This window comes from Solea solea, chromosome 3 (genome assembly GCF_958295425.1).
Source record: "Solea solea chromosome 3, fSolSol10.1, whole genome shotgun sequence".
NCBI classification, from domain to species: domain Eukaryota; kingdom Metazoa; phylum Chordata; class Actinopteri; order Pleuronectiformes; family Soleidae; genus Solea; species Solea solea.
In genome coordinates this window covers 8,699,134-8,939,274 of record NC_081136.1, presented here as the reverse complement: position 1 = coordinate 8,939,274, position 240,141 = coordinate 8,699,134, and the positions used below count along the sequence as shown (strand labels likewise).

At 41.2% G+C, this 240,141-nt stretch overlaps 16 protein-coding genes, 1 non-coding gene and 1 pseudogene across 32 annotated transcripts; 13 read left to right on the top strand and 5 right to left on the bottom strand.

The window, feature by feature from the left end:
• Window positions 1–1,367: 1,367 nt before the first annotated feature.
• On the bottom strand, window positions 1,368–4,187 carry rbm4.3 (RNA binding motif protein 4.3). Of its 2 annotated transcripts, none has more exons than XM_058625947.1 (4): window positions 3,976–4,187; window positions 3,029–3,446; window positions 2,314–2,941; window positions 1,368–1,932 (listed from the first exon to the last, which is right to left on the bottom strand). In XM_058625947.1, exons 2-3 carry the CDS (start codon window positions 3,435–3,437, stop codon window positions 2,319–2,321), a joined length of 1,032 nt encoding a protein of 343 aa, XP_058481930.1. In that variant the 5' UTR covers window positions 3,438–3,446; window positions 3,976–4,187; the 3' UTR covers window positions 1,368–1,932; window positions 2,314–2,318. The 2 variants fall into 2 exon arrangements, with proteins under 2 accessions (XP_058481930.1, XP_058481929.1); XM_058625946.1 differs by having other exon boundaries at window positions 2,298–2,941; window positions 3,976–4,182.
• A 525-nt stretch (window positions 4,188–4,712) lies between these two features.
• tifa (TRAF interacting protein with forkhead associated domain) lies at window positions 4,713–6,221 on the top strand. Its single transcript, XM_058625497.1, has 2 exons — window positions 4,713–5,006; window positions 5,123–6,221. Exon 2 carries the CDS (start codon window positions 5,162–5,164, stop codon window positions 5,738–5,740), a length of 579 nt encoding a protein of 192 aa, XP_058481480.1. The 5' UTR covers window positions 4,713–5,006; window positions 5,123–5,161; the 3' UTR covers window positions 5,741–6,221.
• Window positions 6,222–7,758: 1,537 nt separating this feature from the next.
• LOC131457101 (RNA-binding protein 4B-like) lies at window positions 7,759–12,069 on the bottom strand. Of its 3 annotated transcripts, XR_009239981.1 has the most exons (6): window positions 11,920–12,069; window positions 11,040–11,477; window positions 10,327–10,953; window positions 8,668–8,741; window positions 8,203–8,287; window positions 7,759–8,118 (listed from the first exon to the last, which is right to left on the bottom strand). XR_009239981.1 is itself a non-coding variant. In XM_058625912.1 (4 exons), exons 2-3 carry the CDS (start codon window positions 11,446–11,448, stop codon window positions 10,349–10,351), a joined length of 1,014 nt encoding a protein of 337 aa, XP_058481895.1. In that variant the 5' UTR covers window positions 11,449–11,477; window positions 11,920–12,069; the 3' UTR covers window positions 9,366–10,031; window positions 10,327–10,348. The 3 variants fall into 3 exon arrangements, 1 of the variants encoding a protein (XP_058481895.1); XR_009239980.1 differs by having other exon boundaries at window positions 8,203–8,741; XM_058625912.1 differs by lacking the exons at window positions 7,759–8,118; window positions 8,203–8,287; window positions 8,668–8,741 and adding an exon at window positions 9,366–10,031.
• A 2,264-nt stretch (window positions 12,070–14,333) lies between these two features.
• fxr2 (FMR1 autosomal homolog 2) lies at window positions 14,334–28,872 on the bottom strand. 5 transcript variants are annotated; one of them, XM_058624761.1, is made up of 18 exons: window positions 28,137–28,872; window positions 25,509–25,561; window positions 24,600–24,693; window positions 23,526–23,597; window positions 23,391–23,435; window positions 21,982–22,130; window positions 21,671–21,764; window positions 20,505–20,621; window positions 20,241–20,411; window positions 20,062–20,140; window positions 19,780–19,937; window positions 19,258–19,344; window positions 17,975–18,194; window positions 17,665–17,841; window positions 16,947–17,141; window positions 16,560–16,667; window positions 16,261–16,349; window positions 14,334–16,163 (listed from the first exon to the last, which is right to left on the bottom strand). In XM_058624761.1, the coding sequence occupies exons 1-18, from the start codon at window positions 28,185–28,187 to the stop codon at window positions 16,053–16,055; spliced, it is 2,070 nt and encodes a 689-aa protein (XP_058480744.1). In that variant the 5' UTR covers window positions 28,188–28,872; the 3' UTR covers window positions 14,334–16,052. The 5 variants fall into 5 exon arrangements, with proteins under 5 accessions (XP_058480744.1, XP_058480747.1, XP_058480745.1 ...); XM_058624764.1 differs by having other exon boundaries at window positions 19,828–19,937; XM_058624762.1 differs by having other exon boundaries at window positions 23,391–23,432.
• Window positions 28,873–30,301: 1,429 nt separating this feature from the next.
• haus4 (HAUS augmin-like complex, subunit 4) lies at window positions 30,302–35,480 on the top strand. The gene is made up of 9 exons (XM_058625279.1): window positions 30,302–30,496; window positions 30,689–30,828; window positions 32,002–32,133; window positions 32,730–32,870; window positions 32,975–33,071; window positions 33,180–33,325; window positions 33,519–33,649; window positions 34,160–34,228; window positions 34,376–35,480. The coding sequence occupies exons 1-9, from the start codon at window positions 30,430–30,432 to the stop codon at window positions 34,560–34,562; spliced, it is 1,110 nt and encodes a 369-aa protein (XP_058481262.1). The 5' UTR covers window positions 30,302–30,429; the 3' UTR covers window positions 34,563–35,480.
• A 1,106-nt stretch (window positions 35,481–36,586) lies between these two features.
• On the top strand, window positions 36,587–90,921 carry dock11 (dedicator of cytokinesis 11). 3 transcript variants are annotated; one of them, XM_058624750.1, is made up of 55 exons: window positions 36,587–36,948; window positions 44,239–44,355; window positions 45,357–45,446; window positions 46,545–46,627; window positions 47,602–47,668; window positions 49,799–49,894; window positions 50,349–50,483; window positions 51,370–51,553; window positions 52,572–52,651; window positions 54,179–54,262; window positions 54,521–54,661; window positions 55,943–56,233; window positions 59,192–59,314; window positions 59,400–59,482; window positions 60,055–60,177; window positions 60,342–60,418; window positions 61,345–61,529; window positions 61,618–61,683; window positions 63,773–63,865; window positions 64,857–64,980; window positions 65,112–65,224; window positions 65,393–65,476; window positions 65,614–65,703; window positions 66,324–66,445; window positions 66,541–66,610; window positions 67,182–67,307; window positions 67,634–67,705; window positions 67,993–68,139; window positions 68,432–68,515; window positions 68,892–69,003; window positions 69,401–69,439; window positions 70,254–70,435; window positions 71,233–71,346; window positions 71,628–71,703; window positions 72,534–72,622; window positions 73,481–73,601; window positions 73,849–73,915; window positions 74,242–74,289; window positions 74,618–74,763; window positions 75,363–75,478; window positions 75,779–75,916; window positions 76,818–77,000; window positions 77,445–77,558; window positions 78,062–78,277; window positions 79,508–79,565; window positions 80,596–80,702; window positions 81,212–81,334; window positions 82,065–82,178; window positions 82,935–83,081; window positions 83,831–84,041; window positions 84,954–85,144; window positions 85,923–86,023; window positions 86,112–86,250; window positions 88,270–88,286; window positions 89,611–89,698. In XM_058624750.1, exons 1-54 carry the CDS (start codon window positions 36,844–36,846, stop codon window positions 88,273–88,275), a joined length of 6,213 nt encoding a protein of 2,070 aa, XP_058480733.1. In that variant the 5' UTR covers window positions 36,587–36,843; the 3' UTR covers window positions 88,276–88,286; window positions 89,611–89,698. The 3 variants fall into 3 exon arrangements, with proteins under 3 accessions (XP_058480733.1, XP_058480731.1, XP_058480732.1); XM_058624748.1 differs by lacking the exon at window positions 88,270–88,286 and having other exon boundaries at window positions 36,588–36,948; window positions 89,611–90,921; XM_058624749.1 differs by lacking the exons at window positions 69,401–69,439; window positions 88,270–88,286 and having other exon boundaries at window positions 36,588–36,948; window positions 89,611–90,921.
• Window positions 90,922–94,209: 3,288 nt separating this feature from the next.
• LOC131457218 (uncharacterized) lies at window positions 94,210–101,979 on the top strand. Of its 3 annotated transcripts, none has more exons than XM_058626116.1 (11): window positions 94,210–94,316; window positions 94,400–94,515; window positions 95,613–95,764; window positions 96,749–96,917; window positions 97,023–97,122; window positions 97,678–97,841; window positions 97,928–98,061; window positions 98,838–98,970; window positions 99,256–99,355; window positions 100,265–100,346; window positions 100,452–101,979. In XM_058626116.1, the coding sequence occupies exons 2-11, from the start codon at window positions 94,458–94,460 to the stop codon at window positions 100,548–100,550; spliced, it is 1,191 nt and encodes a 396-aa protein (XP_058482099.1). In that variant the 5' UTR covers window positions 94,210–94,316; window positions 94,400–94,457; the 3' UTR covers window positions 100,551–101,979. The 3 variants fall into 3 exon arrangements, with proteins under 3 accessions (XP_058482099.1, XP_058482101.1, XP_058482100.1); XM_058626117.1 differs by having other exon boundaries at window positions 94,239–94,316; window positions 94,403–94,515; XM_058626118.1 differs by lacking the exons at window positions 99,256–99,355; window positions 100,452–101,979 and having other exon boundaries at window positions 94,231–94,515.
• Window positions 101,980–102,475: 496 nt separating this feature from the next.
• il13ra1 (interleukin 13 receptor, alpha 1) lies at window positions 102,476–110,992 on the top strand. The gene is made up of 10 exons (XM_058626208.1): window positions 102,476–102,810; window positions 103,889–104,022; window positions 105,393–105,516; window positions 105,641–105,740; window positions 106,726–106,904; window positions 107,136–107,266; window positions 107,702–107,846; window positions 107,958–108,054; window positions 108,137–108,212; window positions 108,863–110,992. Exons 1-10 carry the CDS (start codon window positions 102,741–102,743, stop codon window positions 108,950–108,952), a joined length of 1,146 nt encoding a protein of 381 aa, XP_058482191.1. The 5' UTR covers window positions 102,476–102,740; the 3' UTR covers window positions 108,953–110,992.
• Window positions 110,993–111,662: 670 nt separating this feature from the next.
• Window positions 111,663–111,736, top strand: trnar-ucu (transfer RNA arginine (anticodon UCU)). The gene has a single exon. It is a non-coding gene; the product is annotated as a tRNA-Arg (tRNA).
• A 3,452-nt stretch (window positions 111,737–115,188) lies between these two features.
• On the top strand, window positions 115,189–145,914 carry kirrel1a (kirre like nephrin family adhesion molecule 1a). 2 transcript variants are annotated; one of them, XM_058623804.1, is made up of 15 exons: window positions 115,189–115,487; window positions 129,971–130,120; window positions 134,766–134,915; window positions 135,037–135,194; window positions 135,282–135,432; window positions 135,837–135,942; window positions 136,132–136,280; window positions 136,575–136,702; window positions 137,418–137,544; window positions 137,732–137,832; window positions 139,629–139,845; window positions 140,734–140,841; window positions 141,339–141,466; window positions 141,737–141,850; window positions 144,524–145,914. In XM_058623804.1, the coding sequence occupies exons 1-15, from the start codon at window positions 115,442–115,444 to the stop codon at window positions 145,196–145,198; spliced, it is 2,508 nt and encodes an 835-aa protein (XP_058479787.1). In that variant the 5' UTR covers window positions 115,189–115,441; the 3' UTR covers window positions 145,199–145,914. The 2 variants fall into 2 exon arrangements, with proteins under 2 accessions (XP_058479787.1, XP_058479788.1); XM_058623805.1 differs by having other exon boundaries at window positions 115,190–115,487; window positions 141,773–141,850.
• Window positions 145,915–147,689: 1,775 nt separating this feature from the next.
• ndufs2 (NADH:ubiquinone oxidoreductase core subunit S2) lies at window positions 147,690–155,786 on the top strand. The gene is made up of 14 exons (XM_058623802.1): window positions 147,690–147,844; window positions 148,750–148,853; window positions 149,160–149,350; window positions 149,749–149,869; window positions 150,091–150,203; window positions 151,023–151,097; window positions 151,310–151,387; window positions 152,024–152,109; window positions 152,232–152,351; window positions 153,512–153,641; window positions 153,961–154,056; window positions 154,970–155,053; window positions 155,449–155,506; window positions 155,595–155,786. Exons 1-14 carry the CDS (start codon window positions 147,738–147,740, stop codon window positions 155,630–155,632), a joined length of 1,401 nt encoding a protein of 466 aa, XP_058479785.1. The 5' UTR covers window positions 147,690–147,737; the 3' UTR covers window positions 155,633–155,786.
• A 130-nt stretch (window positions 155,787–155,916) lies between these two features.
• Window positions 155,917–160,392, top strand: fcer1g (Fc epsilon receptor IgFc epsilon receptor Ig). The gene is made up of 5 exons (XM_058623803.1): window positions 155,917–156,222; window positions 158,127–158,218; window positions 158,860–158,892; window positions 159,291–159,314; window positions 159,424–160,392. The coding sequence occupies exons 1-5, from the start codon at window positions 156,153–156,155 to the stop codon at window positions 159,475–159,477; spliced, it is 273 nt and encodes a 90-aa protein (XP_058479786.1). The 5' UTR covers window positions 155,917–156,152; the 3' UTR covers window positions 159,478–160,392.
• A 1,023-nt stretch (window positions 160,393–161,415) lies between these two features.
• On the top strand, window positions 161,416–175,861 carry nectin4a (nectin cell adhesion molecule 4a). Its single transcript, XM_058624073.1, has 11 exons — window positions 161,416–161,786; window positions 167,184–167,378; window positions 167,581–167,748; window positions 168,263–168,541; window positions 169,287–169,404; window positions 172,154–172,308; window positions 172,406–172,562; window positions 173,014–173,089; window positions 173,395–173,457; window positions 174,364–174,555; window positions 174,685–175,861. Exons 1-11 carry the CDS (start codon window positions 161,732–161,734, stop codon window positions 175,075–175,077), a joined length of 1,851 nt encoding a protein of 616 aa, XP_058480056.1. The 5' UTR covers window positions 161,416–161,731; the 3' UTR covers window positions 175,078–175,861.
• A 2,444-nt stretch (window positions 175,862–178,305) lies between these two features.
• On the top strand, window positions 178,306–183,895 carry otub1b (OTU deubiquitinase, ubiquitin aldehyde binding 1b). The gene is made up of 7 exons (XM_058624074.1): window positions 178,306–178,457; window positions 180,565–180,626; window positions 181,545–181,643; window positions 181,791–181,909; window positions 182,668–182,752; window positions 182,986–183,180; window positions 183,325–183,895. The coding sequence occupies exons 1-7, from the start codon at window positions 178,373–178,375 to the stop codon at window positions 183,520–183,522; spliced, it is 843 nt and encodes a 280-aa protein (XP_058480057.1). The 5' UTR covers window positions 178,306–178,372; the 3' UTR covers window positions 183,523–183,895.
• Window positions 183,896–184,031: 136 nt separating this feature from the next.
• cskmt (citrate synthase lysine methyltransferase) lies at window positions 184,032–186,224 on the top strand. The gene is made up of 2 exons (XM_058624075.1): window positions 184,032–184,617; window positions 185,454–186,224. Exons 1-2 carry the CDS (start codon window positions 184,530–184,532, stop codon window positions 186,128–186,130), a joined length of 765 nt encoding a protein of 254 aa, XP_058480058.1. The 5' UTR covers window positions 184,032–184,529; the 3' UTR covers window positions 186,131–186,224.
• A 1,243-nt stretch (window positions 186,225–187,467) lies between these two features.
• On the bottom strand, window positions 187,468–192,602 carry LOC131455929 (uncharacterized; annotated as a pseudogene).
• Window positions 192,603–193,860: 1,258 nt separating this feature from the next.
• Window positions 193,861–201,788, bottom strand: alpk1 (alpha-kinase 1). Of its 3 annotated transcripts, none has more exons than XM_058624412.1 (15): window positions 201,698–201,788; window positions 201,013–201,080; window positions 200,256–200,495; window positions 199,752–199,906; window positions 199,463–199,661; window positions 198,698–198,757; window positions 198,516–198,602; window positions 198,351–198,427; window positions 198,139–198,234; window positions 197,957–198,064; window positions 196,043–197,819; window positions 195,720–195,867; window positions 195,473–195,635; window positions 194,752–194,938; window positions 193,861–194,648 (listed from the first exon to the last, which is right to left on the bottom strand). In XM_058624412.1, the coding sequence occupies exons 3-15, from the start codon at window positions 200,377–200,379 to the stop codon at window positions 194,446–194,448; spliced, it is 3,384 nt and encodes a 1,127-aa protein (XP_058480395.1). In that variant the 5' UTR covers window positions 200,380–200,495; window positions 201,013–201,080; window positions 201,698–201,788; the 3' UTR covers window positions 193,861–194,445. The 3 variants fall into 3 exon arrangements, with proteins under 3 accessions (XP_058480395.1, XP_058480394.1, XP_058480396.1); XM_058624411.1 differs by having other exon boundaries at window positions 200,256–200,492; XM_058624413.1 differs by lacking the exons at window positions 201,013–201,080; window positions 201,698–201,788 and adding an exon at window positions 200,673–200,718.
• A 234-nt stretch (window positions 201,789–202,022) lies between these two features.
• LOC131456253 (RAS guanyl-releasing protein 2-like) lies at window positions 202,023–235,837 on the top strand. 2 transcript variants are annotated; one of them, XM_058624415.1, is made up of 17 exons: window positions 202,023–202,198; window positions 214,141–214,266; window positions 214,376–214,478; window positions 214,736–214,792; window positions 215,018–215,149; window positions 215,684–215,834; window positions 217,532–217,705; window positions 220,482–220,598; window positions 220,954–221,235; window positions 223,796–223,870; window positions 224,698–224,817; window positions 225,098–225,213; window positions 225,306–225,447; window positions 229,141–229,177; window positions 231,807–231,965; window positions 233,144–233,206; window positions 234,244–235,837. In XM_058624415.1, the coding sequence occupies exons 2-16, from the start codon at window positions 214,197–214,199 to the stop codon at window positions 233,200–233,202; spliced, it is 1,794 nt and encodes a 597-aa protein (XP_058480398.1). In that variant the 5' UTR covers window positions 202,023–202,198; window positions 214,141–214,196; the 3' UTR covers window positions 233,203–233,206; window positions 234,244–235,837. The 2 variants fall into 2 exon arrangements, with proteins under 2 accessions (XP_058480398.1, XP_058480397.1); XM_058624414.1 differs by having other exon boundaries at window positions 224,695–224,817.
• The last annotated feature ends 4,304 nt before the right edge of the window (window positions 235,838–240,141 follow it).

Here is a 240,141-nt window from a genome sequence, read left to right as displayed (position 1 = left end):
TATTTTAAGGTGAAAATTATGATCTAAGATGGATCAAAGCTCTATAAAAAATTGCATACATTTCCATCTAGAACATTAAACACAATTATCTGTTTTGGTGTTGTGGTTTATCAGTAAATAATCCTAATGGATGGATGGAAGGACAGAGACAGATCGATCACTTATTGCAACATGTTTCACCGTGTTCTCCTTCTATGCACCAAGGACATGGAATGAGCATCAAAATGTAATTTCACTACATGCGCTGCCTTCTTTGAACACATTCAAAAGGCAACAGATATTCTGCTGCAGTTGAATTCTTCAGTTGACACTTAACTTGAAATGGCACTATATTGCACATATGCATCAGAGAGACCATGTTATTGTTTTAAATATTTTATTCAGTTCAGAAATCGAAATGGCAATACAAACCATCAACTTCTCGGCTCCATGAAGTCTGTTAATGTCGTTTAAATATGGTTGCTTCAATGTGTGGTTGTTTTTTTTTTTTCAAGGGTTCAATTAATCTGTTCTGATCTTTTCCATTCAGTCAGTTTCTCATCTGTTGTCCTGGATGACCAAACAAAAACCTAGCCTTGCTAAAAGGTACACCTTCAGTGTGAAATATTTAGAGCCAACTTCGGTCTTCAAATTTAGTTTGGGGGCATTCCATATAAAAATCAGCCGACTGTGACCAACCTGACCCCTTGGAAAAATGTCATTCCATCACAGTATTAATAACACACAGCAAGATGGAATTTTCTTTCCTGCCCCCATAACACAAAAGAACTGAATCTAGAGGGAGATAGGGATTTTTCATGGAATTTCCAAGCAAACAGTTGTAATAAAAAAAAAACCCCAACAGATTCAGAGCTGAATGGATTCTTACTAAAACAAGGAATGAGTGTGGGGGGGAAAAAGCACTTAACACTGCCACTGTTGCACTTCTCTGAAGTGCAGATGTAGAAATAGTTACCTTTAAAACAGCAGAATATAAACATGTTTTCCAAGTATTCCTAAAAACCCTGGACTTACCTGACTCTGCAGGACTCCAGCAGACCCCCCAGATTCAAGGTGAACTAAGGCTGTTGTACTCCAATTAACCCTTATGCACCTAATGGTGGCAAGATGCAGTTTTGGGCACGGAGGAGGGACATGGTGAAAGGTGAACTCTGATGAAAGATATGAGGTGTAGAATTCCCAGAAGAGCAGACATTTCTTCAATTGTCGTAACGATTTTGACAAATTTCTTGTACGATTTTCAACATAAAGGAACGGACGATCACTACAATTAATATTGTATTTGACAGATGATCGCTGAGCTTTTGAATAAACTCAAGATTTACATGGAGATATTTTAGCGCAGAGCATGATTTTGAGCTGTGGACTTTCTGGACAAGTACGTTTTATTTTGGAAAAAGGTCGACAATGGACAGCAACATGTAAACGTCTTTTGGTAACTGCATTAGAAACGTTGAATGGGTCAAACCTACATTTTAGTAATACGTTTCACAGAACGCCATATCGAGTTTTGGTTTTTGATGGTAATGCTTGAGACGATGGAACAAACGTGCAGACTAGATTTAATATCATAAATGATTTAGTTGCGTCTACAGTCACAAGTATCGCCAAGAGACGGTTCAGCTTCTACATTACAAGCCACATCAGAACACTGATTATTCAAACGTGAAAATTACAATAAAAAAACACGCCTAACTCAGACGTCAAGCATTAGAAATACTACATCACAATGACAAACTAAAACAACCAGGAGTAAAAAAATCCGAATGAAAAAGTCCCAAATTAATTAAAAGAAAACAGACGAGGACGTCGCCAATTTGGTTCCTCCTCTGAGCATCTCAGGGGAACGTTACGCGCTCAGCCGCAGACAGGAAGTGGATAGCGTCACGTGCATCAGGAGGCAGCGAGCGGCGACGCAGTTGGACGACGATCCTGGAAAAAGAGCACATGACACAAATGAACTGCGGCTGATGTTGTAAAATTGTTTCATCGTGATAACCTACATGTCGAGTTCTATGTCTCGAGACTCGCTCTTCAGTCACACTGACCACAGACTGGACAGTCTGCTTTCGTCTGATTTTGCCACACATTTAGTTGTATTAACTGAAATCCAAAGTTAGTGCACAGGTGTGCTTTAACAACGATTTTGCAACTTTGTACGCTTTGATTTTTCAAACCCTTTTCCCCACAAGATCTGGAGCGTGCGGGACAGATCAACAGCTGCACCTTCTTTAACAGTGACAAAGGGCAATTTCATAATATAAATAGACACCAATCTACCTCAGTCCTATTCTCACCTTCACATGGACGGACCTTGCTTAATAAGCGTAGCGTGCAGGCGGTGGCGGGGGCAGCCGCTCTGCATAGGGGTCCCTGGCACGTGGAACTCCGTATGCCGGGCCCCGGGAAACGGGAGATAGCCGGGAACGCTCATAGGAATAGCCATTACTGGGAGGGGGCATTGGCGCGTTAGGCGGCCTCCTGAGGGGGCTGCGATCTCGAGCGTAGTACGAGGATGGAGGAGGTGGAGGGGGGCGACGTTCATACGGATCAAGCGACGGGGTCATAAGACGGTCTCGAACGACGGCTGACGGGGGAGGGGGAGGAGGAGGCGGGCCACCACATTGATCCTCATAGGAGGCCATACCATACGGACGGGTTCTGTACTTCTCATAGTAATCTACCACACCGTATCGGTCCCTCTCACCCTCATAAGGACGGTCGGGATAAACAGCTCGCCTAGGGGGAGGGGGTGGCAGGGGAGGGGCTGGGTAACCTGGGGGAATATGGCCAAGGCGGCCTCGCATGTAGCCAGGTGGGGGAGGCTCGTGCCCCTCTTCTGGATAGTGTGGGGGCCAATAGTCTGGCGGAGGAGGGGGGTAGTCATCCCTTTCGTCATGTCTGGGGCGGCTCTTGGAAATCTGGACATGGATGCGTTTATCTACAATCAAAGATTAGAGAAAATAATGATCAGGTTTGACATAAGCAAATCTATTTCGAGTAGATTTGCAGGACACAATTTTCTTACCTTTAAATTCAGTGTTATCCAGTCCCTTGATGGCATCCATGGCCTCATCGGAGTTGGACATATGTACAAAAGCAAAATTCTTGACAATAGCACACTCTGTGACAGTACCATACTCTTCAAAGAGAGCACGGAGCTCTTCGTCAGATCCCTTCTCAACGTTTGCCACGTGCAGTTTGACGGGGCCCTGGTTCTTCCCATGGCTGGCCTCTACGTTGATTGGTGTCCCATGAAGCTTGTAAAGGTGCAGACTTCTGATGGCTTTGGTGGCCGCCTTGCGGTCATCCATGTGAATAAAGGCGTAGTTCTTGATGATGGCACATTCTGTCACTGTCCCATACTGAGTGAAGAGTGCCTTGATTTCTTCCTGGTCTGCTTCTCGGGGCAGATTCCCCACAAATATTTTTACCATTGTATAATCCTCTGTAAAAAAAATCAAATTTTTAAATTAGATGTGTATGAATAGAAATGAAATCAATTGTAAAACACCTATGTATGAAGGGTTAAACTATGAATGTACAGTGCAACATTATGATAAACAGTGTTTAATAGCTCTTGTTTTATGGTCACAGCGGGAAATTCTCTATGGTCCACCGCAAAATGGCTGACGACAGTTTCGCTAAAGCAGCAAGCCGACAGTTGTCTGCAAGATTTACGAAACATTCTTTGAAATTAAAACAATTTTAGGCCAATCTGTTGCTGTTCACGCGCCTCGGTGCTTAAAACAAAGTCTGAACGCACCTCCCGATGTGCGTTTTGCAATTTAGCTTGTGCTCACTGTTAACTACGGTTAACTTGCTAATCAAGCCTCTCTGTTATACAAAGCACCTCTTTGCAAGAATAGGTAGGCCAAAGGGCGAATACTCAAAGTCTCGATAAACATGTACGGTATTTTAAAAACCGCTTTTGATTGTAAACATCGACATTGTGGTGTGTAAATGTTACCTTACCGATAGGAAGCCACAACAAAGAATTGAATCCCTTTGCCGGAGATTTACCCACTTCCGCTTGGTTTCTTTCTTCTTTTTTTTCACTTCCTCTTCGACTTCGACTGCTCTTCCCGAGTTACAACACAACCACAGCGACCCCAAGTGGACTCAGTAATCATTACTATGGACAACGGCAGCGTTGAAAAAACTCCTACGTTTAAACTTTAGGTTGTCCAAGTTTGATAAATAATTGTAAAAGACTCAACCCTATTTGTTTACTATTTTTTCAATATTATGAGAGGGTCTAAATAACAAAGATTGTTTGATGTCCTCAATGATCTCACTAACTCGAATAATAACGAATGACCCCGACGCCTCGTGATTCACATTTGTCGGGTTAATAAAATGTTTATGAGTTAAACTTCTACTATATGCTCCCGCAGTGGTTGTAAACGCCGCAGTGACCATAAAAAGAGAACATCAAGTGGCGAATCTGCCGTGCTGTTTCACGTTGCATCACTCGGGAAATTCCGGAAATGCGCGGTGTCGTTTACGTGTTCACGTAAAAATCGTATGTTTAAAAACTGCAATCCACAGTCAAAAATAGCAAAATAGATAAATTGAAACAAAAGGAAGCAGTGGCTCCAGTAACGTTTATCTTATTAATAACCACAAACACAGTGTTGTGTCCAATGTTGTTGCCAACTATGGGGAAAAAGGCTGGGTCTTAAACATGATTTTATTATTTAACTAATACTAAAACAAACATAATATTTCTAAAGTGATGTAAAAGAGAGCCCGAACTGAGCAAAAGGGACATTTGTGAGTTTTCCTCAATTCACGACTATGTGACCTCATCCGAGACTTTTTAACAATTCGCACTTGAACGCAGCATTCTTGGTCTTGTGAGAGGGGAAGTGTTCTTGTTTTCATTCCAAGCTGCAACAACTTCATTTGTCTGTGAGAGTTTGGGAAAACTGCATGTGACGCTGGGGACGAAGTGAAAGCATCTATCTGGATCTTCAAAAAATAAGCCCATCATCAACATACAGGTAAGGGACAATATATTATATACTTTAAAATGTTTGTTTAATTTTGTGTGACTGTAAATGCTCCCTTTTGCTGCATTTCTAATGTATGGGTGGTTTTCTGTCCTTTCCATGACCAGTCACTCATTCACTGATCTTACAAGGAGCTGTTTTCCACAATGAGCGTGTCCCAGACAATGGAGACCGAGGAGGATCTCCTGACTTGTCTCCAAATCAAGCTTTACCACCCTCAGCAGAGTTGCAGGGGCATTTATGGGGCTCTGCCTCTCGGGAAGAGGAAAACACACACAGCAGATGACCCCCTCAGGCTGGGCCGAGATGCCCAGGCCTGCACCTACACCCTGGCTGACCCTCGAGTGTCCCGCAAACAACTGGCCCTCTACGCCTTCCACACACCACACAGCCCGAACATGATGTTCACCATCCAGAACCTGAGCCAGAAGGGAAAGCTGTCAGTTAACAGCTCAGCTCTGGGCTTCCTGGAGAGGATGGATCTCCCTAATAAGGCCCTGATCCGGTTTGGAGAGTATGAAATTCTGATCATCCATGAGTCTGGTGAGGCCAAGGCAAGCTTTGAGGTGGAGTTTGAGGTGTTGGCAGTGCCCCCGTCCAGGGAGACGTGCATGTGTGTTCCCAGTATGACACCAGTCATGGACACAGGCTCATGTGTCATGAATGGTTTTCAGTCTGATTTCCCAGCACTGGGCCCTCTGGAGACTGATGAGACTCTTTCATAATGAACCTTTGCCACTTTCCCTTTCGCAGGTTTTGACTTGTTTTTCCTTTCTTTTTCACTTGCAGTGGAAAAAAATACATTACATTACATTATAAAACATGCATGCTAAGAAAAAAGATTCCCTATTTTTAATGTGAAATCAAAGTGTTATTTTGCAACTCTTATTTATTACTCCATATGTTAACGAGCTGTAATTTTTCTATCATGTATTTTATTTTTTATAGTGCAAATGCAAAGGCTTGAAGGCGCTTTCAACTTGAGCATATTAAAAGTGTTTGTTGGTAAACATGCTTGTGTGAATGTGGTTTGACATTTCAAGGAAACTCACGGTCACTAGACTAGACACTGATTATAAAACAGTGGTAGAAGCTGGTTATTCCAGAATTGCATCGCAATATGTACAGTATGCAAGTCTTATTTCACTTGGAGCAAGTGAAACACCAGTACAAACATTTAAAAACACTCAGTTATCAATAGATTATACACCAATAATCCACAACCTAAACATCTGCAACATGCTTTTTCACTTAAATTAAGCATTTGTACAAGCAGTGATTCAAAAGATTTTGTTCAGAAAATTGCCTTGTATAGAAGAAAAAGTATTGATAGTACAAGTAGAATTTAATTTGAATACTTCACATAACCTGATTTCCCAGTGTCTTTGTGGTTAATCACAATAGCATGTATCAGGAATTGAGAGAACAGCAGGGATAACATTTCACAATGATAGAAGTCGGCCCGACCAAACAACTCCGGTCAACACAGTATTGAGCCTTTAACCGCCCACCATTTCTTGGAAAGACCGAGGGAGTGTCAGTGTCATCTTTGTTAAGCAATGATCACTTTACATCTACCATGAATATAACTTTATAGGACTGAAGTCTAAGCCAAAGGTAAAAGAGTTTAAGCAATTAAAGGCCAAACAATATTACCAATATATCGTGTAGGAAAAACATGGAACAAACAAGATATGCTGGGCAGAGACAGCAGTAAATAAAACAGTACAAAATTTAACAAACAAACAAATAAAAAAGAGTCACTATGAAGATAAGAAAGAAAAACATTTAACAAGAATGCACTGGTTTCAGTTTTGATTTAAGGTTTAGTTTGGGTTTATGTCTTCAGATACTGTATATAGCTTTTAGTACACAGCAGTTGCTGTTTTTTTTTTTATGTATAATAAAAAATAATGACCATTACAAAAATGATCCCTATCACATATATATATTTTCCTCCTGTGGGAGTCTCCACACCCAGTATGTTGACATCATGGAGTCAATATAACCTGCATTATCCTCCCTTGTCAGTGTCAGTAGACCATAAACCTGCATCAGGTCACATAAAAATAGTGTTTCTAGAATAACTTAGTTATTCTGCCAAAAACAAAATGAATTTGGGCATATTGGTGTATATGGTATTATATTTATAATGAGCCATCTAAATTTCAACACCAACAGCCATGTTGATCTTCAAACCTTTCTACAGAAACGACCATTTCATTGATCAGGAGAAAAATCTATCAGGTGCTAATATTTCAAAAGGACTTATTTAGTTCTGACAGATTAACAGATTTCTTCAGTAATTACATGACCCTTCATGACACCTGTTGTGCATGAAGTAAATCCAGCTTCATTTTTTGTTTTTTTGCAGTATTGATAACTATGGTAGCTTGTGGTAGGTGCACCGATCACACCTTCTGCCAAGGAGTGTTGATTTGTTATCTTATGTTGCATTCACTGATCTACAGTTAAAAAAGTTTGTCATTGGGAGTCGATGAATGTTGTCTATAAACAGAAGCTTTCAAAAACAGAAAGGGTTTCTTGCGAAATGTTAATAGTAAGCAAGCGGAACTGACTGAAAGTTTTTTTTTGCAGTTGAGTTGAGCAAAAGCTCCGTACCCTTTCCTTGGTCTCTTGTTGTACAACAAAGTAGCAGCAGATTCAAAACATTTGCAGTAAAATGTAGAAATTAAGTCAAAAGACTTCCCTTATCTTTCAAACTCAACAGGACACAAAGAAATGTTCTATAAAGTATAATTTATTAGGTTTTTTCCTTGCAATTGCCTTTAGACAATGGTGTTTTAAAAGACAACATTATAGGCCTTCTGAAGCCTTATGGTGACACTACAGTTTTCGCCTACGCGGTTTCATCCGTGTCAAAGGCGAAAAGGCCAGTGGACACCAAATGCAGCAGACGAATCCAGCTTGCTCCCCCCACCCCCCACAGTCTCTTTGAGTTGGAGATGTTTGAGAGAAGTTCATTAGAATCACTCCAAGTGATGGAGGACCGAGTCCGGCAACATTATTCTTGGTTCATCAGCTGAATGGCACCGAGACACAGCCACGTTACACCAGGCCTGAACCAGATCAGTTCCAGTTCCTGTAAAAAAAACAAGGCATGCTTCAGTCAAGGTTCATAAGACACACCAGCCTCTTTAGATAATGAACAGGTACCATTTCTCACCTTTTAGTACAGATCCACGTGATCTTGTCTGATGCTCAAAACATCCTGTGGAATCACTTGAACACCCATTATTCTCCACTTAAGCCTGGGAATAAAGTCACACGGTCAGTGACTCAACTCATCAAGGTTTAAAAAAAAAAAAAAAAAAAAAAAAAAAAAAGGTTTCATCATGTATGCATCACCTACCTCTGTGTCATGACTACATTCATTTACTACTAAATTAAGCAACTAAATCATCCAATTCTCTGAAACTGCACCTTATTAAAAAGATTTGCTTCAACAAACTAAAAAAAAAAAAGAAAAAGACACTAATAAAGTTTTTTGTTACAGTACAGTAGCAAAAGGCTTTACTTTTTTTTTTTTTTTTTTAAATGAACATCTTCTAGGTTATAGTGCTGACATTGAGTGTGAGAAACTGCATGTATTCAGTGAAATGGACATAACTGATAATATGACAATATCTACCTGTTCTCCAGGACACTGGACATCTTCCATGGATGACTTACCATGAGCTGGTACCTCCAGCACACTCTAAAAAACTACAAAGAGCACAGACACTAAGAATACCAAGACTGTATGCAAGTTGTGGTACATAATAAACACAAGTTAGAATTAAGTCAAGAGAAATGGAAAGTGTGACCAATGTGTAGTGTAAACAAACAAAACAATTAATACATGACAGGGCCAGCGCAAATGATTATTCTGCTTCTACCCGTCTTATAGTTTAATATTTTAACTCCTCATAGTGCGTCAGGGACAACAGAGCAGCCGATGGACGCACTTTAACAACGTCAGGACAGCACAGGAAACGAGGGTTGATGTGGACAAGTCAGAGCTGTGAACTTTGCACTGATAATGACTGCAAAATTAATCCTCAGTTGCTCGTTTGCGCAGGTGAACATGCGGAGACACAAGATTTTAGTGGAATGCAAGTCAGCTGTTGCTTTACAAAGAAAAAACATAATTTTCATAATTAACAATAGAGCTACGCAACGTTTAAGCTGATCACTGAAGTGTGGAGAATGCAACCTAGCTTGTTAAGAGTCAAAGCGCCTCGATATTACCGTATTCATCTGGTCTGGTGAACCAGTCAGTTAGCCGTCAAGTGATTAGGCTAAAAAGGTCTCGCTGGGATGGAATAACTCGACAGTTAAAACGTCATATTTGTTTTCAATCGTTTATTAAAAACCCTTCAAATGAAAAGCAAGTTGTGAAGTAAATAAAATCATACATGAAGTTACTAAAGAAACTATTTTCGCAAGAAAAAAAGTATAAAAAGAAAACCACACTGACACTTGATTTGTCATGCTAACATGTGTCGCAAATTTTAGATTATACAGCCTGTCACACCAAGAATTATATTGAAGCACTTCTACTCAATTATTCTTTACTGATTTTGATGACCATTTAGGGATTAACTACCAAGTTTGAACACACTTATCTTCCCTCGTTAAAGAATGACGTCAGTTTCTCAGTGGGCTAATTCTTTTATGAAAAACTGAAAGGTAGACGGTGCACTTTGTGCAGTACTGCGTCTCACAGGGGAAGAAGACTAAGCACCTAAGCCAGCATCCTATTCTATTCTGAAAAAACATCGTTATGGATTTTAACAGTGAAACAAGCAAAGGAAAAGGAAAAAAAAGCATTAACAAATCAGAAGAATACGTGAACTGTAGCCATGGAAGCGTATGTTTTAAATACGGGGGTTGTCCGCAATACGGTATCTTCCAGTAAGTCTCAGGAGAACGCAACGCAATCCGCCATAGACGAGGGGGATGTATAGCGCCACGTGCATCAGCAGACGACGACGATCTTGTCATATTCTAAACCTGAAAAGAGAGCACACACCACATGTCAAGGAGCGCTTTTTCCTCAGGGATCGCGCAAGATTGATTTTTGAAGCTAAAGCAGCAATATTTTAGGATTCTATCAGCAAAGTTTGGATTGTTTGGTCGTTTACTCTTCTATAGGCTTAAATTCATCTCCATAACTTAAGAGTTCTGGCTGATGGATTCTTCGTCAACTAACGTATTTGGCTCATTCATTTACACACAGTTTAACTAAATTTTCAAGCATGTCAAATAAGTAATTGATGAAGTCATTACACCTTCTCTCTGGTCTCACCTTGTATCACACTCCTGGGTGCCTAATAGTCAGCATAGCGAGGAGGTGGTGGGGGCGGCGGGGGTGGCACCCTTTCTGCATAGGAGTCCCTGGGACGGGGAGCTCCATACATTGGCGTTCTGGACATTGGAGACAGACGGGAACGCTCATAGAACCCGTTACCAGCGGATGGAGCAGGTGGTGGGTGTCGTCTGATTGGGCTCCGGTCTCTGGCCATGTAGGCAGGAGGCGCATGTGCATGTGCATGCGCAATTGGACGCCGCTCGTATGGGTCAAGAGACCCCATTCCGAGACGTTCTCTAACCAGTGCCGATGGAGGAGGCGGAGGAGGGGGGATGGCACGCCTGTCATCATAAGGACGGGCCCTGTATTTCTCATAGTAATCAACCACCCCATAGCCATCCCGCTCACCATAGCCATGATCAGGATATGCTGAGCGTCTCGGAGGTGGGGGCGGCGGAGGTGGAGGAGGGTAGGGAGACATGCGGCCTCTGTAGGGAGGCTCTGGTCCCATCCCTGGGAAGCGAGGGGGATAATAGCCCCCTCTGCCTGGTGGAGGTGGATAGGGCTCCATGTCAGGAACCCCTCTAGGTTTGCTTTTAGATATTTGAACATGTATGCGCTTTCCTGGGGGACAGAAAAACATTGTACCTCAAATCTAAGACAAATAAATACGAGCCTAAGGAAACAGCAGAATTAAAATTGTAACATACCTTTAAACTCAGTGTCATCTAGGCCTTTTATGGCATCCATGGCCTCATCATAGCTTCCCATGTGGACAAAGGCAAAGTCTTTTACAATGGAGCACTCCGTGACGATGCCATACTCTTCAAAGAGTGCACGGAGCTCTTCCTCAGATCCCTTTTCTACGTTAGCAATGTGGAGCTTCACTGGGACTTGATTCTTCCCTCTGCTGAGCTCCACATTGATGGGTCTGCCGTGACACTTATAAAGATGGAGCTCCCGGATGGCTTTGGTGGCAGCCTTCCGGTCCTCCATATGGACAAACGCATAGTTTTTGTATTTGGCGCATTCCGTCACTGTGCCGTACTTAGCGAATAGAGTCTCAAGCTCGTCCTTCTCAGCGTCCTGAGACAGGTTTCCTATGAAGATCTTCACCATGGTTGCACCAGCTTCGCTCTCTGAAGAAACTAAAAAAGACACGCCGCGTTAATAAAGGCCACCATGCAGTAACTGAGTATCCACTGAGAGCAGATGCTTCTCGGATAACGTCACTTACAGGAAATAGAGAGCTACTGGCGACACACGGCCGCCACGGAACAACGGGAATCACATGTGCCATCAAACACCATCGTTTCATTTGTTGCAACACAATTTATTAAGTCAATTTCAATGGGAAATGTTTCCACGTTTGTATTTCCTGCCCGCGACGCTGCTAGCCGGGCTCAGTTGAATGGTATCCATTAGCAAGCTAAAGTTAGCCATCAGCCATTTTGTTAGCTGTGAACGAACTCAATGAAATTAACGTCAGTCACTCAGACTAAACGACTGTTTCGACTAAATTTGAAGACGTGTAAAACTACATTACCGATCAAGAGTGGCGGAAGCGGCAATAAATCCAAAAATACTAACCTCTTGTGGACGACGCGCAACCACACGAAACCCCAAGCCGATACTCCAAGATGACGAACAGGAAATGCCGGCTTAAGGATGCGAGTAAAGACGAGAATCTGATTGGCCAACGAACACGTCCCTCAAAAATACGGACTATGATTGGGGGAAGTAAGGAGACCCGCCTTTCGTTCGTCTTTTTTAAAATAAACCTGAAATCAAATTGTTTGTTTTTGACATTTGATTGCTTCCCTTTAAAAGTTGTTTTGCATTATTTGGACTTTGAACTGCCTTTCACTGTTCAAAGGCAATACTCGGACGAATTAAACGAACTTTAAAACAAACTATGCATCATACAGATTAAAAAAAAGAAACTCATGAGTGCAAGGAGCCCACATGTATGATTTGTGAAGTTTTATAATATATGTAAATATTTTCCTGAGGAGTTCATGTCTCTCAATCGCTTTCAGGTACTCTTCAATAGGGCATGATGTTGATTTTGTTAATTACATTCTAGATAAGAGGAAAATAAAGCAAGCTTTAAGTGCTTGGTTGCTGCAAAAGGAAAATAACAATGTTTCCTGTTGAATTACAGGCTTTGTGTTCACTATATTCAGATTATGACTGTCAGATGTTAAATGTATTTGATACCAATTTTAGCACCTTTCTGGCAGCTTGACAAAATAAAGTCCAATATTCACGCATCTAATTCTCCATGTCGATATACACATTTGAGCTCAAAACAAGCTGCTCTTGCATTAATACCTTTTTCAGGTTGGAGCCTAAGAGGAAGGATAAAATGAGACTAATTTCACGGTTTGCTGTCCGGGGAGGAATTAACTTGACCTTTGATATTTGCTCCTTGTGATAAAAGACAAAGCTGTTTTAAACCTCTGCAGTAGGACTCCATGTGATGAATACCTCAATGACGACCTGAATAATGTTTTTCAACTTGTCTCCGGAATATGGCTGTGGCACTACATTTCCAGCAGAGGGAGACACAGGCTCATCTTTCAGAGCTCCCCTTCAGCTTTTCAACAGAAAGCAAAACAGTATCATGTTTTGTTGGAATTAACCTATGACCTCGCCATTTCAATAATCAATATTAAAGAGAATCACCTGTGGCACTGAATGCAGCACTGGCATTGAGTGGATGGCCATCTTATTGCTTTTTAACTGGACTCTGCAGCTTTCCTACTTAATTCGTTGCAAAACGGTCACATAATGAAAGTAATAATCCGTTTTTATCCTCGTCTGTTGATCAAGAGTTAACAGATGTTTAATTGTTTATTAAATGAACCCATTGTGGAGTCCAACCCTTAAGGAAACCTAAAAAAAAGTTTAATTCCAACAAATCACAGACAAAGGCAATGTGGATGAAGCCAAAAAGCTGGACTACACATACTACTTAAAATAGTTTAGACTAATTCATCACTGGTGATCGTCCAACATCATTTGTTATACCGCAGTTTGCTGCAGTCTATTATTAGTATTATTAGTGGCTGCTGTGTTAAGAGCAACATACATGTAAAAAAAAAAAGAAAAGAAAAAAAAGAAACCCTTTTGAAAAAGTTGTATACCAAACAATGAAAAGTCCTTTATTGCCATCAGAACATGAGTGAGAAAACCAGAGACAAATTCTGACAGTGAGGAGTCGACTGTACAACCAGCATCCACAGACGCACACTCACAACACTCACTCCCGCACGCACACACACACACACACACACACACACACACACACACAGAGAGCAGCCTTCAAACAGGACGTGAGGGATACAGATACATAAGGGAATACAGTACTCACACAATGAGGTATAAAGGTAAAACACAAACATACCAGTAGGGCCTCGTCCTCCACACACACACACACACATGCAAGTGAACCAAGGTACAAATACTCAAGTGCTCGTTCATTCTCTAAAAACACAACATACAGGTGAGCAGAAATGTGTAACAGCAGCATCTGTGTCATCCTTCGTCAAACCACACATCCCATTCATCTGTCTCTCAAAACCTTTGGTCATGTGGACGCTTGCGTGTCATGCACAATGTTGCCCTTTTTAAATGTAATACTTCATGGAGATTCAGTAACTCGTGAGCAAAGAAACGGGTCCCTGACCCATGTGTCAACAGATAGAAACTGGGATGTTTTGGGCAGATGAGTGGGGGGGTGGGGGAAATGATTTTTTTAAAATGTCTTTAACGTCGTCTCTTCAGGGTAGAGTTTCTGCTTAAGTTGGACATTCAATGTGTACATTAGCAGCAATTCTAATAAATGAAACAATGGCTTTGTAAGTCAGATTAATAACACCCTTTCCTCATGCACAGGACAGGCACCACCTATTACTCGTTTACTAAATGCCATGCAAGTTAGAAAAATAGACTGCAAACTCACAAGACAGAGAAATCAAAGTTCATCTCCAGAGAACAAGTTGATTTCACTTCAATTTTTTATTTCATATTTTTCTAAGATGTGGAAATAGCAACAAAAAAAACTTGAGAGGGGTAACCAAGACAACAGTAACAACATGAGCAGAGAGCCACTGAGTTTCCAGTCCCTCTCTTACTCCATTTGCCAACCCAAACTGCCAGGTACAAAACAGACACCTCACTTGTTTTAACATTTCCTTTTTTCCCCTCCTCTACATTGTGTCACGTGGGCGACCACTTGAGCTCACACGCACCTGGTGTGCATGCCTCGTGTGTGTGTGTGTGTGTATGTACCTGTAAATGTGGGCCTGTGTGTCATGTAGCTCTCATTGTCATTTGAAGCTTTCTCCATCGCACAGTCCGTAGTCTCCAGGCCCCCGCCCCCCTCCCCCAGATTACCTACACTCTCTCCCAGAAAGGTGGTCGCCCTTGTGTGCATCCGAAGCTGTGCGCTGCGGTGGTTTTTCAAGACACTCGTGTGGCTGGAAGCTAGCACCGCCGCCCCCTCTAACACAGACAAAGAGGCACGGTATAGTTCTCTTTAAGTGTAAATCATTTTTTTTGTCTTTTTTTTTTTTTAAGGCTGCCGTCCGTCTGGTTTCAGCCTGTCCTGTTTTACTGGGCTGTTACGGGAACCACCCTGGACCCTCTTAAGACCCAAAACAGGCGAGAGGAGGAAGTGAAGCATCACCTGACGCTCTCTCTCAGGCCTGCTGATAATTAGACACGCCTCACTATGCGAACTGTCCAGTTTGTTACCTCGCCCCCTCCAGTTTAGGTTTGTGGTTGCCAAATCTCTCCTCTGCACACGGAAACTCACACAAATGCACGTACATACACGCACCCACTGACCCCAACGCTGTCCATTCTACTCGGAATGAGGACGAGCGCCTTGAATTTCATGTTTGGCACCAGACTTCTTTTTCCTCACGTTGGCCAGCCACTCCCTCACCCTCTTTTGTTTTTAAACTTGTTTCCTCCCTCACAGGTTTGTTTTCTCCTTGGAAACAAAAAAAGAAAACCTTTTTTTTTTCTTCCACTTGGGAAACAAACAAAAAAAAACTTAATGAAAAAATTCTAGCTTTTTTTTTTTTTTTTTTTAATTCTTTGTTGTTTTCTTTCAAATTCAAGGCACAATGTCTATCAATATTCCAATCCGTCTCCACCTGTGAGGTTCAGTGCGCGAACAAATTGGACTGTCTGCTCGTACGCCACTCCCTACAGCCTGCATCTCTCCTGTCTGAACTTTAACACTGTTAAGAGACTCGTCTGTTTTGGTTGAGAGAGCGACTGCTAAGTCCAAACCAGTGATAAACAATGAACAAAATTAACATAACAAAACAAAAACAAAAAAAGGACACAAACAAAGATAACCGTTCCAAAAAAAAAAAAGTCTCGTCCTGTTTCGTGTGTTTCAGTATTTTTAAAAATCAAGTCATATCCACCAGCTCTTTTTTGGCAAGCTAGTTTTTTTTGTTTTTTGTTTTTTAAATAAGCACTACGTACTGATAGATAGGATAGCATACACCGTTAACGCGTGTTTTTAAGTAGATGCGTTTGTCGTTTTTTTGTACTTTTTCACTCTCATAGTATGAATTCATGTATTTTGTCAGGTATTTTTCACTCATCTGTTTAAAGGTTTAAGTTAATGCAAGCAGGGACAAAGTTTGCCATGGAGTCTTGCTGTAGACTTGGGTTCGTCCGGGCGCAGGGTCACGTCTTTACGAGACCCCGTTGACCAAGGTCAGAGTCTCACTGGCCGAGGTCACGCCATTGCTGGGGGAACGCTTGGAGGGTGTTCGCTCATCCTTCTTGGCGCTGGTCCCATTCTCCTGTGAACACATGAGGGAAAAAAAAAATAATCAAATCATTTATATCAATACTGTAAAACTATGGCTGAGTTTTACCTCTGTATGTTTCTGTCTGTACCTTAGGTTCAGGGACAGCGTGGTTTTCCTTCTGGGGCAAATTCTGTCTGCTCTGGGACTCGGCACGAGATATGTAGTCAGCGACCGTTACTGGAAACATAGACATCTGTTAGCTAGAATGACTGCTGAGGGATCATTATACATATACTGTAGGTTTAGATTCAAAATGTCCTGCACCAGTGGAGTGAGTCGACATCACCAGGCTCAATTTAAATTGGAGCAATCAGAATTTATATTGATAAAGAATATATTGTTCAATGTGAAGCGGGAAATGTACACAAACAAAATCCATTGACTCACCACTATCTGTAGGCTGTCTGTCACGGCTGGCTGAGCCTCCCTCTGGGCGATTGCCGCGGTTGCGGCGGCGGCGGCTTCGGTTGCGACGCTGAGGCCTCGCCTCATCATCTAAAAGCCAAATGAGAAAGTAAGGGTTACTTCGATAAGTTACTGTGTTTACTATAAAACTGATTTAATAAAATCGATACCGACAAACTTGGTATCAATGACCAGATATCAATATAATACGAGATGTAAAAGTCATTAATCAATACCTAGCCCTTTTTTGTCAAGAGATGGCAGAGTATGATCTTAAAAAGGTCAGAGTGAAACTGGATGTTGTGGTTTCTGTATTATGCTCTGTAACCATTTTACCACAGAGATGAGAGAAAACACTGAAGCTCTCACCCAGTCCGTTCTCACTTGGGCCGGCCTGGCTGTCTGACTCTCCAGCAGCGTCCATTACACTGGGTTCCTGGTCGTTGCGGCGACGGCGGGAGCGCCTGCGGCGGTCCCCTCCCATGCCTTCATTGAGATCTCCTTCGGCAAGCTCTCCCTCACCCTCCAGCAGGGAGTATGGGTTACTGTCTGGGTCCCTCAGCACTGAAAATCCCACAAGAGAAACACATTCATATGTATAGACTTTTAACACACACAATACTGAAATAATAAATTATATCAAAAAGCTCACTCTACAGTTGAATGTAAGACAATTTTACAGTATGGCTGGCTTTAAGCTTGCCATTTTTTTGTCTTGGTTTACAGATCTTCATTTTTTTTACAAGCCTTAAGTGCATATTCTTTCCATCTGAGCCTCAGATCACCCGTCAGACTGAACAGGAAGACAAAGCAGCGCCGTAACTCATACCATGTGATAACGTGCTCTCCTTAAAGTTCTGAATAGTCAATGTTTTATTAAAATAATTAAATACTTAAGTTTGAACCTCAGTTATTACAACCAGCTTGGGCCACAGTATTGTCAAAATGACTCTTTTATTATAGGATTAGGTAGATTAAATGACAGTGCTGCTGCACTTGGACAAAACTGCCTGAGAAGGTGAAATTTTGACAAACAAAACTGGACCAATGATCGGTGATGAAAGTCAGTACTTTGGGCTGTTGATACCTGAGCTGATGGAGTTGGAAGGCTTGGACGCTGGCCCTCCGCGGCCACGTCCGGAATTGGAGCCTCTGCCTCGGCCGCCCCGTCGGGAGCCTCTCTCATCTCCGCCTATGCCACGGGGCCTCTGGTCTCGCTCGATATCCTCCGACTCAGAGGCATTAGACAGTTCAGAGTTTGTGCCTGGATCAAGCATAAGCCCAGAAAAAGGGAATTACACAACAGAAACACAGAAAAGAACAGAAAAACAACAAAGGGACAACCTTCTTTATTTTAAAGCAATCAGAGTAATGTGTCAGCTCCACTTCAATCTCACCATATCCAGAGTACTGGCTGTTGGAAGCCCTGCGTCCTCTGCCACGGCCCCCATAGGTACGAGAGGCGTGGAGTGAGTTGCTGCTCTCATCTGTCAAGTAGCCCTTCTCCCGTTCACCACCTGGGCCCCCGGTCCGATTGGGAGCAGCGCGGTACCCCACCCCGATCTGACGGAGCTGCTCATCAATCTGGAGGCGTTCCAGACGCAGCTGCTCCACTTCCTATACGGAATAAATACAATTCATAGCCCGTTCCTCTAAACACGGATGACTGACATATTTCATACTCCGTTCCTGCAGCCTGTCCTACACTTTAAAGACACAACAAACTGCCATTAAAGCAAAATTATGTAACTTCAGCTGGATATGCTGCTGCTGCTGCTGCTGCTGCTACACACCATGAAGAAAGCAGATGTTTGATAACTTATCCATCTTTTTTAACCGATTTCAGTTTAGCATAAGTCATGCTATACCACTAGGGGGCAGTCCTCCAACCAACTGTGGCTCTCAAAAAAGACTTTTCTGACAGAACATACACTTTGCAACAACTTCCATCAACAATAGCATTTCAAACTAATTAAATGTCTTAATTCTCAGTAGAGCAATATCGTGTTGCTGGGGATCCTCTGAACTTCCACAGCACCAATTCTAACCATGCTAACCACAGCCAGGATGAAGTTTAAGTAATCAATTAATAATGTTTTATTTATTTTTTTAAGCCACATGAGCCACTGTATGGATGAGGCGTTTATTTCTAATGGCAACAGTGCACTGACAGCAGTTTTTATGCCATTTTAAAGGTCTCACTTCACCGTGTGACAGCTGCCTCCACCAACGACAGCTGAACCTCAGGGGAGGTGTGAAGGAAGTGAGGCAGGGCTGTGGTTATTTTAGGACGCTCAGGGTCCAAATAGCTGGTAATCTAAACTCCAGTGTACCCCTCACCCCACCTCAGAGAGAGGGGATAATTATAAAAGCACATGAGGTAAGGACAAAATGAGGCGCTCTCAGCAGCTCATGTGGTTCAGGACAGGGGGGGAGACAGGTGAGCAGTCCGACATGTCTTGCACATGCACCCTTACTTCTCAACATCACCTTGTACCTATCATGTACGTGTCACACTCTTAAGAAACAGGATTCCCCTAAAAACCTCAAAGTTATTCGCAGCAGAAATATCTACGGGTACAAAAATAGCTGCACTATCAAGAGGACAGAAATGCTGTCAACATGCAGAGTAACAGCAACTTAAGGAAAGGCAGATGCTGCCATCTACTGGTGAACTTACCTGGAGGTAAGAAACGTGGTATTCCAACAGAGCCTGAGCGTTGCTGATGTTCTCTTTGGTTCCCACAAACACAAATGGAACCATGCCCTGATAAAAACACAAAGAGGGGGAGGCATGAGGAGTTGAGTGTTGTGTTTGGGAAACAGATGATGACTTTAAATGCTACTTTCCATTGCTTGGGCAATGTCACCAACATCATACATTGAGGACATTTCTAAATGGTGAATTGCAAACCTCTGAATTGTGGAACAATTAATACACTTACAAAAAAAATAAAGCACACTCAACAGAAATGCACAACTAAGTGCCCACACACGCCCAACATAACTGACATATGCTGTGTAGTGGGCTGCACGTCAAAATCAATGAAAACATATGAAAGAAGAGAAAAAGCAGCAGCATGGGAAAAGTGTCAAAGCAGACAGCACATGGGTCTACATCCTGCTGCATTTAAGTTAGATTTTTTGGAGAGGGGAACTGGGGAAGTGGGGGCACTGGGAGACCAGCCGAGCGGTCCATTACCTCTTTGCTGTTGGCAGTGTCGTCCCTGCCAGCCCCCTGCCTGCCTACCTCCTCCCGGGGAAGCTTTTTGTCGTTGTCTCCTTCAATTCTGACACGGACCACGCCTGACTTGTCCACGATCTCCTGGATGACTTTGCCGCTCTTGCCGATGACTTTGCCTGTGGGGGGAAGAGATGAGGGATGTCTCAACGACATCATAACACAATGGTACTACATACGTGGATGAAACGTGATGTCACCTACAAAATGAGCTCCCTCAGGAAGGTTACATTGCTCACTCACCTACAAGGTTCCTGGGTACCTGAAAGTAGTCTTCTCTGAACTCAAGATACTCTCGAGCCTGTTTCACAGCCTCTGGGGTCTGAAGCACAACACAAACATTCAAACACATTACACTTGAGTATTTATTTTCTATACATTTAGACAAAAGGGGGCATATCCAGACTCATAAAGCGGTTTACCTCTCCATAGATTCTGAACGTACAGCTTTCCTCCTCTAGTTCGATAGCTGTGACACCGTGCACCTTTCTTGCCTGCTGGATGTTGGCACCGTGAGAACCAATAGCGAGACCCATCAAGTCCTCCCTGACCTTTACCTCCTCCTGGTATGCCGATGCTAACTGCTTACTTGTCTGGCCGTGGAAAACACAAACTTGCCATGAGTGCAATTGTATAATAAATGAGAAATTATTGCTTGTGCATTTGCATCAAGAGAGTACATTTACCTCCAGATGTTTGGTGGCTTCTTCATTGCGGGACATGAGCATGAGTTTGGTACGGATGCTGCGAAAATGCATGTCGCTCAGAAGACTTGCACGCTTGACTGTGGTTTCGTTTGTAGACTGCAAGTTAAACAAAAAAAAGGAAATTTAGTTGGTATTTATGCTTAAAGTGAGAGTTCAGTTATAGCAGACCATGATTTTGGTTATAACAGACACAAAAGCATATGTACCTGCTTTAAAGATAAAAGAACAGATTACAAAAAATATTCCCTTCCATGGCTGCTATGGCAACCGGCGTCCAAGACAAAAACATACTATCATAATCGGAATACTGACATTGCTTTGTTGACAAGAGGCAGGAATTGGAACACTGAGCACAATATCAGAAACATCTGTACACCTTTTATTCATGCAGATTAGCCCATCATGTAGCAGCAATGCAAAACATTAACATAAAATCTGATGAATTTGCAGTATGATTGCTGGTGTGGGGCTGGTTTGAGGGAAGTGATCTACAGGGATTTTAAAATTACAGTTTTTACTCCAGTTGGTGTGAAAACAGGAAGAATTCCAGAGAGCACAAAACAAAAATTTTGAATTATTTTGTTTTCATGATCCAAGGTTTAAAGATCTTCAGTCATGTCAACATGGAGGAAAGTCTCAAAAATGTTTTCAATCTGTGTCACAAAGAACTGAGGCCGTTTTAAGGGTGAAGGTACCTTTATGGTATGATTTAGAATAAAGTACACAGATTTCCTCATCTGTGTTTATTAGCGCTGCAGCTAACGATTATTTTCAAAATTGATTAATCCTTCGGTCCATAAAATATCAGAAAACCTTAAAAAATGTTAATCGTGTGCGTCACACCTGGAAATGATGATGTTCTCAAATGTCTTGTTTTGTCCACAAACCAAAATGATTAAATTTGAATGATTTCTTTGTTATCCAGAGCGAAGAAAATACTCACATTTAAGAAGCTTAAACAATCGGAAATCTTGTTTTTAATCATGAAAAAAGCTTAGAACCTATTAATTGATTATCAAAATAGTTCTCAATTAATTTAGTAATTGATTAATAATCGATTGTTTCAGCTCTAGTGTTTATCAAATAAGGCCTTTACGTTGTTCACGAGGTGAGACTGAGCTCAAGTGTGTATTTATGGTACTCACCAGCACAATAAGTTCGTGTGTTTGGGCACTGAAGAAGATGCAGTTGGCTCCGATAGCTTTCCTGAAGTCTTTGTGAATGTTGTCATTTGCACAGCTGTTGATAAGAAAACAGTCCACAGGAGGGTCAGCTTTGTTATTCATTTGGCAGCAGTGAGCCATTACAACAGAGGCATCATGTAATACCAGAATTAAACTGTAAAATCCTCCATTCATACAATAAAATCGTCACAATTTAAAATGTCTATACGTAGTTTTATATTTATATAATAAACAGTTTGCAGCATGTTATACTACAACTTAAAGACACTCACATGTCTCTCAGGTCTTCTGGGACAGGGATGGGGACTTTGTGAAAGGAGTTCCGAGATGAAGGGCTGTTGGGGTTGACGGGCCTGATGCGCTCCGATGTGACAATCTCATTGTATGTGGCGTCGCATGCTGCATATTCAATCACGTAGAACTGAAAACGGCCCAAAAGATGTAGTTTTTCAATAAAACCAGCAGAAATATCACACGCAAGGCAGTTTGACGACTCACATATCCAGCATCACCAGGCCAATACAGTGCAAAACTACTCAATACAATCCATTAAAATATTAGGAATGAGCCGTCACACTAAAAATGAATTTGTGTCATCTTTTAAGGTAATGGAAAAACTACTAAACCTAATATCAAAATGCATTAACTCTCAAGCTTTATCCATTCACCTAAATTATGTAATTTTTTTTTGTTTCAGACTAAATGTAAGATGACAGATACAAAGACAAAACAAAGCATAGACCAAGAGCAAGGGGGGAGGCAGTGAGATGAACACTGCACACTCCATGCTCAAAGGACGGTATTAAAGCCATCAGTCATTGTTGGACATTCCTGCAGGCTCTTATCAGACTGCCCCAAATAACAGCACTACATGAGCAGCAACTCCCATGGCTCAGTAGCACCGCAAAGCTGTCCTTTACACATCCTACTGACCCACTATTCAACCTGCAGCTTGTGCCCCCTTACCCCTTCAACCAACACAGCCCCCGGTGATGGTTCTGATTTGATTCAAATTATGAACCTTCTACAGACTGATTTGTCAATTTCCCTGGCTCTTGAAAAGCCAAGATCAATTTTGATGTTGGACACAAGCTCTAAATCTAGTCCCAAATTAAACTGTTTTGCTGAAAGAGTGGTGTGATTATCAGATTTTTTTTTTAATCCACTCAAATTATCAGTGCTTCAGGAATCCCTTCTGACGTGTCACTTTGAAGGTGGATTAATATTAATATTAATATATATATGTGTAATATAATATATATATTAAGACACTATGTCAGATCATATATGGACAAGCTGAGACTTTGGGCGCATTACCCAGTAGTATCAATTCACTTCACTTCAATGACAGATTATTAAATACTGAGACATTGAGAATGCTAGCCGATATCTTCTCAATAATATAAATATGTTTCAACCAAATAGCACAAACAGATTTAAGCCCCATGCACTAGAATTCAGGAACTAACACACCACAGCATCCAGGGCCTGTGAAGATTAGGCAAATTAGACACAATTAAAAAAAAAAAAAAAAAAAAACACACACACACACTATTGTCTAAAATATATGTAAACAAGACAACAAAACAGCATCATGTTGTTCATCGTAAATCTCTGCTGTGGCACTGTGGTGTTTAAATTCATGGAGACATGCAGGTGTGGAAGCAGGATTTCTTATCACCATTGCTGCTCCATTTGCTGTTTTTTTGTCCTGGTCATTCTTCTGCTTTAGTACATATCAACAAAGAAACAATGTGTAAATAAAGTTTCTGGTGTTTTCAATCTTTGACACACAGCATTTCTGGGAATTACTTACCTCCCCCTTCATCATTCTGACTCGTGCCAGCCACCAGCCACATGGCTCCTGTTCATTTGCCCGGGAGTAAACCTGCAAGGAATCACACGGTAAATGATACCCTAATCACAACGGTTACAACTCATTAATGCCACTTTTAACTGTCTGAAACAATGAGCAGTGGACATGGCCTTACCTATCCAGAAAATATTTCAAACCATGAAATGCCATGAGATGAATGTGTAGTGATTACAAGACCAGACAGAATACATAATGTACAACATTCAACCACGAAAACAAAGTTTTCCCGTTCAGCAATGGATGTAAATCACAACAATTTGACATATATAATAACATGCTTTACCATTTTTTCAGGTCTTTTTGTAAAACATTAATTTGGAAATTAATGGATAACAATTAAAAATATTGTTTTGTAAAAGAGCTTCTGCACCCTGGTGTATTAACCATTATAGAAACATAAAAAAAATGATTTCACTAATTACCAATGCTGTTAATTTAGGGAAGTTGTGGCTTTGAATGGTGGTCTAGTAAATTTGTTAAGCACTGTATGTAAGGTAAACAACATGAGACTTGAGTGTGAAGCCTTCAATTACATTATTTCAGTCAGATTATAGGGCTGCAACAATCAACGGATTATGAGTAACCAACTAATATGACATGTTTTTTTAATGAAATGAAATTCTGTAATTTTAGCTTCATAAACGCAAACATTCTCTGAATTTTATCTTTCACACCTGACAATGACATTTCAAATCTAGAACATGTTTATTATACGATCCTCCTCCAATTAGTTGCCCAAAAAACAATGAAATGCATAGCAAAGTATTAAAAAAAATAAAAATAAAAACAAGTCTCAAACCATGTGCCACAAGCTTTTTTACACTAGGAAAAATACAAAACAATGCATTAATGTGGATAAGTGTAACTTGTATGTTTTTAATAATTCAGATACAACGTGGACATTCTGGAAACGACAAGCAAAAATCTATTTGATAAAAAGACACCATGGCCTTCAGACATGAAGTTAATGAGAAGTCAGGTGTGTGGGCTGAGTCACAAAGTGGCACGACTCACCTCCACCTCCTCTCCTTCCCCAATTTCCTTGAGGTAGTCAGCTGGAGGAGGCAACCGCACGTCACTGAAGGGCAACTGTCTCTCTGGCTGCCAGCTACAGCGAGAAGGAATTGGGAAAACAGAAACATTTGTGAGCTTATCAACAACCAAATGTTTCAAACATTGGATTTAGTAAAGGTTCAAGGAGTCTTTGTCTCTCATGAAACACTGGGACTACAATGGCACGTCTGAGTGACCATGTTCAGTATATGATGTCCTTTCACATTAACAAAGAACTTGAAAGCAGCCCACAGAGCAATACAGTTCATCAAATTACTTTCAAAAAGGCCACACTTGATTTATATACAACTCCAAATAATTAAATTTAGATTTAAAAATAATTTTAATTTAACAGCCTTATTACTGGCATTATAGGGTGAAAGGGTGGGAGTTCATGTACTATCTTATACAACTGGTTTCTCCAAGACTACCATGTGCTAAGGGAAAGTAAATGGAGACGGAGGGGGGATGAAACGATACCGAAAATGACACAGGCCACTACTGTGCCACTCCTCCTACCCCGCATACCTTGGTTCACTATTTTTAGGGGCATCCTAATCTACACTCTGCCAAGTAGATAAAGAGAGACGAGGGGGACCAGTGGCAGGGTTGGAGTATAGAAAGCATGCTATCAGGTTGGTCGGGGCAAGAGGGGTCAGGGCAGGAAGTAAAAAAACTGTGAGAGACATGTATGGACAGCTGCGTGCCAAGCACAGGTGCTGAAGGGGACGACTGAATGCCTGGGTGACAAACCGGCCTGGAGGAGTCGTCGTTACTATCAATTACCCCATTTCAAGCCTCATTTCCCCCATGTAGAAACCATCATAAAAGCAGACATACGGGAGATGTTAACAGAGAGAGCAAACTTACTTATTTTCAAATACAATTGTGAGCGAGTCTTCGTGGACATCTTTGATGTAACCCTAAAAGAGAAGCAGAGAGAAAGAACTATTACCACGAAAGTACAAGACAGACAGATAAAAAAGAACCGTGAGGGGTGGTGGCACTGTAAGGGTTTGATATGGCATGTAAACAACAGACAGCCGGTGTGTAAGCTGCTCTCGATCAACACCGACTGTCGCTGAGCGGGAAAAAAAAGAGCATCCAGAGCTTTTTGGAAGCCAAGACGTCACGTCACTGACACTATTCTCTGGCTGTGACTTGTGACTGGTAAATTGAAGTAAGACTGACTCCTCCTGACAGCACAGGCAGCCTGTGAATCACATGCGCACTCACATACAGATTCAAACACAACCTATTTCATACACAAACAGAATTAAAGAGCATGAGCTTCAGTTTGTAAGCACATCAGATAATACATGTTCATGTGAGCACATGTATGGCATATGTGAGCACTCACTGGGACTAGCTTATATGGACAGACTGCATTATGTCCAGAGACAACTCTTGCGAAAGGGCTCCCTGAAATGTGTTACATGTCCATCAAGACCATCAACAAATCCGTCACAGCACGTCATAAACTTTGACCCCCCCCCCTTGCTCAGCAATGACGGTAGGAAGGTGGTGGGTGTGGCATGTCTCCCTCTGTGTGACACTACTATATATGGGACAGAGTGGTCTGCAGATATCTTCAATCACAATCGTGCTTGGGGGTGTAGAGCAGGGGTGTGGGTTCACCTGCTGGGAAGGTGCCGTCTCTACACTGAAAAAGCTGGCAATGGTTTTAACATGGATCAAAACAAACCGAGGTTGTTATACCCTGGCTGTGATTATCAATCACAGTTGCTTTCTCATGCTCTGCCATCTCCATGAACGGTTGCCTCTGCTGCTGCCCACACTGCCCTGCATCCCAAATGGCACTAGACATGGCTTACTTCTAGCCAAGAAACAAGCAATGTCAATAAGGCTCATTGGGTGACAGCTGCATGTGCATGTCATGTCACATTTAGCACTGTTTCTACCAAGTAGGATCAGGTCAAAGGGCAGGAAAGCCCTCTTTGTAGGATGTGGAAAAGTGGGGGCAGAGAGCGGTCACTGGCATCACCAGAATGACGTAGCTTCATCCTCAAGCCAGCGCTTACATGCAGGCCCATGTGATGACCAAAAGGAACAAAATTACCTTCACATTCCAAAAAACTGCCTAAATTAAAAAGTTGCATCTCTTACACACTTAACTCACCAGTGTTCCAGTCTACAAATCCAACTGGACAAATTTAACTTTTCATTTTCACGCCCTTACTCTTTTATTAGTTTTCAGACCATTAAAACAAGACAAAGTGCCACTTTATGGACAGGTGCTGTGGAATTTTCATAGGTTCATAAATGATAATAGATATTTGTGATTCATAGATAAAGAAAAAGAATGACTATAACACCAAGAGGAATGAGATGCTTGAAAGATGATAACCCATTTTATCATGTGTGTTATTCACAACAGAAAAGGGGTCAGTAACACTTCCTCTGACATCTCTCACCAAGGACAACAAATGTACTGGAATATGAAATTTAGAATGTCATTAACACAGTTGGGCGTCCATTTCATCCACAGAACAAGAGCTGTGAGATAATGGATGCAACAGACAAGAGTGGAAACAGCTCATTCATGCCAGAGCAGGGCTGTCACCCTGTAAAACAGGACGACAGGTGAAGCAGCATGAGGAGGGTAAATATAGGCTCGTCCCTAAAACACCATGTGGTCAACGGACCAGCTGAACACCCTGAGACAGAAAAGAGAAGAGGAGCACAGTGGAGAAAACAATGTGGATAAATGAGAACAGGAGATGGTACACCAACCACAAATCTGTACAGGATTGACAAGGGCCATTTGCAGATCCTCAGTTGTAATGGTGTTATATCAAGCTGGGGACCAAATTTCAGGAAATTTGGTATAAATCCAGAACTATTGCACTATTTACCAAGACCAAACTCGGTGGGGTTTAGCATTGGATTAAATCAAGCTGCAACAACAAACATTTCACTATGTCATGTATCTGTGTCTGTTTATGAGTATTGTTTCTTCTGAAAATGGTAGAGAATAGAAACAGAAACTGACAGTCTTCCTTATCACCGCGTGAATCATGTGTTGTGAAGCTAGGACGTGGGCTGGGCTACAAAAACAAACATTAAATGTGTGAGGTTTGATGTAGCATCTCATAACACAACTGTCTGATTAGCTGCTCGCGTCTATTTTAAATGTTTACATCACACATATGAATACAATACATTTAGTTGTAAGTCATTTAAAAAGTATGACATTTTTCCACAGCTCTCGTCTGTAAAGACCATATATAAAGGCCATAATTGGTGATGACAAGTGTACTTAGCTTAACTGTTAGCCAGAGCTAGCTTCCCACCCCACAATGGCCAACCCCAGGAGGACGCAAAACTATCCCCATTTGTCAGGACTGGACCTAAGCTAACATTAGCCAAGCAGAGGATAGCTAGTGCCGCGCTCAGAAGAACAAACCCACTCATATTTTCCTTGAAACAAAACTTTTAACTGCGACAGCAAAAGAACTGCGACTGCTACCAGGTTACCTTGTAGAAGGCCCCGTTAGAGCCGCGAACTTCAACGGCCAGTCCGTCCATACTTGTCGGTAGATCCCCCCGGCTGAGCTTGTCTGAAGCCGCCACGACTCCTTGCGAGTCCGGTAACGTTACCACCCCCAGCTTCGCCGGCCCGTCGCCGCTCTCCGGCCGCTTGTGGATTTCCAGTGTTTCGGGTGGAGGGAGAGGGACAGAGGTGAAGGGGTTGGGGAGATGGATATGATGGTGTCAACAGTAATGCAACGCAGACGCTCTCTCCAGTAGCGGCGGTAGCAGCCAGTCACTCGTTAAAGGAAAAAAAAAAAACTCCGTTGTCTGTTCTTGTCTGAATGTGAGATGTGATGCTCTCACCGCCACGAGCTGTGGTCAAGTCTCGACGTGCGAGAGGACTAGAGGGGAGCTAATGATGCTACGGCAGGAGGATGCTAGCTGATGGGTAATTAGCTGGGAGGCTAGCTATCAACACCTTGATCCCGTCAGTTTTTAGGGATGTTAGCTGAATAGCATTTGATAGCCTGGCTGCGTTTGATGGCTTATCAGTGGCGCAGTCGTCGCGTTGAGTAATTTCACAATTCCAAGTCGTCACCGGGGGTTGTTTCACTTCAGTCTGCGGTGCAAGGTACAGCGGTGTTTCTTTCTCCAAAAAACGCGTTTACGATGCACTACCGCCCGGCGACTCCGTACTCCAACTACCCGTCCCCTCCAACACACGCCGATTGAGTGAATCAGAGAGGGACTGAATGACCTCGAACACCCCACCCCTCACCAGCTAGGACCCGCCTACTAGGAAAAGCTAGACCTTTGATTGGTCAATCAACTCGACAATCACCTGTACCTTCCGTTGACGGGTTTATCAAATAAGGGCTGGTCCACACTCATGGCCAATGGATTGCAGAGGGCTGCATCCAAACACAGTCGATTGGTTTTATGCCATGTCACTTATAATGTTACTTAAATTGACTGGCTCTCTCCTAATTTTGCCCACTCATTGATGAATGAGCACCACCAGCCATTGTGTAAACAGCACCATACTATAGATTTTGCGTAAAAGTTATATCACGTGCTAAAAACACAGAGATTCAAACTGGAAAGTTACAAAATAAATTACAAAATATATAAATATAGAATAAGTCCACAAAACGATGCTGTCTTTTTGCGCCTGAATGTAGCAGAATAATAAGTTAAACAAATGTGAAGACAAAGCAGGGCAAGAGTATGGTTACAAAACTCTAGGAATGCTGCACCAAGAAGACCAGATATGGGTAACAGATATGACTCTTGCAGGGAAACAGCTGTGAGGAGCCCACATGAGACCCAGAGGTCATGGTGGAGAAGCATTCAGTACAGGAATACTAACAGCTGTGGAACCCCAAATTCAGAGTGGAGAGAAGGTTTTGGGACTAACACAGGCCTTCACAGATCAATGTTATTAACCAATTTGTAAAATTATGAATCACAGAAATGTCAGACTGAAAATGATGTCATTAACACAACATAATGATATCACATACATTAGTGATGCTCCTGCATACTCCTTACAATTGTGAGTAGTGGAGCATTTATGGGCACATACATGAAACGCTCTGTGTGAATAGAGAATCCCTGTAGTTCTGTCAGATCTATATTGTGCCCAGCACTCAATTATATCTTGCATACTTCATTTCCTTTATATTTCCTTTATTAATGTATGTGGTGTTACTACAACCTATACTCTTATCAATCTCTTATATTCAGTCAACCATGATACACCTTGAAATAATTTTATTCTATCTGAACTATTCTTTGTGTCTACTTGTAGTGTTTTTTAAGTGTTATATATTACAATAAAAATAGTATATCATTTAACATGAGTCTTTTTTGATTCATAAATGTATTTAATACTGTCATTAGAATGTTATTACTACTACTACTATTACAGCTTTGAAACATGCCTAAACTACGTAAAATGTATCACCAGCAATCCAAATAAAATTCACTTTGTTCTTAAAATGTAATTGTTTTGTATAATTTTATTTCAAATAATGTATTATCTGCAGAGTGTATTTATTTTGTATTCCCTTTTTCTCTGCGCGGCCCCGCGGGAGTCAGGCAGCTGTTGCTGGTCGGCAAAACATTACCGTTGCACACCCTGATGATCACGTGGTCAAGCGAGCAAGCCAATCAGGACACTCCTTGCCGACGCGCGCAACTCCAACCAGGAAAGAAACATTTTATTTTTCTTTCGTCGTCTTCAGGATTACAAAAACAGATTTCTTGTTTATATAAGAACATAAATCAGTTGAAAATGTCCGCCGGACCCGACCCTATTTATATGACATCTCTTGGGAATGGCGACAGTTTGCACCAACAAGGTAAAGCACCATTTTTTGACTTGTTTACTGCTGCTAAGACTGCTACGTTGTAAAAAAAAAAAAAAGACTTATGGTGCTTTAAAGCTAATTATCCTATAACGAAGAGAAGTTAATAGATGACAGATTAACATTTTGCTTCCACATTGATTATTCTGCAGTTGTGCTCACTGTATTTGCTTTCTTGTCACCCAGTTCTTGCCTCCTTTCCTTTGAGTGACATGACCGAAGAAGATCTGATCAGGAACCCACAGTTGTGTAAACTACTTGCCACTTTGGCCCAACATGTGGACCAGACTGGACTTACTGTGTCACTGAAATCAGAGCTGGACAAGGTATCGGCGGCACTGTGTCCACACTGGGACAAAACTTTCAGCTCAATTCTCAGCTGATGTATTTCAAACGTAACAGTAGTGTGTGTCACTTTTAAATATAAACAAATGTCTCTTACATTCACACTTCACCTCCACAAGCAGTGTTTGGATCTATCATGTCACCCGGTGGCAAAGTGATTTGCTTTATGTCAAGGCAGACAGAACATTGCACTACTAAACTGAGAAGGCTGCAAAAAAAAGTTTGGAGTGTGACTGAAAAGTAGCGCCCATTAATAGTTTCAGACATTAATTTTACTATTCATAAAACCAGTTTCTTTGGATAAATGCGACTTGTCCTAACCCGCCCCTCCACTTCAGCTGTATACGCTCCCTCAGTCAGGTCTGAAAGTAATTCTTGACAGAACCATACAAATAATGTTACATGGTTTGAATAATAACATCAACAACAACACTGCACTTAGGTGCACTGCAGCTTTAAGTTAGAGCAAACAACCTTTTGCTTCTTCCTAAAATTTATGAGAAAAGATTCTTAATAACACAGTTAGTAGTTTATGACTTACTGCCCACTACTGGAAACCATTTAGAACTACAGTCACATAAACATAAACCCTCCTTGGCATTTAGAGGCCTGAGTTTGTTGCACTAACAGTTGATTTTCTCTTGCCAAAACAGCCAGACTCCTCAACAGCTTCTTTCCCCAAGCCATCAGGCTGCTGAAATTATCAGTGCCTCCCACCCCAATCTCCACACACCCATACACTCTCATCAAACTCACATCCTGAGCAATACGCCTTACACAGTCGCACTCACTTTTTTTGTGCAATATTATCATTCTCCTGCAATGTATCATTTGACTCGAATCAATAGTGAAGTAACATTTTTCTGATTCTATCCAATTTACACTGTGCTATGCTCCTATATGTAAATACTTTTAGTTATATTTCTATGACCTATTTTATTTATTTTATATTTTTATATCTTATTGTCCTCTTTTTTATATATATATATATATATATATATATATATATATATATATATGTATATGTGATGTGTGTGTATATGTATATTGCACTTTTCTGGAGCCACTGAAACAGAATGTCATTCTGTTGTACACTCTGTCGTGAACAATGCTGAATGACAATAAAGTTTGGACTAAGTCTATGTCTCTTCCAGGCTGAGCAGAAGCTGCAGACCCAGAGGCGTCATTGGCTGCACTCTGAGAGCCTCTACAGAGGGCTGCAGGAGATGATCCAGGACTGCTGTGTCAGGAAGCACCATACCACTGTACCTCCTGACCAGACAATGGTGTATTTCCTAAACTTACTGGCACATTATAAAAATATAGTGATTTAACATTTTTTATTATTTTTTTGGTTATTCATTTGTCATCACCTCCATATCACAGCTAAATTCCTTTTGACTTAAATACCCAGAAATCTACTGTACTTTACAGCACTGTGGTATTTCATAGGATGTAGGGCTGCAATATATCAAAAGCGTATTGCATTGTGATATCAACATGCACAGGATTCATATCTCCCAAGATATATACATATTGCAAAGACTGCTTGACCTGCAATAAATGTATATTTTTCCTTGTGCTAGTTTGTTTGGCAAAACGCACCATAGAGGTAGATTTGGTTTTTTAATTTTCTCCCTATATGATAGCCCAACACTATGGGCTATCACTCCTCATACTGAGCAGAAAATTAGAAGACAATTTGTTACACAATTGCAACACGTGTTGAATTTAAATGACCAGGTTTGCATTCATTGAAACTGCTTTTGTTTAGAGTAGCAGAAGGTGGTTAAGGGGGGCACTATGATGTTTTATTACAACAAACAAACATGTAACATAAACACATGTAATAGGTAATTTGCTTTGCTTTTTCTGTGTGGAGTTCTGTGAAACAGTGGACAAGTGTCTGCTGGTGGCTCAGTGTGTCAGAATGCTGGATCCCAGTAGCTCTACCAACCAGGACCAGCCCTCCGTTCTGGGCCTGAACCCACAACAGGTGCTGGAGCTCATGCCATCAGAGAAGGTAAGTCATAAACTTACAGCACAGCCATTAAGTATTTGTTCAGTTTTTATTCCATTTTGGCTGAGTGTGTTTCCCTGAGCCCATTCTATATTTATGTTTTCCAGACAGTACAAAGAATGAAACAGAGTTTACCCAGAGAGCTGGAGAAACATCTCAAGAAAAAGTGCCTGAACCTTCTCTCTTACTATCAACCTGAATGGGGTACAGTAACTCCACATTTACTGGCAAACTTAGTTTTAGAATCTTTATGTCGGATGACATCTTTGCATGGACATCTCACTCAGGGTGTTGCTTTGTTATCTCTTCTAGAGAATGAGAGTGAGGGTCTGAAGAACAGCAAGTTGTCACATCTCTCCGTCCTGCTGGACAAGGAGAAGAAACGGGCAGAGAGTCTGAAGGAGACCTGCAGGGAAAACACAGTACTCCTGCAGAGACAGACTCAACTCTACCTCTCTGTAAATGATTTATTTATGATAAGGAATATAACCTAAATGTGTCTGTGTGTTTTAATTGATTAGAATTCTGTTGTTTTTGCATCATTTGAAAACAAATACTAGGAATTCAGACAAAAGTAGTACATCATTTTTATGTGGGTATGCAAAGTATCAAAACAATATTCCATATTCTGCTCTTTCTTTCCCTGACCAGGAGCTGATTAAGTGTGTTCAGCTCCTTCAGTCTCTCATCCTGGACCACAGACTGAAGACCCAGACCGATCTGGATGGGAAGAAGTTGGAATACTTTGAAGGCAAATGTGAACTAGTCTTACAGAAGATAAAGTAAGGAGATTTCACTGCCGTTTATTATAATGAATACACTTCACAATGTAGACATTTTATTTGTGCACATCAAAACTATACTATACCACATTAATGTACACATTTCTTTCATATTCTGACATGCAAAACTCAGGAATGTGTGTTATTTATGGGCTGAAATGTCACTGTTTAAGGATCTTAAGAAAAATGCCTTTGGATTATTGTAATTTAAGTGTATATTCTTCAATTATTCTGCATTTAAGCCATTATATTTTTACTCAGTTGTTCAGTGATGTGATTAATCACAAATGTTGAAGTCTGCTACATACTGTGACCATCAGTCATCATTTTCTTTTCATGTGTCTTTTTAACGCTAATATCACATAGCATGATGGCATACAAGCCCAAAACATAGCAACATTATTACAATGAAAAATAACACTAACCGCAGTCATTACCTCACGTGAAAAGAGAAAAGATGGCGATATAAACCAAATGTCCATTTAAATTTGTTTTTCTTTCCTTTTCAAGGGCTGAAATGGTCGAAATCCAGTTGGACACGTACACTGCAGATGCAATATCTGCTCATAGAAAGATACGGTGAGGCAATTTGTGTCTGTCGATATCATTTTCTTCTGTGCTCTGTCATGTTTTTACATTCTGCTGGAGCTTTCTGAAGGGCAACTAATGTTAACAAACTAATCTCAGCAATTTTTTGTGTTAATCGAATGTTGTTCTCAATTCCAGAGGAAAGCTGGAGTCAGAGCTGAAGGCGTGTCAGGTGGAGAAGCAGTCTGTGGAGTTAAAACTGGCCTCCTTTGAGATCTTGGGCAAAGACTTTGAGGCTCTGGCTCAGGAGTACTGCAAATTACGACAGGAGATTGAGATGAAAAACTGGGCTGTGCAGGAGTTCATGCAATACAGTAATAAGTGAATTTCATATGTGATTATGGGACGCCACCCACCCCCTGTATTGCAGTGTGTCAGAGCTCATGACACAGAGTCTACAGACTGCTGGTTGACAGAATCTGCTCTTAACTCAACTATTTAAACTGCTTCAGTAATATGTTTTCTTAAGAAAAGACAAGCCTCATTTCATTATAATAGTATTGTTATTTTTGTGTGTATTCTCCCAAACATAGAAATATAATGCAGGGTTCCCACGGGTCCTCGAAACTTGTGAATTTGAAAGATTTTGAAAATTGTCATAAATAGACATGGGTCATTGAAAGTGCTTGAATTTTGTGCAAGAAAGAAGTTCAGTTGATATTTAGACTAGGCCCACATAGAATATACGCTGATGTGAGATTCTGCACAGAACAATGACGAGTAACGTTAAGCAAGAGGGAGCAAATTACGTGATGCCTGGGAAATGCAAATTCCAAGATCTCTGGCTCACCGAAGAAAATTACAAAGACTGGCTTGCCCAGGATCCGTGCTGCAAATCAATAAAAGTGGACACATGGACGAAGCAGTTCTTACAAGCCCTCCCATCTTGAGCTGTGTAAGCACATTTGGTCCTTGAATTTAAGAGAATTGGTCCTGTAAAGTGCTTGAATTTGATGTCAACCAAGGTGTGGGAACCCTTATAACACTCACAATGACCTATTACATGGTAAATTTTATCAGCTTATAGTTGGAATAGAATTCATGCATACAACTCTGCAGACAACCTTCACTGCCTTTAAAGCAGCATTTAATCAACCTTTGCTGTAAAGGTTACAGCCATAGATGTAGTGCACTAACTTTAAATAACCTAGATATTCCACATCAAACCTTTTATATGGGCACTGACTTTTTAAAGTAATGTCACATCATGGGGACCCTTTTTACAATAAAATCATGTCACAAGTACTGCCATTTCTGTATCACTTAATATTTAAATGGACAACAGAACCATTTCCGAAAGATAAATGTTTTGTAAATAAAACTCTATTTTATGCATGTGTTATTTCACAATTCTTAAGTAAAAGGTTGGTTAGTCCCCACACAGTTTCTGGGAATGACTGGTCCACATGATATGCAACACATGTCACGCCATTATTAGCAATGTTATGAAAATATGAAATACAATTGTCACCAATCTTCACATTAAACTAACATTACGAACCTCTTTTCTGCTCAGAAAACAATAGCGTGTGTCTGCAATTTTTAATCTCTACCACAAGAGGGCAGCATACTTTCATTTCTGACTGACATCTGCATACGTCAAGTCACAATCCTATCCTTAAATAACAGTTGCCCTCTTACATGGGTCACCATTAACATTTACTTGGAAAATAAATCGTAAATGATCACTTTACATGAAATGAAGACGAAATGCAATTTCACTTGTGCCGTTTAATAAATACAAGGAGAGTCCTGTATCATCCAAACTGCTGATTTTCTCTTTAATTGTGAATAAAGCAGTTTCACCCTAAGGTGGTTCTTCACAAACAAGTTTATTAGTAGTTAATGAATGTAGTATTTAGCTGCTAAACGGTAATAAAGTATGTCATATAGCGATGTTATTCAGAAATAAGGCCAATTGCTTATATTTTTGTTCAATGTAAAGCATATTGCACTTTTTTCTGTGATAAAAAAAAAGAAGTGCTTGAAAAGACTGTTACATATTCAAATGCATACAAGAAATGTGTGTATAGTTTAATTATTTGGTGTATGAAATGGGGGAAACGTGCAGATTCAAGATTCTGTACAGAAACGTTTAGAAAACAACCCTTAACAAAGTGCTCAAGGGAGCATAAAAGAAAAGCTTTGAGAAGATACGAAAAAAAGGTGTTAAAAGTCCGATTTGTAACATTTTCTATGAATTTTGACTTAAAAATATGTTTTTAAAAATAGTTGGAAAATATTCACATGGCCCTCATCCCCTTCCGTAGATAGCAATGCATTTCTTCCATAAACGATCTTTGATATTTCCGCTGCAGTGATGAGAAACGGAAGTAGATCGGACTGAGACATTTCGCTCTATAGCAAGTTCCTTTCGTCGTCATCAGCAGCAGCATCAGCAGCAGCATCATCACCATCATCACAACATCAGCTCCGCCCCGCCTCGCGACATGAATCCACCTCTGGCTGCTGCTGCTGCTCCTCCCTCCCGCCCCGCATCTGGCTGACTGTCACAGCAGCGCTGCCGCCGCTTGGTCCGGTGCTGCGGCGCGCTCGTTCTCTCGCCGGTACTCTCACGGAGCGGACGCTGAGCGGAGGGACCCACCATGTCGGAGGTGCGGAAATTCACAAAGAGGCTGAGCAAACCCGGGACAGCCGCGGAGGTCCGGCAGAGCGTGTCAGAGGCTGTGAGAAGCACCGTGGACCTGGTGGTACGTTATAACCGCCGTCTGTCTGTTTGTGTCTGTCTTTCTGTCTGTGTTAGCATACCATGACAATGTTAGCTTGCTAACTCCACTCACATCTTATTCGTATTTCGGGGATGAGGACACGCGTGTCCCCAAGAGCTGGACAATTAAATATTTTCATATCGCGAAATCGATATTTTTTTAAATCACAAAAGGCTAAAATTCATTCCAAAGTGTGGCTTGAATTAACACATTTTCTGTATCACTGCAATGTCTAAAGTAAGGTCTTACAATTGTATGACTTGTCTTAAATTTAGCACAGTTATAGCTTTAGTGATGGTTGATCTATTGTGACCTGTGCCATTTAAAAAAAAAAGTAATTAATTCTCATTGAAGTTCTTGACCTTGCATTAGAATTGACTTTTTATTACATGGTGTAAACGGAAGCTTAGCATTAAGAAAAATTACAATTAGACATTTTTCTCATTATCTTCTCATGCATTCTTTCACATTAACCGATACACTCCTTTTTTACGCCTCAGTTTCCATCCACTGTTTGTCCCACCACACTCTTTCTTTAAACACAATCCTCCATGCTGTGTCACTGCTGTCATGGCCGTGAATTTACCTCTCATGTGCTGTCTTGGTTTTCCAAATGAGCAGTGTTAGGACATGGTGTGTATGTGTGGGACATTGTCCACATGGTTGTTCTGTGTTGTGTGGCTCCTTTTGTGTGCAGCCTGCTGCCTGGCTGGAGGATGAGGAGGACTGTGCCAGTTAGACAGCTGCAGCATGGCTTCCCCCTTCTCCTCGCCTTGGAGCAGTGGTGGCCACATTGTGCAGAAAAAAGGAGCACCACAATCTCCATAAGTGATGTGTTTTGCTATTGGCGTGTGTGCAAATCAGTAAATATGTTTTCATTGTTTGGATTCCCTTCATCTTCAGGAATGACTACCAGTGCTGGTGTCTGATTGCGGTTTTGTAGTAATGAGAAGGGATTAGACACAGTGGATTCTGGATTGAGATAAATAGCATGTAGGATTCTGCTGATGCAGCACTTGAGTGTGTATGTGAAATAATTTCCACTAAGTCAGAGGCGTGTGCAATTTTTGTGCATTGAAAAAGGATGTAGTGATATGGCCAAAAAAGTAATCACAATAAACACTTTCAAATCAGCCGATATTTTGTCAGATTATTAAAGACATATTTTTTTGTAGAACTTCTTATGGACAGAAAACATCAAAAACAGAAATATTTCACACATGACAGTAACACATTACACACACACTTATAATCTTTGTTATTTTTTCCTATTTAAGAAAGCTTTATCATGATATATTGTTTTTAACAAGGCTGAATTTTTTTTGGACATTATTGCGATATTGTTTTAAGTTAAGCTACAGTTCAGTTCAGTGGTAACACATGAGATACCGTCAAAAGAATGCAAGGAGGATGTTCACTATTTACTTGTGGCAGAACAATCTGAGAAAAGTAGAAGAATTCAATTGTAGCCTTTGCAATTTGCCAGTTGCATTGTTTCAAATTGCAATTTTGAATTATTGCCCAGCCCTTCTTGAAACTTACTGTGATGCTGCTAATATCTTGTTTTCAAGATGGTTTAACTGAAACCAGCTGATGACTCTCAAACACACTCTCACTGTGTGACAATGACAAACTGCAGGTTTGACCCAAAAAAAACACAAGAGTCACTCATGTGTGTCTGTTTAAAGAGTGCGGCTGGATGTGTTTGTGTAAGAGATAAACTACTGTCCCCTTGGGATTGTGCTGCAGTCTTATGATGATCATCTACAGGGGTGTGACACTTAAGAGTTTTCCCAGCATTAATAATCTTGTGATGAGGTTCTGATTTCTACCACAGAAGTGCGTGTGTGCGTGTGTTTAGTCCTGTGTGTTCATGTTGTGTGTGTGTGATTCAGTGTAGCAGGTTTTGGCAGCAGAGTAAATGGTTGGCTTGGTAACTGAGAACAAATGCTGTTTTGTGGAGAGTGCATGGCCCGCGCTCCTCTCACATGGGGATTCCCTCAGGCGTTCTGTGACCGTACTTCCCCTGTGTCTTCCTGATCGCCATAAAGTTGACACGTCTGAATCGCTTTATCCGTGCTCTTTGTAGATTTCTCAGATAACAAACATGTATTTAACATGTTTACAAGAAAAATTTTACATATGACATGGAACAAGAGAAGTATGTACGAAGTACCAGCTGTAGGTTAATTTGTGTTATCTTGTGTCATGGGAATTTCCATCAGCTGATATGTAAGAGACTTTATTTACAGCAAGATTCAAATAACCTGACCTAACATGTAAATGGCGTCCTCACATTACCTTACCTGAATTAAGTCATACTCAAAACAAATAGATTAAGGGTAGAATTCTGATTATATTCACATTATGACGACAAATGTGTGTCGTAATCAAATCGTAACTTCCTGAATATGAATATGTGAATATGATGTAGGCATGACTATTCATTGGACTCTAACATGCAAACAGGAACATGAATGGATTATTTCATAGCTATAGGCACTAATATCCAGTCCAGGATTGTGAGGACAAAGGGTGGGATACATGGCTGTTTACAGTGGAGGTGGGGTGTTGAAACGATTCCCAGCTCTGTCTGTGGAATGTGATCAGAAAGATGGAATAACAAGTAAAACTGCAGTTAGAAGGTTTGGAGAAAGAGCAGCGTGAGCCTCCTGTTGGCTCTGGTGTAAGATGGAGGTTAATAACTGGAAGCCTGGCGAAACACTCACTAAAGGTTGGGTATCACCTCACGACCTCTTCCTCAGGCCAAGGCTACATCCATTTGAAAGGAACGCATTAAAGGCCAGTGTGTAACACTAAGTTGTATACGTGTATCATTACTTTAAAATGAAAATCATTGGGTAATTATTTTATAGGCTTAAAATAAGCCTTTTATATGGCACTGTGTGCTTTACAGAGGCCGTCATCTTGCACTGCCATGTGTCTACAGCAGCCCAAAGTGACAAATTAGTCAGAATCTGTGTTTAGTGTTGAAAGGAGAGGGTTATTATATAAACAAAGAATAACAATTTATTTTCTGGTATACAAAGGCCACCATACTTCTCTGATACGTCTCGTATTCTTGTAGACTATTTAAAATATGTGGAACCGTGTCCGTGTGCACGTGATGGTCTTCTCCAAGCTTGAAATTCTTATACTGAAAAAGTCCATCTCTGTGTCAGTGATTAATGATCCATTTGTATATAAAAATGTTTGTGCACTCATGGGAGAGCTCACATAGCCCTTATCTCGTGGAGTACTGTTTATGGATGACTTGTTACATGTTAGTTACTTATTCTGAGCTCAAACTCTTGTCTTGTCAGGACACAATTAAAACCAACATAGTTAAAAACATTAAGAATAGATTATGAGTCTGTCACGCTACAATCCTGATTCTACTAAGATTTTGTTTTGCAACCCCTTATAATCTGATGGCCAGCAACAGCAGACACACACAGTAAAGAGGAAAAAGTTTAAGGCATGTATTATGAGCAGAATCTACAGTCAATGTGGAGATCATTAGACCTTGCGCAGACTTGTAGAGCTGCATATTTATATATTTGATTATATTTCAGGAACCGTTAAAGGGAGACAGATCAACTCGACACTAACCACGAGCAGGGGTAAAAATGTGGCGCAACACTGAAGCTTAAAAGGCTTTTTCACAGCGCTTGAACATTTGGAATTATCGTCAGACGCAGATGTAGCTAATTAGGTGCTGCACTGTATTGCAGTCACTGGTGGAGGAGAGCTGTCGTTAACATCATTAGTTCCACCTGTGCTCCCCCCCCCCACACACACCTCAAGTAAAAATACAGTATGTGTCGTAAATAAGACTTTTGGGAACAGAATCGCTCTGATGCCAGTAAAACTATTAAGTTTCGGGTTAGCGAGAAATTCTTGAAAGAAAAGAAACACTTGTCGGGCAAATGGGTAAGCTGAATATCGTAAAGTGAGGACAATGTCAGTAACTTAAAAGTAACTGTGTTTCAACTTTGTTCTTGATAGGTCTTATAATTTGTTTCCTCTGTGTGGTTTTATCACCAATTATTGGAACAAACTAGACGTGTAGCAGTGTACGTAACCACTGCTATGAGATCACACTAGTATGCAGTTCATAGAAATGTGTTACACTGAGTCTAGTTCTTTCTTCCTGCTTCAACATGAAGTCCAGTGAAATAATTGATCTATTATATCATGTTTTGAGAATAGATTTGTGGGTTGGTTGGGTAGAGGGGCAGAATGATGGTGCAGTGGTTTTCACTGGTGCCTCACAGTGAGGAGGTTCTCTTTCTTTGGGTTCCTCAGCTTCTTCCCCCAGTCTCCAGTCTAGCCTCATGCAACCCTTACAGAGGAACACTTTTGCATTAGAATATCTAAAAAACAACAAGACTAATATTATATGTTTTTATTGAGACGTGTACTTACATGAGTCAAAATGTTTCCAACACTCTTTAAATCCATACAAATCTGCAACAAAATGTATTTTCTCAACATCGTCAAACTATGTTACTGTTTTGTTTGAAAGACCTATCACCAGAAATTACATACTGTACATTTCAAGAAGAAAAGGTATGGATTGGATGGATGAATGGATGAATACCTAAAAATAATCCAAAGATTTTATCATAAAAATGTTTTGGATCATGGAAAAAAAACAACTTTGATATCGTATTTAAATATAAATGTAAATATGTACACATCCTTGATGTAAAATAAAGTTAATTCAGCAAGAAATCCAGTTCATTTAATACACTTTAATTTATATTTTTGGCCAGAAAGAAATATATGTAAATGTGTGGCTGAACACATACACACAGACTGAAGCACTTACCCTAAGGTCAGCTGTGGGACATTTGCCTCATACTGTATGTGACTTACATGCCAGTTTGTGTGTTCATGATGTGTGTGCACTCATCTGTTGTGTGCAAGTGTAAACAGTGCAAGCCAACATGATAAAATCCATCTGGTCCTATTGGAGACTTGAGCGCTTTACAAGTGCCGAACTGTAATGGGACACAGACATCTGGAAATGTACCTTCACTGGCATCATCATCATCATCTTCATCATAGCCCCCTGAAGGCTATGATGTGTGTGTGTGTTTGTGTGTGTGTGTGTTCCTTGGCCAGGTTCATAGCTAAGAGGAGAACGTGCGAGGCGCAATGGCAGATTGTGACACAAAAAGATGGTTTAGTGCCCTGATTGCGTGCATCATACAGTTACACCCATGTGTTAGGTCATGTCCTCTCGTGTTTTAGCATCTTTTTCTCTAGGTTTCTCAATCATTGAAATTGTGGCCTCACAGCTGCCTCTTTGTAATTCTTCAACTAGTTTCCTCTGTGAAAGTAGAACTTTCTCTCATCACTTTAACAAGCTTTTCTCGTTCTCTCTGTTTCTCTCTCTCTCTCTCTCTCTCTGTAATATGATCAGTGTGGTCGTCGAGCTACCATGTGCTGCTGAGCGGTTGCCTCTGACATGTAAAGCTGCGGTTCACTTTGTTGCACATGACAGGAAGCAGAGCCGCTGCCTAGGGTGCAGCAACAGCAGGAGCAGCACAGCAATGAGTAATGCTTTCAGCAGACACAGAGGAGTTGTGTCTTTCTGCTGGGTGTCTAATAAATAGTGATTCTGTATCTGAAAAACTAAATCACAGAGCATTTTAGGAACACACATAAGGAGTATTATTAGAGCATTGGTGGTTTCATGGGGTTTCAAGTCAGGGTCTGGTGGAAAAACTTAAGAGAACATTTTGTGGAACTGGCTCATTTCAAATTCCTGGTTAGGAAAAAGGGGGAAGGGGAAACTTTCTTCCACTTACTGTCTTGTGCACAAACACAAGAATATTCAAGAATGATATTTACCCCCCTCCCCCGAAAATTATCATGTGCAGCCAAGTTCCAGGGGAGATGGTCCCAATGTTTACCAACATATCCCCATCTCTAGTTTAAGAGATGAGTATGAAAAGGAGGCAAAAGAAGAGTTGTCTGTCTCGAGTTAAAGAGAAGAAAGCCCAATAAAAGACAGCTTGTGAAACTTTTTTGTATTAATTGAATTATTTTATTGTTCGTGTAAACACCATTACAGTCACATTAGCTACATGGAAAAGATGGGAAACATCAATACAGACCAATTTTAGTTTTATTCTTCCCTTCCCCCATGGTCTCACTTCCCCGTCACTCCATTCAATCCCACACATGACGAGTCAAAAAGACCAACCGCACAAACATGTGGAAAGGAAAAAAAAGAAGGACAGGAAAAGAAGAAAAGAGTAACATGTACAAAAAGAAAAATGAAATCAAATGATTAGATAAACAACCCAGATCAATCACAATAGTGATAGTTTTGAAGGTTGTAATTTGGAAGGTCGCTCTATAACAAATGGTTAAAAAAAACAGCAGCCAGCCTAGTACTTAACTTTATTACTGGCCTTTTTAACCACTTCAACAGGAAAACACAGCTCTGTGTCTCAGCTGCTCCACACTTTGATGGAAATTTGATGAATAGAAGCACAAGGTAGAAAAACCACTCTCTCATATTTTCCCAGCTGCAGGCACAGTTATGGTTTTTGAGCATTTTCTTCACTGAGCTTGCTCACTAAAGCAGCTCTCTGGCTTCCCTGCATGTATTACTGTATGTACCTTCAGACTCAGTGGCAGTGGCTCTATAATGTGGCACAGATATATGGTCTGATTTCTTCCGACTAAGTCCAAACGGCTTGGTGTTTCTCAGCCAGCTCTTATTGGCTAAGCCTTTCACCACCGTTGTCTCCGCTTAGCCCAAGCTTAAAGTGGCACGTCCGCTGAAATTAATTCAGAATCTTTCCAAGTGGTTCAGCTTTGTATGTGACGTCTGATCACGTGACCTAGTTGCGGATGTGCTATGTGTTAGCTGTTTTGAGACTAAACCACTTCTTTATGAAACTCAAAACAGGAAGTCATGATATTTAGGCAACACTTGTATCTGTTGTTTCATGATTTCATAAGCTTCTGTAAAGACACGGATTGCCATTTTGTCCGACCTTATTCGCCCTGTCTGTATTTGCATTTTCGTATTTGTTTATTCCTCCTCCCACTCCCACTTCTCTGAGCAACTGTTTCCTGCACCATGACAGCCTTCTGAACTTTGTGGTCAACTCTGATCTCATGTGGCTGGGGGATGAGCCCTTGTTAACAGCTTCCAAAAAGCAAGTGCATGTGAATCATCCCTCCCTCAGCCACAGTGAAGAAACATTTTGATTATTCATTTGTATTCTGCCTTTCTTGTCCTCTCAGGAGCAGCCAAAGATTATCGAGCCACTGGATTATGAAGCTGTGGTTTTCCAGAGAAAGGCCCAGATCCACAGTGACCCCCACAGAGACCTACTGCTCTGCCCTGTGGACGATGTCTCGGTGAGCCCCCCTCCCATCCTTTCACCACTGTCCTCTGGGACTGGCTTTAACCCAGGCTGTGTCCACCGTTACCATGAAGTCATAAACTGTGCAGTGAACAGAACTGCCTTTAGAAAGCTGTTCAGATTGCATGAAATATTTTTTGTTTTGTTTGTTTGTTTTTGTTTTGCATTTTTGTTTATACTTTATTTGTACTTTTAAATAATATACATGTAATTTTCTACAGAATGGAGACTAGGGTGTCAGAAAACTTTGCATCATGGCGTGATTCTTGATTCTTTGAAGCACTGTGTCAGTATTTCAGAAATATTCTTCACAGTGGTTTTGTCTTGAATTTAAGCCTCCGACCTCTAGTTGGCAGTAGGCTTTCAGCCATTTAACTCTCTCCTCCTTGCACTCCTCTTATTAGACAAATATAAAAAAAATGAAATGGTAATATTTCACCTTTATATAGTACAATATATCGCATCCTCACCCCTGTGTGGGGATATTTATCAAATCACAGACACCTGTGGTGCGATCTCCACATAAAAACAGCCACATACAGTAAGCACTCTTCCTGTAAACCCGTTTAAACTACAAAGAGTTGTAAAGATCATTTTGTAAAGAAAGGTTTCCCGTCATTAATCACTGTCTAGCCATAACACACACACAGTTATTTACGGCTCCACAGAGCTTGAGCAGTCAAACGCAATCCAACCAGGTGCCGCTGTTCTTTATGTATTAGTGCTGTCTCACACACACACACACACACACACACACACACACACACACACACATGGTTTTTATTTAGTAACACGTTTCACGCCACATCTATTTATCTGTTCATATCACGTGCCTTCTGTTTTCTCCCAGGCTCTCTATCGGCCTCCGTCACTCACTTTCTCTCAGCCTGTTGTTTTTGGATTCCTGCTCTGCCAGCATTTAAGAACGGTCACTGCAACACTTTAAGTATATATGTCTCTTTCTGTGTGTGTGTGTTTGTGTATGTGTGCATGTAGGAGTCACAGCTGTCCAGGCAGAGGAGGACTGTTGTTCCCTCTGTACCCCAGAATGCTGAGCGGGAGGCCAGGAGTCTATTTGCAAAAGAGGTATTTGAATGCAGCCACCCCAATTTTTGACCCATTCAGACCTGGTATTAATGTCCACCCTCAGTTATCCAATTGCACAAGGACATGTGATTGTTCACACCTGGTATTAAATTGCTCCCTGAAGGAATCTACCATGAGCACATAAGATTGAATTTGGTGTCCTCACCTTTCATGAGGACACCATGTTGGTAAGGAGAAAATTATGTTTTTAATAAGTCTAACTGTACAGATGTGTCTGCTGATAGTGTGTTTTTGTGTGTGTGGGTGAGTGCATGAGTGGCAAAGAGAGAGAGAAAAAAAAAGAGATAAGGGGAACTCAAGTGACTCAAACCACATTCAGAGGTGGTTTGATTCACTTGAGCTTTCAGCATTCAGACCTGTATTTAGCACTTTCTGCCCATGGTCAGATCATTTAGGACGAATGTTAATACTAAAACTAAGCTAATATATTAATAGTTGATGTTACAATCTGCTCAATAAAAAAACAGACATTAATTGTGATGAGTAAAACTCAAAATTAAACAAACATACTGTAAACGATGATGACTTCAGAACAGTCCTCATTGCCTTCATATTATGTTAAACAGTCACATGAGGCTCATAAAGAAACACAAACAACACAGGAGAGTGTTAACCACACGCCATACTCGTGATATACTGTATGAGCAATGAAAAACAGACTCCCGTGGTATAATGTGAATGCACTGCTGCTCTGCCACACTATATCTGTGTTCCTCTGCCAACGCTCATGACAATAATACAGCATAGTAACAACTGTCTTAGGAATTGTTCAAACAAGCTCTGGCTTATTCAGCATCAGCTCAACAAAGATGCATTCATTTGGCCATAATTGAGAATTTCTGCTTTCAGTTTCACACCAAATACAGTAATATGCACAATGCAAACCAGCTTGAGCATTAATGATTAGGAGTCACGGCATGGGTAAAGACTTCTGTGCTTTATGAGTTATTAAATTAAAGATATCGTGGAACCAAGCAGTGTTGTCCTCACAGCTGGAGCAGAGAAGTGTGTGCACAACGGCATGTTATCCTTGAGTGTGTGTACTAATCCAGCTCTGTGTGTTGACCTGTTTGGCAGTGCATCAAGATGTACAACACCGACTGGCATGTAATCAACTACAAATACGAGGCTTACTCTGGTGATTTCCGCATGTTGCCAAGGTAAGACGGATGCAGATGGATTTAGAAATGCAGTTTGGATATATGGGAAATGTAGAGGTTAGGGCTCAGAGTTCCCAATCATTTAATATGTAACATGTACAAGAGCTTTAATGCTTGATGACATCATGCAACATGTCAGTCACTTTTGTGCTGCATACCCATGCAGCTCTGATGCTTCAGCAGAAAAGAAGACAATGCTGCGCTCGCACTGAAGTGACTGCACAGAGGTCAGCATGTTTGTCCTCCACAGCACAACAGGTGCAGCTGTTTGGATGCTGATAAGTCTTCTTAAGGAAATTATTTTTTTTATCACTGCAGCCTGCATTTTTACCAAGAATTGCAGAGAAGAAGACATGCTGTATTTGGAATGACATTCTCCAAATACCTTTGGAGTTTCACAGGAGAAAAAATATTGCAGTGACAGACATGGTAGATTTGAAGACATAATATTAACATTTCTGCATTAAAACATCGAAAAACGATAAGATTAATATGTTTTGAGTAGTGTCGTTACATTATTACTCCAATGTTTCCAACACTAAAACCTAGAAAATCCATAGAAAGATTTATTTCCATTGAAGGTACAAGACTGTTTCATTCATTTTGGTCAGCTTTTAATGACAACAAGGAATGGAAACAAGAAATAGAAACATTAGAGTGCTTTTATTTTGAAATGGGTACAGGGCATGTTGTGTTTGTGACACACTGATGAGCTGTTCAGCAGAGCAGAGATTCATCAGCTGTAGTGAGGTGAATCATACTGAACTGATTGTTGTAACTGTTGTAAGCAATTCTGGAAAAAAAACGCTGTGAGGATCATTCTTTTATGTCCCTGATGCCATCAAACTAATACTGCAACTTAGCAACTAATTTGTCACATGCTTGATCAAATTACTAGAACTAACACTGAAAGTCCAGTCAGGAGGGTGATTTATTGAATGACGACCCCCTTTCTCATCGCTTTTTTTTCACAGCAAAGGCCTGAAGACAGACAAGCTGCCAACTCACGTGTTTGAGATCGATGAAGACGCCAAAGATGAGGTGAGTGTCGTTAGACCACGGACATTGATCACTGCAGGAAGGATTTGTGGGGAATGGTTCTTCACTGACTGACCAGTAGCGCTACAGTCAAGACCTCACCAACCAAGAATCAAGCCCAATACACCATAAATCAATTTAAAAACCTTTTGGTCCCTTAGATCAGAATAAGCATCAGCCCAGAAAATTAAATGGTAGGCTGGCTCTATTTCACATGTCACAAGCTGATAGCAGGCAACTAAACAACCTTATAGTACTTACGTTATGCATTTGGTTGCATTTGAATATAGACGTTTTCTGTCCTCAGTGACAAGCCAGAAAATAAAATGTGTTCATGTGCTCTGTCACATGACTCTAACCTTTCCTTAATACCAGCTCAGCAATAAACTATGACACTTATAGAGTCTGAGGTTATGACGTAAGCCATCGTCTATGTCATCAGCTGAGATGCAAGTTAGCAACGTCATTAACACTCACCAGTGGTGAACAGCAGAGGAAGATGAATCGAGGTTTGTCAGTAGTAGCGTGTGTCGAGAAAAATCTAAATCAAATAGTCGGCATATGTCACATACCCACATTTTATCCCACATACTCATCATTCCGTGTTGCGTTTTCATCAGGTAGTGAGTCGACAGCACACAAAATGGTCATTGTAAATTCTTGATTCTGTGAGAAGATTTTCACAAACTATCCTCAGTCATAAGACCATGATAACGGCCGTCTTTGAACCTCTCTGACCTGGTTAATCTTTGTGAATCATGGAGATGAGACTTAGATTAGGCTCTTTCTCTGTACCCGAGTGCCTGTAAGATATATAGACACAGAGAGCAGGCATGCTCGCTCTGGGCATGCACTGAGCTGGTAACTGCACTGGGAAAATCACAGTGACTTATGGTGTGTTTGTCCGGCAGCATGACCCTAGCTTTCTCTGAGTGCAGCAGGACTGTGAAACCAGAAGCCCTAAATGTCCTATAAATAGCTCTCATCGATCTTCCTCCCCATGCACTCTGGCCGGACATGGATAAACTTAGACAGAGAAAGGGTTTAATTGAAGGAAAATAAATGCTTCACTGCAGGATGTGCAGGGCAGGGAGATACAGTTACTTCTCTAAGCGGCCCCTGCTGTTCTGTGTGACATATGCGGTCTAGTTTCACACGTTGAAATGACAGGACACTGTCTTCCTGTAAGATGTTTCCTTTTTCTGTGCTCCTACTCCTGTCTGTCCCCTCAACAGCCTGTAACAATAAATCAATTACAACACTGTCACAGACATTATGCGTTCGTTGACAACAGACATACTCAATGAGTTAGGGTGTGCGCGAGGTGCGTTTGCACAGTGGCTGTCCTTTGATTGAAAGACAGACTTGAGTAAAACACAGGAGGAGAACCAAATAGATTACAAGATAGAGCAAGACAGAAGGAGGGAGGGAGGGAGGCGTGACACGCCAAGGACAAAATGCCAGTTCAGTGGGATGAGGTTGATTGTGCTGTGTTTATGTGCGCATGTCAACTAGCCTGTGCCTTTTTCTACCTCTGTTTTGTATTTATTTTCATTACATTATTTGCTCTTGCATGCTCTGCAGTGACATTGTCTCTTTAGTTTATCTTTGACTTTTATTGATATTGGCATTTGGTGTTTTATATTTTGTGGCTTTGCCTTTGTCTTTCTCTTATTTCTCTTGCTTAGTATTCTGGTTTTTGCTTTATTTGTAAACTTGTGTTTTTGAAGATAACTTATAAATAAAATTATGTTTTGAAGGGGAGCCAGTGCCATATATATATCTTGAAGCAGCAGGTCCATGGTTTGACTCTCAGCTGGTTGAATATTTAGTCCATTTACCCTACACAGAGTTCAGCATGTGTCCCCTTCATGTCTCCTTCGCTCCACTGATGTTATCTCTAAGTCAAAAATGCCCAAAATATGCCAACGAAACTAGGTCAATGATATACTACCACTGTGTTCCATAAAATGTCTTGAAATCAGATACCTTTTAATAATATAAATATTGTGAATCCAAGAGCATTAATCATTTAACGCTGTATACTGTCTATGAGTAGAGTTAGGCTTGTGATGTTAAATGTATAAAGCATTTACCTGTATTGATTCTGTTGTATTTGTTTGCGTCTGTCAGGACACAGCATCGCTGTGCTCCCAGAGGGGAGGCATCATGAAGCAGGGCTGGCTACAGAAAGCCAACATCAACAGCAGTCTGTCTGTCTCGATGAGGGTGAGTCACCGCCAGACCTCCTGATCTGTCATTCACACAACATTATGGCAGCAAATGAAGCAACAGAACAGAACAGCACAGCAACAGCAGCATGTAGACGTCACAGCAGACCTTTGTGTGTTCACAACTGCATTTACATCTGTAAAACATATTAATACACTGCTTTTGTCAACGTTTTGTAATGTAAAATGATCCGTGATTGTAGTGCAAGCAGTGTTAAACAAAAATGTTTAATAGTGCAGTGTGATGGAATTTAAAAATCAGTGCTTTGTTTACCCAGAAAGTGAGAAAAAATGCATCAACAATGTCCTGGTGCCTGGTGACAAAATTACTCGACTAAACTGAATTGAGCAACCCAACTAAATAGGGCCGAAACTAGCATCAGCATCAGGAATGTACATTTCTCTGTTAATGACTTACTACAAGCTGTTAAGACATCTGTCTGACTTTGCAGGTGTTCAAAAGGAGGTACTTCTACTTGTCCCAGCTGCCTGACGGCTCCTACATCCTCAACTCCTACAAGGATGAGAAGAACTGTAAGGATACCAAAGGCTCCATCTACCTGGACTCGTGCATAGATGTCGTTCAGGTATGCAGGGGTATAAAAGATGAAGCAAACATCATGTATACTCACAACCTATTTGTGTAACTAAAACCCTAGACCACTTTTTGAAGGTGAAAATCAGTGTATTTGGGTAATACTTTTAGTACTTTAATATTTGATAATCCAGGTGCAAATCTTCACAGTTTAGTGTAAAGTGTTGAAATTCTATATGTTGTGATAAAAATTGGCACATCTTCTGCCTTTCTGGTCAAACACCATTCACCAAACACCAGTGCATTCAAATTTAGTCCACTCGTGCTTCACTGATGCGAGGCTTGTTGTCCTAGACTCCTCTCTGTTTTATGAAAGCCTAAAGCTGAAATAGTAAAGCCCTGGGTCAGAACAGCGGGTTATTTACCCTTCAAGCCCCCCCCACACACACACACACTCTCTGGGGGCTTTTTTTGTTGCAATTGAAGATAATTACTACATTCCACTGACATGGACACAAAAGTCTAGTCCTTACAGATATTGAAGAATAGTGGCTGCTGGCTAATAGTGCAGACTCCTACTTTATTCAGGCCTGCAGTGACTGACAAGCCTGCCAGGAAGCTCTCAGTTTGATGAACACCCTCAGGAGATGACTGGGCAGAGGAAGGGTACTCATTCTGCCTAATGGGTTTAATACGAAAGCTTGTGTTTGACTTTGCTTCATATTTCATTTTCTTTTTTTTATGGTTTATTTAAGAAATTAGTTCAGAATGGGACATTTTGTTACAGAAGTAAAATGTTTTTCTCTACATGCATTATCTAATTTTGTTTACATCAAATTCTAAATGTCTTGTTGCTCTCTGCTGATTACCAGAAAAAATGGATTACATTTTATCCGTTGTTGGCTCTTGAAGTGAACTAAAATGATTTCCTTCTTCAGAGCCCAAAGATGCGCCGTAATGGCTTTGAGCTGAAGATGCAAGACCGCTACAGCCACTTCTTGGCTGCAGACAGTGAAGCAGAGATGGAAGAATGGGTGGTGACGCTGAAACAGGCTCTGCAGAGCAGCACCGAGGCCGGCCAAGACAGGAGGAACGGCACTGAGTCACTGGAGTGTGTCTTGGGTTAGTTACAGTACCTACATCTGAATTCTACAGTTGTGTGGAAAAAAAACAACATATCCACATCCTCTCTCAGTCAGCCCATTATTGAAAGTTATTGAACATTTTCTATATGGTCAGTTAGCTATGATGATAGTAATAATATGTCTGAGCATAACCTCTGAGCCTCTTTTAATGGTATAGCGGTTTACAGTAATCCCTGTCTTAGCAGTGGATGGAGTCCAAAGCTCTGTTCTGGAGTCTGGGCCCCATGCTAATAGCTTCCATATTACAATGATACACAGGCAATAAATAGAGTTTAACACTCCACACTATGCATTAACATAACAGTAACACAGTAGTTGCTGTCAGAAGTAGAGTAGAAGTGAAATGTGTTCACATAAACTGTAAATCATTCAAAAATATGTTTTCACTATGCAGTTAGAAGTGCAAGAATCCGAAGATGATTTGTTTAATTTGCTCTTTAGTTTCAATTCTTACCCAGAGTGTGTTTCTTCAGTGAGAAGTTTATGTAAACTGTGGACTTTTGTTGCCTGTTCTGAGCTGTGGAAGAGTTCCAGCCGTTCTGTGCAGTTTGTTGCCAGCATCCTTGGAGCATCTTTTTTTTTTCTTGGAGCAACTACTGTAATAATACGCTCTCTGTAGAAAATTCCACTGAAACCCGATAGATTTAGTTTGCTCACAAATCTAAAAAGATGCTGATGAGACTCTGGGAGACTATCCAGAAAGTTAGAGGTGCAGTTGGAGTTCACTCAGTCCATTATGATTTCCACAGCCTGTCAGCAGAATGGTTAATGGCCTCTTCTTAATTTGGCCAAGAGACTAAAAGATACCAGCTTGGGTACAGCAGGAACCATAGAATTTATCAGGGAACCATTTGTTCAGTGCTACTGCGAATCATGGCCCGATTCATTTGATATCCCAATATAGTGCAAACAGCAGTAGTGCTATTTGTTGCTAGACTGTCTCTCCGTTCATTCTTCATTCGTATGCATGTGATCGCTGTCCTGTCCCTGTCCAGATGATGACACGACCAGTCAAGGGAAAGGCGAGAGCCTGCTGGAGAGTCTGGGCAGGAGCCTACATCCTGAACTCATGAAGGTATAAAGGATTGGGGGGGGGGGTGGGAGGTTAATATGTTGGGAATGCTCTGTTAGCATTTCCTAACTATTGTTGTCCTCTTTTCTTTTTTTGTGTTATTATAACAGCATGACTGTATAGAATGGTTGTAGTCTACTTACCTACATTCTTTTAAATGGGAACAGAATTTACAAAATTGACATCATTTTCTAGAAAGAAGACCTGAAACTAGCAATTGGGGTTATTAATTCCTCTAGAAAATGTTTATTGACCTTGTAAATCAAGTAAGAAGTACACTAAGTTTCCCATAGACCTCCATTCAATAGGAGTTCTTATTGCATCAGTGGAGTCACCGCCTGGTGGCTAACTGCTACTTCCCTCCCACTTCCTGGGCTTCACTTTTCAAACTGTGAGACTACATCTATTTTTATACACAGTCTGTGGTTACTACCTCTTACATTTTTCAGCTGATTTGAAAAATTCATACATCAAATAGTTTGGCTTGTTTATTCATTCACACTCACCACCAGCATTACTAAAATACACGACTGTTATCGTGTTTTTTCAAATACGATAAAAATAACACAACAGGCAAACAACCATTCAGTGTTAGAATGGGTGGAGGGTGCAGTATGGTGCTTTTCTAGTCTTTCCCACGTTTTGTTTTCTTTCTTTTAAACTTTCTTTCAAAATGATTTATTCTCAGTGTATATATTTTGTAACTCTAGCCGTCAGCATTCAAGTACTTTTTGTGTGTCTATTGCCTCACAACCAGTACAAATGGCTGTAACAGTAACTCTAAGTGTGTATAATAATATAATATTATGTACAATTGTCTTGATAAAGGAAGAGCAAGTCTTTTGTTGATCTCAGTGTCTGTTGAAGCCTGAGAACAGCGCCGTGCTCTCCACAGAGACTGTGCTGCTTTAATACGTCTATAAACCCAGAGCTACACGCAGACAACAAAGCCCTCTGTGCCTCGTGCTGCTGTTTTCCCTCTGTTTGCTCTGGGCCACTCCAGCACAGCTTTTCCCGCCCCATGCATAAGATCAGTCAGGTTTAGCTGCAGGCTGGACACAGTGAAAGCAAAAAAAAAGGGGAGAGGAGAAGTGGGGAAGGTGATGCAGTAGGGCTTGTATCGTGACCCGAGGGCTTGATTTGTTGATCCCCATTAGATGCCTTTCTTCCTCCCTTTGTCTGGGTCTGTAGGTTTGTCTGTTTATCTTTCAGTATTTTCACCTGAATTGATGTCTGTGTTGGTTTATTTGTGGAGAAAACTCTTTTTTGATCCGGGTATCCAACTATCAAACATCCTCTGTATCCCTGTAATGTGCAATTTTTATTTCATAAAATTGGTATTGAAAAATGTATCATCCAGGAATCAATACTGAAGTCCAGATATCAACATTGATACCACATTGAAAATGTCCAATCAATACCCAGCCCTAAACATTTGTGACTAATGAAAGAAAATGATTAATGACTAAAATGACGTACATTTTATTGACATAATTACATCTTATTTCTCATGCGTTCTTGTGTCTGTAGTACGCCAGGGAAACTGACCAGCTCAACAAGCTCAACAGGAATGAAGTCAGACAAAAGCTTTTCTCTCTGGATCCTGAGACACAGGTATAGAAGACGCCTCTTGAAACACATGAATGTCCTATGATTTATTTATTTCAGTATTGATTCAAACTGTTTGATCTCTCCACCCTTTTCCTCCATTTATGTTGTCTCCTCCCCCCCTTAACTCCTTCCTCTTTCTACTTGTCCGCACTCTCTCCTCTGGGTCAACCTTCTTTTTCTCGTTTCTTGTTGTTGTTTTACCCTCCTGCCTTCATGGCTTGCTTTGTTCCTCTCCTCCTTCCTCTCCCGTCTCATATCCAGAGGCTGGACTTCTCAGGCATCGAGCCCGATGTGAAGCCATTCGAGGAGCGCTTTGGCCGACGTATCATGGTCAGCTGCCACGACTTGACCTTCAGTCTGCAGGGCTGCGTTAGTGAGAAGGGAGACAGCGTTCTCACCAATGTATGTCATTACCTTACCTTCATGTCACACTTTCATTTTATATCCTGCTTTTACTCTATAACTCTTAATAATTTCTATGTTTTTATTAGGACAGGATCGTGATATCGTGATATAACTTTATTCAATGTTAATGTTTTGCTCTAAAGTGTAAAATATTTTTACTTTTTAAAACATTTTTGGTCGTTTACTGTCCGTGAACATGCTAAAACCATGTTTATGGACAGCTTGATATTTTAAATTTTCACTCACAGACCAGAATCAGTCTTTAATCATTTGAAATGTATCATGATCATTATTGATACTGACTTACTTTAAATGTTTTATCATAACAATCAGGCCACCTGTCGATCTGTTCAGGCCTATTTATAATAAACCGAGCCCTAAAAGCTTTGCCCTACAATAGGTGACCATATCACTTTCTCGTCATCTCTGTGATTAAAAACACTTCTCCTCCCTAACTGATTTTGTTTAAGTGCACTTCAACAAACTGAGCCAAAACACAAAGTTTTCCTTTACACACCAATGATCCTCCACTTTCCTCACTCTCTATTGTCCCAGTTATAATTCTGTACTTTCATAATTCATGCTTGCTACTCTGCAAGAGCAATAAGTAATCTGAACAAAATATGAAATTAAAGCTCTGTATGTTTGTCAAAGCATCTCAATTAGTTTATCATTATATGAGTTGTAAGTTAAGGTTTTATACAAATGATGTCTGATGAATGCAAAAAATCTTTTATGTGCCGTTAAGAGCATGTGCACGCTTTGTCTTTGTCAGAGTGGATGCCTGTAGTAGTCATAAAACCCTCTTCTGGTTACTGCTGCATTAGAGGGGTTGTAGGAAGATAAAAGTGACTCATATTTGTGGTTTGGATAGAGCACACTGCCTCTCGGTCTTTCCCTCCACTTCTTGCTTCCCTCTTTTCTTCCACAGTATCAGACAGGTTTACTGTTTACTGGACGACTAGAGGCTTGTCCATCATGCAGGAATCATTCATCCTGGCATTCAGAGATGTGTGGGCTCTGTTACAGCAGGGCCAACACATGTTGCCAAACTATCAATCAACTATCGGAACTAAGGGAGTGTCTGTGTGTATACAACAGCAGTGCTGTGCTGATAATATTGCTTGACAGAGCCTGTTTTCAGATGAAGGTTGCACTATAGATTTAACTAAATCTTTCTCAATACTTCATGTGATGAGCAAGTAAGCTTGGGGTCATCCAGCGTTCTTCTAGAGTTGTGTTACAGACCTCTAACAACATCTCTCTGCTGAACCCCAGGTGGAACCGTTCTTCATCAGCTTGGCTCTCTTCGATGTCTCAAAGAGCTGTAAGATCTCGGCTGACTTCCACGTTGACCTGAACCCGCCCTGTGTCAGGGAGATGCTGACCGACACCTCGGGCCAGCTGTCTCCTTCCTCAGACTCAGATGGTGGAGGAGGAGGAGGAGGAGGAGGAGTCAGTGAAGGAGGAGCGGGAGGAGAACTAATGGTGAATGGAGACTCTGGAAAAGGCAACGGTCTCCCTGTTTTTCAGAGAGTGTCAGAGGCTCTGCTGCGCTTCCCCACACAGGTAGAAACTTGATTGTCTGATTGAGGAAATGATTTAATTTGAGTCACTCCGCTGTTCAGGACTGGGTGTGAAATCTGAATCACTGTTTGAACAGATCAAGGTGTGTGAAAATCACATTTGGAAATCAGTAATAGAGTGAGTTTAGTGATTCTGCTGATAGAAATGTCCAAGACAAGCCTCACTGCAATGATGGTTTTCGAACAATGTCTGAGAGCTATGCTTTGCTGTTTTTCTTGAGATTGATTTATGTGGTGTCATAACATCCAATCACAAACAAAAGCCACATGGACTCTGCTGCTGTAGCTGGCTTATTAGACAGAGATCTGGCAGCTCTCTCATCCTGTTGGGTTAGAGGATTTTTGCTGATTCGTATCTTTTGAAAGCAGCCTTATGCTCCAGTGTTTATGACAGTTGGACCACATGAAAACGCAAGCTAAATGAGCAATAGTCCAGCCTGATTTTTGCTTTTTGTTTTTTGTTTATTTCTGCAGAGGATGTTATGTTTTTACCCATGTCTGATAGTTTCTTTGTTCATTTATATGCTTGTTGAAAGGTGGAGTATGTGACGAAGCCATTACTTTGATGCAAATCAAGTAAAAGGGGCAGTCAATGATTATATTTTTAATCATTTTGTGGAGTTTAATGAGTTTGAGTGGTCAGTTTCTCAAGAAAAATGGCTTTAAAACCATGAATTAGTTGTAACTTGTAAATATACTTTATCAAACATTAAAAAATACACCAGATATCATCGATAATGAAAGGCAACCACTGTATTTTAACACAGACCAAGTAAATGCGTGAACACAAATACAAATGTATGTAGCTTATACAGCACGTTTGTTTTACACCCTCCACCTTCATCAGCTTGAAATTTGAAATTTCTCCTGACTTGCTTGGCTCAGTGAGGTGAGTCTGTAACACTGCTCTCACTGCAGCTGGCCTGGGTGGGACAGGGTTTAAGTGAGCACTTGCTGGATTCCCTGCTCCCCTCTCACACATCAGAGGACTCTGGATGACACAGTGATGACCTAGTGATGGAGCTCTTTACTCAGAGAACATGATAATAGTTTTCACGTGATTGTACTTTTTCCAGATGGCGAGGCTGTCTCCAGACAAAACTTGGCCCACGTCCAGCCTTTAATTTTTTTTTATTTTTTAAAGACAATCCACATGAGAGAACTAAGTTTAGCTCATTCAGCTGGCATTTGCAAGTGATTTCAGACCTCTGTGGTTTTCCAGTTTTCTTATGTGAGTTCAAGGCTTGGTGATGTATAGCTTCATGTCTGGTCACCTCTTTTCCCTGCACTTTAGGTTGAGTTTATTTCAGGAAGAATAAGACCATGTGTGAGCTTTAAGTGCAGCTCAGGCCTTGTGGAAACTCCTGTGGGTTCTGTAAAGTGAGCCCCACGCAAACAGTGTCCCTCACCTCCGGCTGCTGGACCTGTTAATACAGGTGTTAGTTTAACAGATGGAAACTCGGGCTAAACAATTGATCATCAGTTTGAAACAGCAAGGCATCAGTGAAATGGTTATTTTTTGATTGTTTGCCGTTAAATGCCCATTTTAAAAAGCAATACATACTTTGGAACATAGTAATTAATATTTTGGTGGTATCTTGTGTGCTAATGCTCAATGCCGTTTCAAATCTGTAACAGTAAATGTTGAAGTTAAATCACAAGTCAAATTGCAATGGCAATACAATCGCAATAGGGTTCAGCCCTATTGGAAAGCGATAAAACGTAGAAGGTGAGGGAATGAGTTGTGGTAAGTCAGTCTCAGCAGAAGCAGTATTTGTAGTTGAGAATCCAGTGAGAGGTCTGTTATATAGGGGCAGTTTAAAGGCTTTAGATAACGTCCATATGTCTAATCTCAATTGACTTAATGTCATGCAGTGCTGGCCCACATCTTTGAAAGTTTCTCACCAGCAGAACACACACATTATGCACACAAACACATGCATACAAACATAGCAGGTTCTACCTCTGTGATTAGTGGCCTGGTATAGCTCAGCTGACCACAGTTTAATTTAGGTACCCTGCTGGGTGTGGTCCAAGGACGGGCCTCCACTTGTTATATATCTCTCCACTACATCACCAGCTCTCTGGAGGCCAAAGCCTCTGCACCAGTCCATTACATAACTTGCAAATCTAATACATTCATACATCTACAACTCCTGCCAGTCAGCTTATCTGGTTATGTAAAACGATTGATTGAAGAAGACGTTTTCTGCTAAGTATGGAAAATGTATGGTGATGTCTTGTTTCAACAAACCACGATGTCAGTGATTGGAGTCAGATGCAGTCCCGTGTGGTTTGTATTTAACTGATTAAAACTTGTGGAGATCAGTGAATGAGGGCGGATAGAGTGTGTGTCTGTGTGACTGTCTGGCACCATTATAGCCCCCTCTTAGATGTGTATCATTAATGTGCTGTTTGCTATGTCTGCATCTATTTTGATTTAAAGCTGCATTAGCCTCTGAGAAGTGCTACAACTCACTCAGTAGTGCCACTCAGCTGAATTTTTTTATGGTTTCCTTTATGGAAATGACTTCCTGTTACTTCTGTGTATATTTTTTATTTCCCTCTTGTGTTTTTATTTGAGTTTTAATATCGGCTACATTGCCTTGTCTGTATGTACTTTCTGTCTGTTTGTATGAAATGACACCACAGTTTAAAGACAACTTCATCTCATCAGACCAGAAATAGACATGAGCCTCATGCGGTTTTCCTGTATCGGTTTAGCTAACAGCAGCCACTTCCCCTGCACTTACCTTGTACAGAAGTTTGAGTTGAACCGTTCGAGTACCAATCAGTTTTGATGAGTGGTTTCTTTTCATGTATGCCCTATATTTTCTGTGGGAAGATGCAAATGAAATCATAATCACAGATTTTTTCAAATCTGTATCATCGCAATCCTACTCTAATCAGCCTCCTCTCCATGTGCCCCTCTGTCTTCCAGGGAATATTTTCAGTAACCAACCCTCATGCAGACATCTTCCTGGTGGCCCGCGTGGAGAAGGTGTTACAGAACGGCATCACCCACTGCGCCGAGCCGTACATTAAGACATCAGACGTCAACAAGGTCTACTGCCTTTGCTTTTTACCTCAAGCGCGAGTCGAAATCAGCAGTGAGCTTCATATTGGTTAAACATTTCTGTTCTCCGCAGACTGCTCAGAAGGTGCTCAAAGCTGCCAAGCAGACTTGCCAGCGCTTGGGCCAGTACAGAATGCCATTTGCCTGGGCTGCCAAGTAAGACGGGGATAAACATTATCCAGTATTTAATCTGTTTGGATTCATCTTTGGAATGGCTACATTTATTATTGTCAGCATAAATTGATATTATTGAACTGCAGTGTTGACCTGGTCAGATCAACATTTCAGTCAGTTAACAAAAGCACTGATGCAGTAAATTCATATAATATGTAACATTTCTACATTACAACAAAACATAAAATGTTCTTTTTCAATATCTAAAAGAAAATGAGACTTATGTTGTATATGTTGTTGAGCAGTGCTCATGGGCTGTTTTGCCATTTACTGCAAAACGTGACTGAGAAAGGAACTACTTAGCAATACTTGTGTTAGCCAGTGTGCTGTTTTGTGTTTATTGTGTTTATTTGTCATTATTTAATCACAACTACTCATTACCATTTGCTGCAGTTTCTGCTGCTAAAACTTTCCATGAAATTCAAACGCAAAGAGGAAACAAATAAGCCACTTCCCGACCGCATTTGATATAAAGCCTTAATCTCTGATTGAAAATGTGAAGAGTGTGTAACTTGCATGATGTAGCCATTAAAGCCAGGTGTGTGTGTTTCCAGGCAGGTGTTCAAAGATGCTCAGGGCAGCCTGGACATGGATGGGAAGTTTTCTCCACTCTACCGCCAAGACAGCAGCAAAATATCCACAGATGACATCATCAAGCTGCTGGCTGACATCAGGAAGTGAGTCATCACCTCTCTCCTACTATTTCAGCCATTACATTGTAACTGGATGTGCATTTTTATGCCCTTTCAAAGTTTATATGTTTACTCACTGTACAACTTTGGTGCAATATTTGGACGTTGTATCGTCTTCTTATGTTGATTCTCTTTTTTTAACTCTAAAGACCAGAGAAGAGCAAACTTCAGACAATCCCCGGACAGCTGAATGTCACCATTGAATGTGTTCCGCCTGACATCTCAAGTATGTTGTCACACTCCCCTTATCCTAACATTTGTCTCTCAATCTGTAACAGAGGGTACACTTAGAGGTAATGTCCCTGCCTTTAAAACACACCAACCACTGCACAATGTAAATAAAGCAACTGTCATGTATTAGGGAAGACTCAATACCACTTGTTTGTGTCCGATACTGATATCACAGTCTTGAATTTCTACTGATACCGATACCATGCTGATAATCTTTTACCTTTTTTTAAACATCTTAGCTGTTAATATGCAGCTCCCAGGCTCATCCTTGTCACAGAAGTATGTAGCCTGAGTTAATGAAGCATTTGCACTTCACATTCAGGGTTTACAGATCCCTATAATGTTTCCAAACTCTTCACTAATATACAGTATAATAAATGATTAATGATTGCAGCAAACACTTCTACACATTCATTACACACATTCATTGTAATATAAAGTATTGTCTTATAAATACTCTGCCTTAATAGCTAAAATAATATGCTTGAGCTTCTTCATCACTAAGGTGACGGACAAACAATACTAATAAGTGCCAATGACCAACCCTGTGGTTTGGTCATTGGTTTCTCATGAAACAGTAACTGAAACTCTTTTGTCTTTTGGGTCACAACAGCAAAGGGTATAAACAGGAAGGAAAGGGGGAAGCTTTTTTCTTGTGTTTTTGCTTTTATGTTTGATCGAAACAGACACAATCAACAGTCAGGCTATATGTGCCCGAACTACTTGGCTTCAGAGTTGCCATTTTGTGGTATTATGTTTGAAGATTGATTGATGATTCCAGTGTCGTCAATATCAATATGTGTGGTCACTTTTGTTATGCTCAGGAGTAATGACTCTAAACTGGCTCCTTGGAGAGGTAAAAGAAACAGGAAGTCATCAACAGACATTTGGTTCCCTAACTTATGCACTCTCTCCCCCCAGATACAGTCACTTCCTCCTACATTCCTGTCAAACCTTTTGAGGAAGGCTGTGAGCGAGTGTCAGTGGAGGTGGAAGAGTTCCTCCCTGAGGAGGCCAAGTACAACTACCCCTTCACCACCTACAAGAACCAGCTCTACATCTATCCCCTACAGCTCAAATACGACAACCAGAAGACCTTCACCAAGGTGTGTGACTCCTAATGAAGCTGGAGAGAAGATGTGGTTACTGCCCAGTTGTTTGCAGTGACTAACCGATGTTTTTCCTCGACAACAGGCCAGAAACATCGCCGTCTGCATCCAGTTCAAAGATTCAGATGAAGAAGGTGCAGTACCTTTAAAGGTGAGTTGTACAAACTGTACATTGTAGCGTGTAGGCTACTGTGTGATAGTGATGCACAGATTTTAACTTGGGGAATGAATGTGTTCATCGGTCAGTTGCTTGAAGGTATGTGTCATTTTTAAATGAGTCTCGATCAGCTAATCACTATGAAGTGAATTATTTTAAAATAATCAATTTAAAGGAACTCAAGAGTATGAATGGTTGAGGTAATGAAACAGTCATTCACTATATTCTCAGCAGGTTTGTAGGAGCCTGGTGTGAATCACCCATAGATAGGAAAATAAGTCTTAAACATGATGAGCTGTGCTTTTTATTGCGTTTCACAAATTGGCAGTCAGAGTAAAGCTGTGGGGCCAGAAAAGGAGAAAGGAAAAGCACAGAGAAGCTGGTTATTATAGCTGGCAGGAGAAGATAATGAATGGTCACTCTTTTTTTCTCTCTTCTCTTCCTCTCAGTTTCTCTCTGGCCGCACACTTCAAATATTTGTGGGTGGAAACATTCATTTATTCAAGTACGACGGATTGTTTTTCTTCTCACTTTTTCAGGGAAGAGTGAGGAAAAGAGATATTCTTACACTTCAGCCCCACAAAACATTTGCACTTGACACTCAGGATTGAGACAGTCCAGACAGACAGATCAGCATTCAGTCATGTGTATCATTACACACTCATACATACGTGCATGCACAGGCTTCCATAGGTACTTCCATAGACCTACCTATGGAAGTAGGTCTCTACCATTGATTCAAGTACAGAGAGGCAAAAAATAATAGTTTTCCACAACAGTTAGCAGCAGGAACCATCAGCTCACCTATGAGCAGATGTAATCACAGTTAGCGGAAGCTCCAGGAGATTCTGGGTTTCACATAAGACACAGATCTGACTGAGAGGAAATTCTTTTAAGTCTTTGGGGAGCAGCGACAAGAAAGTTGAAGAAAATAGGATTGTTCCAAGGATTGTAAGTTGAAAAAAAAATTGCTGAGCTGTCAAACCTGCACTCATGAACTCAGGTTTGATTTATTCAAAGATGGGTTTACCTGTAATTGTACTTGAAGTGGTGACGAGCTCTACCAGTGCAACCAGTAGAAATGGTTTTTAGTCCTGTGTGGCGTAGTACATGTATGAACAGGACAGTTTTGACCGATAAGATTCCAGACATCTCGTCCTGTGTTACACTTTAGCCCTCATCCTGCTTCATGTAATCAAGACTCCCATCAGCCCTCCATTCACAGCTTCTCTGTTGTGTTGGTACCTTGATGTCTGTAGTCACAAATCGTTGCTGAAATCTTCGCACAGGCTTCCTTTCCCATATGAGATGAGAGTTTGAACCCTGTCCCCTCTCAGAGCCTCTTGCGTTCACCAGGTTCCTCCTGCAGAGGCTCCAGCTGTTTTTCTGATCCTGGCTCCTATCAGTCTCAATTTTAATCACTTGGCTCCAGAACTCTGTCCTTCCTCTGGCCAGCACTGCTCATTATTGTTCATTAGAGGCGACTGCATTGGTAGCATCCTAATCATCCTAATTGTTTTCGTTCCCCCATTGTTTCTAGAAATATCATGTGCTTGACTTTGTTTTTTATCGGCTTATTTCTTTCCCACAGAGGCTCCTCTTGCAGTGACACCAAACACATTGGCTGTGCAATGTTTTAGGATACATTCATAATTGATCCCACGTTTGTAACCACTAATGTCTTTCGTTGCCATGTGGAAAGAAAGGCTCATTATTTATGTCACCACATGTGGAATTAAAGTTCTGTAATTGTTGTGTTTGTTGATTTTCTGTCATCAACATCCAGTGCTGAACAACAGTTGTGGGTTAAATATCCATATCTTTTTTCTTTCTTTTTTCTTACACTGAAGCCCTTCTTGTCTAGACACATACCATGTTTGTGATCATTTCTGGTTCCACTCTCTTGTTTGTAGTTTTGTTTAAACTGTTGTTGCTTCAAAGGTGCATGTGATGAAGGCCTCAATCACTCGCCATAACATGCCACATTTTTTCTCCAAATATTATCAGTGACCACAGATTGCTGAGCACTTACTCACTGCTGTGCCCTAACATCAAAAATGAATGAATGAATGTTTGCTTTCAGTGCATCTATGGCAAACCGGTGGATTCGCTCTCCACAAGCAGCACCTATGCAGCGGTCCTGCACCACAATCAGAGCCCGGAGTTCTACGATGAGGTGAGAGGACCTGTGCGCGATCTCGACCTCATTTATATTCACTAGTATGAAAGTATAATCTCCAGTTTTGCAGGCATGTGGCTTATTCCATGTGTTCAATAAAAGCTGTAGTTACAGTGTTCATCTGGTTTTTGAGAATGATGAGTAGTACATCTGCAAAAACAGTAACTTCTGACTGCTCTTTTTTCTCAAAACACTCTTAAACCGTAAACCTTTGCACAGTGTGTTCAATGCTCAAATTCCTCACTGCAATAATCCCATAAAACTGTCTCGGGGTTGAGCTGGGATCTCACACTTGACTGGTCAAGCAGTCGCCCTCACACACACACACAGCAAAACAGGAGCAACTAAAAATGGGGGTTATGGCCATGATAGTGTTAAAGTTGGAACAGAGTTGGGTCCATATGGTCCTGATGTCAAACAGATTAGGATTTCTAGAGTCCCCACATAGACCCACATGTGGGCTTGTACGCAGTGGGATGTTCACTGGGACTTACTGTATTTCCACATGCTTCAGCTTCCAGTCACATAAGGAGAATGACTGCAAATGCAGTTTTTGTTGTTGTTGTCAAATGTCTTTGAGTGCAATATTTTATTGTGTAATATTGTGTAATATTTGCATTCTGAGATGTATCTCTTTAATTGATAATGGACAGAGAAGAATAACATTTTTACTTAACAACAACCAAGTGACACATATCCTATTAGTCATTCATGGCATTCTCACAAAACTCTCTGCATGATTAAGCTGTATTCGTGGAGAATGAACTAAGCTGCTTCTCCAGAGTATGTGTCATTTTCTGTGAGGAAATCTGTGAGCCAAATAACAGGGGAATATATTTCTTTGAAATGTCTGCCCCCTTGTGGACGCACTTCTAATATACACACTGTTTATGAGAATTTTGTATATAAAGGTAGTTTGTTATTGGTATTTGTTACTGCATTTGTATAAGGAATAACACGGTGGTAATATAATGACGTCTGTGTGCAGGTAAAGATCGAACTGCCAGTTCATGTGCATGAGAAGCACCACATCCTCTTCACCTTTTACCACATCAGCTGTGAGTCCAGCAGCAAGGCCAGCAGCAAGAAGAGGGAGGGAGTGGAGTCACTGGGTAAAATTGTTGGTTTCTTGTGTCCTACCGTATTTACCAATGTGTAAATATGAATGTAGATTTCTTAAATAAAAACAAATGTCTGGGATATCACGGTCAAGCTTATCAGAAGTCATCTTTTTTTTCCCCAGTGGGTTATTCCTGGATGTCTTTACTAAAAGACAGGAGAATGCAGTCACTGGAACTTCAGCTCTCCGTAGCTGCCACTCTGCCCGCTGGATACCTGTGCCAGGATACACGGAAGGTAGAACCATGGCTTCTCACACTAAAACCCAAGCACTACGTTTTTAATGCCAAAGGAAATTAATGCAGCACACATGAAAGACACTAAAGATATGTCAGGATAACAGTGTTCCTGGTCATTTCACTGAAACGAGTACTTCAGCATGTCCTCCTCTTCCTTCCTGAACAGTCCCAACCGGATATCAAATGGGTGGAAAATGCCAAGACGCTGTTCAAAGTGAGGACCCATGTAGCGTCAACAATATATGCTCAGGTACATTTTTGATTCTCCTTATGTTCCTCACCCTCTCACGCACATGTTAAGAGTGCACAAAGGCAGCTCATTGAGATGCAGTGTGTCTCTTTGTGTTTGTGTCTATATGATATTGATTTTGATAAATTCATCCACAGGACCTGCATCTACAAAATTTCTTCCAGCACTGCCAGCTGATGAGGACAACATCGGAGGGCAACCCAGCTGAACTTATCAAATACCTGAAGGTGAGATGATGAGAGGCAGTGCACAGGGAATAATTTAAGATGCCTTTTCAGATATTCATCATTAACAGTCAGGCACAGGCTCATTGACAGCAGCTCCAGTGCCATAGTTGTGATTTTGCTCAGTCATAAGTTTAGCTTATTCATTTACTGGCTGACATCACATGCTGTGTGACCCACTTTAGCTCTCAAGAAGATGCATTTTGATCGTTTGATTTTCATAGCATTGGACTAAATATGCACCTCAGGCAAAGGTCTTGTTTTATCCAGGCAGCCATCTTGTACCACAATGTTTCTACAACAGCCAGAATGTACATTTTACATTTTACATTTTGAAGCAGAAGCTTACTATGCAAAAAAAATATATATTTTTTTGCTATGAGGAGGCCACCGAAGTTCCTTAAAGAGCTTGGGAAAGGGAGGGGTGAGCGGATGTCACTCATTCTTACACACTTGATGTTTAAATCAAAGTAAAACGTGCAGTATACATGGATTAAATCATAAATCCTGCTAGTAACGTTTTCCTGAGGAGCCTAAACGAACAGAAAATTATCAAATAATCCTAAATAGATCCCCATTGTTCTGCCAGACTCATCTTTTTTCCCCCTTCCTCGATCCCTCAGTGCCTACATGCCATGGAGACCCATGTCATCATCAACTTCCTTCCAACGGTGCTGATGCAGCTGTTTGAGGTGCTCACAGCCGCCAGTAAAGAAGCCCATGAAATTGCTGTCAACTCGCTGCGGTCAGTTGTTTTCTCCCATAAAATATGGTTTGACTTTCTCTTTACTATGTATCGGAATGCTCACATTGGATCATTTCTCTGCTCAATGCTTTCAGTGTGATTATACACATAGTTTCCAGATGTCACGAGGAAGGACTGGAACACTACTTGCGCTCTTTTGTCAAGGTAACCTACTGGTAACAACACTGGGGGGGGTTTGAATAATCCAAGTATTCTATCTAGATTTCAGATTTATTTGTTTGCCATTTATGGTATAAAGTCAGAAATACCTCCAAATGCCCTTTTCAGGTGCTTTGTTGTCGTGATTGTCAGCTCAAAAGGAAATGATTGTTTGTGTCCTCCATTGCCACCACAAAACAACGTTACATCACTATTGTCTTTTTCGATAAGCCAAATGGCAAGGATGCAGGGCAAGCTGCACTCATAGTGCCCTCTGCTGGACAACTTGGTAAATGCTTCAAACTGAGATCTGTTTTGAAGTCCAACAGTTGAGTTTGAATTTTCACCTACATCTGCACATAAGACTTGCATTAATGTATGCACCAAGTTAGAGAGATCCAAATTGAAATGATATAGAATTGGAAATCAAACTGAATTCAGGAAATCGGCAGCGATAACCAGCCCTGTGAAACACATGCTGTATCCTGATCTTGGATTTGATATATAGGGATTTTTTTTAAACTCTTTAAAATGTATTGTTTTTGTATGAAACTGTTTCTTTTTCTTCTGTCCTCAGTATGTGTTTGTGACCAACAACTCTCCGTCAGGAAACTCGCCGACCACTCATGAGCTGCTCGCCACCTCAGTCACAGCCATCCTCAAGCACACAGCTGATTTCAACACCAGCAATAAACTGCTCAAGGTGTGGATCTGCATGAGTTTCCTTGTAGTACCAACACTGAACAGCAGAGAGAACACTTGACCATGGCTCCTCATGTCAAAACACAAAGTGACTAAACAGAAGTTTCCTCCTTGTCTGTTGTGACGCGCTCTTGACAGGATCTCACATGTCGTTGCATGTACTGATATTTTATCTTTAAATGTGTAGTGATCTGTCTGAAATATCTCAGTGAGTCACATTTCTGTTGGCTGTAGATTCTTTTGATTGGTCTTTTTTTTCAGCTTTCTGTTTATTCACCAATGCCCCATATACATCTAACTGCAGTTCTCTTTTATCCCTTTCTCCAGTACTCGTGGTTCTTTTTTGAAACCATGGCCAAATCCGTAGCCCAGTACCTGCAAGAGGGCAACCGCATGAAGGTTGGCATTCAGTGGTTTCTTGTTCTTTCAAACTATTAACAGCGATTGTCACAAGTCCAGACGTGGCATGACCTTCATACCATGTGTGTCAAGTTCAAACTCACACTCAAAGAAAGCACTTGTCGGTGAATCATGTTTCACATTGTTGTCCCGTTGTTTTACCTGGGTCTACTTGTAAGTTCTGATCTTCTGAGATCTGTTTTCAATGCATCCAACCGCCAGTTTCAGTTTTTTGTGCTTTTATTTTATGAAGATTGACGACATTACATATTTGTCCACCACTTTAGATGCCACGTGCCCAGCGCTTCCCTGACAGTTTTCACCAGGCGCTCCAGTCCCTGGTGTTGTCAGTCATGCCTCACATCACCATCCGCTTCATGGAAATCCCAGAAGAAGCTCGCTGCATTAACCTAAGCCTGGCCACTTTGATCAAGGTCAGAAAGACTTCAAAACAAATCTCACCAATACAGAGTCTTAACTATCAAAGATCATTTATCCTTATGACGTATGTATCATTTTGAGCTCCCTATACATGTCTCTTCTCTATACAGGATGTCAAGTGTCATGTAAAAGGATCTAAATTCATCACTAATTGCATGCATTTTACAATTTATTTTGATTATTATATAAAACAGTATGACGTCATTTACAAATGAAATCCACGTCAGTATTTTTTTAAACCCTAACCCATAAAATGGTCTCTTCCCTTTTCTTCTCGTCTCACAGAGATGCCTGACCTTCATGAACAGGGGCTTCGCATTTGGCCTTGTCAACCACTATATGTGTCATTTCAGTCTCAAAGATCCTAAGGTACACAGTGTCCTAACTCAGTGACCCTCACTAAAAACGTGCTCATAGAGGGACTTGTTATGTGTAAATGTTAGGAAACTGATGGAAATTATGAGGTACTTTGTTTTGCCTTCTGCGCTGTAAAAATACTACATTACTTGTTATTACCTGGAATGCAAAGTTGTTTGATGTGGTCTTGGCGTAAAAGCACGTACAGTTCCTCTTATGTTATCTGTATCTGCTGCTCATTTGACTAACAAATTAGCCAACACAGACTCCTGGTCTCTGTCTGATGAGATCTTTCAACGGTGCTCGGGAGTGTATTAATAACTGCATTTTTGCCTGAAGCTTAGTTATCTGATATTTCATTTACATGCTTTTTATATATTTGCTTCAGGTGCTGTCTGAAATGAAATTTGACTTCATTATGACTGTGTGCAACCACGAACACTTCATCCCTCTGAACCTGCCTATGGCCTTTGGGCGCACCAAGCTGCAGAGGGTACAAGGTGAGCATCGGACACCATGTTCTGTGCATCCGCTAAATGGATTACACTTCCTGTCACATACATAACCACTGACGAGCCCGCCCCTCACCTCACACGGCTCCCAAACCCCTCACTGACCTTGTCCTGACCTGCATCCACCACACTGATTCCCGTCTGTTCCCCTGCCTAAATGTGGATGCCAAGTGGCAAAAACACGCTAATGTGACACCACTCTGATTTACACCTGCTTATCAAGTTTATCCAACAAAACATTAATTTTTTTACACAAGAACCAAGTGTATCGTGAACATTTGTGCTTTTGTGTAAATGCTGCATGTGTTTTACAGTTTCACCCCCACTGTCTTTATGTTTTACACCCCTCCCTCTCTGTTTTTTTGTGTGTTTTGCTTGTGGTCAGATTTTATTCCGTATGCGACGGAGCTTTTTGGCCCTGTAGGTAGGTGATGCTCACCGCACCATACCATTGCCACCACGTCTGCTGCCTTGTGCAAACCTCCCTTGACCGCACTTGACTGGTCCTTGTTCTGACCTGCACTAACTCACCATTCTGTCAGCCATCTTTTCTCATAAGACAGCCATTCGCTGAGGAGGGAATGGATGTCTTCAGTGCAATGCTAGATTCTGGGCTAATGGCTTAATGTGCCTGCCAGGGCCTGTGTTTTAGACGGGAGGAGATTGGCTGTTGCGGGAGCAAACTCTTGTCATGCTTGACTGACGTTGTATACTTTATTCCTTCAGGAAGCTACATGTGCCTCTCCCATTGCTTACTTTTTTTTCTCTTCTCTCTGTGAAGATTGAATCAGAAGGATGCATTGTTGTTCTGGTTGAAACAGCTTCTCATTTCCGGCATCCTCTTGAATTACTGCTCCTTTCTTATTTTCTGATACAAATGTAAAATTTCCACATTACTTTACACATCTCCTCCTGCAGGCAATGTGTAATTTCTGTCTTTTTTCTGTGGTGTTGCAATAGTATCTGAATGTGTAATGTGGGTTTGTTAGTATTCTGTTGCATTTTGACTTTGCAGTGTTGAATTCTGAAAGACTGAATTCTATCATAGTTGCTACTAATGCTATTAAGACCTAGGCCCACTAATTGTGCCTTATTTTTCAATTTCTGTGGAGGAAGAAGGTACATTTGGATTTGGAACTGCATGCACATTTCATTTTCTATCAAGATAATAGATTTAAGCACAAGAAAATATGTGTAATGGCATCATTACTGACTCTTCCTGTTTGGCACAACCACAGAGCAGAGTCTGGAGTTCAGCCTGACAGAGGAATACTGCCGCAACCACTTCCTGGTGGGTCTGCTGCTGAGAGAAGTGGCGGAGGCCTTGCAACAAGGGCCTGAGGTCAGACAGCTGGCTGTGAGCGTCCTCAAGAACCTGCTCATTAAACACGCCATGGATGACCGCTACACAATTTTCAAGGTGAGGAAGGGTGGAAGCTCATGATGGGACTAAGAATAGCCAAACAAGGACAATGGAGAATGTCAAATGGAATGGAAATTCATAATTTTTCTCACCTACTATAACTTTTACCGTGTCTACAAAGAGGTTTAAGACACTTCTATCTGTCTACCATTAAAAACAAATTAAAAAAATTAAACCTCGAAATGTATTTCTCACAATAATAGCAGATGCAGGAATCTCCTGTACCCTGTACTCAAGCAGCAGAATGAAAACACCTACTATTAGTTGACAATAATAGTCGGCGACGAAAAAAGGAGGGCAAACACAGATGAAAAAAATGTTGTCTGCTTGATTTTAATTTTTTTAATGTTTTCTATAATTTATTTTTTATTGATTTCGTTTTTATTTCCAATGTAATTCCTTGCCTCTGTAAAGCACTATGAATTGCCTTGTGTAAGAATGGCGCTATACAAATATAAACTTGCCTTGCCTTGCCTTTACCCCCCTGAACACTATTTGAATCTGAATGTCACTATTTGCATGGAAAAGGGCAGTGTTTGATGTGATAAATTTGACTGAGATACATATGCCGAGCTGTGGTTTAACGGTGTGTTCGTTGCTTAGCACAATATCATTATCTGTTATGCAAAAAGTGAGTGTTTACAGCAGCCAAGGATGGATGTGTCATGTTTGTATTCAGTAGTTATAGCAGCTGGAGCCTTGTCCCTTATCAGAATTCAGTTATGAGTCTCACAGTTTTATCAGTGCATTATTGAGCGTACAAGGTAATCTTGTTATATTTAATGTTTTTTTAGAACCAACAGGCCCGCATCTGTTTGCTCTACCTGCCACTTTTTGAGCTGCTCTACCAGAACCTGAAGCAGCTGTCTGCACAGCCACACACCTCCAGCCCTGGCCTTGGCCTCAACGTGAGTCCCCGTTTATAACCCTGATTTGCCACAATGTGGCTTCACTGTGCTCCTTTATTACCGTATGAGGCAACATTGGTATATAGAGACGACCAAATGTCAGAGGTTATGGGCAGAATGATAACATCAACAACAAGAAAATGGCCAAAGGTTCACATGGCAGGCGGACCGAATGAATTTTAGGAAGTACTGTTTACAAAACTGTCACTTACAGTAATTATTGTTATGTAACAATGTATATCGTGACATCAACAGAGTCTTTCCTTGTGTTTTTTGGGCAGGGCTCCAGAGATGACCTGATTTCAACGGGGTCCACTGACAGCAGGAGAGTCAGCGCTGCGATTGAGAGAGACCACGGTTAGTTGAGATGTGCAGATCCTGCACAGTTACTGCATCATCCAGTGTGAGAGGCCCCTCGCGTCAGACATGTGTGACAAACATGTGCATGACTCATCATTTCTTTCTATGGCTGGATCACTTTGGCTGTCTTTCGTTTTCTTTTCACATGGGATGACAAAACAATGCAAGTAACAAGGAAGTGATAGGGCAGTGCTGAAAAACAAACTTTTTTACCAATGCCAAGGAGGCAGTGTACACTGCTAGCTGTCAGCAGAATGACACAAAAAAAGTTTTTTTTGAAATGTGGAGGTTGGGTGGTGTATGGGCCACCAAAAAAAACATTTAGGTTTTTAGATAATTGCTATAATTTAGCCAATTAAATCAATTTTAAGGCTATAAGTAAATGCCAATATTTATAAATAGATACAATTTCCACTGGAATGTAGTGTTAGTAGAGGTTTGTGCTCTCTGATGACTCTCATTTTCACTCACAGCTGCATTCATGTCTGTACTAGGTTGTCATCAGAAAGAAATATTATTAGACTGTGACCATTGAGTGAATCCGTTCAGGCAAAGATCTCAAATATTCAGGCCTTTTTTTTAGTTATGTCATCTTTTGTCCATTGTGCACAAGGGACAGAAATGAATGAATTTGTATCGATACACAAATGTTCCACAATGCAACAATGCAAAACTATTTTCCACAGTAGCTTCTGCACATGGGTGCTCTGCTCTGTGTGTAAGTATTTCATCTTAAAATGGTTTCAGTCGGTGGCAGTTTGATTGTAACTGATGGATTTATGTTGGTTTATGTTGTACAGTTTATTTACGTGTTGTTCTGATGCCAGGATTGGCAGCTCTGAATGGCCATGTTGTGAGGAGAGAGGACTCCAGGGCATCGCTGCTCATGGACCCAGGCACACCTGACAGCATTGAGGTAAGAACATGTCATACCCGCTGATCCACTGTTAAACACATACCCAGCTAACAGCCTAAAATGCAGTAGTTGTTTTGCTGTAGTCAAGATTGAATGGGATCTGTGTTGTTCTTTAAACAATATGTTGGAAGCCAAGCAGATACATACGGACACTGTTTCAGTCTGAAGTAGGGCTGCATCGATTAAGCGAATCATTGAATGGTTTAAGAAACACTGATTTTTTTTTTGACATTTGTTGGACCAAATAATGAATCGTTTAAGTGAGGAAATAATCAAAAGCCATTGTATCTTTTCTCAAATAACAAATACTCACAGTGCTACAGTGTGTCCTCGGTGTGAAGTGCCTTTTCTCTGATTATTAGCCCAGCACATCAAAGCCTTCAGTATTCTTGCTGTGTCATTGTAGCACACAAGTTGAACTTTCACTCTGTCAACAAATAACGTCCTTTGTTAGTTATTTAATGTTAGTAATTTCTGAGAAACTTAGCTTAATGTTTTTTTACATGTCATTGTGGACACAGGCCTGTTTTTTTAATTCCTTTTGGTCTGGTTCCTGGACTGAGTGAGTGTTCATTCTCTGCCTGGTCTCACACCCAGATGTTAAATATGCAAACCAAACTGAACACCTCCTTATGTAATCCATGACACATTATTTTTATTAACGTGTACATTTTAGATGAGGCTTTTCCCTTCAATTGGTTCTAAATAACCAGAATATCCTATTGTCTAATAAATTACTTTATAGGGATATCTATCTAGGTACAAATTCATTCTCAGATTGAGATCAATGTAACTGCTGTAGCACCATCTTTTGTTAAGGTTTTGTAATTAATGTGTTTGTGTTGAATTGTGTTCTAGCTGCAGAGACGTTGCTCCACCATGAGCAGCAGCCCCATGCCTCCCAGTGGCAGACTGGGACAGTATGAGATCAAAGGCCTTCTGCTCTCTTTCCTCCACATCGTGAAGACCTTGTCAGAAGGTCAGTGGTGATGTATGACCACTCCTCACAGTCATCATTAACCATAAACAGGATATGAGGCTATAAAAATACTCTCTGTTGTTTTGGGGAACATGCCAGTCTACTGCAAGAACAATGAGTTCTAGGAGTTTTATTTAGCTCAATGACTCCACTTTGATCAACCAAAACAAAATTGACTCAACTTGAATAACTGTCAGTGGAAAAACAATTTGTATTCAAGGGTTTGTTTTTCTTGTTTTGTCCACAGACACTCTCATGGCCTACTGGAACAAAGTCAGCCCTCCAGAGATAATGAACTTCCTCAGTTTGCTTGAGTGAGTAGTGGGTCATAGCAGCTACTATTCCTATTGTGGTACAGCGAGACGACACTCAGTAACCGGTACTGTACGATGTAAAACATTTTGAGCCATCTGAAAATGGGCTCTGCCAAGCAAATCTATCAGACCTGACAGGAGCACAGGTCTGGGTTGGTTAAAAGAGGTGTCTTTGTGTGTCAGCAGATAGTATTCATCAGACACAGCAGTTACTGCAACTATAATTAAGACACTCATTAACTGAAATAAATATAAAAAATATATATATCAAAGCACACTTTCCCTCTTCCAGCTAATATTTTGTATTATTTTAACCCTTCTTGCAGAATCTGTCTGGCTCAGTTTCGTTACATTGGCAAGAGGAGCATCAGCAGGTGAGGATAAAAGCAACAACAGCACGTCCATGTCACCTGTCACACCTGTCTTTTTTTGTGTAAACTTGTTTTCCCAGTCAAATTTAGTTCAGATCAAAAGAAGCATGATAATGAAGTTGTCTTCATAAAAACTGCGAGTTTAATCATTACGTCACCCATTATTTGGCATTCATGTCTCAGTCTATGTATTCTTTGTTAATAATTAATATAATAGGTAATATATCTGCAGATGAAATGGGGCCTCATTTCCTTTCTGTAGCTTTCTCTCTCTACCCCTCTAACAAATAAATGCACTCTGTTTCTGTACATGGATGTATTATTCATACAGGAGTCAGGAGATTTGTGTGCCAAAGCTGTTCTCCTCAGACAGAAAGTCTCAGACGATGCCGGCCATGCGCTGTAATCGATCCAGTCTCATGCAGACAAAGATTCACCAGTTCAGCACCATGGAAGCCTCCCTCACCCTCAACATAGGTAACCACAAACCAGGTCTTGCTTAACACGTGAAAACAACGAAAACAATTCTCAAGCATTCGTTTTCCATAATGGTCCAACTGCATAGCATTTACCAGGAAGTGTTATCCAGGAAATGATCAAGGAGTTACTGGAATGTTGCACAATAAATTGTATTTATTTTAATTTATATGGTTTCTATGTACATATTTAGTCAATGTTCACTTGAAATTGTTAGTTTTATGGAAAGGCTAAATGGAAAATATGGTAGAAAACACATGTTAGAACATAGTAGAATACTGTGTTTGATGTAATAGATGTCTGTTAAGGCCATGTCAGTGCAACAGCCCTAAAAATCCACAATGTAACTTGATGCACTTAGCAGCATACAGTATTGTCCACACAGGTGTGCATTACATACAGGTTTTATTTTCTTTGGGCGAGAAACCACTTTGCAACCGTACTGTAAATGCAAATATGAGGCTGTGTCAGGCCAAGTAAACATAGCACAGGAAAATACTGTGTATCTTGACTGCCATCTTAATCTCTGTGTTTTTACTTTGGGCTTAAAGCTGTGACATTAAATATTAAAATGTCTCTTTTGCTTGTGTGCATCATAGGTTCGGGGCCATCAGAAGCAGAAATCCACCAACAGGCTCTGCTGGAGGGCAACATCTCCACTGAGGTCTGCCTGAGTGTGCTGGATGTCCTGTCATTCTTTACTCAGTGCTTTAAGGTCAGCACACACACACACTCACACCACACACACGTGCACAGTACTCCGATACTAAGCGATTTTAAACATTTGTGCCAGAATATATATTCATTTCATAAGGATGTAATTATGTGAGTAATCCACATGCAAATGATGCTACAAAGTGGTAGCTATTAAGCTGACTTGCACAACACTACATCAGACAACTTAAAAATTGCGTAGATGTACTTTGTGATGCTCTAATTTTGGTTAAAGTCACAAATTTTGACAAATATAAGCATATGCACTGTACTAAACTTCCAAAATGTGTGTTTGTGTCAGACCCAGCTGCTGGAAAGCGACGGTCACAACCCGCTGATGAAGAAAGTGTTTGATGTTTACCTGACATTCCTCAAAGTTGGCCAATCAGAAGCCGCTCTCAGACACGTGTTTGCTGCTCTCAGGGCTTTCATTAACAAGGTGTGTTGTTTATCAAACCCAGCTGTCATTTACTGTTCATCATATGCAAAGCACTCGTCATTCTTACTCCAGAGAACGAACAGAGTCATAGGGTCACATGTGTTTATGTTGATTTACCATGTGAAAGGGAAACATTGGGGAATATTATGCCGAGAAAAACACAGGACTTGTAAGGGCTTTTGCCCTTCAAAATGATTGTAGAGAAAAACTGAAGCATCAAAGTAGTTGTTTGTTTACTGTGTTTGTTGGCATTACTGCTGTCTGTTCTCATTGCTACGTCACTCAGTCTGTATTTTTAGATTTTTCTAGTAATGCATATGACGAAAGTAAATACAAGTTACAACAAGACTGGATCTCAGAGTAGTCAACACATTCTTTCTACTTGATGGGACCATTCACATCCTTGAACTGTCATTTGACTGCTCTCCTCTGCCCTTCCTTATGCTGTTCTGGCATGTTCTCTTCTGGCAGTAAGTGACACGGTTGTTGTGCAACAATCCTGTTTTGTGAGTTACTGGACAGGTTATAAAAAATGAGGAAGACATGTCACCACGTTGAACAATAAAAGTTTTTATATTGTCAACAAATAGATAATCTCTGTCAAAAGACAAAAACAACAAAGGTTTGATTCAACTGACAGCTAAATGTAGTAAAATTGTAGGTCCCTGAGATCTTTAACCTTGATAGGGAAATGCTAAGTTTAAAGATCATGATTATCAAATTGAAAGTGCAGCTGACAAAGACAAAGTGAGGACAGTGGGAAATGTGACATTTGTCTTTTTTTAGTGACATTGGCTCACTGCCATTTTCCCCACTGTCTTCCCAGCATAATTAACAGTAAATTCTAATCCTGTCCCTGCCAGGAATCTTCCTTTAACACACTAACACATTGTCCCGTCAGTTCCCGTCAGTGCTGTTTAAGGGCCGCGTGACACTGTGTGAGGCCCTGTGCTGCGAGGTGTTGAAGTGCTGCGTCTCCAAGTTGGCGTCTCTGAGAGCTGAAGCATCTGCACTGCTCTACCTGCTGATGAGAAACAACTATGAGTACACAAAGAGGAAGACCTTCCTGCGCACACACCTGCAGGTAAAGTGCCTCCAGTTGTAGATGTCAAAGAAACAAAGCAATACATGCACGTGTAGTAACTCTATGTCAACATTCAGGTCATCGATCATAGTCACTGTCTCTTTTACCTGATGTTCGCCTTAGATTTTCCCTCTTTTCTGCACAAACACACTTCCGTGCACTTGAGTTGCTCTCACAGCAGAGGTGAAGAATGTGAAGAGGCAGTTTGAACCGTATAAACACAGACTGCCCGCTGAGTTACTGAGTTTCCAGCTGCTCTGCTCACACAGTTACAGAAAGCTGTCCAGGTTTCCATTAAACATCGTTGGAATTATTTCAATACATGTTCTGTTTAATTTGTTTTTCTTTGTCCTTCCCGTTTCTCCCCTTTCTCTTTTATTTTCCTTCTTTCCCTCCACCCCTCACCCCCTTCTATCTTCCCTTTGTTCATTGTTTTCCCTCCAGATCATCATTGCCGTGAGCCAGCTGATCTCAGACGTGGCACTGACTGGCAGTTCCCGCTTTCAGGAGTCTCTTTCCATCATCAACAACTTTGCAAATAGTGACAAAGCCATGAAGGTAAAGTATTAGCACTGCTCTGAACATTCAGTACACTGTAGTTTTACTTTGTATACTTAACTTTTACTTGAGACAGCGTCCGAGCACACTAAGAAAATTAAAAAAGATTATTTGTAATACCATACTCAATATTCAAATCAGATGTGTAATTTAAATATGTTGCTACATGATAGACTGCAAATATGAGGTACATATAGGAGGCTGGATTTTACTTTTATAATATGGTAATCATTAATTTTGAGTATCAAATTTGAATGTAAAACTATTACACTAATCGTTGCTTTTACCTATGATAGGTACAGTTTTTTTGGGGGGAAAAAACATGGTATTATACAATATTACCAGTGTTCCAAGATGGAAACTGCATTAAAGATAGTTTGACCACACTACTATCTCCCTATTACAGTTTTTTGCTAATATTTTTGTCAATCACACTGGTGTTCACTAGCATGGCAAAGATAGATTTTTCAAATAATGCATATGCTATGTCCTTTGTGAAACAGTCCACGGCGTTCCCCTCAGAAGTGAAGGGCCTTACTAAGCGGATCCGCACAGTGCTGATGGCCACAGCGCAAATGAGAGAGCATGAGAAAGACCCAGAGATGCTGCTGGACCTCCAGTACAGTCTGGCCCGCTCTTACGCCAGCACCCCCGAACTGAGGCGGACTTGGCTGGACAGCATGGCCCGAGCACACCTGAAGAACGGAGATCTTTCTGAGGTAGCAACAAAGACACTTTGAGTACTAGAATTAAGTTTGTCTCATAGTTCGATCGGTTTCCTTGGATGGATGGATGGACAGCTGTACGGTTTCAGGCACTTTACAACTCTTAATGCAAGAAATAGAAATAGAAACTGGTTGAAAACCTTCACAGACATACATGTAAAGAAATAAAATAAGATAAGAATATATAGACAGCTATACTAGACGGTAGAAAATATTATAATAAAGTATAAATATTAGATTAAAGTGTCAAATGGAAGAGCATACACCACAGCTATACAAGGAACTAGAAATTGCCTTCAACCAGATAAACAAACAAAATCAACAAGAATTTACATTTAGTCAAATTGTGCAGTTTTGTGCAAAGGTATAAATAAGTATAATAGATCAGGTTAGTTAAAGTGTGTTATAGTGTTCTAGTAATTGTCTATGTGTTGTTTTACTTTTTTTACTTTTTTTTTTTCCACTTCATTGCTTTCCACAGTCCTTATTGTATCTTATTTTATCTTACATTGCACGTGACAATGACCAAGACAATGAGCTGGATTGTCTTGGTGTATAACAATGTTTCCACAATACAATCTCTTCACAACATGTAGCATTTCCAGATTTCTTTTATACCATCAGCCATCAAAGACAGAAATCTTTGTTGATACTGTGATGGATGTTTACATGTTACATCCTGTTTTAATGTAAACAAAGGACGCTGACGTGGAGTTTAAATAATCATACAATGAACTGCGGGTTAAAAAGAAGAGTTGCTGGATTGTAATGACAAATCTTTTGAAGGAGGACCGTTTTCTTTTTCCTAAGGTTAAATGTGATGCAGAGCTGGGGTGGTGGACATGGGTGGTCCAGCAGATCAAATGCTCGCCTGAGTGCATTTATCTAATAAATCTAGTTTTAATGCAGAGCTGGAGACGCTTTTCACAAACAGGAAGGAAACGATGACAAAGCAGCACAGTCCTTTTTTCTTGTTTGCTTTTCCCATTAAATGAAAAGTAAATATAAGCTAAATTTACATACAGAAAAAATAGATAAGTATGAGGAAATGTCTAGCTCAAAACTACAACAATGACAGTGACAGTGACAACAATCTTTGACTTTATTTCCTCCTTTCAGTTTTATGTAAAGCTGGACCTCACCCTTTTTTTACCTGCACGTTTGTGTTTTTGCAACTTTAGCGGTGGAAACGAAATAAATCAATGTTTGCTGTTTTCCCCACAGACGGCCATGTGCTACGTTCATGTGGCTGCGCTGGTTGCAGAATACCTGCACAGGAAAAGTAAGACCCACAGACACACACACACACACATAATTTCTGCTGTTATTCTCTTCAGGACATGGCACTGAATTTCATTCATTTGGAAAACCTAAACAAAGTCCCTAACCTAACATGAGCAGTTATTGACTAACTCTGACATTAACCTAATCTCAATTCAAATCTTAGCCATAAACCTAACCTGTTCCTCAGAAATTATGTTCTGCCTCATTATGACCATGTTTTGGGCCTCATGAGGACTACTGGTCCTGACAAGGTCAGTGTTTATGCCTTAAAAGGTCCTAAAGAGATTCTCTATATAGAAAATTGAAAAGAGTCCAATCACAGATGCAGAGCGTGCTGCAAATAAATAAAAGTGGACGCCATGGGCAAAGCAGTTCTAACAAGTTGCTCTCCCGTCTTAAGGTGTGTCTGTACATTTGGTCTTTGATTTGAGGGAATTGTTCCTGGAAGGTCAATTTGAATATGTCAACTAAGGTGTGGGAACCCTGATTCACCTGCTCAAATACTTAACTGTTTGCTTCAGGAGTTCAATTACAAAAGTGACTTACAACGCTACATACTACTGCTGGTTTCTATTTAAGCTAATGCTAATATCAATGGACGAAGAAAATGTGTGCTGCTTTGCCTCAGGAGTTACAGAGGGTCATCCACTTATCACTGTGGTTCGAGCCCTGTCTCCTGCAGCGTGTGATAAATGGCTGCAGGTGGCCTGTATTGTTAAGTGCTTTAAGTGGCCCGACAGTTGGTTAGAACCAACACTTATCCGTCACAAATTGTATGGCGCCTAGACCAGACATTTATTCTCATATGATTTAAACTTAGCTATCACAAACCACCAACCGCACCATCATATTCTTTCTCTCTTAACATATTTCTGGTGATGTGAATCATCATTTGCTGAGATACTGCACCTGCTGCAACCTCAAAACGTCCATCATTAGATGCAGTATTTAGTAGATGTTTCCTTTTGGACAGGTCAGTGTACCTTTTTTTTTTTTTTAAACTTGTCTTTTGTGTTCCATTACATCAGAGTTGTTTCCCACCGGCCTTGCAGCTTTCAAGAAGATCACTGTGAATATCGAAGAGGAAGCAGCCATGAAAGAAGACACCGGAATGCAAGATGTCTATTACACGGAGGTTCGTCAGTGAGCACAAAACCTTTAGGGATGGGCTCATCTCACAGTATTGGTCAGATACTGTACAAAAACCACAGGAGTGAATATCTTGAAATATGTTAATGCTTCACTCAAAGAAAGATGGAACTGCCATCATAATAATAATCCTACCAGCGTCTAATTTGGTTTGTTTGTAGTCACTGTAACTTACTACTTACATTTCTCCAACATAGGAGCAGAATATTTATCACACATTTGGATCGTTGGCGCAAGCTACCGATATCGGTAACAGTAGACACTCAAGGTTGTGTCATTGTTATCTGTATCAGAGACATTGCTCACATTTTTGTGACATGAAACATTTAAGAAGTAACGTCAATAGATTGTACAAGGATGGAGCTGGTATGGAAACATTCTACTACGGTCTAATAGTGATCAATATGTTCCTTGTCATGCCCTGAAAGTTGGACTTGAGTGTCTCCAAAGTGTTTTCACCTTTTGTAATGGCTTATGTAACGTCGCTTCTTGTAGGAAGTGTTGGTGGAACACCTTGAGGTCTGTGTGGAGGCTCTGTGGAAAGCTGAGCGCTATGAGCTCATCACGCACATTGCCAAACTCATTATCCCCATTTATGAGAAGCGCCACGAGTATGAGGTATCGTAAACAACACTCCGTGCACTCCATCAGCCATCAAAAATGAATATGTAGTTTTGTCATTTTATGAGTGTTGAGTTGTCATATCTGTTTACTAAAGCACTTTTGGTTAATATAATGAGGTTTATATAAACTTTACAGTATTGATTTCCCATTTATCAAATCACAGACTTGCTGGGATCTCATCTCACTTTATCTCACACAACATGATTCCAGTATGATCTTTAAAACTGCACATTTTCTGTTTCGCTCTCTCCCCTTTTGGGAATGCAGCTCGGTTGTTAAGTGCCTTTGAAAGCAGCATCGGGGAAATGGAAGCATCATTCCATCCACCCACACTGATTCTTCTGTTTAGGACCACGGCTTGGAGACAAACAAACATATTTGCATCCTCATCGACAGGCAGTTTAACTTGAGTGGCTTAACTTGAATGTTTCAATGTGGGGGAGGAGACCGACGCAGCCATATTGTACCAGTTTGAATGATTTGTCAAGACAATTAACATCATTGTTTAATGTGATAGTATTAACTTTCTAAATCCCCTGTGATGTTTTGAACTTGCTTTATACCCAAATTTGCAGTATACTGCCATGTGCCTGGTACATACATAATGATCACAGAGACTTTATTTCTTCTAATTTATGGACACTGCCCCCTTAATCCATTATCTAATCCTCTCTGTGTTTTGTTGTTTTTTTTGTTTGTTTGTTTGTTTGTTTTTTTTAAACAGAAACTAAGTCGACTGTACGACACTCTGCACAGAGCCTACAATAAGATAATGGAAGTGATACTGTCAGGTCGAAGACTGCTTGGGACGTACTTCAGAGTGGCTTTTTATGGACAGGTGAGGCCAACAAGCAGATTCAAAGACTCTTGTGTTCAAGGTGCATTTGCAATGACCAGCTCATGATCCATGTTTTTTTTGGTTGCGCATGTTGCACACAGCGCTGTGTCACGGTGATGTTTCATTCTCTTAGGTCTGAAATGAAAGAGTGTCATACATTATTAAGCAGCCGGATGATACATAATGGTACAAATCATCATTTATGTTCAGCACAGCACTGTGTTTTTCGTTCAGTTCATTTAAAAACAAAACAAAACAAAAACAACTTTATTTGTCCCCATGGAGCAATTCAAAGGCTCAAAGAGCAGCGTTAAGAAAGAAAAACATATTAAAAATACGTATATACTGTAAGTAAATCTATGCCATGGAGAAAACCATGGCTGAGAACAAGGACAATTGGTTGTTTAATCCGTATTTCAACACTAATTAGTTGAACAATCCTTACTTATAACGGGATTTATTAGGGATGCATGATACTACTGGTATGACATTGGCTTTAAAATGTATTATTGGCCCTGATATGACTGATGACTGACTAGGCTGCTTCCTATTTTTTATTTGTTTTGCACAGTGAAGAAAATGTATGTTTACATCCGCTGTGACATGAGTAAATGGGAAAATCGTGTATGTGTGTGTGTGTATATATATATATATATATATATATATATATATATGTCATGATCAATATCAGTTATGGGCCCAAGCACTACTTGTCATTTCACGTAATGGACGATGCATATTCCTTTTTTTGTGCAGGGTTTCTTCGAGGAAGAAGACGGGAAGGAATACATTTACAAAGAGCCTAAACTCACTGGTCTGTCTGAAATCTCTCAGCGGTTGCTGACACTCTATGGGGAAAAGTTTGGGCCAGAAAACGTCAGAATAATTCAGGACTCAAACAAGGTGGAGTATTTAAAAAGAAAATGATATTTGATACAAATATGATAGTGTGGTTTGTGACTTTGCTGTGTTGTTTGAAACTGAAATGAAAATTAGTGATTTTGGCGTTGCAGCCGTGCTTTTGTGTTTTCTTCAAAAATAGAATTTGTCTGCCGTCAGTTAAGTTTCGTTTTCTTGGAGTTCTTATCAACAACCAGTATTTTCAAACAGGAACACTGTGCGTGCTAAAAAGAGTCAGTGGAGTGTGAAGAGGCGGGATGTTTGATTTTGGGGATAGTCTGTCTCCAGTCTAGAGTTTTTTTTTGGATGACAGCTTCCCTTTGAACAAAATAAGTTTGATTCAAAGAGACAGTGTGTCAATTTTAGTTGACATTTTTTTAACTTGGCAGAAATTAGTGATGTTTTTGTAAATGTACAATCACCAGATTGCATGAATTGTTGTTGTGCATTATCCCAGAGCAAGCCTTTTATATTTATCAGAGGCCGCAATTTTGGACCACCATATTTTTACGAATGCCCACAAATGAATCTTTTAATGATGAATTAATGTGTTTCTTTTAATGTTATTAACTTATTAACAAAGATATTTATCCCTTTTAAGAATCACATTTTCCTTGTTAATGTAAAAAAAACAAAAAAAAACATGTTAATGTCATGCCTTCCTTTTTATCCTGGTTCAAGTTAACGCCTGTTACATGAACTGTGCTATAGAAACAATTTTGACTTGACTTGAGTGGTTGTTTACCCCTTAGGTAAACCCCAAAGATCTGGACCCCAAGTTCGCCTACGTCCAGGTCACGTTTGTCAAGCCCTACTTTGAGGAGAAGGAGGCTCCGGAAAAGAAAACCGACTTCGAGAAGAGCCACAACATCTGTCGCTTTGTGTTTGAGACCCCGTACACGCTGTCGGGCAAAAAGCATGGCGGTGTTGAGGAGCAGTGCAAGAGGCGCACTGTGCTCACAAGTACGTAAAACACACAAGCGCTTTGCTGACACGACTGACGTGTCGAGTCAACATTAAAGGAGAAGCAGGACTGAATCAAACCTGAGGGATGAATTTCATACAGTTATTTTTCATATGAGATGGAGTTTGTGTTGTGTTTTTTTAAATGACTCGTGTTACACAGGCTCACAGTAGCTCATGTGGCTTTTCACTGCACACCCATTGCACTGTGTGTGTTTGTGTACAAAGGTGGGTCAGCAGACAGCAGGTGGATGGTTGGATCCTCACAACAACACCCTAGTCAAATATATTTGGCTTAACTGCTGTGACCATGTTATCTCATGCATGTAGGTGTCATGTAGAGCACATTTTTGCGCCTAGAAGGTTGTCAACACACTGTTGCATGCAGGTTGCAGACCATTAGCCGGTAATATGGATCACCAATTAAAATATAAACCTTCAACACTACACGTGTTACAGGTCAAACCAAATATTGGCCTGGTCTGTTTCTGTAACTGTTGCTCAGTTTAAGTTATCGACTGTGCTTTTACGTTTTTCCAGCGTTAATTAGTAGTAATTAAAGTACCAGTTATTAACTGGTCAGATGTTGTATTTAGTATTTTGTTTACTAATTGAAATAATGTTAGTTTCATTATTATTCAAATTTAGCTATCAGCTTAGAAGATAACTTGCACACTTCCTTGGACATTATTTAGCTTCCAAACAAGATTTTACTTATTTACTTATATTTACCTGGTTTAGGAGAGATTTTAAAAGTCTCACTTACCACCTGACCAATAACAAACCAGTACTTAACTCCAGTAAAGTACTTAATTAGGACTAGAGACTTGTATGTACGTGTTTTTGCTCATATTGCCTGCTATTCTCAGCAGCATTCAATATCGCTCAGTATGCATGTCCTCTTATCTCCAGCTGTCAACGCCTTTCCATATGTGAAGAAACGAGTGGAGGTGGCGGGTGAGAAGCAGATGGAGCTTAAGCCGGTGGACGTGGCCATAGACGAGATGAGGGCGCGGACGGCCGAGTTGATCAAGCTCTGCTCCAGCCAGGAAGTGGACATGATCCAGCTGCAGCTCAAACTGCAGGGCTGTGTGTCTGTGCAGGTAAAGCTCTGCATGCCTCATTTGAAAAAGATTAAATAAAAACAACAACAACATCATCCCTGCTGCATACCACATCTTAATCACTAAAATACCCGTACATTCCCGTATTTCGACCGGCTCTACTCGCCTCGGCATGGCACAGCACGGTTTAGGTTGCATCTCCACTACAAGTCAGCACTGCACGGCTGCGTGAAACAATGGTGAGGTTTTTTTTTTACGAGTGACTAGTGACTTGTAAAGCAGTTAATTAAAAATATTTGTTCAGTACTTCCTCCATGACCGGAGCACAGACGCCATCTGACCTACAGTTTGTCACTGTTCGGCTTGATTTCAGTGTCAGAAGTCTCCGGAGCACAGACTCCTACTCCACAGACTACAGTGGCAGGGTTTATGACGCTCACCGCTCGTGATCGGTGGTGCTGTCCCTAAATACAACAGACTCCTCTGTTAAATATAGAGATTCTCTGGTAGTTGTTGGAGATTAACCGACATTTTTAGGATCGTTATGTATTTTTAACTGATCTACAGTTCTGCACCGTTCGGACGTCTCTTCCTGTGACGGCACTCTGGCCAGTCAGTGGCCGGCAGTCTGAATAATCGTCGCATGGTACCTACTCAGCACGCTTTTGGAGCCTCGTCTGAGCAGGTACTAAAAGCTAGTGGAAACGCTACTTAAACCGTGCTGTGGCGAAGCGAGGCGAGTAGAGCCGCTGGAAATAGGCTATATCTGTTGCTGAGATTGTGAGGAGAAAAAATGCACTGCATGTTTTTGCTGCAGGTAAATGCGGGTCCCATGGCCTATGCAAGAGCCTTCCTGGATGACAGTAAAGCCAATCAGTCTGGTAACAAGAAAGTCAAAGACCTTAAGGACATTTTCAGGTACACTTATCTTTACTTCACTGCTTTTGACTCTCAGTTTAGTTTTTTATGTGTGTTAATTATGTTTTTATCATGCATATTTATGCAGGCGCTTTGTTGAAGCTTGCAGCATGGCTCTGGATATAAACGAGCGCCTGATCAAAGAGGACCAGTTTGAGTACCATGAGGGCCTGAAGGGCAACTTCAAAGAAATGGTGAAAGAGCTCTCAGATATAATCCACGAACAGGTAATCAAATTCATCTTTGATTCATCTTTGATCAAAAAATTAAAGTTTTTCTTTGTTGTTGTTGTTTTTATACCACACCTAACCACACGCCTTTTACGCAGCGTTGGCTTTTTCTTTCATTGTTTGGATTCCTGCGAGATTTGATCAAATGTGCCACTCGGTCAGTGCGTTTACATGTGTGTTAAATGTCCGATTTTAGTCGGACGAAGACAGTATTTCAATTTTCTGCATTTTGTCTGACTAAACTTGAGCATGATAACGAAGTTAGTCACCCAGCCAGTCGTGACAGTAAACCTACTCTTAAACCTTTTAAAATCAACCACCTGCACGGTGGTGTTTTGTAAACAGAATATGATTTTTATTTCTTAATTTAAAGCTTCACTACCTAAAATATGGGGATTTTTGTTGTTGCTAATGTTACATTTCTGGCTCTGGTTGGTCTTTGAACAGAAACGATGGAACATGATTTATATGCTGCGTCCTTGTTCTGTCAAGTAATGTTATCTGTAATTTGTATGTATACAGCAGCAGAACTGGGGTGGGGTCAAGAAGAGTTTATCCCATCCAACTGCTGTGTTTTTCAGCGGTAGAATTAACTTCTTTTGTCAAGGCTTGTTTGTGTTATACTGCAACCTATTTGCAGCCGTTTCACTTTACAAGAGTAATGTTGCTGTTCCTGTTATTTGGCGTGGTGACATAAAACAAATCATGTCTTGTGTGCAGCATGGTATTGTTGCCAGGTAACACGAGAGATAAACGGAGAAACTCACAGAGAGAGTCGTGTGGAACTCATGTCTGACTGTCGCAGACATTTATTTATATTTATACACACCACAGTTACAAAACTGAGTGATGAATTGAATGTAGCAGGGCAGAAAATGACAGATATACTGTATAAATAATGAAAATCTGAATGGAGCCAAACTGTACTTTCAGTCACATTATAACATTTTTAAATCTGGTGTCATAGTGTGTCCAGGGCATCATTTAATCTGTTTACCACTAACCTCAAAAAGTTTGTCTGACCATTTTCCAAACCCTTGACTTTTGTTTTTCTTATTTGTTTGTACTTTGAATCACAGTTAAGCTCCAACAAAATGTCACAAATGATAGTCACACCCAACTGATTCCACTCATGTTGATATGCTTCACTGGTTTGTAAAAATGTACATGTGTGGAAAACTGTTGCCTTCATGTATTCAGGCTAGAGCATGCTCCTGTTGCCTGCATCTGCACTTTTGTGCACTTTCCAGAAGTGGAATGCGTCACGGCCATGAAGCTGCTGCACAGTGTTTATTATTTTAGTAGTCATTCATTGTTTCCACCTTTCTCCCAGAATGTAAAACAAATGTCGCTTCCAGTATAGGTGTAAGAAAACACTCCGATAATTATGCTACGATGCTAGTTCAACTTGTAAAGCACTGTGTCGATATATTCAAGTTCTAGTTGTAGACCCTTGGTTCTCAAACTGTTGTACATGTACCACCAGTGGTCTGCGAGCTTCCTTACTAATACTGTTCTACTCTGTATACCGAGGGGATACAGAGTAGTAGAGTACACTGTATTTTAATGTTGGTGATAATGGTTTAACTTCAAGACCTCAACATATTCTGGTGGTAGTTGGTAAAAGGTTTGAGAATCACTGGTCAACACCGTGCATTTCCAATGTGTATTCTTTCTTAAAACAGAGAAATCGCAGTATATACTGTATATAGTATATATACATATATATATATATATATATATATATATATATATATGTATATATATATATATATATACATATATATATATATATATATATATATATATATACATATATATATCACACTACTTATTGTATCCCATTATCTTGCTGCTCTCGCCACCTCGTCAGACACCTGCAACCCGGTGTCAGATTTCACTACCAGACCACGCCCCCTCACTTCTCCCTTTTTGAACGTTTGACTTTGCTAACGTTGCTTTTTTCCAACGAACTAACTGGTTTGACCTTTTTCTCTCCAATGTGCTGACGCTTAGCTTTAAGGGAGTAACAGGTAATGTGACCATTGAGTGTGTATTGAAGCCCACTTTGTCTTTTCTTTCTTTTGCATTTTCTTCAGTTACTTCGCAGACATGTTATGGTTGTAATTTAACGAGAAACTAAAGCTGTTTGTTTGAATACAGCGAAAAATACATTACAAGGATGGTTAGGCTTTAAATATGGGTTGATATAACATTATAAAAGGGGCTTATATATGTCAGGGCTGTCAATAGTTAATTAATCTAACATTTTGAAATTTGTTAATCTAGATGAATCGCGATTAAAAGTTAGCTTTTTCTTCTGATGACTAAATGAATGAGTAATCAGACGTGCATTTCAGACCCCATTGTTTAATTGTCTCTTTCATTGTAAGCACATGACTACACATATAATTATGTGGTTTCAAAGAGACTCAGGTCTATACAAGTGCCAACCAGGTCATCTTGGGTGGAAACCGGAGAACCCGGAGAAAACCCACGCACACACGGGGGAGAACATGCAAACTCCACGCAGAAAGGCTGTTTTCTGAGAACTTGATATGGTTGATCACAGTTCCAGTCCGTCTGTAAGGGATTATAGCCTTCTAAATGTTTTTGGTATGAGATGAGGATGATGCCAATTCTTGATTAAAGTAAATACAGCTGACTATTTAGTCATAGGTGAACACATGATTTGCTCAAGATTTGTTCATGATCCCACCAGTACAAAAACTATTCAGTCTGATTATCATCAGGCTGCCACTGTGCTTAAACACTCAGAGCAGGAACAAACAAAATACGAAGATAAAGGTTTTTTTTAATCAATCCCCATCCTGTACAAAACAATACTAATGAAACAAAACAGTAAGATAAGATTAGTCCTTAATTAGTCCCACAATAGGGACATTTACAGTGGCAAGGCAGCAAAGACAGTAAAGATAATAAGTAATAAACATCTATATAACAATATTGACAATAAGAATATAAAAATAGATCATACAACCAGAATATATACAGTATGAGCTTGATATTTACAGTATGAAGACTGGCACTAAAAAACTTGATAAAGCTGATCATTTTTTTTTTTATTATAATTAGTAGGTTCATGAATGTTTGTTTTTTTAGATGAAAATACTCTTCATTTCCTTACTGTGTGCATCTTATGTATTAAACTTCATCGTCATCATCATCATATCTTGCAAGTCAGTGCATGTGTTTGTGCATATGAGGACAGGTTTGACAAAATTGGACTCAAGTCTATCTTTGTCAGGACATTTTAGGTTTTTGGACCTGTCGTTGAATCCTGACACTCATCCTGTCCTCTTTCTTTTTTCTTTTTCTCTTTTTATTTGACCTCAGATCTACCAGGAGGGTATGATGCGCTCGCTGCTACAGAACTCGCTCCATGTGTTTCGCGCCATCAGCGGGACATCCACAGAACTGGCCTGACCTCTGACCCACCTCCTGCCCACATATGCACTCTTTATCCCCTCGCATCCTGGACAGGACGGTAACCGGGCAGCTCTGATTTTGGTGTCTGCCCAGCTACGCTTGCCTACACACACTCTGGCTGGATATAATATTCAGAGAATGTAACACAGCAAGCTGAATGTCAGCAGGCCAGGTTAAGGTGTTATGCTGAGTCATGCTAGGTTGCATTGCACTTTTCTCCCTGCCTTGGCGACAAACTGCAAAATGGACTCTTGTTTTTTTTCGGAGGGAGATGTTTTGATGTCATTCTTCCTCTGCCGTAATTCTCCTCAGATCTATGCAGGACGCCACAGAACTCGTATTTCCACAAAGAGTTTTGACTTCTTGAGTCATTTTCCCCACAGTGTTTTGTTTCCTACAGGATGATCAATAATCCAACTTCACTGGTCGTTATGTTATGTCAGACATTCAAGCACTGAGACACTCAAGCCAAGGAGTATTGTTTATAGCCTGGCAGTGCACACCAACCAGGCTGGCAGATGATTATAAACAGATAAGTCATATCACTGAGTGCTTGTTTAATGACGGTCCAAAGTTAGACTAAGGAAAGGGCGCAACTCAGGGTTGTTTTCAAACTGTGTCATAAAGCTGCTCTTAGCAGGGCTTTGCGTCACATTTCAATCACATCTTATATATCACAGGAAGTAGGTTGTAGGTTAAAAAAAATTGATCAATTCTATCGGAGCTGTGTAACAATCATTCAAGAGTGAACCTATTTTGTAGTCCACAGACATTAAAGGGCTTGATTACAGGACACACTTATCACGGCAAGTTAGTGACTGCGGCCTCTCATCTGGGTGTAGATCCAGTGCCTTTGTGCTCTGCCTTCTGAAAACTCTCCTCTCTCCATCAATAACAATGCCACATGCTGGTTTTTTTTCAGTATTTCACAAGTGCTACACTGAAATTAGCAAATAGATGAGTAATATTTAAGCAGATGTACATTATGTGCTGTAAATTGATCTGTGTATCCATGTATGTACTGTACGTATGTATTTATATTTGTAACATTTTGGACTCTTGATCAGTCCAAAGTCTGATTCTAGCAGAGAGATTTTTTTTCCTTGTTTTTACTGCGTTGTATACTGCAGTGCTGCTGCCTGTCAAACTTACTTTGTAAAAGCCTTTTGCAAATAAAATCTGGAAAAGCTAATGAGTCACACCGTAACCTCCAAAGTACACTAGTGGTATGATCTATGATTGGCACACCCAAAAGCAATAAATACTTGTCAAGACACAGGAGTGTAGTAGGAAATAGGAATCAACCAGCAAACAAAATCCTGCACACTTGATCAATATTTACCACCATTTTTTTTTACTGTTGGGGCTCTTCAAAACAATCCATAGTTTGGGCTTCAATGTTATGTGGGAATGGGCCTTTAGGAGGCAGGTAAACTGGGTCTAATAGAACATGTAAGGAGACACTTAGTGCTAAGGTTGTCCAGTATGTTTTCCTCATTTTGTCCACCCTCTGTTGCCAAGTAGAGCCATTACCACAACAATATTCAGCATAATGAGTCACAGCCTCATTTAGATCCTGACGACTTCCTGGATGAGTGGTGGACAGATGAGCTCCTTGTGGTTTACATCACACTTGCATGATCACAGCGTGCATGCACAGCTGAACTTTCTACAAACAATCGCAGCTGAATAACATGCACGAAAATAATTCAACACTTACATAGTTTAAAGAGGGAAAAGAAAAGAAAGAAAGGCACTTACTGTTGAAAGTAAAAGAAACCCTTGTCAGAATTCAGATTCAGAAAACTTGATTCATCAATTTCTTCAGTCCACTGGCTACACAAACATTTATATGCATCCACACAGGGAAGGTAAACAACCAGCGCCTTGTGTTTGCACAAGGCGCTGGTTGTTAGGACAAGGTGCATAGTGCACAATAAGGACATATAGGGACAATAATATCTATTAAAACTGCAAGCAGCATTGCACTGCCAGCAGGTGGCGCTATGTCCTTGACTTGTGTTGACAATTTCTTGTCCGATCCCTAGTCTCACGTATGAAGTTTCAAGCAGATTGGTCAATGTACCAATCAGTGTACCAAGCAGTCACAGGCTACTTCCTGTTTTGTGCTAAATTCTGTTTTGGGCTGACATCCTGTTGGGTGATGTTACAGTCATTTCCTTTTCTGTGGCGAAAATTCTGATGTTGCCATGGCCATGGCCATGCCCTTTGAATCTGCGAGGCATTTTCATAGCTTTTCATCTTTGATGTGTCCAGTACAAATTGCCACATTTTTTATGTTGATACAATTAACGAGAATTAATGACAAATTTGTTCCTTTTCGTAACGGGTAAATTGCAAAAGATGGACACCAAATTGAAAATGGCCTACTTCCTGTTGAGTTTGTTTGTCTTGGGCTGTGACATGTTTCCACCAAGTTTGTGAAATTTGGTGCAACTTAGTTCACCTTTGGGGGCGCTACTGAGTCATTTTGCATCACTTTTACTGATTTCCCTTATTTTATAAATAGTCTGATTTGTGTGCCAATTTTCGTCCGTTTTCGCAGGTAAAGAAAATGCTTACTCCATAAAATCAATCATTGCTTAAATTATTGTTGTTGTTTTATGTTTTTTTGCTTAAGAAACTGTTCAGAGAGTTCTAGATCCAGTTTGTTTCAAATGTGAATTTACATTTATGAACGTATGGGATTTAGCAGCGGATCAGGTAAATAAAAGCATCATTATTTGTATGATCTCAACAGTAAAAAAAAAAAAAATGCTAATATAGGACCCATTAATATTCCTGTTTACGTGTTACAGAGCATAGTCTGACTATGGTGCCCCTTTCCATTAGAATTTTATAATCTGATTAAGACTTTAAATCTACATAATGGGAATACTCTTAGAAGTCATAATCTGATTATTATTTTATTCTGAATATAAAATTATGTATTTAAGGGAAAGACAGGCAAAATATTTTTAGAAAAAAAATGCTCGATTATATGTAAACTAGCCATTTTGATTTGTTTTCGCAGAGAAGCACATGATATGAATGGCGCCTGAAACTGAGGAAGCGAAATGGAATGCAGCCATTTATTATTCATACCTGTGATTTCTTGGCACAGAGGGACAGGTACTGCCCAGCCGATGCCCTGTGGCCCTACACCTGCTTTAAAGTTATAATGAAAACAATATTTATTCATCTCATTGTTCAATGTATAACATTTCACATGTGTCTAGTCTTTTTGTGTTAACTTTATATCAAAACAAAACACTTTTACTTGGATTAGAAGTTCACTGGCCCCCGTTCACTGGAACATTTTTGAAGGAGACTTCTTTTTAATTAATTAGTTGGGCTTTTTTTTGGAGTAATAATATTACAAACATAATCTCCTTGTGAGTCACAACTGCAATCTGAGTCTTATGTGAGTTTGTGTGTGTGTTGTCTTATAATGTGTTTTTCTTCTTGAAGCTTCATCTGAGCTGGAATAATTTCTATATTTCCAGCGAGGCCGGCTCTACGCAGGGGCAAGAGGGGGCAGAGCCCCCTTAAATAAATGTCTTGCCCCCTCAAATCAAAATTTTGGAAGTTGAGAAAGCACATTTTAATATACTCACACAATTAATATACATTACAAGTTGACAAAATAATCTGCAGTAGCGGAAAAATCCGCCGAAAAAGGGACACACACGATACAGTGTCGACTTCCCTCTCATCTCTCTGTCCCTCCGCTGTGCTTGTATTCACAGGCTGCGCAGCACAGACACACACACACACGCACACACCCCACAGTATGAAATGAGCCAAGACGTAGCCTGACAGTTTGTGCCACGGAGTGGGTTAGACTTTGAAGGAGCAGCGCCATGTCCACTGCATGTGACAAACTGAAGACAAGTGACCTGTGTCTGACGGACCCCTACGTAAAGCCCCGCCCCAGGCTGTAGTTCTGTACTGTTTTTTTTATAATCACAGCGGTTTTTATTGACTATAGTGTGTGAAGTCCTATTTTAGGTTAAAATTTATTTGAGAATTAGGCCATCCACTTAAGATAAATGTTATGTTGTTGGTTGATAAAATCTGGATGAAGGATGTTTTATTTTATTTTATTCATTTATTTTATTTTTATTTTTCAGTTCCCCCCCGAGGGATTGCCCCCTTATTGTGGTCAGGGGGTTTGCGTGCCTCAGTGACCTTAAGAGCTATACCAGCAGGAGCTTAGTCTTCAGGTGGGACAACCAAGTTGGACAGGTCTGAAGGTAGAGGCCTGATAAAGTGCAATCCACTTCTCCAGGTTGGGGTTGGACACATAGACCCCTTTCAATGAAGAAAGCATTGTTACTATAAGCACAGAATAAAAAGTGCTGGAGCATGATGTGTACACATGATGCCCTCTTCACATTTCTGACTGCCCCCTCATATATGCCTGCCTAGAACCGGCCCTGATTTCCAGTACCCTCCGTGCTGCTTTCGTCATCCCTCCTATTCTCACAATAACTCCGCCCCTCCGGTCCTTCCCGGTCCTTCCCGGTCCCCACCGCAAACTCTCTGGCAGTGAGTGAGCGAGTGATGCGTTTCTGTTGGCGGTGCTAACTACACGTCTTTCGTGTTCCCCGGTAATTTCTCTGTTTTTTAACACATTTTTCTTCCACCTGAACAGATTGGGAAGGTATACGTATTAACTTTACTGGCTTGATAGAAGGAATTTTAAGACCGTCGAGGGAAGTGGACCTGTTTTCATTTGGACTGACGCTAACATGACTTCCATCACCCTAACGTTCGCCGCAGTTTTAACAGTTCTCCACTGCAGTGCAGGTAAAAAACACTCGTGTTACAGTCATGGCTACACTTTGTCAATCAAATAGGCTGAAAGCATTAAAAGCCGCCACGAAAACGTACTAACCTGTAATATGTAATATAATTAGCTAACTTTGAACTATTTTTAAATTGTATGATATTTATTGTTTCATCATTCATCCCTGATTTTTTTTTCACCCTGTCGAATTGTGCCCCCTGGTGGCCAGGGGTTTATACATCATATATGTGTTTAGATAGGGAACTATATATGGTTCCATATCGAAACAAGCTATTTTATTGTGTATATTCTCTGACATATCCTCATAAATATTGTTATATATTGTTATATCTTTTCCTCAAACTACTACTGACAAAACCAGGGGTCGTCAACCTGAGTGCCAGTTTGCAATTTTCTTCTCATGTAGTGTGCCATTATCAACAATAACACGAAGTTAAATTATGACACACAATATAAAAACATGTCCAATATACCTGTTTAATAATAATAATAATAATAATAATAATAGTAATAATAATAATAACAATAATGACAATAATACATTTAAGAAAAAACATCTTAAAAAAACACTGCGTTTAATAAACATATTGCTCTGTCTGGGAAAAATAAGACATTTAAGAAACATCATAATTTCTAAGTTTGAAAAGCAATGATTTAACATTTTAAAACTTTTCTGACTTTTCTTGGACCAAACGATGACTCCGATGAATCATTAGCTGAAGCCCTAAAGCCAACTAACCATAAATAAGTAAAAACCTTTGTGTGTTGTAGGTGATTTTAATCATATTGTATCAAAACTGGCATCAAGACTAATTGTGGCTATTGATCAACTGCCATTATTTAAGAGAAGAAGAGATACACAAACATGAAGGCAGAGGAATCATCATGTACAATGCATCGCCAAAATGAAAGCATTTGAAAATCATACTATGTACAAATTACCAATCATGGATGGATTAAACTCTAAAGAATCCTGAAATACAGAAATGAAATCCACTTATTACTGGGACATTACTTTGGTGGGTCTGCCTGTGCAGCATCATTGGTTCTGAAACAGCTGAGAATCATTCCTTGTTTTTAAAACCTTATCCTACAGATCAACTTCCTGCGCCGACAAATCTACAAAAAAAGTATAACTTGACCGACCAGATCAGTGTGCTCCTGACCTGGTCCTGGCAGAAGCCCAGCACGCTGCCAGAGAACTGTAGAATCCTATATGAAGTTATCAGCTATCCGGATGGAATCGAGGTAAATCTGTCACTTTATTTTATGCATATGTGTGAAGGATTAACTCCCACTTTTAAAGAGCAAAACTGCCAATATTGAAAAAAAACTGCTGTCTAAAACCATAACTACTGTATGTATATACACATACGTATATCACAGGGTTTCACAGCCAAGCTTATAATAGGAACCAGGAGGGACTTGAAAGCATCAAAATGAATCAAAACTGTGATGCTAACTGTAAAGAAACTCATCATAAACACTAATATTTTTTATCAGCTCCCTTGAACTCTGTCAGATTTCTCGCCCTTTTGAAAACATTACACCATTGATAACCATTATAACTTAAACACCTCTTCCTGATGGAAACCGCCGCTGTGGTTGTCGTTGTAACAGCGTCAAACATACTCATAGAGGCAAAGAAATTCCTACAAAAGGAATCATCGCCTGTCTGACTTGATCTGTCAACTATCGTCAAAAGCACACTTGGATGAATTTAACCGTCAGGTATGTTGGTAACTTGGAGGTTTTACTTTCAAGGAGAGAACACTTTTGGATTCACCATTTCTTTCGAACATGAGGAAAGGAAAAAGGAAACAAGGAAAAAGAAGGAAAGAAAAACAGAGAAAATTGTAATGAATTTGCTCAAAATTTCCTTTTAAATCCTTGTGGTCCTAAAAAGGAGCAGTAAGAAGTCAGAACTTTTCGAGACCTACCCCCCCCCCCCCCCCCCCTTTTACTTTTTCTTTACTTTTTTATGTTTATATAATCTGTTTTATATGAATAATCAACACATTCTGCAACCTATGTTAAATATTATTCCTACATCAAAATGGAAAAGAACAGTACAAATGGGAGTCTACATCATAATATTTGCATCCTGTATTTGTTCAGTATATAACTGTATTTTAAGTTTGATTATTGTTCCACATGATTTAATTTCATCGCAGAAGTTATTCCATAAATTGATATTTAGTGTTTGTTTTTGTTTTTGTCACTGTATGGCAGCTCTCTGGTGGACACTCATTAAATCCAGCATTGAGGACAAATTCGAAATACCTTAAAACCCTTTGTCCCATGAATGTCCATAACTTCACTGTTAAAGCTGTTGGCGGAGAATTCTGTGATGGTTGGACCCCCAGCACACCTGTTCCTATAATCAACCAGATGTCACAAGGTAAACACCAGTAAAGAGAAAACAGAAAACAACATACTGAAGTTTTTGTTTCTTTATGATTCTATGATAATTCTATGCAACACCTTAACCATTGTCCTGTCACAGATAAAGTGGTGAAAGACTTCAGATGTGTCCCTCACAGCAGTGGAATGAACTGTTCCTGGATCCCAAAAGATCGGTCTCTTGACCTGACGTTTTCTTATTGGTAAGAATTATAGCAAGATGTGTTTTATAAAGCATAGTTTGAAGGTTCAGAGTTAGTGACAGCTAATGGCGAGACTTCAGCCCTTTTCTAAGTGTAACGGGGAACTAAATATTAGCCATTGGACCTTTTAAATGGAAAAAAAAGTATCTGCGAGGCTGTATATTATGCGGTGTTCTTTGGGGTATTAGATATTACAGTACATACAAAAGCCACACAACAAACAACCCAAAGATCTTCCTGTTGTGAATGTAACATGGTGAGCATGACAAAGCACAGGCCTGTTTGGAATTTAGAAACATGCTGTTTTCATCATCTTTGATCTTTTTTTTTTTTTTTTACTCACCAACCACGATGTGACGTTCATGCTCCATGAACAGTATCAGGCCACACATTTATTATGTGAGGACATCTAGTGGAGAAGGGGGAAATTGCATCATCTCTCATTCCTTTATAAACATTGAGGACTAAGCGTTACTAAAACCCAATAACAGCCAAACCAAAGCAGTTCTTTGTTGCTTTCCAGTGTCTCATCACCTCCCTGTCTTGTCATTGCAGTTCTTGTAGGACCACCGGGGGTTGCAAACCTGTAAAGGACTGTGATCTTTACACCAGTGGAATAAGGAATGGCTGTTTAATGAAGGAACTTAATTCCATAGAACTTACAATTGGCTTTCTCGTGGAAAGCACAAATGGACTGGACGTCATTAAACCTGTCTTTGGTTGGTGTGATTGCCAACAAATAATTTTTTAATATCAACAACTAAACGTTGGTTTTTAAAGGTTCTTTTTTTCTCTCTCTTTACAGTTTTACCATCACCAAAGCTGAAAGTCACAGCAATCAAAGATCTCCTCATACTGAGCTGGAAGCCTCCAAACGTTGGAGAATGGAATGGTCCATGGGAATATGAGTTGTGCTTCACTGAATGCGACAGAAAACAAGTGAGTAGTGATGACACAGTAATATTATCACTCATCCTGATGAAAAAGCACTTACATTATTTTTTTTGATGTGCCACAATGGGGAGCTGCATCTTTCCTCGTGACTTATTATGATCTATTTAAATTAATTATATTTCACTGAAAAATATTAGGGCTGCGATATTTTCATAATCAATGAATCTGTTGATCATTTTTTCGAGTAATCATTTGGTCCATAAAATGTCAGAAAATGGTTAAAGATGTCGATCAGTGTTTCTCAAACCTGGTTGTCTTGTTTTGTCCACAAACCAAAAATGATTTCTGTGTTATGTGGAGCAAAGAAACCAGCAAATATTCACATCAAAGAAGATGAAAAAATTTAGAGAAAATCAAACACGATGAATTGATTATCAAAAATGTTGACGGTTCATTTGGAAATTGATAAAAATTGGTTAATGGAGTAGTTGTTTCAGCTCTAAAAAAAACATGTATCCTATCTGCGATGTTTCTGACCACCAGGAGTGGAGCAGGAAGTCTTCAACATCTGTTTAAGTTGAAGGTAATTGCAATAATAGTGTGAATCACAATTATATGTTGAAGGATAATCGTGGTGGGAAATTTTGATATTGTCCCATGCCTACTAGTGAGTTGACAAAATAAAGTGTTATGCCTAAAATGTGAAAGTACTTCCTCTGTCATGTCATCATGTACACAGACACATTTCCACACAGAATGTACATAATCTGGTTTTGTCTGTCCCTGAGAAAGTCTGACACTGTGCCTCTGTGTGTTTACAGTCTTGCCGGAACGTCACCTCGATGAGTCGCAATATGTCCTACGATGAAAACTGCATGTATACGTTTCGCTCAAGAGTCTTTTGCAATTATTGCCCATTGAGCAGCAGCAACTTCAGTGAAGACGTAAAATATGGTAATTTAAATTCAACCAGGTTTACTTCCATTGTTTTCTGTAGACGCATTTTTAAGGATGGCATGATGTAAAGTCAAGTAGAGTAGTCTTTTATCTCTCCTTTGCAACCCTCTCTCATATCCATGTCACATGACGGTGGTCTTTACTGCAAGTTACCTGTGTTTTGTGATGGATTTACACCATATCTGAGTCAGGGATTTTGTCCAGTACTGGACTGATACTGATTCTGAGTATCCTTTTGGCGCATTCCTACATCTCTAAATATGCGTCTTTTTGTCTTCACAGGGATAACTAAGCCTCCTGACGCAACACTGACCGTGATTGCCATTGTCATCCCCATCATTCTGTTTATCTGCGTCATTCTGTCCTGCTATTGCTTCTGGAAGTGAGTCAAACAATCTGTTCTGATAGTAAATTTTAGGGTGTCTAAATGACACATTTTCAATACTCATTATTGTTGTGTCAGTTGTAACCACGGCAATAATTGTGATTTAAGGACAGGTTAACACAACAAATTAGTGCAGTTTGTGCTATTGAAAATGCCTATCCGCTCCTCGAGCTGTGTTGTTGCTGTTCAGTGTTTTTCCCTCAAGAATTGATGGGATTTAAAAAAAAAAAAGAAAAAGAAAAAGCATGTTCACTCTTAATTCCCAATAAAGCTCTGGGTGCCACGTGCCTCAGTTGGTTTCCATGTGTTAAAGCTCCCAGAGCTTTATTAGTAATATGTAACTTCTAGACACAGAAAGGTCCTCTACTTCACTGAATGGTGACTTGGTACACATTAGCCACAAGTTACTGTTGTGGCAGAACTTTTTTGTGTTGTCTTACTGAAGCCACCACGATGTGGAGAATAACTGAGGATTGTAAATCACATTATTGACGATTCAGCCTCAATGAACATTTAAAACCAACATGTGTGTGTCAAATTACCATTTTAGATTTAACAATGTCCTGACCTGTACATATTATATTCAGTAATATTCAGTAAAATACAGTAATCATTTAAAATATTAGTTTCAATTTCAGTCAATTTCAGTTACTGGTTATGATGTTTTGTATTATGTGTTAAAACAAAAACTCACATTTATACATTAATATGAATTTGTGTAAGTATGGAAGCGTATTAGGAGGAGGAATTTAAGAATAAAGCTGATGTCCTATTTAGTGAATCAAAAAGACGAAATGAGTCACAATTTAAAAGTGACAATATTTCCTAATACCAATAATGATGAAAAGTGTGTGTGTATTATGTGAGTTTTCAGTCACTGACACGTTTGCTGTGGCATGTTTACAGGCACAGTGAGATCATTTGCTCAAACCCGCCAGACCCTTCGGCAATACTCAAGGAAATGATGAGTGGAAATAAAGAACATGAGGTATATACTTTATTCAAAGGCTTAAATATGAATGTACACTCTCTCTTCTCTCTCTCTCTCTATCTTTGGCTGCACAAATAATATTGACATTGTTCTGTTTTCAAGAACAAAAGAGAGCGCCTGTACACACCTTTGCCAGAAGACGTTGCACCCTGCATAGTTTCCCCCATAACGGAGAACAGGAGGCTCCAGGAAAACCCCTGACATGTGCATGTACACACTCCACTCATGGCCCATCACTGACTTACCTCCTCAGATCTGGTTGGACGCTTCATGAGGAATAAAGCATTCTACCTTATCTTGACATAGATACATGGAACAACGTGGAACCTTGTGTTTTGCCGACTCTTGGTCACATTCAGGAGAGGAGAGATAACATTTTTGATTAAATGTGAAATTGAAAGGGCCATTTGGAAAGTTACAGCTGCACTTCACTGTGGCCATAAACACTAGGACATTTCTGACCTCAGCACCTGTAAGGTGTCTTACATACTTTTGGATACCTATGACAACTAGAAGCAAGGGTGTTTGCATATGGATGTCATGTCCCCACCAATATTTGGAGAAGCCAGATCGTCCCTACCAATATTAGGGTACGGGGCAATGTGTTCGTGTGCACGAATGCTGTGAGAGGAGAGCAAGAGTTAGCGAGGGATTTTACGAGCACCAGTGAATGCATCACAGCCGAGCTGCGAGGAACAGAGGAAACGAGAGAGCGCAGGTAATGTGCTGTTCTGATAACAGAGCAGTGAGTTTTTAGGCTCATACCTCATTATGCCTTCCTAATGTTTCATTGCTTTGTCTCGTGAACATAGGACAGTTTGCAGGAGTCTGTTCATAATAATATAAACTTCTGCAAACTGTCCTATGTTCACGTGATTATTACATGTCATTTAGCAGACACTTTTATCCAAAGCGACAAGTAAGAGCTTCAAGTAAGCCAAACTATAAAGTGCTAGTCATAAGTGTGATGTATAAGCAAGTTTTTCTTTCTTTTTTTATTATAAGTAGTATTAGGGTGTGTGGGGGGGGTTTCAGTCTTGTAACTAAACGTGGTGTGGAGGAGCATTATCCACCTTGTTAGACCCACATCCTTTTGGTAAAGATGACATTATTCTGGTGTGCATATTAAAGAGATTACCTGATTCATGTCACCTTGTATCTGTGTTATATTTACCTTGTGCTACACTCCCAAAGTGCCAAGTCACGTCTGGTAATACATTTTATTTCCTCTGGAATGATGCCTCTTCTTGTATTAGCTCTAAGTGGCTGTCAATTAAATGCGACTGTTCACATAGGGTGAAAAGCAGGGTAGACCCTGGACAAGTCGGAGTTGTGAGTTATGGAGGTTATGTTTTTGCTGTTGTCTGTTTGACCGCGAGCAACATAATTCAAAATGTATATAGATTATGGGCCAAGTAAGGATTAGATCTACATAGTTAGCTATGACAGACACTGCTCTGCTAACCTACCGTCATATGTTTATAAGTAGTTGTAATTTTGTATTATATTCTTTTATTTTTGTCTACCTTTTAATGTACAGTGTATTTTTATGTTCTATGCCTGATGTCTAATGCTGCTGGAAAAGAATAATTTCCCAGTGTGCAATCAATAAAGTGCATCTATCTATCGATCTATCGTGTCAGACTCCTACATGTGAGTTTAGTGTTAGGCCTCATCCACATGGAAACAGAACTTTCCCGATACAATATTTTTCTTATTTTTCTAACCTTAACCCTGACCATTAAAAACAGTGTCCACATTTTTTTTAAAGAGGGCCAGATTTGCCAATGTGAAGGTGAATGGCCAATGGTCCCTTCAGACATTTTTTTTTTTTCAATAATTCTGGCTTTCTTTCACATTTGGTGTCAGATAACAGAGTAATATGAAGGGATATTTACAGGCATATAATATATTTTACTTGGTTAATACAATAAATGTACCGTTTTTAACGGTTGTGACGTTGGTGAGTGCGAGTATTTGTCTGTCACGGGCGGGATGCGAACCCAGGACTCTGGTTTCAGAGTGCAACTTCTTACCAACTGAGCTAATAAAATTGACAGGCTATTCCCTACAGAGTGAATTTTAACGAGAGTGGGGTCAAATTGTGATTGGCCCATGAATCGGAAGTTGAACGTACATGAGCTAACGTCACTTTAGAGTTCCTCACTCCACAGCGTTCGTTAGTATATCCATTTCACAGCTTTCCTGTTAGAAGACAGAAGCTCCAGTCCTCTACAGTGGAATGCCCTGACATTAGGAAATTTGAAAGTACTTTTGTGTATTTATTTTTTTGCTGACGGCGACTACGAGGAATCCTGACGCCCTACGGACAGCGAGCGAGCCGCACGGGAAGGGGGAATTACACGGCTTAAAGTTGGAAAAGGAAAAGCGATGATTCCGTTCCACATTTTCGCCTTGTTCGTTTTAGGTCACTACTTTCTACAGGCTGAGTGTCAGACTGGTAAGAAAACGTGGGTTAATGACAAAATAACTTCACTTTTACTTTATGTTCTGGCTTGTTGTTCTGGTTTGACGTCACTGTTTTCTCGGAATCCATTTGTGTTTTAATACGTAGTTGTACTTGTCTGGTTCGCTCGTGTCGTGGCGTGGACATATAAAACGTCATGTACAAGAAACCTACATTTTTGAGACAGTAACCCCAGACACCCCCTAGAAAACCTACGTGTCTTTAGATTTATTTAGATATCTAAAATAGTGTTAAGCTTAAGTTAGTTGGTTTCATTTTGGAGTTGAAGATTTGCTTATTTAGTAGGGCTGAACAATTCATTGAAAATGTTATCGAAATGGCAATACTGCTTGCTGAAATTTTCAAATCGCAGGACGCCAAACTTCTGTAAGACAAAATGTGTGAAAAGTTAGCATTTTAGATTAAATATTGTCCTGACCTATACATCATATTATACAGACTGACGAAAAACGCATTTGTTTCTCACAGATCTGCAAAAATATGACACTGTAATCATTCATTCAAATGAAAACAATTATGTCAAAAAGTATTATTCCCTCTAACATCGCGAATCATATCACGGTTGCAATTTCAGTCAAAATACTGGCAATTAGGGATTTATTGAAAATCATTCAGCCCACATCTATTCTAAGTTTTAAAAAGTCATTAAACTGGTTTAATTGCTTAATTCAAAGTCAGTGTCTCCAAACTTGAGTATATTAGTATCAATGATAGTCAACCACAGGCTATACTCTGAGGTGGTGGGCCCCCAAATAAAATTCAACTTAGGGCCCCCCTTTGGGCTTGTGAGGCTTCAAATTAACACGGTTTTCCAAAAAAAAAACAGCCACATAACAATAACCATTATTAAAAACTCAAAAAAACTGTGTGAGCCTGAAGATCTTGACAAACTATCAGTCCAAAACCTACCTGGTACCTTCATGTACTAGACCCAAATGTGAATCCCAAATGTGTTCATAAACACTTCTGACTATTTTTACTGCCATTTCCTCAACACCTGTATGAACCTCTATGATATTTCATTTCTATCTTTTCTCTTTCTTCATCTAAGGTCAAAAGTTGTCCTTTATGTGGACGAATGAGTTTGAAGGCATTCTGACCTTGGCACCAACGAAGCCTTTGATGGCAAATTGCACCTATGGCTTTTTTTCAGAAACAAATGAGCAATACAGTGGACACGAGTACGTAAGTATGCTTACATTTTTCTTTTTCGTTTTTAAAGCTGCATGCATTGGTGGCAAAGTAACCTACCACAGTTGCAGTGAAAAATCGAATGGTTCAAATAGTTCAAATATATCTTGGAAAAACAGCACCAGTCCACTCATATGGAATATTCCCACATATGAATATTGAACTGACATAATATTTCCTTTCTACTGTATAACCACTGCGATTATCTTTTGTTATATCACTATTGTTATTGTTGTTGTTATTATTATTTATTAGGTTAATTTTCTGACCACAGCATGTTGGAAAAACCACCTGTTTCTCCTTAAAGCAACACTATGTAGGATTTCGATTAGAGATGCACCGAAATGAAAATTGTTGGCTGAAACCGAGAAATCAGGAAACAATTGGCCGAAAACCAAAATAAATTATGATGCCAATTCTGTACCATCCATCCACCCATCCATCTGCTACCACTTTATCCTCCATAGGGCGATATGCGGGGCACACCCTGGACAGTTCACCAGTCCATCGCTGGGCCACATATAGAGTCAAACAACCAGAACATGTAAACTCCATGCAGAAAGGCCCTTGTTCCAACTGGGGCTCGAACCCGGTGTGGCCCAATTTTATACCATTGTGTTTTAATCAAATTTTGTTGTTATGACTGCGAGTGTGTACTTACCTCACTAGAGTCATTGCAATTGTATCGATTAATATGCATGCTTCAAATAATAAATCAGTTATTATAGAAACTATGAAAATATTTAGGAGAATCTCAAACATATCAGACAACAAGGGTGCATGCCCCCCATCCGTTTTCACTCTGTTGTGTAGAAAGTGCTATAGTGCTGCAATTAAGGGAATACTATCTGCCACAGATGCATTAGATGAGCTGATCTCAATTCAGATCTGCAGTTTTTCATCCTGATTCGGTCGTGTTGTCTCAACAAGATGTCAAGCTTTGTATGAGAATAGACGTTGTGTGCGGGTTGAAGAAACATCATCAGATCACCACAACCCCATGTATCTACAGCAAACACTGTACCCCAAGTTAAGTGTTCCGAAAAATTGAACTGTTGGGGCCGGTTGTTTTGTTACTATTCCGAATGGAAACGCAAAACCCGACTGAACCGGAACACTTGTTTAGATAGTACATCAAGTTACAGCGGGATGAATGGCAGCCCCGTCAAAGCCTGAGCGGGTCTGCATCACCTGCTCTGGCATTATGGATGATGGTGATGCAAAAAGAACTACAAAATTCGACTTTACGGCATACGCCACAATTTACATGTTAACACCCGTTTCAACTGCATACACGTCATGTCGTGAAATGTACCAGGTTGTCTCAGTCAGTGTTATAGTTTTGTGTGTTTCTCTGAATTCAGAATTCCACATCCCCTTATTATACTTTCAACGAGATGATGGAAGGAGGATATGTGCATTTTTCTGTTGAAACTGTCTGTAACGGCCGAAGGAGCAATAAAACTGTCCTCAACATCACCTACCCAGGTAGCTAAGAGCAGTTTTTCAACGCTATTTTCAAATGCATTTGAGTGTTCAAAGAAATGTGACCAAATATGACCATATATTGACTTGTCTGTATTTACGTAAATGCAATCCTCGTTCCTTCCAGAAATGGTAAAGAATGTGAAGTGCTTTGTCTATTCGCCTGAAAACGCCCGCTGCTCCTGGGACTTGGCTGTTCCCAAGTCATTTGTCAGATTTTACTATCGGTATGTGTCTTATTTTATATTTCTGTGCACATATTGTACTTACAGAAGGAGAATATATAGTTGTCTCAGGGTCAACTAAAACTCACCACCAGTTAGTCAGAACTTCTTGGATGAGCGGTGGAACGTGTTTAACTTAGTCCAGTTGACCAACAGCTAACTACATCAAATAAACTGTCCCTAACTCTTACATTAAAGCATTATTTTTAGAATTCCCTCATAATGTTGAGCATCTGTTCTCCTTCCTGTTAAATTCCTGGTGGATTTATAGCATGATCTTGATTTAAACATGATTATTCTGAATAATGTCAATAGGTTACGTTTATTTTTTAATCCACACTAGTATCTACAACTTGAGGAAAATGAAGGATACATCTAGAGAATTGTTTTCCTAATGTGAGCAATTCCTTTCAAGGTTTTCTTACCAAATGTAAGACATTTTTGAATTTTTTATAAAACTTTTTTTTTTAAATGACATCCACCTTACTCTTAAGCTCTCTGGTATCAATGGTGGGAGTTGGCGCAAATGAAAAGTCGTACCCGCTCAGTTGTGCACACAACATTGAGGTTGATAGGGTGAAGTTGGCACAACTATGCAAGTGTGTTTTTGGTTTTTGGTCTCCGCCAGTTTGTTCACCAGCCAGTTACTAATATCTGCCGTTTGTTGCTCAACACATATTGCGCAGCACCTTTTCTCCGAAAGCACTACTGACAATTCCTCTTTTACAGAAGTGAAAATGCATTAATATATCACTTATTTTTATATTATTATATTATAATTTTTTTTTATGGCTGTTAAGTCAGTATTGGCACCTCCGACAGTGTAACTTTGTACTCCTTGGCTGGCTGCCGTGACTTCCTGGAGTCTTTACTTTCAATATAGGACTTCTTGACAATGCTTACAGACTCCAGGAAGTAACCACACCCTCTCGGGGCGTGCTGTGGAATTAATACTGTGTTGCTGTCTTTTTCTCTCCATCTTTTCAAGAGTGCCCAACGCAGATTCAGCCCCATTACAAGAGTGCCCCTCGTATATTTACGAGAAAGGCCTCACGACTGGCTGCGAATTGCAGACGAACGTCACGGATCGTGTCGTCATCTTGTTCAATGGAACGGCAAACAAGACGTTTTTCAGGAATACCTTCTCGAGGCGGCTTAAAGAGGATGGTATGCAATGAGAACACTTACTGGTGCTATTGTCTGGTCGTGACTCCTGTGGGGGGGGAAAGATTCTGTTGAAATGTGTCGCACTTCCTCATTCACTGTTAAAAACAGAAGTTGGCCCTGACCTTGTTTTGTAGCAGTTATTGTGATTTGAGACTCTGTGTGTGTGTGTGTGTGTGTGTGTTATAACAGCATTGTTGTTACCATTTCTCTGTCATGCCCCTTTCTGCACAGTGAGACTACCCGCCCTTGAATGGACAGTCAAGAAGACTGGGAATAAATTCAATATCAGCTGGGTTCCACCCGAGTTCAAATTTGATTTTCTACGTTACTTAATCAATTACACGGAGTGCAATAAACCACTGGTAAGAATCTCTCTGATGAAATTGTTGCTGTGTCTTGTTTAGTCCGTCTACTTCACCTTATACTGGAGTAAAAAAAAAAAAACTCAAAATAATGCAATTCTGGAGGCTTCAAAACAATGTATGTTGTAGAAGATGTTAAAGAATGTGTATTTTTGCGCCAACAATACCAACATAATGGTGAGGCAACACTACTACAGAGTGATTCTAATAGTTAAAGACTCTTCTGGGTACATATGTCATTTGTGCTTTGTAATGTTTTTTTTTGCTCTGGGCTGACAAAGTCAAAACGTCCAGAATCTTGAATTTTACTTGGCTTGAATTTCAGTATTAGAAATTGAATGTAATTGTACATGATACCATGTATTTTATATTGTACTGAACCAGTGAGATCATTCATTCGTCACTCTCATAACGATGTCTTCTTTTCATTCACAGTATAAAGAGATAAAAGAGGTAGAAACAACCAGTTACAATCAGCTGGAAGTAGTGCCTCACTGTCAGTACCGCATGACTATTCAATATGAATATGAATCTAAATACAATAGGATCAAGACTCCACCAAGTGAAGAGAAGTATTTTGGTATGATCTTTGTCTTTTTCTTGATGAGTTTTATGATTTAAAATGTCAGCGTGAGTGGACCCCTCACCGGCTCATGAGCTTACACACTGTTGCTGATGTTTTTGCACGCAGACGCAGAGACTAATCCTCATGCGTTGATCTATGCTACTGCTGTCATCCCACTGATGTTTGCTGTCCTGGCAGTTTTGATGTTGGTGTTTTGTAGGAGGTTTGTAAAGCCTGCATGTTTTTGCTCGACTTTTTGTTTGTTTGTGTTTTTTTGGTCTGATCTTTTCACTCTCGCTGTGCAGGAACAAGGACCGTATTTTCCCCAAAGTCCCGCAGCCTCGGAATCTCCTCAGTGATATTGCTGACAACAATAACAAGGTGAGGTGTGATTGTCATGTCTCCGAGTATTACTAAAGGAATCGTATGGAATACTGGTATTGCCAGTTCAGTTTACAGCTGAGGTCTCTGACTATAAGCAATAATTAATCACTTCTGACTTAGTCACAACACGGGAAAATGTTTTGCTCACCACCTTGCCAAATTGGAATGATTAAACACTTAAAAACTAAAACGACACTAAACGTTTCAAATTTAGCAGATAATCATCGCTGTTGGTCAGCGTTTGTACAGAAATGCTCCGGTATAAAAGTACTTGTTTACTAAACAGTAGAAAAGTGACATTTTCACCATTTTGGTGACAGTTTAGTGACATACTGTACACAAACACACCAGTCCTGCTCTCTGTCTCCATCTCTATCAGTTAGGGTTGCCAACTGTTCAATCAAATAATAAATAAGGAAGGTAAGAATTATACATCATGAATTTACTAATGCATTGAAGACAACATAATGTGTGAAGAGGGTGTTTTATTTGTGCTGCTGCCTTTCTTGGCCAGGTTAATCGAAGTGGGACTTCTTCGTAGTTCAATAAAGGGATTTCACTGGCTGATATGATGAGACTATTATCTGTCGACTGTGGGTTGGCCGTCTTTCACTCACTAACGTTTTTTTCCTCCGTCTTTGTCTCAGAGCAATTTGCACATATCAGCGGAGGATATCGAGAACTGTAAAATCATGCTGGTGCTGGATTCTGAAGTCAACAAACCATTCCTCCACTGACCCAACACGCTCCAGAGCGCAAAATTCTTACTCGGAGGCAAAAAAAAAGAGAGACACATTTATGTTACGGCTCCTTTGCTTGTTGAGGAACCAGGTGCGTGAACTCAAACCTCCACTGGACAAAACAAGACTGGTAGCTGTTACACAGGATGATGTTGAAGGATGGACACGTCAAATATGGGCATTCATTCACTCACTCACTCACTCACCTTCTACCGCTTTATCCTCCACAAAAGGGTCACGGGGGACGCCGGCGCCAATCTTGGCTTTGATAGGGTGAAAGGCGGAGTAGTTCAAACTTCCACAGTAATTGCAGCTATAATCACATACATCATATACCAACCACCTTATTATCTCTCACAGAAACGCGCTATGAACACACACTGTGTGCGAGTGTGAGAGGGTATTATCATAATATCCAGTGATTGTCGACTACCTTTTTTTTTTTTTGCTTGAAATGGCCGTTGCTTGAATTTCCCTCTTTTCTTTGTGATCAAATCATTTTAGTTCCAATAATGTCGATGAAGCCTTTGCTACATGCGTTCGTACAGGTTCACATTGATGTCAAACATTACTGCTGAATGCTTTTGGTTCTTTTAATATTGTTGTGGAGACATGTTCATTTTTCATTCAAACATCAGGATTTGGCGTGGTACGCAGAACAAACGCTTAAATGAAGCGATGAAGTGGCAGCCAGCCAACGACTATACATTTGTTTATGTGCAAAAAACGGCATATTGTTTACTCATCTTATCAGTCACCTTGTCGAGTTTGGCCAGGTTATGCAGCTTCCTCCTCGTCTGCTGCTCCCCCACGTTGCTGAGAGCTTAGCCCAGCCCCCTGCCTAGCACAGAAATTGAATTCTGCTGAGGTAAAAGTCACTGAAAGGGTGTCTCACAAGCTCTGATGTCAATGTGCTGACCTCTCGTGAATGTACAGACAATGTCACTGTTTACAGTTTTTTTTTTTGATAAAGCTAGAGTCTGATCCTGTATCCTTAGATTATTTAATCAGGTGCGCAGTGTTGCCAACTTAAAGGGCTAATAACTGCTGACTTAACGTAGTGCGCAAACTTTTATAAATGTCATAATTGCTGTTTATTCGTATATGAAGGCTGAATGACATCCTCAGTAAGGAGATTTTGGTTATCCCCACTAATTTGTCTGTATAATTTCTCATAAACATGTATTTGGTTTTGTTTTAAGAGAAACTCTTTGGACCAAATTCTGACATTTTGGGAAACAGATAAGTCTTAGCCAAAAATGAGGAAGGCTTCCTACATGACCACAGGTCAATGTCCAGTACAGCAGACTTCATTTATAATTGGGGTGATGTTTCTCTCAACTGATATGAATTTCCTTGCAAGAGCCTTAAACTTTTCACAACATCCGCTTCAAATTATGTCTGACTTGCACTGAGCAAGGAAAGGCGAGGGCTTTCACTAAGTATTCTTAGACACTTAAATCCACGCGCAGCAAAGTTATCACTTGACATCTACTAATACATTTCACACTTCTGGGGGACCGGATCACATTCTGAACCATTAATGATGCAATTTTAAACTTATTCTGTGGGTTCAAATGCACAGATCGGCTATACCAGTAAAACCAGTTACAGGTTTTAAAGCTGCAGCGTAGTACGCATCATTCCATATCAAAACAAACACTTTTACTTTGAAATTCTGTGAAAATATTGTCATGAATATCTTTATTGCGATATCTTGATGAAATATTGTGTTACAACTCTAAGCTCATATTGCCCAGGTGCTATTGAACAGTTGTCGTTGTGCCCCCATATTTTTCTCTAGACCAGACTAGATGTTCATTGAACATTTGATTTTGATACCCTTTTGTTACAGGTTCCTTTTCTTATTTTGTCCCTGAGGTGAAAAGATGTAGAGCAACACTGTGTGTGTGTGTGTGTGATCTGATGCAATCTTGTTGTAACCACACTGATGAAATTCTATATGCAACTGCATCACCTTTTTCACCTACATGTGGAAGATGTGTACTATGAGAATAAATACGACTATAAGCTGCAGCAATTGGTGGCCCGTCAGCATCAGTATCTGGCCTGGGAGAAGATTTAACAAATCTTCATATCGAGTTCAGAGCTTTTATTCTGAAAAAAAATGAACCGATTCATATAAGATTCTGTTGCTAGAATTGATTAAAAAAAAAACACTGATGTTGTCATGGACAGCAATGTTTAGGAGTAAATGTCCATAAAATAACTATTATCATATGTTGTTCAAAGAAGTGATTCTTAAAAATTTAAATAATGCACAATCTATATGATTTTCTATTCTATAGTATACGTGCATTATAATAATACAGATAATACAAAGCAGATTTGTTGCTATCGAAGCGATTTCATTTCATCAGCTTTGTTAAACTCCCTTCAGTTACTGGTGTCACGGCTTCAAAATAAAAGCCTCGATTGTGAACATATGTTGTACAGCTGAGAGGACGACGTGGACTTTTATTTTGTTAAATTGGAGCTGTGTATTTCCCGCTATACGCCCGCTAACCTGACTCACTTCCGGGGACCTCCAGCCTCAGCGTTGAGCAACAGCGCCCTCTTGTGGCCAACCAGGGGAACTACACCATGACGACAGACTGGTCCTGATGCTGAGAGGATGCTGAGAGCAAGCGGTACTGAGAGTATGCGATGTAGGAAAACGGCACCGGGACACGGAGATGTTGGCGCAGTCTCTGTGGCGCAATGGAATAGCGCGCTGGACTTCTAATCCAGAGGCTCCGGGTTCGAGTCCCGGCAGAGATGGCTCACTCTGCTTGCCACGCGGCAGATCTGCGGTTATTTTTACTGTTTTGGTCGCTGCTAGCAATGTAGAGACATTACAGTCGTTCCGCCATTATAGGGATGAAAATGTGAGCCACAGTGAACACAATTAGACCCAGTTCCCTCACACTGTCGCTGCATTTGTCCCTGCTACATTTATTAAAACATTTTTGACCCATAATCATCCAAATATTTGATTTATATATATATATTGATATAATGCTGTAAGGTAAGAGAGAGTTGTTCTTTCTCCTTCTCATTTATTTTCATGAATTATTATTTATCATATACTTTATATTTAAATATTTTTTTTAAATATCCACGAGGGAAGGAACACAAATAACATGTCAGTGGAGCAGGATCATAGGTACTTAAAATGTGGTTTATCAAAAGCCTTTACTCACACAAACTACTTCTTACATCAATCCAAACTCATTTATAAAGCACATTTGACCAAAGTGCTGTACAGTTAGACATAAAAACAACATAAGAAAACACTAAGACCAATTTAAAACCAACAGAAACATTAAAATAATACCAATAGGAAAGGAAAGATGGATTAAAATAAGCAACTCTCATGCTGAGCCAAAAGCCAAGGAGTAAAAGTGCGTTTTGAGGTTTGATTTAAAAAAACAGGCAGTGTGGGGGACAGCCGAACATGTGGCGGCGGCAGCGCGTTCCAGAGCTTACATATGCAATAATACATGGTATTTTTGTATTTACAGACCTTTCCAACGCTTTATGTCAGCCAGTAAACACAAGACAAAGGTGAGTGCATCAGATTTAGTATGCAAACATTTATTACAAACACAGATATACTGTTGTCCTTCATTGTGTTTGAACAAACAACACACACACACACACACACACACACACACACAGACACACACACACACACACACACATACAAACTGCTGTAATAAATAATAAACCAGAGACAATTATGTCAAACATGACGAGATGGAGTTCTCATCAGTTTACACACAAACACAGAGATATTGTGGTGGTGGTAGAGTACGTTCATGCCACACGGGGGCGCTCCAGTACCACTTTAGCGTGTGTGTGTGTGTGTGTGTGTGTGTGTGTGTGTGTGTCTGTGGCTGGTCCTCACAAATTTGAATGTTTTTTCGGGGATTGAGGTGTACAGGGTTCAAATTAGAAATAGGATTATATCAGGGTTAAATTATGGCACAGGTATTTAGATGTGATGATTAAGGGTAAGGCAAAGTGACAAAGGGAATGCATCCACTGTAAGTGTCCCTAGTGTCCTCACTAAGCGAATGAGGACATTTTGGCTGGTCCTCACATTCTGTCAACCCTTAACATGACCTTTTTTCAGGGTTAAGACTTGGTTTTAGGTCAGAACTGGGTTTAGGTTAAGGTTAGGGAATGCCTTGTGTCTATGACTGTCCTCGCAAGGAACACTGTGCAAATGGGCCCCACAACTGAGAAGCACTTTTTTTTCAGGCTTAAGGCCTGGTTTTAGGGTAAGAGTCCATGGCTTTGTGAGGACCAACAAATTGGTATAGGGAGTGAGGACATTTTGGCTGGTCAGACCTGGGTTTAGGTTAAGGTTAATGTAAGGGAATGCATCGATGAGTGCAAACATGTGTGTGTACTTGTATTTATATCTTTGTGAGGTCCAAAAAATATGCAAACCGATATTCGTGGGGACATTTTGTGTGGTTTAAGGGTTAGGGTAAGGGTCAGGAGTTAAGCACTTAATTGTGCTGTTAAGGTAAGGCTAAGGGGCAAGGGAATGCATCTACAAGTGTCCTAGTGTCCTCACGTTCTGTCAACCCTTAAAAGGGCTTTTTCAGGGTTAACACTTGGTTTAAGGGCCAGAACTGGGTTAAGGTTAAGGGAAGGGAATGCATTATGTCTATGAGTGTCCTCGCTAGGAACGTGTGTGTGTGTGTGTTTATATGTGTGTGTATGTAAGAACCTGTGGGGACAATGTGGCGGGCTCAGCATCCTGAGGAACGACCAAGTCAGTGATGAGACAAGGATGAGGACATGATGACATCATGACTGCATGTCCTCATCCTACACAGATAATAAATATAAAGGTGTATTGCCGAAATTCCTGCAGTATTTATTCATCCTTTTACCCCAGGTCCTACATTTCAATCATCAATCCATCTCTGCAGCCCATAAGTGCACTTTTCGCTATAAAATACTAAATAAAATCAACATCTGTTTATGCAGATGTACATATATATATATATATACACACATAGATAGATAGATAGATAGATAGATGTAAAAACACATTAATAATCTTGATATACATAGTCATATAAGTGTGGACTAGAGGGAGGTATCACACTAGAAAACCAAACGAATCGAATAGTTCAGCAAATGTAAGCTGCTTTATTCATTTATTTTATTTCATAAATTGTATTTTTAGCCGGTGGTGGACTGAGCGAGGTCCAGAGGGAAAGAGGAGAAAGGAGGACAGTGCTGCTGCTGACGTTAGAGAGAGAGAGGAAGACGGACAGAGAAGGGGAGAGAGAGAGAGAGAGAGCGAGAGAGAGGGAGGAATGTGCCGCTAATGAGAATATGACGTCAATTCAGAGAGATTACGAGGACCGGAAGTGAGCATTGCATGAAATGTTATTTGGTATTTTTGTCATATAGAAGTGGCTAATTTCCCATGTTTAAATGGTTTGCCAATGCACGTGTGAGTAATCTGGCTAGAAATATAGGTACATGTTTAAATAATTGCATTTTTCGTTCCATTTAATCATTTAATTCTTCCCAACATACAACCTCCTCCACAATAAAGCAGTCACCTTCAGTTTAAGTTTAGTAGACGATGGTATTTATTCTGCAGGTTTGGAAGAGAGTGTTTTATTTGTTGTTGGAGACACAAATGTGAATTTTATATCAAAAGAGCTCACAACAGTCATCTGTGTCAATCAATTACATGTTAACTACTTATTTGCAAATTTATTGGAGGATCGATGCACAATTCCCTTTGAAATGGGTACTCAATCACAAAAGATGAAAGTTAACAAACGTTAAACAGATCTAACTTAAATAATATAATCTAAACTAATAAATCTGCCTAAATGTTACACATTTGACCTTTAAGTCACTTATTTTGAAAGGTTGTTGAAGAAAAAGTGTGATTTTTTTTTCTTCGGTTGAATTTTTTATGTTTATTCTAAGGAAGAGTATTAGGGCTTTCTTTTTTTAAAGAAAGTAAAAAAAAAAAAAAACGCATGAAAAGTCAGAATTCTGTTTTATTTATTTTTTCATTCTGTCAATGTGTGGCCCTACTACTCTTCCGTAGTTTTCGTTATCATCGTTCAACCCATAGATATCTATGGTTCAACAATTTCTTTATTTTAAATGTTGATTTTATTTTGAAGAGCCCGGCCGGAAGCAGAATATATCGTCGCTGCTAGCTTGTCGCCGCCTCAGTGTGCAGTACAAGACGGACTGTCGCCGTAGAGCGAAGGAAGGAGAGGAGAGCGAAGAAGAGACGAGGAGAAGAGAAAACACTGAAATGGTCTAAAAGCTGAGCGAGTAAAACCCCAAGTGAGGGCAGCAGCGAGGAGTTGCGACGCAGGAGGATTATTCATCTCTGTGTGATTACTGTGAAAGCCAGGAATCTCCCGCTTTTTCATGCTGTCCTCACGGAGGTCTGAGCCAATAACGGACTTATTGGTCGGCTGAACCATGCAGAGGCTGCTGCTGCTCCTGAGTTTGCTGAGTTTTCAAACTGGTAAGCTTTACGGCGCAAAAAAAGGCTCGTGAATGAACGAGTGATGTGTTAGTGGAAAAAAAAACAGCGTGTCTGTGAAGCGTATATGCGTGTGCGTGTACATGTGCGCGTGACTCCGTTGGGGAGGAAAAGACATGTATAGGCTGTAACATGAATTCCTAAAGCGCAGGCGAGTCAGTGTGGATGTGCGTGTACGCGCGTGCACGTGCAGCTGCACGAGAGATTGAGTGAGTGAGTGAGTGTGTGTGTGTGTGCGCGCAGTAATGGATCACCACTTTTTTTTCTTCTTAATGTCATCATTGTCACGCGCCTCTGAAGTGAACGCGTTGAAATACAGGAGGGGGGCTCGGTCCAGTCGTGCTCGTGCGTGCGTTCAACTCAGAACAGGACTCGCGCACGCGCGCGTAAACACTCTCCACCGGCCTAAATGACCCCCCCACACACACACACACACATACACCTCACCCCCCCTCCACCCGCGCCCCCTGGTGCCCGTTGTTCGGACGGTGGTGAGTCGCTGTGGACGTGACGTGAATGACAGTGATAGAGCAGCCGCTGCTCTTCATGCCAGCGGCACTTCCACGCTGCTGTGGCGTCTGAATGGCCTGTCAGTCAGTGACACCACTACCAGCAGCACCACAGTGATGCTGGTAGGGAAAGACAACTTCTCCCCCCCCCCCCCTCCCCTGTCTCACCCCTCTAACCCTCCCCTCCCTTCCTCTGCTCCTGTCCTGGTGTCCCACCTCACCGCTGAGCTCATTTCACCTTCTCCATATTGCCTTCCTCTGCACAAAGAGGTGTGAGCAGCAACAACAGCAGCAGCAGCAGCACTGTGCATCTGCTCCCCCCCCCCCCCCCATACCTGTGGGGTTCCAGGTAGACTGTTGGCTTATGATAATCACAGCCATGGCCGAGTTGCTAGGAGACAGGAGGAGGCTGAGGGAGGAGGAGGAGGAGGATGGTTGTAATGTCTCTAAGCTACCTGTTTGATCGATGCGTCGTCTCATCTGTGTGTCGTCCACAGCAAACCTCTTTTCTTTGTCTACCTTGGTTGACCGGGTGCGCGCACAGTCTACGGGAGCACGACCACTTCATCATAGGTTGTAGGGGGGGGGGGGGGGGGGGGGGCATGTACTGTTCAAGAAAGGCAAGGTATGGAAAGGGATGATGTCACCATGTCTGCCAGGCTTTGTGTCGCTCAGCCCGGCTCGCCACGCTCAGCGTCGAGTGGGTCGCCGTGGTGGGTGGGGAGGGGGATTCACACGAGCACGAGATCATTTGCATGCAGATTTCTTTTTTCGTGGACATATCAGTCGTTCCATGTATGAATCAGTGAGGCTGCTGGTGCAACACACACACACACACGTCTCCATTGTTTCTGTTACGTCCCATTGTCCTGTGAGTCCACTCAGAAACAGTTTAGGACACACACACACACACACACACGTGTGCCTACAGATATAAATTTAAGCGCACATGCACATGTAGGGCTGGGTATTGAACTTCAATACTTCTTTATCACCTTTATGCCTTCATTGTACTGTGAATGGGATCTTTTGGTTAAAACAGATTGGTATTCAAGTCCATATATCGATACAATACAACCGAGCATTTTTGCTGCTTTATTTCATTCAATTTTATGTAAAAATCCATGTCATAGTCTGAACAAAGGAAACATATTTTCACATCTGAAGACCATGATTTTTGGGCCAGTGAATCCAGAAAATTCACTATAATGCCATCATCTTTATCAAATAATTGCAGTAACTTTCCACTTGGATATTGCACTCGGGCATCTCGCCGTTTCGATTATTTTGTGATAAATTGTGCAGCCCTATTTCAAAGGCTTTCCTGGAGACAAGATTTTAATAACCGTGTAATGTATTTAAGGTCTCCGATGTTGTGGCTTTTGCATTCGAGCTACGAGGCACAGCCCAGAAAGCTGAAGCGAATATCTCCCCCGAAAGAGATACCACCACTACAGGAACGCATGTTTTTTTTTTTCCTTCTTAAGAGACTCTTATCTCGTTATTAGACTAGTAAAACAGTATTTCATGGCCTGCAATTTGCACACATGTAATTGCCTGCTGGTGCTAATGATTGCATGGTTATTAGTCGAGAGGCTAATTAAAGCGATGCTGGATCAGAATGTTTTGTTTTTTTTCAAGTTATTTAGATTCAACGATACAGCTGTAACCCGAGAGCAAGAAGAGCGAGCGTCAACCAGCAGCACAACTGGAGGGATTGATTTAGGATCCTGGCCTTGTATCAACATACCAACGTGGTAATAAGTCCCAAACAAGCGCCACCGTTAACGCAGCTGTTAAATGTTACTGCATAATCAATCACCGCGAAACACACGCCTTTAACTTCTTTCATGAGAAGGAGAACAGTGAGGGCTGAAGCGGTGACTCGGACAAAGGCGCCAGTGCAGGTGTACCATTTATCAGCCCGTGTCCTTTTGTGTGGACTGAAGCCATGAACTGCTGCTGCTGCTGCTGCTGCTGCTGCTGCTGCTGCTGCCTGCGCCCTGACTGTACGCTCTGAATCACATGGCTGACACTGTGAATCATAGACCTCAGACACATTCCTGTCTTCGTGTGCTCAGCGAAAAGGAAATATTCACATGTTGGAAGAGTCACAGAGACACATTTTGGGGTGGCTTTTTTTTTCGCCCCGAGAGAGACGGGGCCGCCTCGAGGTTTGTTTGAACAGCGAAGCAGCGGTTCTACTGCTGTATGTGTAATGTTAATGGCTCAAAGTGGGCTGTAATAGTTCAAATAAAAATGAAGAATTAGGAAAGGCTCGTAAAGAATCCGGCATGGCACTAAAACACTCCGCTGATTTACGGCATTTCAGCCATTCGTGCCAGTAATAATCTGTGACATTTTCATCCAAATAAATTCCGATTTTTCCACTCTCTATTATACTAAGTAATATATACAGTACATCGACTTGAGGAACCGTTGCCAGGAGAGGAAAATTCCCAGTGTTCTCGCCGATAAATTGAAGAACGGAGTAGTTAGTCTGAGCTAATCTCATACAGCCAGTCCTCTGTGTCATTAAGCCCATGCAGATGTAGAGAAATTAAACCTCTAAAATTCATTACTCGAGGATGAGGATGCACTGGGCCATAATAACAACTAACTCCGCATTGGACGAACTCAGTCATGGCTGGAGGTGATTATACGTATATGAGCAGGCCGTTAAAGAGGGGGTGAAAAAAAAAAAAAAAGAAGAAAAAAGCAACCCACAGGAAGTCTACAGTTGTCAGAAGAAGAATCATGTGAAATAACATGCATCCAACTATTAATAGCGACGCAATTGTTTTCGCAAGCATTCCAGCCATATAGCTTCAAGGCCAGTGAAGTGTTTCGCGGTGTGATAGTGAACCCTGTGTATCTGGGGTGACATATCTAGCGAGGCAGAAGTCTGTTTTTGATTTTTGACCCCGGCGAGCGAGATGTGCCTCTGAAGCATCCTGTTGTTAATGTGTGAATTCAAATTTCCTTGGATCTGAGATGAAGCCTGTTTACCGAAAAGCGTCACTAATTGACATCAGCCACTGAAAGCAATCAGTGAAGCAGCTGTAAAGCTCGGTCTGGGACTGGAGCCCGAAATGTTATAATGTACATCCGCGTCTGTTGTTCCCCCATTCAGTCAGCGAATTCCCTGCATTTCTGTCGCGGTCGGGTGTTTGTCGACGTGTGACATGGTGATTGCTTCTTTCGCTTTGATAGGTTTGTTTAGGGGGCATTCCTCTGGACACAAATGTCCCATAATGCTTTAAGAAGTGGCGCTCGGGAGAACAAAGAGGCGTGCATCCAGGCTCTCAGATCATCTGGTGCGAGTGCAGCGACTTCAAGTATTTGGACAATTCATTATCAAATCTGTGGTCAGACATGAATTAGATCATAGGGACAAATGTGCTTCTCCTCTGCGCATCCTAACAGCTACATGGATGTTTCTTGAGTGGATTTAAAGGCCCCTGTAATTTGGTTGTGTTTAAAAAAAAAAAGAAAGAAGCCCATCCCCCTTCAAAATGTTTCTTCATGCGAGTCTCCTGAGCAAGAGAGGGACACTTTATCACATCTGACTGGATCTATCGGCCTTGTTTCCCCAAACTGCACAGCCACATTCTGCAGCGAGGACCAATTTGGAGTGATGGAGGGTGGGGGTGGCGGGTGGAGGGAAGGTGCGACACAAAAACTTTTTCTTTTTCAAGGGTTGGGGGGCTGAATAGAGGGTTAGTCCCGTGGGCAGGTGGGTGAAGCCTGATCGAGAGTGATTAGAGATACTTTTTTGTTTGTTTTGGAGGCGGTGGAGGGGAGGAGAGAAAGAGAGTGGTGCCGTGTCGCGAGGGAGGAGGGTGTGCTGGATGAAAAGTAAAGTAAAGAAAAGAAAATAAGTGAGTTGAGAAAGAGGGGATAGAGAGGAGAGTGGGACGAGGACTAAAAGGAGGAGGAGGAGGAGTGGTCGGGAGGCCAGCGGCACAGAGAAAGGGACTATTACTCAGGCTCGACTGCTTGCTCAGTGGGGACGGTGAAGCTGCTCATTCAGACAAAAATATGGCGGTGGCCGGTTCAAAGGCTACAGTTGCACTGGATTCAGGAATGACTGAGTCCCCATCAGCCGAGCCTTTTCCCCCGCGCCGTCCCCACAGAGGTTAATTGCCATTAATGTGTGTTGCTTTTAACTTCCCTTTGGTATTTTTGCCTTTATCTGCCCACCAATGCTCATGCGTTCTCTCTTTCTGTCCCCTCCTGGGCTTCTTTCTTTCATTTTTTTCAACCCCACTCCCCCTCCCCCTCCTCCTTCATCTCCCCCCTTCACCATTACTTCTTCTCTTTCCATCTACCCCTTTCTTTCTCTCTCTAATAAGTTCCAGATGTGGTTCTTGCATTCCTTTGGTCGGTGGAGAGAGAACGAGAGGAGAGTGGGGGGAGCGAGAGGGAGAGCGAGGCAGGGAGAGGAGGGGGTTTTGGTATGAGTGGGGGAGTGGGGGTGGGGACAGGAGGAGAGAAGCACATGAATTAAAACAGGGAGCACATGATGAGGAAGAGGAGCCCATGTACTGTAACACACACACACACAGTAATGTGCGCTGGAAAACACATACACATGCACACAGGGAGGGAGAATGGATGTAAGTGTGTGTGTGTGTTTGGAGAGAGTGGGGGGAAGGGGGAGGGGGTCAGTCCTGTAACCTCAAAAGTTTTGGGACATTCTCCTCCTCCTCCTCTTCCCTTGTTTCACCCTCCTCCTCCTCTTCCTCACCCCCTCCCTCCACAGGAATGCGGCTGACGCTGATGATGTCACTTCATTTCTCCGCTCTCCCCATTTCTGCTCCTCAGCAAGGACACAGAAAGTGGGGGGAGTTACAGATAGATAGAGAGAGAGAGCGAGAGAGAAATAGAGACCCCATGTTCTCCATCCATCGTCCGTTTACAATAACAACATTAGGGTCAGCTGTCGAACTAAATTGGTTACCACGGCGCGGCGAAACCCTCGTCGTTGAACATAACAGCCTGCAGGCTGAAGCGCTGTACGCCGCAAATAATGAGTGAACAGAGCAGATCCTTGGTCGTCATAATCAACGATGGCTTAAAAGTCCAGTCATTAAAACAATGTTCAAATGCACGGCCACTGCCAGCTCAACAATATGCCCTTGAGGCTCAGCTTATCCAAGTTTATCCATGTTCTCAGATTCCACATTATAATTCTGTGTCCTATGCTTGACGGAAGATACACGACATGGGCAAAGGTCTGTGGATGATCTGCGGGCCAATCGCCTGCTTCTCATGCATGGAAGGTTCTCCATTTGGAACGTGGCTGCAGGGATGCGCTGCCGTTCCTGCCGGACGGCGGGAGCTGACTCATAGTTGTCATTCCAGTTCATCCCAAACATATTGGCTGGGGCAGAGGTCAGGGCGTGGTGGGATGCCCGTTCTTAAAAAAACAACCAGATGACCCAAGCTTGCTGTACATTAGCATGGTGGATCAAAAATAATGTATCGTTCTTTTTTGAAGAGTGAAGGCTTGAAAGTAGCAGTGAGACACCAGGGCGCGACAATGCTGGTTGAAGAAGAACTCCATTTGAATGCAAGTCTCTAAAGAGGAGGTAATGGTCTTAAGGTCTTGTTCATCTGTCCATTTTTTACCACTTCATCCTCCACTTGAGGTAGCCAATCCCAGCTGTGTGTGACTGTGTGAGGAAGCTGAAGAACTCAGAGAGAACTCACATGAACACAGGGAGAACATGCAAACCCCACTTATATTTCCATGCAGAAGAAAATAAATGATAAAGTGTAAATAGATCCGTGTGACTGACAGCTTGTAACGTTCAGTAGGGCCCAGGTTGCAGTTGATGTCCGTGAATTTACGGTTGCAAAAACGGAGGCTTCACAAAGGGATTTCACTTTGCAATTGTAAGACTGCGTCTACTTTTTAAATGTGGTTTTATGGGCGGATAACAACATTTATATCAGATGCAGATGCCGAATGTTCCTTAAGAGGCCTAGTCTGAAGTGAACAACAGCTGCAGGCTGAGATAATGCAGGTACTGTATGTCAGGGTTTCTCAATCCTGGTCCTGGGGACCCAATGCCCTGCATGTCTTACATGTTTCCCGGCTCCAACACGCCTGATTCAAATGCTCGGCTCATCACCAAGCACTGTAGAAGCCTTACAACAACCTATTTATTTGAATCAGGTGTGTTGGTGCAACGAAACGTCTGATACATGCAGGGCAGTGGGTCCCCGGGACCAGGATTGAGAAACCCTGCTGTGTGTGGACATATAAGGTATGTCATCTCATGGTATTTAAGTGTCAAAGACAGAAAATGTGGCTCCTGTGAGTCTCAAGAGACAGTGCTCCTCATCCATTAACCGAGCCGTGTAATTCTCAAAGGCTTTAAAGTTTTAACGTCTCCGGAGCTGAGTCCTGCTTTATTATCACGCCACTGACTTTACTGTCCAGTCTTTTTGTGTGTTTTCAATCAACTAAGACGCCTCCTCCTCAACGTGACAGCATGCGCTTGTGGTGATGTTAGAGAGGCACTCTGATGGAATATTACTTCACTCCATAGGTCAAGGCCCTGGGCTTTTATTGGATGCTTTGTGACAGATGACATTGCAAGACGCTCCAGTACATACCAATAAAATTAGATTGCACTGGATTGAATTAACGCAGACCTTGGAGGAGGTGATTTATTGACGGGACGCTGCTTGTAAAACAGTCCTGCTGGATTCCATCGCTGTGCCATGCTGTATTGTGACATGAGTCGGCGGGCCATCTGAAAGCTGTCGCAGCCGAGGTTGCAGATGTTTACTCGCTTGATCATGTGGCTCTTGGAGGCGGAGTGAGTGACTTCAGGAACAGGTAGCAGCCCCCTATCAATCGGGACTCACTGCTGCGATTAGTCATTCATTATGATATCGATCGTGTCTGCAGAATTCAGTTGCGACCCCTGCGCTGCAAGCTGCACAGCACGCCGCTGCTGAGTAGCAGCTTGATATGTATGTATCCTCTTGTTCGAGCTTATCCAGAGGACAGCTATTGTTAGCTCTGGTCACCCTTGGTTACAGCAGAGGATTCTTTGTCAGCCGCTCGCCATGTTGGCTGCACAAACGCTCGTGGATTACCAGCCACAGGGCGGCTTTCAGGCACTCGAGCATATATTCATGTGCCCGTAATGTGTCACGCACCTCATCCATGAATTATCATATTCCCCAGCACTGATCCAGGGGTTGCCATGGCCACCATGTCTATCATTGTGTCAGCAGTCCTCCCTGGCTGTAGCCATGGTAACAATGTTGGTATTGTTTGGTACAAATAAGGCTCTTTAGATGTGAAATGAGTATGGCACATGCAAACACATTTACAGAAAATCGGTGGTCACACCTTCACACAAGTAAATGCACTCTCCGCGCGCACGGCGGTGTTGAAATGGACAGACAAAGTGCGGGACGAATTTTCCTCCTGTCATTTCAAAAATAAGCCTGTTTCCAAGGCACCCATTTTGATAGTAATAGAGAGGAGGAATGGGAGAGAGAGAGAAAGGGTAGTAGGGAAGGTTTGAAGGTGGAAAGGCAGCCTTAGAAGGGAATGAGGCGCTAGGTGGAGGAAAGTAGGAGGAGTGGTAATTTCTTAGTCGATGCCTTCCAAGACAAAAGGAAGTGAATCGTGAATGTGAAGGGGGCAAGGCCCCAAAAGAGAGGAAGAAAGGGTAAGGTCGCTGACTGCTAGTAAGGGGGAGGACGGCAAGGTAAGATGACAGAGGAAGGCAGCGAGCAGGCAGACAATGCGGCAAACAAAGGCAGGAGTCTGTCAGTCTTTCTCTTACTGGCTCTTTCTCCACTCTGCCCTAATCTTCCCTCTGCTCCGTCCCCACCTCCAGGAGTCACCTTTGTGTTTGACTAACACGGTGTCGGCAGACTCAGCGGGCTGCCTCCCTTTTTCTCCATCTATGTGTCTTGCCCGTTCTTATAGCCCTGTCACCATGGTGACGAGGTTATTATGGCCGTCCTGCCAGGCAGCCATGTTGTTGAGACAGACACAGGTGTTGGAGTTCCCACAGCCAGATCGAGAGTTAAAGACACCGCTGTGGATATGGTTTGGAGCTGTATTGATCAGTCAGGGGACAGAATATTTGAATCATTGTTTTTAAATCATATTTGTTTGTCAAGTTGTTCTTTCCACCTTCTCAGACATGAGGGTTTGGTGTAGGGTTAGACGTCTAGTCAAAGGCATTTCGGTCAATATAAAGATAAATGTAAAATAATCGAAGAATGACTCTCGACAGGAAGTTAAAGAAATAACTAAGGCTGAACAAATTTGAATAAATATCCAAGTGTGATTAGTGCGATTAGTGCAATTGCGATATGATTTGCAAAATGAGAGGGAATGGTCATTTTTGTTATCATATTATCATTATTCCCATTTGCATTCGAAAAACATACTTAAAATGATTACCGTGTGATATTTGTGCAGATCTGTGAGAAACAAAGACGTTCTCTTCAGTACATCCAGAACAAGATGTATATAGACCAAGACAATAATTCATCTAAAATTATATTTTGACACATTGTGGCTTCAAAAAGTATAGCGCCTCTTGTGATTTGAAAATTGCAGTAGTAGTGCGATTGTTTTTCTTTTCTTTTACATATTGATACTGAACCTTTATTACTAGTGCGACATACAGTAACTTGTGATTGAATTATTGCCAAGCCCTACTTTTTTTGTTTGTTTGTTTGTTTTTTAAACAAAAAAAACACCCTATGAAATTGAGTGCAACGTTGAATTAAATTGGTCTGATAAAATTATTTGATGAGCACAATATAATGTATTGATGTCAAAGTGAAAAGATGGATAATTATTAATTTGTTCCGCTGCACTGTTGAATTTAAACTGAATTAAAATCAAGACTGAACACGTTAAATATTTTAATTGCTTTTTATCAAGTAATTAATAAATAAAATCTAAATTTAAATGTGCCATTTTGTTAAGATGACGTCATGATGTGCAAGGTCTTGATAGAATTTTGTGATGGAGAGGAATGAATACTATGAAAAATAATCATTACTTACAGACTTACTGCACATGGGAACAAAGGAAAAACAAATGGCTTCACAGTTTTTGAATTGAACGGCAACTTTCAAAGAGAGCTGCTGTAGTAAAGATGCACAGACAGATGTATGAGTGCACTGACTGACTGACTGATGGGCTGACGGCTAGATTGATGTGCAGGCATATACAGTACAGCAAACAAGAAGAACGAGCGAGTCAGTGCCGCATGACTCCCATGGCTGCAACTTTGTCCCGAAACAATGATGTCATCCTCCTCCATCACACTTCACAGCTCTGAGTCTGTGGAACTCGCCGTCTCTTTGTTCTCGTCTCCCTGCATCTCATTTCCAGGCTGCCCCTCCATAATACCAAGACCACGGCCACACGCGATGGCGATATGGAAATAGACAGATAGCAAAATCAATTTGCAGCAGATTGACTAACAGTGAAAATACTTTGGGGGGGTGGACAGCAGACCAGTGCAGCTCGCACAATTATTAATTGGAAAGGTGGAGGACGGATGAGGTCATTTCATTTTTTCCCCTTTTTTTCTCAGAAAAATGGGTGTACCAAGCACAAGGGAGGGTTTCATCAGACACACAGATGCACATGCTCGTGTGTGCTCACAGACAGAAAACTTTTTTTTTGGGCAGTTACTTTACACGTCAGCTGTTGCTATGGTGACGCACGTCTGTGATCCAGCCGAAGCACGGGATTGGCTGGAGAGGAGCGAGAGACAGAGAGCGAGGGAGGCTGGGAGACTTTGTTGCAGGGGTACGGAGAGGTACGGGAAGGGTGGGGGCACAGACACCAAGATAATTAGATCGATGCATAACAATCCATACAAATGGCATTTTATTTGATAGCATGTGATTCAGTGAGGCTGGCGTGTGCCTTTTACCAGAGGTCTGTGTTGCGTGGAATCTTGTCCAGCCGCCTCGTCTCCTGTCCCGCTGAGAGAGGCGAGGTGAGACTGTGCTTAGATGCTGAAAAGCAGGCTTTGACATTCACTGCCAAACAGCAGGTTGTGTGGCAAATTAACATAGGGCAGCGCACTTACTAAAAATAGCCCAAACGTCTTTGCATGCACACACCCTTTCAGTAAATTTCAGCGACAAATGAATGGTTCATTACCTTGCTACTGGAACACTTTTGTATGGTGCGAGAGGTGCTTTTGGGATAAATTGTTGCAGTGGTTTACATTATGGTGGCGTGTGGCCATGCTTTTAAATGGTAAATCAACCATTGAGGCAGCGTTTGGGTGTGCGCGGGCGCACATGTGTGCATGTGCTTGCCTTTGGCTTTGTGTTGGCTTTGACAAGCCGAGGTTGGTGTCACTGTGTCTACAGGGGCTGTTGTCATCGGCCCCAGATTAATCCAAATCCCTTTCCAAACTTTGACCAGGGCTGCGCTTAATCCCAGATCAAACAGAGACCCATTCCCAACAGCGGTGGAGATGCTCTGCTCGCTTGAAGTTTTACTCCGAGTCGCCGTGTAATCTATGTTCACTAAAACCGCCTCAATGTGTCGATTACATGTTTGGGGTTGAGACTGGTTATGTTTGTGTGTGTGCTGACAGGAAATGGTTAACCCATGTGGTGTGGGTTCGGTCATCTGTGCCGCCTTTCGTGTCTGTGTGTGTGTGTTTCCGTGTGCACATGGTCACGGCTCTGTGTGACCGTGGTCTTTGTGTGGACGTGGTGCTTGCTTGGAGTATCCTGGTGGTATCTTGGGGATCAGTGACTCAAGGAAATCAGGACACACTCTAAATTTGTCACTGCAGCATAACCCACATAATGAAAGAACACAAGCTCCCTTGCATGTGCTCTTGTCCTGCCTTTGTGCTGACTGCTCTGTGTGTGTGTAGATTTCCCTGCTTTAAAACAGAAACACACGCGCACACTCGTGTTGACAAGTGTTAACTGGGTAATATGGAAATCAGAAGGCGATGAGCACATGTTTAAATGAGTCAGTGTTTTCAGTCCTCAGCCTTTGCATGGGTGTTTTCTCTGCAGATTGTGTAGTCTTCGCTCACAAGTATTCACTTTGGATTATGTTTGTGGTTGACTGAGGCGGTTGAGGGAATACCTCCAGCTCGCATATCTGAGGTGGTGGTAGAAAGGATTTGCTTGCCCTCAGGCTACTGTCTCCATTTGCGGGGTAGTTTAAACCCAGCTAAACTCTCTTTACACCTATGTATATGTGAGAAAAGCCTTTTCATGCTTCATGCACACACTTACTTTATTGTCCAGTAATGAACTATAGACAAATATGAAGTTTGTTATTCTCAGAAATAATTTTAATCATGACGTTAAACTCACTAACCACTGTCATCACTGCTACTATCAGCTCACAACCCTCACACCAGAATTCTCATTAAATATTGACAAGAATAAGAATGTAAGTTAACGGATCCCTCCATCCGTTTTGTATTGTCTGTGCATGAGGCATAGTGGGGCATTTAAGGCAGCTATCATCAATATTACCATATCTACAGTAGGTCACACAAGTGAAAGGTGCCACTAGTAATAAGGAACCAAAAGAGAATTGTCACCAGACTCTCCCTCTGGAGTTGCTGAATGTGTAAATAAGCAACTGCTTGCCAACAAGTTCATCTCGACACTGATAACATGGCAGTCTGTGTTTACATCTAGTTTCCTCTTCCCACAGGGGGCTTTATAAAGAAAGTTTGTTTTTTGTTTTAATCATGAAAAAAGCTTTGAACCGATTAATCGATTATCAAAATAGTTGTTGATTAATTTAGTAATCGATTAATAATTGATAATTGAGTCTTTTGTTTCTTTTCTAAATCTTGAAAAACGAAAGTAGAGGTCAAATAAACTAAAATGACCTAAATTCCAGTCTAAGTAGTATTTTTTTTATTATTATTGCCAGAAAGAAGTCATATAGATATGATATGTAAATGTCAGCTGGGAAAACATTATCTCCTCAAGTGCCTTTTCAATGTTTGTGGCTATTTCATATGATTTTCCCTTCTGTCTCATCATAGCCATCACTGTTATTTGCTTTGTTTTTGTTTTTTAAATACAGAAATTCTGTTACATTGGGCGTTCCTCTGGGATTAAGTAAAGGGCCTCTGTTTTTTTGGGAGATTCATTGCTTAGTTATTCGAGGTATGTGTGCTGCAAAGCTCCATGTGCATCTGATTCTCTTTACACTGCACATCTTGGTCGTCTGTAGAATATTAATGTCAGAAGCCATTGTTGTGATGAGTTGCGCTTGACTGCATCCAGCACGTAGTACTTTTTAGTTCAAAGCACTGGCATGACGGTGGGGGACAGCGTATATGAAAGGGAAGGCGAAACGTGAGATCGGGACCGCGGGTCATCACGGGGGAGGCAGGAGGCGGGGGTGCAGAGGCATAAGGCAGTCATTAATGAAAGTGAGCAAGATGGGAACCCTCAGAAAAAGTGCTGGAGGCTTCTTCTGAGGCGGAAGGGTGAAGGAATGAGACGGGGAAAACAAGTGACAGAGAAGAGGAGAGGACACTCGAGAGGGAGAGATGCAAATGGTCAGAGGTGAAGGGAAGAGAGTGAGGGAAAAGTGAGAGAAGAGAGAGAGATAGAGAGGGTGAACAGGGGGTGAAAAAGAGAGGGAGAGAGAAAGAGCTGAAGGGCTGATATTTAATGTGATAAATGAGTTGTGACAGTCTGCCTCTAACCCCCTTCTAACCAGCGAGGAGGAAGAACTCAGAAATAGAAAGCATTATGGGTAAAAAGGGACATATACGGCATTATATATGTATATAGAAAGGAGGAGGAGGAGGCACACGCATGTATACGGCGTGGAAAATCAGTGCAGGCAAAGGGACATCATTCATAGACAGCAGTGACGATGTACAAAGTAAAAGAGGCAGGGATTCATGTACGTGTAGAGGCAAAAGCAGAAGGTAATTTGGGTAAAGGACATACAGAGAGAACAAAAGGAGAGGTAATAGCAGAGGAGGAAGAGGAGGGTGCATAATGCAGCATCGGGTTAACGATCTACTGTACAATATTCTTCGAAATAACAAGAGGGAGAGAGGAGAAAAAGGGATGTGAGAGACGGAATGGATGGAATCCTCCACAGTGATTGCCCTTTCTCTTTTATACGGGTGTCATGTCTTGAAGAGACAGGCTAATTACAACTTGTCATCGCCCAGTGAGGAACAATAGCAGAGAGGGGTTTTCATTTTCTTTTCCTCTCCTTGTTTTTCCCCTCGTATTAGACAGTCGGACGGTGCGGTTTGTGTCGGATCTGCTCTGCCAGTGGACTTCAGACTGGAGAAAGAGAGAGCGCTTAGCAGACAATGACAGCCACTGTAGTTTTGGTTGAAGAGTGGAAGCCTGGGAGATGACTCATAGGGAGGAATGAAGAAGGGAGAAACAGAGAGGGAGAGAGAGAGAGAGGGCTTGAGTGTTTCGGAGAAATAAAAGTTAGGAGCGAGAAGAAAAGGAGTGTGAGAGGCCTGATGGTTGAGGTTGGGTGTTTGATCTCCAAACTCTCCACCCCTGTGTCAGCATCAACTGCCTCTTCTTCTTCTTCTTCATTCTTTCTTTCGTCTTCTGCGGCTCTGTTTTGATTTCCTCTTCTTTGACACCTCCTCTTTTCCCCCCGCTGTTTCCTCCTCAACGCAGAGTTAAATGCCCGCAAGCCATCGCGTGATCAAAGATGGCAGTCGTGACATTTCATCGCTGCCGGGAGAATGTGCTTTCTAATCAATTAACCATAAACCACGGATACAATAACATGTTATAATTGTGGTCGGGGTGATTTTTACAGTAGGTCGCCTGCAGCGTGTACACAGTGTAAATGAGAAAGTCCCGAACTTATCCCTCTCTCTCTCTCTCTCTCTCTCTCTCTCTCTCTCTCTCTCTCTCGCTCTCTCTCTCTCTCTCTCTTCTCTCAACCTCCAGTGTGGACGGCGAGGTTCTCTCAGGAGCCAGCAGACCAGTCGGTGGTGCGGGGCCAGAGGGTGATCCTGTCCTGTGTTGTCTTCAACTACTCGGGCATTGTGCAGTGGACCAAAGATGGGCTGGCTCTGGGCATCGGAGAAGACCTGCGGGGTGAGACATCACGAGGCTGTGCTCATGTTCAGCATATGAAGAGACCGCGTTTGAGCAAAAATTGCATGCCGCATATGAAAAGTTTGCTCTGTACAAGGGCCGACGTATGCTGCGTCTGCAATTTGATTTGCGATATATATGTATTGAGTTGAGTTTCCCTTAGATATTCACCTATAAATTTAACACATGACTAGTTTTTCTGCCTTAAGGCTTACCTTAGGCCTCAGGTGAGCCTGCAGAACCTCCTGAAAGGACGATTCTAGGTCAATGTTCCAACTGTTCTCTTTCAACACTCATCTCAATGTCTCACAACCTCGCAGAGAACCAGGGTGAATTCCTTAACTTAAGTTCTCCTGTGATTGACAGCTTTTGAAGTGACAAACATCCTCAAATGTTTTGTGTTGCCCACAAACCACAGATATTCTGGTTGCTGTCATAGGGGGGAAAAATTATTATTTATATATATTTATTATTTATATTTTTAATTATTATAACGACTTATATAGCCTTTCAGCTCATTTTAGTGTGTGCAGAGGGAAGATAGTGTAAGTAAAAATATGTAAAGTGCATTACCTTGGTATACTGGTGCTTTGAACTAAACGTTAAACTCATATATTTAATGTCATAATATTAAACCACCAGCTATGAACATGGAACATGCTTTTCCAGCAGCCTGGGTCAGGCGAGTTGCTAATGCTGCTGCTGCTGCTGCTGCTGCTGCTGCTGCTGTGTTTAAATATGGGCGAAGACAAGATTAGTAAACCTAGAGTGATGGATGAATGAAATGTCTGCACGAAAACGAACCCAGACCTACTGTTAAAATGAGAGTTGAATAAATAAATCACTAAAGCACATTTGGTGGTGACACTCTGGCATCTCATCTGGCAGTGATACTGGTTTAGATCATCAGAAGAAGTGAGCCATAAGAGGCTAGAATAATGGAAGCTATATAGAAGAGAATAGAATAGAATATCTTAATGTCATTCCACTCGTACAGTGAAATTAAGATTGCTGCTTCCAAGACTTGATGCTATAAAGCAGCGTTTCCCAAACCTTTTACATGGAGGCACACTTTTTAAAGATGGCAAACTATCTGACCCAATTAAAAAATATGTCATATTATGTCAAATATGGCATACTATTTCATTTCCGTAAATCTAATATCATTTTAAACGGGTTAACGAGACATGATGATTGTATCAAATGTATATGTTATTTAATCAATCTTAAATGTCTGCACATTTAGTCCCAAATAGCCAATAAGAGCAGATGAAATCAAGGTCTCAAAGTCAACTCCTATTGAAAGCCAGTGAGAAGAAGTGAGTCATAATGATTTTGAATCATGGATTTCTACGGGCCGGTAGTTAATTTTCCCGTGAAAGTATTTTCCATTGGCCGTCATTTGACCTCCAGTGTAAGAAGAACATGTTGTCATCAGCAGAATTCTTTTTTTTTTTTTTTCTACCAAGAGACAGAGCTAACACTGCTCTTCCCTGTGTGACTGCTCTTCGCGTGGACGTTGCTTTCCCCCCAAATGCTAACGAAGCAGAGCTTCCCCACAGCAACACACTCACACAGTGTTTCTGTGTCGCTGCGTGTTTGTAACTAATGCATGCTGACAAATTTTTTTTTTTTTTTTTTTGCTGCTGATTGTTTTTAGCTGCTGTTACATTCATTAAAGCCAGCAGTGCAATTTCTTTTTTTACTTTCCCCAATCCCCTCTCACCCACCCAAAAGAAGATGATGGCTGTCACTCGACATCCACATCACATCCAACTGTGACACACAGTGTCACTCATTTAAGTTGATGTTATATTTGGCTTCCGTCTCCTGCACATATCATCAAATGGTTGAAGGGTAATCCCAAACCTTCCTTAGGCACATTTTACAGACTGACATCCTTGATGTTGGTGGGGGAGCATCACATCATTGCCTTTTTCACAAAGGCAGCGGGTGACACTGACTGATTATAATTTAAAAGCAGATGCATCAACTAAAATGTCTCGCAGAGCCTCACCTTTACTGCTCTCTGCTATTTCTTTATCTCCTTCTTTTCTGTCAGTCACACGCAGCGTCTGGGCGATACATGTTATCAGTGAGTTGCAGCATTGTCAGAATATCACCAGTTAGTTGAAATGAATTTTCTCCTCAAGATTATACTTGATTTATTTGTATTTAGTCTTGAGCCTGCCCCACACGAGAGGATTATTGGCCAGATTTTGCTCCCGGTCTGGCCCTTCCGACAACGTCTTCTGATTTTAGGCTGATTTCAACAGATTCACTCTCTCACCTTCTACCACTTCATCCTCAACATGAGGGTTCACAGAGGAGGTCACCAGTCCATTACAGGGACACATAGAGACAAACAACCATCCAGTGTCCAGTTTTAATCCCCAAATCTGCATGCTTTTGTACTGTTGGAGGAAACTGGAAAAAACCCACGCACACATGGGGAGAAAAATGCAAACTCCATGAAGAAAGGTCCTGGTTCAGATCGGGTCACAAACCCGGGTCTTCTTGCCGCAAAGGCAACTGTTTGGCCCGAATTTATAGTCCGTCGTGTCTGTGTTCTCCCACGTTTTTTAAATCAAGTCAGATTTGAAAATCCTCTAGTGAGAGTCTCTCTTACTATTAATACAAGTTTTTTGGGCCTGCGTTTGTTTGGTTTTCCTCTACCCCCTTATATTATTTACTGTACAGTATGATTTTGTTTTGTGGTTAGGTCTTCCCTCTTCTCCTCTCCTGACATTTAGATTTTCTTGTTGTACAGAGTTCAACTTAACATCTCCATCTTGCCTCTTTCTCTCTCTCTCACTCCCTCACCTTCATCAAACCTTTCTGTCAGCCCTGCTCTCTCTTCTTCCTCCTTTTGTTCTCTACCCCCCCCCCCCTTCCCTCCATTCTTTTATAATCATATTGTTCCTGTAATGCTCCGGTGCTTCAAGCCAAAGCTTTTAAATAAAAACATGTGAATGAACACTGGCCACCTCATGCACTGCACACATACACTCAGTGGGTGCCTGTGTATGTTTGTGTATGAGGCTCTGTCCCCCCCGCCGTCCCCCCCCCCCCCCCTTTTTTCTCTGGGCTTTTCATGCGCTTTCTTGGCCTCCACATTTAACATGCAAATGCACGTATATACAAGGCAGGAGGAGCACACACATGCACACATGCATGCAGAAACAAGGACACACACAAGGTTAAGTTAGCAGTTGGCTGCACATGGGAACAGCAGCAGAGATTTATGCACATCTACATCTGGCCCGCAAACATGAATTCTGCATCATGGACTGGAGTCACTTTGGGTCCTTTAAAACATTGTTGTCATAATGCATTTATCCCCCCCCCCCCCCCCCCCCCCGCTGTGGAAAGAGAGCATGGATGCCACCTAATGGTGAGAATGTACAGCAGTGACACAGCTGGGCTGTGTGGTGCATGGGGGAAGGGAACCTTAGAATCTCACAGGCTGTGTTGTGTGTGTGTGTGTGTGCATTATGCTGTGTGATGTGTGCATGTTTGTGTTGCGTGCACATCTATCACATCACATGGCCCACGTTGCTCTCTGGTGCCATTAAGCCTGATGAAGGGAAAAGTCAGACTGTTGCTTCGTGCATATGACACAGATCTGATCTGGTCACTTTTACTTTCTGATGCAGACCACATGGGTATGTGGTAATCCTGAGATTCTGCAGTCTCTGGTTGAAATGCAATGTGTTGCGCAACTTTTAATACAAACAAATATCTGTTACATTCAAACCGTTGTGAAATGATGTCACACAATGATGATTGAGTACATCAGCTCCACACAACGTTTTTCTGTTTCTTAGAGCACACAGGAAGGCAACAGCAACGTCATGCTACTCGAAAATTGATCTCTATGGACCGGACCAATGAAAAATTGTATAATAACCTATTTACATTACAACTTTTTAGATCACAGTGGATCTACAAAGGCACAAAGCATTGAGTCCCAGTTATCTGGAACTGGAAAATATAGTATATAGCGGTTTAGTAGTTTGATGGGTGTAACGCTTCTCGTCTCTTCCCCGCGACTGCACTGCTGGTGTATACACAGAAACGCTCCCTCCGTCGGGTCTGATAATATTACACAGCAGAGCCGGTTTTCGGATGAGGGACGCGTACAAGTCTTACATCATTTCTGTCCACAAAGAAGTGGAATAATAACAACAACAACAACAAAAGTTACTAAGAGGTCAACACTGACTGCAGCTTCAAAGATGTCGTAACATGAATTCACCTTCAGCCAACATTAGCACACAGGGTAGTATCTCAATTCACCCCTCAGGAAATAAAGTGGAGTTTATTTATTTAGTGCACAAAACATTAGACTCAGCAAAGGTGCCGGTACTAGATTATAGCTACCTTAGCTAATTTCCATCCGTAGTCCATAGCGCTCATTCAGTAGCTATATATATAGCAGGTATATATATATGTACCTATGTAAATACATGTAAGTGCCATCATCATAAATCCCATTTAAAGACAGTAAGACATCAAAATTCATCCTTATACAAGGACAATAAAGCATTCAGTTTGTCCAGATACAAGTGCAATTATAGACAGTGAGACTGGTAAAGCCTATAACTGCAGTCTAACTGTCTGTCTGTCTATCTGTGTGCTTCAGCCTGGCCTAGGTACCGTGTGCTGCGTGTGCAGGAGTTGGGCCAGTACAACCTGGAGATCCTGTCAGCTGATCTGTCCGATGACTCCCTGTACGAGTGTCAAGCTCCTGATGCCGCACTGAGGTCCAGGAGGGCCAAACTCACCGTCCTCAGTATGTTTATTTATTTATTTATTTATTTATTTATAGTTTCAGTGCACACATCCACATACTGTACTGCATGTGAGATGCGTGTCTTTGTTTTTTTTAATATTGGTCTCTTCCCCTGCTCCAGTCCCCCCAGATGAACCGGTGATTGATGGTGGTCCAGAGGTGCTGCTGAATGCAGGCGAGTCTTACAACCTGAGCTGCGTGTCTCGCGGGGCCAAGCCGCCGTCTATGATCGAGTGGCTTAAAGACGGTCTGCCTGTGGACGGGGCCGCCAGTATTACTGTAAGTCTCACAAGAGGAAAGGCACATGTACACTCATGCAGTCATAAGCAAGCTGTCAATCTTCCGCTGTCCTCTGTCCATCATCAGGAGGTGCTTCCAGACAGGAAGAGAGTGACCACACGAAGCTTTCTGCCCATCCACCCCGTGGATACTGACACTGGGAGGAACTACAGCTGTATGGCCAGCAACCTGGCCATTCCCACCGGCAAGATCACAACTGTCACCCTCAACGTCCACCGTAAGCGATGCTTCCCTTTATCTTACAATACAAACAATACATGTCTGTGCAGATACCGTAATCAGAATAAAACACAGGTCTATGCAATTACACATTTTTTTGTTCTCATTGATTGCATTGAAGTCAATCTAATCTTTAGTTTCATTTTTGACTACTGTTTTCCCTTTTTTGGGACATAATCGACAGATTAATCGGTTATGGACATAGTCTTGCAGCTACAGTCGGCCTCTGTTTATTATCACATATCACACGCTAATTAAGCAGTTAACTGTTTTGCATAGCTGTTACTAAATAATGCATGGCAGCCATTTTACATCACACAGACCTGCAGATTGCAGCATATATTAAACATAGTAAGGCTGTTGAATGTGTCTCACTCTCTCTCTGTCTCTCTCTCTCTTCAGATGCACCAACTGTGACCTTGTCCATTGAGCCTCGCTCTGTCCTGGAGGGGGAAAGAGTCACCTTCACCTGCCAGGCTCACGCTAACCCTCCTATCATGGGCTACAGGTCTGATTCCACACACACACACACACACTCATTTCCACTGGCCTTCTTAAAGTGACAGTCACCTGTCCATATTCTATGACAGAAATGACGCGTTTTTGCCAGTGGAATTACCATACTTCACATGTTCAAGTGTAATGTAATGTAAACATACAGTATCTTATTTAATTTTTTTTGATGTTTGAACTCTAGCTGGGCTAAGGGTGGCGTGGTGCTGCAGTGGGCCAGAGAGAGTGTGTTCACCACCAAGGCAGACCACTCTTTCTTCACCGAGCCCGTCTCCTGTCTGGTTTTCAATGCCGTGGGAAAGACCAACGTCAGCATCCTGGTGGACGTTCACTGTGAGTCACGCCGCACTTGTCTCACTTTGTTCAGGACACTGGCACTCACAACAGTCACGATTCGAGGGGATAAATCATGCCACCCCTGTCCTCTCTTTTTCCTCAAAGCGGCGTCTCCCGATGAATGAGACATTTTACTACACTTTATTGGCATGACAGAGCAGAACTGCAACACCAAAGACAATCGAGGAATCAAATTCAAAACAAACAGACAAACGAGGGAAATGAATTTTACAGTGTGAGACACATCAAAAGTACAGTGCTTACCCTCTCTCTCTCTCCTCTCATCCCCAGTCGGTCCAATTCTGTTGGTGGAGCCGCAGCCAAAAACAGTCGACGTCGACTCCGACGTCACTCTCAACTGCAAATGGGCGGGAAACCCACCTCTCACACTCACTTGGTTTAAAAAGGGTTCAAACATGGTAAGAAAGGATCCACTCTTCTACTTTTTTCAATATGTTTATCCGCAAAAGCAGCCTCTCTCTCTTTTTTGTTTACCTATTTTTATGATCTCCGTTTTAAATTGAATGAATTCACAAATCAATGCAGAGGCTCTGCATGGCTTTCAGATGACATCGTACACTGTTTGTCACTGTCCAATGACTCTTCTTATCCGGCTCACTTTTTTTTTTCACACTTTCAAACTCTTTCTGAAACTGAAGAATGAAGTTAACGTCACTGTTTTGTGCTGTGGACATAGTAAGTAGGTGTATGAAAGCGTTGGCATTGGTTGCTAATGACTCACTGGTTGGAAGGTTAATAAACAGCCTGTTCAGTTTAGCCGTGGACTGGTTTGCGCTTCACCTTCATGTCGTCTTATCCTGGTGTTTGTCTCCCGCTCTCGTGAGGTGGCGGTTGCATATTTGGCCACACTTTTCACAAAGTAAATTTTTCCTGATGGATGTGGTTGCTAGGCAACTGCACGGCCTTTGCGAGGGCTTAAGAGTAAATGTACACATTTCCGTTGTCAGTATAATACGTCTGAATACTGAAATAAGGCCAGACCAGATTTACAGGTGGCATTACAATAGTGCATTAAATCCTCTACTCATGTTCATGTGGGCTTTTATTTTGTTTATCGCCTCCCGCTGTTTTGCAGATTTGCCTTGTTTATGATTTCTTTTAACTCCCCCACAGGTTCTGAGTAACAGCAACCAGCTGCATCTGAAGTCGGTGAGCCAGGCGGATGCCGGACAGTATGTTTGTAAGGCCATCGTCCCACGGATTGGAGTCGGAGAGACTGAGGTCATGCTCACAGTCAACGGTCAGAAAACATCCACATAGTTTCATGTTTGTCGTTTTGTTTGCAGATAAAGGCCGTGTTCTTTTTAAAGGTCACCTTGTCAGAAATGGCGGGATTTAATTCTGGAAAAAAAAACAAATCATACCATTTATGACGGAACATGACTTGAATGTAAGTTTTGCTCTTTGTTGTATTTCAAACAATACAGGTCCTCCCATCATCTCCAGTGAGCCAGTCCAGTACGCAGTAAGAGGGGAGCGAGGAGAGGTGAAGTGCTACATAGCAAGTACACCTCCTCCAGATAAGATTGTAAGTGAAAAGAGAAGTGACAGTGCCAAACCAGCAATTGTAATTTCTAAATTATAGCCTAGCTTCAATTATTCAGCCAAAAAATGCCAAGCAAGGAAAAGCTTTGGTCACAAAGAGCACAAAGTCGTACCTTTTAGTCTTACAGCACGGTTTACAGTCACTGTACCGCACTCCTGCACAGTTAATGCATTTAGGCCCCGCCCCCTTTTCTTCTTTATGAGTGGTGACTCACCCTTAAACTCCTCTAGAATGTTCCTTCACTCCGTCACGTAAACAAACCAACACTAACACTAAGCCGCTCCACTTATAGCCCCTGCATCGCAAATCAACTCGGGCGCTCTCTCAGGCTCGACTGTTTCACAGAGGCGCAGTCGCGGTTGCTCTTCTGCTCCCGCTGTGACGGATCCATCCTGACTTGCGGTGCGAGCGGCAGAGGTCGCGACGGAATAGGATTTATAAAATATACAGGACTGGAGAGGAACAGTTGTCCCAGTAAACGCCCGAGCCAGGAGATTCTCCTTCTCTGGAATAAGTGGGCACATTATGGGAACATGTGGGCTTATACATAATTAACCCTCTTTTCATACAGTACTTCAATGCTGAATAATACAGCGGCTTTTAGTGGCTCTAAAGATGGAGAATGTGCCAGATTCTCACTGGCTCTGTCAACTTCACTTGTGCCTGCAGAAACATACAAACTGTTGCTGGTCTAGGAAATCGTGCAATGTGTGAGCTTACATGCGAGTGTGTACTAAATGTAAATTCATGTGCTGAAGTTTTCCCCTCTCGTGCAGTTCCTACATAAGGCTATAATCCCCGTTTCATCCAATCCTATCCAACTATATCTGTAAAGCACGTTAAAACAACCACATTTCTGTAGAGAATATTAAATTAAAGACAGAATAAATTAAATAAATAAATCAAGGCCGTTCAATTGAAACTTTCAGCTACAGAACAATTGATTATTATTAGTAGTACGAGTAGTAGTAGTGTCGCTTTTTTTCCACATTTGCCTTTATTTGATCGAGAAAGGACACATTTTGTGCAAGTAGTTCAATGACAGACGGGAATCAAACCAGAGATGTTAAACCTGCAGTTTTAGCAAGTTATCGACGGCCCATTAAACCACACTGATAAATAATGCAAGGGTGCAATTAAATGTCAAAAGACCCATTCTTGAAAGGAGTAGTTAGACAGTGTAGATTAATAAAACTGGTTCGTTTTTATGCCAAACGTTAGATAAAAACATTGAGAGCTCTCTAATTTCTGGGTGGTACATACTGAGCTCCAGTTGCTGTGCAACACCTGTGAAAGTGCTGGTAGTTTCAGGCAGAGCCAGGCGCGCTGTTTCCCTCTGTTACTCATTACGATGCTGGCCCGAGTTACTCGGCTGCTGCCTAGAGTTTCATATTTAGAAAACAGACCTGATGTTTGTGCCAGTTTTCTTATGAAGCTCAAAACAGAAGTGAATCACTACACACAGTGTCTCCCAAAAATGCCCAAACTATTCCTTTAAAACGTCTTCATAATAGTTTTTGGGGGCTTTACATTGATTTAAATTTGGAAGTGTCCCCTAAAGGAACAGTGACTGTGTTTTCTTTTGCAGTTTCAAAACATTCTGTATGTACAGAGCAAAGATGGAAGAATAATTCTTCCCATTTCAGTTTCAGTCATTTTGTCATGTGATCATTCTGTTCGACAGACACACAGATATAAAATGTATAGTACAGATTTAGCCCGGAGATATTCCGGATATGTCGTCTGTCATCAGTCCTCAACATGTGTGCGTGCTGCAGGTGTGGGCGTGGAAGGAGAACGTGTGGGAGAAGGAGAAGGGGACACTCCTGGAGAGGTACACGGTGGAGCAGAGCAAGTCATCGGCCGAGGGTGCGGGCGTCCTCTCCACCCTCACCATCAACAACGTGATGGAGTCTGACTTCCTGTCCACCTACAACTGCACCGCCTGGAATGCTTTTGGCCCCGGCACCATGATCATCACACTGGAGGAGACTGGTGCGTCATTTATAAACTGCACAGTGTCATTTTTATTGCGTGTGGGACAAGGCGGCATGCAGCAGTAGCCGGGGATAATGCTACTGATTTGAGTCAGTCGACGAAAAATAGAATAATGGATTTAATAATAATTACTTCCTAAAAGAATTATAAATCTTAGATTTTATATGATTTTTTTTGTGTATTGACATACATATATTTAATGTGATTTAGCTTTATTAGGTACAAAGTCACTACTAACCTACAGAGACAGCCTTTATTATTTATTATTATTATTATTATTATTATTATTATTAGTTAAAACCTTATCAGGTGACATTTTGATCCAAATTGCATATTAATTTGAGGTTTTTAATCCAACACTTTATGTGTCATAAGCTGTTTTCATTGACTTGAGAAGATCCAAGTTACAAACTCTACAGTTACAAGTTGTGAGAAACTTGTTTAAATTCTTTAATTCTCATGCATGATAAAAAAAAAATAGATTATAATTCTCAGGTTACATGAGAAAAGTATTAAGTAAATCAGAAATAAACAATTAAAGGTACACTGTGTAATATTTAGCATGTTATTGAGAACCTGTGTAGCCTTCAGTTAGTTTTAAATCTCCTTTATGGGCTACTGTAAAAACATAGTGATCCAAAATGGCTGCTTATGTTGTGCCAACCCACCTCCCGATATGAATATTAAAGGCTCAAAACAATCAATTCAATCAGGTGATTGTACACTTATTAAAAAAAAAAAAAGGAGTACATTTGTTTTATCCTCATTTTCTGCCAGCTGAATTTTTACACATTGGACCTTGTCTCATTCATAAAACTGTGGTATTGCGCTCATTATCCCTGTCACTATTTCTCTCAATGTTCCTTTCTCACACGTTCATTTCAGAGGAAGTCTCAGTGGGAATAATTGCTGGTGGGACCGTTTGCTCCACTATCTTCCTGTTCATCTTTTTGCTGGTCCTCGTTCTCATCTTCTATCGCCAGCGCAAAGGCAGTGAGTCATTTCCTCCACGCACACGAACAGTAAAGACAGTCAGCAACCTGCCAAGTGCAGCAGACGTTTTGTCATGATTTGCTTTTAGTGTTTTGGTCTATGCTTCGTCCTCACCGAAACTTGCTTAGAGCTGAAACAATTAATCGATTTATCGATTATTAATCGATTACTAAATTAATCGACAACTATTTTGATAATCGGTTAATCGGTTTGAAGCTTTTTTCATGATTACAAGATTTCTGATTGTTTAAGCTTCTTAAATGTGAGTATTTTCTGCATTTCTTTGCTCTGGATAACAAAGAAACAGAACGTCATCATTTCCAGGTTTGATGAACACCGATTTTTTAAGGTTTTCTGACATATCAGGGACCAAACGATTAATCGATTATGAAAATAATCGTTAGTTGCAGCTCTAAACTTGCTCATGAAAACACACACTAGGCCGAACATGTGTGTGTGTCCAGCTGCCCTCAGCCTTTGCCGTGTTTTGCTTGTAGGTCGGCGCGGGGTCACACTGGGTAAGCCCGACATCAAGGTGGAGACGATCAACAAGGAGACCCACAGCTTAGAGGAGGACTCCGGCAGCGTGTCCACGGCTTCGCGCATGGTCAAGGCCATGTACTCGGTGAGCAGCAGCGGGATGTGTGTGCTTGTGCCGGACACTGTTTACACAGCCTGTAGCTGTAGGAAAAACCTCAGCTTAACTCAGCAACCTCTCCCCGCACTGCACCTTCAGACTTAAAACAAACTCAGTGTTTTCCTCCTGTAATCACTCCTTTTTAACTCTTTTAATTCCATTTTCTCTTCTCCTTTTATTTTCTGTTTTGTTACGGCACCTTCTGTTCCTTTCACCCCCCCCCTTTTTTAATTTTTGTTTTGTTGTTTGACAATTCAGTTTCTCCCCTCTGTGTCCTTCTCTCCTTCCAATCAGCCCTTTAAAGATGACATAGAGCTCAAGTCTGACCTCCGCAGTGACACCCTGGACACCCGCCAGGAGTATGACCTAAAGGTGAGATCGCGCACAACACATATAAACACTATAATTTCCACCTGGAGCCACATGATCCTCCAAACGGACTTTTTGCCCTACGTGCCCACAGCATACCGAGAAGAGTCACAATCACAAGTGCATGCGTACCGAAGGTAGAAAAACATGATATAAATTCAAACAAAAACACTGACATGAAGCTGAACTGAAGACTGAAGAGTGAAGTCTTGTGGAGTTCATGTCGGAGGGAGGTTTCATTCTTATTTTACCTCACAGGGCTGCAAACACCCTAATCATGAGTGACACTGCGAGCTCCGAGTAACGGACTGCGCCGCTGTCACCCACGATGACACTGAGCACTTCTGTCACGCTGAAGAAATAGACTCGGAGGAAGAGCTTCCTTAATTTTTCATACTGAAACAAAGCCCGGTATGATCCAAAAAGAGTTGGGGTTGGCTAAAGCTTGCTGTGTTCGCGTTTGAGTACATCTGTAGCTCCATATATATCGCTATTTAATATCTATGTGCATATTGATGGTCATTAACCCAACGAATGTTTATACATGGGGGGGGGGGGGAACAAGCCGTAGCCATGGTGACAGCTGCATCTTAAACGTACATACTGCAAATCTAAAGTGGTTGACAGAGGACCAAGTTTGTAAAATATCTCTGAATTAATAATTCAGTACATACAGCAGCTGTGTCTTTATTGACAACCCCTTTTCCACTTATTCTGCCCCGAGGTTGTTGTGGCTTATTAGGAAAATACCTCGTAAAACATTTAGATTCCATCAGTTGTTCAAGGGTCGGCGGGAAGGATTTTGTGAAATGGTTTATTGGCAAAAACAATCAACCATCTTTAATTCTCAGGGGATTATAAATTAATTAAAGACGCATTATTTACATGTTGGGTGAGTTTGTGATTCTTCAAACATAGTGATAGTTTTGATAATTGCGATTATATTTTACTCCTTAAACCAGTGCATTCTGTTTAAGTTGCTGCTACATTAAGAGTATTCTGGGCCAAAATGAATGTGAGCCTTTATATATCATCTTTCTGCTGAAATCTGGATTTACTGTGATTTGATTTTTTTCCCCCAGCCCTAAAGACAAAGAAGATGAAGCTAGTTTAAATGATATTTTTTTCATTTGCTCCCCATTTGATCGACATGTGCGTGTTTTTATCCAGTAACAGTTGTACTGTGCGGGTGTATACAGTGAGTGTAACTGTTGTGAGCCAACAAACATGATTTATTATGACTGCTCCTCCTCAGAACAGATGTCTCGGATGTCTTTGCTGTCCTGTACTTTTCTTCAGTCTACATTATGATGGGTTTTGGCATCTGCTGCCTTGTTTTCTCTGGGCAACTTGTCCGCTGTATCCAGCGGAAAGGGGAAACCTCAGAGTTGTGATTATTCTGGTTTTACGCCAGTTCATCCTTTTTGTACTCACCGACGGAAACGGCTAATGGAGGACCTCACAGCATCTTCACCATAGATGTGGCGATGGTGTGTTACTCAATACCTGTGAGAATAACCGAGAAGGACAAAAACATATCGCAGTACAGTTAGCCATTCTTTAATTGCTGGGTTTCTTTCACAGTCCAGCTGTGAGGAAACTAGTTTCTCTGATTGCTTTGAAATTTGGCTCGCTTATCGAGAAGATATTTAAAGAAAGCGCAGAAAGAAAAAAAACATCTCCAATTGAAAAAGCACAAAAAGAAGTTGACAGGTATTTTGTGCTCTCTCAGCTGCTATGAATCATTTATACATTTTGACACTGTGGGGTTGGGCTGAGGTGACAAATGTATTTTCACGCATGAAGCTGCCAAAAGCAGACAAGAATCCACCCCAGGAGGTGGTTAGATCACCCTGACAACACCCTCAGCCACACTTTTTTCCCTTCTTCTTATTCTTGCTGCTGCCTGAAGCCGCAAAGTTGTTTGGGGGGGCGGGGGGGAGTCTGGGTACATAAGACGCGATGAGATGGTAGCACCATGTCAGAAATATAAGTAGAGCAACATCAGGGTATTCAGCAGGAGGTGGAGTAGGATGGGTGAGCATCTTCCCTTCATCCAGACGACCCAGGGGTCGATGCTGTATCCTGGCAGGGTTTTTACTGTAAACTCCAGCTTTTTCTTGTTACCTTGGTCAAACAAAATGAAAGCTGTGATCCAAAACCATGCAACAAATGGTGACATTTCAAAAGCAGGTTTTGTGTGTGCAGCTCACTGACACTATAAACGCGACAGACTGAGGACTAAAAAGTCTAGCGTTTGCACCGAGAAATGTTTTTTTGTTCCCTATACAAGTGCTTGTATTGGATCCTGTTTCCAGAGGAAATTGAGGAGCAGCTCTCTGCCAGAAAAAAAACTAAAACAGATGTAGATGTTGGTGAGACAGTCCTTTGAGCTCGTCAAAATAAAATAAAATAAAATAAAAAACACACAGAAATGTCTGAAAATCACTGTTTCTGGTTATTGGACAATACTGTTCCAAATTTACACTTTGATTGACAAGAAAAAATATTATGTTTTCTCCTATTGTCCTTTTGTGGAAACTGCAAAAAAATGTATTAAAATGTGTAGCTGTAAACAGTATATGTACAATTACTATGGCATTATTATAGTATTGCGATGCATTTTTTCCAAAATCTAGCCCATAACTATTTTTGATCAAACCCTTTTGTCTTCAGGATCCCACCAATGGCTACTACAACGTGCGAGCCTCCACCCATGATGAAGGCCGCCCCGCCTCCCGCTCCACCATGCACTATTCTGACTACCGCTCCCCTACAGGAACACCAGGGGGAGCTGCTTCTATTAGCAGCAGTGCTGGTGGCTCTGGAGCCACAGCCAGCGGAGGAGCCCCTGGTCCCCCTGGACCCCTCACCTCCCCTGGCCGCCCCCAGGCCTGCTATGACCCTCGACCCCCATCCAGACTGTCCCACATCAGCTACGCCCAGTTCAACACCTTCACTCGTGGTGGCCAGAGCCAGCAGCCTCCTGCTAACCCCGCCCCCCCAGCCAGCGACTTTCCAGGGGACTGCAGCCTCCTGGACTCCACCTCTCAGCTGGCCTATGACAACTATGGATACCCCTCACATTACCAGACCTACCGCATGGGTTTCGCCCCTTCCAGCTTAGCCCCACTGGAGGCTGGCCCGTCCTATGAAATGTATGGGGTTGGATCTGGAGTGGCCACTGGTGTGGGGTCCCCTGGTGTTGGGGTTGGCCCTGCGGGCCCAGCTCCCTCGGGATCAGAGACTGGACTAGGGAAGTACGGCAGCTCTACTCGCTTCTCCTACACCTCGCAACACTCTGACTACTCCCACAGCCGACACACACAGAGGATGCAGACTCACGTGTGAGACGGGAGATGCATAACCACCTCACAGTCTTAGCTGAGCATGAGGAAGCATCTTATAAATAGCGTCACACCTAAACACGCACACACTATCACAGATTTACATGCACATTTTCACACGCTAACACTCTACACAAACACATGCACAGCTACCAAACATAAAATAAAACACCACACACACACACACACACCCATGCACAGACTCAGAAGACCATGCCCGTGAGACAGGGAGGGTAAAAGAAACACAGAGGAAAAAAAAGAGACGGGAGGGAGAAGAAGAAGGAGTTGTAGTGAGACAGGGAAGGGAAATTCCACACAATTTTAAATTCCCTGACTCCCAATGTGTTTGTATATCTGAGCTCTGAAAGAGCGGACAGCGCAAGTCACAATCAAGACTGGGGAAAAAAAGAGCAGGAACGAGAGGAAGGAGGGGAGATCACAGATCTTTGGAGCCCGTAGCTTTTGCTATGAATCGACTTTGTAAATGATGAGAGAGATCGTCTTAAAGCAAACTGTCTGACTGTCGAAGACGGTTCAGAAAAAAACCTCAAACAGTGCAAGTCATTTCTGGCCGCCATTTTTTCGTTTTGTTTTGCTGTTTGTCTTATTCAATGATCATTGAGCACATATATCGTATCCCAAAATGCTCTTCTGTACAGTGGTACATGCCATCCTTCCTCTGAGGCAGCATGGAGGAGTGTGTTGGGGCACTGGGTTGGTGGGCGGGCGGGGGGGGGAGGTTTCTCATCATTTTGCACTGCATCTACAGTATTCGTGCTTGGACGTCCCTTATCTATATCTGTGTAATGTCCTCTTTTTATTTGCACACCAGACTAGAGCTTTGTATTCTATTTTTTAACATTACAGAATTATTTTTGTCAGTGTAAAACATGTAATGTGTATGTATGGACCAAAAGTTTTGAACGTTAGTGCACATAACTTGGGAGCTTTCCTGAGTGAAACCCACTGAGACAGAGTTGTGCCAATGCCAGAGCCTGAAATCAGGACATATTTTGCATCTGAAGGGTATATCAGTGTATTTAAGAAACCTAGTGCCAAGTGTTCATATTTTTTCTTCACCTTAGACCATGTATATGCAGTAGAAGCTCCTTCTATTGGCAACTGTGGCTTTACAAGCCAGGCTTGAGGCCTTGAGTCATTCCCAGACATTTTCGTAGGCTGGAGCCTCTTCCTCTGAGTTCTTAACGACAAGCCTGGTGCAGACGGAGAGAAAAACACAGATGTAGGGTTTAGAACTGAGTGGCCTTATAGGGGAACATGTCATACATTTCCATTTTCAATCATTCCTCATCGTCTGTCTGCCAAAAAACACGGCCAGAGGAGAATGTGTACGGAGAGGTTCATTGAAGGCTTGTTCACAAAATTGACATGTGTGTGATCGTGAGTGCGAGTGTGAGAGAGAGATGAAGAGAGAGTGTGTAGGTGTTGGCGTGCACATCGATTTGTACAGTGTTTGTATAGATGTGTGAATGAATGCGAGTGTATGGGAAGGACTGCGCCCGACTCGAGTGAGCGCGACTATTGTATGCATGTTGTGTGTATACGGTATGTGTGTGTGTGTGTGTGTGTCTTCAAGTGTGTGAGATGTGAGTTAGTGTATACGTCCATATCATTTCTCTCACAATCCTGTTACAGTACTTTTATACCTCTGGTAGGACTGTATCCTGTATTATTGTGTCTTTGAATTTAGGAAAATCCAATGTTTATCTTATTGTACTGTTCTTCGTAGCAGAGAAAACTGTTCAAAAGATGTACAACGAACATTAAACTCTCATTTTTTAATTTCATTATCTTCAATATTTTTTAAAAATGGTATGTAATTATTTTTCCACAGTATTACATAAATAAAAGCACTGTTTTTTATAAATTGCATTATGTGTTGTCTTTAAAAAGTACTTTTATACTGTAATGTAACAGAGTACAAATACTTGGACTCAAGTACAAAATTCACGTATCTGTACTTTATTTATATTTCCAGCAACTTTTACTCCACTACATTTCCTAAATAAATTGTGTACTTTTACTCCACTACATTTCCCATAACTATCTTTGTTACTCGTTACTACCAAATAAAATCAGAAGAAGAGATTAGCTGCTTTGCACTACAGTTTTACCATTCACACATCTTTCATACCCAAAGAAGTATCCCTTTTAAAGACTTTATACAAGACTGTTTATGCTCTTGTATTTGAGGGTAAATTCAGATGTAATCTGTTATATTACACACACAACTTATTATAAATACATAATATTTTAAATGTACATTTAATAGCATACATTCTGATTGTTTAGGACACATATAAAGTATACAAATGATGTCTGATATATGAGTGTAGGGACTGGGCATTTAGTCTTTCATTAAAATATAATATTGAATTTTTATTTATAGTATTTTATCATGTAACAGTTCATTAGTTAAGGATGCTGCTTGTCGGTAGGGGGCAGACGCGCACCTAATACGCCTTTAAAACAACAAAAGAAGAACCTCCTCTACGTCATTGGCCAGAGGTTGCCTGACCAAGATGGCGGCCACAATGTTGAGGTCGCTTACTAAACTAGGACGTCCTTCAGCAAAAGCAATATTAAATAATAATTTGCTTAGTCCCAGCTGTGCTGTTCTGCAAAGCAGGTAAGTTAACAGAAAAATAACAACACGTGTCGCTTTGTGGCGCCGTTACGTTGTCAGTTTGAACTCCCTGTGAGATATGCTTACCTAAAGGCTAATTTTAGCATAATGCTAAGTAAGCCGACTGTGTTTTATGAAAAATAGGAGTCGTCAACACTTATCTTTTTGTGATAGGAATTATATCACCAACATCTCGCATCCGTAACGTTATTACTCAACCCTCTCTGCTGTTTTGTTGTTCTCTAAGCCGGGGCCGATGGCTGTCTCACCAACATGTATGCCAACATGTCACTGTTTACCACTGTTTAATCCGAATGTTCTGTTCTCATTGAAGGCCAGACTACTGTTATTGGACTGTAAAATAAGACTGATTGTTTTCTGCTGATAAAGTGACAGTTTATTTGACCTCTGTGGAATTTTCATAAGCGCCCGTGAAGGAGGAGCATTCCAGTTGCTGTAGACTGACTGTGTGCATGCTAATATCAACTACTAGACATTAAACCCAGATTAGAGGTGTGTGTAATGTTATCTACTGTCTCTGATCAGCACCACATTTAACATTTTAATAGACTTGATTTATTCTGACAGCAGGTTTACATTGTGTGTGTCTGTCAGGCCATGAATTGCAGTGTTTCGACAGCAAGAACGATTTTAAGTTTTTTGGCACCTTATACTAGTAATAATTTACAGTCTGATGTAACTAAAATATAGGAACCTTGAATGAGTTAAAACTCTGCTTAAGATTTTGCAGTTAAGGTTGTCTGTCTGTGTTCCCAGCACACATCTCAGTGGGACTAACCTGGTTAAATAAATGCTAAACAAAAAGAAAAAATAATAATACCGACTCATTATTGATTGTCCAAACCACAGCTTCACCATTTGATGGGAAAATGTTACTGTGTTCACAGGCAGAAACAATGGCAGCCAGATGTGGAATGGACGGAGCAGTTTGCTGGTGCAGTGATGTACCCCACTGCCCTTAATGAGAAGTGGAAGCCACCACCATGGAACGGTATGCTACCACCATCCACACACAGTTACTCTATCTGGACCCCTTGCTAAACAATTCTCTTCTCCACTTACTAAAATGTTTCATGCTGTTATGTTGTCTGATTTACACATTGGATTTGGTATCATTTCTGTTTTTGTCTTGTCTCTTCTTCTCATCTGTGTGTTCATAGTTATAGATTTGTTAACATGTTGTTTATATTTTATCTGAAAGTGTCTCAGCTCATTCGGAAAAACGAGCCATAACGTTGTACTCGTTTTATTTTACGCATTCATTTCCCTCTTTCTTATGTTTATCTTCTGCTTTCAGACAAGGATCCTCTTGCGGAGAAAGACGTTTCCAACCTGACACTCAACTTTGGCCCTCAGCATCCTGCAGCTCACGGTGTGCTGCGTCTCGTGATGGAGCTCAGTGGAGAGTCTGTCAAGAAATGTGACCCACACATTGGTTTGCTTCATCGTGGCACAGAGAAGCTCATTGAATACAAAACCTACCTGCAGGTACTGAACCTCTTGCAGTATTTGTAAATATGTTGTATGTAAGCATGGAAGAAGGCTGAGAAATCAGGAACATGGTGCTACGCTAAGTAAGTATTTAATCCACTGAACAGCAAAATGCCTACTTAATACCTTGTTCAATAAATACCATGAGTTTGACTGACAAATGTAAAAACTTGATGGTGCAAATCAGGGGTTTCTCCAGGTTCCTTGATGATGTAGTTTGCTGTCGTGGATATAAATGCCAAGAAAAACAAAACATACTCTCACTAAAGTGCAATGTCCTGAAGTTTGTCACATGACACTGAGTGATATGTAAAACAAGTCTTTAGTTGTGGGTCGTGTTGCTTAATTCTCGGAAGTCCCTCATCTTGTACGTTCCTCTTATTTGTCTGCTACAGGCTTTGCCCTACTTTGACCGTCTGGACTATGTTTCCATGATGTGTAATGAGGAGGCCTACTCTCTGGCTGTGGAGAAGCTGCTTAACATCCAAGCTCCAATCCGTGCTCAATGGATCAGAGGTATACAACGATTAGTGATATGAGATCTGCAGAGGTATAGGCCATTAAACCAAGTGATTTCATAGATGTTTTCCTAAAATGGGTAATACATTGCTGAGTCTATAGACTTGAAGGTAGCAAAAGATCCCACTCACAAAATGTAGCCACACAATTTGCTAATAGATTAGTTTACCTCCATTTCAGTGGTAAATGGCTGGTTGTGTTCTGTGTTGTGTCTGTAGTGCTTTATGGAGAGCTGACTCGCATCCTGAACCACATCATGGCCATCACCACCCACGCCCTCGACATCGGTGCGATGACTCCTTTCTTCTGGATGTTTGAGGAGAGGGAGAAGGTCAGTCGCAGTGTTTATCTGGGGGGGAAAGGAGACCGCTTTCAGACCTGGCATGCTCTAGATTTGTTCAGTCCTATGTCCCTCTGGCTCCAGACCGGTTCACATTATCATGGCAATCCTCATAAGGATTGATGGACCTTAAAAATAAATATTGATTAATTTGCTTTAAGTTATGCAACTCATTTATATTATCTGTTACCCAGAAAGCCCTGAGATGTTCAAATGTTTACATGATTTGTTAGTTGCATCTGTTACTATATAATTTCAAGTCATATTAGGATTGGCTCTGTAGAATTTCATCCTCAGGGAAAATCATTGCTGCTTGTTAATGGAGAAACTACTACCTCTAAGAACTCTCAATTTTCAGTATATCATCTTTTTCTGCTCCATTCACTTTGTTTATTCTGATTGTGAATCTTTCTACTAGTGTGTTTGTGCACTGTTCATATCACACTCCCTTTATCTTATTAAACCAACTGTTAACTAGAGGAATTTTAATTGTTTGATTAATTTAGAATAGTAGAATTTGAAAGGACCGCCCACAGTGAAATGCTGTGTGGTTTTCTCATCTGTGTATATTCCTTTGTATTGGACATTTTAGTCACAGTTTAAACAAGACAAGCTTTTGTCTTGAAATAATTATAGTTTTCTTGAGCGTGTTGTGCCCCAAACCTTTTTTCCTGACATTTAATCTGATCATTGATAGTCCAAGTTTTTTTTTTTTGTAATGTGAGAGAGACATGTAATGAAATGATTTATTCTCAATTGGAAAATGTGGATAATATTAACAGTTCATGTCTGACCCCTGTTTCCTCACAGATGTTTGAGTTTTATGAGCGAGTGTCTGGAGCCAGGATGCACGCTGCATACATCAGACCTGGTGGTGTTCATCAGGTAGGAGAAATCATTGAATTATCCTCTGCTCTTATCTCCTTTGATTTCTGTATTCACACTTGGAGCTAATCGTGGAGGTTAGTATCAAGCAATTATTTATCTTTTTTCAAGAAGGCATAGTTCAAAACAACAAGTAATGAAAACTTATATGTAATTGGAGCACTGATTCTGTGATGAAGATTTGCGTATTAATGTTCTTAAATGTGTTCTAGGATTTGCCACTGGGCCTGATGGATGACATCTACGAGTGGTGCAAGAACTTCTCCATCAGAATCGATGAAGTAGAAGAGGTGAGTTAGTAGAAAACAGTTTGAGTTCCAGGTCTGAGAAAAGATATTATAAGTTATAATAACATTTTAACACTGTTCTACACTACAGATCTATTTCTTGCATTCCACCCCAAACCCACAGCAGGAGAGCATGGCAACATTTTATGAATTTATTGAACTTCAACTGAATAACATTACCATGAGTCATCACACAACTTAGACATTTACTTACTGTTTGCAGACTTTTTAATATAATTCCTGCTGATGTTCAAGTTCCTGTCTGCAGAGTTTACGCGTCAACTTCTTGGGGGTCATCCTTCACTCCCTGCAAATGTTCCCACACTTTGGACCTCTTACCCAACATACTGTTAGATAAACTTTGTAGTCGGCAGCACAGTAAACACTGAAGTGACTTCTGTCAAACTACAGTGATTTTATTTCGACAAGACGCAGCTTCAATAAGAGTTTCCAGTGTGTTTTTTTTTTCTGCAGCAATTAAATGACCAATGAAATCTCGCTGACTAATGATTTTTTTTTCCAAGTGACCATAAGGGGGCAGCCTTATCTTTTAGATCATGTCGTGGGAAAGCATGGTAGCGATGTAGTGATGATTAAAGCATTCAGTATTCTACACCTGTTGGTTTTCTCTCTACCCAGATGTTGACCAACAATCGTATCTGGAAGAACCGTACTATAGACATCGGGGTGGTTTCTGCTGAGGATGCCCTCAACTATGGTTTCAGGTAACCTTGATTCATATGAAACAGAAAATGTTTTGGGCCAAATTATATTGTGTTGTTGAAAAATTGTAATGTTAGTAGTTTTGTGTGAAAAGGTGTCTTCTTTCTCATTGTTCCTCCACCAGTGGAGTCATGCTGCGTGGCTCGGGCATCAAGTGGGATTTGAGGAAGACTCAGCCATACGACAAGTACGATGAGGTGGAGTTTGACATTCCCATTGGAAGCAATGGAGACTGCTATGACAGGTATGTAGATGAACTAATAGCTGTATTTTTTTTTTGGTCTGGTCTTCTCTGCCCTATGTGTGCTTTGTAGTCTGTAATGAAGGTTTCAGACTAAAATTGGACACCTTCTATCCAGCACAACAGAAATGTCCGTATGAGGATATGTATTACTTTCATAAAGAATCACATTAAGTGTTTTTAAGCAGTTCTTACATGAGCTAACCATGCTCACCTTTTCATCTAACAAAAAATACTCATGTACTGTTGAGTCCAGTATTGACTACAGCCGCCACTAATGATTATTTTCTCTTTCAATTAATCTATGGTTTTGCTTCCACATGTGTGACAGCTGTGGCTTTCTGGTGGTTTATTTGATTAATCAATAAGTTGTCCCATGAAGTATCACAAAATGGTCTCCTCCGAACCTCAAAATGGCACATCCTCAAATGCCTTGTTTTGTACGCAAATTAAAGGTATTCGGTTTGCTGTTGTGTCACAGAGCAGCAAATAAACCAGAAACTATTCACATAGAAGCTAAAACCAGTGAACCTATATTTGATTAGTGTGTTTATTCATTTTCTTAGACAATTGTTGCAGCCAGGGTTAAATCCTTTCAGAACATGGCTACTGAATAATATTATTAAACACATTGTAGGCTTTTGTCAAACGTTTGAGTTTCACTGGTGTGTGAGGAAGGAATGTTTTATAAAAGCACATCAAACCAATGTATGAACTCCTTTGAATAAATGTTTAACATTCAGTGCTGCACTGAGTCTTATTAGAAAGGCTTGTATTACATTGCTGGCTAACCATGTGTAAATAAGTGATTGTTTATATGCAAACACAGCTGGTAATGTGTGAGTATATTGCAGCTGGTTAACAATATTTGTTGAGGCAATGCAAGCTGTGTTTCTTATCAGACATTTAAAAATAAAAATAAAAGTAATGAAGGTAAAGTTTCAGTGTAGAATATTTTATTTTTCTGACTGCTGTACATACAGTATATGACACACTAATCAGTTAATATCATCACTATCCAGAGAAAGTGGAAAGAAATAACCGTGTCTGTGGATGAGAACATATTTTCTAGTCACATGATCAGTGACCTTTTCACAATGACTAATGGCACACGATGAGCTCTGGCTCTTGGTCTTCACTCTGTGCGTGTGTTTGGGGTCCAGGTATCTGTGCAGAGTGGAGGAGATGAGGCAGTCTCTTCGGATCATGCACCAAGCGCTCAATAAGATGCCAGAAGGAGAGATTAAGGTGGATGACGCCAAGGTGGCCCCACCCAAGAGATCTGAGATGAAGGTGAGCTCGGCTTCCCTCCGGGAGAAGCTTTTTTTAAATGACTACAGGCAATTTAATCATGGAAAATGGCACCCCTTTCCTTTCTGGGTTTTCCCCTGTGCTTGTGAACTCCTCTGTGTTAATTAAATATCACTGGTGTCACTAATTTGTCACACTAGCCTCTTTGCAGAATTAGGACAGTGCTGTTGCAAAATCCACTTTAATTTGGCTGTCCTCGCTGCAGGAGATCACCTCTAGTTCACCTCAGTGTGTATAAATGTAAGTCTCTGTCAACATTGGGAGTCAACCAATGTGAACCTCTGTGTGCACCTTGTCCTAGATGTCCATGGAGTCTCTGATCCATCACTTCAAACTGTACACAGAGGGCTACCAGGTTCCTCCAGGGGCCACATACACAGCCGTGGAGGCACCAAAGGTGACATTTATTCTCTTTAGTGTCTGTAACATTTTCACAATTTCCTCTCCCAAACCCCACAAAGCCCTTTTCACACACTAAAAGTAACAACTATACATATGAAACTGCCGTTCTATTTCACCCCTGCCTCATCCGTGTGTGAATTGTGACATCACAAACTTGCAGTGTACGACCCGTGTCGTACTTCTTACAGTACATGTTAGTGAGATTTGGCTGTTTTATATTGAATACCACGTCAGGTTATAAGAATATGTGAGTAATTCAACTTAAAGTTGGCTGAAGATTAGGGCCCCTGTAATGTAAATTTCATCAACTGCCTATTTTTTGCACTGGTCCACGCAGACCCTAATGGGCCAATCCAAAGCACTCCCCCAGTTTGATTACATGCAGACTGTAGCCAAGCACTTTCCAGTCTAGTTGTTGGTGCAAGGAAATAACCACAGGAACTTGCTTGAGGTTATAAGAGGATATCCAGCAGTACTTCCTCATATGAACAAGACTGCACTCGACAATACAATTTCCTGATGAGAAATTGAAATTGAATGAGACCGAGTACGCTTGGAACACTAGACCGATTCGGACCCTCGTTCCCCTTCCCCCTTGCGTTCAGAAGAATAGATAGAAGAAGAAAAAAAATAAAAAATTGCGTGCTGTCACAAGTAAAAACTAAGGTTTCCCACTAACTGTCCGAACATGAATGCACGCTGTAGCGTTGCACTGTAAATGACACGAGAATTTGCATCGCTGCCATAAATGAAGCAGCGTTGTGTTCGCCGTCATCGTCGTTTGACACCCAGGAGTGAATGCCGATTCAACGCATTCTCACTGTTTAACAAACGGATGAATTTGACCTTGTAGGACCACTTCTGGGAAGACTTTTATGAGCCTCTTTGTGTGTGTGTGTTGCTTACAGGGGGAGTTTGGTGTGTATTTGGTATCAGACGGCTCCAGCAGACCCTACCGCTGCAAGATCAAAGCTCCAGGATTCGCTCACTTGGTACGTGGACTTAAAAACTCCATCAGACTCTGTGAAAAATGAAACACACCGGGAATCAGTTATTCAGCCTGTTTAACATCTTATCCTAAAGGCAGCTTTTGCTTAATTAAGTCTATATTATAACCTACTATAGAGCCATTTTTAAAAGCAAACCCCCCTCCTTGCATGTCTTTCCCTCCTTACTGCCCATCCTGTAGCTCATGGCTACATGAGTCGCTGTTCAAGACTGAGGCTAAACTGTCTTTAAAGTTGCATAAACAAGCTATTAGAGTTGTTATTGCAGTAACTGCAGGCTATAGTGAATCATGGATTTTGAAAGTGAGCTCATCTGCTCTGAACAGTGGCTGCTTGTTTTCACTTTTGCTGAATGTTAATGAGTGTTTTCTTCTCTTTAGGCCGGTCTGGATAAAATGTCCACCGGACACATGCTTGCTGATGTGGTGGCCATTATTGGTGAGAGAGTAGTCATTGTTTCAGTTATGTAAACGTGCACAACAAGAGTATAAGCCATTAAATATCCTTCTGTTTGTTTTTTACACAGGTACACAGGACATAGTGTTTGGTGAAGTTGACCGTTAACGTGATGCTGCTAAAAAAAAAAGTCATCTTATCTCACGTAGTCTGGCTCTCTTCCTGTTAACTATGCGCTGCAGTGAGTGATTTCATCGGTGACTCTCCTCCAATGATTGATGTACAATGCCCAATTACACTTAATAAATATTTTATGACCCAAGTGTGAGGGAGTAAGTTGTTTTGTTTTCCATTATCAAAGTGAAAACTTACTTAACATTTTCCATTTCCTTGAGTTATTTGCAGGCATGAGAAAAAAAAAAAAAAAACCAACAACTGTGTAGTTATGATGACAGCAGCGCCCTTACCCTCAACACTGTCCTTCCTCTGGTTTGATGTTTAAGGGGGAGTGGTCTGCTTATATCTGAGACAAGTGGACTTAGAGCTCACACCACAACTTCCCCTCTCGACTGTGTGGTATACGCAATAATCAGACTTCACTCAAACGCATTGGAAAGAAAGAAACCATCACGAGTTGTGTTTTCCTGCTTGCTGAAGGAGCCCCCAGTACTCTGTGTTCATTTAAGCCATGGCCGCTTGCAGCAGGAGCGCGTTACTCGTGGCGATTCCTCTGTGGATGTGTTTCGGCAGAGCTGCTGGTGAGTTTTTAACACCGTGGTTTCTTATTTAGGTGAAATGCCCTAAAGGCCTCACATTGGTCATTTCATTTGTGATGAGAGCTGTAGGAACTGTGCTATGTTTACAACACATCCAACCCCACATGACTTTTCTTAAAAGTAAAATTTCATGATAGACACACATCCAATTGTTATTCTCAGCACGCAGAAGTAATGTAGCCACTGTTGTCACAGTTCCTGTGAAAAGAGAAGCTTCCTTTTTTCTTCAAAGCGGTCACTAAACCTGGTGGTAATGACCTCATGCCGCGCCTCGGCATCAATTCACAAGACGAGCGTCATGTTCATGTCAGTTTAAGATTCATTTTATGTTGCTGCGTGTGTTTTCTGCGTAATACACAATTTAAATCCGTTTAAGTACAGCAAAATAGCCTGTGACACAAAGAAATAAGACAAAATATACTATTTTATACAATTCTAGACAAAAGTGGGGACCTACATTATATTTATTCTCCATAGAGACCATTTTAATATTATAAGGGCCAGTTATTGAGCAGAAACTATTGATTGCCTTCTTGATATGGTGGCTGTTTTATTCATTAATTGTATATTTAATCACAGACTGAATGGTTACTGCCACATTATACATACAGTTCGTCAATAAATAATTTTATAAATGGACAGGGAGACAAACTGGAATGTATTCGTCAATCAAAACAATCTGGTTCATTCAATTTTTCAGTTTAAATTTCAAAACCCACATCTGACCATGACCTACTTCTATTATCTGTGGTTTATACACAAGGGGGGGGGGGAGGTTATATAGCTGTGAGTCTGAAATGTGCTGCTTTTAATGACATTAATCGCATCATAAAATCAGTTTTTTTGTGTGTGCTTAAGTTACATGTTGATATGACGCGACACATTCAGGCCTTTCAAACTGTATATTGTACTTAATATACATACACTTAGAGTCTATGGTATGGTTGTACTTATAATACTACAACAACTCTCTTATCAACTTCACGATTTCTGTATGCTTGCGACAGAAAAAGCGAAGTGGAAAATGCCTTCGTTTGATAGATTGATAGAAAACGGGTATGCGATTCCAGGAAGTGATTCATTTCTTTGATTTTGTGATGGAGGAAGGAAGAGACTTGAAGGGAACGTTTCTGTTTGTGGATGAAGAACAACTTTAGTCTTTAAATAAAGTCTAAACTGAAAAGGTGTGCGTAAGAAAAATTACAAAATGTATTGCAGATTGATTTAATAATGAAAACAACTATTAGTTGAAGCCGTAATAGTAAGATTAATGTTGCAGAAATCGAGTCTTCACTCTTATCGTGAAATTCTAAATCTCGTCCTGCCACTATTGTTTCCCTGTTGCTCCTAGTTTGTCAGTATGAGTGTGATCAATTCTCAGTAGAGATTATTAGATTAGAACGAAGGATTATGCACCCATTAATTTCTTCTCTTTTTTTTTTACAGTATGCTATTTATTGTACCCTTTTTTTTTAAGGTTTCCAGTGTTTAACATTAAAAAAAGAGTCAAATAAATCAAGCTGTTTAAAAAAAAAAAAAATAGCACCACACAAGTGACATTTAACACCAGTTTAGTCTGTGTTTAATACAGTTGTCCAGGTCCCTGTGTAATGGCAGCTGCTGCCGTCTGTTCCACAATCTAAAATGGTGTCACAGCTGCTCTAATATTGTTTTTGTAAATGACAAGGAAGTGGCCTCGTTTGCGCTGACAGTGTCTGGCACGGGTGACCATGTGCAATGCTCTGTGCGTGAAGCGGACACATGGAGGATATGTCGACGTGAGAGTGTTGAGGTGGAAGAGCCATGAGTCTAGAGGGTTTATTTTTTTAACATATATGTGTAAATGTTGTTATTCCAGGTTCAATTCTCCTCCTTTGTGTCCTCAGCTACTCTAGGGGATGCTCAGGTGTGTTATGTGCTGGATGGCGTCCTGTTTTTGTACGGCATCATCCTGACAATTCTCTACTGCAGAATCAAGGTTTGCATGTTACATACATACATGTTGTACATGCATACATGGGAACAGATCTTAACCAGTGTATTAGACCACCACCCAAAGCCACAGCTGCCCTAAATGAACTGCATTGGTAATGATCCAAATGCACTGTTTTACAAACGAACTGAGATAAACAGTAAAGCACATTTGTTAAATCTCGATTATAGTGTCAAATTATGGTTATTTTACTCGCTTTCCTTTAGAGAAGAGAGAAGCCCAGTGAATTATTTGCCAAATAAATAGCAAGTCTTTAACAAAATAAAGTTGTTAAGCACTGCACATACTCTACATACATGCGTAGATATGCTTCACTGTACCATTTTAAAGAAAAACAATGCCCTATTAATAATAAAACATAGGGTATAAAATGTGGCAAATATTCAAGGTCAGCAAAAAAGACCTTCAATGTAAAGTTGCCATACGGATTTGCGATTATGCGTTTCCTGTCTTTGTGAGGGCAGAATTTAATGGTACAGTGGAGTTGATGATGAACAGGAAATACTGATAATTGGAAGGATTTGAATTCATTTAAGGGTATGTCATCATACCCTTGCAGACGGGATGAACCCGCGAGTTTCTCGATAACGCGTCAGTGTTTGAATTGTGCCTTTTGTCTTTGACAGGTCTACAATGCAAAGGGGGGAAAGGCAAAGCAGGTATGAACACTGCACACCTTACTAGGTAGAATAAAAGGTAACATGCATTGGTCACATCAAACCTCAATGTTTGTCTGATCCTGTGTTCTCTTATTTTTTTTAAAGCTGAATTGTAAGGGACGCATCATGAGTCCTTTGTTTTGGCTTCTCATCTTTTTGAAAATAGAAAATTAAACTATAGTTTTAGCAGTCATTTTTCTTTGCGTATTTCCTATTACCAGCCACAAACTGCACGGCCAAACCCACGCTGAGCTCATAGTGTGAGGTTTGCATCTCTGCCATCATTCTTCCTCTTTGCACGCCACTTATACATAGACCTTTAGCATCCTGTCACAGACAAGACAGTTTGATATTTATTCACACCTATGCTCATGTTTCTCGTCTTGTTTTCCTGGCAGACCGTCGAAGAAGGCATCTATACGGTGAGTTTCTACACTGAGAGTTTTGAAATGATTTGGAAATCGCAACAATCAGGTTAACTTTGACCCCTTTTTTGTTTGTTTGTTTGTTTGCTTGTTCTCCGTCTGTTAGGATTTGAAACCTCACGTCCAGGACACGTATGAATCCATCGGTTTGAAGAAGTGAAGTGACTTCAAGTGCAGGCTGCACGTTTTCGACCTGATTCCTCTTTTCTTCCTTGTTCATATTTAAATCTTGAACGTCACAAATGTTGCATCGATTCTAAGAGAACATGAAACTGTAGACATCAGTGTTCGTTTCCCTTTTGCTTTTTTAGAATTATGTGGAGAAGTTGGGTGAAGAAAGACAAGAGCGAAAGAGGGAAGTTGAGCACAAGATGGCATTTTTCCCTGATCTTTTTTTTATATTGAAAAGGACTTGTTTCATGTATTTGTAATGTGCCTTTGAGCGTCGCAATAAAATAATAAACATTTTCCCTCCTGATTTTAAGAAAGGTTGCAGATTGTGCTGAAAAGCTGCTGAAAGTTAAAATATCCACACCAGGCTTATTTATGATGATGTCTCGAGGTTGATTTCTTACACGCCACAGGATGGCAGTGATGGTGTCTTTGCTGTGTGTCCCCGTCTGTCCACATTCACAGAAGCCAGAAAGACATCATACAGCATATTTTAGAGCGTGTGCGTCTGCCTGTATAAAGCTCTGAACTGTTTATTCATGAATTATCAAAATGACTTCATTTGTTGAACTTAGCCGTGTCTCTCTCGTGTTTGTGTTTCAGGGAGCTGCAGACAGAATTAAAAAAAATTCATACAATTAAGCTCATAATATGCACTTATAAAGATTTTTTTTATCAGTGTCCTTGTTGTGTAACCAATAAATGTGAATTGATTCAATATTGATATTTTTTTTCTTTTAATATTAAATGCCAACATTTAGAATCATTTGATGAGAGCAGCTTACATAGGGGTTCATAAAATGTGTATACTGTATGTCAATGTAAAAAAAACTTTTATTTTAATCTGCGTCCTTGATATGTAACGATGAAAGCTCGTTTCTGCCTTTTGTGATTAAAACATTTTTTTAAAGTTATGACTTACTGTCTCAAGTATCTTAAAAATAAGGACATATGATGTCAAAATGTTTCGATTGTCCCTCAAAATAAGGGCTTACTTTGTCAAACTAGTGATTTTCTAGTTTGTGAAACATTTTAACCTATTAAATGCATTTAGGTCTTTAAATAGTGTTGAACTCAAGTTATTTGGTTTTTCTTTTGCTCCTTTTACTGCACATTTGTTTTAAGTTCCTTTTGAATGTAAAGGGGGGCCCCAAAATCAGAAAGGCTTGAGCCGGCCCTGCTCAAAAGGAATTAAATAAGTAATTGACCTGACAAACCCATCATCGTGACACACAAACTACTGAGGACGTCTTTAAATAATAGAATAGTACAACAAATGTGCAGAAGACTCTACTACAGTGCCTGATAATGACCTTATCTCAAAAATAAAGCCTCGCTTTCTCAAAACAATAATAAAAACATGTTGTTTCTCCAATTAAATGTGAAGGAAGATGAAAAATGTGATAAAACAGGGAAAGGAAACGTCAACAATGAGGTGACATTCATACACAACAAACTAGGAAGTGAACAAACACGTTTTTTTTTTACATGAAATATGAATTTCCATACTTTATATTATAATATACATATATATATATATATATATAATTATATATGCCTCTAACAGCTCTGCAGTGTGTTTGTGGAGCTCACTCTATATACAAGACATTATCCCTCTCAACTTTAAGGGGATTAATTTGTTTTTCTCTCCTGGGAGGGAACACCACCTTTCAGGTTTTGGCACCACTGCTTTGGCGCGTCACGTGGACACCCAACAGTCTCCACAGACTCGCTTGCTTTTCACCTGCTTTTCGCCTGCTTTTCACCTGCCGCTCCTCCGAGCAGAGCAAGTAAAGGCGAGAACATAACTGTCATGTTGCCTTTACTAAACCGGAAAGGTGACTTTTCTCTCTCTCTCTCTCTCTCTCTGGCGTGTGAGTGCGTGCGCTAGTGCGCGTGTGCCGGCGCCGGAGTGGATTGGGGGTTGGCGCAAACAGGTGTATGCGAACAGGTAACGCTGCACCTTCCCTTTTTTTGTTTTTCTCCTGAAGGAGCGAACAGTATGGCGTTTGCCTGACAAATCAACACGTTCAAACAAAACTGAAAGGATTTACATTTATTTATTTTTTATTTTTATTTTATTTAACAACTGGCTGCAAGAAAACCCTGAAGACTGGACTTTGGAGATCCTGGAAAACCTCCTCACTCACCCAGGCATGACTCTGCCTCTGTGCCTCATGCATGTGTGTCTGGACTGATTACTGCCCCAACCTGTGCTCCAATAACAGTAACCTCTGGAGAGGATGACATCTCTGCTCAACACACTCTCCCTGTGTCTCCTTGTCCTGTGGATCTTTGGTAAGAGTCTGTCCAACATCTGTCCATCTGTACAGGACATTTCTTGTTTTTGTCTTTTTATGGTGTCAGATGATTCACTTTCTGTGGTCATCCCTCATACGTGCTGTGTGAAAAAGGCCCGCAGCAGGTGTTTGAGGTCTGAAACTGAGTGTTGCATTTAGGAAATTAAGCAGATACGGGTAATGAAAATGATCTTTACAGAGGAAATGTTGGTTTTGGTTTTGTATAAAAAGCTGTAGATGTTGGGCAGGTGGCCAGCCTTTTCTCCACAAACAGATGGCGCAAAGAAAGAAAACACTGTCTGTTATTTCTGGAAAAACTGGTTGCTGTTGATTAGTTTTCCTGCTCCTGGCTGGTGCAGAGGAAATGTATGGACCCTCTAGCCTCTGTGTGTGTGTCTGTGTGTGTGTGTGTGTGTGAGAGAGAGAGATAGTGTTAAGCCTAAATGTTCCTGACAGATAAATGTGTGGCATGAAAAAAACAAACAAACCCAGTTTACAATTAGACACAGACATACAGGGTTACTGAAGGAGTGTTATCCCAGTAATGCAGCACAGGCAGATTCCACAGTTGGCTTAAACTTGAGGGTGACAAACACACACACACACACACATGTTCATGGCTGGAAAAACAAACCCACACACACACGCACACACCTGTCTACAGAGTACACTCATCACCTCTGATGGTAAATGCATGATTCACTATTGCTGAACAGATTCTCCCACATCAGGACTGAATCAGCACACACACACACACTGGTTCCCATGCCTTCAGAGGACATTGCATTGACTTACATACTGTACACTCCTCTGTAATCTTAAACATATTTACTAATCCTGACCTCAGCCTAACTTTAAAACATGTTTTTCCTTAAAAAGTAATAGGTACTAGATTTGTGTCCCCATAATGTGGGTGTGTAAACAGATGTAGGTCCCCACAACATAAGGAATACCAGGTAATAATAAAAATAATAATAGATTTTATTTGTTGCGCTTTACATTACATTCACTCTCTCCTTTCCTGAGCTTAACCGTATAACCTCCGTGTTTTAATTGCACATTTTTTTAAACTTGTTTTTAAACATACAAATCAATTATTAAATGATTTTTATAAACGATTTGTCGGTTTCAGCGAATTAAATGTGAATATTTTCTGGTTTCTTTGCTCCCTTTAACGAAGAAAACATTGTAACTGAATGTCAAATCATCATGAAAAACATTTTATTACTTTGTTTTATTACTTAACTTTATTTGTAGAGCACCCTCAAGAAGATACACACACAAAAAAACAAGGGACACACAGACCTCACAAAACTGTGGCCTGTATGTGTTCCTTTAATTGACGTTTCTAGTTTTGCCTGAACCATACATTTTTCTACCGTTTTAAATGAAATGTGTATTATTATTATTGCTAATATTAGTAGTAGTGTTAATATAAAAAGCCCCTTAAAGTTGAAAGGACAAGCCAAAATATCATCTCTTTCCCAAAGTGTCCTCACTTCCTATGGTGCATTCATTCTTTCGGCCCCTCACAAAGAAACAAGGACACACACATACACACCTAAGGATATGGATTAGTCCTATAGAAAGCCTTATGTGCCCAGTCGTAAAGTACTTAAAAGGGATTGGGAAGGGAGTAAAGGTACATGTATCTTAAAAGAAAATGAATTGAAGTCACTTTTTATCGTATTACCTTCGTAAAAGTTCCAAAGTAATTGACATTTACTGTACTTAAGTTTCAAAAGTAGATCTTTGGTATAAAATGTACTTAAGTTTGAGAAGTAAAAAGCAGTTAGGATTGAGCCATGGTAGCTCAGGGGTAGGGCGAGTTGTCTTTCAACTGGAAGGTTGTGGGTTTATTTCTTGTCCTTGAACAACACACTTAACCTTATGTTTCAGTGTGTGAATGAGTGAATGGCAAAACTGTCGCATAAAGCAGCTCATCAAGACTAGAAAAGCTCTATATAAACACAGACCATTACCAACTCTTCTTCTTCTGATTTTATTTGCGAGTAATGAGTAACAAAGAGGAAATGTAGTGGAGTAAAAGTAAAAGTTGTGCATAGTGATAGTGAAACATAGTGATATTTGCACTCAGAATGGTTTTTCGCCTTCAAAAACTGGGTCCCCATTGAAGAAATATTAATTTTGAAGATTTAATAGTGTTTTCAGTGACAGTTGATGTGTAAAACATGTTTTAATGTCCCTTTGCACCTGAAACAGTTGATCTTATATCATATTTTTTCGGATGAACTGTAGGACACGTTGTCATTCCTGGGCTCCATTGTGCAACCGTGTAAAATTTCCTACATTGCACCATTGTCTGGTTTCATTGACGTACACCTTGATACAAGACTAACAGCGTTCACGTCAACCTGTGTCATTTTGGTGCGCTAACACTGAGCTAAAATGGCTAAACCCTGGCAAACACACACTTCTATTGTGTGCACTGCCTAAAGCGCGAGTGTGTTTCACTCCGGCCTCCTCCTGCCTTTCACTTGGTTCAGTACTTTGGATCAATGACAATCCTTACAGCCATGCTGTACTTTGTGTGTAGTGCTAATTAGCTAATGGTAGCGTGCTAAGACATCACAATGCAGATGGTGTATTTAGCAACAACTCTCTGAGCAGCATTTAGCTCAAGTCTGTCCCCAAGAACACCCTCACATTTGGAATAGTTGTCATTCAGCGGTGACTCATGTGTTGTATTTAGGCCTTTTTGTCATTCCAGACGTTTTGAATGAAGGTAGAGAAAGCCCAGGTGCAAATATTCTCATTAATAATGACTGACACATAAACAGAGTCATTGTTGACGTTATCAGCTACACCCAAGCATTTCCTAGCTAAAACGAGTCGACACGTCCACTGAATTTGCATATATAATTTTATAATTTGTGGCGCTGCACAGCATAATCTGATTATGGCCGAAAATATAACCACTGCTGTCAAAAACTCCACTAGGACATTATGATCTGGTATAAAACCTACACAAACTCAGATTACTCCACAATTTATTCTGATTAAGAGCATGTGGCAGTGATTTATTTAGACTATTCTGTTACACACAGTATTATATCAGATTATTGTCAATGTAAACATAGTCATTGACAAAAGATTAGATTAGATTAGATTAGACATGATACAAAATAGTAATCTAATTAGAATACAATATTATAAAAGACAAAGCATTATCAAGATGTTTACACAATACACAACATACATAATATTATAATCCAATTAAGACCTATATATCATGTGACTAAACTCAGATTACCTCACGTCTATCTGAGCATGATTTACTCCTAATAATGTAACTTTATTCTGGTTAAGGTAATCTGAAAATGCTGTTTTACATGGCAGCGGCTCAATCAGGTTAATATCACAACATTGCTGTCGATATAAACAGTATCTTAGATTAGATTAGATGAGATTAGATATGACTTTACTTGTTACAGCTGCAAAAGGCGTCAGTGATACAGACTTGGCAGCCTGTAGCCAAGTGGAAAGGGAACTTGGCTTGTAACTGGAAGGTCGCCGGTTCAAGTCCCCACCAGGTTGAAAGGGCTGGGGTACCCCTGAGCAAGGTACCAACCCCCATTGCTCCCCGTGTGCTACTCAGTGTGGCATGGGTCAAAATGCAGAGAATAATTTCCCTAAGGGGATTAATAAAGTATTTAAAAAAATATACAAAATGTGACTTGAATGAGCAATAAAAAAAGTGTAAAAAGTAAGGAAATAGAAAATGTAAATACAAAAAAAAGGAATATAATTAGGAATACACTATGATAGAGCAGGGATAAGAAAACTATAAGCAAAAAAGATAACAAAATAATCGAAATATTTGTATAATATGCAATATACACATTTCACTACAAAAACAAGCACCAGTAATAGATGTGACAGGAATATAGTGCAAAAAATGTGATCGTGTTACACAAAAATGAAGTCTAGTGTAAACAGATACTGTGAGTGATGAGCAAAAACTAGTTTGCAGTCTTTGTCCACATTACAACAGTGACTGCATTGTTTTCAACAGCAGAGTAGTAATAAGATTAACACTTGGGAGAGAGAGAGAGAGAGAGAGAGAGAGAGAAAAGGAGGTCATTTAAGGGGCAACTGCTCTAAATGCCCAGCGTCTTGTCGTATTTCAGCTCAGACACACTTAATCTGCCATGTTCTGGATTGATATGTCATTAGTGTTTGGGAGCAATCCATTTGCTGTGATTCACTGGCCCCGTGCACACGGGTTTCCTTCGGTCTCGGCGGACCTTATCACCATCAGTAAACCACAGCCTCTGAACACAAGCCTATCACCATGACCTCCAATAAAACAGTAATAATAATAATAATAATAATAATAATAATTATACACTGTGGTGATGATGAAACAGCTGTCCAGGCTTTCAGGGGCTGCATCAGCAAGTATCACATTTTTCCATCAACGGAAAAAGAATTCAGATTTTCAGCTCTGTGCCAAGACATGTTTGATGCAAACAAGCTTTTGCCTCTTGCTATTTCATATTTAACTGTGTGTGTGTGTGTGTGTGACACAGACGGGTAGACAAGAATGATCTGTATAGTCACAGCAAAGTGGAAAAAAACAAGCGTGCTTTTGTTTCATATTGTATCGTGCAGCCTGCAGAGCTACAGCAGTGTGAAACGTCTTTCTCCTTGCAGACACTGAGTGACTTTGGCTTTCAGCTTGTCTCGGACGACTTGTTATGCGACATATCTTCATTTGTACTCAGCTCTTCTCATAGACAACCTGTTTTCTCTCTCTCCTCCTCCCTCATTTCTGTCTGCACTGCGTTGACTTATGAAAATCTTAGAACCCCACGTGTGTTCCCCTGTTGCCGTTCCATATTTTCTCACACGCACACACACACACACACATACACACACAGTGTCCTTCTTTACACCCATAAACAAATCTTCAAAATCTGCAAAATTAACCCGAAAATGCATATTAAAGGCTCAACGTATGCCTTTAGAATTAATGATTGCACTGATAACTGATCAAATAACTTTTAAAACAAATGAATTCTACTCAGATTAGCAGATGGTCTGTGGCTATGGTTTGAACCTTTAAAGGTCAGTAAAGCATGTAATCTTCAAGAGCAAGTGCACAGGCTCTGAGAAATGAGTAACTTCCTCATAGCCTTGTCTGTTAGAGGAAGCTAGAGTCATGAAGGTCACTGTCAAACCTGGTCAAGTTGGTGCCGAATATATTATTTATATACCACTGTATGCTTATTTTATCCTAGTGAACTGATACCTCCTTTATTTAGTGTCTTTTCTTCTGTGCTCCAGTTCCCCCTAAATGTCTCCAATCCAATCCAGCGCTCGATTGCCGAGTAGACGCTTACTAAAACTTTCTCCTCTTCCCCTTCCCCAGTGATCCGGGGAGAGTTGGTGGAGCCCCCTCCAGGAGTCCTCATACGCTCCTTGACAGAGACGGAGACTGTCCTGCCTTGTCGCCACCAGCCCAGTGAGGGCAGCGTGGTGGTGGTGCAGGTGACGTGGTACCGGGAGAATCCTGACGCCTCCAAGGAACAGATCGTCACTGCGCACCACTTGAATGGACAGACCGGTCAGTCTGCATGCTATAACAACTCCCCCCCCCCCTTTACTCACAGTTAGGTATCATACTTGTTCCAGTGAGGGGACTCTGACTTTTTGCTCTCTGTATTTGTGATATGTGTTGACTCGGTGACAGAGGCAAAAAGAAGCCTGAGGTCTGCTTGGAACTTGCTGGACATCTTCATCTTTTTTTGTCCCCTCTCTTTCTGCAGCGTTTGGGGCGTGGTCTTCACGTGTACGCTTCAAGAGCAGTGAGCCCACATTGGACTCGGCTCTGGTTATTATGAGCACAGAGGTCTCGGATGAGGGGAAGTTCGTCTGTCACATCAGCACCTTCCCATCTGGGAACTTCGACAGTGAGGTTTCCCTCATCGTATGGAGTGAGTTCCTCTCTCGTGACGCGGCTGAAAATGTCACATACTGTAATGTTTAGCTTTTGTGCCTACAATAGGGCTGAGCGATTTTTGAATCAATATCTAATGGCGTTTATTATGACTGGAATTTCAATCAGAGGGAAGGGTCATTTTTTACACAACTTCATTTGTATGACATATTGAAAATGAGATTTGTGCAGATCTGTGAGAAACAAAAATGGAAAAATTAAAATTGCAGTTGGACATGTTGCGATTCTGATAGAATTTCAATGAATTGTTCAGCCCTACTACAGTACAAGCCTGTGGAGGCACTGTACTGTCTGGATCAGGTCTAGCTGACAACCTTAATTTACTGAATGACGCAGATTCCAAGATGACAAATGCCAAGATTCATCAGGCTCAAATTCGGGCTCCGTCGCTTACTAGGTTATTTATTTTAAGTATGTGTGTCTCCAAGTATAGACCTGTTGATTGCTCCTGTCTTCACTCTAATTAAACACCAAAATAATCCTCCCTGCAGCCATTCCTATCTCCTCCCTGGACCCTGTGATTCTGGTGGAGGGCCAGTCCTACCGCCAGGCCGCTTCCTGTCGCTCCATAGCCCGCCCACAGCCCCGCCTCTCCTGGGACACCGAACTGAACGGCCAGTCCACGAACCGCTCCTCGGACAGCGGGGCGGTCTCCTCGCACTTCTCCCTGCACCCACTGAGGAGCATGAACGGCCAGAAGCTGGACTGCCTCGTGTGGCATCCGACGTCACCAAACCCCCGCAGACTCAGCAACCACCTGGTGGTGCACTGTGAGTTTCACAAATGCACTCATTTCCTGTTTTTAATCACAAGTTGTAGATTGTTTCCCACGCGACACATGACTCGGGTTGACTGACACATTAGTTTCCCACGTTCAGTTCCCTTTTATTAAATAAAGAAAAAAGGGATATTCTTTTCTTAAATCTAATATGACGAGGAGATTTCTGAATCATTTTTTTAGAGTATATTATTAGTTTCTTGCATAAAAATACAGCAGTGCATACCTTTTGGTGATTGTTGTTGTTAATATTCAACATAATATTAGTTATTTGCTGCTCTGTCGAGCAGTACTATCAGACCTGACTGAGGGAGCGTTTGTGTGTATACAGCATTAGTGCAGGGGCGGGTGGGGTCAAGAAGTGTTTGTGCTGTCAAGCTGCTGAATGACCAGGTTTTTTGAGGCAGTAGAATTCACTTTTCGTGGGCAAATTCTTTGTGTTTTCAGTCATACTCCATCCTGATTGCAGCCGCCTCAGTGTCATTGTTGCCTCCATCTGTATTGACCTCAAATAAATCACTACCATGTCTACATATCTACTGATAGAGAGACAGATTTAAGCATCATTGCGTGAACTCAACTGACAATGGTTTGAATGTGACAGACATTTGTTGCCGTTTAAAAGGCACACGTTATCGTTTTTAACATGTTCGCCAGGATATTTAGATATTCATATAACATCCTCCCTTTTTTTTCCTTTCTCACAAAGCTTTGTAAATATTTGCTCTTCCTTCCAGTCCCTCCACACGCGGAGGTGTCCGGCTACAACAGGGACTGGTACGAGGGTCTGGAGAACGCTGCTCTGAGATGTGTGAGTGGAGGAAACCCCAAACCACAGAGTTTCACCTGGATCAGGTACAGTAGGAGCCGCCTCCCTCTCCGGCTGTCTGGCACTCGTGTGACTAACTGTCTCATGTGTCTCATGTTTCTCGTAACTTCTCGTGTTATCACAACAATTATTTTCTGCCGTGATTTCACCGTGGAAGATTCTGCTCTGGGAATCACTGAGGTCAACTGTAGGTCATCCTCTGAGGAGGAGTGTTTTTGTGTCAGTCATCCTGTTTTTAAACTCTTATTTTTGTCGTGATGTACACTTTAACGTTGTCATTATTGCTTCAGGGTAATGAATGAATATTTTCATTTGACAACTCTTTGTGAAGCATGGGCATTAATTAATTAGGATTCATTCTTGTGATTTCAAATTCTTAAGAGACTGACTTAACTAACTGATCAAGTAATATTAAGGGAACAGGTTACATATTATACATACATATATATATATATATACATATATATTATATAATAGGTCACGTATATTGTATTGTTGACACTTTATAAGAATAGGGTATTGTTTTTGGACAGTGTGCGTGGAATTGACAAAGTAAACGACTGCTTGTGTGCAATAATAGTGGAACATGTGTTCATGATGGAGCTTTATGAGAGCAAAAAGATCGGGATACACAAACAATCCTAGTTAATTAGTTTCAGTGTTTTTAACCACATAATATTTCCTACCGCTGACTGTCCACGGCTCTTTTCTCTGATGGAAATTGAAAAAAGACACTGTCGATGGTTTCCAGACAAACCAGACTGACTATTCTGAATGTACACTCATCGATTACACCATGCATGAGCAGGCACGCCTGGTTCATAAGTGACAGATGACCAGAGGCAGTATTTCACTCCGCCCATATTGACGTGTTTTATTGTGTTTACTCTCCGACTCTCTTTTGGAATCTCCATATTTTTTAGTTTGCTCTGCAGGATATGCACTTGTCACTGATGCTGAATAGCAACCCTTACACAGCAGGAACGTGGACACACAGACCGTTCTCCCGTCTCAGGTCACTTCATTTACATTACGCTGAAAGGTTATTATGGTATTAATCATCAGTAATGCTAACAATATCTTTCCTTCTTCAGCTTCAAGTCAACAAGGCTGACATAACAAGTTGTCTTTAGTATTTCTTGTTTTGTTTTTTTAAGCTCATACACGACGAAAGGTCCTCCCCTTGCTCCACCCTTTCCACATCACTTAACCAAACAAGCCCTGGCATTGTCATCTCCTGCTCCTCTTGCTTCAGTGGAAGACTGACACACCGCTGCCTGATGAGGGTTTCGCTCACTCACGCAGACTTCTTCTGCTTGACTCACCTGCTGTCATCTTTTGGCCATGTCCTTTGGGGCATTAATACATTTCCAGGGTGTGGCTTGGAGTTTGGCCAGTTAAATGTGTGACTTTAAAGGTGTCTGGAAGAGGAGCAGCTCTTCCGAAAGGTTGCCAGAATTGACAGTTTAGGCTCCTAGTGCACAGATGGGATACATGTAAAATAGATTAGAGGTTCAGGCAGGTTTCATTTGAGTTAGTGAGAACGCATCATTGACACAATGCCTTCACTAGCCCCTTACCTTAACCCTCACCATCACAACTAAGTGCCTAACCTTAAGCCTTACCCTAACCCTTACTCTAAAACCAGGTCTTTACCCGGAAAAAGCCCTTTAAAGTCATGGAGCCCACAAAGATAGGGTTTTTTTTGGACCTTACAAAGACATAAATACAGGTACGCACACACACGTGTGCGCACAAGTACAGCCTGGGAAAACCTGTTGGATTTGTCAATAACAGGTAGCAGGTGAAGTAATATCTGGTGTCACAGTGTCGTGTTGCGGCTTGTGCCAAAAAGCAGACGGATGAGTTAGTTTCACACGAAGGAGGGAGGAAGAGGGGGATTAGAAGGAAGAAAAGGGAAAGGAATGAGCGGCCCTAAAAGAAAAGCAAGCGAGTAAAGCAGTTGTGGAGGGAGGAAGCTTTTGGGGGCGCGTTTCTGTCATATGTGAAAATGAGACGGTTCCTCTTGCGTGCTAACATTAGACGCTGACTGCTCTGTCACCACCGCAGTGCACAGTGGAGGTTGGTGTGAGCTCGGCGAATAGAAACTCTGTGGTAACACAGCAGGTGCTTTTGTTGTAGTGCTAATGTGGGTCGCTGTGGATCAGAGGATTGGTGGTTTGATTCCCCCCGTCGTTCCCTCGGAGAAGACACTGAACCCCATATTGCTGCCTCTGGCTGTATCGTGCCATACAGATAAATACAGTTTATCAATTAATGACCAAAAAAAACTGTATAAAAACGGACATTATAGTGTGGATATTGCTTTTCTCCCCATCACAGATTAAAGGATGGTGTGATTTTTGACTGTTTAAATAGGTGGTAACATCATTTGTTATGTCTATGTCTTATGTTATGTTATGTCTACATACAGTACATCACCTACAGAAACATTATAGTGGACTGTTGTTTTTCTCTATATATAATATATATTTATATCTATCTTGAAGTACAGTATGTCAGCGTAAAGTGGCAGTGACAGGTCTTTAAGTAGAACAAATACACTATTATAATACAATATTTGGTTGACGTTCACTGCATGGATTGTTTTGATTAATGCTTCGTTTGAAGGGCCAGTTACATCTCATGTGAAGATGTTTTATAATCCAAACATATACAGATTAGTATTTCACTTGGATTGATTGAAGAAAACATCCTTGTGCTGAATGTGAACATGCGGTATTTAACTTTTGTATTGTGTTTTGCTGTTTGCAGAATAGGTGGAGAGTTGCCCAGAGGTGTGATCCCTCACCCTAACGGAACACTCGCTTTTGGGCGACCTTTAAGCCTGTCTGACGAAGGCACCTACCAGTGTGTGGCAAAGAATGAAGTAGGGGTAGGGAAGGCAGAGGTGGAGATCGCCGTGGCAGGTAGAGGACAACAATGTCAACATGACAGAGTGAAACTCACAAATGTGAGAATAGATGTATTAATCCATGTAATCCTGTCCGCTTCCCTCAACTGAAGTCGCCGATGGGCGGTTCTTGCCTGAGAACATGTTGATGCTCATCGTGGGGGGTGTGGCCAGCGGGCTGCTGGTCTTGATGCTCATCATCGTCATCACAGTCACGTGCCACCACAGACGCAGGAACACCAAGCTGGAGAGGCAGCTGACTGAGAAGAAGTATGTGGATACTGTTTATCGTGAAGTTCAACTCACATGAGAAAAGATGGTAGTTCAATAAAATGTTGCCAAAATGACAAATAGCAAATTAGGGCTTTAAGGATCTAGTGTGTAACATACAGTAGAGTTTTTATGCTGAAATCCAATTAACGACCTATAATAACTTATAGTTGAATAAGTGTAAGCCTTATATGTAGTTGCATTTTATTTTTGAAGTATAACTACATTTACTACGAAGTAACACAATTAATAAATAATGGTAAGTGTATATTACCCAAAGTAACAGCAGAGGCAGTGATAGAGGTTTGCAAAAAAAAAAAAACAAGGGAAAAATTAAAAAAATAAACAATACGAAATACATTCAAACTTAAAAGGTGCTCATGAAATACACACGATGCACAGTGGGATTTTGTTTTAATCATTTAAATGTCTGTGTCCTCGTTTCTCTCAGGGAGGAAATATGCACTCTATCCCGACAAGCTTCTTTCAGGAGAATGAACTCTGTCAGCACAGATACCAGAGGAGCGGTAATATTCCTGAATTATTCTTTCCGCTCTGTATCAGGAGCGTCTTGTGCTTTCACACTGATCCAAAACAGTGCAACGTGTCACCCAGTCATGCATTCAAAGATTCTTAAGAAAGTTTTGATGTGATGAATACTTCATGCTATTTTCTAGAGCCATGGGTTGTCTGTTTTGTGGGTTAGGATGATTTAAAAAGGCCATGATGTTTTATGCACAGGCTTTTGTTTGTAAGTTTCATGCAAAGTTTGAGTTGGTTCTTATCTTGAGTTGCACAGCTAAACCCCGCACCGTGTTTCTTACCTTTACAGACGGAGGAGAACATCCCTCTGAGGGTGGAGGGAACCCTGAGGACCAGCCTGTCGTCCCTCGGGGTCAGTCTACATATCTGTCTAAGTCTGCATGCACGGCCGGGGCCGGGGACTGAAGCGTTACTGTTCAGATGCCAGGCGGCTAAATTCTGAGCTATATATGTGTATATATATATATGTATTTATATATATATAATAATCTTTCCTTATCATTTTTTCAACTCACATAAATATTTTTTTATATATACTGTAAATGTGATTCACATTCAACATCTGTGCGACATAATACTGTGTATTTCTTAAAGTAAACCAGATGCTAAACTAATCAACATTTGGTGTGAATTTTCATTTGATGTAATGTAACAACCAGAGTTTAAGAAATGGAAGCTGAGAATAAGTCCAGCTTTGACACTGTGATGTGTCATTTTACTCTTCTGCTTATTCACCGCTGACATGAACCAGATAAGACGTGTTTATTTCTGAGCCTCAGAGTGCAGCTGTTGATCAGGAGGTAACGCAGCTTGGTGGTTTGAAACCCAGATCTTTCAGTCCACATGTTAAAGTGGCCTGAGGCATGGAATTGAACCCCAATCGCTGAAAAGTGCTATATGTAGAAGTTGTATGAATTGTGGCAAGCTGTGTAAAGTTATTTTAGTTGATATTAGGAGTAGATTTTGTAACATTTGGACACAGTCAGGGTAAATGTATCCCTGTTATAGTCTTTATGCTAATCTAACACCCTACTTGCTGTAGCTGTATGTTTAAAACAAACACAGTCTATTGTACACTGCATTTCTCACAAACTATTGCTGTGAAACAGCTTGTATTAAAAGTAAATAAAGTTATCTGTGAATGACTTGGCAGCTTTGCCCCTTAATCATCAATTCGTAAAAGCAGGTCACCTCACAGTCAAACTACCTTATCACTTAATCTGTGATTAATGATTAGCTTCCACTTTTGCACCGACAGGAGCAGACGTACTGCCGGGACAGCCGATCTACTATCTCAGGTGGACGAGGAGGAGGGGGAGCATTTGACTACATGGGCAGACCGGTCCTGCACAACAACACGCGCAGGGGACAGAGAGACAGGCCTCTGGATAGAGATGAGGAGAACAGACTCCGAGTGGAGACATATGTGAGAAATAGCTCGATATCTTTGGTAAGTGTGTGTGTTTGTAGGCATGTCGGAACCTGATTTCTCCAAATTGTGGAATGCATCTCACCCAGCTGCATACTGTGCTGATGATCATGCACACACTAAGTGCATCTGCTCTTTGTGCCCTCGCAGCAGGAAACTCGTTTCCACCCCCCTCTCACAGCCACGGCCTTCCCGATGGTCCAGTCCACTGAGATTGTGAGACAGCTCAATGGCGGTGCCATGATCCCGTCGGAAAGCAGTTCACGGCCAGAGAGTGTCACCAAAACCCACCAGCACCCTCCACTGAGCTGCAACTACCCACCAGTGACAGATGATGAGGATGAAGTGGATGAAGGTTTGGGGGGTCCTGCCAGCCAGGAGCATCCCGATGACCATGACAGCGAGACCAACAGCTCCCAGGTGTCTGAGGCTCACAGCGCCCGCTATCAGCACACTAATGGCACATTAAGGCCCAAACCCAGACCAAGCCCCACTCTGATGAGTCCCCATGCCTCCCTCATCCATAAGGCTCAGATAGTATAGCCGGGGCCACTGGACAAAAACATGCACAACAACAGAACTGACAGGCTGTTGGTCTGGAGGTGGTCGCAATGTGGATACACAAGAAAAACATTTTGTGGTCAGTTTTATGAAAAAGCTGCACCTTGACTACAACGGTACATCTCCTTTATTGTGAGAAACGGTGCAATAGAACCAAATCCTGAAAAGAAGGCTCTTCTCCAAAGCATCTGATGTTTGACTCTGGATTTGTGACATCTGCAGGATCCACTGCGACATACATTCCCCAAGATTACTGACACAAAGACCAAGGTCACAATATTTCCAGTTAAATGGATTGCATTTATATAACCGTATTGGCTTCTTCATAGCTTTACAAGTCGCATTCACCCATTGCCATAAAGTGCCTGTGCTACACTGGTTTCAGTATCTTGCCCAAAGACATTCTCTCACGTGGAAAGGAAAGAGCCAGGGATTGAACTGCCAAACTTTTGATTATCGGATGCCCTTAATCCTGAGCCACAGCTGTTTCTGCAGCCAGCTCTGACGAACAGATGGATGGAGTAGGATGTCAAAAACACTAAAAGACAGTGGGAAATCAGGAAATGCAGGAGAAGGCTGTGCTTACGTTGGTACATCAGAAAAGTACATTGCAACACCTCTGGATACTGAGGGTGTTAGTTTACAATATCTGTACCTGTTAACTTCCCTTACACAACATGGTTTGGGCTCTGATCCAAAACAGGGCAATCACGCTCTTGCCACACCTGCAACATGCGCACCTGTGCCATATTGTTTGACTGTCCTCGTGTCTTTGTCTTAAGCACTGAGACAGTTTGGTATCGGGAAAATACTTCATACAACAAAGACATAACTTAAGTGTCTTGTACTGTAAATGATTCGGTCATTTGTAAATCTGCTTAAATGTACAGATGTTGTCATTTGTTCTCAGCTTGTTCAGAATGCATTTAAAGCTCCACTGTGTAAGAACCGGTGGCATCTCATGGTAAGACTGCAGCTTGTTTTCCAAAGGCAAGACTCGGCCGTTCACCCCTCCCATTTTCTGAGGGAGTCACGATAGCCTTTGCATACCAGGAAGGGCGTTCTTCTTTGTGTGTGGAGCAAGATGGCAGCCTGCATAAAGCAAGACCCTTGTCTAAAGGACACAGTAAATGTTTATTGTGAGGCTAAAAAACCAAATAATATACTTTATATTTGAGTATTCAGGTTCCGACATTAAAACCTCTGAAATATTCACACACACCCTGTACCTTTAAGACACTTAATGTCTTTAGGTGGTGTAAAAAAATATTTTCAAGATCAGTTATTAACAGTTAAACTCGGTACATGTATCATTTATACCCATAGATGTAAAAAAAAAAAAGTAGTACATAATCAATACACCCTGCTGCTGTTACTAGGATAAAACCTAAAACAATATAGGTGATTAGTAATAGTTAATAAACTAATGTACATACATGAAAGAGATAAGTCACAAAGGGGATAAACATGTGAATTATTTGTAAAATATGTTATAAATGACAAAACAGTGTGGGAAAATACTGTGCAGTATCTGTGCTTTGCAAAGTTTCCTCTGATCCAAGACCTGGAACTGGTACAGATTTTGAGTATTGTAAAACCAAGCATGTGTTGTTAAATCTGTGACTACTTATTTTCTGTATATACTGTATGTATGTGTATGTATGTGTGCGTGTGTGTGTGTGTGTGTGTGTGTGTGTGTGTGCTAAATACTTGTGGGTTCTGTTACAGTCCTAGTATGGGAAGCCATGTGCCAAAGGGAAGATATAAAAATCACTTTTTATTTCAGCAAACATGAAGTATTATTATGAATGTGTTACTATTGTGTCATGTTGCCCTCTGTGAATACAACTATCTCTTAGGAAAATTTCAAAAGAACGAATATGGTTGTGCAACAAAACAATGTGCCATATAAACAGCAAAGTAAGAACAGCAGATAAATGTATTATGTTGCTGTCTGTATTTGTTGCAGACAGCGCCCCCTGATGTGTACTACTTCATAATGCAGGGATCTGAATGACACTAAATCTGCATTCCACTGTGATTTTGGTAAAAATATCTTCCTTTGCATGCGCCTGGATTTTCAGTTATTTCGAGGGCTACTTCTTGTATTGATGGGTTGAAATAAATGTACTTGCTTTTTTTTCTAACAGTGCGTATGTGCCGACAGGCATTTGGATTCATCTTTTCCTTAATGTCTAAACATGTTGGGTACATTTCCTAGATTTCTGGTGTGTGTTGGTTTGTTTTAAATAGGGCCTGAGCACCGACAGCTACGAAGGCCCTATAGCAGGGGTCTCAAACTTGTGGCCCGCTGGCCACTTGTGGACCCCAAATCAATTTCATGTGGCCCACCACTCAATATCAAGTTTAAATGCCTGTTTTTGATATTTATAGATTCATTTAGTATTATGATTTTTCTTTTGTGTATGAACTATCACTCCATATCAAAACAAACACTTTTATTTACCCTTGACCAGCCCCCTCCTGACCAGACGAGATGCTCGGTGGCTCCCAGGTCATTTATGTTTGAGACCACTGCCCTATTGTATCTACTCTGATTATTTCATCACCATCGTCTTCTCTTTGAGGGCCTTTGCATGCAGGAAAACTCACCAAACTTGGTTTCCACACCAGGACCTGCTAGGATTTTGTAAAAGCACATTTTCACGTTTTTGTTTGCAGGAACTCTGAAAGGAAAAGGAAAAATTGTGGAGGGGAGCGAGGGCCCGGTCAGTGCTGCTTGCAGCCCTAGTTTTTGGTTTGGTTTAAAGAAAGGATTCAGTATAATTTTCTCAACTGCCAGTCAAAAATGCAAGGGATGACCCCCTTTGACCCCTTGTTATTAGGTGCATAACTTACTTGTAGGTAGACTGTGGTAACCAATATGTTTTATTAAACGTATTCATTTTAGATTTTCCTACTGTGTACACATTGATTAGAAAATGAGAAATCAAAGATAGATTTTGAAGCTAAACTATCCATTGTGACATTATGTGTAATAATGAGGTGAGATTTATATTTCTGTATTACACTCGGGGCACCAAAGTGTAGTTTAATTCCTTTGATGTATAAAAAAAGTTGGTACATCCATAGCACAGAGTATATTTTTAAATTCCTCTGAAGTACAAAATAATTTCCAAACTATACTTGCCGTTAGTAAATCATCTGCAAAGATTAAAGCCTATCAAGCGAACAATTGTGCGGCTCCGCAGTAAATTAAGAGAGACATAAAATAAAAATAAAACAACAAAATAAAACCAACCGGAAGTGTGTAACGATGAAGTCACGCAGTAGGAGGAAACAGACCTCGACAGCTAAGATGGCGGAGGAGCAGCAGGAAACTTCACAGGGAGAGATGGAGGGTGAGGGAAACCGTTACAATAGATATTGTCCAACAACGAGCGCGGTCATTTCCCGTGATATTGCTGACCGTGTCCACACAAGTGTTTGTCGGGTGTCGGAGCCGCTGTTCCGTCCTGGTTTAAGAGTGACACATATGCAGCGAGGATGGGGAGATTGAGGCCAGGGCTTGTTGGCTAGCATTAGCTAGCTGCCGTTGCTACACAAAGAAAAAAAGCGCTTGTTAAGTTCCTGACACAGCAACTAATAGTGACAGTCCCCGAGAATTTAACATAAGGGCATGTTGGAACTGTGACAATAATGTAGAAGACGGGACACCGCATTTTGGTCGTTAAAACAACGTTATTCACCGTGTCAACAAATTGTTTTTTTTTCTCGCATAGGTCGAGCTAGCCACGTTCAGTTGAGCAACGGTAGCTGGTAACTTCTTCACGTTAACCATAAAATGCGTCTGGTTTTTGTGTCTTAAAGGCAACGTATGTTTACCCTCGTTGATGCTTTATTGTCTTTATTTGATGGATTTTAAGCTAGAACTTATTCTTTTAGATAGTATTAATGTGTCTGAGTGGAGTGGATTCAGCAACCACGAACAAGAAATGAAAAATGACACGAATACTATACACAAGAACAGGCTGATAAACAAAATTTTGGTACAATTATTTACGTAGAAAACTAGTAATAACAGTTGTTTAAGTGTAGTGGGAGGTGCGACCTTTCTGTACAAGATGTTCCTGCACCTCGTTTGTATAACTCCGGCAACGCAGGGACATGGACGTGTGTACAAACGAGTAACCCAGTATAATCTGTCTGTATTATAGAGAAACAGATTCATTTCCAGTGTGCATTTTAGTGTCTGTATTTGAGGTCAAGATATTCCAGCTGTTTTCGTTAGGTTGTAGGTACTTCTTTCCTGGCTTGTAGGAAAAACAGGGTTGATTTTATGTACACATAATTTCATTCACCTCAAAGCCCTTATCAACCTGTGGGATTGTATAAGTGGAAGCTGTGTCTGTATGTGTGCATATAAATCAGAACATTATATTGCATATAAATTCAAACTATTTTTTTTTATTTATCTCTGTCCCAACTGACTATAGCCACTGTAGCTAAATAAATCAACTGTTTTTGGTAATTGATTCGTCATGTTAAGTGTTTTTTTAATGGTTAAAATAAGCCATCTAATTTTTCAGCACGTTAAATGTGAATGTTCTCTGGGTTCTTTGCTCCGTATAAAAAAGAAATAGAGAAAATAATCAACAGGTAAATGCATTATGGAAATAATTGTTAGTTGCACCTCTTCACCTAAAGCTTATAAAGATGGGAACGTTCAGTTCAGAAAATTATATAATATATAGTATAATCATACATGCATACATGATATACAACTTATTCAGGGGTAACTAATCATTCATTATCACATGGTGTAAATTATGATCAGTATTATCTCATTGGGGTATTTACAGTGTTGGCACAGGGTATGCAACAATGCTTTACACTTGGGCTGCAACTAAGAATTATTATTATTATAATAAATCTATGGATTTTTTTCTTGAGTATTTGGTCCATAATATGTCAGAAAATGTTGAAAAGTGTTGATTTGTGTTTCCAAAACCTGGAAATGATGATGTTCTCGGATGTCTTGTTTTATCCACTAGCGAAAATCATTCAGTTTTTATGATTTTTTTTTGGGTCAAATATTTCACATTTAAGAAGCTGTAAAATCAGAAAGCTTGTTTTAATTTAAAAAAAACATCTAATACCTGTTAATTGATAGTAAGGAATAGTTAATACATGATTAATTTATTAAGCAATTAATGATTGATTACTTATTGATGAATTGATTACTTGTTTGATACATGAAGTGTGAGGAAATTGGTGAGAACTGAAATCACAGAACTCAGATTAATTAACAACAGAGTTTTGGAATTAATTTAGTCGGCAATTAATTATTGATAAAGTGTTGCAACTATACTTTTCCTTGTTATTTTGCAACACTGTGTTGTATGCTTTCATAAACACTGGCTTCGTACGAGCTCTGCCATATTGGCCCTTCAGTCTGCTTTGTGAGCATTTAATTCTTTCGCCTAATTTGACCCTTTGTTCTTACAGGAGTGAACTGCCTTGCGTATGATGAGGCCATAATTGCTCAACAGGACAGAATTCAGCAAGAGGTAAGAAATAACATCAGAATTTGGTTCAATTTTCACTACATAACAACATGACATCAGTTTTGTCATCTTCCATTGAGCAAATAGGTCATGGATGCAGTCAAAGCTTTTGCTCACTGCACCTGCTGGACCACGTGTTACTTAATCAAATTATCAGTGCACTTCCAGGCATGATATTTTAAACTTAAACAGGGTTTTGGGGTTCATGTCTGAATTATAACCTATGACTGCACTGTAGAGTTGCTCAACTTGTTGTTAATTGTTGTGTGGTCAAATTAAAAATGAAATCATTAATATTTTTATATAATAAAAATCTATTTCATAACCATGCTTAATTTGGTATAACAAAATGAAATATTGATATCAAATTGGGACCCTGTGAATCACACCATTTATACCAGCCTGAGGAAGAAATCCAGCAACACACAACATTGAGCCACTACCATCCGGTAAACGGTTCAGGGCACTAAAATCCAACACCAACAGAATGAGGAACAGTTTTTAACCCAGAGCTGTGACCTCTGTCGGTCAGAAATAAAAATTACTTGTGACTGTTAAGTGAAATGTGCAGCTTGCAGTCGATATACAATATTGTTCTTCTCAGAACATTACTGACACAAAACAAACAACAAAACATTTACTATATAAATGTCTGCCAATCTCCTCTATTTGTCTATCATTTTTATCTGTTTTTTTTATTTTCATGGACCTACACAGAGGGGATTAGATCACTGTTAAAAGCATACAATACCAGTTATCAGGTTCGAATCATAACTGGATACTACCTGGATATAAAACTTGTGTAACTAGGTCATGATCAGCTCCCCTGTAGATAATAAGCACGGCTGATAAGGACAACATTGTAAGCATTTTGTGTACAAAACGTGTGTATTAATTCAAATTTTCTTTGTGTGTGTCTAGATAGCCCACAGTAACCCTTTAGTATCTGACAGACAGAATTTGTCAGTGCTGCAGAAGGAGTATGCCGAGGAGGACATAGTTTATCAGCTCAAGATAAAGGTCAGTCAAATCAAACCACCCGCTATCAGGTTACTGCACCCGCATCATTTCCCACACAGTCCAGGGCTTCCTTTTCTCCAAAGACACAAATAATTCTGCGTGCACTTCATTTTTTTACAGTATGGAAGTCTTTGTGTTTTGATGCAGGACCTATACAAAAATTACTCGTACATTCGTAAGACGCGACCGGATGGGAACTGTTTCTACAGAGCCTTCGGTTTCGCACATCTCGAGTCCCTGCTAGATGACAGCAAAGAACTACAGAAGTGAGTGTCAGAGTGGTTAATGTTTGGACTGCAGAAACGTGTGGCCTCTAGGCTGAAATCCACACCACTGTCGTCCTGAACTATTAAATCTTTTATGGCACAGTTTTGTCTTCTGGGTCCTGAGTGGATATCAGTCCCCCCAGGGTTTTAGCAGGAACAGAGGGGATATAGTGATCAGTACGTCTGTCTGTCAATGTCGCAGTCTTTCCCAGAGCAGAATTACAGCTCGTAGTTCTGTTAATCGGGATTTACAATGGTGCCTTTTGATAGGTTGGGTTTATGGTGCTGTTATATGTTTTTTTTTTTTGCAACAAGTCTGACCCAGCCAAATCATGACAAGTAGTTGAAACCTTAGAGTTGTGTTTTGAAACAGTGGCTTCATAGCTTGAGTTCACTGGGGGTATGTCTTATGATAATTCTTTTTTGCAATGAAAGTGTTAGATAAAATTCAAATTTCCAAAATTATTTGATTTTGTAGAAAGGGTATTTGTATTTTTTTGTACAAAGCTTGCACATGTTTAAACATTTTATTGGAAACAGGAAACAACATGCCACTTTCACTGACGTTGCATGGTAGCATAAAATCCTTTCAGGAGTGACTTTCAAATCTCAAATACAGTACTGTATTTATGCCGTCCAGCTTTCTCTGACGTTATGGATGAAAAAGTAAAATGTGTGCCGTGCGTCTTTAATGGAAAAAAGGGTTTAAAAAGCACCACAGATGCTTTAATGTTCAAATGTTTTGGTTGTCTCTTGAGGTTCAAAGCAGTTGCATCAAAAAGTAAACTGGACCTGGTTAATGAAGGCTTCACTGAGTTTACCATTGAAGACTTTCACAACACTGTAAGTTTTTAAAATTATTTATTTTTGCTAACTGATACCCCTAAATGCCTGATATTAAGTATTATGTTATTGTGAATTTAAGTGTTGAGGATTTAAACCAATTTCCATTCATGTTTATTCTGGTGAAATACTTCTTTTGGATAAAGTTTTGGATCTTTAAAAAAAAAAAAAAAAAAACCACCACTGTTAATTTGTTGCCATTCTGATGACACACATAATGTCTCTCCTCCAAGTTCATGGACTTGATCGAACTGTGTGAGAAGCAGCCAAGTCTGCAGGAGCTGCTGAACTCCTTCAATGACCAGAATGTGTCAGACTACGTGGTCGTTTACTTACGGCTGATCACCTCAGGCTACCTGCAGCGAGAGCACGGCTTCTTCCAGCATTTCATAGAGGGAGGACGCTCTGTGAAGGAGTTCTGTCAGCAGGTGGGGCTTTTTCTTCACTTTTTATCACAAGACTCAGCTATAAATATCAAAGAATGTATGTCACGTATTCTTTGGAATTCAATGTATTGTATTAACGATTACATTTCCAGTTAAAACCATATGCTTGTTTTTGTCTTTACCTAGGAGGTAGAGCCAATGTCTAAAGAAAGTGACCACATTCACATCATCGCCTTAGCCCAGGCCCTGGACATATCGATCCTGGTGGAGTACATGGACAGAGGGGAGGGTGGAACAGTCAATCACCACGTCTTCCCTGAAGGCGGCGACCCTCGAATTTTCCTCCTCTACAGACCTGGCCATTATGACATCTTGTACAAATAACACTCCTGGCCACAGCCCCACAGTCATCCTCCTCCTGCTGAACGCGAGAGCAGTGTTAAAAATAAACTTCAACAGCCATGCTGAGGAAGCGTACATCTGTGTATGAGATTACACTCATGTATTTCAAAAAAAAAAAAATTAATTACATTACATGCCTCTCTTACCCTGTTCGACCCAAGCCCCCGAGTTTCCCCTCAGTCATCACCAAATGGTTAATGAAAAAGAATCCTTTGAAAAATAGAAGTTACTCCAGGCATTTAGAGTTGTACAGGTTTTTTTGTGGTTGTAAATGTTATCTACTTGCTTTATGTTGGATTCTTTTCCTTTGTTACACTGCGTTTCATTGAGTTTTATTAAAGGGATTTACATCTTATATCTTTCGTGTCATGTTGAGTTCAAGGCTGCGGCAAATGATTGTTTATTTCATTACTGACATCTTCAAATATTTCAGTAACTAAACGTATAGGTCATGAACTGTAGATATGAATTTTGAGGAAATGATATATTGGAATAACAGGATAGTTTATAGAGATCTGTGATTTATTTTTTCTAACTAGGATGAGTAAATATTAGATATACATAAGTGGGTTTTAACTAGGCTAAAATTCTACAACAGCTGCAGAACAAATCGCAACAAATGGCACCACAAAGGACACAATTACACACAAAACACAGCATAAAGGTAAATATTGTACCTGCTTTAAAACGCCTAAAAACCTAGAAGGCTTAACGTTAAAACCTGTCATTTAAAACACTGAAAATAAGCAATAAATACTTGTTATCGATGAGCAAAATGTGCCAGACTAAAGTCTGTTGCCACATGACTTCTGTTTGTTTACATCTGCACCGTCGCGTCATCGCCTTGTAATCAAAGATCGTCTTTGCCTACAACAGCAGATGCTGACGCCGATTGTAGTCGCCACGTGTGGTACCAGGAAACACAGACAGAGTGAGAACTCTACTGCCGGACAAAATCAAACACAGCGCTGCAAAGTCCTTGAGGAACAATGTCTCTTTTCTGCAAGTCTTTGACAACGTTGAGCAGAGGAGTAGATGTTGTCAAAGCTTGTGTACAGCGTCACTCTTCTCTTACGTGTACGTTTTTGTCTAATTTGAGCTTAGACTTGAACCGAAGTCGCTGTAACTGCAGGTGTCATATGGCTAACCAAGCTAGCTAGCAGCTAGCTACAACTGTTTGTACTATGATGCAGCTTCCGTAGTTTTAAAATAAAATGTACCTTATTTGTTTTAATGTTTACTACGGTTATGTGAAAGTTTAATTTAAGTCACGTTTATTTATTCCACGAGCAACGTGTATCTTAAAAGAACAGCACAGTCACTGTAAAGATTCTAACATACTAATACGTTTTTACATTTCACATGTCCACGTTTTGCTTTTTACTGCTTGAGTTAGTTTATCACCTCCATTGTATGGCTTGTTGTAAAGCTCCTTACACTGTAACTCAGTTTTAAAAAGTGCTATATATGTAAAAGACTCTTTTGCAAACAAAAGGTACCTCAGTATGACAGAACCATGTTATCTTCAAAAGGTACAAATGAATATGAGAAAGTTGAGGATAATGAGGGTTCTTGGCCTCCTTTATTTTGAAACAGAAATATTAGACCGAAACTGGAGTTGTGGATGTGATTTTTGGACATATGACTTTGTGATTTAGTGATTCTGTTTTAATTCTGGTTCAGTTACAAAGAAAAACATTGCTGTGGTCTGTGGTTCTTAAGATGAAGATGCTGAAAATGCTGGTTTGCTTACTTAATGTTGAAGTTGTGTTTTGTTAAAATGAAAAATAGGAAAGTGTTTTCATAGGAGTTTTGCTGAGCTTTTTGGATTCAAACAAAGGCTAACGTGATGATCAACGGATAACATGATTTGTTGTATTACAGTGTTTAACACAGTGTGTGTTTGTGTTTAGCTGAGCTGATGGAGAACATGGATAAAAAAGCCACCTGGGACCGTTTCTACACCGAGAACAGCAGCTGCACGCACACCTTCAAAAACTTTGAGTGGTTCTTTGGTTTTGAGTCTGTGAGGGACTTCATTATGCCCCTGTTGCAGACACGGTCTCATCCAGATGCTCTGCTCCAGGTTCTGGACGTGGGCTGTGGCACTTCAGCTATGGGGCCTTGTGTCTACCGACACTCTCCTCTACCAGTCCTCGTCTCTTGTGTTGACATTTCCCCTGTAGCTGTGCGACTCATGCAGGAGCACGTTCAAGCTCAAGCCGTTCAACCGCACAACACTTCCTCTCAGCTGGAGTTTCTTGAGCTGGACTGCACACATCTTCTCAAACACTATGCTTTGAGCACCGTGGACCTGATTATTGACAAAGGAACCATAGATGCCTTGCTGAGGTCAAAGGAAGGTAAAGGGAAGGCCAACCTGATGCTGAAGCAGTGTCTGAAGGTGTTGCGGAGCTCGGGATCTCTGCTCCAGTTCTCTGATGAAGACCCTGATGCCAGGCTACTGTGGCTGGAGACCGAGGCTCGGGAGGCAGGGTTGATGGCAGCAGATGTTGGTGTGCAGGAGGTTGGGGAGTTACGAGGGGTTAATTACTTCTGCTATCAAGTGACTCCTCGCTGTGTTATATAGCAATAAGTGTCAACTTGTGGATAATGTCCAAGTATTAGAAATGATGTGCATCTATAGTGTAATACATTATAAATTAAAGGTTCAGCCATTGAAAGTATGATTATCTTGTAATCTGACGGTGAAGTGTGTGTGAGTAGGGTGACCAAGTGTCGCACAGCATTTGCTTCCGTTTTTACGGCATCCCACACGTTTAGACGATGCCCTGCATTTCAATTGGCTCTCGAATGATGGTTGTCTGAAAGTAAATGCAGGGCGATGTCTCCCTCTTGTGGGAAAAGTTAGTCAGTCACAAATTATAGCGATTTTTCCAAAGATCTGGAGGAAAACAATATGGATAATACAGCAAAGAAAAGATGATGGAGCTACAACAAAGGACAGGGAAACTACTCACAACTGGGTGAAGTAGTGGAGTTGTTGGCCTTTTCTGACAGACCTTTTTTCAAATGCAGTTGGAGGAGTCATACAGATCAGCATACTGGAAGAAATTGCAAAAAAAAAATAAAAGCTGCAGCCATAGCTTATTTCCTATTACTGGTAACGGACGTCCCACATTGCCCTACATAGAAATTCTCCTTGTCCCTCATTTATTATTGCTTAGATTTAAGTGTATGACCTTCAAAACCATTGGGAGTAGTGTGTCACAGTCCCTCTCATGCTTTGTATCTGCTGCCACCTGGTGGTCTGTCTTGCAGACTGTCATCCAGAAGGTTGCAGTGAAGAAAAGCTCAGTGGACTTGCAGGTTGTGAACAAAACACAAATAAACAGGCTGAAAGAATATTGATCAAGATAAAAAACATCTCTCAGTATGTTACATTAAAAAAAGATGAACAATATTCATGACCTGCAGCAAATGGGAACACCCTGCAAACACGAAAACAATATTTGGCACAGAGGATGAGTCCTTATGACTGATAATAAGCTATGAGTGCACTTGTTTATGTGTCTGCTGGTTTTCAATGTGCAGAACAGGACAGATATTTTGCCAGGATGCTAACATTTCGGTGACACATTCCCTTTTCCCTGGGTGACAGTTGTCAGAGTGATTTTGTTGTATAGCGGTGTGGTCTCCTGCATCATCAGGTCTCATCTTTCAGACAGACTTCATTGCATTAGCGCAGAGGAAGATGATGCAGATCCTGGATTTGGTTTTCCTTCTGTATTGCTGGCCTTTTAACTTGAGTAATTACTTTTTCTGTTGAAATTCACCACTCCCTTTCTGATGTGCTGCCTTTATGGGTCATGAGATGACATGCTTTTCATTTGTATTCTTCAAATCCCAGACGTTGATTTGAGCTTTCATTCACCAGGAAGTCACATTTAAATTAAAATCTCTTAGTAGTGGAGAAATCAGTTTTATTAATAACACATTTCAAGTTGGTGAAATCATTCATTGTACTTGATTCTTTCTTCACATGGTTAATGTGTTGCTTCCTTTGAACACAAACAATGAAAGTGCTGATAATCAGTAAATGAGGTGCATACAGAACATTTGTAGATAGTTTCCCATCAGCCTTTGCTGCACTTTGTGTCGTATTAGCCATACATACAGTTCATTACAGCATTTTTATGAACTAATCAGTACATTCAATCAGTTATCTAATATTCTTGCCTTAAATTGAAAGCTGGCAAAAGAAAGTGATATTGCTTATTGTTTATATTATATATATATATATATATACAGTATACGGTGCACTGTACACTGAATACATAACCAAATCAACATATTAAACCCACAAAATATCAAAGTAGTTTGAAAATAACACCGTAACCCTCCCCCTGTGCTACCACACCCAAATTCAGTGATAATTCAGTGGAAAGAGAGTTGTGTACAGTCGTCACAATCACAGTGTGCTGTACGTTTCAGCCCTGCGTTTTAAAAGAAACTGAAGAAAGAAACAGGATCCTTGTCCTCCAGTCGTGCGTCCTCGCAGAAACGTGGAGGGATGAGGCGCTGTGGGTCCGCGAGTCCAATGACAATGTTGAAAAAGCTGAAGACAAGAGGTTTAAGCAGTTTAGAGGTTTGAGGGCAGAAGCTGCTGATTCTGGTGGGAAAGTATTCATGTGACGCACTGACCTGGTCACCTGCCATCCACTTGTGTTGGTGTGCAACATATTGCTGACAGGGATGCATCCGAACTCGGTGAATGTGCTCAGGTACTTGGCTGCAGAAAGTGTAATGAATCACGAGGAAGTCAAAGGCGGCGCAACCAGATGATCGGGTTCGTAAAGAAACAAAACAAAAGGAACAATCACAGATAGTCATGTGTTACATTACACCACATGACTTTGTAAAATTTCCTTGTCTGACTTCCTTAAATCTGTAGTTTCATTTCACTTTACCTTGCTCCCCAAGAATCATGAGCCCTCCCACCCAGCTGTTGACCAGGACCCCCTGTCCAGGGCCAGAGGAGCTGCCCAACACAACCTGTGCCAGCAGGGAAGCGTTCTGTGGGATGGCCAGAGGGTGGAATTCTGGGTCCAGGTGAAACTTGGCGCATGAGCGGGTCTTGACGTCAATTTGATACACAACAGCCTGCAGGATAGGAGTGCATTAAACGATAAACTGTCCTATAAATTTGACATCTTCCTAACAGAACCACTGTGTTTTAGTTACCTGTTTGAAGAGAAAGAGTAGGTCAAGATGGAAGGTCTTATTATCGTGGTACCCAAACTCAGTGAGGCGGATATGTTCTCTCACTGCATCATAGGTGAACTTGGCGGAGACCAGCACCTTCTCGTCTGTGGTGGACTTTGAAATAAGAGCATTTTTCAAACTAGTGTATATGTACTGTATTATAAATTCAAGCTCAATGAAAAGAAACATTAAATAAATTAAATAGTATTAAAAAAAAATATATATATATATATATATACTGTATATATATATATATATATATATATGTTGATGAAGATTTAGAAAACTACATCTCACAAATCAAACGTTATCCATCAAGTTATTCATGTGGGTTGGTGTCCCAGCATCACAAAACTTTAGATATATAGATATAATAGTAATGTAATATACATAGTGTAGCACTAACGGTAATATTTTTTGTAGTAATATGGTTCACCATGTAAAAACAATGAAAAATGTCAACTTTATCGTACAGCCGACACAAATTTTGTTTCACAAACATCTTCATATGAAGGCATTACACTAATAACACAAGTTATTCCCTGGATATTATTATGGAAATATTATATTATTATACATATTGTCACACTACTGCCATGTTGTTACTGCACTAGGTGTTGCAGTGAAAGACTCACCACAGCGAGGTTTCCAGTCAGCAGTGATGGGGACGCTGACAAAATATAGAACATTTGCATTTGTGCTAAACTCTCGTCATTTTCATCATCATAACATTATATTCTTGATACAATCAGAAACCACAACATCAATCAGAACTAAATTCAACATCATCTACGTGAGTAATTGAGCGTGATGTACTCACTGCACGGTTGTGGTCTCTGCGCGAGGCAGCCCAGTGACAGGAACACACACAGGACCAGGACTAGGACTCTCATGCTGGCTGATGACAGTTTACAGTGTAAGTTCAGCACAGGGAGGCGACAATGCTGCTGCTTCATAGCTCCCATTTCCTTTTATATAGGAGCTGATGAGGTTGCATCCATTGCCTCATCCAGTTTTTTTTATTTCCTTTCAGTGACACCACTGAATTTTGCCTGAAATTGTCATGTCATTCTCCGTCTCTTCCTGTCCTCGCCAAAACTTTCAACGTTCCATGTCATAGTTTCTTCCTTGACAAACAAAGTGAAAGCCAAACCTTCAGTGACTTTAGATAATGTCTAAACATCTGGCACGTGTCATCCTCTACAGTGTTTATACTGTAACTATTAAGCTCATGCTGTAGTATGTGGATCTGGTTAGTCACTATGTATACACTATTCTATTTTATAATATTTCAATATTCAATTTTTTTCTGTATTGTATAGTCACAGATGTTGACTATACAACATCTGTGACTATACGAGATGTTGTATCTAGTATAGATTCTCAGATTACTTTAGAATCTATGATTTCGAAAGTAAAATTTCACAGTACATTTAAAAGTAAAAATCTTAGGAGGAATTGATAAAAAAAAAAAAGATATTCATTGTTGATCTTCGTTTCTTTTAGTCTTTCTGCTCAAAGCTTGTGTGATTGTTTTGGAATAAAACAAACATGTTGTTTCATTTCACTTCGTCGATTCTGAACAGTTTGACTTTAATTCCCACAAAGACAATTTTGACAAAATATCCTGTTTATTTAGTCGTGTTTTCGATGCAGTAAACGATACATTTAGGTCATGTTGTCAAAGTATATTCTGCAGATTGATGTGTGTCACTCACTGGACCTTCAGCTCGAAAGCTTCATTATTTCTTGACCAGTAGAGGGCGGTGAAACACACGTTAGCAAAAACATTACTTTAGATGACAGTAATCTGAAAAAGGTAATACATGAAGATAAACAAAGTGTATATGTGAGAGGAGAATGACAAATAGAAACAGTTTTTAAGTGCCTTTGTATTTAAAAAAAAACATAGAAAATGACTCTTGTTCACTCAATTATTTGAATCATGTTCGCTTATTCCTTTTTCATGAACACACTGAGGAAGTTGGCTATCTCCCCTGGGCCATCGTCCGTCTCTTCATCTGGACAGAAGCCTGGAGGGTTGAGTTGACCCGGGTCAGAAATCCCAACGACGTTGTTGAAGTAGCTGGAGAACGCAAAAAAAAAGAATCATCACATGACATTTTTAGCCCACTTCCCACTTCCTGCCTTATGTTTTACGCTGTTCATTTCATCTCACAATACCTTGTCACCATCCATCCAAACTTTTCAGTCTGAAATGTCGTGGCCACAGGAATGCATCCAAACTCAGTGACTGTCATCATGTAAATTCCTACAAGGGACAGAGAGATATAAGACCGAAAAAGGACTGTGTAAATAAAGTGGCTTGTATGAAGAGGCAGGTAACACAGCCGTGACCATCTTTCACCTTGTTTGTTGGACATGTGTCCCATCCAGGTGTTGACCAGGAGTCCCTGACCAGGTGCAGACGAGCTGCCCAACACAGCCTGAGCCAGCAGAGTCGCATTTTTTGGAACCGCCAGAGGCTGGAATTCTGCCTTCAGAGGCCTCTTCTTGCATGTACGGTCTGAATTGTTAATCTCATACATGGTACCCTGAGGGGTGAAAGTTGTGGAGTGAGGATCAGTGTTTATACCCCTTTTGCAACCCAAGAATTAAGAATGAATTAGCTTTCAAGTTTCAGAGAGTTGTTGTACAGATATTAGCCATGTCATGTGATGTGAATCTGAGAATGTACAGTATTATGCAAAAGCAGTATTTCTCAATCACTTTATTGGAACACATCCAGCAAAAACGGGAAACTGTGTGTTGTATGCAGACAAAACAAAGTAAAAAACAGCTTCTACAGCTTTAAGTGTCAAGTAGTAGTCAGTGTGTCCCAATGAATGTTTTTGGTAAAACCAGTTTTTGTCCTTCCACTGTTGATTGATTCCCGATAAGCTTCAGCATAATACACACACATTTTGTATGAGTTAACCTCATTTGCTGATATTTAAGAGCAACTTTTCAGTCACGTCATTGCAACTCAAAGTAAAAAAAACAACAATAATATATATATATATAACATTTACACCTTCCATATACAGTATATTTATTCAGATAAAGTTTCTGTGAGACATGTACTACAGCTACGCGGCGCAAATGACATGAGTCACCGTTGAACTGGAAGCTATAATTAAGATGTAGAAGTTATCTGAATCAGAATTTGCTTTTATTAGTTTTAAAATAAGTCAAATTAAGTTTTAATTTCTTCTCTGGTGCAGACATCTTTGCTTTTGCTCCAGTAAAGATGCTACGTTCTCTTGGTCTGTACACATCTGAGCAGGTGAGACTGCTCCCGACTATATCCTCACCTCTCTGAACAGCAGGAGAGCATCATAGGTGAAGGTCTTATTCTCATAAGTGCCCATCTCCTTCACCCGGATCCGCTCGCCCATTGCATCATAAAAGTATCTCGCATAGGTCCAAAACTTTTCATTCTGTGTGGACTGGAGACACATTATATACGTGAGTTTATGCAGTATGTGTGTATCCAGGTTATAAAACCCCAAAAAAACCAAACACTCACCACAGTGAGGGCTCCAGTCATAAGAGGAGGACTTGCTGTGTAAAGATGTACACATGCATTATTTGACATTTTTGACATTATTTGACATTTTCACACACAGAAACACAGAGAGAAATGAACAAATGAAAACAGTGTCCATGTGGTCATTTACTTACAGCATGGATGAGGCCTCTCGGCCAGGCAGCCTGCCAGCAAACACGAGAACACTGCTAAAAGTTTCATGTTTCGACCTGTTTTTCCAAGCTCCTGTTCAATCGCAGCAACAAACAAACAGTGTGGCGCTTGTGTGAGCACAGCCACTTCCTTATACTCACTGACACAGAGGCTCCAGGACAAAGTCCAGACTCCGGGTTTTCCCCATGAGCCTCATCTGTGTGAAACACTGCATCTTATCAGGCTCACATCATGGCCACAAAAGTAAATAATTTGCATTGCACAATACACATAAAATACATCTATGCAGAAAACTTTCGGTACAATTTTTAGAAAATATTATATATACTCGGGTTTAATGACCAAACCTTGAACATATTGACTTGAAATGCACAGTACATGACATTTCACTGAGCACACAATGCAAAAACATACAGTTTCTCAGATGCATTTCTGTGAAAAAGCTCATGTCACATAGTGTTTATGAGGAGAGGGAGAGAGCTCAGTGGGACAGGGGTGAGGAATTTGTTTATGCTCAACATGCTGAGTAGGCGACAAATCCCGAACTGGACTGTGTTCCGTTTTTTGTGTTAAAAAGAGGATGTCGATCAGGGGATGACATCACAGTCATATGATGTGCAGGTGTGGGTGTGTGATTGCACCTTTGGCCTGGATGGAGCACCTAGATGTCACGGGTTATGTTGTTATTCAAACCAAAGGCATCACTCTATTTATGATTAACACAGTCCTTTTTTTTCTTTCCACTATTACATTTGACTTCATTTTGACTATCATTTATTTAAACACTAATGGTTACTTTATGTTCTGGGCAGAACAATGTTGATAAATGACCAAGAAACCTTCATTATAACAAAGGTTATCTGACCAACAAGCCCACGTCAGTCACCTGACATCAGGAAGTGTATCAAAGATCATTTGATTCTTATCAATTAAAGCAAGTTTTTTGTTTTTTATAATGACAATGGGTTGTTATATAAATATGCCATTTCTGTGACAGCTAAACTTATTGTGAAAGGGTAAACCAGTTGTTTGCATGCTTTTTGTAATTACAAATAAATTCCATCTTAAAAAAAAAATCCAATCAAAAAATATATATCAGCAAAAACCATTTGGGTCCTGACCCAGTCACTGGGAATAGTCATAGCAAGTAAAAAATCTTATTAAAATGTATATTTGCAGCCTGTTTACACTAAACAAATCCTTCACAATGTCTTTTAAAGAGTATTTTTTTGTTTGCCTGCAGATGACAAATAGAAAAAACAAATCAGATCACATGCAGGAGCAATGGAAAGACCGTGATCAACACCGTGCTAATGAGTCAGGTGATTCCTACTGTCAGTCCAGTCCGACAACAATCCACTCAAATAAAAACCAGACAGTGAAAGATTGCAAAACATATACAAACATTTTTATTTCTTTTTTAATCAAACAAAGCAACACAGGCATTCCACTGTGTAAAACACTGTGTAAAAACTATTCCAGGCAAATAATCTGTTTATATACATATAACAATTCTTCTACAGTGCAAAACAAAAATAACACCCATGTTAACACGGGTACCACATTGTTAACAGTTTATAGCCGAGTACAACATTCAGAAATTCGAGGATTTTACTTTTAATTTGCTTAGTGTTCTTTAAGCACTGCAGAAATATTGATTCAGTTAATATCTTTTCTGATATTCTATGGCTATCAAAAACAAAACCCGATGTTACCAGGTGTATCTAGGACTAGGTAACGGAAAATACATTATTTTATTGTTATTTATGATAAATTAAAAATTGCTGCAAGTGCAAATACCTATATCAGTACCTGAAATGCCTTATTTTGCCCACAAAACTGAGTAGAAATCAGTTGGGTAGTTCCTGAGTAATGGACAGACGAGTACGCACAGTAAAGTGAGTGTAGTTTAGCTCAACGGTTCTAGTCTCAGAAACTGCTCACACAGCATCACTGACATAATATCTTTTCTCTTTTTAGGGTAGAACATGTGACCCACCGACCACTGGAGGGAGGTTGAGCAGCTCGCAAATGCCATTGCACTCTGGCCCATGCTGCTGCTCCAGGAAGTACCTGAGGCCTCGGGCAGAGAAGTTGGAGGGACCCCGAGGAACCTTCGTGGAGTGGATCTGCGGGTCAGTGAGGTAGGTCAGCCCTTTGCCATTGGCGGTCACCCATCCTGTGGAACAAAAAAAAAAAAGGGACGATAATGCTTTACATCTTTTTAAAAAAACACCATTTCATTGTACGTGGACGGTCTCAGAGATGAGAAACAAACGCACCTTGCAGGTCGACAACAACTTCCTGGCGGTCAGAGAACAGGTAGGTGAAGTGTCCGAAAGCGAGGCCATATTCTGTTGCCTGGAAACGCTCGTCCTTCTTCTCTTTGTTGTTTGTTAGTTTGACAAAGTCACCGAGCATGTAGGGCTCCACCGTCACACAGCCCACAATCTCATGTTCATTCAAAATCTGTTCACGAGAGGAACAGAATATTAAGTTCCTTGTCAAAAACGTATGCAACTCATTAACATTCCTATAACAATAGTAGTAAATAAATATGTTTCTATGTAATCTCTGGGGGATTCTATATTATCTTAGGAAAGGGTGATGTCTATTGTTACTATGTATAGTCAAATATAAAATAAAGCGCAACTCACCAAAGGTTTCGGTTGCAGGAAACATCTTTAAATTCTCATCCTGGCATTAAAGTATAAATAATATGATGTAAAGGTAAGAATGGACTAGATCTATATAATACTATAAAGTGATTTTTCCCATTTTCACTTTTCTACAGCTCATAAAAACTTCTATATTAATAACTATAAATTAAAAAGTGAAGCATGTCGGTGGGGGGAGGCGGGGAGTTTAATCAAATCTGCCTCTGTGGATGGTCCTGCACTCTGCTGATGTAATTTTAATTTAAACATATCAGCGTTTATCATTCTGTTTGATGTACCACATGCGGGTTTTGTGGATTTTATCTTCATAACTCGGCCTCCTCACCAGCAGTGCTTCCGAGGGTATGAAGAAGATCTGGGCCATGGCATCTTTGTCGTAGAGCCTCTTGTTAAACTCGGTCACGTAGTACTGGGCTGTCATCTGTCGCTCCACATCTCTCAGGTGGAACTGGATTTGCTTCGGTTTCAGATAGTCCTTGCCCACGTAACTATGGACAATAATGTGCAGACAAATCGAGACCAATTCACCATTTATGGGTTGTTCTGCGTGTGCATGTGTGTGTGTAATGTACCTGCTCAGCCGCTCCTCCTGGTGTAAAAACTGCACCCATATTGCTGTTCTCTGCTTGCCCTGCATCCCCATTGGCTCTCCGATGTAGACACAGGTCTCCCTCGCTGTCCACAGTCCATTAGCCTTGGAGAACTTTAGCTGAAGAGCACCTAAGGAACAGCGAGTTACAATTAATGCAACAACTATAGTAGAATTATGTACAATTATAGACCCAACTGGTTACGCTATCTTAGCCCATTAACCATTCTATACACCAAAAATGTCTAAAACGATGTACAATTTAAAAAAGAAAAGAAAAAAGGATGGGACTTAATTATTACTTACTGTAGGAAGTTTTGTCATCCTTAAGTTTGAATTGCACTGCATCACTGTGTAACCTCTTGAGCAAACATTCATGGCAAACACCAGCCAGAAGGGCTCGGTAATCCTTGTGTGACAACAAATATTGCCTCTTTGGGGTATTGCCATTGGTGCTGTGCATCAGGCAGCTGAAGCACAAGGGGTTCTTCACCTGAGTGGAATCCCCTTTTTCTGAAGAGGAGACTTCATTCACCTCCACCATCTCAAATGAAATGTCTGTGGACATTTCAGTGGAGGCACACAGGGACATATTTGGGTGAGGGGATGCTGAAGAACTCTTGGCAGCAGGTCTCACAGAGTCAGCTGTGTCATTGTTTGGGTTTTGTGGCTTAGAAGATGCTCCAAATTCCCCGCTCGATGTATGATCCTTGAATGTGGGATCACGAGCGACATCACTGGTTTCAGAATCAAGTGTTTCCAAGAGACAGAAGCTCCCGTCTGACTCCTGTGACTTGCTACTTTGGCTGGTTCCTGCTTTTGATAGTCCAGTGGGTTGAGGTTTTCCGCTTGTGGGGGAATTAATGTCAGTGAACAGTTTCTCCCATGATGACTGGGAACTGAGACTGTTGTTGAGTGAGCTGGAGGACGTTCTGAGAGTTAGCTCAGACAGGGATTGTGGTTCTCCTTCAACACTCGTCGGTTTCTGTGCCAATCCAGCACCAGTGAGCATCCAGTCGTCAGTGTCTAGTGTTTCTACTCCAGCTTGCATCACTTCAAATTTCTCTGAATCACTACTCACATTCGACGAGGAAGTGGCGGATGCAGTGAACCTGGGAAATGGACTAGAATTTACACTGGAGCTATACCCATTCAAGTCTCTCTTCTTGTTTTTATCAGGGAACTGAAACATGCTGTCTGCTTTTTCTTCATCAACCTCAGTGGTCAGATTGTTATGACCTCTTGTATTTGCTCCACCTCCTAAGACACCACTTCCTGTGTTCCCACTGCTGCTGGGCCAAGAGAAACCAGAACTACTCAAAGAAAAGTTCTGCCATGACGAGCCAAGGTCATCAGTGCTTCCTAGAGTGGGGCACTGGTTGGGATTTTGCTGTGGATGCACAGCTGATGAATCCCCACCTCTATGATGTGGCTCTTCTCCTTCGGGTGTAGCTTTGGACACTTTTAAAGCCTCGGTGCCACATTCTGTGTTAAGTGTACCAAGGGTTGTCCCCAATGCAGTTATACACAGCCTTGCCCCATCCATCTCATCTTTGTTGCTTTTACAGTTTCGGTTGGTTGTCTTGCATAGTGACGCATGGAACTTCTGAAATCTCTGCATCACCTTCGAGAAACTTGCCAGAGTGAAATTTACTGAAGTGTCTTTGATATCCCTGTAGCTGTCAGGAATAAAAGACGCCATATCCGAATTAATGAAGGGCTCCACTTGCAGCAGATGCTTGACCCGGGTGACCGAGCGCATGATCGCAGCACAGAGGCTATCTTTGTCTTGCTTATCTGCATGGCAGTAATCATAGAAGTTGGCTAAAGCTTCTTGGCAAGCTTGTGTCGCCTGAACCACAACCTCCTGGGGAGTGCCAAGCCATTTATGAGTGACAGTAAGGGAAAAGGCAGCTTTGAGGAAGGTGTGGAGCTCTTGCTGGCTTGTGACCTGCTCACCCTCCCCTTTGGTGAGCAGACCGATTGCAAATGCCTCTCTGGCCTGCTGGAGGAAAGACTCCCTTTGCGAGTCAAGGCACTCAGTTGAAAAACTGTATGATAACAAGCAGGTTCCTTGAGTTGCCTAAAAAAAAAGAAAAAAAAGAAGTGGAAATTCCTCTTGCATTGCCTTGTGTTGTGACTATTTGACTTTATGAACGTCTGTCAGTTGCAGGCAACCGTGGGTCACACACCAACAGACCAATGAGTAGAACATCTTACCACATTAGTCAACACATACAGTGAAGTGTACTGGCTGTAAACCACTGCCATCTTTGCTGCCTGTGCCGCTGAAAGAAGGCGATGGCTAACGCTCCCAAGTAAAGATTGCTGCAACAGAAAAACAGAATAAACAACTTAAGCAAAGCCAGTTCAATTTAAAGAAACATATGAGTTCGACTCACCGAATCGATATTTTGATTTGTCCTAAAGGCACGAAAGTCCTCGTCATTCATTGACACTAATATGTTGGCCAGTATTCCAAGTGAAGTTGAAATGCCCTATAAAATAACCGGTCAAGCAGCACAAAGGTTCATAACCACGTGTAAACTGAGTCTTTCCGGTCTAAAAACTCTTAATGTCTGACAATTCACTGCAACTTGAGTGTCTGAACTACCTTTTTATCAGGCTGAAGAAGGGAGTAGTAGCCGACCAGAGAGGCCCAGATCAACTCTGCAGCCTGTAACCACAGGCCTAAAGCAGCACACAAACACCGTAAATATAGTGGCAAAAAATTAGGCCGTAAATTTCACTTTTCTGAATCTAGTTAAAATGATCCTACCGAGCTTTTGCAAAATCATCCCACGGACTTGAACGCTGACAGCCTGCACAAGAGCCCTGTCACTTTCAGAGTGGTACAACCAACAACCTGCATATTACAAATAAATTAGCTTTTTTTTTCAGTGTATAAAAAAATAGTCTCCATCATTAAGGGTAATAAGAATGACATAGCAGGGATCTTACCTGTGGCTCCGCTGCTGTTAATAAGACGACTCAGGATGTACTCTGCCTTCTGCAGTTTGCCTGTCGGGGAAGATGAGCATGAGTATGTTCACATTTATCAAACTCCGTGTAACCAAAACATAAATCAGACGTCTCAATAATAAAAATGTGCGACCTATCACATGCAATGAGTTTACACTAATCACAGTAATCTCTCAACACAGCAATTACACTGATGAGACCCTTCACGTTTAGTCAGTGTCAGTGGCTCGGCACCAAAAACAAGAATCACAAAGTGATTAGCACTAGTGAAAACGAGAGCTCTCACTGTTTCACATGCTTTCAGGTCAGGTTATTTTAAGTGAGGATGAATGAGGTGTTGACATATTTTCAACTTTAATGAGTGTGCTGTAAATAATCAAATCCACACCTGCTCAACTGATTTTGTTGTTGTTACATTCTGCCTCTGTTTTGACTTGTGAACAGCAACCGTGTAACGTGAACGTTATCATCTTCCCTTTGATCCAAAAATGCTGAAATCCAGTCTGTTTACTTTACTAGTGCAGTGTTGCGGTTGCCCCCGTTGACATAAAACAAACCACTGAGTGACACAACCCCTACTATAAACCCCACTATACGGAGAAATCTAGAGAGCGACAAGTGGAGCTGATAGGCCTAATCAGCATTGCGTTTGACCGTAACAGACATTTGTTTATGTTTAAAAGTTACGTAATACTGTCTGAAGAATATGTTAGGAATATGTAGGAAAACTCCACCACACTGTACCAGAGTTGAGGTAGACCCTGGCTTGTCGTATGACCAGCTGGGGGGCCACGGGAGTGTGAGGGTGGCATCTGTGGAGCAGCTTTGTGATCTTGAGCAGGCGACTCGACTCGTCTGTCCAGTAGAGGAAACGGTCCACTAAGAAAACCACTGCCTGTGCTGTGCGCGCTTCCTGAGCCATGATGGAGGCCTTCAGAACAGCCTGACAACAGCATAAACACATGGCGTGAACACGCGTAATTTGTTCTAAGAACAAGGCACTGAGTAACGCTGATGTTCTGTGACTGTTTACCAGGAGCTGTGGTAGGTGCTCGCTGATCAGGTCATTAAGGTTGGTTTTGTCTTTGGCACTGACGGACAGCTTGTACTGCCACTTCTCTGGCACAAAGGGCCACTTCATGTCCATCGCCTCCTGCAGGAGGGAGGCCAGTTCTGCACACAGCGAGCCTACGGGAAATAAGAGTTAGTCCTTTTGGCGATGCAGAGATTTCATGAGCACAACATATGTTGAAGCCCCGCGCCCAAATGTATCTTCTACCGCTTTATCCTCCACTTGAGGGTTGCGGGGGGCACTGGTGCCAATCCCAGCTGACGTAGGGCGAAAGGTGGGGGTACTTGACTTGACATAACATCATTTGCAAAAATACTGTACAGAAGGTTGCTTTCTTTCACAACCTTCCCTAAAAATGATGCCAACTGTGGAAGTTAAACGGGCATAATTCCTCACTGATCCTCATCCAAATCCTAATCTGACGTTCATGTAAAATTGATGAAATAGCACCATCGTGTGCCTGACCTTTGCAGCTGTGGTAATTCTGCCTCGCTGCCTCAGTGGACTGTGAGGACTGTTGATGAGCTGCTGCTGCTGCTGCTGTATTGAGACACTCCTCCAGTAAATCCCCCACCTCCTGACTCTCCATTGTTGTGGTTGTTGTGCAGTGATAGAAAGAGTGTCTTCCTTTGTTTTTGGGGCCTCTTCACCTCTGTTCCTGTTATATAGTGATGCATGAAGAAGGGGGAATTCCACGGGAATCTGCTGGAATGACCAGATTGCTGATGAGATAGGGCTGCACAATCACATGTCTTTGTGCGTTTCAAAACATCAATTTACAAAAAAAACAATTTACTAAACAATGGATACAACCAATCCACATACTGTACATCTACTGTATAGTTTTTTATAACTAAACATAGACAACACACATTGGCTTACCTCTATTCTCATGAATCCTTGCCTCAGATAATGAAAATCAGGTCTTTTAAGAGTTACGACATGTCTATAACCTAAAATAATTAGTTTTGTGGTTTAAATTACTGACAGTATACAATATTTTCCTGAACATTTCCATTCATTGTCACTATATTCATGTTTAAAGTGTGTCCTTGTGTGAAGTTTAACAGATAAGTCAACAGTCAACACTGCTCTGTTTGTCAATACGTTCATCATATTTTCCCCTCCCTTTAGTTAAATACAACCACAATAGTACTATATTTAAGCTATTTATTATAATACCCATGTTTTATGAAAGACAATATTGGTAAAAGTCTCATACCGTGTTTTGTCTTTAGGTCCTCCTCGTCTTCCTGGTAGGGCAGGACTGAGCAATGCTGCCTTCAAGTGCTGTGGGAATTTTTTTTTAAAAATGTGAGTGAAGTCATAATGCATGACGAAACTTCAAACACTGACCGTTTTGATTTAATGTAATGTTTTTAAACCAATGTAATTGCATTGTAAACCAAAACACAAACCAATAATAACTATACATTAGGTGGTCGTTATCTTAATAAAACGTAGACGTGAATAACAATAATCCTGATTAAGTAGTTTAGTAAATATGTTATAGCACAGAAACTTCAAACACAAAGCGAGCTGTAGACTTGAGTCACTAAAGCAGCAATACGTAATTAAATAAATAAATAAATAAATAACATGGAAAAATTTGTCCAGATTTGTTTTTTAAAAACAAAAAGTCACGTGACTGACATATGACATATTTAATCACCACCCAATTACATAAATAATCTCTCGCCTTGTTTTCTAATAATAGTAGTGTAGGGTTATGTTAGGTAGTGTGCAAACAAACAAACACTAAACTTATAATTAACTGCAGTAGCACCTCATTTATATACACAAAAAATGTAACACAACTAGACCAAACAATGAAACACTCTTGATTTTTTTTGGAGTTAATGAGGGCGTTATCGCATGCCTGCGCACTGATATGCAAAACAGCTCACCGTGTTGTTTATGGCGTGCGTGTCTAATGTTGCGTGGCTGCATGTGGACGGACTGTGGTGTTGCTGTGAGGCTGCCGATAGGAGGGACTGTGGCTCCGCAGTGTGTGTGATGGTGATCGCTGCACAGCTGGGGCATCAACACAAGCCTGGCACGCGGTTCAACTGCGACCAGCTGCTCCGACGCACACACCAGATCCATAACTTGGCTCCGAGTTGCGCCAGGAGGGGGGCTCGCAGGGTGTAATGTGGTGTGAAATGCCCGCATAGCTCATACACGGGAGTGCGCCGAAGAAAGATCCATCTGTGTCTGTTTCCGATGAGTTCTGTTGGGTTTGGATCATCGCCGCCTCTCACCGCAGGACTCGGCGCCGCTTAACTCAACGCGAAGAACAGAGAGGTTTCGGCGGTGCAGGTGATGTAACCCTGCTCGCGTTCAGCTCCACAACTCTTCATCACTGCAGCTTCTCATCACAGAGCAATGGGTCCCTTCAAACTCTGAAGGTAAGAACTGTTCCATAACTCTCATGTTAATGAGCATTTGGTCATTTTTACGCACGAATGGCCACAAACAACACGTTTTTCCCCTCTAGTTAAATGAAACGTTACATTGTTGTTGAAGGTCTTGTGTAAACATGTCTTTACTTCAACATCCGTGTAGAGGTGTGTTGTAATAGTGGCTAACGAAGCTCACGCATGGACCTGTCTGATTGCACCATTAACCTCAGCAGCCCGTGCATGTCATGTTGACTCATTAGGGATGCGGTCCATGCATGTGCTTTGTACTTTGTGTTGGAGAAGCAACTCATAGCTGATTTGACAGAGAACTATGTTGTTCCATTTACAGCGCTCATTGTGTGCCACATTCATGCACAGTCAAGTGAGTTAGTGTGCACAGGAATGGGTGCTGGAATACATTAGCAGATTTACCACAACATGATCCTCAGGTGCTTAGAGGTGCAGCGGTGCTGCCTCATGGTGATGTTCCATCACTAATGGAATTAACATTCATTTTGAGGAAGGATTGGCATCATGGAGCAGAGCAATGGCATATGGAGGAATGTGTCTTCCTATAAATAGACCGAGGGAGTGGCAGGGTCTCTATCCTTCTTTTTGCCTCTGTAAAAATGGTGTCAACAAAAGTTAAGCCAAAGTTGGAGGAGGAGAAGATGCTCAATTCTGAACCTGCATCTTCAACCCTGACACGTCTGACCTCATCTTTCATGGCTCAGAGTTTGCTGAGGTTGTCCATCAAATTATACTCACACTGACTCTGCAGGACAGCACCGTCTATAACTAACAGGCACCTGTGTGTGGTGATGAGAAATCACCATTCGAGCAATACTCAAGGTCACATCTAATTCCTCTTTTCCTCATCTCCCTCATTAACTGGCCTTTTTTTCAGGCTGCAGTTGTCACTCTGCCATGGTCCAACGCGATTTATCCCCACGTCGTCTCCACAGTGGGGATTAAAAGGCGTCTTTGAATGTGGGGTCTGCCGTTTAATCGCTCTGCGGCTTCTTTGCTCACTTCACTCCCGCTTTACTGTGTCACGTTTTGGTGTCAGAGAAATGGGATTTGACTTGTAAGCTGTGACCGGCCGCCTCTCTGGCGATCTGGCGATCCTTTGCAGTCGCAGTTGAGCAGGAGTCACTTTAGTGTTGTCTTTGTGGCTGGCAGACTTGGGCCAGAGCCTGTGTGTTGCTCGTGAACTGTTTCCGGATTTGAATGAGAGATTTCTCTGTGTGCACATTAGCATCGGAGTCAGGGAATGCAAATGAGGCAGCTATCAATGTAAGCCTTCACATGCGCTGCATCCACCACCACCAGAAGAAATCAATACATACAATTAGTCTGAGATCAGTTTTTCTCCACAATGCTGGCTTTTTTGTTTTGATCATCAGGAACCTCAAAGTAAACATGGCCTCTGTGATTTGTAGCCAACAAGTGAAGTGGTGCTTGACTTGAAAGATGAAGCGCCTTACAAAGAAAGGATTTCAAGGATTCAAAGCACCTACAGAGTAGACATAAACCCCCCCCAGAAGAGATTCGAAAAAATGCTTCTGCATCTCTATCCCTCCTTTCTCTTCTGTGCTGCTGCAGTGCAATTACTTCGGGCCTCTGGAGTGGCCACCCTTGATATTTAAGAATTACTTCCAGTCACCTCCTCCACCTTAAACCTGCAGCAGTGTAGCACTTATCAGGAAAGCCAGCCATAATTGGATCCATTGTGAAAGGGCTGCTGCTTAATGCCAAAAGACCGCAACAGCAACAAATCTGGGAGAAGGAGGAGACAGAAAAGAAGGAATGAACTGTCTGGCAGAACAGAAGGAGGGAGCGAGTAAAAAGGAGGTAGAGGAAAACAAAAAAATAAATCGATCCACACAGAGGAAAATCAAGCAAAGAAGAAAATAATTACAGGGGGGTGACAAGAACCGCAGCTCAGACACGTGTGCTGGATGATTGCCATGATTGGGGTGTATGGCCCAATGCACTAGCCACTGCCTCTGCCTGCTCCCTATCTCATTTGTCATTAGCTAATCCCATCTATTTCTCCAGTGCCGGTGCACTACACTCCAAATTGCCTGGAGTCGCTCATTCTAACTGCAGAGTGCTTGTTTGGCTCACAGGCAAGTGACAACAATGGAATTAAAGTGCCTTGAATTTGAAAAAAAAAAAACTAAAGTTTTCACCGTAAACTGTTAAAAGAGTGTGTTTTTAACTTATTTTAAAACCATGGAAAAGGGACACATGCTACAGTGTAGGCAGAGCTGGAATCCATTTTGGTTGGACTCCCACTAACTTGGACGACAGTGATTCTATAACTGGGACTATAACGGATCTCACTGTGGGCGGATGTGACTTCTCTGTTTACAGAGAGGGTCAAGTCTAATTGTGTAAACTACTTTTTAAATCAAAAAAGTTGCCTCTCCTGTGTTCCCGCTGTTCCTGTGCAACCTCTTCAACTCCCATGAAAGGGCACAGCGCCTGTGACAGATTGGACTGTCATCTTTAAAGATGTGCAGTGGCTGTATTGCAGAGGAGAGATGCCGCAGCAGCAGCAGCAGCAGCAGCAGCAGCAGCAGCACAGAGACACGAGGGGGAAGTGTTTTTTGGGGAGAGAAGGTGTTGGATCAGAGGAGCTATAAATCAAGCTGTTGCAGGAATTAAATCACAGTCACTGGATGAGGTTGGAAGGAGGGTGTATTAAAAGTCCCTGGTTCTCTGTCTTAGCTAGTGATTAGTACAGGCAGTGAGTTAGTCGCAGCGGTGACTGCATGGTTGTGATTTGGCTCTGGTTGACTGATTCCTCCGTGCTACAGGTGTCAGGCGTGCCTTGTTTTCAGAAGAGGAAATGTGTAAGGTAGCGTGGTGTGATATCCTGCACCTGCAATGAAAAAAAATGAAAAAGAAAAAAAAATGCATTCATTTCTGAGCAAGATCTTCATGCTTTCATATGTTTGTTTGTCTGTACTCAAAAATCATTACCCAAAGTGTGCACTGCACCGAGTGTCAGACTCAGTTTTATAATCTCCAACCTTTGCTCACTCCTTATTTGAATTCACATAATAAATGGTGTATTATGTCAAAAGGAAATTGTGGGGTTTGTGGTCTTCACAGGGATGCACGCCGCCTCAGGGTGAAATTCAACACAAACAGGAACTAGCCGGAGCTAACCCTGCTGAAAAGCAGCAGGCTGGGTGAATATAAAACTCCCAGCATTCATACACAGCATAAAAGCAGTTCAGCATGGCTGACGCATAAACCCCGCCGTATAGCTCATGGTGGCAGCTCTGACAGGCAGAGGGAAATGAAGCAAACCACAGACATCTAAAGATAAACAGTCTTTGTGAGCATTAACACTTTCAGTAGCACATCTCATGATAGCGGAGACAGAGGCTGTTTTTAGGTGCATGGTTTTTGCAGCTTCAAAGGTGAAGTAAAGGGGTGGTCTCCAGGCGGCTTGAATTTGAAACTCCTGATTAGCACTAAATACTAAATTTGGATCGTCTGTGTAGATTGGATTTCCTTTTGCAGAAAGCAAGAAGACCCGGGTTCACGACCAAGAAACAAGAATGTTCTCCCCGTGTGTGCATGGGTTTTCCAGTTTCCTCCCACAGTCCAAAAACATGCAGATTTGGGGATTAGGCAAATTAGACTCTCTAAACTGTAGGTGTGAGTGTGAGAGTGGATGGTTGTTTGTCTCTATGTGGCCCTGTGATGGACTGGCGACCTGTCCAGGGTGTACACCACCTTACGTCCTATGTCAGCTGGGTTTGGCACCAGCAACCCCCACAACCCTCATGTGGAGGACAATGGATGGACAATGCTTAAGCATATGTCTGTTTATGTATGAATGTTTATCTTTAAATGGGGCCACTCTCTTATGACAAGTTGGTATCCTCCAAAAGGAGGTGGCACCTCTGAACGTCTGCTTGCAAAATGTCAACGTGGCGCTCAGTTGCCACTTCTTTCACGACAGTTACTTTTGACATGTCATAGTAGGAAAAGCACAGGTGCAATTAATCAATAACAGCTGGGCTCCATTCTGCTTCTTCAGTTTAAGGGTGCATGCTGGTTCACTGTCACACTGTGCTGACTTACATAAATTGAAGAGCCCTCAGTTATGTTACCGGTTCCACCTGCGCGTTTCCTGCTTGAAACATGTCAAAAAATGTCTCCTGTGAAAATATGAAAACTGCAGCCCCGCAGTCTTGAATTGAAACTTCGCAGAAAAACAGGAAACAGGTTTTTAGCAGGCACTCAGTGGGGGGTCCATGAAAATAGTGCTTCCAATTGTTGTCTTTTATTCTTCCAGCACAAATTAGATGTGGAATTTGTTACAGCTTAGCTGAAACGAAGACTTGATGTCTGAGTTGACTGCAAATTTACAAGCTGTGTTTTTATTCTTTGCTATCTTTTCACAAGAAAGTGGTTTAGGGTTTTAACAACTTGGGTGAAATATCCAAGTGCAATGTCTCTGATGGATAGTGCAAAATAGAGAGCTACCACCAAAAATATTACTCTTTCTATTTTCTTCTTTATAATTGCATCAATAATATAATAAAACAGTAGTAATATGTGATATCGATAAGGTAATAGTTGAGCCGCTCTGTAATCAACATCAATATTCAATAATGACTGGCACTTGAGAATGAAAAAAAATTACCCAGAAAAACAGGAGGGGAAAAAAAATTAGCATGAAAAACAGAAAAAAAATGACTCAAAAAAACAGGGGAAAAAAATTATTCAAAAATCAAACCAAAAAATTAATTACTCAGAAAAACTGGAGTTTTTTTTTCTCAAATGAATGCAATGCGCTTCCGTAGTTAACCCTATTTTTGCTTTACATTATTGCTATTATTGCTTTAATTTATGAACATAAAGAACAAAGAGCACTTCATATCATGCCATCAGTGATTCATATTCACATGAATCTGATACTTTTCCCCTGGCAAAGATGAAGAATGTTTCAGATTACTACACTAGCATTTCTTGGAATCTAACCCCCCCATGCGAAAATAACACAATGTAACAACAGGAAGTTAAATTCCTGACTTCAGCTTTGCCCAAAGCCAGAAAATGAACCCTGACCGAGGCGTGAACAGCAATGAAGAGACAGTTGGCAGAAAGAAAAGGCGTGTGTTCACTCTCATAGCCAAAACCTTCATCTGCTCTTGCAAAAGATGATGTATCACGTCTTACACAACACAATGCGCCGTGTGTCCTCGTCTGTCGCTCATCACATGTGAGTGTGTGTGTGTGTGTGTGTCAGGGAAAATAAAAACTGTCAAGGTGAGGATGCGTGTTTTTCTAGAGAGAGAAAAATGTGCGAGGAAAACCGCTCTGAAAGAAACTACTGGCTATTTATAAGAAAAAAAGTACACTTGCCATGTTTCATACACACACCAGCACACCCTTTCCGCTATTTGTTATGAAGCAAACTTTCACATCTGCTAAAAGGGCCGGCGTTTGAGCAGGAAGCCTGAAAACAAAGCCATAAAAACAGCGTGACACAATGACACATTGTTGTGTTTGGGGGAGGGGGGGGGGGGGCAGATATTATAACCCTACATGGGTTCCACAGCGATGCCCTTTTTCCTCTGTTTCACACACCTTTCATTTGAAGTCAGAAAGTTGAGATGTGAGATAGGGGCGTTGTGCCAGATGTGGAACAGGATGCATGACATATTTCTTTTTTTTTCTTTTTCGTTCTTTCTGCTTCTCTTTTTCTTTTTTGGGAGGACGTAGTAAAACATTACACTCTGGCAGCTGCGAGACATTGTGAAATCTACATATTTCTCTCCCTCACTTCCCTCTGTTATTACAAGATGATGCACACACAGTAACAGTGTTCTGGGACAGATGCCTGTTGCATTTTTCCCCTCTTTTCTATCATAAGTAACCCCTTCATGTTTGATTATCCAGCAGCTTTATCATATTACACTCTACTGAAGTGGAGTGCAGTGTAATGTTGTCTCTTTTTGCCTCCCAGTCTCTCCCTTTATCGCTCCTTTTTCCACTCTTCTCTGCACCCCCCCCCCCCACCCCCAAGGAGCAACTGTAGCTGCTAATCTCAGTTTGCAGCCCTTGCCCCCCCACTGATGTGGCATTCTGCGTGTCCAGGGAAAAGGAAATGTCTCCCTTCCTGCTCTCAGTACCACGTAGTCTGTAAATAGAGCCTGTCACCAGTCGCTCCGTAGGCCCCTCTGGAGAACTATATCTGTCCCATCATGCAGCACGTTGCATGCTACAACTTCCTGAGACAAACTAGTGGGGTGTGTGGGGCTACAGATAAGGGCGGTGTGTGTACAGTGTGGAGAAGTGTCGGTGGTTTCGCGGCATCTCAAAGCCAGGATTCCCCACCCTCACTTCACCCCACCCAAGCTTCATTTACATGATTAGTTGTTTTAAAAAAGCAGCAACAACAACAACATCAGCCGTCCATGTCAGACTGTCTGCCCCTTTAAGAGTTTTAAACGTCTTCGACTGCGCTGATGGATTTGTCGCTGGATGTAAATCTAAAAAGCTTTTAGTGTCACTGCGGCTGCGGCGCACGGTGAGAGAAGCCAAAGTGAAATTCAGGGTACAGCAGCGCGAGAAGACGAGAAACGTCATCCGTGACAGGAAGCGACGAATGGTTCATTTTTGAAGTCGCGAAACACCAATGCACCATTGTGGTGTAAGAAAGAAGCCCGCGGCTTAATGAAATGAATATGACAACGCGAAGTAGTGAGATGAAATCCATGATACATTCACTAAATAACTCACTCAATGCCAACGCGCTGCAGAATATGGTTTTACCATGAGTCTGCGTTGATGGTGCGTGTGAATGTGAGAGTCAGCGATTTGCTTGTTTGTGAATGTTTGTGCCTTGTGATAAGAATCTAGACTTAAACTACGGCCCAACTATTTTAATGGACCTTTCTCTTATAAACAATTCAAGTAGCAAGGCACTGCAGCTGCGATTGCTGATTTAAAAAGATAGTTATGTTTTTGTGTTGCATCTATCTATCTGGATGGATGATGGATGGAAAAGTCTGCTGATCAGCACTTCCTCGCGAGGGAAAGGGACATAAATAACTCTGTTCTCTAAACATTTCACCCCAAAACACATTTTTTTGGAATGAGTATTTAAATTAAATGCCAGAGTATTATTTCATCCAAAGGGACGAGTGCCACTAAAGTCAAATACTAACACAAATATGAGGTGTTTTGTGTGTATTGGTGTCATAATGATGTATTGCTGTTGGGAAATGCAATCTTTGAGTCAATTACATAGCACTTATAGTACTTCTTACTGCAATATTCTCTGCGATACTGTTGTACTACCTTTGGTCAGTTCAGACCGCAATGATAGACTGACCCATGCTGCCGTCCCCGGAGCTCTGCATCGACACAGGTGACTGCACATTTTGAAACGTGCCTGTGTTCAATGGATGAACACACTGTTGGTTGCATTTCTCAGAGCCTTGTTGAAACAGCGACTCAGCGGGAAACGAGGCATCCTCGATCCTCTTGGCTCATGACCACAAGCATGAAAACATCAATCAAATTTACCCAAATGCCAGTAGGGAGAGCATAAATCTAAATCAATGGCCGTGCAGAGACGTGTGCATTACCGTTGGGTTTTTACCAGCATGGGAATTAGACTATTATGGAAATGCCAATAAGAGGATGGATATCATTATCTATGTGTTCGTCAGTGGGCTCTCATCAGTCAATGCTGGTGTCGATTTTAAGACCTTAAAGGCGATGGAGATTTATATCATTAGCCAATTCACCTCTACTGTGTGTGGTTTAAACAGAGAAAAAGTATGGATCTGCAAACGGTGCAAACTTTAAAATGAGTGTTATAGAAAAGCGATTCATTTAGTGCCTAATAAAGGTCATGCCCTTTGAACACATGTTTCTTTTTTCAGAGTCCCTATGCCTCCGAATTCCCTGCTTCTTTCAGACCCACATATTTCCATTTTATCTGTTGACAAAATGAGGAATACGTGTCGATCATTAGGGTTTTCAGTCTTCTTTGCTTGTAACGCCTGGTAACCATCTGCTCGTGATGACATTTAACTTCAATTCACATTCTTCTGTGTAGTTTCTATGGTTCATGGAGACAAAGCAGACATGAGACATGCGTGTAGCCGTCTCGTAAATATTTATTCACTTCCGCTTGTGTCTTCCACATGTGTATATGCACACGTCTTCTGGTCTCCTTAGTAAATTCAATCAAGGAGTAAGAATATAATGAAATGACATCGGGTGAAAGGAGGGGTACTCCCCTGGACACATCGCCAGTCCATCACTGAGCCACAGAGAGACGACAACAACCATTCTAATTTGCCTAATCTCAAAATCTGCATGTTATACCGGATAAAACAAATGACTCCTCCACTGGTTGCAAAAAGAACTCTGTTTGAATGGAACTTTATGGAACATAAACATTTTTCTGGGGAGTTAATGTTCTCAATCACTACTTTCAGCAATTGCGTAAATAATAATCGTCCAATAGGGGCCTCAGAACGTCTTGTCGCAAAATGTCAACATGGCGCCAGCCAAATTGCATGTACATGTGTCACTATGTAAAATTAACACACAAAAAAAGGACTGGACAGCAGAGAGAAGGTGTCCGTCTTTGTCCTGCCAGAGGAGCGTGACATTTCCTTTGCCCGCTGAAACAACAGCACACTGCACATTCTGCATGGCCAGGATTGACCAGGCCACCTGTCAGCCTCTCTGTATCCCCGCTGTGCCCCAACTCACCCCCTTATCTGCCGATCGATGGCAGTGGACCGTCGTCACCAGGCAACCAAGGATGACACCCAAGCTCTCGCAGTGTCCGCTACCTAGCAATCAATCTCCCACTTCACGGCTTTAGGAACATAATTCAAAATCAGACTGTTGGTAAAATATTTAAATAATGTTTGGAAGAGGTAAATTCTAAATTCTCCTCAAGGCAGAAGACACAGAGCTGCTGTCACCTGGATGATGAATGGTCTATTCAGCTGCATGGCAAGATGGGATCATCGTGCCACAGTGCCAGACTGAGCTTATGTGTTAAAATACAGGTGGTACAGGCATTTTCTTTTTCTTTTTTTTTTCAAAGCAATGGCCAGAGAGCGATGAAAACAGTTCATCCTTGCGTCAGCAGAGAAAATAGGTTTTGTCAGGCTGCTCTGACCTGAGCTCTGAAAAGGAAGAAGTGAAACAGATGCTGATCTTGTGACTTTATGGTGAAAGTCTATGCTGATCAAGGTGTTACAGGTCTTGGAGCTTTCTCCCCCCTTCTCTCTGTGTGTGTGTGTGTGTGTGTGTGTGCGTCTTAGACAGCTTGCTTGTGAAGCCTGTAATTGAGTGTGTCCGCCCACCGCTCTGCAGCAGAGACAGCGCAGTGGTAGTCTTCTTTGTGTCAGGCACAATAGATACATACTCATCACACCCTTCTAACGCTCCGCCACAGAACCACAACATTGAGGAGCCATTAGCAGATGCGGTGGCATCGCTGCGGCGTTGTGGATTTATTTTTTTTTTTTTACGGCCTAACTTTGTCACTCAAGCGTAACCGTGGCGATACGCCGTCATGCTTATTCCCAATGAACCAAAAATATCCAGTGGCTTTTTTCAGCCTCATGCCGTAACCTACGCACACACGATAGGATTTGTGTATTTGACTTCTTCAAATGCAATAAGCGCATTAGGATTAGACTTAAAAAAACAAAAAAACGCAGCCCTAAAGGCTCTGTTTTTTTTTTTTTTGTAAAAACATGTATTTTGTGCACATGTGCTATGCACAGAGGTGTTTGTGTGTGTGTGTGTGTGTGTTGTGAACATGTGAATAGACATTAAGCCGTGGTTGCTATGGTTCCCTGTTGGGAGTAATTTACTCGCAATCTCTAAGAAAAGTCCAGCACTTTTTTTTTTCTTTCTTAACACATAGCTGCAAAGAAACAAACACAGTATAAAAGCAGTAAATGTCACTGTGTACTGTCCTGATGCTCTCTATGATATCTCCTCGCGTTGTCCATCATGGCCTCTGTGTCAAGAGCAGATAAAGAACTGTGGTTTCCTGATTTGTGCTTGTGGCTTTCTATCAGTTTTTCTGACAAGTCATTTTGGAGGAGAGCGATCATCACGCTGTCACCTCATGGTGCATGATGTGAAACAGCCGTAGTCTTATGCCAAGTACGGGCGCGGGAATGTAAAGTTGCCGATTCAATGTTTATGTTTGAAATGAGAGTGACATAGAATTGATTCATTCTCGATTTAATGAAGCAGTAAGCAGTGTTGTCATGTAGTACAAATACTTTGTTATTTATATTTCTAGCAACTTTGACTACACTACATTTCATTTAACACATCTTTGTTACATGTTACTACCAAATAAAATCAGAAGAAGAAGAGTTGGTCATGGTCTGTATTTATATAGAGCTCTTCTACTATAATTGTGCCATTCACGCATTCACATGCGGTTAAGTGTCTTGCTCAAGGACACATAGACTAGTCAGGAATTGAACCCACAACCTTCCAGTTGAAAGACCATTCGCCCTACCACTGAGCTACCATGTCTCAGTCCTACAACTACTTTTGATACTTTTGAAAGTCATATACTTTTATAAGACTTTTACTTAAGTAATATTATATAAAAAAAAAAAGTGACTTCAACTTATACCAAAGTCATTTTCTGGTAAGATACTTGTACCTTTACAACTCAGGTATCCCTTTTAGATACTTTTTTTTACAAGACTGGCAGTTAAAAAAAAACAATTTGGATGAAGAACAGCTCATGTAAGTGAATATAAATTCATGCCATTTTTTTTTATTATTTCTGACATATTAAGAAGCATGTGAAGGTTGCAGCTGGTTGAAGAGTAAGCTACATTCAGGTTTTTATGCACTGCCATACAGTCAAAACCGAAAATGGCAAATTTTATGTTCCGTGCGTAAAATGTTTATATGTTTTTTATTGTGTCTTATGTGGAATGAATGTAATGGCAGAGCATAAAGTGATCGTTTGGGACTGTGCGTTGTGTGCCCCCTGTGCTGGGAAGCAGTTGAGTGCAGATGGGTCAGAGATTGGGAAGATTATACATAATGCATATACGTATATATGATATTTACTTTTACAATGCCCAAACCCCTCGCCATACGACTTTAACTCAAATATCTTGCCACTGAATATTGGACCCATAATTCATTATTACCAATTAAAATATCTGTAGGTGCAATATGAAAAATGTATGTATTTCATAATGGTATCAGTTTATGATGGATTCATCAATGATCAATGATTTAGCTGCATTTAAGTGTCAGGTTAAGGTCCTAATTATTATTTAACTAATATTTGCAGTGTATTTGTAGCACTGAAGCATCGGTATTTCATTTAAAACGTCACCATTTGTTTCTTGTGGGATAGAAAAAAAAATGAGCACCTGTCGCTTTAAGGGGATCGGGTTGATTGCTGGAGGGGAAGTTCACTAAAGGTTTGCGGTTTTCCTGACCCCGTTCAGACGCGATAAGAGTCGATCAGTGGATATATGTGCACTTTTTCTGTTGTGATTTTTGTCGAATAAATCTAAAAACATGAGTTGCTGTGGAGGGCACAGGTTACTTTTTTGGCAAAAGGCTTTTCTGGACTCCAGATGGGTTTGTATTGTAAAACCCACACGATCATATCAGCACGGGAATAACATTCCAACGCATATATCGCAATTAAAATATTACAGCAAATACCTCCACACCAGCTAAATGTCAACAGCCCCTGACAACCTCACTCTCACTCACAGTGAGGAGCTGTATGCAAAGCAGGTGGCCACATTACTGTTCCAAACGTGGAACGTGGGATCGACACTGTGAATTTCCCTCTCGCTCATTTGCACAATCCCCTCTCCTTTGCTCGCCTTTGATGCTTTCTTTTTTTTTCTTCTGTTATCTCCTCTTTTGGTCAGTGAGCGTCAAATCACACAAGGAGTGGAAAGAAAAAGAACAAGAGAGCAGAGGAACAATGGAGTCCACGTCGTCGGAGCAGTTGGCCACAGTGGACGCGCTGGTGGAATCGTGCATCCAAGCCTTTGGTTGGTTGTTTTTTTTTTTTTATGAAAATTGACATTTGTTCTAAATAAATTGCTTTATTCCCAAGTAAATGAAACAAATAACACATGGCACTCTTGTTCTGTGTTTCAGATGAGAAGGGCTGTTTGAAGGACACTCCCTTGGTCCGTATGTTCCTCATGATGCACCCTTGGTACATCCCTTCCACTGACATGGCCAAGAAGCTGGTGCTCAAGTATCCTTCACCTTTGCACTGTGTTCGCCAAGAACTTATCACCGTGTGTTTGTCGATGAATATTTTATTTTTCTCCTCATTCACACTTGCACACTTTTAATCCTGTCATGGACAAGCACCTCAGCAACCTCAGCTCTTCCTTCTCTTAGTGACATTCGAGAGTTTGCGGTCTGACAGGAAGAGGAAACAGTTGCTTTTGTTTCTTAGAAAAACTTTTTAAAAAATGTTGCAAGGTTTCACCTTGACTGGCGGATCAGGTCCCAAGAGGAGAGCTGCACTGCCGAGCGCCGAACAAGAATATGCCACCTTGTAAAGTAATGGACTCTGCTGTTAACAGTGCATTTGTTTCCTAGTCATTTCCTCTCTCCTTGTCTTCTTACTTTATTTGTGCATTCAAGCGTTTTGAAGAACAGTCACAAAAAGACACATTACCATTGAGGACAAGTCTATCATGTGGTAGATTTCTCACTCTGTTATATCATCATCATCATCTCTCTCTCTCTCTCTCTTTCTGTGAACCCCTTTGTTCTGCCTTGCAGGTACTGGATCTCCGAGTTTCCAGCAGAGTTCAATCTGAACTCGGAGCTGGCAGACCAGATCAAAGACTATAAAGACCTCTTGACCACTGAGGGCAACGAGCGTCAGAGTCAGCTCATTGACCTCGACAGTGTGTGAGTGAGAGCTGTGCATTGTCACCAGTGGGAATGAATGCTTCTGTGCACGGGTGTTTATGCCAGCGTACTCATTTGTGTCGCCTGTTTCTCAAACACGGCTGTGCTGCGCAGGGTCCGTGACTTCCTCCCTCGCCATAAAAGCCACCACTGTGTGACCTCCTTTCAGTTTTCACGTAGGAAACAGAAATCGTTCGTATAGTTTGTTGCTGCTTTATGTCTTACAGGGACATTTTGTTAAAGCCTTGCTTTAAAACCGCATGCACTGCAGCTTACATCGACGCAGTGCATGTATAAAACACAAGTCATGGCTAATTGCCCCTAACTGGCATATCACTGGCAGCTGCAAAGTGTGATGTTGCAGACTCTGATCTCATGTTTATTAGCATGCCAGAAAAAAAATAAAAAAAATAAAAGAATAAAGAAATGTCAGGGGCTGCAAAGACAGCTCTGATTCAGTTATCTATCAGCTGTTAACTTGTAGAAAATTAGCTCATCATATGCTCTCCGTAAAAGAAATGGTTTTTTTCACAGGCCTTCGTATAAATGGAAACGGCAGGTGACGCAGCGTGTTCCGTCGGTGTCCAAAAAGAGGAAAATGTCCCTCCTCTTTGACCACCTCGACTCCTGCGAGCTGGCAGAGCACCTGACCTTCCTCGAGTACAAATCCTTCTGCAAGATCCTGGTTAGTTTGATCGCAGCCTGTGATGTTTACAGCATTTACCAGTTCTTTGAATCACACTTAATTATATTTCTACTCTACTTTTAGAAGCACTTTATAGTTGCTAAGCAATTTAAGTTAATTGACAGATAGAGACATTGCTTCCTGCCAGTAATTATTATTATTATTGTCTGAAAACATTTTGCTCTTTGAGTCTTATTGTGGGAAGCAAAGACAATGACTGGGTTTGTGCTGATTTAAATGGTGGACCTCTTTTTCTTTCTTTCTTTTTTTTTTTTAGATAATTTATTCAACTATTATAGTGTTGGTGCCAAGATGTGGGCAGTGGATGTTTGTCTGTGCTTTGTCTGTGCTCAGAAACATACTCAGATCCAGTATGAAACAGAAGAAGCTACAATAAATAGAAATACATGGCTCGACAAGGACATTTATACACGAGACAAAGGCAAATTACTGTCATTTACTAGTAAACAGAAACGGGAGAGAAAAATAACAACCGAATAAATCAGTGTTATGTTTGATTAAAATGTATCACAAAGTTGAACAGATTTGTTTAAGGGAATATTGGAGAGACAGGCACCACAGAAGGATAAGAAGCTGCAACTCGATACTGTAAATGAAAACCACAAATCGCTCATGATATACGGTGGAACAATGTTGTGATTTCCTCATCAGGTAATTTCCAGTGCAGAAAAATGCGGGGTGGGAGGGAGGGATGTTCCAGTCATGTGATAACATCCTCCTTTATGTGCTCAAAACTGTTTCCACTGTAAATGATTTTTGTGTTTTTATATATATGTATATATATATATATATATATATCGTGTTTTCTAGTCCTGGGGACAACTCAAAGCTGCTTTACACTACAGTTTTGCCATTCCCACATTTCATACCCATTCACACAAACGTGGGGTTAAGTGTCTTGCCCAAGGACACGTTGGCATGTAGACTAGCAGAGCCGGGAATCTAACCCATTACCTTTGACTTGAAAGGCTACTCGCTCAACCACTGCGCTACTGTCATCGCAAATGTGCTCCATTAAAATGCTTTATTTCTGTAAGGAAATGCACCTACAAAATAGATCAATTAATCAAACAATGAGCGATAAACCAACCAACCAACCAACCAACCAACCATCCATCCATCCAACCAACCAACCAACCAACCATGCAATCAACCAACTATCCAATCAACCAACCATCTAACCAATCAGCCAACCAACCAACCATCCAATCAACCAACCAACCAACCATCCAATCAACCACCCAACCAACCAACCAACCAACCATCCAACCAACCAACCAACCAACCAAACAACCAACCAACCAACCAACCAACCAACCAACCAACCATCCAATCAACCAACCAACCAAACAACCAATCAACCAAACCCAAATTTACTTGGTCTTATAATTTTGTCTCTCCTCCCCAAACCAACCAGTAAACCGCAACATATTTGTGGCTTTAATAATTTATAAAAAAATGGTGGTAGAGCACGTTGTCTTTCAGCCAGGAGGTTGTGGGTTTGATACCCAGGTCTGCTTTTTTTACACATTAAATGGACCCTGGACAAGACTATTAAGTGGCTCCTGATGGCTCTGCCGGTAGCGTATCTTATTCTAACTTATAAGTCACTTTGTATCAAAATGTCTGCCAAATGACTCTGTGGAAATGTAATTAAATTTCAAATGTCCTTTTAGTTTCAGGACTACCACAGCTTTGTGATGCACGGCTGCACGGTGGATAACCCCATCCTGGAGCGCTTCATCACGCTCTTCAACAGCGTTTCCCAGTGGATTCAGCTCATGGTGCTCAGCAAACCCACAGCCCCACAGAGAGCCGCCGTCATCGCCCACTTCATCAGGGTGGCACAGGTTTGTCTGCCGGGCTCTCGATGCCTGTTTACTGCGAGGGTTTGAAGACAGAGGGTTGTTGTTGTTGTTGTTGCTGTTGTTGTTGGGCCTCACAGTGAAGACTGACAGGAGATTATTGTCTGGAGCCAAAGATAAAGAGCAGAGGAAATGTGTTAAACAGTGAATTGGAGATTAAAGCATGAGATGGTGAGACAAGGAGAGAAAAGTCTAGTGCGTGCACTGCACACATGATAGACACCATCATTTGCAATTGGATGGAACAAAAAAAAGTGAATTTAATTTAAAAAGGCTTTGAAGGTATTAATTGTTAAGATGCATACAGGCTATGCTGCAGTCAGCTCCAGTAATGACTGAAAAACCCCTTTGTGATGAGGCAGTTTTTGCATTGTTAGCTACTGTGGGGGTTGTAAAATTGTCTCAAGAGGTAAAAAAGAGCGAGTTAAAAAGTTCACTTTACATTATGGACACTTCCTGATGACCAGAAATAATTAAATGATGCACTTTATCACAGAAATGACCTCAGTATCTTGAACTACAGTATAATTTACACGTGTCCTTTCATTGCCACACATTCAGACAGAAATCATACACAGTCATCTACAGAGCATTGCATGACTGTATCCCTAATCTTAATTTAATTAAGGTTTTTTTGTTTGTTTTTGTTTTGTTTTGCCTCCAATGCCTCTTAAACAAAGCTACCTTACATGGTTCCCTGCAGAGTGTGGAGACTGTCGCCCTTTCACTACAAAAACATCCCTCTAAATGGCATCCTGGGCTTCACCGTACTTCATATCATTTCACTTTGATGTGATTGCTTTGGTCTGCCAGGTGAGCTGGGCCAAAGCCTATATGACTCACTCTGCGAGGGAGATGAAGTTGACCATAGAGAGTGCAGAAACGGAAATCCCTGCAAATGCAACCTCTCTTCTAATAGTGCGTCTGCTTTGGGGTTCTTTTCATCAGTGAGATTTCTCTTGACTGCTCTCATTTCCCATTTGCCACTTTATGTGGGTTGGAGCGCTCATCGTTTATTTAGCAGACTCTCAGCAGGTTTCTGCACCCCGTCCCTCAGAATACACCAGTGGTCCGACACCGCAGCGGGGCTCTTGTCAGGACTGTGCTCTCCTGACTGTTTCACTCTTCTTGATACTGAACATCGAATGATCCCATAGTCATGTCAAGAGAATGCGCCGCCACACAGACGGATTCATCATCTCGGCTGGAGACCCTCTTGCTAATTTCTGTCCAATTTGCGCTGCTGCAGACTTTGGTATCCGGAGATGAAGCCCAGTGTGCGCTCATGCGGGGACAGAAATCAAACTCACGCCGATTTCAAATGTATTCCGGGGCGGCACAAAAGGTTGCCTCGACATTTCCCAAAGCTTCCCTCAGGGTGCCCTGAATATGTCTCATTTCCCACTTCACAAATGAATCATGTTTTTTTTTTCTTTTTTATATGTATTTTCTGACTGAAATGACAATTTAAAATGCAGAAATGACACATGCACGGTCTACTTCATTGCCCAAAATATGTGCCTCTGCCTTATAGCTTTGATAACAGACAGCACGAGGGTGATCTGGATCTCCTCGCCCTTTCCTTGCGCTGATATATTGTACACCTGGCTGAAACCGCTGAATGCTGACAGTGAAACTCTTCCCCAGGCCTCTCTGATGGCCACATAAACGAGCAGTGCCACTGCTGACATCTGCTCTGGAAATCCTCGCCTACCTTCCTCACTGCTTTGCCAATTGATTCCAAAGAGTGTTTGAGCTAAATCAAATGATCCCCTCCGGCAGCCCTCCCACCCAGCTGCAACCGCATTGATTTTCACTGAGATGCAGAGCGAGCTGAAGGGCAGTGTGGCGCCCTGCGGAGTGCCATTCACAACGAGTTAGCCCGACTTTAACATAGACGGGTCAGAACATTCAGTAATAACGCAGCTACTCGGATTTTCTCCAAGAGTCTCCGGCTTTACCTTCTTCACACTTTTTTATTTCCTCTTGGTTTTCATTACCTTTCTGACTCTTCGTTTTTAGAGTGGCGTAATGTCTTCAACTTTCTCCTCAGTGAAAGTTGAATAATCCAGACAGTTCTGTTTTTAAACTTTCTTGTGTGCAGAGAATGACAAGCAGACAAACACTAAAGAGAGATACATTTCACATTTCTCAAGTTTTCAAATTTGCTGTTGAATGCAGTGGGAGATGAGGTTATAATAGTTTTGACATTTTAGTTGTTTGGTTTTGACTTCTGGTTTTTTAAATGAGTTAGTTTTAATTATTTTTTTTTAGAACGGGTTTTAGTTTTTTTGTAATTTGCCAGGGGCAGATTCAAAAAGTTCATAATAAGTACTGTGTGTCATAAAAACCCAACAAAAGATGCCATTTTAAACGTCTGAATAAAAACATAACAGTCTACAAGAAACTAGAAATCACATTGATTGTGGGCCAGGAGTGGCTTTTAAAACCCAGTAGAGTGGTGACAGTTTTCCTTCTTTTAGTTCACTTTTTATTCTTGTGTGTTTTTAATTAGTATTTTCATGCTTTGATTAATGTTTCATGATTTTGTTTTTACCGTCTGTCGTTACTGATGTGTATCCTGTGGGTTGTTGTAAAGGGCTATAGAAACAAAGTACACTACTTTACATGTGAACCCAAACGTTCATGTATTAAATACATTTACAAAGACAACTAACTAAGCAAATTTTCGCTACAATTTCAGTTAGTTTTAGTTAGTTTTGGAAACGCACAACTCTACTTTTTTATTTTTGTTTCACAGAAACTGCTGCAGTTGCAGAACTTCAACACCCTGATGGCGGTGGTGGGCGGCCTCAGCAACAGCTCCATCTCCCGCCTCAAAGACACGCAGGGCCACATCAGCGCCGAGACCAACAAGGTGAGGCCGTCGCTCCTGTTCTCTCCAACCTGCCACTGATTTACAGCATTTCTGGCACGCACAGCTCAGCTAGGCAATGTCCACTGCACATGGTTGTGATAAATAACCTCCTCTAGAACTCCTACACAGTGTTTTTTTCTTTTTTTTGAGCAACTATTTGAGCCGTATGACGGGGGAAGTTAAACAGTTGGACAAGTTCAAGTGTCTTGCCTGTTATGTAGTCCATCTGGAGTCAAGTTTTCCAGAATGTTCTCGATTCCTCTAAACAAATCTCTCCTCAGACATGCACGCTGTCTGTTTCTCATCTCGTTCCACCGTGTCCATCCTCTCCTCTTAATCTTTCGCCCGCAATCAGGTTTTTAACAACCTCATTGAACTGGTGACGTCGTGCGGGAACTACAGCCAGTACCGCAAGCGCTTCTCGGAGTGCTCGGGCTTCCGTTTCCCCATTCTCGGGGTGCACCTGAAAGACCTGATAGCCGTGCACGTGGCCCTGCCGGACTGGGTGGACAAAGAGAAGACCCGGGTGAACCTGGCCAAGACGCAGCAGCTGTACGCCATCCTCCAAGAGCTGGCGCTCATCCAGACGACGCCTCCTCACGTCGATGCCAACACGGATCTGCTCAACCTGCTCACGGTACGTGCTAAAAGAGCTGACTGACCTGAATGTGTTTGTGCCGAGTCCAGACTGAGCGTTTGGCTTGAATTTAAGGAAGATGTACCGCTCAAAGAACAGTGTGTTCCAGGCAATCTCCAAAAAAAAAACCCAGACAGCAGTGAAGTGGGATGAAAAATGTTTAAAGCGGGACAAACAGCCTGTTACACCTACTTTGTTGTTCTGTGTTTTGATTGGCTCACAGTCAGAAAAACTGCACCGGGGACAGACAGGGACTTGAGACGGGGACTTGAGACGGTTTGGAACCGAAAATAATGAATGCATGTTTATTCACATGTCCTAAATAGATACAGTTGGGTGAGAAGAGCCAGTGTTTCATGTGTTTGTATTAAAACCGTGATCGTGTGAAGATTGCGTAAATGACGAGACAAATAATGAACCCTGTTGCGTCATATTTTCACTGCAGTTACTGTATAGATTATTTCGTTAGATTATAGTATTTATGATTGTGAATTAAATCATGTCATAATCACTTAGAATTTGACAGTACAAGTTGTCCACTTCTGTTTAAGCCAGTATTTATAAGTCATACCCAGGTCACGATAACGTGCAAACTGCTGATGGTCATAAATAGATGGCATTTATCGTCTTAAAGGAAAAATATCATGTGTTTTGGTCATAAATAGATGGCATTTATCGTCTTAAAGAAAAAATATCATGTGTTTTCATGTCTGTTTCACTTGCTTGATGGAAACTCGCCATTGAAATAAAGCAGACAATAACGGGGAAAGTAATGTGATGTAATTCCTCATGAATTATATGCACGCTTGAAGTGTGAAACGATATCACTGGTGTTTTATTATTTAAAGGGGGAAGAGTTTAGTTTGAATCAACAGTTTAGTGCAGCTCAAGTAAATCATCAGGACTTCCTGCGGCAGAATCACGCGCTGCCTCTTCATCTTATATCTCGTCGGGAGCTGTGAAAGTGGAAACATTTGTGCCTCGGCGTGAAGCCCAGGGTTGTGTTTCGGCATCAGTAATTCTGTGGCAGATGCAGATGCGGCTTCTCTGAATACGTGAGCAGCAGTTTCCCGGGGTTTAAGCCATCCCGGGAGATCCGTTACCCGGCATGGCTGCAGGTGTTTGTGTGAGATTGCAGCTGGTTGGTGCAAATGAGAGAAAACAACTTGACAGGTTTTTCGGAGCCGAGGGGCACCGGGGGAAGTTTGCCGGACAGAGTCAATACTCAATTATCTTATGGCAGTGCTTATTGGAGTTGATGCAGCTTGAGTAATACTCGGCACACAGCAGGGGCAAGAGAGCCGATAAGTCCTTCAAAAGTAATAAAAAAAACTGTTTTTATAGCCTGTGTTGAGGGCTAAAATAAGCAAACCGCATATAGATTTAAAAACAATTACCTTCCTTTCACTAGCGTTTCACATGAAAGGCTTTGTTTAATCTCCCTGAATGATTTCACTGCATAGCAAAGGCCAAACAAGATAAACGAGTATTTTTCTTTTTGCATCTTCAACTCACAGGAAACATCATTACAGTAAGAAACCGAGGAAACGACTGTAGTGGAAATTAGACGCTGCTCTCGCTCACCTCTACTTAACGAGTCCTATAATAAGCACACGTGAGTGGGAGCACGCTTTGTGTGGGACACGTGAAAAGAGTACAAATGTAAACGATCACGCGCAAAGAAAGTCATTTAAATTAAACGTATTCTGATAGAGATTTAGCTTAGATAGAGTTTTTTTGGTTTATTTTAATGCATTTATGGTAAGTCATAGATACATTTTAAAGCATAAATACATTTGATTGTGAACTATGTTATCGTTCTATGTCCACACAGACACTTTTATTTTGAAATTCTCTGAACTATCTATCATCACAAATATTTTTATCACCCGCCCCGACTGAAAAAATTGCTTTGTTCCAAAAAAAGATGGACTTATTTTCACTTGACTGGCCCCCTCGTGCCTCACTGTACAGGACTGTGTTTATTCACTGGTGAGAATGGATGCTGAGGATGAAACAAGGATATATTCCATGGTTATTATCTTAAAAAAAAACACATTTTGATCATGTGACTCTTTGTTTGAACTCTATCTGTTATCATTTCCTGTTTTACTTTGAAGCTACTTACCCTATGTGTCTTTTTTGGTATTTTACTTCCTGTCTTTGTCTGGGGTTTTCCTGCTCTTGTCTGCCTGCCTCACCCTGATGTATTTCACCTGTGTCCAGCTCTTTCTTCCGTCCATTTGTGGATTTAGTCTCCACGCTTGCAGTTTGTGCTCTTTAGTTCGTCCGTCCAGTCTTACGTGTCGTGACTTTCTGTCTTTCAGTCCTGTTTAGGTTTTCTCTGTGTTTATCTGATTTTCTGTTTGCTGCCTAATTAGAGGAGCAAATGGAAGCCTGTGTGTTCACATGAAATGTTCTTCATATGTTTTCCTTCCTGTTTGCTTTATAAGACGTGTTTTAACTCTCTGTTATTTTGTTTCGTAGAGACAAATATCTAATTTAACGTGTCACAGAGATCGAAAATAGTCAGTGACTTGATGTGTTCTGGCCTGTGCAGGTCTCTCTGGACCAGTACCACACAGAGGAGGAGATTTACCAGATGTCTCTGCAGAGAGAACCACGAAAGCCAGTGGTGAGCAGCTCCCAGATCCTTGCTGTTTGCTCTGACAGTGAGACCGCTCTCCTCCTGTCTTGATTTGATGGATGTTTCTGATTTTCTCTGCCCTCATCTGAAGCTGTGTCACCTGCTTTCTCAAGCTGCCACGGTCAGATTGTATCACAGTTGGTGCTGATACAGCTATTGTGATCCTTTTAATATCAACAATTGGGATTTTCTTTTCCTCTTTAAACCCTAATTGAATAATACATGTCATATTTCCAAAAACAGTGCACATTAGCAGCGGCTACATTTAGCTGGAAGAAAACAAGATGAAATGTAAACAGGAAACTCGGCCCAATGTGAGCCTTCAAATGAGCATGCTTCATGTGAATCTGCAAAATGACTTTTCGAAACCCTGGATTTACTTTTTAAGGGTTTTAATTGGCAGTTGCTTCTTTTAGCAGTTTGTGCTCACCAGGCACATGTGCAAATATCACGACTCTGGGTGAGAAAAATGTTTATTAAATCATCCTTAAAAAGAGAACCACGCAGTATATCATGTTTTGACACCGCCCCCAAGCCACCATCACCTGCTGTGAATGTGTTTAGATCATTTATCATCCTTATTTCGGCCTAACATTATTGCTAAACATTTTAAACCGGTCTGACCCACTGTATAAAATGTACACAATGTATATTGACCAATAATAGGGGATATTGGAAATCTTTATTTTCATTCCCTCCTGACATTTTGTCATAACCTTTAGCCTTGTCCCCCTCTTCTTTGTAAGATGACACTCGCTTCCTTTGTGTATTGATATCGATCTCACTGCCTTTTGGTTTCTCCTTGGCTGTAGCAGAACTCCAGCCCCGGGCCGGCGCCTGATCCCAAGCCTACAATGATCGACGAGTGGGCCGTGTCAGTGAAGCCCAACGCTGACCCGACCATCATCAAGAAACACATAGAGAAGATGGTGGAGGTGAGTTGCGTAATATCTGGGGACCACTGTGATGCTGACCATAAAAATGAAGTAGCAGTTATTTGTTTTACTGTTTAACTGTGAGACACTCTTGGCTGTAATCTTTTCTGCAATCGGATTTTGGGGTTAAAAATGTTTTATCGATCCGAGCTGCTGGAATCCTGCCAGAGCCCATTAGAACATTTGGAAATGAAAGCTATTTTTTGATCCATTCGATATTCCTTTATAGTCCTTTTGTTATTATCACTGAAACTAACCCGTGGCTCCCACTGGCTTTAAGTCTGTCTTCAAAAACTTTGACGCTGACGGCGACGGCCACATATCCAGGGAGGAATTCGAAGCAATCCGGAACAACTTCCCTTACCTCAGCAAGTTTGGAGAGCTGGACAAGAACCAGTAAGAATTTTTATTTTTTTTTGCACATTTGTTAATAAAACCAAGAGTGAAAACTCACACGTCCCTCTCTTGTCACCTGCTTCCTCACGCAGAGACGGCAAAATCAGCAGAGAGGAGATGATCGATTACTTCATGAAAGCCAGCTCTCTGCTGAACTGCAAGATGGGTTTCATCCACACCTTCGCCGAGGCCACCTACGTCAAGCCCACATTCTGTGAGCACTGCGCTGGCTTTGTGAGTCATTGAGAAAACTGGGTCGGATCTGTATGTACTGTATTACAAACCCTCCCGTGGCTCATGGGAAGGCCTTAAATATTGATCTCTGTTCTGTTTGCTTATGTCTCTTTCGAATGCATTGATTTCCTCGCGAGTCTCAATCGATGGCACATGTCTTGGTTTCTTTACAGAAGGTCAAAGGTCTGCTATGTTCACCCTGCTGTTCCATAATAATGCAGCTGTATATACATTACTCGTGTCTGCACTACATTATGGGTCTCGGCAGTCGCTGGTAGCATGCGATAGCCCCGCCCCCTCGCCTGTTCCTCCTGTCAGGTCAGGGCAATGCCAATTACTTTGAGGTAGAGCTGCACACTGCTGAAGATGCATTCTGGGAAATATGGGAGGAAGGTAATTGGGCTGGATGATAACCCTTCGCTGTTGCAGTCTTGTATCTGTGTGTGTGTGTGTGTGTGTGTGTCCTCTGGCCCTTAACATTCCCTGAAGTCCCCCGTCTAAGGAGCTCTGTGTTATTTAGACTCAGACAGTGAGTCAGCACTCATCCATAATGAGAGCAGGAATGGGGCCCTCATGGTGACGTCCCATTCATTGCTCTGCACTTCATACACAACCAGAGAGACATAGTAACGCTCCATAAGAGAGATGTGTTGTACGTAGACTACACCGCAGGTAGAGATTTACATTAACACTCAAAATACTGAGTAGGACTTTAGACACGGACTCGCATCTATTCCCCTGAGGACACTCAAGCATCATGAGGGGAAACTTGGAATAGCGAGCGGGGAGAGATAAGGACTATTCTTCCCTGTGTGTGTGTGTGTGTGTGTCAGGGGTAGATACACCAGCCACTTCCTCATACAGTATGCCCGCTCTGTGCTTTCCTCTTGGCTCCCTGGCTAAAAACAATATTTTCCCGCAGTTCATTTTTCAGCACTTGTCTCAAACACGCTGTACAACCCCCCCCCCCCCCCCTCTCTGTAAACACTGCAGAGTTCACTCACCTCCAGTGTCTCACATGGATCCTAATAATCTTCCGCTTGCTTTGCCTGCAGTCACCTTTTGGCCTCCCCCCCCCCCCCACCTCCTAATTAATGGCACGCGGATGCGTGTAATTTTTTTGCGTCTCAGGAGGAACCGACAAGTGCTTAGCTACAGGCTGAGAGCAATTTAACATGAGAGACTGCGGAGTGTGACACAGACGCCTCCTCAGGGTTTGTTTTGACGTAATCTGAATTGGAAAGGGAGGAGTGAATGGAAACTCATCTGTTGTTATGTCTTGAGCGTATCGTACAGTGAGTGAGAAATGCACGAAAAAAAACAAACGCAGCAGCAAACGATCTCTTCGTGGCCGGTGAAGGCAAACCGATCAATACAAAACCTATAAAACGTTTCCTTTTTTTTTTACTTTACATAATTACGACTAATGATTCTATTTAGCTGCCAAGTGCAGAAAGCTTTCTCTTATGCATGTATTGCATTTTGGTTGTGAAGGAGTATGAGATAATGCACCTCTTAAAAGTCCAGTGTGTAACATTTAGGAGGGTTTATTGGCAGAACTTGAATATACTGCCCGTAAGTACGTTTATATAAGTGTGTAATTGCTTTAAGAAAAAAAATTGTTTGGTTTTTGTGGCCTTAGATTAAGCCTTTTACGCTGACTGTACTCAACGCAAGGGTTTCTTTTGTTTTGTGGACATTGTGTGCGTTTCACTTTTTGGAGTTGTGTGCAAACAAAGAACAACACCATAGGAGGTCACTGACCCTGAGCTTTGTTTATTACAGTCGGCAGTCTCACTCTTAAATGTCGAACATCCTTGAAGAAGGACAGAAAAGCTGTGACCCACTTTCACAGTCGCGCTTAGTCAGAGTTCCTCTTGGCTAATGATCAATACCAGTTTTGGTTGTTTGTTTTTTCACTTTCAAACGCGGACAAACTTGACCATAAATGAAGCTATGAAGTGGCACAGTGGACTTGCACAGCTCGGGCAGGTTAATAAGGTACTGTAGACGACGGCACTGTCTTATGTCAAGTCGTGTCCAAATCGTGTTAGCCTCGTCCATGATCACCATGATCTGGTTTGTGTCATGTATGCTGCAGTGAGGGATTTGATTTGAGTCTTAGCATGTTGTTGGCCACAGGAATAGTCTGTCATTAGTTGTCTGCGGAAAAGCAACACATTTTCAGTTCCTGTTTGCCGTGCATTGTGTTTTCACACTGTTGACGGGCAGCAAAGGTGCGTCTACAGTAGTTATGTTTAGATTCCTCTTGTTGTAAAAGCATCCGGCCGCGCACCTACATCTGTGTGTCTCAAATGACTGTATTTATGTATGTATGTTTGTGTTGCATACATGTCGGTTTGTGTGTGCGTGTGTGTGTGTGCAGAGGTCAGGATATTTTGTGCCTCCTCAGATGTGCCAGTGCCGTGTGTGATCTCCAGCTCGGCACTTTCATGTCATTGTTCCCCCACTGTCTGTGTGGTCCCTGTGTCCTGCTTGATGTTGGGGGGAGGGCCCCCACCTCCCTCTGTGTCCTGACCAACCTCATCTTTTTCCCCCCCCTTTGCTCTTCCTCTGCCCCAACCACCCCCAGCATCTCTCTCTCTCTTTCATTGTGCTGTTTTCTTTTCCATTTGCTTACCGTCCTTGGCATCAACTGAGCACCGGACGTCACGTGACTTGCATTGTTTACAACGCCATGGTGGCAGGAAAAGCTTCTGCAAATACACTTGACGCCGTCAATTCACTGTGAACTTCCGGATCATCCGGAGTTCAATTGCCAGTGTCACTTTTCTACTCTTCAGCTTGAAGATTTACCTGCGATAACTAATACTGTACGTCAGCTGCAACAAGCAGCAGTCCCTCTTTAACCACGTTGTGTTTTTGATCAGCTACAGGCTGATTTTCACACTAAAGTGAAATGAGCAGAAACTAATAGCTAGTCCGGGAAGTAAGAAAGTAACATATAGCGTCATTAAGAGTTGGCAACGATGTGTATATGTGATATTTATAGTTAGACGAAATGATATAGTTGAACTTTTTGTGTTTTTTTTTTTTTGGGCATAAATCACGGCATTAATTATAGCAATTATTGGAAGAGAGACAACAGGAGCACAGTACGTCTTGAAATAAGCAGAGGATGTTATAATAACGGGTGCAAATTTAAGCAAATGAGTGAGGTGTAGGAGGTTATGCATGAGGTCTTTTAATAGAATTTGGAAAAAACCTGCTTGCTGTGTTTGGTGGCGCTCACTTGTCTGTAAGGGAGACAAAAAAAAAAAAAAAGGTATGACACTATGTTGCTGCCACCATTGCTAAAATGTGTTATTTTGATAGTTATTAGGTATGTGACAGATTTGCTTCATTCCTTATATTTAGAACCCATTGCCTTGTCAAAAACTGAATTCCGGGTTGCCAAAAAAAGCCTCCATTCCTTGCGTAATAAAGGTTCCTCCGATTCCCACAATGTCAGTTTATCTACTCCCCTATCTTGCGAGGTTAAAAAAGGCCTCATCGAGGTTAATAAAATCGTATCAGTTAGCAAACAAACAGATAAAAGCAGACGAACCATAACTCGGCCGAGATATCAAAGGTTCTATAATGACCACAGCTTTCTTTGTCGGAAAATGGCGCTATAATCTCTTCCTAATTAACACTCACCCACACTGACCTTCTCTTTCCTTCCATTTGCAGATATGGGGCTTTTACAAGCAGGGCTACAAGTGTAAAGGTAAGGGATCATCGTCTGAGTGTCCACATCTGCTGCACAGATGTGCATGTTCCACCCAGATGTGTGTAACCTTCAAAGAATTAGTGATTCATTCGATTCCCAGTGTATACACACACACACACAGACACACACACACACACACTCGCAGATAAAGATCCACTCAGTGGAAGCAGCTGATTTAATGTCATCAACACAGAAACCTTATCAAACACCAGCTCGGGAAAGCTGAGACTACAACACTCCAATATTTACACTCTCAGGATTCCCAGTCGTTGTGAGTTTGAAGGAGCTGGTTCATCTCACAAATGTACACACACGCGCGCACAAAACCTCCAGCACCTCCCATTATCTCCTCCTCATGGTCATTAGCTTGAAAACACACACACACACACAGACACTTCATTTCCTCTGCCTCCCTGCCTGCATGGATATTGCCACTGGCTGCTTCTGCTGATGCTAGAAGTTAAGTAGTGATAATCTGCGGATATTCAGCCCTCTAATTCTACATATGTTTCCCTCCAGCTGTCGAGCGACAACTTTAAAAAAAAAAAAAAAACGATGCCAAATTTAATATGCAAATCGCGCACGTCTCCATCTGCTGGAGCACCGGAGTGATTGATAGGCCGAGCGTAGCCGTGTGAATGGGAGACGGAAATTCGGCAGATAACATTTCATGACTCTGCCAAGTGCTCAGCAAATCAGTAAACATGCTGAGTGTCTGTGTGTTTCAGTGTCATCTCCCTATAATAGCTCAAACAAAAAAAGCGTCTATATTCGGGTTCATCCCAGGTTGGTGCGTGCTCATTAAATAGTGTGGAAATTGTCATCAAACACTGGAGTTACATTGCTACTGGAGTCATTAACTTCCCTTTTGGGCGTGTGAAGTCCTGCATTCAGGTACTAGCAATGCTCACAGGAGCAAAATAAGCCGATATCTGTGTAATCACTCATTTGTTTTTGGGTTTTTTTCCCACAACAAATTAAACTTGAAATTTCGAGGGTAAAGTCGGAATATCATTTTGTGTCGCTCCACAGACGCTGCCACTGAATCTCAGTCTGCGGTTGGTGACGTCATGAAAGAAAGAGACTTTACGTCAGAGGTGGAAAGAGTACAAGTTAAAGTACTGCTCTAAAAATTTACTCGAGTTAAAGTAAAAAAAGTAGCTTGTGTAAAATGTAGTCAAGGTTGGGCTTCTTTTGTCATGTCGTGCCAAAAGGACAAGGCGACACAAATCTCACATGATTTGTTTTTTAATTCAAGGCAAAGCTTTAGAAATGAATGTGCTGATGAAATAAATAAATCCACATAATGGATCGGTCCACATGGGTCAAAGGTCACAAATGCTTTAATTCCCTCACTCGGGGACCTTAATTAGCGTCACTTCACCTGTCCTCATCATTCCCTGAAGTTTGTTTATTTTTATTTCAACATTTAGTTTTACTCAGTAGCGGATGTGATTTAAAACGTAGCAAAGTACAGTACTTCCAAAAAAAACATACTTATTAATTAAACGTAAAATCACACAATTTAAATGTAATGACTTTGAAGTCATGAAAAGAGTTTCAGCAGGTCAAAAGCTCACATCTGAGACTGACTGGAAGCGTCAAGTCTCAGACAAAGAGTAGATAGAATGTCAAGATTTAATGTCAATATTGATATATGATATTGTGAAATGAAGTGATATTATTATAATGTGTTCTATTCATTTTTAAGGAATGCTGACAGTTGAGAAAACTAAGTTAAAACATTCAAATTGAGGGCAGACACCATCATGAGATTTGCCGCCGTTGGTACCCTCTAGTTTCTCCTAAATCCTCCGCTCGCCTGTGTCCACGCGACGGTGCATGGAAGTGTTCTGGCTCGTTCCAGTGCATTAAGGAGTGCAGAAGAAGTCAATGAAAAAAAAGCCCCACAGCCATTCATCCCCATTACCCTCGTTATCCAGTACTCAGGGAGGTAGAAAGAGCAGCAGCAACGTAATCAAAATGGATCACCCATGTTGAGAACTCTGTATTTGGACGAGTGTTTAAAGGACGAGCTCAATGTGTTTGCTAAACATTCTCTGTGGGATTGTATATACTGATCTTGTAATTGTCCATAAATATGAAGCCACCCTCTCCGCCACCTTCCAATGTCAGTTTGGTAGCGTCTGAAGTCTCCGTCTCGCCATTTCATTTCGTATTCAGTGTCAGACTGATTTAAAAAAATATAAAGAACAAAATCTGAAGGACAACAACTGGTGAATTTGTCTGACTCTGACGTACGTGTTTTCTTGCTGTGTTGCGGGACGGCCCATTGCTCCTCTGCTCTTAGACTCCCCCTGGTTGACAGAGTTGTTGATTGGTACGGTCAGCTTCACACTATGTGTGTGTGTGTGTGTGTGTGCCAGTGCACGTGTGTCTGCCTGTCACCACTTGCCCTCCCTTTCTCCCCATCACTCCCAATAAATATTTTTTCCGTCCACTTCCGCCGATCTCACCCTCTCTCCCTCCCTCTCCTGCGACCCCAACCGTCCTCCTTTCATCCCCTTATATGACACCTCTCCCTGCGGCTGCTGCCTGCCATCCTCCTCCTCCTCCTCCTCCTCCTCTTCCTCCTCCTCCCTCCACGTGGACGCCGTGGGTGCAGCCTGTGGGGTGAACTGCCACAAGGCCTGCCGCAGCCGCCTGGCTGTCGAATGCCGGAAGAGGACCAAGAGCATCAGCCATGAGACGCCGCCAGCTCTACAGGCCAGATCCTACAGCTTCCCTCCGCCTGCCAACACCCCGCCCAGCTTACAGAACACAGGTGAGTGAGCCTTCTTAGTCCCTGCCCCCTCACTTTAGAACTCTCAAACTACCTGTAATGTGCTGTGTTTTGAAAGTAGACTGATATTTGCACATGATAATGTAGTTAATGTAGATAATTGTTTTGAGACGACTGAGACAGACCATACGTGTTTATGTCAACTAGTAGTCTCTTGTATTACTCATTTTGTGCATCATTTGTAATTAGAAATGTGTTCAATTTGATCAGATGGAGGAAAACGACTAAATGATCGTCTATTTTAATTTATTGTTTGTAGTCATTGTTTTTCTAAACTTGTATTTAATATGACATGTGTTGCTGACGCCCTTGTACAGGAGATTTGGTTAAAAAAAGGTTAAATAAAAATTAAAAAACAAGAAATTTGAAGCATATGGGCCAAAAATATGACATCACTCGTTTCCAAACATCAGTATCAGCTATAAAAAAAAACAGGTATCGGTCGATATCTCGTTGTGTTTCTTATATGATGTTTTAATATCTTTAATATCAGTTAAAATTAACGTCAATAAAAAGTCAAATTGAAGAATACGATATCCTGATTACTATTTGCCAGTTAAAGACTGATATAATGAGAACAATCTTGTGCATGAGTTTGCTATTAAGAGCAACTGTGAAGCACTTTTCAACACAGCATTTTCTAATTCCTGCAAAACACATCTTTCCTCTTTGATGTGATTTAAAGGCAGTATGAAATCTACATATTTGGAAAGGCACACTGTCAGATTCCTCAGTGTTCTTAAAAAAAACCAAGAAGAAAGAAGATTTTCTCTGCCAGAAAAATAATGTGCAGCATGCTCTCAGCCGCTCTTGTCGCCATGGCCACACCTCCGCTATTTGAAGGGTTTGCTTTCGTCTTCCTCCAAGCATATGCTGTGGTGACATTTGGAAGGTGTTCGCAAACAATGGCGTCATTTGCACTGAAACTGTAATTGGTCAAAAGACTCATCACTGCAGTGATTTCATCAGATATTAGTGAAAGTGACGCCGCTCCTGCCTCTGTTGTGTATCACTGTGTGAAACTTCTGATATCGAGATATTATTATAATAATAATAATGATGTCAGGCAATGGTGAACAGACAGATGCCGCACATTTCATCAGTGTTTTTTTATTTCCAATTGTTTGATAAATGTCTTCACTTTCCTTTTTGTCCAACAGTCATTGTTGAAGAGGATATAGAGACAGTGGAGGAAGGAGTGTTTGATGTCCACCTATAACCAGGTGAGAGAAATAATCACTTTTCCCATTTTTACTTCACAGTTTCATTTTCTCTCTGACACAGAGTTTACTCCTGGTGTTCTTGAAAAGCCTCAACTATACTCTTCTCCCTGACACAAAGTTTGTATGATTGTGTGTGTGTGATAGTTTTGAAGGTGCGTATTATACATTTGAAGCTATTTCTAGTCATTCTAGTGAAGCAGGTCATATAACGTGAGCATGATATCAAGGTTTGCAATTTGTAATAAAATGATTATGGTCCCTAACGATTACAAAAACAAAATAATCAAAACAAAATGGGGGCTTTTATTCTGAAGACTACGCTTTAATGTCGTAACAGTGTCTGACTTCCTGTTACGCTCGTCATCCGCCAGCAAAACTAGAACACAGACATTCAGTGGAATCCCCGGGGTTAAACACGCAGCATGAGTAAAGTTAGATATACAATTTACAACAATTTATTTAGTTATTTTAAGGTAAATTCAAAAATGTAATTAAAAATGTCATGTTCAAAGCCACTTTTATTTATTTTTTTTTTTATTTTTTTTATCTTTATTTTTACCCACAATAAATTCCATTTGTTTCAAGTTAAATTTTGCCCCAAATAATCGTGATTATCATTTTTCCTTTAATCGAGCAGCCCCATATCAATATGCTCATTAAGGTATTTGCCAGTCAAGAAACACGGCGAGAAGGTGGAAGCATAACAGCTACTCTCATGAAGAAGATCTTTATTATTCAGGGCAGATCGACATACTCGAGGCTCTTGGAGGTTTTTCAGATGCACAACAGTCTCTAAAGTATAGTATTTACATGCCTGAGGTGATCGTCTATCCAACCATCAGGCTTTAATTTGTAATTAATTCACATTACTAATTTGGTTTAATTACGACAGACGTGCCAAAAATTGTGAATGTTGGGCTTCAGGGCTGCCGTACGAGAAGACACGCATCTATTATACACACCACTATATTCCATTTTCATTGAGCACTTGTTTCCCTGTATGTACAGCATTTCTCACCCTATGACAATACTTGCAGGAGCCGTGAACTGAACGTGTTCTTTGCATGGAGGAGCCGGCGCCAGTGTCCACCTCGCTCTATTTTAAAAATCCTTCCAACGGTTCGTGTGCAAGAGGCCAAATCAGCAACTGCTGGGAGCTGCAGACTCAGACTGTTCTGCAGAGTGTGTCAGTGTGTGAGTGTGCGTGAGTGTGTGTGTGTGTGTGTGCGTGTGTGTGTGTGAGGAGACACTGCACTGAACACAAAAACCAGGATACCTACATGGTGCCACACAGTGGACACACACTGCAACAGCGACTCCACAGAATGTCTTTGTGGTGTAAAAAAATCTCTACATTTCAATAGCATTCCAGCCAAGTGTTAACGTTACTATATGTATTGTTTAATCCACAATATTGTATTTTCTTGATGAAATGTTTAAAGTCAGTAGAATCTATCTATTTGAGCACTTTTCTGCAGACTGGAGCGCTCGTCTACTCTTTGGTCACAACATAATAGAGGTGCTGTTATTGCCAAGAATGTAAACCTGTCGCCCCCGTACTAAGCCTCCGTCGTCATCTGAGAATCTCTGCTTTGTTATTGTCCATCATCCTGTTTTTGAAAATACATTTCAGTGGACCAATTTTGATGTCGTGTATATAATACTGTTGACGGCGACGAAACCAACCATTTTGCAAAGAGCAAAACGACTGTGGGGGACGGTGGGGTCGGGGGACGTTGATGAGCATCATATTTTTGTCATGTTTTCCTGAATATCAGTAACTGTCCTATAGTTCTTGCTGTTGTGATGTTTTCAGTATACAGTGCTGTCTTGTATCGGTGCACTGATGGTCTCTCCTTGTAGCAGAAACGGTGACGCGCTGCTGTCACACGAAGAAGAACCCACTCCGGAAAGCTTAAATACAATATATTTAAAGTGAATATTTTGTATTTTATATTCGGTATCTTTTGGTTTGTGGACAGAAAAATGTTTTATAAACCAAACTAACTGATTCATTGAGAGTATAATTGATGGATCAGTCGGTACAACAATGAAAATAATGATTAGTTGGAGCCCTGCATTAAAACTGGAGGCTTTTTGTGCGACAGCAGCAAACCCATTATCCTGAGAATCTGTGTTCAAGTTGAATTTTTAGTGTTTCTTTTTTTTTTTTATCCTGCATGCTTCTCCCCCTTCATGCCTCTATTCTCTACTCCAGACTTCTTACTGAGCATTTCTTATTTTAATGTCGCATGCCAAGTTCTCTTTCATTTAAAACGTGAGGTCTTGGAAGTTCCAGAGCTGAAAAGGACGACGCTTACGGTCTAAAATGGTCTGATACTTTGTGCCCGTGTGTGGAGAATTCAGACCTCGAGTGCCATAGTGTTACCTGCTGGTTTGTCATTGAATGAGACTATCACACTGCTGGTATTTATTTTTCTGTATAAAAAGCGAAACAGCTGCCAGTCCTTCTGTGTCACTCACTGCCTGAAGAAGGATATTTGTTTGTTTGTTGTTCCTTGAATGAATCTTTGAGACTGATGTCCATGCTGCATTCTTGTGGACCCCAGACATTAGTTTTCTGTTCTGTTCAAGAATTTCTGTACCTAATAAGAATGTTACTGAAAGAAAGCCAAGGTTTTGTCTCGTCTTTGTGAGATTGGAAGTAGCTGTTCTGTTCTCGCACGGTTTTGCTCCTCGCTTGCTTTCTTGTGTGTGTGTGTGTTTTGGTTTCTCTCCGTCTTGTTGGTTTACTCCCTCCTTGGGAACTACCCTGAGAAAAGTCAGAGCCACTGTGACCGCGCAAAACATCCGTCTTCTGCCGCTCTATCCTCCACATGAGGGTCAGATCGCCAGTCCATCGCAGGGCCACATCGAGACAAACAACCACTCGCTCTCACACTCCCTTTTTAGAGTGTCCAATATACCTAAATCCCCAAATCTGCATGTTTTTGAGACTATGCGTAAACTCCATGCAGAAAGGCCTTTGTTCCAACCGGATCACGAATCTGGGTCTTCTTGCTGCAAAGGCAAGAGTGCTAACCACTACACCAACCGCACACAAACCCAAATTTAACATACTATTATCCTCTCTTCTGTCTATTATTCAATCAGTGCCCTCATTCAGTATGAAAATGTTCTCATTTTTATATCCGTCATCATAAATGAAAGCCATCCCTGGTGTAATATTATTCCCAAATGTCCAGGCTCCATCTTTCAACCACATTCAACCACATCCTCAAAAAAACGCCCCAAAACAAGACTCATCCAGATGCAAATCTGCACTGACCAAACACACACTTCTTTCAATCCTTCATCCTGCGTGTCATCCAGCGTCTCGTGGCATTCCATCGCAGACGCTAATAACTAGCCCCGGATGAGCCTCGGAGTCAATGCCACATTTAATTACTCTCAGAGATGAAGCCAGTCTGGGCCTCCCGACTGCCTGACTCCCACTCTGTATGTCCAGTCCAACGAGAGGACATTGATCTCGCTCTATCCAGCCCTTTGAATCTGCTCATATCTCATCGAGTGCTGTGATACTCTTAAATGCTCTCTTGTGGTAACGTGCCGGTGCAGCTGTGAGCTGATGAACTGCAGAGGTGATGTGTTCGCAACTTGGCCCATCGACCTCGGCCGCTCGCACAGATGCATCCGGCATTAACCGCATGATTATGGAGCTGCGATTTATTCTCCTCCTGTGGCGGCCCGTTCTACCGGCGAGGACGCTCCACATCCATCACGTCTAAATAGCCAAAGAAATTCACATTTATTGCTTTTTTTTGTGTGTGTGTGTGTTCAACTGAGCTGATTGTTAATGAAGCGCCAGGAGAAATTGACCAAACGAAGGAGTCACAGAAGCAAACGCACAGGCCTCTTGTCCTGAGAGTCCTGAGGTGTCCAGATTTGTGTCTGTGCCTCGACAGTGGTCAGTAGGGATAAAGAAAAAAAGGAGCAGCAGCCGTGTCATAAACCTGACACGTAATGTAATATCCTCTTTGAAATATCGCCGACTATCCCGCTGCACCACCGCGTCGTCAAGTGTGTGTGGTCATAACTGAGTCCAGCGTTCCAGTGTCTCTTTTAGTCCAATGATTGATACTTCCCATTCAGCCTTAAAGAAAATCCCTGGGAGCAGTGCAGCCATTTAGTCGGCAGCCTGAGTGATATTGATCTGAGAAGTCTGAAATGAGGGAAATTGAATAGCATCGCAGCTAATTATATTGTAATGAATGCAGGGGGGGGGGGGGAGAATAACCCCACACATTGTTAGCACTCTCACAGTGCGACCTTGATTGTGAGGAGAGGGAAGATGCGAGGCCTGATAGTTGAAATGCATTGGAGGGAAAATGTCATTTTCCCCTTCAGCACGTGGTAAAGGCCTGTAGTCGAGTGCATATTAGAAGAGATTGCGATGCTTAGCACCATGATGGGCTGTATGGCTGCGAGATATTGGCAGATCTGCTTTTCAGCGGCGATAGAAATGAATGAAAGAGGTTTTTTTTTTGTTTTACGATAAGGAAAAATCAACATGCAATCTACATGCAATGCCCATTTGTTTGAGCAGCACCTTTCGTCTTGTAAGACTAATGAAGAAATGATTGATTTGATGTCATGCTCATCAAAAATACTCGGCCTGCAGCCAAGCTCTGTGTTCATCACCCGCTCCTCTGCTCGCAACCCTCCCACCCCCGCCATGACACCTGCATCTGCAATGCCTTCCCCTTGTGGTGCACTGATGGCAAGCATCTGGAGCTGTTAACCCTCCTGCCAGCATGACTGGGATCATGGCTTTTCCGGCCACTTGGTGGCAATGTTCAGCTGTTCAAATGAGAGCCTGTGAGGGGGAGCCGGCTCCTGTGAGGAAGGAAGGTGGTAACACTGCCAGTGATGTGGCAAAAAAAAAAAAAAAAGGGAACAGAGCCACTGTCGGGGTTTCTGGTGAATCACAATGCAGCATCACAATGCAGATACAGCACTACAGCCTTCTGCCATTACTACGATATCTCTCACAACCTCATAAATGCACCATTTTAAATTGAATTTAAGACGAAGGCCTCACGTGTGCTTCTCATTTTGCAGTGTCTCCATAGATGCACATGCAGGTGATGAGGAAGAGCGTCCAATATCACTGCAACACACTCTCGAGCTTAGTTTGTCCTGACTTTGCAGAGGCAAATATGACACTGTGGTCCTTTCAAAAACAACGGGAGTATTAAATTAAACGTCCAAGTCTCTGATTCGGAATAGTCACTAAATCCAGCTGGATAAACAGAGTAGATTTCAAGTGGAAACAAGTCACACAAGGCTCCGAAGAAGCTGCCCCCAGCACCGAGCCCTCTGCTTATCAGACTTTGTCCACATTTGAGAAGTAGCTGCGCAAACTGGGTCTCACAAAGTCGAAGAGGCTCAATGAGACGGCTGCAGCCTTAATTGCATTAAGCTCATTGCTGACTCTGGTGAAGCGCTCAGCACTGTAGGGGGGTTGGAATCCTCATTAGAGTAGAATCCGTTATGATGAATATTGCTTTAAGAAAATTCAACTCGCGCACCAAAGAATCCCGGAAGGATGTTGCCCAAACGTGTTTGAATTTTTTTTTTTGTAAATCATTAAAATAGTGTGTCCATTTCAGGTTAACTAATGTGTCATACTGTTTTAGCAGGTTTTGAGGTCTTAAGAGAAACTTTTTGAAACCTACAGTTTTGTATTTTGGTCAGTGCTGATTTTTCTTTTTTTTTTTGCCATAACGGTCATGACTGAAGTTATATGGATCATTTTCTTATATACTTGCGTATAAACACACCTCTTTGCGAAGATTTGGATTATCAGGTGAGGCGACCAAAGATGGAGTTTCTGGAGTCAGTGATGAGTGCAGTTGAAATTGGAAGCAGCTCAGATCTGAGGAGAACTGAGGCAATGCCAAACATGAACAACAGTTGGGCATCCTCTGTCAGTCTGCCTGTGAATCCCATAGTTATGGTATATCTAAGGTTTTGGAGAAAAGGAGGAGAGGGGAGAGAGGTCCTCTGCTGACACCTAAAGTCGACCTTGGGGAGGACTGCGTCGTCGAGTTATTGGTCCTGTGTTAGGTTAGGTTCAACAAAGGTATAATGAGGAACACTGTACACAAATGATGGGTGCCGGGGTTACACAGAGGCCTTTGTGTTTTGCCAGTTCCAGCTGGTCTTTACTGAGTTGTGAGGTTTGTGCTTCGGAATGTAAGTTGTATTTAAACAAGTTTTTCTCTTACAATTGATGGTCTGCTGGTCATTCAAGAGAATGCAGGTCGTTGACACTGGTGTCAGCTTCACTTTCTTGTCCAGCCTGTGCAACAGCACAAGTGAGGGCACTCTGAAAGGCTTAAGCACCCGACTGAAAGCATGCTGACATAAATCTTTAGCCACAATCTATGTTAAATATTGCCCCGCCTGCAAAAATGAACATAATCAGAATGAGAAACCTGTCAAAACCGTCAACTCTTCCTCCATTTATGCCTCTTTCTCATTTAGCCATGACTGATACCAAATCGAGTTACTGCGGCCTCAGGATTGACACAAGATCAATGGCGCCACATCTGCAGCGAGGATAGCGAAGCGTATATTTAATATTCCTGAAGCTGCAGGACAGAGGCGAGGAGAGAAGGAAGTAAACCTGAGCAGTGGCCAGCGTTTCCACTGATGGACCTGTAGATTGTATCTTGTGACCCGGACATGCAGAGATAGCGGTGCACCTCCGACTTATCTATCTCTAACCTGCGTGGCTGGGGATTGCCACTGTTGTCAAGAGTTCCAGGAAAAGGAAAGAAAACAAGCTTGTCTCTGTGTGTACCCTGCAGTCCTCGTGCCTTTCATTACCTTGTTGTTGTTGTTGTTGTTGTTTTAATTTGAAGATTAAAACCTGCTCTTTGGTGCATTTAACATTGCACAGCTGTTAC

Excerpts from the sequence above, each read along its gene's own strand:
- fcer1g (XM_058623803.1), top strand. The coding sequence starts at position 156,153 with ATGGCCGCTTGCAGCAGGAGCGCGTTACTCGTGGCGATTCCTCTGTGG. Across the intron at positions 156,223-158,126 it reads GTGTTTCGGCAGAGCTGCTG|CTACTCTAGGGGATGCTCAG; the intron begins GTGAGTTTTTAA and ends TTGTGTCCTCAG. Across the intron at positions 158,219-158,859 it reads TTCTCTACTGCAGAATCAAG|GTCTACAATGCAAAGGGGGG; the intron begins GTTTGCATGTTA and ends TGTCTTTGACAG.
- tifa (XM_058625497.1), top strand. The coding sequence starts at position 5,162 with ATGAGCGTGTCCCAGACAATGGAGACCGAGGAGGATCTCCTGACTTGT.
- alpk1 (XM_058624412.1), bottom strand. The coding sequence starts at position 200,379 with ATGGAGAGTCAGGAGGTGGGGGATTTACTGGAGGAGTGTCTCAATACA. Across the intron at positions 198,758-199,462 it reads CAGGGTCTACCTCAACTCTG|GCAAACTGCAGAAGGCAGAG; the intron begins GTACAGTGTGGT and ends CTTCCCCGACAG. Across the intron at positions 194,649-194,751 it reads AGTTGTTGTCGACCTGCAAG|GATGGGTGACCGCCAATGGC; the intron begins GTGCGTTTGTTT and ends TTTGTTCCACAG.
- LOC131456253 (XM_058624414.1), top strand. The coding sequence starts at position 214,197 with ATGGAGTCCACGTCGTCGGAGCAGTTGGCCACAGTGGACGCGCTGGTG. Across the intron at positions 221,236-223,795 it reads ATCTGCTCAACCTGCTCACG|GTCTCTCTGGACCAGTACCA; the intron begins GTACGTGCTAAA and ends TGGCCTGTGCAG. Across the intron at positions 229,178-231,806 it reads GCAGGGCTACAAGTGTAAAG|CCTGTGGGGTGAACTGCCAC; the intron begins GTAAGGGATCAT and ends CCGTGGGTGCAG.
- dock11 (XM_058624748.1), top strand. The coding sequence starts at position 36,844 with ATGTCGGAGGTGCGGAAATTCACAAAGAGGCTGAGCAAACCCGGGACA. Across the intron at positions 46,628-47,601 it reads GATTTCCGCATGTTGCCAAG|CAAAGGCCTGAAGACAGACA; the intron begins GTAAGACGGATG and ends TTTTTTTCACAG. Across the intron at positions 49,895-50,348 it reads GTCTGTCTGTCTCGATGAGG|GTGTTCAAAAGGAGGTACTT; the intron begins GTGAGTCACCGC and ends CTGACTTTGCAG.
- rbm4.3 (XM_058625947.1), bottom strand. The coding sequence starts at position 3,437 with ATGGTAAAAATATTTGTGGGGAATCTGCCCCGAGAAGCAGACCAGGAA. Across the intron at positions 2,942-3,028 it reads GGATAACACTGAATTTAAAG|ATAAACGCATCCATGTCCAG; the intron begins GTAAGAAAATTG and ends CTTTGATTGTAG.
- ndufs2 (XM_058623802.1), top strand. The coding sequence starts at position 147,738 with ATGGCGGCCACAATGTTGAGGTCGCTTACTAAACTAGGACGTCCTTCA. Across the intron at positions 151,098-151,309 it reads GACCTGGTGGTGTTCATCAG|GATTTGCCACTGGGCCTGAT; the intron begins GTAGGAGAAATC and ends AATGTGTTCTAG. Across the intron at positions 151,388-152,023 it reads GAATCGATGAAGTAGAAGAG|ATGTTGACCAACAATCGTAT; the intron begins GTGAGTTAGTAG and ends CTCTCTACCCAG.
- haus4 (XM_058625279.1), top strand. The coding sequence starts at position 30,430 with ATGTCCGCCGGACCCGACCCTATTTATATGACATCTCTTGGGAATGGC. Across the intron at positions 30,829-32,001 it reads TGAAATCAGAGCTGGACAAG|GCTGAGCAGAAGCTGCAGAC; the intron begins GTATCGGCGGCA and ends TGTCTCTTCCAG. Across the intron at positions 33,072-33,179 it reads TTACTATCAACCTGAATGGG|AGAATGAGAGTGAGGGTCTG; the intron begins GTACAGTAACTC and ends TATCTCTTCTAG.
- cskmt (XM_058624075.1), top strand. The coding sequence starts at position 184,530 with ATGTCTCTTTTCTGCAAGTCTTTGACAACGTTGAGCAGAGGAGTAGAT. Across the intron at positions 184,618-185,453 it reads GCGTCACTCTTCTCTTACGT|CTGAGCTGATGGAGAACATG; the intron begins GTACGTTTTTGT and ends GTTTGTGTTTAG.
- nectin4a (XM_058624073.1), top strand. The coding sequence starts at position 161,732 with ATGACATCTCTGCTCAACACACTCTCCCTGTGTCTCCTTGTCCTGTGG. Across the intron at positions 167,379-167,580 it reads CCACTTGAATGGACAGACCG|CGTTTGGGGCGTGGTCTTCA; the intron begins GTCAGTCTGCAT and ends CTCTTTCTGCAG. Across the intron at positions 172,309-172,405 it reads GGTGGAGATCGCCGTGGCAG|TCGCCGATGGGCGGTTCTTG; the intron begins GTAGAGGACAAC and ends CCTCAACTGAAG.
- LOC131457218 (XM_058626116.1), top strand. The coding sequence starts at position 94,458 with ATGACTTCCATCACCCTAACGTTCGCCGCAGTTTTAACAGTTCTCCAC. Across the intron at positions 96,918-97,022 it reads AATCAACCAGATGTCACAAG|ATAAAGTGGTGAAAGACTTC; the intron begins GTAAACACCAGT and ends GTCCTGTCACAG. Across the intron at positions 97,842-97,927 it reads CGTCATTAAACCTGTCTTTG|TTTTACCATCACCAAAGCTG; the intron begins GTTGGTGTGATT and ends CTCTCTTTACAG.
- il13ra1 (XM_058626208.1), top strand. The coding sequence starts at position 102,741 with ATGATTCCGTTCCACATTTTCGCCTTGTTCGTTTTAGGTCACTACTTT. Across the intron at positions 102,811-103,888 it reads ACAGGCTGAGTGTCAGACTG|GTCAAAAGTTGTCCTTTATG; the intron begins GTAAGAAAACGT and ends TCTTCATCTAAG. Across the intron at positions 108,055-108,136 it reads ATGTTGGTGTTTTGTAGGAG|GAACAAGGACCGTATTTTCC; the intron begins GTTTGTAAAGCC and ends CTCGCTGTGCAG.
- LOC131457101 (XM_058625912.1), bottom strand. The coding sequence starts at position 11,448 with ATGGTGAAGATCTTCATAGGAAACCTGTCTCAGGACGCTGAGAAGGAC. Across the intron at positions 10,954-11,039 it reads AGATGACACTGAGTTTAAAG|GAAAGCGCATACATGTTCAA; the intron begins GTATGTTACAAT and ends TCTGTCCCCCAG.
- fxr2 (XM_058624761.1), bottom strand. The coding sequence starts at position 28,187 with ATGGACGGACTGGCCGTTGAAGTTCGCGGCTCTAACGGGGCCTTCTAC. Across the intron at positions 24,694-25,508 it reads ACAATTGTATTTGAAAATAA|CTGGCAGCCAGAGAGACAGT; the intron begins GTAAGTTTGCTC and ends TTCTCGCTGTAG. Across the intron at positions 16,350-16,559 it reads CAGACAGCCTACAGATAGTG|TAACGGTCGCTGACTACATA; the intron begins GTGAGTCAATGG and ends CTATGTTTCCAG.
- kirrel1a (XM_058623804.1), top strand. The coding sequence starts at position 115,442 with ATGCAGAGGCTGCTGCTGCTCCTGAGTTTGCTGAGTTTTCAAACTG. Across the intron at positions 139,846-140,733 it reads CATCACACTGGAGGAGACTG|AGGAAGTCTCAGTGGGAATA; the intron begins GTGCGTCATTTA and ends CGTTCATTTCAG. Across the intron at positions 140,842-141,338 it reads CTATCGCCAGCGCAAAGGCA|GTCGGCGCGGGGTCACACTG; the intron begins GTGAGTCATTTC and ends TTTTGCTTGTAG.
- otub1b (XM_058624074.1), top strand. The coding sequence starts at position 178,373 with ATGAAGTCACGCAGTAGGAGGAAACAGACCTCGACAGCTAAGATGGCG. Across the intron at positions 181,910-182,667 it reads GACAGCAAAGAACTACAGAA|GTTCAAAGCAGTTGCATCAA; the intron begins GTGAGTGTCAGA and ends TTGTCTCTTGAG. Across the intron at positions 183,181-183,324 it reads TGAAGGAGTTCTGTCAGCAG|GAGGTAGAGCCAATGTCTAA; the intron begins GTGGGGCTTTTT and ends GTCTTTACCTAG.